This window comes from Mesoplodon mirus (assembly GCF_964341445.2).
Source record: "Mesoplodon mirus genome assembly, chromosome: 9".
Lineage (NCBI taxonomy): Eukaryota > Metazoa > Chordata > Mammalia > Artiodactyla > Ziphiidae > Mesoplodon > Mesoplodon mirus.
The window spans coordinates 66,148,418-66,436,775 of record NC_138985.1 but is presented as its reverse complement, the minus strand read 5'-3'; the positions used below and the strand labels follow the sequence as shown (position 1 = coordinate 66,436,775).

At 36.8% G+C, this 288,358-nt stretch overlaps 1 protein-coding gene across 1 annotated transcript; it reads left to right on the top strand.

Annotated features, from left to right (window-relative positions):
* Positions 1–131,726: 131,726 nt before the first annotated feature.
* SKAP2 (src kinase associated phosphoprotein 2) lies at positions 131,727–281,876 on the top strand. Its single transcript, XM_082631828.1, has 13 exons — positions 131,727–131,982; positions 141,543–141,648; positions 142,261–142,286; positions 149,691–149,798; positions 209,131–209,208; positions 211,097–211,180; positions 222,767–222,891; positions 223,761–223,824; positions 224,181–224,318; positions 258,883–258,960; positions 264,928–265,040; positions 278,983–279,084; positions 279,513–281,876. Exons 1-12 carry the CDS (start codon positions 131,916–131,918, stop codon positions 279,073–279,075), a joined length of 1,080 nt encoding a protein of 359 aa, XP_082487954.1. The 5' UTR covers positions 131,727–131,915; the 3' UTR covers positions 279,076–279,084; positions 279,513–281,876.
* The last annotated feature ends 6,482 nt before the right edge of the window (positions 281,877–288,358 follow it).

The window sequence follows — 288,358 nt, the reverse complement described above, 5'->3', positions numbered from 1 at the left end:
TACAATATTCAATTGGGATTATTGTCAGAGAGATTATAAATCAAAGTTTAGACATGTGGTTTAGCAGTATCTCTTTAAGTAAAATATCTGGGATAGTTTTTACAAAGTTGCCAGTGAACCTTGTTCTCTGAACCTATAATTCAGAAGGTCCCATGAGGCTTTGACTTCTGGCAGCATTTCCATTGCTATTGATCTAGGTGAAACAAGGCAGAGGTGGAAAGAGCAGCTGGAAATAGCTATTGATTTATTCATTTGACAGATATTTATGGGGTTTCTATTACATGCCAGGCACTATGCTAAGTACTGTGGGTAAATAACAGATGAAACGACAAGGACCCTGGTTACAAGTAGCTTATAGTCTACTGGAGATAAGACCTTTACACAAAGTAGAACATGAAGTGTCATAAAGGGAGTATGGGAAATTTGTAGGGGAAAAGATTTGTTACTTACAGATTCTGAAATCTGAGACAGCTGCACGGTAGAGGGATGGTAGTTGAAACGAGCTGGGGAGTATATTTTGGATTTGGACATGCAGACATGGGCAGGAAAGAAAATAAAGGCCCGGCAGACCATTACAAACCATTGTCTTTTACATAAGAGCCATAGGGAGGCTGCTGCCATAGTCCTTCGGGTATGCAGACAAACAAGTGGTATTGCTGTTTGTCAACTTATGTCATATATTACTTATGTATTATGTACAGGTTATGTATTACTTATTGTAAAAAGGACAAAAGAAATTACATGTCAAATATTCTGATGCTATATCTGATCAATATTCTGTGAATCTGTTATAGCTTTGCTTCTGTAACTCTTCCAAGATTTTGGGATGGATAGGCAGCAAGATGTTGCTTTCATCACTCTTTAATGTGAAATAACTTTAATTCATAAACTTTTAACACCCTCCCCATATTTATACTTTTTGTGTAAAATGCACGAAAAGTATAAATAAAAGGGGACAAGATATAATAAACAGCAATGATTAAGTTCTGTCTGTTTTATCTCCTTAAGTCTCTCTTGAATCTGTTTGTTTTTCCTCATGTTCAGTGTCACTATCCAATTCCAGGTCAGTAGTTCTTATCTAGAACTCCCTGCCCTTAGGTCCGATCTCTTCCATTCCATTCATCATCCAGTGGAGTGAAATTTCTAAAACACCAACCTGATAATATCCTCCTTGCTTAAGAACCAACCCTTCAATGGCACTGCATTGCTCTTAAGATAAAATTTGAATTTCATTAACATGATTTGCAAGGCCCTCCATGATCATTTGGTCAGGGTTGATGTGTGTGATCAAAATTTAAGCAACTGAAAAAAATAGTTGAGTATTATGTTACAGGGTAGTAAATAGTAATAGATACCACATGATGATACATTTACTGAGCATATTTTGTTTAATATTTTTCTTATCCTGTTTCTTACATGAGCTATTTAGCTGAAGTTTACTTTATGGAATAGATGAATTCTTTCCTCTGTAAAGTGAATTTCTGCATTTTAAGTCCTTTCCATATCAGATCTCATTATAGAATTAGAAACTGACCCTTCTGTAAGGACTGTTGACTTTAAGATTTAAAAATTTTAACTTTCAAACATTACCTGTTGAAAGGAAATACTATATTAAGTTTTAATATATACATTTATGTATATTTAATGTATAAATTTAAATAAGTTAGGATTATTTCTATTTTTTTAATTTAATTTTATTTTTTTGCGGTATGCGGGCCTCTCACTGTTGTGGCCTCTTCCGTTGCGGAGCACAGGCTCCGGACGCGCAGGCTCAGTGGCCATGGCTCACGGGCCCAGCTGCTCTGTGGCATGTGGGATCTTCCCGGACCGCGGCATGAACCTGTGTCCCCTGCATCGGCAGGCAGACTCTCAACCACTGCGCCACCAGGGAAGCCCCTGGATTATTTCTATTTTTAAGACAATGGAATAAAGATCATCCTAGAAAGATGCCAACGACTTGATTGAATATAATACAGCATAATCAATAATCTCCATAATTATCAACCTTCAAATCTCAATAATCTACAGCAGGATGGCATGTGGTTTTCATATTCTGTTTCTTGGTGACTTTAGGAAACACAAGCTAATTTGGACAAAAGAGGGAGTAACTTACAGAAAAATGCAATACAATGATTTACAATCAACAATGAATTTAATAAATGGAATAGTACATTTATTGACACTTTTTTAAAGGGAAACAGAGTGACAAGAAAGTAACATCAAAAAGATGTTGAGGGGCTTCCCTGGTGGCGCAGTGGTTAAGAATCCGCCTGCCAATGCAGGGAACATGGGTTCGATCCTTGGCCCGGGAAGATCCCACATGCCACGGAGCAACTAAGCCTGTGCGCCACAACTACTGAGCCTGTGCGCGTGCCAAGAGCCCATGCTCCACAACGAGAAGCCACCGCAATGAGAAGCCCGCGCACCGCAACGAAGAGTAGCCCCTGCTCGCCGCAACTAGAGAACGCCTGCACACAGCAACGAAGACCCAATGCAGCCAAAAATAAATAAATTTAATTAATTAATTAATTTAAAAAAAAGATGTTGAAAATAGATAACAAATAAGGACCTATTGCTTAGCACAGGGAACTCTGCTCAGTACTCTATGATGGCCTATATGGGAAAAGAAGCTAAAAAAGAATGGATATATGTATATGTATAACAGATTCACTTCGCTGTACACCTGAAACTAACACAACATTGTAAATCAACTATATACCCCAATAAAAATTAACAAAAAAAAGATGTTACTAAAACATAAGCCAAGAAGTCCTGAACTTTTGAACAGTCTGCTGGGTTGATGCTGTCATTCATTCATTCAAATGCTTATTCAATGTTCATTCAAAAATATTTATTATTTTATTATCCATTCCAAGCCCAGTAAGCAAGCCCTGGGGTTGTAATGGCAAAGAAGTCAAAGTTCTGAGTCTCTTGGAATTTTCAGTCTAGTGTGGGAGAGGATGGGATGCAGGGGGGTGGAAATAGACAGTAAATAAGTACATAATAAAAAAGTGAATTTTTTATAGAGGTGAGTAACAAGAAGAAAAAAAGACAGTGAAAGATGATAGAGACTGCAGGGGGAGTGGTTATTTTATATAGGCTGCTCAGGAAAGGACTTTCTAAGGACACAGCAAAGACCTTTATGATGAGAAAGAGCCAGATAAAGAAAGGACTGGGGGAAGAGTTTTTCTGGTTGAGGGGACAGCAACTGCAAAGCCCAGGAAATAGGAATAAATTTGGCATGTTTGCAAGAAACTCAGGGGCAAGGGGGGCATATGAGATGGACAGGCAGGGAAAAGATGACACCAGGCCATGTAAGCCATGGTAAAGAGTTTGGATTTTTATTTTAAATGAAATTATTGAAAATCTGCTATGCCAAATACTGTCTTCAAGAGGTTCACAGTGTAGCAGAGGAGAAATAATGACAAGTCAGTGAGATAACTGTGGAAATACTAGTTTTTTCTACCTCTTTTCAGTGTTTCTCAGTTCTCGCAAGGTAGAGAAAGTTAGAAACTACACATGCCTGGGTACCATCACCAAAATTTCTGATCTTAATCAAACTGGGCTGAAGTTGGGCCTACATGTGTTTAAGAAGCTGCATAGGTGATTCTAATGCCATCAAGTTTGCGAACTACTGCTGAGGACAAAGGCTTGGCTCCATTGGGCAGATGTTGGTAGTTTCCAGGCAGGTCTACTCAAGAAACCACAAGTACAGCACCCTGGAAAGTTTCCTTGAAGATCAAGGCTGGAATCAAATAGCTTATATAATGTCCAGAAGTTCATGTTCATAAAGAAATGTGTTCAGGGGATAATCACAAAGCCCAGAGCAGGTAGCTTGATGAGGGTTGTGTAAAGAAAAAAAAATTAAAAGAGCAGCTTTTCAATAGAAAAGTGATACAAGAAGAAAATAAAAGGTAACATACATATTTTAGAAGAGAAATAAAAATGAAGCTGTAAATTTGACAATCAAATTATTGAGTCCTGATGGTTAGCCACTATTTGATGTTATAAACAGTGTGCCCTAAATAGAGACATTTGCCCTACAGCAAGGGAAGAACAAAGGGAGCTATAGAAATGCTAGCTTTTTAAAATGGAACCTTGGCAGATGCTGTCTTCTGCAATGCAGTGATTCATCCCATTATTTGTAGAACTGTTCTTGGTACATTCACTCAAAATAAATAAGAGGGTTTATCAGTCTTGACTTTTTCTCTTACTCTGTACTCTGAGAAAGCCAAGGCAGTGACAAATTATATTTGGGTCAGTGTCATAATCAAAAATTAAAATTGGGGGTGCTTCCCTGGTGGCACAGTGGATGAGAGTCTGCCTGCCGATGCAGGGGACACAGGTTAGTGCCCCAGTCCGGGAAGAGCCCATACGCCGCAGAGCGGCTAGGCCCGTGAGCCATGGCCGCTGAGCCTGTGTGTCTGGAGCCTGTGCTCCGCAACGGGAGAGGCCACAACAGTGAGAGGCCTGCATACCGCAAAAAATAAATAAATAAATAAATAAATAAAATAAAGTTTATTAGTCTAAAAAAATTAAAATTGGGGTACTGCTTACTCCATTTACAAAAATATTAAATAAATAATATTACATCTCAGTGACTTGAAAAAATTAGAGGCAATACCTCGAGACTTACTGTTTTCCTTAGGCTTTGTGAACAGCAGAGTCGAACAGGTTATGCATAGTATATTGAGCTGATTTTGATATCTCAGTTTAGCACACACACTAACTTCATTGCTGCTGAGTTGTATGGGTGTGTGTGTATGAGCGTGTGCGTGTTTGGAAATGGTTTGAACAATTGAAACATATCTATTTGTATTTCATATTTTCTGTATTATTCTATGTAATAGTTTCTCCTTTTTATATATTTTTGATTTTTTTTACATTTCACTAAATTACCTTTGCTAGAATCTGGTAAGGAGCTGTCAACAAATAATGAGCCTCTAGTCTGTCACAATTATACTGCTCCAATCTTACCATTCTATTACTTAGAGACAATTCCACTTGCCTATGGAATTACATACTTTTTTCTAGATGACCTTTAGGACAATGATTTCTAAACTTTTGGATTCATACACTTGTAAAATTTTAAAATAAAGCACTGGAACTCATGTGGTTTCAAATGTGTTATTTTCCCAAGTAAGGCTTTAAGGAAAATAAATACCATCTAATCGAATCATCAGTTCATTAAAAAATGTTAACTCCAAAAAAGTAAGAAATGACTGCTTTGATATTTCTTCTAATTCTAAAGTTCTATTTTAAATGCTGATTGTATAGAGGTGATAGTTGCCTGTCCACATTCCTCTGTAATAATTGCCACCATGCTTAGCACGGTGCTAAATACAGGTGGTGCCCAGGAAATATTTCAAAACTGATATTTCTTTTTGTTTTAGACTCAACATGATGTCTGACACAGCAGTAACTGCTCCATAAAGGTTTACTGAATGAGTCAATGAATAAATGAATGAATGTTCTTTGTTAGCATATCCAGAGATTTCAGACACTGATTTTCAGTACTTGGAGCAGGTAGATAATGTGCTGCTGTAAATAGCCATAATTAATGGACATACAAATTTTGGTTACAAATGGTTATGTTCTGTTATTAATTAGCTCATCTTATATAGGTAATTTTAATAAGTACTTAACATTTTTCCATTTAAATTTTTATTGCGCTGACTGTGAACTGATCAATAACCCTGTAAGCAGTTATTTATTTACTTATTTAATTTTTAAAAATTGAATGAAAGATACTTTAAATTCTATAGTGCTTTATAGGGCTTCCCTGGTGGCGCAGTGGTTAAGAATCTGCCTGCCAATGCAGGGGACACGGGTTCAAGCCCTAGTCCAGGAAGATCCCACATACCACGGAGCAACTAAGCCTATGCGCCATAACTACTGAGCCTGTGCTCTAGAGTCCACGAGCCACAACTACTGAAGCCCACACACTTAGAGCCCGCACTCTGCAACAAGAGCCACTGCAATGAGAAGCCCATGCACTGCAACGAAGAGTAGCCCCCTCTCGCCACAACTAGAGAAAGCACACGCACAGCAATTAAGACCCAACTCAGCCAAAAATAAATAAATACATAAATTAATTAATATAGTGCTTTACAATTTTCAAAAGTTTCACACACGATTTCATATAATCACATAGTAACCTTATTTTATTTTATTTTATTTTATTTTTATTATTATTATTATTATTTTTTGCGGTATGTGGGCCTCTCACTGTTGTGGCCTCTCCCGTTGCGGAGCACAGGCTCCGGACACGCAGGCTCAACGGCCATGGCTCATGGGCCAAGCCGCTCCACGGCATGTGGGATCCTCCCAGACTGGGGCACGAACCCGTGTCCCCTGCATCGGCAGGCGGACTCTCAACCACTGCGCCACCAGGGAAGCCCAATAGTAACCTTTTTTTAAAAAAAAATTCCCTACCCCTCTATTGCCTCTTTCCCCTTCCCTCTCCCCACTGGTAACCACTAGTTCTCTATATCTGTGAGTCTGCTTCTTTTTTGTTTTATTCATTAGTTTGTTGTATTTTTAGATTCCACATGTATGTGATATCATGCAGTATTTGTCTGACTTATTTCACTTAGCATAATGCCTTCCAAGTCCACCCACGTTGCTGCAAATGGCAACATTGCATTCTTTTTCATGGCTAATATCCCATTAATATATATATATAATAAATATCATAATATTAAATATATATAATATATATTTTGATAATATGTATTATATATAATGGGGTATTATTATATATCCCATTATTAATATATATAATATGTATAATGGGATATTATATATAATATATAATATTATATAATAATATCCATATATATTTTATATATATATAAGTTTCAATGGCTCAAACCATTTCCAAATACGCACATCTTCTTTATCCATTCATCTGTTGGTGGACACAAGTTGCTTCCGTATCTTGGCAATTGTAAACAATGCTGCTATGAACATTGGGGTGCATGTATCTTTTTGAATTAGGGTTTTGGTTTTTTCAGATATATACCCAGGAGTGGAATTGCTGGGTCATATGGTAGTTCTATTTTTATTTTTTGAGAAACATCCATACTGTTTTCCACAGTGGCTGCACCAATTTGCATTCCCATCAACAGTGTAGGAGGGTTCCCTTTTCTCCATATCCTCATCAACATTTTTTATTTGTATTCTTTTTGATGATAGCCATTCTGATAGGTGTGAGGTGATATCTCATTGTGGTTTTGACTTGCATTTCCTTGATGATTAGCGATGTTGAGCATCTTTTCATGTGCCTGTTGCCCATCTGCATTTCCTCTTTGGAAAAATGTCTGTTCAGTTCTTCTGCCCATTTTTTAATCGTGTTGTTTGTTTTTTTGATGTTGAGTTGTATGAGCTGTTTATATATGTTGGATATTAACTCCAGTAGTTTTATATATTTCATTTATTCCATTCTATCCCTTAAGTACTATGATCTTTTCTTTAACTATACAACACTTTGACATTGAAGAGTTGATGTAAAAGTTCAGGTAACTACTGAGGGAAATGATACATGTGTTTAAATGTTTCCCAATCCTGCTTTGATCTGCAGGCTGCATGCTTCTATTGACTGCTAAATTGGATACAAGTGACTTAGCTCATTACTCTTTTATTGAAAGTTATAGCAATTAGGATCAAGAAACCACAAATGGATCTAGATTTCACTCCAATGGGGAAAAAAAAAAGATGTAAACGTAGTATTGGCTTACTGAAAATATTCAAATTATACAGAAGTATTTAAAGTAAAAGTTCCCTCCTGACCATCCCCTTTCCCTATTTCTAAGGGAAAACTCTTGCTAACAGTTTTGTATTTTATCCTGATACACACCCACACACGTACCAGTTTTCATATAATTATGCTTTTTAAAAAGTTGCAGTAAAAGCAGGTAACATAAGATTTACCATTAACTGTTTTTAAGTGTATGGTTTAGTAGTATTAGGTATATTCACATTGTGCAACAGATCTCCAGAACTTTTCACCTTGAAAAATTGGAACTCTATACCCGCACAACAACTCCCCAATTCTCCCTCCCCTCAGTAACTACCATTCTACTTTCTGTTTCTGTGAATTTGTTTTAAAAAACAAAAGTAGAATCAATGTACAAATACTATTAGATAATTTGCTTTTTTTTTTTTTTTTCTTTTTGCGGTATGCGGGCCTCTCACTGTTGTGGCCTCTCCCGTTGCGGAGCACAGGCTCCGGACGCGCAGGCCCAGCGGCCATGGCTCACGGGCCCAGCCGCTCCGCGGCATATGGGATCCTCCCAGACCGGGGCACGAACCCGTATCCCCTGCATCGGCAGGCGGACTCTCAACCACTGCGCCACCAGGGAGGCCCAATTTGCTTTTTTAATTGGACCATTTATGAAGAAATTGCTTCCATGTCCCCACTTTTTTTTTTTTTTTTTTTTTTTTTTGTGGTACGCGGGCCTCTCACTGTTGTGGCCTCTCCCGTTGCGGAGCACAGGCTCCGGATGTGCAGGCTCAGTGGCCATGGCTCACGGGCCTAGCCGCTCTGTGGCATGTGGAATCTTCCTGGACCGGGGCACGAACCCATGTCCCCTGCATCGGCAGGCGGACTCTCAACCACTGCGCCACCAGGGAAGCCCCATGTCCCCACTTTTTAAAAGGTAAAATTTGCTTGCAATTCCCAACCCATTGATTTCTTATGATTATAAAAATACTACATTATCATTATAAAATGTTTAGAAAGTACTGAAAATGATTAAGAACCAGAAAAAAATTACCTACAATCTCCTCAACCTAGAAATTACCACTACTGTTATTTTGGCGCAGTTCCTTTTGATCTATTTTAAATTCACTTTCCTCTCTTCATTCCCATTTAGATCATAATATACATAACAATTTCATTTTATCATTATCATTTTTATTGAAGTATAGTTGATTTACAATGTTGTGTTAGTTTCTGGTGTACAGCAAAGTGATTAAGTTATACATATATATTCCTTTTCACATTCTTTTCTATTATGGTTTATTACAGGATATTGAATATATCTCCTCATGCTATACAGTAGGACCTTGTTGTTTACCTATTTTATATATAGTAGTTTGTATCTGCTAATCCCAAACTCCTAATTTATCCCTCCTGCACCCCCTTTCCTCTTTGGTAACCATAAGTTTGTTTTCTATGTCTGTGAGTTTGTTTCTGTTTTATAAATAAGTTCATTAGTATCATATTTTAGATTCCACATGTAAGTGATATCATATAGTATTTGTCTTTGTCTGACGTACTTCACTTAGTATGATAATCTCTAGATCCATCCATGTTGCTGCAAGTGGCAGTATTTCATTCTTTTTTATGGCTGAGTAGTATTCCATTGTATATATATACCACATCTTCTTTATCCATTCATCTGTCAATGGACACTTAGTTTGCTTCCGTGTCTTGACTACTGTAAATAGTGCTGCAGTGAACATTGGGGGGGTGCATGTATCTTTTCAAATTAGCATTTTCTCCAGATATGTTCCCAGGAGTGGGATTGCTGGATCATTTGATAGCTCTATTTTTAGCTTTTTAAAGGAAACTTCCATATGTTTTCCATACTGGCTGCACCAACTTACATTCACACCAACAGTGTAGGAGGGTTCCCTTTTCTCCAAATCCTCTCCAACATTTATTATTTGTAAACATGTTAATGATGGCCATTCTGACTCGTGTGAGGTGATGCCTCATTGTAGTTTTTTTTTTTTTTTTTTTTTTTTTTTTTTGTAGTACGCGGGCCTCTCACTGTTGTGGCCTCTCCCGTTGCGGAGCACAGGCTCCGGACGCGCAGGCTCAGCGGCCATGGCTCACGGGCCCAGCCGCTCCGCGCGGCATGTGGGATCCTCCCCAACTGAGGCACGAACCCGTGTCCCCTGCATCGGCAGGCGGACTCTCAACCACTGCGCCACCAGGGAAGCCCCCTCATTGTAGTTTTGATTTGCATTTCTCTGATAATTAGCAGTGTTGATCATCTTTTCATGTGCCTATTGGCCATCTGTATGTCTTCTTTGGAGAAATGTCTACTTATGTCTTCTGCCCATTCTTTGATTGGGTTGTTGTTTTTTGTTTTTTTGTTTTGTTATTGAGTTGTATGAGCTGTTTGTATATTTTGGAAATTAAGCCTTTGTTGGTTACATCATTTGCAAATATTTTCTCCCAGTTTGTAGATTGTCTTTTTGTTTTATTTATGGTTTCCTTTGCTGTGCAAAAGCTTATAAGTTTGATGAGGTCTCAACACAACCAATTTTATATTTTGCCTTTTTCATTTAACATTATATCATAAGCATTTTGGCTTTTCACTTAACAATATTTTGTATACATAATTTTTAATAGTTGTAAAATATTCTATTCTTTCTATTACCATATTTGCTTTAAGCATTCCCTTTTTTGGGCTTTTAGATTGTTTCCAGCATTGGGTTATCATAAACAACTCCAGCACATCTTCAGGGGTAAATAGTCAGCATCTGCATTACTTTCTAAGGGTGGGTTCCCAGAAGTAGTAATACTGAGTCAAAGGACGAGATTATATGCAAGGCTCTTGATTCATATGACCAAATTGCTTTCCAGAAAGGACCAATATTTTTTCCCATATGAAGTGAGCATAAATGTCCATTTCATTGCACTCTGGCTAGTATTGAGAATGAAAATAAATTTCAATATTTTCCAATTTGATTTTTGGGGATGGCATGTCATCATTTTTTAATATTTTAAAATATAGAGATTGTTCTCTTCTTCTCCACTTGTTCTTTTTATATTCACACATATATTTTATGTTTTTTTAAAATCAAATCCCTGCATAGAATCTAGCACATAAGGGAAGAAAGCTAACAAATTTAGGATCTAAGATTCTTGAGTATAAATAATTTGTCTAAATTTGAAATAAGTAGCTAATAGTGCTATATTACAAGTAATGTTTATAGTTGGAACCAAGTCCTCATGTATCAGATTGTAAATATTGTTAAATTATACCTCTACCACTGTTTCTATAGAAAAGAAAATGGAATATAGAGATTAAAAGGTATAAAAGCCATCTGAAATGGCAGGACCAGGAAAATTTTGTATAAACTCCTACAATAAAGAAGCTAGTGAAAGCAAGTTTTATTGTGAAGTAAAGAACAAGGACTTTTATTTAAATGGGTGAAAACATTTCCATTTAATTTTAATGTCTTTAAATGATGCATTTCCTGCTGTTAATAGCAGTAATCCCCATGGAGAGCAACAGTCTTGTAAAAGTCATAATAGATCTCTGTTTGCTCATTTAACAGCTTGAAGGTACACTTTTAGACAGTGGGATGGTAATTAATCTTTGCTGCAATATTTCTTCAGTTACTTGTGAAAAAGCAGGATTTTTGTAAGGGTATCATTACAATGATATGTGGATCTGTGGAATTACTACTATACATTTGAAAGGAACCTAAAAATTTTTAATTAGAGATAACCATTTGCTAATTAACAGAGTCATCTTTACCAGTTAATTCTTTTCTTTACAATTGTAAATCCTATCTTTGGGCCATGCAAAGAATTATATGTCTTTACATGTCATACTATTTTCAATGTTTCTCATTGAAAATTTATGTCAAAATATTATTCTGATATTTATTGAAGTGTTTTAATATACTAATAGTCTAATTTACATTCCATGGCCAATAATCTTAGTTATAATCCAAGAACACATTTCTATCAAATTAAAATTTCATGTATTAGAAAAGTAGACTAGCTGAACTGGGTCTTTATAATATACTAGTTTACATTCATTTTCATTTTCACTAAAGGCTCTTAATAAACTTTATAGGCACTTTCCTAATTCAATAATTATTATTCATTTTGAAAGAGAAACTCAGGTGACAGATGTTACTGGCTTGCCAGGGTCATAGAGTTAAGAGGAAGATACTAAGATTGCTGATTCAGTCCTTATCCATTAGACCAAACTGTTAGTATATAATGGTATATAACAGTTGTTAACCTTTTAGAGTCTGTGGAAGACACACGTGTGCATATGAAAGGGAGCATGTTCTATATCAATACACAGCTAAACCAAGATTTGATTAAGGAAGAGCTCATTAAAAAGGAAGCATTGGGACTTCCCTGGTGGTGCAGTGGTTAAGTATCTGCCTGCCAATGCAGGGGATATGGGTTCAAGCCCTGGTCTGGGAAGATCGCACATGCTGCAGAGCAACTAAGCCCATGCGCCACAACTACTGAGCCTGTGTGCCACAACTACTGAAGCCCGCATGCCTAGAGCCTGTGCTCCGCAACAAGAGAAGCCACCGCAATGAGAAGCCCATGCACTGCAATGAAGAGTAGCCCCACTTGCTGCAACTAGAGGAAGCCCGCACACAGCAACAAAGACCCAATGCAGCCAAAAATAAATAAATAAAAATAAAGTACCCTTAAAAAAAAGAAAAAGAAAATATTGATAACTACAGTATTTTTCATTGAGTTATCTCAGCATACTTGCGAAGTATTATCTCATGGTAAATAAATATTACAATTTCCTTTTTCTTATCAAAATGTGAAATGGATTTTTTTTAAAAGAAAACAATTCCATAATTACATTATTTTGACTGATCTATTCTCTTGTGTATAAAGTACATTGCTGTTTGTAGACTGTCTTTCAGTCTTTGCTCACACCATAATTTTTTCTACATAATTACAATCATAATATACATATAATTTTTACTACAGATTTTTATAATTTTATTTTACATTGAGATTTAAGTAATTCCCTAAGGACCCATATGAATTGAAAATTCATAAACTCATAAAGTCCAGGCATTCTAATAATCTGTCACATACTGAGACTATATTGCAACACAGACTATTTTGTTAAATCTTCTTGACTTCATACTGAGAACCTGCTGGAATCATGTAATCAATTCTTTAGATATAATTGTAAAGGGATAATAGCAATGCAGAAATTCTCAAGGATGTTTTAGAATAGTCAGGCACAAACAGGCCACCTGGGGCAGAAATGGCAAGGTGGGAAGGAACAAGACTGTAATTGAACTGAGGTTTTGAAATGGTCATTATCGGGAGACTCTGGGCGGGTCTAGAGAAGAAGGCCAGGCAGATGGGCACTCCATGGTATATGAGGTGGAAGACATACCAGTAAAATTACATGTGTCTTGAAAGTCCTGTGTGGGGATCATGGTGTTCCTCAACAAGCATGTGAAACACAGAGAATCCAGCAGCTTGTGGTGTCTGAAAATCTGCATGGTCAGGTTGGTTATTGTAAAACACTTTCCTCAGGACTTAGGGTTCTCTTCCCTGACAGGGACCTGACAAGAGCCTGGCTGGATCACAATTCCCAGGCCCTGAAGTACCAACTCAAATTCAGGGAATGAGACCATCAAGGATTCACTCACCATAAATAGAGCTCTGGATGGACACCGACCTATGGAATAAGACCAAAGTGCACTTGACAAAACGTTGCTAGTTGGGCCAGTCAGAAGGGGTAAATTGAACTTTGTTCCATAGTACTGAGTTAAAACTCATTAAATCATTATTGTCTAAGGTCAGGATTGATTGTAGAGACAGGGTCAGAGTTGAGCCCAAGGGTGAGAAGGTAGGGGAAAGGGATGAGTATGAGAGTGGAATGCAGTTGAAGTCAGACAGCTTGCGCTGTCTGGAAGGGTGAGAGAGGAAGGGAAACCTGGCAGGAGTGGATTGAAAGGATGGGGCTGAAATACACTGGGTGTTTTATAATATTCTTTACAACTCAAAATGGAAGGTCAGAAAATTAGTTCTTAGTTTCAGGGATACTTGGGGGTAAAAATCACCTGAGATTTTTCAGTGAAGATGCACAAGGATTCAGGCAAAATAATATAATGTTATACCAGCTATGTGAAAGCTTCAGTTGCCACTTTTATTTGGCTTGTCTTAATGTTCAAACCAGCTTTTAATTTTTCCTGAAATAATCTTTCTTTCTAGATAAGTACTTGAAGTCCCTTTCATTTCGTGATTATTAAAATCACTAATATGCATGATTTGACTTTCCCCTTTTCGGCCTCCATTCTTTTTTTTTAAATTGAGATATAATTGACATATAACATTATATTAGTTTCAGGAGTGCAACATAATGGTTTGGTATATATTGTGAAATGATCACTGCAATAAGTCTAGTAACGTTCATTCCACACATAGTTACAATTTTTTTTTCTTATGATGAAAACTGTTAAGATTTACTCTCTTAGCAACTTTCAAATATAAAATATAGTATTATTAATTATCATCACCATACTGTACATTACATCCCAGGACTTATTTTGTAACTGGAATTTTGTACCTTTTGACCACCTTCATCCATTTCTCCTACCCCTCCCCCCGCCTCTGGTAACCACCGGTCTGTTCTACGAGGGATTTTTTTGTTTTTGTTTTTGTTTTAAAAGATTCTACATATAAGTGAGATCAGAGGGTATTTGTCTTTCTCTGTCTGACTTATTTTATTTAGCATAGTGCCTTCAGGGTCTATCCATGTTGTCAGGAATAGCAAGATTTCCTTCTTTCTTAAGGCTGAATAACATTTCATTGCATATATATACCACAACATCTTTATCCATTCATCTATTGATGGACACTTAGGTTGCTTCTGTCTTGGCTATTGTAAATAATGTTGCATTGAACATGGGGTGCATATATCTTAAGTCAGTGTTTTCGTTTCCTTCAGATAAATGCTCAGAAGTGGAATTGCTGGATAATATGGTAGTTTTTTTTTTTCATTTTTGAGGAATCTTCATACCATTTTCTATAGTGGCTGCACCAATTTACATTTCCACCAACAGTTCACCAGGGTTTCCTTTTCTCCACATCCTTGCCAACACTTATTTATCTTTTTGATGATAGCCATTCTAACAGTTGTGGGGTCATATCTCATTGTGGTTTTGATTTGCATTTCCTTGATGATTAGGGATGCTGGGCACATTTTCATGTACCTGCTGGCCATTTGCATGTCTCCTTTGGAAAAATGTCTGTTCAGATCCTCTGCCCATTTTTTAAAATTAATTAATTAATTAATTTATTTATTTATTTGCGGTACGCAGGCCTCTCACTGTTGTGGCCTCTCCCGTTGCGGAGCTCAGGCTCCGGACCGCAGGCTCAGCGGCCATGGCTCACGGGCTCAGCCGCTCCGCGGCATGTGGGATCTTCCCAGACCGGGGCACGAACCCGTGTCCCCTGCATCGGCAGGCAAACTCTCAACCACTGTACCACCAGGGAAGCCCCCTCTGCCCATTTTTAAATTGGATTGTTTGTCTTTTTGCTGTTGAGTTGTATGAGTTCTTTATATATTTTAGATATTAACCCCTTATCACATATATGATTTGCAAATATTTTCTCCCATTCAGTAGGTTGCCTTTTCATTTTGTTGATGGTTTCTGTTGCTGTGCAGAAGCTTTTTCATCTGATGTAGTCCCACTTGTATATTTTTGCTTTTGCTGCCTTTGCTTTTGGTGTCAAATCCAAAAACAGCATCGCCAAGACCAGTGTCAAGGGCTTACTGCCTATGTTTTCTTCCGGGAGTTTTATGGTTTCAGGTCTTATGTTCAAGATTTGGGTTAATTTTTTTTATATGGTGTTGGCCTCCATTCTTGTTTGGTTGACCTAAACCTTAACTGTGAGATCATCAGTGATCTGACCAGGCAGAGGAATTTCTTAAGAATTTTAAGTTGTGGTGATCATATTATTTCTTGTCTAAACTGTGAGAGTGAAAGAGGGTGGACAACAGGTATTCAGCTTGGACAGCAGGTATTAGCTAGGGCTGTCCCAAGCAAACCAAGATACATGGTCACCCTAGAGTTAGTATATAATTCTCCTTGGTTCTCTAACATTTCTGTGTGTCTTGTGAGTATAGCCACTGCCAGCCTTTTGTTTAGGACTGTTTTTTCAAGAATGGTGCTATGGCAAACAGCCTTGGAAGAGAGAGTATCTCCCTCTGAAGTAGAAGGAAAAGATTGGGGTTTTCTAAGCTCAAGGTTCCTTTCTTTTAACACAACCCACGGTGTGTACAAGTGTCTCCTAGCCCTTGTTGTGTCCCAATTGGGGCTTGGAGAACTGGCACAAGAAAATGATGCTCTGGCTACTGCTATTCTGTGGTAATAAACTGACTTTTGTCTCTGATCCAAGAGTTTTGTGTCTTCTGCTAGCAACCATGAGCTCTGGCAGGCTGAATTGTTAGTGTGCAAATTGGGTGAAGTGTCAGACTCTTCACATTTCTTGCTACTCAGTAAAATTGTAAATCACTATACAAATGTAAGGTTTTTACTACTGCTTCTACTACTATTGTTATGATTAATTCAGCTGAAATTTCATTCTGTGCATTTAAGAATTTCTCTTCAAAGACGAAAAGCAAAAAACAAAAGCAAAGATAGGCATTATTGGATCTGGCCTTATTTATGTCAAGATAGACTCAATCTTCTTTCAGTCAGTCAGATTACATATGTAACTATTATAATTAATAATTAAATTATTAAAAATAAATGATAACTATCTCACTGCATAATTAAACTGCTTAGTTCTATTATAAATTGATTTCTTAAAACTGTATAGCATATTTTGATCTCAAAGTGTATGTGGATAGAAGTTTTTCTTCTAGAATAATGATCCATACTTTCAAGGAGTATATAACTTTTTTTGGTGTGATGATGAAGTTGGATTTATTATTATTTTTATAACAGCTTTGTTGAGATATCATTACATACCATGCAGTTTACCCATTTAAAATGGTTCAGTGGTTTTTAGTCTAAGAAGCATGTAACTTGAAGCATGTAAGAAAACGTGCCAAATTCCAAATTTCTCTTTCTTGTACCCTAACTTAGCCCAAGTGCATTTTTATTCCTTCTTGAACTTTCCTTAACCTTTCTAAGTATTCCAGGGGTGAGGCACCCTTACAAGCCATAGAATTTTAAGGTGGCAGATAATTGCAAAGAGATATACAATGCACACTAATGATGAAATTTAGCACTTAGGCAGTGCTTTAAGAACATTAAACAATTAATTTACACAGCACCCCCTGTGAAGCAGTAAGTAGCATTGTCTCCACTTTCACAGTGAGAAAATGTACAGACAGAGCTAGTTGACTTTATTGCGATATTAAAGTAGTGAGATCTTAATACAAATTAAAACTCTTCTGTATTCAAACTTCTGAAACAGGCTCCATTTATGATAGAAGTTTATTTGGTGGTCCTTGGAAAAGGTATATGTCTTGTATATGTTCATATTACTTATTTATTTTGCAAAGCATATTGTTGAAATTCCTTCATCCAAAAAACAGGAGTTCTTTAATTTGCCAAATGTTTTGAATTAAATGCTCTTTCATAGCAATCACAAGATTATTGTTCTCAGAAGTGGAACTGTGTGACAAACTATTTCAGTTTTAATAAAATGAGACAGGGGTCAAATATTCGTTTGTATTAGTTTAAGGATCAGTAGTTGATGTTACTTTTTTACTCTTATAACAAAATCTCACATACTGAAATACTGGAACTTTCCATATCAAAATGACACACAGCTCATTTATTATCAGTTTAATTTCTAAATAAATACTTTACATAAACTATCTGTTTTAGAATGGTGATGAATTGTGTTAAACTATTTCTCTCTCTCTCTCTGCTTGTTTGATTCTTCTTGCATCCATGGGAGAGATGGCTTATTGTAACAAGTTATGAAACTGACGAGAACAAGGCCAAAAGACCTTTTTGGGGATTGAGCCCTTGACCTCAGCTCTTTACACGTATAGACTGAGCTAATTAGCCGCAGTGCCTATTGCAGTATGATACAACTTGGCAGTTGCTCTTCAGTAAGTTAATTACGTTACTGTGTCACTAGTTTAACAAATATTTATTGAGTGCCTACTATGTGCAGATGGTGTGCTAGATACTGGATATAAGAGGTAAAAGAGACATACTTGTTGTCCTTGAAATAAATAGATGACTATAGCTAGCAAATAATTTCTAAATCCCCTAGTTGTGAATCAAAATATACAATTTCATATGTTAACCATATTTTTGTTTAAAAAGGTTTCGGTGCATATCCGTAGAGAAAATAGCCGAACTATTCTCTAAGAATGAGCTACTTTGTCAGCTTTTCACCATTTCTCCTCTTGGTGAACCGTAACATGTGTGTGCCAAAGAAACGGTGCATTTTGACAGAACAGGAGCTGGTTCAGCTTCAGTGCGTTTTGTTTCCTCTTAAAATAGCATCACTAGCGGCTCTTATCCTTGACCTGATTTGGGCACTTGATAAGGCATTTGGGTCAGTTAGATGTGAGTGGACAAATTCAATGAAAAAGTAAGTTAATAAAATTAACTTGTGAAGGAGCAAAGGCATCGTCAAATAAAGTAGTTTTCTTATTCAAGTGCTCTAAAAGGAAGATTTAGGTTTGGAATAAATTTAAGGCTTAGATTTCTTTTTTCTTCGGTAAAAACTATTCTCTAAATAAATTAAATCAGTATAGATATTACTTGAAAGCGAATGGGAATTTCAACCTTCAGTAAGAGATATGCTTTAAAAAGTACATGAAAAGTACCCGAAAATGAGAAGCAAACGTTTCGAATTTTATATTTAAGGTAACATAAAATCACATACATTCAAAATGTAAATTTATGGAATGACATTTCTGACCGAAGAAACTGGACACTTTCTTTTTTTCCTCTTCTTCTTCTCCTTTAAAAGACTGTTTTCCCCAGTATGGAAACATTTAGTAGGCTGCATTACATTTGAAAAACTTGTTAACCTTGGCATTTGGTGGTGACCTAGAAAAGCACTTCAACTTGCCAAACACGTGGGCAAAGATGGTTCTTTCAAACACAACAACTTTATTTAAGAAAGATAAGGTTCAGAAGTGAAAGTAAAAGGTAGCTTTGTATTCTGAAATACGCTAAAGATAACATTAGCATTTATGACTCACCTTCAGAGCTAGAAGACAGGTCCCCACACCGCTTGACAACATATCTGAGTGACAAAAAGGAGAGGAGTGACTTCTTCTTCACTGGTTAAACTTATTCAGGTTATTTTTGAGTACAGGCCGGAGAAATCTGATTAAAATTTTGTATTGGTTGTTTAAGAAGCTGCTTAAAATACAACATAGCCTTATTTAATTAGTTTATTTTTATTTAAGAAAATGACCAATCCCAGAGCCTATATACAATAAGGAAGTAATGTGATCTAAGGACATAATATGAACAGCTTGCATTTATGTAGCTTTTAAACTACTGTTCAAAGTTTCTTTTTCTTTTTAAAGTGATATGTACTTATTGTACAATGTTTGGAAAATACAAAATAATATAAAGAAGGAAAAAATACTCATTATCGTCCTACTCCCAAATAACCATTATTAGTATTTTGGTGTATTTCCTTCTTTTTTTTTTTTTTTTTTTTTTTTTTTGCGGTACGCGGGCCTCTCAGCGTTATGGCCTCTCCCGTTGCGGAGCACGGGCTCCGGATGCGCAGGCTCAGCGGGCATGGCTCACGGGCCCAGCCGCTCCGCGGCATGTGGGATCTTCCCGGACTGGGGCACGAACCCGTGTTCCCTGCATCGGCAGGTGGACTCTCAACCACTGCGCCACCAGGGAAGCCTGGTGTATTTCCTTCTAATCAATTTTTTTGTGAAAACATATTTCTTTTTTACATACTTAAATCAGATGTACAGTTTGGTACTCATTTTTTTACTTTTAATACTACATATTATTTAATACTACATCTTAAACATTTCTCATGTTGTTATTACATCATCTTTTGAAATAATTTTTATGATTTAAAAATTGTGTATAATGTTTTATTGAGTCAAATGTAACTTACTTAGCCATTCTCCTTTGTTGGAAGTTTAAATTATTTCATATTTTTATTATTATTATAAATAATATTTGAACAGTGTTTTAAAAATTATTCCATGTAGGGAATTCCCTGGTGGTCCAGTGGTTAGGACTCCATGCTTTTACTGCCAAGGGTGAGGGTGCAATCCCTGGTCGGGGAACTAAGAGCCTGCACACCGCACAGGGTGGCCAAAAAAAATTAATAATTCCATGTTTACATTTTTTCCTTAGGGTTGATAACTAGCAGTATGATTAGTGGTTAAGAAAAAATGTAAGACGATGAATATCGTCAAATTGTTTTCCAAAAACGTGTAGTGCTCAGATTCCTTCCAGCCAGGGCCATGGGAAAACACCCTGGGATGGTAGTTATGGGTGGGGAGGTGGGAGAGGGGAGCGCCTGAGTAGGCTCTGCAAGGCTGGCACGGATTTTCACGAGGCATGGTGTGGAGACAGACGGGGAGGTGGAAGGGTGAGGTAGGGTATTCCAGATAGAGCAAGCAAATGGATGTGAGGAGACTGCAAGAGGTGATATGTGAAGAACAAATCTTAGCTAAGTAAACAACGGTTTTTGTGTTTTAAAAAAATACTTATCTTCTACAAACAAACGTATGGGCACCAGGCGGGGAAAGGGAGGTGGGATGAAGTGGGAGATTGGGATTGATATACACATATATCAATATATATCTGTATATATATCTATATGTATAAAATAGATAATTAAAGAGAACCTGTTGTATAGCACAGGGAATGCTACTCAGTGCTCTGTGGTGACCTAATTGGGAAGGAAATCCAAAAAAGAGGGGATATGTGCATACATATAGCTGATTCACTTCGCTGTACAGCAGAAACACAACATTGTAAAACAACTATACCCTAATTAAAAAACAAAACAAAACAAAATAAAAAAAACTTATCGTCTTCCCAGGCTCTATTAGAAAGATTTTGCTCAAAAATATTGTTTATTCTATCTTGTTGTTGGCTTTTAGTAAAGCACAAAGCATAGTTTGTAATGGTACTTTTCTTTAAAAATAAACATCCTAGGATTGTTTTCTTCATGTTTATTAATTAACCCCTAAGCATGGTTTTATTTTATTTTATTTTATTATTTATTTATTTATTTATTTATTTTTGCGGTACGCGGGCCTCTCACTGCTGTGGCCTCTCCCGTTGCGGAGCACAGGCTCCGGACACACAGGCTCCGCGGCCATGGCTCGCGGGCCCAGCCGCTGCGCGGCATGTGGGATCTTCCCGGACCGGGGCACGAACCCGTGTCCCCTGCATCGGCAGGCGGACTCTCAACCACTGCGCCACCAGGGAAGCCCTAAGCACGGTTTTAAAATACTGGGCTCGTCTGGGGCACCGGATGAGCAGACTCGCACGTTTTGAACCACCTGCAGACTTTTCCTGAGAGAGCTGAAAGGCAGTCAGTAGCGCTGTGTGTGCTCACAACACCTCGCAGCCTAACCAGCGCTGTCAAGCAGCAGTGCGCTTCAGCTGTTTGTTTTGCTGAAGGCAGATAATTTATGCTACATCCCACAGCACAGATCAAGTGCATAAAACTAGAGAGGAATGTTAATGGGAAATGTTACAAATTCTTACAGTGACAGAGTTTTTAATAGTTAACTGATTTAATCAGGTTGCAATATCAGATCATGGGAGAATTTGAGTGAAATGTAGATAACAATAAATGAAAGAACTTTGTAAGAGTCAACGAATACAATACACCTGATTTAAAACAGATGGCAGTGTCTGGCATGTAGTAGGCGTTCAGAAGTGTTTATCGACTGAATAAATGAATGGTGTATTTATGTTTTCTGATGTGCTTAATATACATTTAAAAACTTTGCTGCTACTGTATTTTACTGAACTGGCAAACTTTAAAAATGTGCAGAATGAATTTTTGTAAGGCTGATAAACCTTTAATCAAATGTGTTTTATTTTATTTTTGCTAGAATTTTTTCCCATTTATTTATTTATTTTTGGCCACACCGAGCAGCTTGCGGGATCTTAGTTCCCCCACCAGGGACTGAACCTGTACCCTTGGCAGTGACAGCACAGAGTTCTAACCACTGGACCTCCAGGGAATTCCCTATTTTTGCTAGAATTTTTGAGACACTTGCCTTATTGCTTTTAGGACTATGACTTAATTATAAAGTAACAATACATAAATATGAGCAGAATATTAATCATAGCTCTCAGAGAAAATTCAAAATTTCAATTATCACAGATAAATTTTCTGCTTAGTTTACTTAAAGCATACTAATGAGAGCCAGACCATATGGTGAACCAATCTGAAAGTATTCTGATACCCTGGGTAAATTACTTTTTCCTAGGAAGGATTGCTAGACAGATTGTCTTACAAGAGAAAGTTACTTCAATAAGAGTAAGAAATGATTCCCAATAGGCAGTATATTTTGCTTTCTCTACTCAGAGAGGTGGGCTTTAAATTTAATTAACAACCTTCTGATTCTTCTTTTGCAGTGAAGGAAGAAGTAATACCTGTTAATTACTAGGCACCTTTCATGTGCCAGGGACTGTACTGAGGAATGTAATAAGACATGCATTGTCCATTTTGTCATCACTCCAACATTATGAGGTAGACATTATTTTATTTTATTCATTATCATCCACAAATGTGAAGCAGAGGCGTAAAGCCTATGTGACTTGTCCAAGGTGGAGAGGTAGAGTTGAAATCCAAACCCAGCTCTGATTCTAGGTATTTAGTCACTGCCATTTGCTGCCTTTCTATTCAGATGTTCAACTTGTTATCTTAGATAGCTACAAAACAGGAACATTTGAAACTTTTCTCAGTCACCAGTGAGTATGCAAGGTCTGTTCTTATATTTGATGCTACAGGAAAGTTTTCACTTTCTTTCCGCTCTGACTTCCTATCCTCTAAGCCTTAGGAGCCAGGGTTAGCTAGTAAACTTGTCTTTTGAAACAATACTGTAATAACGAACATTTATTGGCTACTTACTATGTGTGGCACTTTCTAATTACTTTATAAACATCTTATTTAATCATTGCAGCATCCTGAGGAAGGTACTATTTTATTAGCTCCCATTTTATAGATCAGGAAACTGAAACTTAGCAAAATTAAGCAACTTTGCTGCAAAAGTTAAGCAGCTCAAAATCACATAGGTTAAGAGCATAAGCAGAGGAACTGGGATCTGAACCCAAGAGGTTTGACTGACAGTCGGCTTACTTAACTGCCTCGCTCTACTGCCTTCCTAAATCATAAGCGGTGGGCCTGTCTCCTAGCAGGTTCAGACACCACTTCTCCTACCCTGTGAAGCATGCCTCCTGCCTACATTCCCAGTCCAAGTTAGAAGCCTGCAAGAGTCAGACCCCCGTAGAACATCGCTCTGAGCTCTATCAGGCCTCCACATGTTGGGATGTTCTATATAGATCTTTTGTTTTCTCATGGCTAGAACATTGACAGCCTTCACAATTCCCCTGAGGGAGGACAAACTTTTTTCTGACATGTGAGCCTCTCTCTGATTACAGATGGAGGGTGTGGATTGCATCTGTCTTGGGGTAGCTTCTCTCTCTCACTTATCAGCTGAAATGCCCCAAGCACTTGCCTGCCTCTTTCCTTCTCCCACCATTTCCCACAGGTTTTTTTTTTAAAAGGTAAAACATAGATCTTTCTGTTTCATGTCACACCAGCTGCCTGGTTTGCCCCCCTTTACCTCCTACCACCAATTGGAGCAAATGGAAAGGAATACATTTGCTAGAATGGGACTGACCCATGCAGCCTACCCCTGTTGGCTCAGTGGGTACTCTCCACAGGGGAGGCAGTGTGAGTTTTTGTAATCTTGCTACTCTCCCTGGGAGGTCTTTTAAGGGCTGGGGACCTAGGGATGTTTTTCTATCAGACCTTCTTTTTTTTTTTTTTTTTTTTTTTTTATCTAGGTTTGATCTTGCATTCACTGCTAAATCAGATAACAGTAACTAATATCTGCTATAGAACTTTACAGTTTACAAACTTATATTTAGTTTCTCATTTAACCCCTACAGTTAAGCCTTACACTTAACCCTTACAGTCACCTGGTGGTATTATGCACACATTTGGGGATGAGAAAACTGGCTTAGAGAGGTTAAGTTTTTTGCCAGATATCACAAAGCCCAAGATCTTTTGCCAGGGAATCCCCCGTCCTTTCTACTGTATGATGCTATGGTAGCTTTTAAGTAGTATGATCATCTTGAGAGATGCTTTATGCCATGGAAACTCTTTGAAGTGGAAAGCATTTTGGAATGTGGAGGTCAGCACAGTGCCCAGGCTCTAGCAGGTGTTCAATAAATTGTTGAACTGAGCTAGTCAGACATCGTCACTAACTTGTAATGTGTGCTTTAGCCTCAGGCAAGCCTTTTAACCTCCTTTGCTCTTTATTCTTTATCTGCCCTGATGCTCTCAGAGGGTTGTTGTGAGGATCAAATGAGGTGACATATAGTTTTACAGAGTGATACAGAAATGTAAGGAATTAACTTTATGCCACTGTTTTAAATCTGAATTTTCCTGGCAAACACTGTACTTTCTGTTTCCTTTATGAATATCTTTCTTTGGGATGATCTTGTCTCAGAAACTCTATGGGAGTATTTTAGTGACCGATTGCATCCTTTTATTAAAAAGAAAAGAGGAAGGCAAGCAGAGAAAAAAAGAACAAGGGTTAATGTGAAGGGTGAGTATTAGGCCAGGGAGGCAGCACTTTTAAAGAAAGATAAACAGCAAAACAGTTGAAGAGGAGGTAAAAAAAAGCAAACATTTACACAGTTCTTACTGTGAGCCAGGCACTGTCCTATGTGCTTTTTGTGTATTAATTAATCCTCACAGTGACCTTATGAGGTGGGTACTATTGTCATCCCAACTGTACAGATGAGGAAACAAGGCACCATGCAGTTAAATAATGTGCTCAGGTCATACAGCACTAAGTGGTGGAATTGGCACTGGGGCTAGTCAGCTTTACTCCAGGGCTTAGGCCTTCACATTTCACTGGCTGCCTTTGGAATCAGAGGTGTGAAAGAGGCAGTGCATGGGTTGTCTTTTAGAAAACTGAGGAAAATGCTTAAGGAGAGAGCATTCGATCCTACTATAATGTAATTCCTCTTCAAAATGCTTTTTGCTCACTTTTAAACCACAGATGCAAATCACTAAGGCCATAGGATTAGTAGATAGTTTTGGAGGTCTTTTAGCTTGTCCTTCAAGCAGAACGAGCCCTAGCTTCTTTCACTGATGCTTCTCTAAATTTTATTTTTCTATTTCCTGATAATTTATTCTCTACACCAAACTATTGTTCTAATAGCCTGACTAAGAATGAGGCTTTCTTAGTATTTTCTTTCTTTCAGTCTCCTTACACTGAATAAAGCTACTATTTCTTTTCTTTTCTTTTCTTTTTTCTTTTTTTTTTTTTTTTTTTTGCGGTACGCGGGCCTCTCACTGTTGTGGCCTCTCCCGTTGCGGAGCACAGGCTCCCGACGCGCAGGCTCAGCAGCCATGGCTCACGGGCCCAGCCATTCCGCGGCATGTGGGATCTTCCTGGACCGGGGCACGAACCCGCGTCCCCTGCATCGGCAGGTGGACTCTCAACCACTGTGCCACCAGGGAAGCCCCAGCTACTATTTCTTTTTAATTTAAAGTTTTGAATAGGCAATATAGTCATATAGTTCAAAAATAGAGTATAGGAAAATATATCATGAAAATTGTTCTTCCCGCTCTCCTTTCATCATGCCTGGTTCCCACACACCCCCAGCCCCAGTAACCAATGTTTTGTTTTTAATGTATCTTTTCAGAGTTTCTTTATGAATATAAAAGCAATTATGAATTTTTTTTCTTTTTTAATGCAAAAGTGCCACTATTCTGTGTCTTCCTGTTTTAATTTAATATATCCTGGAAATAGCTCCATATTAGTACTTTGAGAACATCCTCATTTTCTTTCTTTTTTTTTTTAACAACTCATAGTACTTCATTTTACGGAGGGCCATAATTTATTTAACCAGTCACTATTGATAGATATTTGAGTTATTTCAGTCTTTTCAAAGCTGCCATTTTAAATGCCTTAGTGAGGGGGCATGGGGGACAAATATAAAAGTGAGGACAAGAGTAAAATCTAGAAAATCTCCAGATAAAAAAATTGTGACCTAGGAGGCAGGAATAAAAAAGTTCTGACTCTGCACTGTGATGGAGCACATCTGGAGTGCCAGAGGCTTGCATATTGACTACACCTGTCCTAGATAGAGAATGAAGGAAAACAATTTATTCTTGTAAATCTTCAGTACATCTGAGCTTGGTTTGCTGCAAAGTCTCCGGGTGAGGACAGATTGACAGCTGGTGTATGAGCTGCCCAAAGGTAAACTCCTGTAATAAAGAAATTGATAACATGATAAAGAGAGGTGAGATAAGGACTGTTACCCACAGGTAAAGTTCTTTCAACAGGCTGCTACCAATTCTCATATATAACTTGCAATAGAAAAAAAAATAACAGCTCTATTCTTAAACCTTTAAGTAAGCTCTGACATCTTATCAAAGAGCAAGAGGGAAGATTTATCTTTGTACCTTGGACACATGTCAAATAAAAAACCTCATTAAGGGGTAAAGTATTTAAAATAGAAATGACATATCTTAAACATATATGTAGGAGTTTATTAAATGCTTATTTTGATGACAAGATCAAGAAGCAATTTAACCTTAGGCTTTCTAATGTTAATAATCATATATGTGGGATTTTATGTCTTAGCTTTGATATGGATCCATGGTTAACTTTGTTAATAAATAAAGAATAGCTTGTAAGCTGATATCACCAATTATCACTGTGCTTAAAAAATGGAATATACCCAAAAATGCAAATGTATAATTTATCTCAGTGCTACACAAATACAGTTTTATGGATTGATAATGAAATGGAAGATAACAACAATTAACTCATTATTGTTGCAAAAAATTTCCAGATTTGCATGTTTAAGGAAGAAAACGTAATATTACTAATGTTGATGTTCAGATGTAAACTCAAAAGGTTATTTTTCTTTCTTTTCTTTTTAAATTTTACTTTATTTTTTGGGTTTATTCTCTTTTGTTTTTAAAGAGCCAGATGAAACGAGAGAAATGTCAAGGACATATTGGCTTCAGGTTTATAAATATTGGTCCTGAGTGAGGATGATAATAGGCAGATATAAAAAAGGAGGCTAAGGGGGAGTTCCCTGGTGGTCTAGTGGTTAGGATTCAGTGCTTTCACTGCTGTGGCCTGGGTTCAGTCCCTGGTCGGGGAACTGAGATCCCATGCAATCAGATTTCTCTAACCTTGATTTTCGATAGAAGCCTTTTCTAAAGGTTCATTCTATGGATATAATTATTAGAAATATCAAGGTTCTTTAACATTTGGAGTTAATGAAATTGTAAGGAGTTTATCAGGGCTCATTTTGTATTCTCTGTTACTTTGGGAAAGTTTTCTGAAGTTAACTGAGAAAAACATTTAAAAATTCTAAGTAACTGAAATCTAAGTAAGTCTAGAGCAAAGCAAATTGAATAAATTGTTTTCTCCTCTGTGAAGATTGATAATGTTCAAAAATATTATTTACCAAAGCAACTTCTTTTCTTTTAAAAATTTGACCAATAACTCTGGGAAATTTTTTAAAGTTCAAATAACTTTAATAATTTTATAGCTTTTGAAAAAAAATTTTTGACTATTTGAGGGTGACAATTTCAGAAACATAACTGAATATCTTGTTTATTCTTGAACCTAAAGATTTTGAATCCATGATGAAATAAATAAATCAAGTTATGTCTTCCTAAGCAGTCCACTTGGACACTAACTTATTACCCTTCCACAGGCTAGCAGTGCAGTTTTTCTGAAAGTGTGAACCAGTTACATTAGGCTCACATTGGATCTTTAGTTATGATTATTGTTATGTCACATTAAAAAATAAAGTCATTTTCTTTTAGAGACACAAATTAAAGTATTAATCGATAAAATGTTAAGATATATGGGATTATCTTCAAAATAAATTAGTGATGACGGGTAAGTGGGTGGGATATAGATAAAACAAGTGTGATCTGTGTTGATTATTTATTGAAGTTGGGTGATGAGTATATGAGTAATCTTTTACTATTCTCTAAATTTGTATGGTTTGAAATTTCCATTGCAAACAGTTAAAACAAGAATCTCTTGTGGTCTTGTTAAAAATTCAGATTCCTAGGTCCCACCCTAGATCTTCTGAGTCAGCATCTCAAGGGTGAGACATAGAAAATGGCATTTATGTAGTCCACTTGAGCTCACTGAAGTCTGAGGACTGCTGGTAAAAGGTTACTTTGTGCACCTGATTTAGTGTATTCATGTCATCCATGCATGCATTTCATGTTTTCCACACATTAGCCTATTTCAATTCACAGAAAGCAATAGCAAATTAAAGTAATTATTGTGTTTGGATAAGTCAAACTTTAAAATTCAGTTTCAAAGGGTTCATAAATGAAAAAAAATAAAACGAAAACCACGTCTGCTTCTAACTGAAATATTCAGGTAAATAGATTAGCTTGCTTTTCACTTTCAGCTGAGAATGGATTATTTTTGTGAATGTCTTTTTTTCAGCTGAAGTATAGTTGATGTATAATATTATATAAATTACTGGTGTACAACATAGTGATTCACAATTTTTAAAAGTTTTACTTCATTTATAGTTATTATAAAATACTTGCTATATTCCCTGTGTTGTACAATATACACTCGTAGCTTATTTTATACAGAATAGTTTGTACCTCTTAATCCTCTATCCCTATATTGCCCCTTTCCCTTCCCTCTCCCCACTGTTAACAACTAGTTTATTCTCTAAATCTGTGAGTCTGCTTCTTTTTTGTTATATTCACTAGTTTGTTGTATTTTTAAGATTCCACATATAAGTGATATCATACAGTGTTTGTCTTTCTCTGTCTGACTTATTTCACTTAACATAATGCCCTCCAAGTCCATCCATGTTGCTGCAAATGGCAAAATTTCATTCTTTCTTTTAATGGCTGAGTATTCCATTGTATGTATGTACCACATCTTCTTTATCCATTCATCTGTCGATGGACATTTAGGTTGTTTCCATGTCTTGGCTATTGTAAACTTCGCTAGTGCTGCTATGAACATTGGTGTGTATAGCTTTTCGAATTAGAGTTTTCATCGTTTCTAGATATATGCCCAGGAGTGGAATTGGTGGATCATATGGTAACTCTATTTTTAGTTTTTTAAGGAACTGAATAGTATTCCATTGTATATATGTACCACGTTTTCTTTATCCATCTATCTGTTGATGGACATTTAGGTTGCTTCCGTACCTTGGCAATTGTAAATAATGCTGCTATGAACATTGGGGTGCATGTATCTTTTCGAATTAGTGTTTTTGTTTTTCCAGATATATACCCAGGAGTGGAGTTGCTGGGTCATATGGTAATTTTATTTTTAGTTTTTTGAGAAATGTCCATACTGTTTTCCATTGTGGCTGCACCAATTTACATTCCCACCAACAGTGTAGGAGGGTTCCCTCTTCTCCACGTCCTAGCCAACATTTGTTATTTGTGTTGTTTTTGATGATAGCCATTCTGACAGGTGTGAGGTGATAACTCATTGTGGTTTTGATGTGCATTTCCCTGATGATTAGCGATGTTGAGCATCTTTTCATGTGCCTGTTGGCCATCTGCATGTCTGAATAGACATTTTTCCAAAGAGGATGTGCTTAGCTTTTTAAATACATGTTTATTAATTTATCATAATTAAATTATATCTCTTGACCCAAATTTTTTTCCAATAGTTTTTGTGAAAATTTCCAAACATACAAAAGACTCAAAAGAATTGTATGGTGTACTCATATATCTACGACTTAGATTCTACAATTAAAACAATGTGTTCTAAAAGTCTTAGTGCAGTTTTATGCTTTAATAATTTCAGAAGTATAAATACTATAAACATAAAAATATCACTTTAAACATTTATTTGATTTTACATTTATTTAATGTTGTGAATTTTAATTTTTTTGTTTTGCATCTTCAGAGGGATTAAAAGAAAAAAATAAGATTAAAAGTTTATTAGTCAAAATTTATAAAACTAAATACCTCTAAAAATTGGACTAATTAAACTTCCAAATAATAACAATTTGTAGCATTAGATTATTTTTTAAAAATAAATTTATTTTATGTATTTAGTTTTAGCTGCGTTGGGTCTTTGTTGCTGCACGTGGGCTTCTCATCGCGGTGGCTTCTCTTGTTGCAGAGCACGGGTTCTAGGCACGCGGGCTTCAGTAGATGTGGCTCGCGGGCTCTAGAGCGCAGGTTTAGTAGTTGTGGCGCACGAGCTTTGTTGCTCTGTGGCGTGTGGAATCCCCCCGGACCAGAGCTCGACCCTGCGTCCCCTGCATTGGCAGGCGGGTTCTTCACCACTGTGCCATCAGGGAAGCCCTGTAGCATTAGATTATTAAAACTACAATTAGGGCACCACCTACAGAGTGAAAAGGCAACACGCAGAATGGGAGAACATATTTGCAAATCATATAGCTGACCAGAATATGTGAAAAACGTCTACAACCCAGGAACAGCAACCACAAAACCAACCTGATTGAAAAGTGGACAAAGGACCTGAACAGATATTTCTCTGAAGAAGATATATAAATGGCCACTAAGCACATGAAGAGCCGCCCGACATCACTAATCATTGGTGAAATGCGAATCAAAACCACAGTGAGATACCACTTCACACCTATTAGAATGATTGTTATTTTTTTAAAAAGGAAAAAAGCCCCATGGCGAGTGTCGATGAGGTTGTGGAGAGGTTGAAACCCTCGTGCACTGCTGGGGGAAATGTAATATGGTGCAGCCACTATGGAAAACAGTATGGTGTTTCCAATAACAATTAAACATAGAATTACCATATGATCCAGCAATTCCACTTCTGGGTGTATACCCAAAAGTGAAAACAGGGACTTAAACAGCTATTTGTAGACCCATGTTCATAGCAGTTATTCATAGTAGCCAAAAGCAACCCAGGGATCCATTGACAGATGAATGGTAAACAAAGTGTGGTGTATGCATACAGTTGAATACTATTCAGCCTTAAAAATGGAGGGCATTCTTACATATGCTACACAACATGGATGATCTTTGAAGAGATTATGCAAACAGAAATAAGCCAGTTACATCGCAAGAAAGGCAAACACTATATGATTCCACTGATGTGAGGTACCTAGAGTCCTCAATTCGTAGAGACAGAAAGTGGAATGGTGGTTGCCGGGGGGCTGGAGGGGAGGGAGGACCGAAGAGTTACTGTTTAATGGATACAGAATTTCAATTTGGGAAGATGGAAAGAGTTCTAGAGATGAATGGAGGTGCTGGCTTCACAGCAGTGTGAATGTCACTGAACCTGTATACTTAAAAATGGTTAAAATGATAACTTTTATGTTAAGTATGTTTACCACAATAAAAGGTGCTTTTTTAGAAATGTTGAGCAAATACTCATAATTGAGTAAAGCAAATTTTTGTGTTAAAACACTAATATTAAAAGAAGGGGAAAAAGTCAATTTTAAGAGCAAATTAAAAGGGAAAAATATTCTGCTTCCTCTTAAGGAGGATGTTGCAACAGAAAAGGGATCGTCAAACAACTGAGTCAGACAACAGTCAGTTTAATATGTGACCACAGTCACAGTGAATACAGAAAGAAATGAATGGGGAAAAATTGCTGGCTCTGGTAAATTTTTTTTCTGTATATTTCCATTAACTTATCTTTCTAACTTATCTAACTTATCTTTCTCTTCTTTGTCAGTTTAAATGTCTTCAGATATAAATAACTTGTCTATGGATGCAAATAGTATAGCACTTTTCCCAAAGGCAGAATTTGTCCATACGGTAATTTAGAAAAGAGACAATTTAGCTCCCTAGTGTAAATTGCCATGACTACCATGGATATGCTTCCTGGAATTAGGGACAGATAAGATTGAAATTATTATGAAATCACTAGTTTTGGCCTTATTGAATTAGCTTTATCTGAAAGAGTCCAAAATTGAGTTTATTTTCTAGCCTAATTGGAGAGTACTTAGCAAGAACCCCATAAAATCTCACAAAAGCCTTTATCTAGTGTGTAATAAGTGCTACAATGATGACGAGCTGAAAGGAAAACTAATCTGGGTATTATAAATATTTGGATTTATAATGCATAAGCTTTCTAAAAATTGAAGATCTAGAAGACTAGAATGCAAATCATGTATGTAGATAGTCAACGCTGACTCCACCATAGAAAGCACTGCTTTAGAGATCACTGTCATGTTTCCTTCAGCTTCAAAACAAAGTGATAGAATGTGATATGCTGTCTTCCTGCCAGAGGCAGCAACAAGAATTACAGATATTCTATACTATTTGGACCTCCAAAAAGAAAGAAGAGAAAATACCAGAAGATTAATGGTTGACTTGGGCTTAAGATTTGAATACTGCCCTTTCCTGAGCCTTTTTTTTTTTTTTTTTTTACCAACACCCAACAACCCAGCTCAAAAAAAATCAGCCTTTCTGGACAAGGGAATGAAGAAAGGGAATTGGGTGAGAATTGTTTAAAAAAGGAGGTGGGAGGAGGGGAAATATGTTTTCTTGCTTATGAAAATCCATAGGTAACAAATTCACATTGTACAAAGTTTTATTTCAAAAAATGCTTTGCAATTAGCTTCTAATGTATATCTGTAAACTCAGATGTATTCCCTTTGTTTTTATGCGTCTCTGATCTGCCACCTGCCTTGGACCTAGGACACACCAAATTGCTTGGGTCATCTGTCCAAGGCTTCCATCTTAAATTAAGGGTTAAGCCACTTTCTTGCCGCCCAGAGGTACATTTGTGATTTTGTTCACATCTTTTTCCCTGTGAATCAAAACAAAAATTTGAACTCAAATTCCTTTTAAGTGGTAAGGCTCTGTAAAATAAGTATGGCTGTCACGACATTTTGTATGTACTAATACACACAAAATACATCACACACACATACACATATACACACATAGATGTAATTTTAAAAAGACTCTCACTGTTTAAAAACAAAATCCGAAATAATGTGTCCCTCTAAATTTTACTTGGGATTACTAACCGGAGACCTCTTTCCTTTATGGACTGCGGTCCCTGAGTGTGCTGAACCCTCTTTGGAGAGCACAGTGGAAAACTCCTCTGAGTGTCACTGACTCTGTTATTGATGTTGATGTCAGAGCCTTCTAATTCTAACCCCTGCTGAGTCTTTAGAAACCTAGTAGATTGTTAACATGGTTAGCAGGAGTTCATGAACTCTGCTCTGTATAAATGCAAAATCCTGAGAACTTTGATATGGAATTGGAATTAAAGGAGTTCTATTCACATTTCTTAAAATATTTTAATAGTTTATGTTTTAAAAGGACAAATTTATAGAGCCTGTTGGGTTTTAATCTTATAGTTTCTACCATATAAATATTGCATTTTCAAACATGAATGCTTAGAGAATTGTTATGAAGCTTATTTTTGGGCAATATGTTTATATCCCCCAAAGCCATTTAAAAACAAATAGCAAATTTTTTCTATATGCCAATGGAGCAATTTAGAAATAGTTAGTTATTTACATGAAGGAAATGTACAGTAGCAATGCAGTGCAAATCAGTCATTTGGAAATGATTAGAACCTGTAGTCATTAAAGGGTGTATTTATTACTCACGTAAAATTAAAGAAATATCTAAAGGAACAATCATCACATTAGATTTACTGTTAAGATACACAGTTGTATTGTGGTTGTAAATCAAGTGTATTTTTCCAGAAGGCATTTGAGTACAGAAGCTAGAAATATTTCCCAGTGGCCACTTTAACTTTTCTGTGCTTGTTGAAAATGAACTCAGCTAAATAAAGAAAAAGAGAGAAAGGGAGGCACAGGTACATGGAGAGAAAGAGAGAGAGAGAGAGAGAGAGGCTGGAGAAAGAAAAGCTAAAGTGAATGAGAAGTTCAGTTTTTTATTTCTTGTGCAAATTTCCTACCAACCAGATAGCATTTACCTGTAGATTAATTTGTTCAAGTGCTTTTAAAGTAGGTACTAAAAATACAGAACACTGTGGCAAGGTTCTGTTTAGTCCTCAACTTTGTAAACAAGGAATAAGGTCTTTTTCTATCTGGGAAAAGTAAATATACTGAATCATCAAAAGGGTGGTCATCTATCTCTCTTTCTCTCCCTTTCTTCCTGTCTCTGCTACCCTCTCTCAGTCCCTCTTTTAAGCTGAAGGAAAAATTCTGAACTTATTCCAGCTATGGGCTGATACACAGGGCAAGACTACATGGGCCCAAAGAGCTCTTTCTGGGAAAGGGTAGCACTTCCTGGAGAGTCCTAGGGTTCTTTCTTTGTGTGGAAAGCTGATGCTCTTGATATCCATTAGCATTTATTGAATGTTTAGTGAACAGCTGGGGACACCAAAAGGAATAAGAGCTGATGCCTATCTTACAGGAGCTTGCAATCTTGGTCTCATTTGTCCAGGGAGACAAATATATAAACTGGTACTTGCAGTATATCTTGAAAAGTGCCCTGATAAAGGACCAAGGATACCACAGGCAGATGTAAGTAATTTATTTGGAGTGAAGAAAAGCTTTACAGAAGAGTGACATTTGAGCTTAATATTAAAAAATGTGGAGGCAGGGAAAAGCATTTCAGACAGAGGGAACAGAACATGCAAAGGCAAAAAATCAAGGATCATGTGTTTGGGGATATCAAGCAGCTTGATATGGCTGAACTGTAGGGTTTGAAATAAGAGTTGTGGGAAGCAGTGGGGATGTTGAAGAAGACTGAGACAAGGTTATGAAGACCTTGTTTGGATTTGGATTTTTATTTTGGGAGGCAGAGAGGAGGTATCAGATGTTATTAAGGTTATTAAAAGAGAAAGTATCAGATTTATATTTTAGAAAAATCACTTTGGTACAAAGATTGTCCAGAAAAAATACCAGAAACAGAGAAGTTAGGATCCAGGTGGGAGATGAGGAGAGCTTTATCTAGGACAGTGACAGTAGGATTAGAAGAGTACAGATTAGAGAGAGCTTCAGGAATTAGAATCACTAGCACTTGGTGATAGATTGGATTTGGGAGTTGAAGTAGAAGAAACAATAAAAAATGATTTCAGAGCCGCTTTTACTTTGAGAACTGGTAGATAGGGTTGGATGGTAGGAAGAGGTTTAGGAAGAATAGAGATAACAATTTTGATTTTAGACATGATCACCAGCCAGCTGGCCATGCCAGTTTGGCTTGTTGGTTTTAGAAGAGAGAATTGGTTTAAAGATGTGTATTTGGGAGTCATCATTATTTAAAGTGTAGGAGAAACCATAGAAATAAATAAAATTGTTCAGATAGAGCTTCTGACGTGAGAGCTCCAAGGAGTGACTCTGGGGATGAATCAGGGAGGGCACAAGAAAAGGAGGAATAGAATAGAGATGTATCCAGAAAGCCAAGGGGTGGAGAAGTTCCAAGAAAAATGGAGCAGTCAGTAGCACTGCCCACTGTAGGCAAACCACCCCTGAAGTGCTTTTCTCCAGGCTATGCATGGAAGGAGTGCTCTTTTGGAGGCTGGGAAGAGAGAGAAACTACTTCCCATTGAGCACATATTTCCTTCTCTCTCCTTTTTCCTCTCACTCCCTCTCTCCTACCCCTTTACTCTTTGCTTTTAAATTGTGGTTGCTTCCTGAAATGAATTTGGGGTTCCTTCCATTCTCCCTTCCAAAACAAAACATACTACATTACTTGCATTGCTAGTTCAAAACTATAAAATGCTGGAACTTGAGCTACGATTCTTCTCACTTTGAATGCAGAATTTATTCTTCTCTATGGATGCAGTGTAGACTTTCTTCTCTGCTCTTGAAACTTGCTTTCAGTAAAGCAGTCCCCTAGAGCCCAGGTCTCACTGTTGCATAGGAGGGATACACAGCCTGCACCAGGGCTCAGGCTGGACTGAAGCCTGTTCAGTACTTTGGAGTTTCTGCCTAACTGCTTTGTCATCCTTTGAGAAGGAATCCAAGTTTATAACACCCTCTGATTAAGAGGAGCCAGGTATTCTTCTTTTCTAATTCCCAGATTCCCTAAAACTTCCTGTTATGAAAATTGCATTCATCAGATTATTCATCAGATCAACAGGAAACCCAGTCTTTTGGGACTCAGATAACTATGAAGGCCATCATCCCTTGTGACAGAATATCCCAGGGATATTTACTTCAGGGATTGGGAAATCTTTCTATCCAAGGTCACTGACCCATAGAAAATAAATAATGAAGTAAAGGGCCCACAGTTCTAGCAGATGTGAAGAAAGTTAAGAAATATATGCTAAAAGGAATGAAAGAAGGAGGAGAGGTAAGGTGCTAACACATTTTAAAGCACCCACTATGAGCCAGACACCTGCTGGGTATTTTTAGTTGATCTTATTCCAACCTCATAACAACTCCATTACGTAAGTATCATCCTATCCATTTTACAGATGAGGAAGCTAAAGTTTAGAAATATTAGGTAAGTTACCAAAACCACAAAACGAATTCATGACTGAGATTCATACCCTGACAGTGGGTCCAAAGCCCATGTTCTCACGAGCAAAAAAAGAAGGTGGCAAAAGGACTAAAAAGAGAGAAAGACATAAAAATCGATAAGAAGGAAAGAGCAGTGTTTCTTGCCTTTTCGGCTTGTGTTCCCTGCAGCTCCAATTGTAGGGCTTTCAATCTTTTCCTTCCTTCTTGTCAGCTGTCAGAAACTTCCCTTTCAGTTGCCCAAGAATTCCCACCAATTGACCTTGTGCCTTCTCTTACCGGCTCAGGCTGGAATTTACCTTTGCCAACATCTCCTCACCCCTCTTTGGGCCTGCGGACTCAGAGGATTGCGCACATGTCTGCCAGGAGAATTCTCCCAGGAAGAGCCTGCATCTTACCACAGGAACACGTTCCTGCTGTTTGCACAGCTGTATTTGTTGCTCTTAAAGGTAGAGAAGGAGGCTCAAAAGACACTTGGTTTTAGGAGACTTTTCATGGTTTAGCTAGAAGAAATTAAACTAAGGGCCAGAGGTTTCCCATTGCTTTTTCTAGAGGCCAAGATTCTTTTCTTTTTGAATTCTCTCTTGTCAGTGAGGAAGCATTATAGCAACTACTGTGAAAATGTTACCGTTTATTTTTGAGATTTGCCTAAAGGCAGTTTCTCCCTAAAGAAATAATTTTTCTCTCTTTCTAAAAAATATTTCAGTTCTCTTTCTAAATGGAGTATTTGTGGCTTTTCTTTGACCAGAACTAGGCCATTGGATTCAGTGACTGCGTGGCCACCAATGCTGAATCCTCTTCCTTCTGCCTCTCTCAACAACTCTGGGTCTGCTTTTCAGTTTAAAGCAACTGTTCATGGAAATCCTGCCATCAAGGAAAATATTGTGAGTCAATAAACTTTGGGCCAAGTCCAGCCCTCAGATAACAAAGTCAGTAGTGCTTGTGTAAGAAGTAATTTGCCCCATGGTAGTAATAAATCTGTATTTGTATGTTATAAACATAAATGGCTAGATGTATTTCAAGGTCTTGCTTGAAATTAGTTAAAGGGATTTCCCTATGCATCCATAACTAATTTAGTGACTATTCATAGAACTATTTTTACCTAGATCCTAATTACTTGTGCGTAAGCTTTATTTAAAGACTGAAATAGGGAAGAGATATTTATTTGTAGTAAACGTAGGGCCTCGTCAGTATTTCCTTGTGTTGCTTGAGCATTTATGCCTTTTGGGATAGAAGTGGTGATATCTTACCTTAGTAACTCAAGGAATGCGCTGAGTGATTAACAGGGAAAATATTAGATTATTTAGTAAAAGGATGTTAATATTTCGGCGACTAGAAAATTGTTGCTGTCCTCATGTTACTGCAAAGGTTCTTTTGAGGTAGGTGACCTGTTTATGTTCTGTCTCCAAACTAAATGGATTCCAAATCAGATTCTGTGAAGTATAAACCACATTAAAAAATTATATTTGGACCAAAAGTTCCTTCTCCTTTCCAAAGGAATTACAATTTTGATCAAATCAATGCTGAACAATATTACTTTTTCTTCCTAGCTGTGGTGTGTCTAGAAATGGTCTGTGACAGAAAGTCTTCTTATAGCTTTGCTTTCAACATGCATTTACGTTTTAATGATACATTCTCCACCAGTAAAAATGCAATTGTAGCACACAGAAAATCAACACATTTTAAGCTTTCTAAGTATATTTAAACTGTCAACAGTGTGCTGTCTGACATACAACATTACTCTGCTTCCGCCTTTAATGGCTAGGTTGTTTTCTAAAGACAGTCTAGTGACACAAGACTCCTAAATCCTTTTGGACCATGTGAACTAAGAATGACCTGAGTGGATGGGGATGTTTTGGCCATCCGTCATTGATAGCCATATTGATCTGGATGGTGGCTGAGGGCACTGTGTACTGAGGGTATGGCAATTTGCTGAAGTGATGATAACCATCACTGATACCTTTGTGATGGGCTTGATTTCTCATTATGTATTCCCGAGCTATGGAACCCTTGGGCAGTAAGTAACCTGGTTTTAAAAGTACACTTCTAGGTCAAGAGGGTACATCAGTCCTCATACATTATGCTCCTAGGTCACCCTTTTAGCATGTCTAAGTAAAGTGCAAAAAAGAGCTTCTCTTTAAGTTTTTATTTTCAAATATTTAAAAACATACAGGAATGTATACCTTCTACCTAGATTCATTAATTGTTAACATTTTGCCTTCTCACGTATATCTATTTACCAATTCAAATAAAGTTTCAGGTATCATGAAGTATTTAGTTCAACCCTAAATAAATTCTGCAAACATTTTCTAAAAGTACGGAAATTTTTCTACCTATCCACAATACCATTGTTACACCTAAGAAAATTAACAATAAAATTCAAATATTATTTAATAACCTATCCATATTCTAATTTCTCCATTTGTCCTCCAAATGCCAATAGTGTTTTTTCAAACTAGGATCCATTTATGGTTACTGTGTTACATCTAATTGTTATGTCTCTTAAATCAAAAGAACTTCTTAATGTTCAAAAAGCATGGCAAAAGTGAAGAAAGAAATACTGATCTCAGATTCCATTATAGACAATTAAAGTGTTTTGTTCACACGCACTCTACCCACTAAAGTCTAAAGCAATTTAGATTCTACCTGATGAAACTCTCACCAAATTTAAATTTGGAGTAAGGCCTCTTTATTACTCTTTTAGGAAAGAATGATTTTCCTTTTTGGGACAAACCTCCTTTTTAATCTGTGCATGGTGACAAGAAGTAAAACTCTTAAAAGACTGCCTTAGATAGATTTTTAAAATTTTATTTTTGATAAATAAAAATTGTACATATTTAAGGTATACAACATGATGTTTTGGTATATGTATACACTGTGAAATGATTACCATAATCAAACTAATTAACATATATTACTCCTATAGTTACCTTTTTTTTTTTTTGTGGTGAGAAGACTTGAGATCTACTCTCTTAGCAAATTTCAAGTATATAATTCATTACTATTAACTATAGTCATCATGCTGTACATCAGGTCTCCAAACTGATTCATCTTATAACTGATATAGGTATTTATGTATTACTAAGTAGTCAGGGAAAGTTGAATGACCACATTAGTGCAAGGAATACATTATGAATATGGTGAAAAATCAAAGTCGTGAGTGACAGATCGTTTCAAAAGTAGTATTTAGTTCTAAAAGTTGATACATAGTTCAGTGGTTTGGTTTTGCATATAGTGGCAGCTGGCTCACTTGGATTAATATAGGAAACAAATGATAACAAGTGTAGTAGAATTAGAATGTGTGATAATAAACACAAATGTAATGAAATATATTTTCTATGTATGCAAACAACCCTTGTTTTTCACCTGTGGTTTCATAAAGATGTTTCTTAAAGGTAGATAACAACTCTCTGCTGTTGTCTTACGTATTACAAAGAGTCCAGTAGAGCACTGTGTGTTTACACAGTGGACACTCTGTAAATGTTAATTGTTGATATACAAACCTCCTTTCACCCTTTGATGGGATTTCTAGATAAAAGAAGGCAATAACGTTGACGAATTATGTAAGAGGAAAAAACACTAAAGGGCCCCAGGAAGATAATATAATTTTTCAGTGGTTACTGTAACTTACATTGGGACTTGAAAGTGTTTCCACTTATTAATGCACTTAATTCAGCATATGTTTGTTAAGAATTTTTGATGTGCCAGGCGCTGTGTAGAGATGTTACATTAAAAACAACCCTTTTATCACGGAAAACTTCAAATGTTAACAAAGGTAGAGAGAATAGTATAGTGGATCCCTATGTACCCCTCATTCAGCGTCACTAAATTATAACATTTGGCCAGTCTTGTTTTGGCCTACTATTTGGAAGGAGTGGTGGTGAAATATGTTAAAGCAAGTCCTAGGTATCATGACATTCATATATAATATAAATACTTCTCTATGAATTAAACTGTGAAGACTTATGAAGACTATGAACTTTGGATTTCTAAAACATTTTGACTAGAGATAGATTAGTAACTTTAAAAGAGTCAAACCTTATAGTTAGTACTTTATCATTGACCAGTATTCATTTAATAAAGATGTTTGTTCCATAGCAAAGTTGAATAGTTTACAAAAGCATTATATCTTTATCTGAAGCATGAAATGATGAAATACGAATAATAAGTATTTTCATAGAGCTCAGATGATAAAATAGTCATCAACATATATTGATTTAAATAATGTAGGTTGTGGTTTTATGAATATATATGTGTGTGTGTGTATCTATCTGAAGAGAACAGCATTAAATTTAAGATACACATACACACACACATACACACACATGCAATGGGGAAATGGTTTATAAGTCTTTCAGGCACACACTGTTCTCTGTCAAGTCTAGGAAAAATAATAATGCAGAATTCCTATATAATTTGTCATTTTATGATGAACTTATGATCCAGAAAAAAATCAAGAATGGTTTGATTGGAGACAATTAGGAAAAGACAAAGAAGCAAAGGCTCAAGCAAGTTTCAACTCAAGTATGGTAACTTTTAAGGGTAAAGGTAGAAGAGGAGGGCCCTGTTTGCTCACCCTTTGCTGTGCTTCCATTGTGTCCTGGGATAGGCCCATGGATGGGTTCCCTGCATTGTCATACTTGCATACAAAGCCTACATCTGAGTTTGTACTTCTCCTTGAATTCTAGTCCCTCATTTTGTAATAGAATCTTATAGTGTCAAGCAGAAAAGGACCTGAGAAAATATCTGGTCTAACTAACTCCCTTATTTTAGAGAAAGAATGCTGAGGCCCAAGTTTCAGTGACTTGCAAGCCTGCAGAATGAGGACTATAATCCAGGTTTCCTGATTGCTAGGCTAGTGGTTTTCTACTTCACCATGTAGCCTCTCCACGTTGTTTCACATTCATAGGTAGTTCAGTCTTAAGGTAAATGAGATAACCCTCTGGGGACTCAAATATGTACAAGTTTTCCTAGAATACCACTCGAAAATGATTAGAACAAACATTTCCCCTGGCTTACTGTGAGGGGCAGAACACACCATCCTTTCAAGTAAAGATGTAGTTCGCTTGCAGTAGTGACATCTTTACTTTATAAATGTGCATATAATTTCACACTTTTTAGATAGCCTGACTTTACAAATGGTTACTTACTTTATTGTGAGAATAGTTTGCACAACCTGCACTCTTGTGTAACACTGACTATTGCATAGACCAAGCAATTCGTAAGTGAATTTAGCTAATCAAAATGGTGGCACACACACACAGACACACACAGAGACACACACAGACACACGCACACACACAGAGTAAGCTCTATAGTGGAGGTGCTAATTACCAGTAATTCTGTTTGCCTGGGAAAGTCAGGGAAGGCAGTGTCATGAACCAAATTTGACATTTGAACTGAGTCTTGACATATATATTTTGCCAGGGATATGTGGGGAAGAGTGTTGCAGGGAGAGGAAACAGCATATGCAAAGGCATGGAGGCATATTTTGTTTAGAAAAGAGGGAAATCCTTTGACCCTAAGAATGTCAGTTGGTTTGGGGCACTCTTGGAGTTTGGGTCTGTTCTAGATTAAGTAGTGTATGGTGATCACTAAGCCTTCTCTTCCTTGCCACATCAGCCTGCCCAGCATTCTTCCCTGCACTCTCACTTGGTTCTCTTCAAGAGCAGATGGGGGTCTTGGGCAACTATCCCCAGCTTAACCTCTTGACATCCTTAAACTCAGTGTCGCTTGGATCCTGTTCAGATCCATCTTCACTGTCTAATCCCTTTGCACTCGACCTACTGCAGTGGTTTTCATGTATTATGGGTAGGGCATAGAAGTAATCTAAATATGATTTTCTTAACAATTACTCAGAATTCTCAAAAAATATACCCAATAACATTATTACAGTTTCCAGTGTTATTACCATATGGTGTAATGGTTAAGAACATTGGAATCAGACTTTGGTTTGAAACCTGCTGTGTTACTTAATAGATTTATGACCTTGTTTGGGAAGCTTATTTAAGGTCCAAGAGTGTGTTTCTTCAAATAAAGCATTCAGTTTAGTGACTGGCATGTTGTATATCCCCCTCTTCCCCCAGAAAAGTAGATTTTCAGGACTATTCTGATGGGACCCAAGTGAGATACTGAAGAAAAAGAGAAAAGCTGCACAGTACGGTATTCATCTGTACTTGGGCGGTTCTGTGAATGTTTTACGAAGATTTTTTTCTTATGTTTTTTCTGATTTTCAGCTCCACTGTGGGCAGTTCAAGGTTAGGGACTATTTTTTCTTCTGTTTGTTTTTCTCTCTAGCAGTTAAGGCTGACTGTACAGATGAGTAAGCCATATAAATATGTCCTGGACTTAGCGGATGTCCTGGACTTCCCAGGGCATCCTGGATGTGGCTCTGACCTTTCCTCTCCCACTGGAGCTATCCTTGTACAGATTTAATTCCATGACAGCAGGTGCCTTAGAATTCAACCTTGTGCAAGTCCTGAGGCTTTGGAGTTTGACATTGGATATTTGTGTGTGTGTGTGTGTGTGTGTGTGTGTGTGTGGTGTATACACATACATGGTTGTATATACACACATACATACACATACTATCACACACTTAGAATTTCCTACATATGTAGAATTAGTTCAGCATTGGTGTTAGGTTAGGGAGAAAATGCTGAAATGTTTGTCTTTTGCCTAAGCTGTGGAGGCTGGGCTTTATACCAATTAAAATGACAGTCATTTTTCTCTTCTGTAAGATATCTCAAAAGTTGCACTCTTATCTTTCTTACTCTAATGTTAAGTACCCAAATAAAATATTTTCTCAGATTATCCCCTTTATTTCTATAGGGCTTTGAAATGTACAAATATCTTTAATATCCATTAGCTGGCATAAGTATTAAATACATGCTGATGAATCAGTGAATGAGTTCCAATGACTACTCAGAACAGACCTATAAGGTAGGCAGAACAAGTGTTAGTATTTGAATGTCATTATTCCCATTTCATACACAAGAAAACTGAGAGCTATTGAGTTAAACCACCTTGCTCAGAGTCATGCAACTAACAAATGGCACAGCCAGGACTCAGCTTAGGTCTTCTGATTCCCAAATCAGTGCACTTTCTACTACTATCATTAATTACAGGAAAAACATTTTAAAAAACTCCAGTACTTAGGGAGAGATTATATTACTGCAATTAATTCTCCTGCTTGCACACCAGATAATTGGTGCTTCTAATTATGGCTTATTTGTATATCTCCTCTGTATGATAACCTTTAGACTATATTTAGTCTTAACTGTGAAATACTTCATGCCCCAAGAAATATTATAAGAATGGAGCACAGCTATCGATCAAATCCAGTGCCTACAAAGCAATACATTCAGTATGTATTAAATCTGTTATCCAGATAGATTAGTATCCATGCTGTCTCCTTAACTAACACCTATCTCTCACATTTCACTGAAATTACCAGTGAAACTATGACTAATAAAATTGGTTTAGAACCAAAATTCAATAAAAGCAAAGTTAATTATGTTTGTAAGAGAATAAGCATACAGTTAGATCAATATGCAAATTGTGACCTTCAGTGGTCTTTTCTGTCTTCTTTTAAGCCCTTAGTCTTGCAAAGATTAATTTACTACCTAGAACTTCATTTTATGAAGCCACTAGGACTTAGATTACTAGATTTTTAATTGTTTACACATCAATGACATGTATGTATTATGTGTGTCTCAATCTCTATATCTTTGTGGGGGAGGCTTGTTCTAATAGCAGAAATAGTGCATGAGGCAAATAAATATGTTCAGCTTCATGTTAACAAAAGACCAGACCAACTTAAAAATTTAAGTTCACATCAGCATTTTCTAGGCACCATTGTTTGACACCATGGTCCGCACCATGGCAAGTACAAAGTTACATAAGACATTTTCTGGCCTCCAAGAATTTACAGTCTAGTGGAAGAGATAGTCATGTTCACAAATAACTAAATTATAACTTAGTGTTTGTTAGTTTTTAAATAGAGATGTAAATAAAAGCAATAGAATGGAAAACAGATGGAGAGATTTATTCTATACTTGGGAAGGCTTCATTGAGGAGTTGGCATTTGATCAGATCTTATGTAGAACTTTCATTGGAGGGAGTAGGAAGGCAAGGGTGGGTGGAAGAAATAACAAGAGCAAAGGCACAGAGGACATAATGCAAGCATAACCGGGGAACAGGTAATAGTATCCTCCATCATACTATTCAAAGATATGGGGAAACAGCATCTGGCCCAGCACCTTCATATCCTGATATTGGGTTAGTTTGCACCATGGTTGATAGATGGATTCTTGAAAGTCATTCTTAAGTTAGGAACAGCTGGTAATAACTTACTTTATACAAGGAAGTGACTACAATTACAGAAATATCTCACTAAGCCCACACTAAATGTACCACTAACTTAACTTCCCCTTGGATCTCAAAATGTTTGTGGCCACTCTAAGACACCTCCATTTGAGAGCAAGTGTGATGGGAGGAAAGTCAGAGTGGAAAGAGACAGTGGTTGTTACCTTACTGAAGATACGTATCTTATTTTTGCAAATTTTACAAAAACATATGACATCATAAACATATTGCAGGAAGCTTAAGCTTCATTAGTTTTATGGTAAATTAACTTGATCATGATCCTGCTGCTAACCTCCTTTCTGTAAATTAATGAAGTGCTTTTTCCAGAAATACTCCTTAGGCACCTGCTAATAGGTTAAAGCAGATTTCCCCAGTGTTCCTGAAGATCTTTGAGCATACGGTAAGTCCCCTACATACGAACCTTCAAGTTGCGAACTTTCAAAGTCCAATCACGTAAGTCAGTTCACATGTCCGGCGTACATTGTCACGTGTGTGCATCCTCTACAAGTGGTTGTGCTTTTGCGTACTTTACTGTACAGTACTGTATAGAGTACAGTAGTACAGTATCTTTATTTCAAGCCCAGGATGTCTGGAAGCAAGTGTAAAAGCAGCGGTGATGTAACTGGTACTTCTAAGAAGTGCCAAGCGCTAAGAAAGGACGAAGAGAGACAAGAGGAAGAAGAAGTAACTGAAGAACTGAAGAGATTCACAACGCAGGAAACGGCAAGGGATTTTCTTTATTTGAGGAGGCACTTTTAGTTTTTGAGGCACAGGACCCGAACGCAGAACGGCACACGACGTTTGCAGCAGCCGTTCAGGATGCGATCCAGTGCTACCGTGTCATCTATGATGAGAAAACAAGAGCTACTACCCAGACACCACTGGACCGTTTCTTCGAGAAGGTAGATAGAATTGAATCCTGCAAGGAAACAGAACCTGTGCCGTTAATGCCAGGCGTGAGTGAAATTGCATCTTGCCCTCCGTCTCCTGTTGCTGACAATCCTTCAGCTCTACCATCTCCCACCTCCTCTCCCTCCTCCAGTCAGTAACTCACACTTTTTGCCTGTTCACTCTATGCCAGCCCCTGTATGCCAGCTGTTGTACTGTACTACTGTACTTTTCAAGGTACTGTACTGTAAGATTAAAAGTGTTTCCTTGGGCTTCCCTGGTGGCGCAGTGGTTGGGAGTCCGCCTGCCAATGCAGGGGACACGGGTTTGTGCCCTGGTCCCGGAGGATCCCACGTGCCGCAGAGCGGCTGGGCCCGTGGGCCATGGCCGCTGGGCCTGCGCGTCCAGAGCCTGTGCTCCACGGTTGGAGGGGCCACAGCAGTGAGAGGCCCAAGTACTGCAAAAAAGAAAAAGTGCTTCCTTTATTTTTTGTGTTGGCTTGTTTTTTATATATTATTTGTGTGAGAAGTATTATAAACCTATTATAGTACAGTACTATATAGCCGATTGTGTTAGTTGGGTACCTAGGCTAACTTGGTTGGACTTATGAACAAATTGGACTTATGAACGTGCTCATGGAACAGAACTCGTTCGTATGTTGGGGAGTTACTGTACTTGTAAACAAAAGCATCTGAGCCTGTAGGTGATATGCGGGAATAAAGCAGGCAGTGAACTCTTAGCTCTCTGTACTCAAGCTACTGAAAGGTTCCATTTGAACCAGTGTAGAAGACAACTTATTTATATTCTTATTAAGAGTGGACTACATAAGAGAAAAAAGGGGGGAACTCTTTCTGCTAGTTCTATCGCATTTTGTTTGTTATCGGGCAGTCTGAAAAGTTGAAATTGTTTAATTCCCAGTTAACTTGAGATTCTTTTTCTTGGCTCCCTTCCTCAGTTTAGTTTTCTCCATTATTTTCTTTACGAACAAAGCAAAACTTACATTTTTTAGGTTAAGATTCTAAGGTCATTCTTCTTTCAATGCCAATTATGTAATGTGGAATAAAGAACTTTTGTCTTTAAGGCTATCAACTAACTGAGACCCTTTGTGTTGTGGAGAAATGTTGCATTTTGAAAGAAACAAATTATTTTTGTGAACTTCCTGCTCCCTGACCAAGACAGACTTCCCATTAGTGTCCATTTAGGCCCCGATGGCTTGCAGGGTCATTCTACACCCTTCTGTCTGTAGCCATCAAATGATATATGCTGAGGAATATGGGAGGGTTACACTGAAAAGAAATGAAAAGAAACTTAATAATTCCATAAACATTTAGTGAGCACCTATTTGAGGTAGGTGTTGTGATTAGTTTCTGGAAATACAAACATGAAGATGCAGTCCCTGCCATCAATCTAATAATCAGATAAACACAATATGGTAAGATAAATCCTACTGAGGAGAAAAGTGCAAAGCATGTAATAACATTCCTTGCCTGGTGGTGATAGGGAAGGCTTCTGTGTGGTGGTATCATCAAAGCTAGATCTGAAAGGATCCATGGGAATTTGCAAGAAACAATAGGTAAGGCACTCTGGGTAGAAGGAATAACACGTGCTAAGACCCATTTTTTTTTGGAAAAGTGCCCCAGAAAGTGAGAAACGTAGTACGCAGGAGCATGTGGTATGTTTGAGGGAATGGCTGGAGTTAGAGCAGCGAAGTTAGATAGAGGCTGATTAAGACTAAGAAATTTTGATTTTATTCCGTGTGAAGTAATACAATGTGAAAGCCAGAGAAAATATAAACTTGAGATTTGTTTGCAGATGATCCGTTAAGTTCTGATCCAACAGAACTAAAATTTGGTAATTTACACAAGGTAACCTTTCATGATGCTTTTGGATTAAAGTGAATCATTTCATTGCATGTTTTCAGATTATCTGCAGTTACTACAGTGTGAAACATATTGATTGTAGGCTTTATAGACTTAGATGCAAAGCACATCATTCTCTTATTTTCCTTTAGTTTAGAAGAATAATTACAAGTTTGGATTGTTACAGTAACAGGGAAAAAGCTGAGGTGTTTTGAAGAAGTAGAAAGTTTTTTTTAAGGCAAAAACCTCACCCCATGATTTAATTCAGATTCTGTCTTTGATCAGGTGCCATTTCCTAATGGATGCAGTGAAATTATACTTTAACTAGGACAAAGTAAAGAGTGTGTTTTCTTTTAAACCATAGACAAATACTTATAAGGAGGTACAAATTACCAGTCTGAGAACTTTTTAAACTGGCCCTCTTTTCTCCCAGGACACATAGTGAATATGCAACACAGAGAATAAAATGAGTAAAAGACACTAAAATAATTTTTACTAAGTACTGTAAATTGTTACTAATTATCAGTAAGTGGGAAATGGACCAGCAGCCTTTCTTATTCATGAAAACTCTGAAGGTTGTAAAACAAACAAATAAAAAAATTGATTTTCTCTTATTAAAAGAAGGTGGAAAAACAATAATTTAAAAAGGTGAATTAACAGTTAACACTGAATCTCACATTATTCTAAGCCTATTAAAATAAACTTACAAGAATTATAGCTGTCACCCTTTATCTCCAGTTTTATTAGGCATAAAGGTATATGTCTAAATAGAATTCACTGAGTGCTTCTTCTTGGGTGTACTTGATGCTGTGGAGGGTTTTTCCAAGTATACTGAAATGAAAAATTAACTAATAGTGTAAGACACTAGAAAACAAGTCACAAGTTGGTCCATGATTATGTGCCAAAGATGGGGGCAATCGTAGGTGCTGGGATCCACAAGAAGATTTCCCAACGATGAGTGTTATTATTGTTTTACATAAATGACTTATTTTACACAAATAATATCATAAAGTATACGTCATTCTGTAATTTGTTTTTTGACTCAGCAGTATCTCTTAGAGATCTTTCCATGTTAGTACAGAAAAAAATCTATGTTGGGAATTCCCTGGTGGTCTAGTGGTTAGGACTTGGTGCTTTCACTGCAGTGGCCTGGGTTCAATCCCTGGTGGCAGGAACTAAGATCCTGCAAGCCACGCGGCATGGCCAAAAAATCCCAAAAAAACAAACAAAAGAAAACTATGTCATTCTAAAGTTGCATAGTACTTCCTGGTATGTATATACCATAGTCTGTTTAGCCATCCTCCTATGTTGTTTGGCATTTAGGTCACTTCTAATATGTAAATAGAATTAAAAAGAGGTCTGGAGAATCCAGAGGGTTGAAGTAAGTTTTAGCTTTATCTGTTATGTTTAATATTTTAATAAGGAGGATATATGAATGTACTATTTGTACATTATATTTGTAATTCACATGTCTGTAATAGTTAAAAGTTAAACATTTTTATAACACTTATTTTGGAGCAGCCATTTGACATTTGTCCCCACTTCCATCGTCCCTACAATATGCTGGTCTACCTGCCTTACCTCTGATATTTATAGCCAATGACCCAGCTTAGACAGGTGTCTCAGCTTTCCACTGGGCACTGGTAAATATTGGGGTTGGAGCTGTCCTTAAATTCCAGTCCCTTTGGCTGAAGCTTTGTTTCCTTTGTTCCCTTGCTGTCAGCCTCTGAGGCCTCCAGCAAAACAGAAAGCAATGTGTATTTTAATTCTCAGTGTGGTTGGTTTTCTGAAAAGCACATCTTGATTTAATACTGTGATGTGGTTACTTTAGACTGGGCTTTCTATCCATCACCTTTTTCCAAAAAATCAAAAGGTAGTTCTTGTTTTATAAATTTTAGTTTTCAAATAAATTTCATCTTTGATGGTTTTCATTTAGAAAAATTTGGCCTTTAAAGTATTTTATGAACTCTATTTAGTATAAGTCTATATTTACTAGCGTACTAAGGAAAGACACTACCAACACTATAAACTCTAACTAATAGAGTTGCAATTAAATCTTTTGGGCCAGTCTCTTTTCACACTGTATTTTCAAAGTCATCTATTTTCTTTTGAGGTAAAGATATAAAGAAACTTAAAGCAGTCATTTCAAGCAAATTAACCACATATAAATGTTTCTGGGCTTGTTTGAGATTTTTCAGAGAAAAAGTTGTAGATCTATTATAATCCTTCTCAAAAAGAAATCCTTTAATCTTGACTTCACTTTAGTAAATTGAGATTAGTTAATAAAATTTGGAGTATATTTTTCCAAGTTCTAGATAAAATGACTGGTCTCTATAAATAGGATTTTAGAACAACGCCACTTAAAAATTGCCTTCAGAGTATTTCTAAAAACTCACTCCTATTTACCCAATAAATATTTATATATTTGAAGCAGAAGTTTAGCAGAAAATATTTAAAATTAAGTACTTAAGAAAATAATCTCATCTGCTCTTTGCTGTTTTAAGAGCTGTTTTGGAAATGCCCAAGTCACCATGCAGTGATGGGATATCATACACATTGCTAAAGGTCAAGCCATAGTAATCCTGACAGTTTACTCCAGAGCTTTGCTTCCAAATATGATCTTTAAAAACTGTGTTTGGTGTCTTTTTCCATAATAAGAGAAAATTGTGAAAGACTTTTGATACTTGAAAAATATTCCTTCCAGTTTATGGTTGTGAGAGATGAAGGGAATGTGTGTATAACTTTCACATTTCTTAGCAGGATAAATAAAAATCCTTTCCTTCTCATTGTCTATAGATGAAATAAAGAAGCAGATAGAACAGAGGTTATATGCAATAACTAACCTAAATGAGAAATACATGGTCATTGAAATCTAAAAGGCAGGGAGGGTTTGATCTTTGGGCTCACCTATAATTTGTGCACCATAAATGTAGAAGGAAGTCAGCAGGGACTTTTTAATGACAGTGCTGTCTATAACAGTATCATCAAGCAAGACATTGGCATAAATCATTGGCACTTTGCAAAGTGTCACTTCTGTCAACCTTCTAGTGATGTGATCTTTAGTCTTTCAAATCCATAGACTGGCATTTGGATCAGCTAAGCATCTTACATCCTGTCTTGAATATTAAAGCTGTTTTAGCCAATATTGAAATGCTGAAGTAATGCTTGTTCTAAAATATTTGTAAGCAACTGACCTAACTAAGCTTCACTCTTGGTGAAGCTTGCAGAGTTTCCTGTTTGCAAATGCAAATGAGGCTGTTATTCATTTTAGGAAGTACCCCAGGAAAAAAAGATAATGAAGCAGTGATTTTTATATCACTTCAAAAGACTTTTATTAGTAAAGCTTTTAAGTTCAAAGGCAACTTTACTTTTGGTTTAAGTTTAATTTACAAAATAAACTGCTTGTTAAAGTGATTGATATGCAGTTGGATGAACTTCATAAAAAACAATAATGGTAACATTGATAAATGTAATCAATTGTCTTTGCCTAGATGAAATAAAATTAATCCACATCTGTACATAATAAGATGGAAAATCTGTATGCTTTACTCCAATTTAATTTGAATGAATGCTTGTACTCAGCAAGATTGCTGTTTGCATCTATGGAGCTCAAGTCTTACAGAACTTGCATTGGTGTTTAGTGATTCTGAAATTAAACTGAAAACTATCTTGAGAGGCATAGAGCTTATTAATATCTCCTTATTAAGTTTTCATCATAATTTTCTTCCTAAACCTTATGCTCTGAGTACAGTGTTTTGAGAAGGCTAAATCTGAGGAGGTAGAGTGCGAGTTATACCAGATCAGTATTATGGTTTGGGTTGCAATACTGCTGTTAATTTCATTTTAAGTTCTTTCAGACATAGATATTTACCACCACAGGAAGAAACCCTTAGAAGTGTAAGACATGCTGTCTTCCCAGGGGTTATGTTTCTACCACCACCACCACTGTTACTCCTTATCCCCTGGTTTAGCACCCCAGGAATCTAATAGCCTTTCAAATCTGCACTGTGATTACAGTGTCCCTGTATGCTTGGAACAATCAAATTCCCCTTTGTCCAGCTCCCCATGATCCCAAGGAGAGTAGAGAAGGCTCCTGTGTGAAACTTTCAGTGTGGCTGCAGACAAGAGCAGTTGCAACCCCAAATTAAAGAGTTTCCAAACCTCCTGGATTCGCAGAGTATCACTGAGACAGCCAGAACCCAGCTGATCCAGTAACACAAGACGTAGAACGAAAGGCTGTGGCAATCCCTGGGGTCTGCTCAATTTCTAGGGTTCTCTTGGTAATAGAAGTACCCATTAAGTTGCTACAGGACTCCTAGAAAGACAAGACATATTCTCAAAAGTTGCTAAATGTTTTTCTTTCTTTCTTTCTTTCCTGTCTTTTTCTTTTCTTTTCTTTCTCTCTTTCTTTCTTTCTCTTCCTTCCTTCCTTCCTTCCTCCCTTCCTTTCTTTCCTTCCTTTCCACCTGCTTATTGGTGGCATCTTCCCATCTGAGTCTTGGCTGCCTGCCTCCAAAGTGACTGAACATTAGCAGAAACTACAAAGTATTGGCTCCTCTGTTTGTAATTTTTGTTTCTTTGTTTGTTTTAGAATGTGTGAACCTTCATTTAGAGCAAATCCTGGCTTTAAAGGAAACAATCAAACCACTCTTTTCCAAAGCTAAGTTTGGCAGAGGAATAATTTTATTGGACAAGGCACTAGGCTCCCAGTTTTAGTTTCAACTCTGCCAGTGATCCTGTGCATAATTAAAAGGGAGAGAAGGTGAAGCAACAGAAAATGGTGTTGCAACTGAAACAGATCCTGTCTTTCCCCCAGCCCTGTGACTGACCTTCTTTCAGATCTCATAAAACAGCTCTATTTCAACCTTCTAGTTATGAAATGGGAATGATCATCCATGTTTACCACAATAGGTGCTTATAACAAAGGTTTTTTAAATTCCAAGTAAAAAAACCTCAACAATCTGCTGGTTTTGCCCAGACCTAATTGTGCATCAAACTAGAAATAGTAGAAACTGTTTTAGAAAGTAGAAATAGCCTCTCTAAAGAGGTAGCTTATTGTGTAGAGCTGATGGCCTCAGATTGGTCTCCATCCTTGCTCTGCTTGTCAGACCTGTGCAGGCTGCGCTCCTCTGGCTTCTGAGTGATAGTGGGAGACTGAAGGGCAAGAGGAAGGAAGAAGCCACCCTATTTCTCTCTTCTCTCTGCCTCGGGCAGCAAGTCTTGTCAGCTATGGCGCTAGCTTCTGCGAGGTGGCCCCAGTCCCAAGGCGCCAGTAACTGCCTCCTCCCTTGGCCTTCTAGGGTTAGGGGTGGTCATGCAGGGCTTCCTGCTTTTGCTTATCTTGGGTGGTCTCACTGTCTCCAGTTCGCATTTCAGCTCTTCTGTCACTTATGTTACCCAATTCCTCTGCTTCAAATACTCCTGTTGGCTTATTTACCTGATTAAACTCTGACTAATTCACGTCTGCAATATTCAGAGTGATAATTTTACCTGATCTTGCCCCAAGAGAAGACAGGAAGGAGACAAGATGAAGGAAGGAAGGAAGGGAGGGAGGGAGGGAGGGAGGAAGGAAGGAAGGAAGGAAGGAAGGAAGGAGGGAAGGGAGAGCTTTCAGTATATTTCTGCTGCTTCTTAACACTTTCCCCTTGCTCTGTCTTTCCTTAAAACCACAGGGTAGCCTGTCTATGAGTAGTGTCCTCTTGGGAGTGAGACCAGGACCAAGATGTAAGTAGGCTGGGAGTGGAATGGGGATGAGTGCAAGAATCACTTATAGAAGGATCCCAGATGAACCCACGTTACTCTGCAAGTGGGACCCCTATGTTTTCCAACTAGATTCAGGCCCCTCCCTGATGCCCCATTTCCTCTGATTCTAACAGCTTGAGATAGGATGACATTCCATTTATTTTCCAGGTTACCTGAGGCAAGTGAGATGGGAATGTGCATGGGGACAGGGAGTATGCTAGTCTGATTGGAGTAGAGAATTTTTATAAGCAAGTGCTGAGAGATACGGTTGGAAAAAAAAGACTGGGACTGTGTATGGGGGCCTGACTTTGAATACTAGGCTACATTCATACAGCTATGGTAGCCATTTTATTTAAGAAACCACATTTATATGTGCATCGTTTTGTAATATACATAAAAGAAAAATTATTCAGTGTGAAGTTGTCTGTGCAGGGGCAGGGAAATATTAATGATTTGCCTCATAGGTTGTTGACTCCACTCGGGGTCATGGCTGGGGGTGCTAGTTCCCTTTCTGTTCTTTAGACTCTACATATTAAGCATTCTCTTTATTACCTAGTAGACATAGATATTCAAGTAAATTATAAGGGCATTTTAAATATACTGTATGAAATTAAGTCAGAAGTGGACTGTACAGACTCATTCCCCTTCATAACATTCTGCTCCTATTAGATTTCAAGCAGTGCTAGGAAGCCCTAGAGGAAATAGGAAAATGGTATATGTAGCCCAGTTGTCTCACTGGATGATTGTGTGTGTACATGTGATCTTTTAAAAAAAAATTATTTATTTATTTATTTATTTAGGCTGTGCCGGGTTTTAGTTGTGGCATGCAGGATCGTTAGTTGCGGCATTCGGACTTCTTAGTTGTGGCATGCATATAACCTTATTGTCTGAGGCTAGGAGATTATAGGAGAGTGAGAATAATTTTTTTTTTTTTTTTTTTGCGGTACGTGGTCCTCTCACTGTTGTGGCCTCTCCCACTGCACAGCACAGTCTCTGGACGCGCAGGCTCAGCCGCCATGGCTCACGGGCCCAGCTGCGCCGCAGCATGTGGGATCTTCCCGGACTGGGGCACGAACCTGCATTCCCTGCATCGGCAGGCGGACTCTCAACCACTGCGCCACCAGGGAAGCCCGAGTGAGAATAATTTTAAAGCCTTGGGCAGGAAATATTAATAGGTCTTTGTCTTTAAACTGACATAATAAATACTGTCCCCCTTACCTTTTCCTTTTGTGTTTGTGTTACTTATTAATTCTCCCACCCCCTTGTACCCTGAATTTAGACATTTTCATATATATATATATGTATTTTCATTTTTACACCTATTTATTTTTTCCCCTTTGTGATTCATCCTTCTGTATCTGAGTTTGGATTAGGTGGTTAACCTATTTAATATGGTAATCACTCTCTGAAAGGATAATAATTCATAGAGAGGCCGTTTAACTTGCCCCAAACCTCCAATGAATCGATAACCTCAAAGAGGTAGTTCTAATCCTCACTTTTTAAATTCTTTAATATTTTATGACTGCTCTCCCCCTCCTTTTCTTAGCTCTGTAGTTAACAATTTTCATCTAAGCCTTAGTCTGAATATTTTGTATTGACCATCTGCAAGTGATAGTTGTTCAGATAACAGGGAGTCATTATTTTCAGTAAGAAGACCAAATCTTAGTTTTTTTGACCTACTCTATAATTCTTGCTTATTCAGATGTGGAGATTTAGATGTTTCACTCAACACCATTTAGAGGATAAAACATTTAGTCTTATTTATAAAATATTTTAGGAGCATTTCACAATGGGGTTTAACAGAACAAAACACCTCATTCTGCCTGTATTCTATCTGACATAAAAACATGCCAGATTGGGCTTCCCTGGTGGTGCAGTGGTTAAGAATCCGTCTGCCAATGCAGGAGACATGGGTTCGAGCCCTGGTCCGGGAAGAACCCACATACCGCGGAACAACTAAGTCCGTGCTCCACAACTACTGAGCCTGCGCTCTACAGCCCGTGATCTGCAACAAGGGAAGCCACCGCATTGAGAAGCCTGTGCAACGCAACCAAGAGTAGCCACCGCTCGCTGCAACTAGAGAAAGCCCACGCACAACAACGAAGACCCAGTGCAGCCATAAATAAATAAACCCCCAACCCCCCAAAACACGTCAGATTAAAACCAAGGGTGAGAAGCAATGCCCTGGAGGCAAACCAGAGCACCAAAGGACTAGGCTATAGGATTATAGGGAAGCAGAGGTGTCTTCTGAGAGACGAAAAAAGGATTTTGGAAGAACGAGAGTGAGAGATTGTTGCTTCTTCCTGCCTTTGCTGGAAAGTGTCACAAGGTTTAAAAAAATGAAAGTGGATAGTTAAGGTCAAAGACTTCTTGGGGTTCAAAATGGTGAGGGGAGAAGGAGAAAGTCAAGTCGATCACGCCCAGTGATGAACTTAAACTGTGTCGGGTCAGGACAAAAGTAGGACTCCCAAAGGGAAAACACCCGTTATTTACTGTTTGTTAATAAAAATGTATATTTTATGCAGTTTTTATTTGATAATTATGACTACCCCCTTTTTACAGATGGGGAATACGTACCATTTAACCTTTTACAGGTCAGTTAGGGGGAGAATAGGGAACAGATAGACTGTTTCTTAAATTTGCCTGCCACAACTAGACTTCCCTTCAGATAGATAATGGTTTCCTTTTGTGATTTTCATTGCTGTTTCTACTAGCTGAACAAACTATTGGGAAGACGGCATTTTAAGTGGGTGTATGATATGACATGCATAGAAAGAACTATGCATTTGCATCACTTTCCACCTTTCTAAGCATCACAGTGTAAGTCTTTGCCAAATGCAAGTGGAAAGGAAGGAGCCGCCGACATTCTCCGGCTGGCCTTGGACAACGCTGACAAAACACATCAGCCACTCAGCACTTTTCCAAGTAGTAGCTAATGCCTGGATACTCAACTTTAACCCGGGAAAACAAGGTCAGTTTAGGAAAGAAAAGCACGTCAGAGATTGTGCTGGTAGTCTGCTGGGGATGCTTGTCTTCTGAGATTTCCTTCAGCTCACTGTCAGCACCCTCTTTGGGGGTAGTAATGCAAGTGGTTATCTGACAAGGAAAGAATTATATGCGGATTCATCATTGCAAGCTAAGGGAAAGAAAACAGTTTTAATCTCAGAGTATTGGAAGAAATCATAATAATTAACATTTTTGAGTGTTTACTAAGTTAGACACTATGCTTAGGGTGTTACATAAATTATCTTATTTAATCGTTAAAATAATCAGAGCTACACCTAATCTTTCTCCTTAGATTAGTTTCTTCCTTTAGGAGACATTGTGATTAAAACACCACTTATTTAAAACTTCATCCTGTCTCTGGCCTATACTTTCCAATAATTGGAATAATAATTCCAATATTATAAAATATTCTGTCTATGACCCAAGTTTCATTTAAGCTCAAATATGCCGTATTTTGCTGCATAGCTCCTCTTATCCCATTGTTTATTTACCATGAATTACGAGGATAGAAAACGCCTGTTCCAGTGTCTACCCCTTGCACACTCAGAACCATGCATGTATGGTTGATAAGGCTTTAGAGCTACACATATGGGAGAATCCAGCTCACCTGCATAGCCTCAACATCAGTTCAGACACTGCTAGCCTAGTGTGGTAGGTTGAATAATCGTCCCCACGTATGTCCAATGCCTTTGGTCCAGGAACCTGTGACTGTTTCTTTATATGACAAAAGGGACTTTGTAAATGTGATTAAATTAAGGATTTTGAGATGGGGACCTTATCCTGGATTATCAATGTGGGCCCAGTGTGATCATAAAGGTCTATAAATTGGATACAGGAGAGAGAGAGAGAGAGAGAAGCAGAAGTTGAAGTGATGTGCTTTAAAGATGAAGGACGGGGCCACAGGCTAAGGAATATAGTTGGCCACTAGAAGCTGATAAATCAAGGAAACAGATTCTCCCTCAGAGCCTACAGAAGGAACCAGTCCTGCTGACACCTTGACTTTAGCCCAGAGAAACTGACTTACAGTTTATGACCTCCAGACCTATAAGAGAATAAATTTGTGTTGTTTTAAGACACTAAATTTGTGGTAATTTGTTACAGCAGCAGTAGGAAACTAATATATTTAGTTTACAATTTAAGTCTCGTGAGACAACAATTATATGGAGTAACTGTAGAAATTAATGTGCACACAGTGCAAAGTGCAGGACATTACAATTACATTACAATTCTGAGTTCTCAAGATTGGATGTTGCTGAGTAGCACCCCTCCATGAGACCTCTTGTCCCATCCTCCCTGACCACTGCTGGCACTTCCCAGTCCTCACAGACACACGGGAACAAAACTGCTTCTCTCTGGGTGATTAGTCTTCATTCTCAGAACAAGAACCATTTTACATTTTTTTCAAGAGAGGTCTTAGGAAGAAAAGATATCTTTGATTTACTCTCAACAGCTCTTAGAGACAACTTTGTCTTCACTTGTGGGTGTGCTGAGAGAGTCATTCAAAATAGAGAGCTTGGGGCTTCCCTGGTGGCGCAGTGGTTGAGAGTCCGCCTGCCAATGCAGGGGACACGGGTTTGTGCCCCGGTCCGGGAAGATCCCACATGCTGCGGAGTGGCTGGGCCTGTGAGCCATGGCCGCTGAGCCGGCACGTCTGGAGCCTGTGCTCTGCAACGGGAAAGGCCACAACAGTGAGAGGCCAAAAAAAAAAAAAAAAAAAAATAGCTTGGATACCAAGGGTAAGCAGAAAGGAAGATCTGATTGTTTTGTCCTTTGTTATCTTAGGATAGTAAAAATAATTAATTTGCTTACCTTTTGGTGCATTTTTATCAGTGAAACTTCAGAGTGCTTGATGTTTAATACTATTTGGAATCTTAGCAATCAGGAGCTGCATAAAAGGCTTTGGTAAATTCTGTGGTTCATCAGAGAAGAATCCCAAGCATTGTGGTACAAGAAGAATGATAATCTCAGAAGCAGCACCTCAAGAAATGCATTAAAATGATAGAGAAAAAGAGGAATTTTACTGAAGTATCAACTACCAAACTTTCAGGGAGCATTTAATTACTAATATAAACTCTAATAGGCAATTAAGAAATAGAATGTTCTGGTTATTAAAGTATTTATGTGATTGAGACTAGCTCTATGTCAACAATTGATTTTCAAAGAATATAATAGATTAAAATTCTGTTAATGCTGAAGCTAAATTTCACATAATTATTCAAATTCCCATGATTCAGATCTTATATAGGCTTATGTTATGAACGTAAAATATCACTGAACTGTAGAGGTACAGATAAAAGGTCTTTTTTTACATTTCTGCCCCTCACCACCACCAGTAGCAAAATTAGTGCCTTATTGGCCCTGAAGAATCCAAATGGTGAAAAATATTTCCTTAGCATGACTGTTACAAATTTAAATCAATGTAGGTGTCTTTCCTCAGAGAAGAGTATATGTGGGTTATAGTAAATTCCAAAAGACAAGAGCAATTGAAGTAAAATTATTAGCCTTTTCAGGGTCTGTGTGACTTCTCCCTTCCTCTCCATCCCCCACCGAGGGTTAAAATAGTGAAGTTGACCTAAGGAAGTACACTTGTAAATTTTCAATAGCATCTTAATTTGAAATTGCAGTTTGAGAAAACTAATATTCACACTGCTTTTAAGAAATGTCCTGTGCCTATACATACTCAATTAAAATGCCTGTATTTAGGCCAAATCACTTCATTGTGGTTATATTCCTGGAAGTGTTCTCATTCCCCTGACCGGCATTTCCAGGAATAATGTTACAGCTCTGGCCAATCAGAGAAAAAACAACGGAAATGGTAAAAGTATTTCTCCTAATTTCAATAAACAGTTGAAGGAAATATAAGGAAAGCAAGTGACAAATGTACACACAGAAAGTGAGTTGCTAAATGAGTTCCTTTTGGATAGTTATTTCTCCTAAAAGCACAATTTAGCATTGTTCAGTCACCATTTAGTCTCTTTGAGTGTTGGGAACTGAAATCTGTAGGCATGAAATTGCACTGATTCAGTGTCTTCAGGAAATATAAAGTGGGAAATGTTAGAATAAACCGTACATGTTATATACAGGAAATATTAGAAAGTAAACTATCTAGGCAAAATTCTCTTTCTGTCACTTTTTATTACCTCCTAAATGAAAGTAAATATTTCTGGGTATACTATTCTAAATGAAACAAAACAAGACTTGCATTTTAAAAAATTGTCTGTATGTTTTTCTTCTTCGGTAGTATTAATTTCTTAATTAACTTGGTCTGGAGGTAAAAAATGGTAGAGCCATCATTATCATTGAATATTTTAAGGCAGAATATGGTCAGTTTCTTCGAAAATCCTGCCAATTCTGAAGCCTGTGTGTACAGAGAATGTCATCCTTATCTAGGATCACTATTGGAGGTATACATCGTACATGAACTCTACCATTAGACTCATAAAAAGACTGAAATATTCTTGAGAGGTGTTCATGTAACAGTCCTCTATAATAATTCTCATCTTTTATCATATGAATGAGGTTTTAAAAAAATAGTTACTTAGAAAATCAGTCAGTTAAAGCAAATTTTGATTCTTTTTGTAAATGACTAGTTCAATTTTATTTTTATAGAAAAACAATAATAATATATAAAATAACATATTAATACACACATACACTATATACTATACTTGAACATGTGATCTCAAATGCTGAAATAGCAGATCTCTTTATTGAGTTGGTTTAGCATTGTCTTTTCAGATGGTATCATTGGTAATTAAGTCATTCCCTGGTGAGACAGGCAGATTTTAAAATGTGATTTATATCTCTGTCTTTCAGCTCATTGCTAATTTTAGGGATAAATATGAAGTAGCATAATTTTACATATTACTTTTCAACGCTATTGGGATGATCAAAGTAACAGCTGTTTCTCTGGGGTCTTGATTGATTTAAAATAACGTACCTAAAATACCAACTTTCCCACTTAGTTTGCCTCAGTTATGATCCTGCAGGCAGGCTCTACATCCATCTTGCAGAGAGAGAAAACAAGTTGATGTTTTTATATACCCTTTTAGCTTTGACTAACAATTACACTTATATTTTAAATGAGCTGATGAGAAAAAAATGTTCATGTTCATGAGTTTTTAAGAAAACTTAAAATTAACGTCATGTTTTTTCCTCCTGTTAAAACAAACCTCTGAGATTTCACCCTCAGGCTTTGACAGTTAACAGTTAACAAGAGTTTGAAGAATGCTCTTACCACCATTTCCCCTGGAGAACTTTGTAAGCTTTACATGTAAATGCAAACAAAAATTTTTAGGCTTTTGATCTTGGGGATTTGATGAAATCTCCAAATCTCCAGAGTAAATTTAAGGATTACAGGCTATAACAAGTACACGTATGAAAGCATGACAAATTAACGGTAAATATCTAGTATTGATCCCAAACAGGAATATGATGGATTTATTTATTATGACGGCATTCTAGTCTGAGTGACTAAAAAAATAAATGTCACCAGGATGGGTGGGAGTGGGAGGAAGATGGCAAGTCTGTCTATTGACTGTATTCATATTCATTTATATGCAAAAGAAAGAACACAGCTCACTCAAAGGCTTCATTTACTTTAATCCCTTTCTTCCTTTCTTTTTCTTTCTTTCTCCCTTTCTCCCTTCTTTCCTTCCTTCCTTCTTTCCGTCCTTCCTTCCTTCCTTCCCTCCTTTCTTTCTTGCTTTCTTCCTTTCTTTTTCAAACTTTTTCTAAGCAGAGTGAAATTTAATTCTGATCAGACCTGGGTCACCAGGGAGTTGATATCCCAAAGGTCTTTTTGTTTCCCTTTTGTCAAGATCTGAGTGAGCTGGTATTTAGCTGTGGGAGCATAGGAAGCCTCTTGCTAAGCAGGACAATGACTAGGGCTTGTGGAATTACCATAGCTTCACATAGTAATTGTCATTCTGAGAGGTGATCTATGCATTCTCTCTCCCACTTAGTAGCAGTGGTAGCGAGTTGACCTGGTCATCCCAGGTTCAAGTGTCATTGATTGGCTGATGATGGACAAGGCAAGACATGAATCTACTTGACATTTCACTCAACAAGCATCTTAGATGTATTATCTAAATTGGTCTTTTTCTTTTACTTTGCTCACAGTTTACCAACAGTAGCATGCAGGGACATATCACCTTGTTTGCATCTGGTAGAGACTCTAGGAAGAAAAAAGGTCTCCTACAATCTTATGTAGACATTTCACATTCCACAACTATTAGAGAAGTTGATTGAACCATGGCAGGTACTAAAATGATCAGAAATGGATGCAGTTGTCTCTAAAGAAGAACAGAAAATGAAACTGATCCTGTTTCTTTTATACTAGGGGTTATTGTTGCTTTCTTTCCTTGAATGTTTTAAATACTGAGGAAAATGAAACAGTGAAGAGATAGTTCCTCTTTGGAGTTCCCCAAGGAATTTACACAAATCCAAATATATGAAACTTGAGATTTTTCTTTAATTTCAATATAAAAACCTTGTGAAAAGGAGCATGTTTTGTTTATATGCTGAATGCATACGTTTGTTCCTTTTATAAGCCTTGATGTCTAAACTGAAGGGAAGACTTTCCCAGGCTCAATGGTGGGTAATAAAAGTAACTAAAAATGTGGAAAATGAGATTTATAAGGAAATAAGGCAACTGATAATAATATCTGGGAAGAGGCTAGAAGCGTAAACAGAGGGAAATTCTCAGTGAGATGGTAATCACTCTCTTTGGCTTGGGCCTATAGGAGACCTCTGTGGAACTGGAGAGGTTTTGATCTTAAGTTCTGTACCCATTCTTCTGGATGACATAATTGATAACATTTACAATGCAAAATAGATAGAATTTACATATTTTGAAAAATCTTTCCCATCCATACATGTATCTTCAATTTTAAAAAATACACACATAAAATCTTGCAATGTTGATTTACATTGTAAATAATTTCTAAAAGAAAATTTCTTGCAAATTGTAAAAAAATACCATCTACAGTATTTTACAGGGTACAATTCCACATGATACCACTTTGGAAAAAGGACAAAACAAAACAAAAAAAACCCTTTCAACATAGAAGTTCTCAGTTGAGAATTATTTTTTGGTATAATTTTCTTTTTAACCTTGGTTAATACCACCGTTGAAAATTTTCATCTTAAACAGGTATTCCCAATAATTTTACTGTTACCAATGTAATGCTGAAAAGTTTTAGCAGAGTCTATTATAAATATTGAAATTAGAAAGTAGAGGTAGACAGATACCTAAGTTAGCAGTCCAAATTGAACACATACTAGTTTATGACTAAGTAAGGAGCCTCACATTACTGCATTGTGTATAGGATGAGGCTTACTACTTAAATGTACCCTTAAGGATTTGGCCTCTCTTCATCCATCCCAGTCATTTACTGTGACTGGGGAAGAACATTTTTCTGGGGAAGGAACGTCTCATGCCAGCTTCCTTTGATACTGGCAGACTGAAGTCACTCAGGAGTTTGAGACCTTTGACTTTCTATTATACAGATGTAAATACCTAGGAAATACTCAGGCCATGACGTAGGAATTGCAAAGGGATAATCTGGCAAGAGAAGAGAATAAAAGTACTACTCATCTACAAGTCTTATTTTTTAGCATATAGGTGATCTCTGATGAGACTGTTTGTAATTCAAGAAAACCAGTGAATAAAGAGTGAAAGGACAGCAATATAAACAAAGTTAGTTTACAGATTATTAGTAAATACATTTCTGAGTAATATAGTATTGTGGTAGATTGTATTATTTTTCATGGTAACTTCTATTATAAGAGAACATCTTCCTATAAACAGAAGTGCTATATGCTAGATCCTAGTTTAAGACACCCTGTATATAGATAAACAACAAGGACTTACTGTATAGCACAGGGAACTATATTCAATATCTTGTAATAACCTATAGTGGAAAATAATCTGAAAAAATATATATATAACAGAATCACATTGCTGTACACCTGAAACTAACACAATATGGTAAATCAACTGTACTTCAATAAAAGTAAATAAATAAAGTAAAAGAAAAAAGACACTGTATAATATATTTCCAGTAGCTCTTGCTCTTTTCCCTTTGCCTTGAAAATGAGATGACCCAGGGCATTATCAGATAGGAGCCACCGCCTCAACCGAGGCCTTGGCATGAGGTTGGGGCAAAGCCACAACCAATCTGCAGCTCACATAAAAACTGAGCAAGAAATACTCTTTCTTCTTTTAAGTCCTGAAATTTTTTGGAGATGTTATTGCTGAATAATATGGTAAAAGCTAACTGATAACACTGATCAAAAAATATTTTAAATTTTAAACTTTAAGTAAAGTTACTTTGTAATCTTCAGTAGTCATTCATTCATAAATTTTATTCAGTACCTTTCGTGTTCCAGGTACTTGCTAGGTTCTGGAGATACAATACTTCATGACGCTTCCGGTAGGGAAGGTTTCAGTGTGGGAGAGAGACAGAGATAAAAGCACACAATTAAAATAACTATGGCTGTAATAATTTCATAAAGGAGATAAACAGAGTGCTATGAAATAATAACTAGAGATGGAGGTTGAAGGAATCTACTTTATAAAGCATGGTAATGATAGATATCTTTAAGAAGGTGACATTTAAACAAAGACCTGAAGAATGAGAAGCTAACTATAGGAAGAGCATTCTAGGTCAGTGAACAACAAATGCAAAGGTTCTGTCTCATTCTTCAACTTCCAGCTTGACCAGTATCTAAAAGATAATAGTATTCTGAGAGATTGTGCTATAAGTCACTTCAGGAGATAGACCCGAGTTTAACCCATCAGTAAAGCATGGGATTGCACTGCCTTCCTTAAATAGAGCAGACTCTAAAAAGCATCTTCTCATTGGGTTATAGCATGCTAAGCATAGGAATGAAGAAGGGATAATGGTGGCAAGTTCACAAACCAGAGTAAAGGGTAGATATTCTCTGAGCAATATCCCAACCAGCTCCCCTACTAAGCATTTCCTAGGTAGTTAGAAATTTCTTGTCCTCTCAAGAATACTCTGGAGCAGGCCTCTCAGAGTTCAAAATTGTGTCAACGAAAAAATACTTCTGGATTGTCAATTCTACCCAAAGGTCCCAAGCCAATGTGGACCTACACTTTCAGGGGTTGCTGCCTAGATGATTTGAGAAGTATGGGCCACTGTTGCACTGGTGTTCTACTGGATATTAATAATTTAATCACGCCACACAAATGCTTCCAGTGGAATCATGTTCATCCTGCATCTGGACCAAAGCTGGAGAGTTGCGTGCATGTCTAACCTGATTTCCAAATTATAGGTTTCTCTTATGTTCACACTGACATGGATCATGGGGGACACTGAGGATTCTCAGAGCCACCTGTTCAGGCAGAGAGATCACGCTAAAAGCAATTAAGTTCATTTAAATTCAGATGACTTCTCCCAAAGCGCTATCCCCACCCTTTTCTGTCCCCTAAGGCAAAAGGTGCAGGGAAACAAATCTTGACTTGGTCCTTAAACTCTAAATTCTGCATTTCTGTGATTCCTAACTCGACAAGTACATTTAGAAATCAAAACTCAAAGCTGGGTTGGGAAGACAGCCAATTCCTTGCCTATTGCACCTGGTCCCTTAAAAGATAATTTATATGTGGGGCGAAGAAGTCATTGGGAGTGTTCTCTCTAAAAGGAGAAAAATGCTTTTATCTTTTACAGACATAATCTACAGACAGCAGCAGACAATTTATATGTACAATGCCCCAATTTGATGTCGTAGTTAAACTATTTTATCTGGCCTTTGCAGTGATAGAATATACACTCCTGTATAGCTCCCATATAACAACAACATAAAGCAGAAATAGAATATAGACAGATAAAATTGTGTAATGCTCTCTTGATGGTGATTTGAGAAGCAATTGCTACATTTCATTTAGCACAGGGAGAGTGTCTGCTGTCTCCTTAGAGAAAGCCATTCTAGTCTAATTAGGGATGCAGGTACACACCCCTAGCCATTCTGATCTTTCAAAGTTATTTTCTAAATGAATTCAAGGAACAATTTTAAAATACAGTTAGTATTAAACTAAATAGCATTTTTTTCTCTTTAGAAAGCGGATGTAAAAGGGGATAGTTTGTAAGCCATTTCCCTGGCTAAAATGCTAGGTGCTCCAAACTGATCATGGTTTAGATGAGGAGTGTTAAAACGGAAAAACAGAGAACACCAAGGTAAGTGTATTAGGGAATAAAATTATGAATTAAGCCAGCTTTAAATTGGTTGTCAAGTATCAGTATAAATCCTCAAATAAAAGCCCTGTGTACAATTCATACAAAACCTAGGACATTTAAAAAATATGTGCCAAATTTGAGTGACTTTGAATGATAATATTGAGAAACAAATTTGGGACATATTGAGTGTCTAATTACTAGCAATATTTTCGTTGCTTAATTTATTTATAATTGTAACATTAATGTGTTCATTTTACATTTGTTTAAATTTTTTAGCTAGTACCCAGAAGTACTTAGTACATGCCCTTCTTTGGAATACCTATTTAATAAGATAGCTTATTCTTACATACATAAAGTATCTGACCATATTATCTTTTACAATATAAACATCCTTCCATTAGATCTTTTAAGTAGTTTTATGTGATCAAGTGAAGTGGTTAATATTTAGATAAGTTCTCAGTAGTAATGATCTAAACAGAGTAGAACAGCATGAAGGAAGTTTGAGCACTTTAAAAATAATAATTTTTAAAAAATCTCTTCACTTTTACTTACCACCCTAGGTTGGTAAGTAAAATATGATCATTATTTCTTAAACAGTTTAAAATTTTCAAATCATGTGTGTCCATAACATTATTTGAAAAGCTTAACTGGTAAAACAAGCCAGACAATCAGAAATCTATGTGAGAAATTTTCTTTTGGGGGGTTATATATCAAACTTAGTTTTAATTTGAATCAAGGTTATATATGCACATAGTTTAAAAAATTAAATAGTTCTGCAAGCCTTACTTTGATGGCAGGTCTGTCCCTCCCTTTCTACTACCATAACTCCATTTCCCAATTACTAGAGGCAACCACTTTTAATGCTGTTGGCTGTTTCTCTTGGTATTTACCCCTATGTCACTTATTCTCATACTGATACTTCTTGACTTTTAATTTTTAGGCACTATGTATTGACATCCCCTTGTGGAAAATAAGAATTTATCTTTCACTCTTCTTGCCATCAGTCTTCTCATTCCTGCCTGGTACCTTTCTACTTTCTCCATTTTCCTCATATAATTATATTGTAATTTTGTTTAATGCAGTAGTCTCATTATTATGACTACATAAATGCTGAACCATGTAGTTCAGCTGAACTGTGTAGTAAACTATTATAATTTTTCTTCCTGTACCAGTATTAAAAAAATAATTTTTTTAATAATGCTCTTTTTTCATTTAATTTTCTGTGCACATATAATCAATTTATCCCCTAATCCTTCTCAAGTTGTACAAATCTTCTTTGAGTACATTGAAGCACTTCAGCAATTTTATTAATTTTATTTTTTTGAAGACCTCTCTCTTATGGCCTTCTGACTTGTTCTAGCTTGGGCCATTTGCTGTCTACACTCGCTGTTTAGCTATTATTCCAGTATCTTTCTTAACCATCCTCTAGTGCAAGTCAACTTTTTCTATAAAGAGCCAGATAATAAACATTTTGGGTTTTTTAGGCCAGATGGCCTTGCACACATTTACTCAACTTTGTCATTATAGCACAAAAGCAGTCATAGACAATACACAAATGAGCATGACTGTGTTCTAATGAAACTTTATGGACACTAAAATTTGAATTTCATATAATTCTTATGTGTCATAAAATATTCTTTTAATTTTTAAAAATGCTTGAAAATGTAAAAACCATTTTTAGCTCATGCGCCGTACAAAAACAGGTGTTGTGATGGATTCGGCCATGGGCTATGGTTTGCCGACCCCTGTTTCAGGAAATTCTCTTTGCTTGTCATCTGCACTGGATCCTCTGGTTTCCTGGATTTCATGTCTTTTTTCTGTTTCACGTTCTTATTTTGATAGATCATATCTTCTAACAGCTTCCTAAAAAATTTTGAGAACTTGAATTACTGAAATCCGTTATTCCACCTTCATATTTAAATGTCTGAAATTTAAAAATTTGGAGGCATTTCTTCATTGTTTGCTAGCTTGCATTATTGTTATTGAGAAGTCTGATACCATTCTGATTCTTAATCTTATGTATATGTTTTTTTTTTTAATCTGAAATCTTAAAAATTCTCTTTCTTTGTGCTAGGGTTCTGAAATTTCATAATGATATTTTTAAATAAAGGTGTGAGTCTATTTTTATCCATTGTGCTAGGTACTCCATGGATCTTTTCATTCTGGAAACTCATGTCCTCTAGTGCTGAGAAGTTTCTTGTATTATTTCTTTAACGATTTCCTCCAGTCTCTTTTTGGAACTTCTGTTAGCAGATTTTGAACTTCCTGAATTGGTGCTCTTCCACTTTTCATCTTTCCTCACTTAAAAAAAATCTATTTGTCTTTTTTCTCTCCTTTCTTGGATATGATCTCAACCCCTCCATGGATTTTTTTCAATTTTTAATTTCTAAGATCTCTTTTTTTTTCTGATTTAAAAAAAAGCATTCTATTTTTCTTTTATGTATGTAATAAATTCTCATATCTTTCTGAGGTCTGATAAGAGAAGATATCTTGTTTCTGTTTTGGAAGTTTTCTTCTCTAAGCATAGTCTCTGTTTCTTCCAACTTGCTTTTTTTTCTTTGTTTTGGTACTTGACTTTCATGTTAGAGATTTTTTTTCATGTCTTGGCCATCTCTTGGTGATTAAGAATGGTGAGATTATGGTTGGAAGCTCTGAGCATGTGAGTAGAGCTTGTTGACTTTGAGCTTTTCTGTAGGTTGATCTCTTGACTGTAGGCTGTTTGTAGGAGAATACCCAGTATCAAAATCTTTATGTCTGTCATCTTGGGCTGGTCATAGTTCCCCCAAAAGAAACATGCATTTCCTTCTTAGAAGATATAAATCTGGCTTCTGAATTCTGGGAGTAGAATAGGGCAAGAAGGCTAAGAGTTTTAAAGTTCAATATACAAACTTTTAATTAATCTCCCTGTTTTTAGTATGATACTTCTCTCTAACTGTGCCTGGATTCCTCCAGTCCAGTGTCCCTCTATTTTACCCTCTCCAGAGAATAAATCTCCTGTCTTCTACTGAGATTGGGAAGGGGAAATTGTCCAGTTGCATGGAATTGAGGAAGGAATAGCTCTACATTCACCTCTTCACTTCCATAGCAGCTTGGGATGTCAATTCCTGGGCCTTTTGGGGGTTCTTAGAAGCAGTTAGGTTGCTTCTTAGCTAGCCCCCCTTGACAGTTAAGGATTCAGCTTTTTGGAGTCTCAGCGTGTTTATCTGCTTTCTAGATTCCAAAATTTTGCAACTTCACCCTTCCCCTTATTGTTGTTCTCCTTGTGGGTTTGTCTTTAAAACTCTCTACCTTCATTAGTGGGTTTGGGGAGGGAGTGGAGATAAATGAAAGTGTTCAATTTGTCATTTTAAACTGGACCAATTTTATGTGAGAAGGTCTCCCCTTTTGAAAACATATTAACTTATTTATATATTTTAGTCAGATATCATTTGGATTTATAAAATATATCTCCATGTGGGGCATAGGGTGTGAAGAAATATGTTAATTCTCAAGGAGGTAGTGAGTGATTGCATGTGTTTCTGACAGCTGTCTAGAGTTATGTGTCCTAAGTTTTTTACATATTCAAAATGCATAATGTGGAAATCTATGAGTTGTTCTAAAGCATATTATGTGTTATTATATTGTTGTAAAGATAGTCTGTATTAATTAGTACTAGGTTTAGTTGATATATTGACAAAAACCCTCAAATAATAATGGCTTAAATAAATATGAAGGTATTTCCTTCTTATATAAATGAAGTCCAGAGTTTATAAGGAGGCCCAAGAGCAACAGGAATCCACCAGATCCTTCTATATTGTTGTTTCATCACCCTCAATATGTGTCTTCCTCCTAATGGTCCAAGACGGCAACTTGAACACCAGTCTTCATGTTCTCATTTAAGCCAGCAGGTAGAAGGGCACATACCCTCTCTTTAAGGACACTTGCCAGAAATTACATACATTACTTCTAATTATATCCCATTGGCCAGAAATTAGTCATATGGCTATATCTAGTTGCAGAGGAGTCTGGAAAATGTAACCCTTATTTTAGATAGCACAGTAAAAAAGCCCCGGACAATAGGTCTGGAGACAAGGTGCTACTTTTGGTCCTTTAATTATTTCTGTTCTCTTAGGCAAGTCCCTTACCTCTTCAGGCCTTGCTTCTTTATCAATATGTTGAAGATCGTCTAGTAGTAAATGCAAAGATAGGAATGTCCTGGGAGGTAGTTCCATACACATAGGCTTACTCTGTAGATTCAAGATCTGTGGCATTTAGTTAAATTTAAGAACATGGGCTAAATTCTCAGCATTTTAAACACAACTTCTTGTTTTGACTTAGTTTATAATTAGATTTATAACCTTGGAAAAGTTCTTTAACTATTCTTTATCTCACTTTGATAATTCATGAAATGGGTTATTAGTATAGTCTGACAGTTCCCAAACCATGCGCTAAGGTGCCTTGGGATGCTGCAGTAAACTCACAGGAGAGTTGTAGGATATCTTAAATTTTTAAGGGAAGTACAGTGCTTCTTGACATCTTTCAGACACCAGGCAAAATGCTAGCTTGAGATAATTCACACATTAGCTCATGCTACATTTATTTTGATTTCATATCTTTGTAAAGCTGGGTTTTTGTATATTATTGTCATAAAAAGCAAGTACTATGTGAAAATCAGTGTAGAACAGGAAAGGAGGGTGATGGTGTCCAGTTTGATTCCAAGGTTTGAGATGTACAGTGCCGAACAGGTACACACATCTCATTTGGAAGTAATTGTGGTTGTTTAAGAATTAAATAAAAATATGATTTTCTTTTAATTTGTATATTTAACAAAACAGCTACTACTTTTTAAGGAAATAAATAGTTATTAAGTGTTTGGGCCTAGCTACTTAATAAATGGGGCTATTATTTATTCTTTTTTGTATTATCTTAGGAGAGTACATGCCCTAAAGATTTTCCTTCTCATTTTCAAATTTAGAGTTAGGTTACTGGCTCTTAAGTGTATCTACCTTTTGCTGAGGGAGCTGCCTTACTGGGTCATGAGATAGATTCTCAGCCAAAGGCTGAGCAGAGGTTTGTTTCTGGCAAGCTAAACTGGAACTTGGAATTCAGTTTTATAAGGAACAATGTTATGAATATTTTATATAGTTTAACCAGTCCAATTTTTAGCATTTATCAAATGTGCAAGAATGTATTTGTGACATTCAGATTTTTGGCATCCTTAGATAAAACACCCAAATGACTGACCAAAATCTTTTCCTGGAAATACTTAGTAAACAAACTCATTGCATCATCAGAAGCTTTCTTACAGCACCTTTCCCAAACTCTATTAACTTTATAAAAGTGGCCAAATCCCCAGAGCAAACAACCAATCAAAACTCTGGGAAAATCAAACAAGCTTTAATGTTCAGATATGCTGACTGATTAGAAAAAGGAAATTTTGTTTATGTCAAGAAAGTTTTGAATGGCTTGAAAGAGAATATTAACAATAATGAGTTGCTAAGTTGCTGTAAGTTTAAGAAGCATTCCTCTGAATTGGTTTCTCAATCATGCGGGAACTCATCCTGAATGTAGAAGCTGTTCTCTTGTATACAGCAGTTTAATCAAAGAAGAAAAAATGAAATTAGGTGTCCTTTTCCAGATTATCCAAATAACGTCCAGCAGATTTGGATGGTGCAACACTATGAAGACACAAATGCAGGGCAAATACTTTCTTTGTTTTTTTTTTTTTTCCCCATTTTGTATGTTTTTATTTTGAAACAATTTCAAACATAAAAAAAGTTGCAAGAATAGTGTAGTGAACCCACATACCCAACACCTAAATTCACCAAATGTTAGCTAACATTTGCCACATTGTCTCATACACAAGTGTTCACGGTAGCTTTGTTTGTAATAGCACAAACCTGTAAACAACTCAGATATTCATCAACAAGTGAATGGATAAAAAAATTTTGGTATATGTACAATGGAATACTGCTTAGTAATACAAACAAATGAACTATTAAAAAAAGTATGAGAATTGCCTTTTTTTTTAACATCTTTATTGGAGTATAATTGCTTAACAATGGTGTGTTCGTTTCTGCTGTATAACAAAGTGAATCAGCTATACATATACATATATCCCCATATCCCCTCCCTCTTGCATCTCCCTCCCACCCTCCCTATCCCACCCCTCTAGGTGATCACAAAGCACGAGCTGATGTCCCTGTGCTATGTGGCTGCTTCCCACTAGCTATCTGTTTTACATTTGGTAGTGTATATTTGTCCATGCCACTCTCTCACTCCATCCCAGCTTACCCTTCCCCCTCCCTGTGTCCTCAAGTCCATTCTCTACCTCTGCATCTTTATTCCTGTCCTGCCCCTAGGTTCTTCAGAACCTTTTTTTTTTTTTTTTAGATTCCATATATATGTGTTAGCATATGGTATTTGTTTTTCTCTTTCTGACTTACTTCACTCTGTATGACAGACTCTAGGTCCATCCACCTCACTACAGATAACTCAATTTCGTTTCTTTTTATGGCTGAGTAATATTCCATTGTATATATGTGCCACATCTTCTTTATCCATTCATCTGTCGATGGACACTTAGGTTGCTTCCATGTCCTGGCCATTGTAAATAGAGCTGCAATGAACTTTGTGATACATAACTCTTTTTGAATTATGGTTTTCTCAGGGTATATAGGGCAAATGCTTTCAACATCAACATCAACTATCCCGCTCTTTTGATTCTGGGTTGGAATTCTTTTCTCAGTTGAATCAGTGTGGCTAAGATGAATTTTTATTATACATTAATTGGGTTCAGATGATGTTTCTCACTTATAACTTTAATTATAATTTTAGTTTTTCCTGAGATGTCTATGTTTTTTGATACTTATAGTAAAACTGATATTTTCTTGTACTAGAGAGAATGACATGAAAGTTTAATTGATATATCTGCAGATACCTTGTTACATGTGTGACATGTTTATATACCCTATACTGAATACACAATTTTTAAAGGACAGATATGTTACAGTGGAAATACAAAGCACTCAGTTTAGAAGATCACTTCTAGGGAATTCCCTGGCGGTCTAGTGGTTAGGACTCTGTGCTTTTACTGCTGAGGTCCTGGGTTCAATCCCTGGTTGGGGAACTGAGGTCCTGCAAGCTGCGTGGTAAGGCAAAAAAAAGAAGATCACTTCTTTATGGTCTACTTTGTTATATACTAGCTATGGTCTTTGTCAAGTCATTTACCTTCTCTGTGCCTTAGTTTCCTCATCCACAAAGCATTAAAAATTGGCTGCATATAGTACATATCCCATTTACCAAGTCTCAAAGTTTCACATTCTTAGTACTCAGGGATTCAATATGAAGCCAGATATTCATGTATTTTACTTCCTGGGTGCGTTCTTTCTCAACCCTTTTCTTCTTAGTTTATTCTAGAAATTTATAGCTTAAATTTAGAATGGGATCTAAAGTGCTTCAAGTTATATAAAGGCCCTATACACGCATGATGAGGTTGAAAAAGGTGAAATGTATGACTAGGGTTAGCAATCTGTCTGAATACATCCCCCATACTGTTTGCCACCCTCACTGGTATGCCTTTAATTAAAAGACTGAGTTTTTAGAACTGCAGAAAAAATTTCTTACTCAGCAATTTACATGGGTGAATGTTCTTGCTACTGCTCTACCCCTGTCTCCCAACCCCCTCCCCCTTATATTTCTAACTGCCTATCACTACTGACCTTAGTAATAACCTCATGTCCTTGACAATTTAGAAACATGTAAAAATTAATGACTTGGGAGAAAATTAGTGGATCTTGAAAGCCTGAAAAATTTCCAGACGTATTACAAGCTGGAACCAGTTGCACAGGGTTTCTGGGTACTTGAAAGAGAGTACTGCAGAATAAGGGGCAAGATCTGCCCTAATCCTGGGATACTGCAGAACCCAGAAAAATATAGGTCTCAGTTTCTAACAAAGCAATAAACATGCATAAGGAAAGAGTTATAAATATCACCCCAGCATGCCTTCCATTAAAGGAAAACACAGAGATGCCTGCTGAAACTAAAAGTAATGTTTGAAAAACAGCTCATTCTCTACAAATATTATGAATTGGATTCTTCCAACAGCAGTAGAAACTTGGATCATACATCCCAGGAGCCCCAAACATGAAAGCTTTAGCGATCTTAGGATTAATCAAGATCACACCATCAAATGTGCAGTCTTTTTGCTGTATATGTTTTTTCAGTGATTTGCCTTTTTGGCTTACCCACTGGGTTTTGCCTGTTTTTCCTCATTCTCCACTGTGTCTTTAGACAGTGCTGTCACTGACAGCAGGCTGAGTAAATCATCAATTGCATGCTGATGAGCTGGTTTCCCTCCTTTTGCCAGATTAAATCAGGACAGCCTTCAAGTTTGGAAAAGGAGAGGATGGTCTGCACCATTACTTCTGACCTTTCCTTTCTTCTCTTTTTATCTGGGACTTTTTCCACAACCAAACTCTCTTCTGTTATGTCCTCAGTTTAGGATACTTCCTTTCCTTCATCTTTTCTGCCAGGAGCATAACTGTTTCATTGTCCTGCCAATTTGTTTTCTTGCTGTTTTTACTGATTTTACTTTGTGTTCCTTTTAATAAATAAGTATGCAACCTTATGAAAGTTTTAAGGGAGTTCAAAAGTAAAAAGTCTATTCAGGGACTTCCCTGGTGGCGCAGTGGTTAAGAATCTGCCTGCCAGTGCAGCGGTCATGGGTTCAATCCCTGGTCCGGGAAGATCCCACATGCTGTGGAGCAACTAAGCTGTGTGCCACAACTACTGAGACTGTGCTCTATAGCCCATGAGCCACAGCTAAGCCGGCACGCCTGGAGCCCATGCTCCGCAACAAGAGAAGCCACCACAATGAGAAGGCTGCGCACCACAATGAAGAGTAGCCCCCGCTCGACGCAGCTAGAGAAAGCCTGTATGCAGCAACAAAGACCCAGTGCAGCCAAAAATAAATAAATTTTAAAAAATAAATAAATAAAATAAAATAGCTAAAAAAGTCTATTCATCGACATTCTGAAGAACCAATATTTACAAATTCAAGATGGTGATAATGGAAAAAAAACCCCTATATGTTATAATTACCCAAAGTTTTTTTTTTTTGCGGTACGCGGGCCTCTCACTGTTGTGGCCTCTCCCGTTGCGGAGCACAGGCTCCGGTCGCGCAGGCTCAGCGGCCATGGCTCACGGGCCCAGCCGCTCCGCGGCATGTGGGATCTTCCCGGACCGGGGCACGAACCCACGTCCCCTGCATCGGCAGGCAGACCCTCAACCACTGCGCCACCAGGGGAGCCCCCCCAAAGTTGTTCTGAGAAATATATTCCAGAAACTTTGATATGCTAACACGCATTTTAAATCTCCAAGAGAAGATTGTAAACTGCATTTCCTGAACTTATTAGATGATGAATCCTTGTTTGCAAAGGATTTTCAGTGGAGCGTTTCCAAGAACACACTCTCTTGGAAATGCTGTCATATTCCCTTTTCCTTCAACTTATTTTATAATTCAGCTTTATATGTAATTTAGTAACTAATCATAATTTCAAAGAACCACAGACTTTTTAATAGTGATCTTTGGGACCTTTTTATTAGTAGTGATTTTTCTGTGGGAAATTTGGCCTGACAGTAGATAAGGATTTATTATAACTTTAATATGTTAAAAAATTTAATATCCTAGGAATCTTTATATATCTATTTAGATAGGAAACCTCTTTCTTCAGTTTTATTTTCATGTTTACCTTAAGAAAAAGTGTGGAGAGCAATGTGGCTAGAGTTCAATTTTTTTCCCTAGTATTATATATTTACTATTTTATGTACAATAGGAAGAAGTAACTGAAGCCATGGGTACAAATACTGAATTTTACCTGCCAATATGAGCTTCTGATTTGTCAATATTTCAGAACATTGCTCTTGGGGCTCAGCATGTCACATTAGCATACAATGAAGCCTCCTTTCTCTCCCAAACTATGTTCTGTATCATGACTATGCCCCAGTCAAGGCCCCAGTCATCAACTTTAAACCCACAAGGTCACTTGGTCATTTTGTGATTACAACAGCAGCTTTACCGCTTGTAATTGTCCTACAGCTGTGGCAGGTCAATGGAAAAATGTTCTTTAAACACCATAAGCATCTGATTGTGCAATACCTAAATGAGTGTCATTGATTATTCACACTGCTGGCTGGTCAAAGCTGGGGAAGTAATTAGGGCTTTTTGTGTGGATTATCCACTGAGAAAAGGTCAAATAACTACAAACAGTGCCAGCAGAGTGGAGCCACCAAGGACGACAGCATCCATGATCAGTTAAGAAATGCTAAAGCAAGGCTTAATAATGATGTGCTTATGCCCGTTTCTACAGAATGTGATCATTCTGTCATAGAAATCCAATGAAGCATGAATGATGGCTACTTTTTCCCTGGAAGCTCTGCTCAGGTCCCTGATGCCCATCAAACAGGTTTGTCAGGGAAGTAGCCTGAGAAGAATTTAAAAAGCCGGGCTTTCCCCCCCTCTCTTTTCTTTAAATCGAGAATAAAACCTTCAGCTAGCAACCATTCTTTTTATGTCCCCTTTTGAAGCATCATAGCAATGTTATTTTTCACATTTTTGATAAAATATCCCATCAAATGGTCTGTGTTATGGGGACTTGAAACTGTTCATTTGTTGATTTGCATTAGGATCCTCTTCGAGCCACAGTTCTATTTATAGGAATATAATGCTGAAAACATGTTTCAGTTTGCTGAAGGGTCTTTCATATTTTCCAAGATTAAGATATTTCTTCTAAATCCACTTAGTCATTCTTGGGACTAGCCTCCATCCTCAATAATACTTGAAATTCTAAGATTAGATTTTCATTGTTTTAGTTTAAAATACTGGTTTCTATTAAACTGAAGATGTTCTGGGAAAGCCAGCAATTTAGCCACTTTTACCCTAGTAAAGACTGAGGTCATGTTTGATTGTGGCTTAAGGAGGCTCTACTTTCTAAAACCGGACAGAAGAGCTTTCAAAACCTAATGGTGGAATTTCAGGCAGTGTAACAAACCAAAAGACAGGTATTTGGGGGCAGGCACCCTTAACTCAATTCCTCAGTTAACCACCCTCTGTTTCTACTGTTGGCTCTTGTCCCAGTCTAGAAGTCTCCTAAGGTACAGAGAGAATTGTAATGAGAATGAAATGAGAAAATATATTGTGAGGTGCCTGCATAGTGCCTGGCTTGCAGTAAGGCTCAACAACAGATATATATATGCCAGAAGCCTAGGAGAGGCAGGAAAACTTGCTTTTAAAAAGTTAACATATTTCTGGGACTTCCCTGGTGGTCCAGTGGGTAAGACTCTGTGCTCCCAATGCAGGGGGCCTGGTTTGATCCCTGGTTGGAGAACTAGGCCCTAAGTGCATGCCGCAACTAAGAAGTCTGCGTGCTACAACTAAAGATCCTGCATGCTGCAACTAAATATGCCACAACGAAGATCCCATGCGCCACAACTAAGACCCGGCACAGCCTAAATAAATAAATAAATAAATAAATATTTTTAAAAATTAAGGGCTTCCCTGGTAGCGCAGGGCTTCCCTCGTGGCATAGTGGTTAAGAATCCGCCTGCCAATGCAGGGGACATGGGTTCGAGCCCTGGTCTGGGAAGATCCCACATGCCGCGGAGCAACTAAGCCCGTGTGCCACAACTACTGAAGCCCACGCGCCTAGAGCCCGTGCTCCACAACAAGAGAAGCCACCTCAGTGAGAAGCCCTCACGCCACAACGAAGAGTAGCCCCCGCTCGCCGCAACTAGAGGAAGCCCACGTGCAGAAATGAAGACCCAATGCTGCCACAAATAAGTATAAATAAAATAAATAAATTTAAAAAATATGTGTGTAAAATATCTTATAAAAAATTAAGATATTTCTGTTTCTGAAGTATTATTTTAAAAATTGTGCAAGTTCTGAATGATAGAGTTGTGAGAGTTTTCTGCTATTCTGTACTGATTCCTTCCCATTGATCATTTAAGTAAGGGATTATCTTGTTTTCCCCCTTTAGACTGGGGATTAGTGGTTGAAAAGCAAAGATGGGGTATATAGTGGCTCAGAAACGTAGGCTATCCAAGGAACATTGCAATGACACTTATTTATATTTTGTAAGAAAGGAATTTTCACTGTTCAGCAATAAGAAAGAAAATGGAAGCTATATGGTTTAAATGGTAAGAAAGTAAAAAATTCATAATTCAGATTGCCCTTGTCTTTAAGAATGTATTAAAAGGTCAAATGATGGGGCTTCCCTGGTGGCACAGTGGTTGGGAGTCCACCTGCCAATGCAGGGGACACGGGTTCGTGCCCCGGTCCGGGAAGATCCCACATGCCGCGGAGCGGCTGGGTCCGTGAGTCATGGCCTCTGAGCCTGCGCTCCACAACGGGAGGGGCCACAACAGTGAGAGGCCCGCGTACCACAAAAAAAAAAAAAAAAAAAAAAAAAGGTCAAATGAAAAAAAACTTTTGTTTTTTTGTTTTAGTTCATGGACAAGATGAAAAAATTTGTCTTTCCTATTTGCATTACTGTAATTTATGAGGAGAATGCTGTCCTAGTCAAGTCAGAGGCAGCAGTTCTGGGAGCAGGCAGACTTTGTCTCTAGTGGTTACTCGATTTTCTGCTGCCTTTGTATCTGTTACTCTTTCTACGGGTTGATGGAGCAGGTGAGTTCCTGGGAGCAGCAGTGACAGAGTAGTTGAATAGTAGGAAAATCACTGGGGGAGGAAGCAGAAGACCCAGGTTTTCATCTCAGCCTCATCTTATAAGAGTCTTCCAGTCCTAAAAATGTTGTAAAGGGAGAATTTTTTTGTTTGTTTTTTTGTATTAATGTAACAGATTTGTTGAGATATAGTTCACATGCCATAAAATTAACCCTTTTAAAGAGTGCAGTTAGTGGTGTTCAGTATATTTACAGAGTTATGCAGCAATCATCACTGTCTAGTTTAAGAACATTTCTGTCACCCTGAAAAGAAATCTTGTACCCATTAGTAGTCATTCTTCATTCCTCCTCCCTCCAGAGCCTGACAACCACTAGTTTATTTTTTGCCTCTATGGATTTGCCTGTGCTAGACATTTCATATGAACAGAATCATACAAGCTGTGGTTGATTGTGTTTGACTTTTTTCACTTAGCACAATGTTTTCAGGGTTCATCCATGTTGCAGTATTCTGTATCAGTACTTTATTTCTTTTTTTCCCCAGTTTTTTCTTTTTGTGGTAAAATACACATAACATAAAATTTACTATCTTAACCATTTTTAAGTATACATTTCAGTGGTATTAAGTACATTCTTATTGGGGTGCAACCATTGCCACCATACATCTCCAAACTCTTTATCTTCAAAACTGGAACTCTATACACATTAAACTGTAACTCCTTTGTCTCTTGTACACAGCATAGAGTTGAATCATGTTTTTTTTTTTTTTTTTTTTTTTTTTTTTTGCGGTACGTGGGCCTCTCACTGTTGTGGCCTCTCCGGTTGCGGAGTACAGGCTCCGGACACACAGGCTCAGTGGCCATGGTTCACGGGCCCAGCCGCTCCGCAGCATGTGGGATCTTCCTGGACCGGGGCACAAACCCATGTCCCCTGCATCGGCAGGCGGACTCTCAACCACTGTGCCACCAGGGAAGCCCTGTTGGAATATTTTTAATCACAGTTTCAATTTCAGTGCTTGTGATTGGTCTGTTTATATTTTCTATTTCTTCCTGACTCAGTCTCGGAAGGTTGTGCTTTTCTAAGAATTTGTCCATTTCTTCCAGGTTGTCCATTTTATTGGCATATAGTTGCTTGTAGTCATCTCTCATGATCTTTTGTATTTCTGCAGTGTCAATTGTTCCTTCTCCCTTTTCATTTCTAATTCTATTGATTTGAGTCTTCTCCCTTTTTTTCTTGATGAGTCTGGCTAATGTTTTATCAATTTTGTTTATCTTCTCAAAGAACCAGCTATTAGTTTTATTGATCTTTGCTATTGTTTCCTTCATTTCTTTTTGATCTGATCTTTATGATTTCTTTCCTTCTGCTAACTTTGGGGGTTTTTTGTTCTTCTTTCTCTAATTGCTTTAAGTGTAAGGTTAGGTTGTTTATTTGAAATGTTTCTTGTTTCTTGAGGTAGGATTGTATTGCTATAAACTTCCCTCTTAGAACTGCTTTTGCTGCATCCCATAGGTTTTGGGTCATCGTGTTTTCATTGTCATTTGTTTCTAGGTATGTTTTGATTTCCTCTTTGATTTCTTCAGTGATCTCATGGTTATTTAGTAGTGTATTATTTAACCTTCATGTGTTTGTATTTTTTACAGATTTTTTTCCTGTAATTGATATCTACTCTCATAGCATTTTGGTCAGAAAAGATACTTGATACGACTTCAAGTTTCTTAAATTTACCAAGGCTTGATTTGTGACCCAAGATATGATCTATCCTGGAGAATGTTCCATGAGCACTTGCTAGAAAAGTGTATTCTGTTGTTTTTGGATGGAATGTCCTATAAATATCAATTAAGTCCATCTTTTTTAATGTATCATTTAAAGCTTGTGTTTCCTTATTTATTTTCATTTTGGATGATCTTTTCATTGGTGAAAGTGGGGTGTTAAAGTCCCCCACTATTATTGTGTTACTGTCGATTTCCCCTTTTATGGCTGTTAGCATTTGCCTCATGTATTGAGGTGCTCCTATGCTGGGTACATAAATATTTACAATTGTTATGTCTTCTTCGTGGATTGATCCCTTGATCATTATGTACTGTCCTTCTTTGTCTCTTATAGTCTATTAAAGTCTTTGTCTCTTAAAGTCTATTTTGTCTGATATGAGAATTGCTACTCCAGCTTTCTTTTTTTTTTTTTTTTTTTCTATTCTTTTTGCGGTATGCGGGCCTCTCACTGTTGTGGCCTCTCCCGTTGCGGAGCACAGGCTCCGGATGCGCAGGCTCCGGATGCGCAGGCCCAGCGGCCGTGGCCCACGGGCCCAGCCGCTCCGCGGCATATGGGATCCTCCCGGACCGGGGCACGAACCCGTATCCCCTGCATCGGCAGGCGGACTCTCAACCACTGCGCCACCAGGGAGGCCCCAGCTTTCTTTTGATTTCCATTTGCATGGAATATCTTTTTCCATCCCCTCACTTTCAGTCTGTATGTGTCCCTAGGTCTGAAGTGGGTCTCTTGCAGACAGCATATGTACGGGTCTTGTTTTTGTATCCATTAAGCCAGTCTTTGTTTTATGGTTGAAAAATTTAATCCATTTACATTTAAGGTAGTTATTGGTATGTATGTTCCCATTACCATTTTCTTAATTGTTTTTGGTTTGTTATTGTAAGTCTTTTCCTTCTCTTGTGTTTCCTGCCTAGAGAAGTTCCTTTAGCATTTGTTGTAGAGCTGGTTTGGTAGTGCTGAATTCTCTTAGCTTTTGCTTGTCTGTAAAGGTTTTAATTTCTCCACTGAATCTGAATGAGATCCTTGCTGGGTAGAGTAACCTTGGTTGTAGGTTTTTTTCCCTTTCATCACTTTAAATATGTCCTGCCCCTCCCTTCCACTTGCAGAGTTTCTGCTGAAAGATCAGCTGTTAACCTTATGGGGATTCCCTTGTATGTTAATTGTTGCTTTTCCCTTGCTGCTTTTAATACTTTTTCTTTGTATTTAATTTTTGATAGTTTGATTAATATGTGTCTTGGCATGTTTCTTCTTGGATTTATCCTGTATGGGACTCTCTGTGCTTCCTGGACTTGATTGACTATTTCCTTACCCATATTAGGGAAGTTTTAAACTATAATCTCTTCAAATATTTTCTCAGTCCCTTTTTTTTTCTCTTCTTCTTCTGGGACCCCTACAATTCGAATATTGGTGCGTTTATGTTATCCCAGAAGTCTCTGAGATTGTCCTCAATTCTTTTCATTCTTTTTTCTTTATTCTGCTCTGCAGTGGTTATTTCCACTATTTTATCTTCCAGGTCACTTATCCGTTCTTCTGCCTCAGTTATTCTGATGTTGATTCCTTCTAGAGAATTTTTAATTTCATTTATTGTGTTGTTCATCATTGTTTGTTTGCCCTTTAGTTCTTCTAGGTCCTTGTTAAACATTTCTTGTATTTTCTCCATTCTATTCCCAAGAATTTGGATCATCTTTACTATCATTACTCTGAATTCTTTTTCAGGTAGACTGTCTATTTCCTCTTCATTTGTTTGGTCTGGTGGATTTTTACCTTGCTCCTTCAGCTGCTGTGTATTTCTCTGTCTTCTCATTTTGGTTAACTTACTGTGTTTGGGGTCTCTGTTTTGCAGGCTGCAGATTCATAGTTCCCGTTGTTTTTGGTGTCTGCTTCTAGTGGGTCAGGTTGGTTTAGTGGGTTGTGTAGGCTTCCTGGTGGAGGGGACTGGTGCCTGTGTTCTCGTGGATGAGGGTGGATCTTGTCTTTCTGGTGGGCAGGGCCATGTCCAGTGGTGTGTTTTGGGGTGTCTGTGAACTTATTATTTTAGGCTGCCTCTCTGCTAATGTGTGGGGTTGTGTTCCTGTCTTGCTAGTCGTTTGGCAGAGGGTGTCCAGCACTGTAGCTCTCTGGTCGTTGAGTGGAGCTGCGTCTTAGCATTGAGATAGAGATCTCTGGGAGAGCTTTCACCATTTGATATTACATGGGGCTAGGAGGTCTCTGGTGGACCAATGTCCTGAACTTGGCTCTCCCACCTCAGAGGCTTAGGCCTGACACCCGGCCAGAGCACCAAGACCCTGTCAGCCACACAGCTCAGAAGAAAATGGAGAAAAAAAAAGAAAATAAATAAATAAATTAATTAATTAAATAAAGTTATTAAAATAGAAAAAAATTATTAAAAATTTAAAAATTTAAAAATAGTAAAAAAAAAAGAAAGAGAGAAAGAAAGAAGAGAGAGCAACTAAACCAAAAAACAAATCCACCAGTGATAACAAGCACTAAAAACTACACTAAAACAAAACAAAACAAAAAAAAAACAAAAAATGGACAGTGAGAACCCTAGGACAAATGGCAAAAGCAGAGCTATACAGACAAAATCACACAAAGAAGCATACACATACACACTCACAAAAAGAGAAGAAAGAAAAAAATATATATAAATAAAAAAAGGAAGAGAGCAACCAAATCAATAAACAAATCTACCAATGATAATAATCTCTAAATACTAAACTAAGATAAACATACAACCAGAAACAAATTAGATGCAGAAAGCAAACCCCAAGTCTACAGTTGCTCCCAAAGTCGACCTCCTCAATTTGGGATGATTCGTTGTCTGTTCAGGTATTCCACAGATGCAGGGTACATCAAGTTGATTGTGGAGATTTAATCCACTGCTCCTGAGACTGCTGGGAGAGATTTCCCTGTCTCTTCTTTGTTTGCACAGCTCCTGGGGTTCAGCTTTGGATTTAGCCCCACCTCTGCGTGTCGGTCACCTGAGGGCATCTTTTCGGAAGTCTGAGGTCTTCTGCCCACATTCAGTAGGTATTCTGTAGGAGTTGTTCCACGTGTAGATGTAGTTTTGTTGTATTTGTGGGGAGGAAGGTGATCTCCACGTCTTACTCCTCCGCCATCTTGAAGGTGCCCCTTCTCAGGTCTCTTCTGAGCCTATGCCTTCCCCGGGCATGCATGGTGACTTCCTAATTTCACCTGTATATGCAGTTGCTTTTGAATGACCTACTCTTCAATGTTCGGCTCCCAAAAAGGGAAAAAGAGAAAAATGAAGGGGGGAAAATGGCACTGGCTTTAACCGCCCACCCCCCAGGAAGTCACTTCAGCCAGGGAGAAGGTGCTTACAACAGCGGAGGAAGGTGCAACAACATTGGTAACCACCTCTTTGCACCCCTGTGATCAGAAGCAGTGATTAGTGATCAGAGCACAGATCCCTGATATTTGGAGGACAAGGTTCTTTTGCCCATCTTGAACCCAACAAGCTGTGGGCAAGCTGCTCTAGTAACACTTAAACAGCTGCCTGCCAGTGAGCTAAGAGGTGTTAAATGGGTAGCTACTACTGTGCTAAGAGCTGAAATTAACTGCAATTTACCATCCAAGTAATCCCAGTCTTCTCCTGGGTGTTGCAAGCCTTCCATAGACTCCAGAGTTCCAAAATAGTTAATATCAGGTAGATTGTGCCAGTTTAATTGTTATCTAGGTGGGGAGACAACAGATTTCTGGTGCCTCCTACTCTGTTGTCTTCCCAGAAGCTGCCTTCATTCCTTTTTATTGTTGAATAACATTCCATTTATGGGTAGACCTCATTTTGTTTATCTATCCATCGGTTGATAGACATTTTTGTTGTTTCCACTTTTAGGTAATTATGAACAATGCTGCTACAAACATTTGTGCAAAGTTTATGTGGACACATGTTTTCATTTCTCTTGAGTATATACCTAGTAGTGGAATTGCTGGGTCATATGGTAAGTCTAGGTTCAACATTTTGAGGAACTGCCAAACTGTTATCCAAAGTGGCTACACCATTTTACATTCCCATCAACAATGTTTGAGGGTTCCAATTTCTCTGCTTCCTCATAAACACTTGTTATTTTCAGTCTTTATGATTGTAGCCATCCTAGTGGGTGTGAAGTGGTATCTCATTGCAGTCTTGATTTGTATTTCCTTGATAGCTAATGATGTTGATCACCTTTTCATGTTGGGCTACTTTTTGGATTTGGAGAAATGAAAGGACATGGTTTATTTTTAGTGTTCTTCTATTTTTTGAGGGCTTCTACCCTTTTATGGTATAATAATCTCTTTACAGTCTCATTTATCAAGGTGTATTTTAGGCAGGCTCAGCTGAGAGCTCAGTATCCTGAGACCTTACCTGTCTGGGCCAGTAGGGTAAAGGAGAGAAGGTGGAAATAGGAGGCCAGTGGTGAGAGGGTGTCCAACAGTCTATACTGTTTCATTTAAAGAGGTGAGGAAACTATAACTGGGGCTAGGTGGATGTTAGTACCCAAAGAGTCTGATCTTGTGATCAAGTCGCAATAGCAGAAATCTCTAGTTAGGGACAGTTCTCAGAGTTACTAATTCAACAAATATTTATTGAAGCAGTTGCTGTGAACCAACCAGAATCTGTTTTATATGCTACAGATAGCCTGATAAAATAGCAGTTAAGTTCCCTGTCTTCCTATCACTTATGTTCTAGTGGAGGATCAATTCAGTTTAGAATAGAAATTCAGTCTGTGGGCATAAGAGATTGGCAAAGGCTGGGCAATGGGAGAGGCTCAAGATTTGAATGGAACTCTCCTTCCAACATGGAATTTAGATGCCACTTCAGAAAACTGCAGCAGAGGCCTGATCACAGAGGAAAAACACCCCACGCTGGGATGAAGGATCGGAGGACCATATGTGGGCATATGAATTCCTACTTTGCTATAGGCAACAAGACTAATTCCGCAACCTGGCAGCTTAGGGGCTAGGCCTCTTGCTACTGGGTCATGATTGGTTCAGGAGTGGAGGAGTGGTGCTGAGTAGATAGTAGGAGGTCATTAGTGCCTGCAGCAGAGCTAGACTTAGGGGAGAAGGAAAATGGCACCTTTCCTCTAAAATGAAGATTCCCCCTCCCCCTCAGAGTCTCTGTAGTACTTTTTATGAGGTTGATATAGCTGGTAGGTGGCAGAGTTGTAAGCTTTCAGGGAGAGAATTTATGTGAAAGCACTCTGAAATATTGTCAAACAACACCAGTATATAAGGTATTAGAATAATAATGATAAATACTGCTTGTAGCTACTAATGTCTGAGAGGGCATCAGATTATGCTGGTGGCAGGTGATACAGAGGAGAGGAGACCATAGACACACAAGTGACTCATCCCATTCCTGATCAAGGAACCCAAACAGTTACAAAATTTCAGCATACTTTTTGTACCACAAATGTGGTTCTGTCAAAAATGATGGAGTGTTCCCTTTTCACCACACCCTCTCCAGTATTTATTGTTTCTAGATTTTTTGATGATGGCCATTCTGACCGGTGTGAGGTGATACCTCATTGTAGTTTTGATTTTCATTTCTCTAATAATTAGTGATGTTGAGTATCTTTTCATGTGCCTCTTGGCCATCTGTATGTCTTCCTTGGTGAAATGTCTATTTAGGTCTTCCTCCCATTTTTTAACTGGATTGTTTGTTTTTTTGATATTGAGCTCCACGAGCTGTTTATATTTTGGAGATTAATCCTTTTAATCCTTTGTCTGTTGTTTCATTTGCAAATATTTTCTCCCATTCTAAGGGTTGTCTTTTTGTGTTACTTATGGTTTCCTTTGCTGTGCAAAAGCTTTTAGGTTTAATTAAGTCCCATTTGTTTATTTTTGTTTTAATTTCTGTTACTCTAGGAGGTGGGTCAAAAAAGATCTTGCTGTGGTTTATGTCAGAGAGTGTTTTTCCTCTAAGAGTTTTAGAGTGTTCGGTCTTACATTTAAGTCTTTAATCCATCTGGAGTTTATTTTTGTGTATGGTGTTAGGTAGTGTTCTAATTTCATTCTTTTACATGTAGCTGTCCAGTTTTCCCAGCACCACTTATTGAAGAGGCTGTCTTTTCTCCATTGTATGTTCTTGCCTCCTTTGTGGTAAATTCGGTGCCCATATGTGCGTGGGTTTATCTCTGGACATTCTATCTTGTACCATGGAACCCTCCTGCACTGTTGGTGGGAATGTAAATTGATACAACCACTATGGAAAACAGTATGGAGGTTCCTTAAAAAACTAAAAATAGAACTACCACATGACCCAGCAATCCCACTACTGGGCATATACCCTGAGAAAACTATAATTCAAAAAGAGACATGTACCACAACATTCATTGCAGCACTATTTACAATAGCCAGGACATGGAATCAATGTAAATGTCCATCAACAGATGAATGTATAAAGAAGATGTGGCACATATATACAATGGGATATTACTCAGCCATAAAAAGAAACGAAATTGAGTTATCTGTAGTGAGGTGGATGGACCTAGAGTCTGTCATACGGAGTGAAGTAAGTCAGAAAGAGAAAAACAAATACCATTTACTAGTGCATATATATGGAATCTAAAAAAAAAAAAGGTACTGATGAACCTAGTTGCAGGGCAGGGATAAAGAGGTAGACATAGAAAATGGACTTGAGGACATGGGGTGGGAGGGCGAAGCCAGGGGAAAGTGAGAGTCCAGCAGTGACATATACACACTACTGAATGTAAAATAGTTGGCTGGTGGGAAGCAGCCGCATAGCACAGGGAGATTGGCTCGATACTTTGCGATGACCTAGAGGGGTGGGATAGGGAGGATGGGAGGGAGGCTCAAGAGGCAGGGGATATGGGGACATGTGTATGCGTATGGCTGATTCACTTTGTTGTGCAGCAGAAACTAACACAATATTGTGAAGCAATTATACTCCAATAAAGACCTACTTAAAAAAATGATGGAGTGGCATCCCTTTCTGTCTCTTCGATGCTAAATGTTGCAGAAGGAGACATGAGAAACAAGTAGATAAGGGACTATTTAGTTTTTATCTTTTTGCTTAATCTGTGTTTTCAACTTTTAAACCAGTTGGATGCAAAATTCTTATTACAGGACATGATTTTTCCTTTCTGGAGTAACAGAAACTAGTTTCTTCTGGTTGATTATTAAAATCTTTGTTCAAATAAAGCCAAGAAAACTGGAGTGGGTCTCATCTCTCAGATGGTTCAGGCAGAGTTAAGAAATAATAAGCAGAGGAAGCACTGTATCAGAATGCATCTGACTGTAAGAAATAGAAAACTCATCTGTGGAGACCTAAACAAATGGGATTTCATATTTCTTACCTAACAAGAAGTCTGGAGGTAGGCAGTTGACTGTTGATCTAATGATTTCTGGGCCAACTTCTTTGTCATTTTCCTGACCAGAATATAGCTGCTGTGGCTCTAGCCACCACATCAATGTTTAGGACAGAAAAAGGTAGACAGGCGGAGACTTTCTCCTTGTGAAGTATGGTCTTTTTATTTAGGAGAAGAGCCTTCCTTAGCGAACTTACACAATGTCTCATTGGCCAGGATTGCATCATGTGCTCACTTTTTGGCCAATCCCTGAAGAAGGGGAAGGAGATTGTTATGAGTGATTTAGACGAGTTCAGCTCATTGCTTGTGGCTGAGGTAGGGGCCTAACCTTCCTGAAATCAAAGGATCTCTGCCAACAACCTGAATACAAGTAATAGTTTTACTACCAGAGAAGATACAGCTGTAGCATAAACAGGCTCAGTACCTGGCCCATGTGCCAGTGGGTCCAAAAGTGACTGCACACCCAGATTGGTGACGGGGGTGGGGGTACTCCTGGAAACTTAATGCAAAAAGATCCACAGAACTTTGCCACATTAGACTAGAGGGGTGTCCCTGGACAACCTTGTGCTCTGGTGCCTTCACTGTAGAGTCCTATGTGGTTCTTTTCCTTCTCACTATAAATTAGGGATAAAGGATTCTTCAGCCAGTACACACCCCACTGCCTTGGGTGGCCTCCTACCCCTTTTTCATTCTCTCTCTCTGCTGTCAGAGCCTCACAGGGACCTAGGGAAAAAAAATAGCTGTCAGGCTCTTATTGTGTGCCAGGCATGTGCTGAGCACTTTATATTCTTTATCTAATTGAATCCTCCTAAAAGCCCTTTGAAGGAGGTACTGTGAGTATCATCCTTATTTTGTGGTTGAGAAACTGTAAATTGACCCTCCTAGCCTAGGGCCACAAATACCCAGAAACTGTGGACCACGGAAATTCCCTGGTTAGAGTCCACCAGCCCATCATTTTGTTCTTCCATTTCCAGTAAACTCGATTTCTGTGTCTGTCCTTTTTATGGTATTTCTCACAGTGTCCTGGAAAATGCTACTATGTAAGTGTAAACTGACCAAAGTCACACAACTAGTAAGTGGCCAGGCCAAGTTTTGACTCCAGAGTCTGTGCTCTGAAGCAATGTGATTAGCTCTCTAATCTCCCCAAGTAGAAGGTGAGTAAAATGGAGATTGAGAGGGCTCGACTAAATATCTAGCATGTGATGATAATCCGTATAGAACAGCATATGTATATTTAACAAGGGCTTTCTGAAGACATAATGCCCCAGTTTATTTGGGGTTTTTATTGAAGTATAGTTGGTTTACAATGTTGTGTTAATTTCTGCTGTACAGTAAAGTGATTCATCTATACATCTATATATGTTCTTTTTTTTTTTTCTTTCTTTTGGGGTGGGCCACATTGTGCGGCATTCGGGAACTTAGTTCCCTGACCAAGGATCAAACCCATGTCCCCTGCAGTGGAAGCATGGAGTCTTAACTGCTGGACTGCCAGAGAAGTCCCTATACACTCTTTTTTATATTCTTTTCCATTATGATTTATCACAGGAAATTGAATACAGTTCCCTGTGCTCTGCAGTAGGACCTTGTTGTTTATCCACTCTCTATATTCTAGTTTGCATCTGCTAACCTCAAACTCCCACTCTGTCCCTCCCCCGACCCCACCCTTTGGTAACCATAGGTATGTTTTCTATGTCTGTATGTTTCTGTTTGTAGATAAGTTCATTTGTGTCATATTTTAGGTTCCACATATAAGTGATACCATATGGTATTTGTCTTTGTCTGATTTCACTTAGTATGATAATCTCTAAGTCCATCCATGTTGCTTCAAATGGCATTATTTCATTCTTTTTTATGGCTGAGTAGTATTACATTGTATAAATGTACCACATCTTCTTTATCCATTCATCTGTCGATGGACATTTAGGTTGTTTCCATGTTTTGGCTATTGTGAATAGTGCTGCCATGAACATAGGGGTTCATGTATCTTTTTGAATTCTATTTTTAGTTTTTTGAGGAACCTCCATACTGTTTTCCATAATGGCTGCACCAACTTACATTCACACCAACAGTGTAGGGGGGTTCTCTTTTTTCCACACCCTCTCCAGCATTTGTTATTTGTAGACATTTTAATCATGACCATTCTGACCAGCGTGAAGTGGTACCTCACTGTAGTTTTGATTTACATATTGCCCCAATTTAATATAAATAGAAGACTTTCCATATTCTGAGGCATTCTTGTGGGGCAGCGATGTCTTCCAATAATGGTGTATTAGCTCTCAAAGAAATGTTGATGATATGGGTGATCATTCATTTTCTAAATACAGGTATCCGCCACTGTCGAAAGTTTGCTTTACACCACTTCACTTTTATGAAAGACCTACATGAGCACGCATTTTTGCTCATCAAAAGAAATCCAAGAGGATTTTTGCTTTTACAAGAAAGGCAAAAAGCAAAACTAGCGTTCAGCATTTGTTTTGCAGTGAACCGTTACAGAGGCAGCACCCACCCTGATCAGTGAGAGCAGCACCGCCAAGCTCCTTCCCCAGGAACTACACTCATCGTCAAACTGCCATAGCTTCGAACTGTGTCTCTGCGCATTTGTGCTTGATCTTGATTTATTTTGTGCCTCTGTTAGCAAGATGTGTCCTAAAGTAATTGCTTCTTCAGTTTACACCGTTTCAGCTTAGGAAGGGTTTCATAGGAACGCTCTACTTTTGGGTAGTGGGGGAGTCCTGTATCTTCTTTGTCTGAAGTCCTCGAACTTATCAGTATAGTGCCTCTAAAGAAGGATAAAGACCTAGGAATCACATTAGATTGAAAACCCTGCCTCTGACAAGTGGCATAAAGTGAAACACACCTATCTGAATGTTACTTTTGCCCTCATTTTGTTTCTTGGATATTTTTGTTGAAGCTGAAAAGCTTTTTCTGAATAGTAAGTGACCTTGACAAAAACTGGCTTTACTCTGCAGATGTTTTAAAGTTATAGCGGTCAGATCGACATACCTGATTACTACTTTTTCACACCCAATTTTCTGCTGTTTATTTAAAAATGTGTAACATGCTTGCATTAGCTTGTACTGGCTCTAGCTGCCAGTGGAGTGTTCTGTAATAATTTTTTTTTGTGGCAGCCTTCATACGAAAGTAATTCATGGCATGGTTTGAGCCAAGTTAGTGCATTGAAAACTAAAAAGACTGTTGTTTATTTAAGACTGAACTGGGGGAAGACTCGAGGGCACTGCCCTTCCAATGCCAAGCAATGAACCAATCTAAACACTGTGTCATCATCACATATAAACATCATTTAATGAGTGCTCTTGTTATACATAAAGAATATGGAAGAATTCTTTTTTCCTTTTCCTTTTTCATAGAATCTAAAAGCACAGGAGGTTTTGCTAGATCAAATATTATCTTGTTTTTGCTGGCTTATTGACTTAGGAATAAATGAATAACCTGTTCTTTTGGAGGGAATTTCTTAGTATTTCATCTTTTGCTGAAATACCATTCTTTTTTTTTTTTTGTGGTACGCGGGCCTCTCACTGTTGTGGTCTCTCCCGTTGCGGAGCACAGGCTCCGGACGCGCAGGCTCAGCGGTCATGACTCACGGGACCAGCCGCTCCACGGCCTGTGGGATCTTCCCGGACCGGGGCACGAACCCGTGTCCCCTGCATCGGCAGGCGGACTCTCAACCACTGCGCCACTAGGGAAGCCCTGAAATGCCATTCTTATTCCATCATGTTTAAGTACTGTGACAATGTTTTATTAACGAGGGGATTGGGATGGGGTGCAGTGGGGAACAGGACAGAGCAGCATATCAGAGGGATGTCATTACCTTTTCTATACAATCTCAAATTAGACCTTTGTTTACAGATTAACTTTCTTTAGGGAGGAAATACATTTGAATTCCCCACATATATTTAAACAACTTTTGTTCCGTATGCAAAGTATAGCACATAAGTTAGAATAAAAATGTCCATTTTGCATGGTTATGCCTCCAAGTATGCAAAGACTGGTTCAGCTGCTAACAGAACAAACAATAAATGCCTTTGTCTAAGGGTTACGTTTTGGAGCTTGGGTATTAAAGGAATTGTGTTATTACTGCCAAGGATCTGAACTGGCTTAGACATGCTACTATAGTTATGAGTCACTTTAGTGATAATGATGTACAGAAGAAATTATACATAAAGAGCTTTAATTTAAAGAACTTTTTCCTCCAAATACTCTCAAATATAATAAATTGGCCTACAACATAACCAATATTATTAGAAGGGTAATAAAAGAGGAGAGGCAATGTATACATTCTTTCACAGGAATCTACCCGAAGAGTAAACTATGCTCACATTTTAATCAGCCACTTGGTGACTGCTGGTTAGGATGTTTACTTCTGGCGAGAGGCTTTGGTAATCTCTAGTTTAATGGGAACAGAGTCCCATTAAACTGGTAGCATTTAAATCACAGGTTAAAACTCCTTCATTCTCTGAAACTTTTAAAATTGGATTATGGTGCTGGTTGTACAACTCTATGAATACACTAAAAACCATTGAATTGCACATTTCAAATGAGTGAGTTGTATGGTATGTTAATTGTACCTTAATAAATTTGTTTAAAAACCCCCCTTCCTTTTCCCAAAATGGAAGTCACTATTTTATGTTGGTGTCTCCTATTCTCTTTTTTCTCCTTGCATCTCTGTTTATTAATATTGCTGCTGTGCAACACTGTAATTTTGTACTGACTGGTTTCACCTTGGAAGTTGATAATGTGCTAACTGGCTATTTGGGGCATATTTTCTTCTCTTCCTCATTTCTTTGTATTTAAACAATGTGCTTATTTCTTTTATTTCCTCAGTTCACATTCATTAATGTGGAGTTACTTTAAAATAATGTTCTAGTGCAGTGGTTCTCAACTGCGGGGGGGGGTAGTGTCATTATCTGAAGACATTTTTGATTGTTGAAATTTGTGTGTGGGGTGCTGCTGGCATGGAGTGGGTAGAGGTCAGGGATACTGCTCAACGTCCTGTGTTGCACAGGACAGCTTCCCACAACAAAGGATTATCTAGTCCAAAATGTCAGTAGTGCTGAGGTTGAGGAACCCTACTGCAGGGAAGCTAGCTTGAGCTATTTGTGTTGTGGATAAACTGAGGCCTAATTCTGAACTCTGTCATGAAGTAGCTTAGTTATCCAGAAAATCAAGCTCCCCCTCCTCACTTGACAGCAGCTTTTATTCTGGGGTCACAGATGATATTTCCATGCCCACTCATGAGTAAAAATGTTACTAAGCAAATGGATTGACTTTCTCTTGTTAACCTATACTTCTTTTTTTCCCCCTTTTTTTTTTTTTTTTTTTTTTTTTTTTTGCGGTACACGGGCCTCTCACCGCTGTGGCCTCTCCCGTTGCGGAGCACAGGCTCCGGATGCGCAGGCCCAGCGGCCATGGCTCACAGGCCCAGCCGCTCCGCGGCACATGGGATCCTCCCAGACCGGGGCACGAACCCGTATCCCCTGCATCGGCAGGCGGACTCTCAACCACTGCGCCACCAGGGAGGCCCTTCCCCCTTTTTTAAATTGAAGTATAGGTGATTTACAATGCTGTGTTAATTACTGCTGTACAGCTAAGTGACTCAGTTTTATATATATATATATATACATTCCTTTACATATTCTTTTCTATTATGGTTTATCACAAGACATTGAATATAGTTCCCTGTGCTATATATATAGTAAGACCTTGTTGTTTATCCATTCTATATATACCAGTTTGCATCTGCTAATCCCAAACTCCCAATCCATTCCTCTCCCACCCTCCACCCCCTTGGCAACCACAAGCCTGTTCTCTATGTCCGTGAGTCTCTCTCTGTTTCATAGATAGGTTCATTTGTGTCATATTTTAGATTCCACATATAAATGATATCATATGGTACTTGTCTTTCTCTCTCTGACTTATTTCACTTAGCATGATAATCTCTAGTTGCATTGTGAATAGTTGTTTCCATGTCTTGGCAATTGTGAATAGTGCTGCTATGAATATAGGTGTGCATGTATCTTTTTGAATTATAGTTTTGTCTGGCTATATGCCCAGGAGTGGGAGTACTGGGTCATATGGTAATTCTATTTTTAGTTTTTTAAGGAACCTCCATACTGTTCTCCATAGTGGCTGTATCCATTTACATTCCCACCAATAGTGCAAGAGGGTTTCCTTTTCTCCACGCCCTCTCCAGCATTTGTTATTTGTAGACTTTTTTTTTTTTTTTTTTTTTTTTGCGGTACACGGGCCTCTCACTGTTGTTGTGGCCTCTCCCGTTGCGGAGCACAGGCTCCGGACGCGCAGGCTCAGCGGCCATGGCCCATGGGCCTAGCCGCTCCGCAACATGTGGGATCCTCCCGAACCGAGGCACGAACCCGTGTCCCCTGCATCGGCAGGCGGACTCTCAACCAATGTGCCACCAGGAGGAAGGCCTGTACGCCACTGTTTTATTCTCCAGTTTTAGATACCTCCTTACATTTGTAAAATACTTAAAAAGTAACTCTATTATCTCATCTTACTCACACAATTATCTTGTGCGAGGAACAGGACAGCAATGATGCCTCTTTCTAGTATTAGGAAATTGAGAACCAGAAAGATGGTGACTTTCTAAGACTGTGTTTCAAGTTATTAATAAAGTTGGCACTAGAGCCCAAGCATCCTTTCCACTGTCACCACTGGCAACGTTAGTAATTAGGGGCTTGGGCTTTGATTTCATGCAGACCTAGGATTTTTATTAATTTCTGTCTCTTTTATCTGTGTGATCTAGGGTGAGTTAAATAACATCTCTAAGGCTCATGTTTCCTTCTTGGCAAAACGGGGACTTTTCTTACAATAGGAATTTCTTACAGTAGAACTTTTCTTATAGGGTTGTTGTAAGGGAGGAAAGAAATAATCCTGTGAAACAACTAGTGCTTGACCCGTTGTGAATGTTCAGTAACAGTTTGCAAGTATCATTGTTCTCTTGTTTCTGAATTAAGACAGAAATGCCCTTACTATATCTGGCTGTTAAATACTGTCAAGTCAATAAGCGTTTAAAGGCCTTAGTTTTGTCAACTCTAAAATGAGGGGGTTGGATTAAATTATTTGAACTCCTCTTTCAACCCCAAATCTATGTTTCTTTATTGCTCAGTGACCAAAAGAAGACATATTTAAAAAATAACATAGTCAGGTGTTTTGGGGGTTTATCATAGTAGCCACTGCTGAGGAGGCAATGGAATTCTCTCTTAGTTATATTACTACTGCTCTTATATTAGTAATGTTCTTAGGTCATGTTCACTTTTAGGACCATATATGGACTCTGTTTTCAGCCACTTCCTATCCCATTATGTACAGAAAGAACATTTAAATCACTCATTCAAAAAAAATGAATGAAAAATAGTAAATATGAAAACTCTCTCAGTATCATAAGATATAATATGGAGCAATAGCTGCCTCAATTTCAGGTCCAACAATTTCACTGTGAGGGAGAAGAGCATATGTTTCTACCAAACATCTTCAGGTGTCATTATTGGACTATTTTGGATACTCTTACTTAGTTAAGTTCTATTCATAACATTTTAGGAATTATTTAGCAAAAATAACCCCTCCATTTAGCAAAATGTGGGTCAGATGTATTGGAAAGATTATCTCTCACCTAGTGCTAGAAAAAGTACAACATGTGTGGATGACGCATCCTTCCTCTCTTCTCAAAGCCATTGTTCACTCCAGCCCTGTCCGAGCCCCACTCCCTCACCCCCACCAGTTTCCATGATCTTCCTCACTCGGGCCCACTCCTTTTGGGCCAGTTTCCCCCTATTCTCCAAGATGCCAAAAAACCTTGTTGGCCTTCTCCTACATTGAATTCTTTGCAGCGGGCTATTTTCCCCATAGTGAAAATCAAGGGCATCTCACTCTTCAGGCTACAATATCTCTATTTTATGAGAAGTCAACTAAAGTTTGGTGTTATTTAAAGTTTTCAGGGAATTCCCTGGCGATGCAGTGGTTAAGACTCTTGAGTTTTCACTGCCGAGGGCCTGGCTTCAATCCCTGGTCGGGGAACGAAGATCCCACAACCTGCGCGGCATGGCCAAGAAAAAAAAAAAAGTTTTCAGACTTCCTCCCAGCTTTGTTCTTTACCATGGATAATGTTTTTTGAATATGTATGTCAAATTAATTCTCACAATAGCAACTCTAGGAAATGGTTGCAATTGGTATTACCATCTTAGTCCTGGGGAATCTGAGACTTAGCTTGATCATATTACTCTCCCAAGGCCACACAACTAAGAAGTATTAGAGCTAGGATCCAAGCCAAAAAGTTTGACAGAGTCCATGCTTCTAACTGTCCTCTCTGCTATCTATTCAGTAATAACATTTATGGAGTTCTTACTGTGGGCTGACATTGTACTAAGAATTTTAATACAGTTTTTTACTTAACTGTTAAAACTACCCTATACTATTAATATGAATACTACTGAACAGTTTCCTTTTCTGTAAAATGAGGCTTTGATACCAGTCATCTGAGCAACCCCATGTTGCCTCAGTACTTCCTCATGTCTGCATTACAAGATGTTAGAATGATCTAATGGCTTACATCTTACTCTTCAACTAGAAAGTTAGCTTGCTGAGAGTAAGTCTTATTTACCTTTGTGTCCTTAGTACAGAGTAAGCTGCCTGGCCCCTAGTAGGCATTCATGAAATATTTGAGGAATGAGTGAGTACATACTCCTCCTTCCTATGGCAAATGAGACAGTGTATGTGATGGTGCCATGCAACTTAATTGTCATACAAATATGGTATATAGTTAATAAAAATTACCTGTTTGACTCTGCTTAATAGGAAGCAAGATGTTTTCCTTTTCCTGGTGACATGTATTTTTACAGTGGTTTCTTGAATCATTGCCCTTGCTGGAGCTACCCAGTCAAAGGCAGACTGTTTTCTGAATATTTTCAGGAAAAGAGACCACTTTGTCTTGAAAACCTACACCCTATTTAAAAGGCGTAGCTAATCTAATTTTTAAAAATCTTAAGCCTCCCAGTTGTAAATGCCAGTAATTTTAGGTCTTTATCTATAGAATAAGCATGATGAATAAAGCGCAAATATATTTGTAGAGAGCTGGGAGAGCCTTGGATGACAGGCAAGTAGATCAGAACAAAGTGTTGTTAATGATTCCCCCGGATGCATTAAGATGAGTACAGAAGATCAATAGATCTGCAGAACACTAATCCCTCTTGAAGGTGTGAACATCCTGGATTTTATTTATTTAAGATTGATACAATTGAGTTATATATTTGAGAATCTAATGGAAGAAAATCACATCATCTTTCAGGAAAGCAGTCCTCTCAGTTGCACCAGCCAAGCTTCATCTGTTAATCCTTTTTGACCAATGAAGTCGTTGGTATATTCTTGTAAACTTTCTGGAGACAGTTTGTCCATTATTAGGCCTGAACTTGAAATAGTTGGAGAAGGAAAGGAAAATTCAACAGCTCATCTTGCATCAAAATAATACAAGTGGGTCTCATTTTAATAAAACCCTAGAACACAGTATCATCTAGTAAGTAACAGGTACTCAATAAATGCTCTTTGAATAAATGGATGGAAATCTACATTTGTGAAATAGATCAATAAAGATGTGATCATTTACACTCCCAGAAGATTTATCTGCTTATTTGCTTCAGAGTGCTGACTTTAAATATGGGTCTTGTACACTAGTACTAAAGAATAAGAAGGTGAGATTTTTCTTTTCAGGTTATGTCGTCCTTTTTCCCATCTGCAGGGACATAACTACCACCTTAGCAGCTTATCACTTTACCTATCATATACATGTGATGAAAGAGAGGGCTTCTAGTTCCTTCATTTTCATGAGTACAAATATCTAATTTTTGAAAGTAAAAACCTGCTGGACCATCGTGATTTATAGATTTAAAATGTGCTGTAATGTATTGTGACTTAGCATCCATAGCTTTCCCTCCAACATCTGTATCCTGATTTGTAGTCTAATAAACCTTCCTGCTGCAGAAAGCATGTGCATGGTTGTTCTGAGGTGTAATACATCAACACAGCATTTCTAAACACAGAGCAATAATGTATTCAATTAAGGGAGGAAATAAAACATTGAGCCATTTCTTATAATAAATCTTTTACTAAGCTTCCCACATTACATGTTTGCTGAGGAAATAATACATGTCATTCAGACTAAGGGTTATTGTAGACTGCTGAGGGAAACATGAAATTCTGGAGGTTTCAGCAGTCCTGTGAAACCCTGAAACATGGAAAGTGTACAAATTAGAAAAGGATGTAATATGTGACTAATGATACCTCTTGGGATACCTTTGGAACCCATATTTACTGCTATGATCAGTAGGTTCATTTAAGCTATAGGAGTTGAAAAGCAATACCCTAGTAAGTGAAAAACACCTCTGAGTTCATTAGTTGTGGTTGTAACTTAAGCTCTAAAGGCCTTTTTCCTTGCTGCCATTCTTCATATTTCTGGAAATGTGGTACTTGCGCTCCTAATAAAAGTGGTCTACATCATAACCATATAATCTACAGTTCCTGGAAAGCACATTTACACCTCCACATCTGTAGCTAAAGCCGGGACTGAACAGAAACTTAATTCACCCCAGATGTCACTCAAAAGAAAGTTCTGGAGAAAGACTGCCATGCTTAGAATTTTCTAGCCACCGAATATGTCCCAGCCAATGGTATAAATATACAATCCAGGTCTTACAAGCCCAAATGTTGGAAACTCTTTTCATATACTATGTATGCCAAGTGCAAAATTAACTGAATCCCAGAAGTAAATCCCCAGTCTCCCTCCTCCATTTGTGGAGGTAAACAATGGCTATTTTTGACATTATTTATACAAATGATTCCAGGTCTTTCTGTCCTGAGCAACTTAACAAGAAATTTAGTTCTTCTGGCTTGGTAAGAAATCATTCCATAATGCTTTAATGAAGCTTATATGACAGTTTCTTTGAAAAAAAAAAGGTATATGATTTGGGCTGCTAATCACCAGAATAGCATTTTGTGGATCAAAATAATTAGGCAATCCATTTCTATCTAGTGATCTAATAATACTCTTCTTTCCTTAGCTTTGGGTTTCCCTGATCAGTTCTTCTTTTCCTCTGTTACGGACTAGTTGGTATGGAATCAATTTCTTCCCATTCCCAGGTGATATGCCTGACCAGAACAACTTTATGGTTGAAAAAAGATCAACACATAAACCAAAGGATTCTCCACAGTTTGTGGAAATCAAATCAGGCAAGACTTCAGTCCCAACCTAATCTATTTATAGTTTTTAGTTCTGCCTCTTAAAGTCATGTATTTCTTGGTGCCTTGCTTAGAGTCCGCTTCTTTCCACATGAAGCCCACCAGGTGTGTGGGTGAGTGAGTCTGCACAATTTCCCAGGAGGCCCCGCTGATGTTGCAGCTTCTTAGTTGTAGTTCAGACAAGGCCACTGCAGGCACATTGTGCCTTATGAATAGTGGAGCTTTCTCTAGAGGAAAATCATTTGCTACTATGTCAGGTCAGATACAGAAGCCAGATACCTAGGTTCTCAGTTGGTGTAACGGCTCATAAAAATTACTATTTAATAAGGACATCCTCAGGATTTATTAAGGGACCAATGTAAAAATGGCCATGTGAAAAATAGTTTTGCACCTTTGCAAAACTGCTGTTAAAGATATTGCTCATTGAATATTTAATAATCAGAGATCCATTCACGTGACAAATTCCTCTTAAAATATGTCTCCTGAAAAGCTGGTGTGTGTTCGTCTATTAAACTTTGAGATCTATACAACCCATGGAATTCTCTCTTTTCCTTTGGCTACAAAAATTAGAGCTAAATTCCCTGCTTAACTGTATCGATAATTTTATTCTAGTTTCCTGATATACTTTTTCTTTCCCCTTCCTGTGTGGAGGTCTGTGAAATGGTATTGGTAGTTTCTGAACATGGATTTGTATGCAAAAGTGTGTATTGTGTGTGTATGTATACTCACTTTCATTTATCTGGGGAAAGAACCCAAAGTTTTCATCAGATTCTCAAAGGGATGCATTACTCAGAAAAAGTTAAGGACCGTAGTACTATGTGGTGTTTTATATCTTTGGTCTCACCTTTAACTCTTCTGTCTGTATAACAAATACATTTCAACTATAAACAATCTGAGTCCTCTTTTGTGGGGGGAAAGGGAAGGAAAACCTAGATGGCAGTAAAAATTATATAAACCTAAATAAAGCAGCACATTTTGTTGTCAAGTACTCAGCATGTTTGTTAGTAGGTATGATTTTGGGGGGAAAGTTTTTTGTTTGTTTGTGTTTTTCAGAAACAGTAGGCTAAAAGAATAACCCTAGATGACATACATCTATAGGAAAATGTAATGGTGTGACATTGATATATATTGACCTTGAGACTGGAAAAGTCCACTATATCGTACATACCAATGTGGAATTTTTAAGACAACCCCATAGGAGTTAACTTGCTAATTTGGAAACTAGATAAATCCAATAAAAGGAAAACTTGTTGAGAGAAAAAGCCTGGTTGGGAAAAAAATTCTCAGGAGATAAAATAGTAACACCAAACCATTGGAGGAGCAGATATATTTCCCCCTAGAACAAAATATCTTCCATCTTGCTTTTTTCAAAGTATTTTTTATGAACATATTGTGAATTACACAGGACACCAACCCTGCTGCTTTAGGAACAAAAGGACAGAGCTGACAGATGTAGTTATTTGCCAGGAACACCATGTGAAATTATAAATATTTTACAAGTGCAGCTTTCAGAAGAGTGACTTTTACTGCCATATTAATGCAACTTGCAAATTTATAGTCCGGGCATTTGTGGGTTATGAATGTCCAGTATTCGAGGCTAGTGCCAAGAACATGGTTTATGTTTTGAAATTCTTTTTTTCTCTGAACACAGACCTCTTGGCTGTTAAGGTCTATGTTATAATTCAGTTACACATGAGGTGCAAGGCTACATAGTATATCAGTTCCCACTGCCAATGGCTGGACTCATAAATATACTCATTACAACATACTCCATTTAACAGAATGACACACAAAGCATAAAAATATCTCTAAAGAATAGAGAATTAGTAATTGTAGAAGCAATAATGGCATGATTCCATGCCTCAGGCCAGACCGATAATATGTGACCTAAAGTTATAATTATGTGTCATAATATAAAAAAACTGGAATCATATGTTTTGGGAAATAATATTTTAGTATATATTAGATCAACATCCTCATCAGTGTGGTCATATGCTTCAAAGGGTACACTACTGAAAAGACTTTAGTTATTCTACTAATCTTTCAGCCAGGGAATCGCGGAGGAAGGGGCACCACTGCAACCCTTTCCTTGTAAATTCGTAAGTTGCTTTCCCTTGATCATGCCTAAGGTGAAATAGTCTTTCTAGTTTTCCAGATCTGGAGAAAGAGGAAGAGATTTCTCTGGGCTTGAGCAAATAAGACCTGGAATGAAAGCTTAAAGTGACCAGCCTTTGGTCACACGTCAGAGGGTCCTCCTCTTTCAAGATGTTATAACCTAGGCAGAATTGTTGGCCATTGATGAGAGCCAGCACGATTGCCTAACCTGTCTTCCACTGAGTGGCTCTATTACCTTGAACATATCACTTCTCAGGGTTGCATTTCTTCTTCTGTAAAATGTTCATGTTTTACTATATGATTGCAAAATCCCTTCACAGCTATGATGATTTTTTTCCTAATGCATGTATGCCAACATATGTAGATATTGATAAATATATTACAATTTGCAATATTAATTGCTTATCAGTGTGTACACTTTTCATTCCCTAAAAACCGCAGGTGGAAAAAAGGCTTTTCTGTTTCACACCTTATGTCCACCATTTCTTGCTCTGTATTAAAACTGTGTATTATCCTTAAAAGAGTTAATTGGAAGTCTAACCTTAAATAATGGAGCATCTTGTGCTCTTACCAAAATTTGTAATTAGTACAATGAGTAATGCTCTCCTGAATTACTAAAGCTAAACAAACAAACAAACAAACAATCCCAATTTATTCCAAGGCTTAATCCTACCGAGGCCTCCAACCTGATTAATCATGCAGCAGGCAGTAAACTGCCCCTATTAGCTGACCTTAGACACTCAATGAAATGGACTGCAGCCTGTGAAAAATGACACACATGCCCAAATCCCATGCAGTAATTATATTAGAAAGTACTCTGTTAACAGGTTTTAAAGATAACCTTAGCCTTAAGAATAAGATTCTGTCAAGAGCAAATCTTTCTTCTTTCATTGGCTTCTAACCTAAGGGATAGAAGTAGTCAAATGCTTGTTACCATTACCCAGGAAAAATTTGGCCTTAAAATTGATTGAATCAATTTCCTTTATCTTATTATCTTAGGTCATAGCAATTAAAAAAAAAAACCCAAGTAGAATGATAGCACTCCATGATCTGGACAGTCTCATATGTCCCTTGTTTGTTTATGTTTTCTTCCTTTTCCCTTTATCTCTATCTTGACCTTTCCTTTCTATCCTCCCATGAAGGTAAAAACCTAAAATGAAAATAAGTAGCTATTCATACTTTCTAACACAGCCACATGTTCACATGACAAATGGAGCATGACCATACAAAGAGACTAAAATGACATATCCTTATTGCAGGCTCAATTTACTTAATTTCGTGTCTTCCAACTATTATGACAAGGGTCACTCATTCTGCAGAATTAATGGCTGATATAAATTTAGTATAAAAAAAGTATAAAGAAAAGAGTTCTTTACCCACTGTATGGCCAACCTGTGGAATTTACTACCTTGTACCTTGCGAGGTCATAGATTTAGTCCAGGGATGAATTAGAAAGATTGGTAGATAATTTTATGGCCAGTCATAATACTGTAGTTATGCATACTAAGATAAAGGTAATGGAATCTCATGTTTCAGGGCACAAGCTGATCATCTTAGGAGCTTTGCAGGAGTTCTTGTATTTCCTTAAGATGCTCTGAGCAAGTGGCTTGACTCATATTGAAGTTTTACCTCTCTCTGGCAGTATTGAATACTGCTGTGAACAGGATACCACATTTAGGTCACATTTTTTGTTTATTTTTTGGCAATGAAAACCACGAGTGTCTGCTAATACAATACCAAAGAACAATGAAACAACAAAATAATTTATTCTTCCATTTAACGAAAGTTTATTGAGGGCCTACCAAGTGCCTTTCACTCTTTTGGGTGTTTGGATACAACAATGAGAAAAACAGAGAAAAATCCCTGCTTTTATGAAACTTACATTCTAGTAGGGCAAGGGAGATAATAAGCCAAACAATAAGTAAGTTATATAGTACATTCGAAAGTTTTAAGTATGGAGCAGAGAAAGGAAAAGGAAACGGTTTTATAATTTAAAAAGAGTGGTCAGGAAGGGCATTATCACAAGGCAACATTTAAAGCATGGAAATATGTGGGAGAAGAGTGTTCCAGACAGACAGAAAAGCAAGTAGAAAGGTCCTGAGGCCTGCTGAAAGTAATCTATTAATTAAAATATATTCTTGATTCATTGAAAGACTCAGGGAAATGACATAATCTGATTAATTTTTTACTGTTTAAAATGCTACAACCTTTTTTATTTTTTCCCTTCTTGCTGAAGAAAAATTTTCTAAATTTATGAGATAATCTTCCTGGCCTTAGTATTGTAGAACAAGGCACACAGATTCTAACAATGCACAGATCTACTCACCTTAGATTGGGGTTGAAGATTCCAAGTTGTCCATTACTGTAGCATTAAAACTATCGATGCATGAACTGAATCTGTATAGATTCCCAGATGGATTCTGGGAATTTAAAAATCAAATTTGGCACGTGTCAATTATATTGTCTTTTCTTCTCCTTCATTTCTTCTCTGCTTTACTCTTTCCATTTTCTTTTAGAAACTTTTCTGCGAAATCTTGTTCTGGTTTATAGGTTCCTTTATCTTTTCTGCTCTCGCTGCAGTCTTTCTAAAGAGGTTTCTTTAGGAAGAACCCCTTTTAACCATTTAATGTTGGGGGGTAAAAACCATACCTAAACTTAGTGGATTAAACAACATCTGTTATTTTTCATGGTTCTGCTGGGGACTGGGAGGTTCTTCTGGTCTGAACTGGCTTGGCCAAGCTTGATGTGGTCTAAGATAGCCTCCATCCCATGACTCGGGGTTGCTCTGTGTCAGCTGGGATGACAGCCACATGTCTGTCATCATCCAGCAGGCTAGCCCAGGCTCCTTCACATGGTGGCAGAGAGATTTCAAGCAACAACAGAGGGCAAGCCCCCATGTACAAGCACTTTTAAGCCTGCATTTATATCTTGCTTGTCAGTGTGCTATTTGCTAAAGCAAGTCACGTGGTCAAGCTCAGATCTGATGGGTAGAAAAATAGATTCCACCTTTTGATGGGCTGAGCTGTAAAGTCAAATAGCAAAAGGGCCTCCATTTAGGGATGGGAGGAATATGTGGCCATTTTTTAGTTTACCAATCTGCCTTCTGGCCACAAATCATTCACATTTTTCCTTCTTGTAAAATATGCTCACTCATATCACAGGACCTTCCCTCCCCCAAATTTTTACCCTAAGGTGTCAGGATTGAATTACAGGATCTTTGATATGTAACTGGTCCAGATGTCGATGAGGTTCCCTTCTCAGGTGCAGTTCCTCTGGAAGTTATCTGGCCTCACACCCTACATAAAATAGAGATACAGGGACAGGGTCATTGCAGTAAACATTCCCATTTGAAGTCCCACCTTCCTCACTACTTGTATCCTTAATTGTATTGTTAAGGACACTGGGCCTGAACTTGTGCTCTCATACCTGGCCAGATTAACATGATTTGCTGCTTCTTTCTCAATGGCCCTTTGAAGTGTACAACGGAAGTGACTTAAAAAAAATTAGGGAGGTACAATTCCAGGAAGAACTGAGATATTTCTGTTTATAGTTAGTAACACTAATTTTAAAGAGCCTATTGCCCAACCGCCTGCGCCCCAGGAACTGCTTGCACAAATCCCTTTCTATTCAATATAAAAGATGAAGTAGCTTTGGCATATCCACAAAATGAAATACTACTCAGCAGTTTTTAAAAATGAACCTATAACAACACAGATGAATTTAAAATTATCATGTGGAGTGAAAGAAGCCAGCCAAAAAAAGAGTATATATGACTGAACTAGAAAATTCAAAACTAATCTACAGTGATAGAAAGGAGAGATTGATGACTGCCTGGGATGGAGGGATTACAAAAGCGCAAGTGAAAGCTCTGCGAGATAATAGATATTTTCACTATTTTGATTGTAGTGATATCATGGGTGTGTACACGTGTAAAAATTGTACACTTTAAATGTGCAGTTTATTATAAACTTTATCCATAAGCTTTAGTAAAATTTATATACATATATAAAAAAAGATAAAGTGGTAAACCCAGATGAGGATTTGGGGCATAAACACTAGAATATATAGATTTGATCAGGGAAGAAAGAACTGAAATTCAAATTAGTGAAACTAGCAAGATTTTCATCTAAGCTTATAATTCTGATAATCTATAATTCAAAGGTTACTGATTTAAATGGGTAAGCTAACATAGTTTCTAATGTGGAAAATTGGCACCTTTCTAAGATCCAAGAAAGAATATAACTGCTATTTTGCGTGTACCGTTTTGTTGTGGTTCTAGCTTCAATCACTAGGGAACAAAGCCGTCACCCCTGGAACACTTTATATACCAAAGTTCTTAAGGAAGTAATAATCAGAGTAATAAGCTTTTTCTAACACCTGAAAAATAATTGTCCATAGCAGTTCTGAAGTGTAGCCTGGCACATGTTGCAAGATTCCCTTTACTCAAGAAGCAGGTAAACTTTCTTGCTGAGGGCCCAGTTCTTCTTCCTAGAATTGACTCCCTGGCTTATTGTCCTTTGAGATTCTTCTCAGAGGAAGGGAGTTTATGGCCCTCTGAGCTCTCTCCTCCGTCCTTTATAGCTCATGTTTGTAGTTGGGTTGCTTTCTTAGTCTGCTTCTTGCATGTAGAAAGTTGGGCGCCCACGTAAATCTTTTCATTTTGAATTCTTTGTTTTAGTCCAGCTCTCTTAAAAACTTGTGGGCTTCCTGTAAATCTAATTTGGGCCTACTCTATGCCCTAAAGGCCACATCACCAACTCTTTTTGAGAAGGCCACTTTCAACTTTGGGTGGCATGTTAGGCTGCTGTGATCAGACATCCTTAAGGTTCTAGGCACTACCTTACACTCTTCAATGGTTTAACAGAGGGTCTTTCAGCCACACCCTTGATTTGGATCTTTACCTTGAAGTCAGTTCTTACTTTGAGAATCTTTAACGGCAAGAGAGACCAGCGATATGAAATAGTTTTATTTTCTAAGTTCTCAAGTCCTGGCTCCTTTATGTTGCCTATGAATTCTGCAAGAAAACTGCACAGTTCTTTCTTTAACTCACCTCTCCTTTTTTGTCCCTTATCTTATGCAATAAATACTCCTTCAGCATTTTCCCTGGGACTCTGCTGTAGCAAATTAACAAATTCTTTAGGAAAATTTTCTGTCTTATAATTTATCATAGACAACAGTTTGGCCATTGTTTCACTGCTATATAACAGAGATTACCATTTTTCCAGGGTGCTGTAGCAGTTTCTTTACCCATTTTCTAGACTCTGCTAACAATTTATTTACCATTTTCCCAATTTTGGCTAACATTTTATTTATTTTTTTGCCACTTTTCCAGTCTCTGTCTACCACCTTGTCCTAAAGTGAATGCTACATATCTTAAGTTGCTGTTACAGCAGTACTCCTGTCTTAGTACTACTTTCCATATCAGTTAGCCTTTGCTATATAACAGACTGTCCATAGCTTTGGATTAAAACAATAATATCTATATTTCTCACAGTTTTGTGGGTTGGCTGTGTGTTTTTTTAATCATCAAAACTTGCTCAGCTTGGACTAGAAGGTCTAGGATGACTCTCTACATGCCTGGTGGCTCTGTGTCTGTCGGGAGCGAGGCTACACTTCTGTCTTCATCAGTAGGCTCGCCCAGGCTCATCCACAGGTCACAAAGTCAGAGTGCATAGGGGAGGAGTTTGCACACACACAGGAATAGTGCATATAGAATGAGTTTGAACACATACAGGAATAGTGCACATAGAGTGCACACATACAGGAATGGGAGGAGTTTGTGTGCCACCTTTTGCAGTCTACCACACTCCTCTTTGCACTTCAATTTCTCTCATCTTCTTTATTCTAGTACTGAGAGGACTTGGCTTTGTTGGCAAGCTTGATTGGTTGCCTTACCACTCACTGGCTTCCTTATGCTACCTGATAAAGTCTGTGTGAAAATTTACTACAACCGTGCATTTGGCATAATAGTTGTTCAACACCTAATTGAACTATGTTTCTTTAGATCTCCTTGTCAAGTTTAACTCTTCCCAGTTTCTATTTGAGAATTCCATATTTTAAAATGTTCAGTTATTCCTCACTATTTGAGATGTAGTTGACTAAAACTGTCAAACTTTGGGGGGCATGGTTTACCACTCATGAGCTTTTATACTCCTTACTTAATCGTTAGGGAACTGACATTTTCTATGAAACTTACCTTGCCCTTAAGAAAATGAACGTCAAATACAATTATGATTTGTTTGAAGAATTGAATACTATAGTGGTAGGTTATATGACATTTTTTAAAAAAAATTCTGTTTTCTCTGCATCATGATTAGTGGTTCCAAAGGAAGAGGGAGTTTGAGAGAGATCAGATTTGGGAATGGGAATAGAATTATGTTTTGAGGAAAGCATCTACTTAAGGCTTCTGCATTTTTATATCCATCAAAGAAGTCATTTATTTCTCTCATAAATCTGTAATGATGGTACAGTTGCACATAATGGTTTGTGATTTCCTTTGGTCAGCAAAGGGGAAAATGAAAGAAGTAAACAAGCACATGAACCTAGTAATATCCACCCAATATTTCTTAATAGCCCCTGAGATGGCAAACCTAAATGATCTTGCTTGCTGAAAATCATGGCAATATTTGAGAGGATGAGTTTCCAGTCATAAATGGAACACAAATAATGAGATGATTTCTTCTGTCCTGCATAACCTGAAATGTTAGCCACAATTCCCTGCAACTGGCGGGCCTTCTGCAGTCACACAAACCTGTAACAGAATACTCAGTGTTTTCCTATTCTTAGTCTATTTCCTATTCTAATTGCGTAAAAAACTTATTAACATGTTTATAAACCAAAAGCTGAAGCCAGAACCTTGACTTTGTTTACTAAACTCTCAAATTCATATCTTGTTTCAAGATAATTTTTCTATCCCCCTCCCTCAAGACTGAGGAGTTTGTGTTATAATAAATATATATACCTTACTTAAAAGTGTCTGTTTTAAACCAAGATGCACTTTTAGATACATGTTATTAAGAACAGTATGTAAAAATATCAACTTATCTACCTGAAAGAATCATTTTGTGAAGTGTATGATAAACACACTATGATCTGAAGGGTAAACTCTCTTTACGTGAGCAGTTTATCACCAGTAAGAGTTTTTTTGACTTCATATCAGATCTGTCAATACTATCACCATTACTTGAACGTCTGATGCCTCTGCTCTGGAATATTTAAATTGCCTCCTAACTGGCCTTTCTTGCTGTACTGCCACCGAATCATTTTATTCATTGCTATCAGAGTAATTTTCCTTAAGCTGTCATTCCCTAGTTTAGAAACATTAACTATTTCCTCATAGCCTATGGAATAAAGCCCAAATTCCCTACTTGATACTCAAGGCTCTCTATTAGCAGGTATCTCGTCTATTTCCACTTTCGTCTTGACACAGTAATCTCAGAAAAGAGGTTAACTTTTCTTAAGAAAAAACACTTTATAGGGCTTCCCTGGTGGCGCAGTGGTTGAGAGTCCACCTGCCGATGCAGGGGACACGGGTTCGTGCCCCGGTCCGGGAAGATCCCACGTGCCACGGAGCGGCTGGGCCCGTGAGCCATGGCCACTGAGCCTGCACGTCCAGAGCCTGTGCTCCGCAACGGGAGAGGCCACAGCAGTGAGAGGCCCGCGTACCGCAAAAAAAAAACCCAAAAAAACAAAACACTTTATATAACATAAAGAAAAATTATCTCTTAAGTAGACAGAGTCTGAGGATTCTGTATCATTTTAATCTGGAAAGCCTAGCACTGCTCCAGGTCTCATTTATTAGGAGGCTTTTATGTGCCAGACATTCACACATAACATTGTCTTGTGATCCTGAAAACAACTGTGTTGGGTATAACCACAGACAGTGTTCAGATAAGGAAGTCGAGCTCAGGAAAAAATATATACCCAAAGCTTCATGATGGGTCAGAGTGGAGCCAGAATTTGAATAGCATTCTCCTGAATCTGTAATCTGTGTTCTTTCCCCTTTACCACAGCTCTAGCAGAAGTTCATCATAATGCTGTTTTGATCCATCACAGAACCTTCCTATGGTTCTCTTGGGTGATCTCTACACTAGGATGACTTTGGGAGGTGACAGCACAATAAATGAACTTTTTAGAATTACAGTGTTTCAGGGACTTACTTTCATATACGCTAGGCTCTGAACTGTTCTTTCTCATTGGATCAGAACTGCATATTGCATGATGGCAAACAGGTATTTTCTTACTGACACTATTTTTTATTCCAGGTATTCTTCATCTGATGCGATGATGACGATTAACTTGCAGTAATACTGAACATAAAGCACTTTATAAGGTCAGAGTTCACATTCTTTAATGCATTCAGTGGTGTTGCCAATGATACCAAAAGCAGATCAGGCCATGTATTCAGAAGATACTTCCTGGTATTACAGCTTAGCGTAAGTTAAGGGTTTCTAAGACATTTCAGAGATTTCATTGTGTTTGGGGTATACGGAAATAATTGAAATAGCCCTTAGAGACTTTCGTTCATTGTAAGGGACCCTTTTTCCTGCCACCTCCCAAATGGTCATATCTTAGAGAATAAATATTTTGTGACGAGCTCTGCAAACATAGAGAATACTTGATCACAGAAATATTGAATACTAATAAGAAACACATAGGCACTTCAGGTGCATTGCAAAAATAATTAGCTTGTTGAAGCCAAACTTCAGGTATATTTAATTTCCAGACTCCTACACTATAGTTGGGTTTGAATTCTATATTCCCAAGCCAAAACTTTTTTTTAATAGGAAACTCTTTTAAATCCATATATTCCCCCAAATGTTTCTCCTGTATATTTTTGGATATCTCTCTCTCAAGAACTGAAAAGGGTCTGAATTTTATCCTACTTGGAAGCCAACAATTTAGTCTGCCAGTTTCACTGGTGCTGGCAGAAGACATGATATTCCTGGATCAGAAACCAAGGACAGTTTATATGACTCATAGCATTAGCAGTAGCCAGAGTATCAGCACTTGTGTCAATTCTTTGAGCCTCGACTCTTGCTGGGCAATGTGAAGAGGATCAGGTGATATTCACACATGCAATGAGGAGTATCATAGGTGAGGAACCCTGAGCTTAGGGAACCCAAATTGTTTATAATGGGTAGTAGGCACGTCTGCCTTTTCCTCCAGGAGACATTATTTCTAACTTCCAGGGCTGAACGCAAATCTGCCCTTTGCTCCAGAGCAATACATTATCTATATCTCCCATGGCTGTTTACTACACATACATCCTGGAAAAGATAGTTGGGAACAAAGGCAGTCAGTGCTTCTACTTAAAAGATGTGTAGAAATGTGAGCGACCCATGGAGTATTGTCTTCCAAAACTTAATTTCTGGAGTCCCAAGAAAGTTCAGGGCATGCTACCAGCTTGACACATTGGGTAGAATTAGAAGTTATGCCCTGTGATTTGAGGGATGCTGTCCCTCAAATTAACTATGTATCATTGATTGTTTTACCATTATAACTTCACTCCTTTGACTCAAGCTTTAGGTCTACAAATGAGCCCTTTATCTAATTACAAATACCTGGAAGTAGTTCCATTTTATCCCTCCATACTTTAGTAAATAGAAACTGGGTATTGTAGGGGATGAATATTCCTGGGCTTAGAATTAGAGAGATGTGATCTTGAGGCCTGATTTTACCACTGACTACACTGACCCTCAGTTTCTCTATCCAAAAACTAGAAAACAGTGGAGAAATGTTATAAAAATTCTGAGAGAAAATGCATACCAAACTAAAGTTTTATACCTATTTAAACATGAGGGTAAATGTGTTAACAGATATGTGAGGTCTCAACAGCATAAGTGTCCCTGCACCTTTTTTCAAAAAAAAACATGGAAGGATATACTCCATGAAAGCGAATAAGTAAAATAAGAAAGAGGAAGGCATGAAATAAAAAAGATGAGTCTAACACAGGAGGGAGGCAAAGGGAATTCTCAGGATGATGGCAGAGGGGAGCCCCACAGTGGTAGGTATCCAGCAGCCTCAAAAACAATTAGTCCAGATTATAGTGGAAGGACAGAGGAGTCCACAGGGAGGTCTCCAAGAAACAAATTAAACTGACAGATTGCCTGAGGTATTTGACTACACTGAGAGGAGTTTTCAGTTCTAATTTTTTTTTTTTTTTTTTTTTTTTTTTTTTGCGGTATGTGGGCCTGTCACTGTTGTGGCCTCTCCCATTGCAGAGCACAGGCTCTGGACGCGCAGGCTCAGCGGCCATGGCTCACGGGCCCAGCCGCTCCGCGGCATGTGGGATCTTCCCAGACCGGGGCACAAACCCGTGTCCCCTGCATCGGCAGGTGGACTCTCAACCACTGCGCCACCAGGGAAGCCCCTAGGAGTTTTCACTTCTAATGGAGAGTTTGAGAATGAATTGACGATAGGTATATAGAAAATCAAGCAACCCATAAAACAGAGGAAGTATAAACTTTTAGGAAATAAAATGCTGTTCAAGAACTCTAATTATATTACGTGACTGAGCTTGTAACAATGTTAATAGATTCATAATTATGCAATTATAGATTTAACCTAAAAGTATGCTGTAGTTATGTTGGGAAGATAGCGAAGGGGAAATATGTGTATGCTTTTTGGGGGAGTGTGGAGGATGTGTTGTCAGGTAATTTCTTTTCCAGAAGGAAGTAAATAATGTTTAAAATTTAAAAATCAAGAAATAACTATCAGCACATTATTTATAAAGTTGATGTAAACACCAAACGAAATGGCTAAAAGAACTGAAAGTGGTTACCACAAGGAAACAGAAGTAGGGATTGGGAAAGGGTGGGCTAGAGGACTTTTTGTCATGTTTTACTTTTAAAAGGATGTGCATGAATTACTTTGATCAAAATTAAATTGAACTTTAAAATGTAATGCATTTATTGGCCCATCGCCAGTTAAATGTTTAGCAGAGATTAGTTAAATTAGAAATGGGATGGACGTAGTGTAATAAAGGCACATACCAGAAAGCAGAAGGTGATGCCATTAGGAGAGGTGAGATTTATATTTCTAGCTCTTGTACATTTTTTTTTTCCAGGGCCAGTCTTGGCCACATCTTTGATCTCATATCATAAACTATGTTAGTTGAATATTTAGTACATTTAGAAGCTGTACTGGGCTTCCCTGGTGGTGCAGTGGTTGAGAGTCCGCCTGCCGATGCAGGGGACACGGGTTCGTGCCCCGGTCTGGGAAGATCCCACGTGCCGCAGAGCGGCTGGGCCCGTGAGCCATGGCCGCTGAGCCTGCGCGTCCAGAGCCTGTGCTCCGCAATGGGAGAGGCCACAACAGTGAGAGGCCTGCGTACCGCAAAAAAAAAAAAAAAAAAAAAGAAGCTGTACTAACTTGTATGGGACAGTATGGTCTGTATAACAAGTTACTACTCTAGCCCACTAAATGCTGTTATCTCAGCCTGGGTAAGCTATTGCATCTTAGGTGAGTGTCTCATTCAGTATCCAGGGGTACTTTGACCCACTGGAGGAATATTGCTGCATTGCTTATTGAATACATGTATGGGTGGGAGATATTTCTGTAGGTCTGTAGAATTTAAATTCACAGTCTCCTGAGTAAAGATGATGTCCAGTTCAACATTCTGAATTGCATCTAGCAATTGTTATTGCTCAATAAATATTATAGTAGTAATGCTTGGAGGGCTGGGATGCTTGCATCTTGGAGGGCTGGGATGCTTGCATCTTGGACACAACCGTTGCCAGTTGTGTGGAAATTAGCTCAAACTGCGGTCATATTTCTAGCTGACTCTCAAGTGTTGTGCCTGTGTTAGGCTGCTCATCATGTGGTGCTTCTACCGCTTTTCTTCTCAGGGCAGTTCAGCTAATGTGGATCTCGGAGCTCTGAGATGGCTGCAGCTTCTGCTTTACGGATTGTATGCAGTTTTTGTAATCTGTACTAATAAGCTGGGGAGGTGGATGGTAGGAGAGAAAGGAGTAGTGTAAGAAAAAAGAGTTGTCAGACTTCTGCATCCTCTTTTCTGTTAATTCATTAAAGAATTCGAGCAGCTGTTATGCATAAAACACAGTGCTAGACTGGGGATGCAGAGCTACAGAGACACAACCCCACACCTCAAGGAGTGTACAGCTTCGGTGGAGAGACAGAGTTATGAATACTAATTATAGTATCAGGCAGAATGCTCAAGAAGAGCATGTCTGTGGGGTTACAGGATCTGGATTTCAATTCCCCACTTACTAACTGCCTGGCTTTAAACAAGTTAATCTTGTAGAGGCCTCTATAAGATGGAATAATAATGGTGATGATTAAATGAGTTAATGCTTGTTTAGCAAAGTGTCTGGCACCTAGTAAGGCCTTTATAATAATAATAATAATTTTATTATAAACAAGCAAAATGTCATGGGAGCAAGGTGGAAGGAGTTTCTACTCCTACTGAAGGAGTTGCTATTGGGATAGTTTACTAAAGAAGTGGCCACTGAGCTGAGCACTAGAGGATGAACAGGAAGAAAGAACAGATGGAAGGGGATAGTATTTCAGCATTTCAGAATCAGGGAACAGTATGAACAATGACACAGAGATATGAACGTTTTTAACTTATTTAGGAATCAGGTTTGCTTGGGGGATTTGTAGTGAGGGGTAATGTTAGAAAGTGAAATGAATCCAAATTGGGCTGTACCTGGAATGCCATAAGAAAGGCATTCAAATTTTATGCGGCTGGTAGAGATAAAAGTTAAGAAGCTCTTAGTTGTTACCTAGTTGAGAGGAGATGAGGAGGGCACTTGTGTGCTTTTCTGTGGACATCGGGAATGTGGGAAAAACTGGATACCACCAAGTGCCTGGGAGGATTGTCTTGCCATTAGCTAAGATGGAACCCTAGAGGAACATCTGGTTTACAAGGAAAATAATGACTTCTGTTTTAGAAATTGATGATTGTTTTAGTTCTCAAGCTCATTAAAAAATTATTTTCTCAAGAAAAGATTTCTTAATGATTATATGATTATATGAAAGCTAAAGTTTTGTATAGCCTCAGAGGCAATAACATATGAATAATTTGACTTTCAAGTAGCCTACGTGCCATGCCAGGAAGTCATATAATATGTAATGAATTATGTTGTATACTTTCAACACAAGAATCCATTAGCAATATTAACATGTTAGACACTCTCTACAACCCTTCAGCATCCCCTCATACCTTAGCAGGAAGTGTAGCATCTAAGATATGATTGCTGATAATTTAGCAGGAAGAATATCTCTTCATACTTGTGTTTATTTAGCTTTCCATTTGCTAGAGTTACCTCCTATACATATATAAAGAACTTGTTATTGGCTTATGTATAAGGCATGCATCAAGAACTGTTATTAAACATTCACATAATGCTAAATTTGGTTGAAAGTCAGCAAATTGAATATAGAACAAGATCTCCCTTTTGGATGGCTGCACTTTTATTCTCACTCATAGATTCACCCTGGGATGTACCCTTGAATTCAGTGGGTATTGCACATGCCTCAGGCTGGAAGAAAGGGAAATACCAATTCACTTACAATTCTTTTTGATATTTATTATTACAGAGACACAGTTAGGTGATTTCTGTTAACACCATCAACTGTGACCTAGAATGCTAAAAGAAGATGAGCTGACCAGGAATTTGGATGAAGGGATTTAATGGAGCTGAGTGGTACAACATTCCTTTTGAGAAGCATTTGCCTGCACCTTGAGTCAATCCTCCAAGATTAAATGAGTTTAGGTAACAATCAGATATTTTCCCACCAGCTTGCAAAACAGCTTACTTCCCCTGCTCCACCCTGGTATTTCTAAGGTCAGTAAGAAAACGTCAGAGGCCTATATCTGGTAATTGTCAATTATGTTTTGTTTCCCTGCTGGGCCCTTTCAACGCTAGAGTTACTGCAGGATTGGTCACTCATTCATTCATTCAACATTTTTTGTCCTCTTCCTGTGTGTGAGGCACTGTGCTGGGTGCTATAAACCAGGTGCTGAGGATACAGAGCTTAAAAAGTTCTCTCATGGAACTTAAATTCTATTGGGGGGAGGCAAATCACAAAATCAAATAAATACTTTTGAATACTATGAAAAAAAAATAAAACAAAGTAAGAGATAGTGATTGGATAAGAGGCTGCTTTAGATAGGGAATTCAGGAATGGCATTATCTGAGGAGGCAACGTTTGAGCAGAGACCTGAAGAAGAAGGAGCCAGTCATATGAGCATCTGGGGAAATATAAAAACTTAATTTGGTGACAAGAGCAGTAGTATGTACTTGGTTAAGAGGCAGCACATCACTGATGTGAGGAACTAGTTACTAGATAAGGATGGGTGGAGAGCTTGCAGTTAATACGGATTTAAAGCATAAACTACATTCAAACAACTGTTTCCATTCCCTTAGGGAAAATAGGGAGTAGTGAAGCAAAAAACAGCACCCCTTCTCCTATTCTTGGTAACAGAATTTCTAGGTAGACACATAGTTTAGCTCTGCATGGCTTATATTTGGACTGTAATATGAGAGAGAAATAAACTGCAATCTTTTTAAATTTGCCAGTATGTTGGATCGTGTTATGCATGTGATCTATGTGCTGCCTAATATACAGTAGGTTAAAATAATGCATGGGGTAGCGATAAGATTGAAAGAAATTTTTGAGAAAAGGAAAAAAATCCCACTTGTCAACCAACTTTTTAAATACAACTATCTTAAAACTTGTATATTATCTTCCGAGACTCATCCACATGCACATTTTAACATAATTGTAATGAATTTACATACCATTTGACATTCTGCTTTTTCAGATTTAATCCTATATGTTACATATTCTTCTCTGTTTTTTGTTTCTTTTTTCTTTTGCGGTACGTGGGCCTCTCACCGTTGTGGCCTCTCCCGCCGCGGAGCACAGGCTCCGGACGCGCAGGCCCAGCGGCCATGGCTCACGGGCCCAGCCTCTCCGCGGCATGTGGGATCTTCCCGGACCGGGGCACGAACCCGTGTCCCCTGCATCGGCAGGTGGACTCTCAACCACTGCGCCACCAGGGAAGCCCTTAGTTATTTTTAGCAGCTTTATACCATTATAAAGTGTTGCTGTACTATAATTTATAAATCCATTCAAGGGATACATTTTTTAAAATTAGGTTTATTAGTAATCTAGCTGTTGATCTTTTGATGAATCTGGTTTGGTCTTTGAGAGTCTCTTAAATGCTTAGCTTGAGCCTGAAACGTATACCTGGTAGGAGATAAGTAGAATAAACAATAAATGTTAGCTGGCATTATTATTGTTATTAGGATTGGACTCCATTGTCTATCCCTAGAGATGGGAAAGTCAAGAACAAGATCTGGTTTGCGATGGCAGGGGGGGTGAGTTGGAGGAACATAATGCAAACAAACTTTAATGAGCTGTAACCAATCAATACTTGTTTGCCATTTGTAAGACATCTAGTTGTTAGTTGTAAAATTTATACGTTGTGCTCATTCTTCAGATGTCCTGGGCTGCAGTGCCAACCCAGTGCCAAGCCTCCCTCTGTTAACTTTAACCCTGTCTCCTCTCCCTTTACTCGAATTGCTTTACCCCGTCTTGGACATTCAGTGTTTCCTCTGTGTGGTTTCAGGAGATTTGTGAGCTTGCTTAGAGTTTTGGGTGTCCTAATAGAAATGGAACACTAAGAAGAGCATTTCACAAAAAAGCTTTTAAATTTCTCATTTAGTATTGTTTTAGCTAACAGTCTGATATGGCATTGAGTGGAGATTATAGGGTTTCTCATGTTGGTGAGTTCTTGATGGTAGAATAATCAATTAATTTGGGAGTATTTCTGGTAAAAATATATTTTAGAATTTTAAAACTAAATTTAGGGCTTCCCTGTTGGTGCAGTGGTTGAGAGTCCGCCTGCCCATGCAGGGGACACGGGTTCGTGCCCTGGTCTGGGAGGATCCCACGTGCCGTGGAGCGGCTGGGCCCGTGAGCCATGGCCGCTGAGCCTGCACGTCTGGAGCCTGTGCTCCACAACGGGAGAGGCCACAACAGTGAGAGGCCCGCGTACCACAAAAATAAATAAATAAATTTATTTTTGTTAGAGTGATATTTTAATTAATATTGTATGTAGGTAATATAATCACATTATTTCAAAGACCAAAGAGTATAAAAACGCATGTAGCGATGTCTCCCCCGAACATTCTCATCTGTCCAGTCCCTCTACTCCCCTTGTAATGAACCATTGTTCATACTTTTCTTCCCTACAGAGTTTCCTGATGTATATATAAGCAAATATAAATATATTTTCCCTCTTTTTTTCACACTCTTCTGTATCATAAGAAGCATCTCTTGAAGAAATAGATTTTCAGTGTATTTTCAACACATAAAGTTTAATAGATAAAAGTAGTTTCTGGTAATATTATAGGTGTGATAATATTTCAAGGGCATATTCAGAGCCTAGAATTTGGAATTATTTTCTTCCTTGAAAGTTCATGGAAATAACACTATAAGGAAATTTCACATGATGTACTTTATGCTGCTAAAACAAAAGAACACAGTCAAATGGTCAGGATACAGCTGGAAAATGTGTCAGATTTCAAAGTCCAGGTTTTCACAGCTGTGCATTACTTACAGCCCAAGGGTGTATGTCACTAAGGCACGAATATTGTTGCTGGCTATCCTATAAAAGATGTCACATTTCAGGTTGGCACTTTGTCATTTCTGAAGTCTGATATCAACAGTTAAGATCTAAAATCATTTATTTTAAGAGCATAAAGGGCTGATAATATAATATGATACTCTTGCCTGTAACAGAAACCTCAACTCAAAGTGGCTTAAATGATATGTAAAATTTCTTGGTTCATGTAACCCGAAGTCCAGTGATAGATTAGGCTTCTGGATTGATTGATATAATAATTCAGCTCAACAAGGATCCATGTTCTTTCTGTCTTTGCTCTCTGCTACCAGTGATGTCTACATTAACTTCAGGTTGATTTTTCTCATATCTGTACTTCCCATAGGAACTGGGATTATTCACTTTTCTGAGATGGAGTGGTGTGGAGTGGGGAGAGGCCAGCAAGGAATACTGAACATCAAGGAACTCTGGGGAACTGCCCCTCAGTTGAGACTCGGGAATGAACCACCATGTGTGCACCTGATGACCTTTACAATGACTGGACAGAGAGCAATGTGAGCAAGTGTGTTTTTTTAGAGACCGCAGTATAATCTTGTTTAAGATCAGGAGTGCAGGGTCAACTTTAGCTGCACATTGGAATCACTGGGGAGATTAAAATTGAAAATACTGATGCCCGAGTCCAATTCTCAGAGATTCTGATTCATTTGTCCAAGGCTGGAGTCCAGATATTAGAATTTCAAAAATATTCTTCAGGGGATTCTAATGAGTAGCCAGGACTGAGAACCATCTTCTAGGAATGAAAGAAGTCCAGTACTCTTAGGAAGAATAAACCAGAGAAGTCAAACATAAGAGTAAGTTTAATTTTAATTCCTAATGAGATAATCATCATCGTTGTCATCATAATAAACATCTCACATTTATTAAGCACTTAATTAACATAAAGCTAAAAATAGTCATTATTTTAATGATAGTAAAGGCAGAATCAGACAACGTACATTTTTACGGTGATAACAAAAATAAGGAACGAGGAATACCTGTACCATATTGCCCTCCTTTCTTTACTAATTAACAGCATGTTTGCTAATCTTTGTACATTCTAGTTGCCCCAACTCTTGAATCCACTCCTTTCCCTCTATTCCACTCTTCTTACCTTAAATCAGCACATTACAATCTTTCACCAGTGTCATTGTGGAGTCTCCTAGCTGGGTTTGGTATTTCTTCCCTGCACTCTCTTTCACAAAGCTTCCAAATGAACTGTCTCTTAATAAAACTATTATCATATCAGTAATATTATCCCTTTACTAAAAAATCTCAAATTCCTTTGCCTGGTCTTCTAATGCCTGTACAGTATATGGTCCAAATCTACTTTTTTTTGTCTTATCTCACACTTTCCTCTTTTATTCACTCCATGCTTTAGTCAAATTGAATTAGTCATGATATCATAAACACACTTTGCCTATTTACCCATTAACACTCTGCTTAAGCTTACCTTTTACATATACAGGTATCCCCTACATTTTGAAAGTTCACTTTATGGCACTTTGTTTTTATGAAAGACTTACATTAGTACCTGTTTTAGCTAACTGAAAGAAATCCAAAGGGGATTTTTGCTTTTTACTAAAAAAAGACAAAAAGCAAAAATAGTGTTAAAGCATGTGTTTCATAGTCAGCTGTTATAGAGGCAGTGCATACCCCAGGCAGTGAGAGTTCCCCAGGAACTACACTCAGCATCTCAGCATCAGGCCACCATAGCTTCAACTGTGTCTGTGAACATCTGTGCTTTATCTCAATTTATTTTGTGCCTCCATTAGCAAGATGTGTCCTAAGGTAATTGCTTCTTTGCTTTACACAACTGTGGCTTAGGAAAGGTTTCATAGGAACACTCTACTCTTGCATAGCAAGGGAATCCTGTAATATTTTCTCATAATTGAGCTGGAAGAAATATTATGTTTATCAAAGATCCATAGCATTTAACTCAGTTTATCATGTGGCATATATCTTGTTCTACTGTGCAATATGGTGATGTATGTATGCCACTTACCTTATAGACTGACATCTTTGCATCCTCCTCTTTGCTTTTATTTGTTGAATGGATGAATGAACTTCCCAGATTCTTCTTCTTATGAACTTTAGTTCTGCATGTTTCTGTGGTTCCAGACCACTTGTAAAAGTTTAATAGGAGGGACTGGTGATAAAAATGTCTCATGTCTCAGCTGGCAGCGTGATAATGTTTAATTATTTTCTGACTAGTTCCACAGTTACTATTTACAGGCATACCTTGGAGATATTGCGGGTTTGGTTCCAGACCACCATGATAAAGTGAGTGACATGAATTTTTTGGTTCCCCAGGGCATTAAAAGTTATGTTTACATTATACTGTAGTCTATTAAGTGTGCAATATCATTATGTCTTAAAAACCAATGTATATACATTAATTTAAAAATACTTTATTGCTAAAAAATGTTAACCATCATCTGAGCCTTCAGCAAGTTGAAATCTTTTTGCAATAGTAACATCAAAGATCTCTGATCACAGATCACCATAACAAATATAATAGTAATGAAAAGGTTTGAAATATTGTGAGAATTATCACAATGTGATACAAAACACAAAGTGAGCAAATGCTGTTGGGAAAATGGTGCTGACAGACTTGCTCATCATAGGATTGCTACAAACCTGCAATTTGTAAAAAACCCACTGTCTGTGAAGTGCAATATAGCAAAGTGCAATAAAGTGAGGTATACCTGTACTGAATACCTGTTGTCTGCCAGACATACAAATATAATCTATAATTGCTACAACAATCATCTCATTCTTTTTTTTTTTTTTTTTTTTTTGTGATACATGGGCCTCTCACTGCTGTGGCCTCTCCCGTTGCAGAGCACAGGCTCCGGACGCGCAGGCTCAGCGGCCATGGCTCACGGGCCCAGCCGCTCTGCGGCATGTGGGATCTTCCCGGACCACGGCACGAACCCGTGTCCCCTGCATCGGCAGGCGGACTCTCAACCACTGCGCCACCAGGGAAGCCCAACAATCATCTCATTCTTATCTTTCAGACGAGTATACTAGTACTCAGGGTAAATAGCTTGCCCAAGTTCCTCCATAAGTTGACAGAGCTGAAATTCCAGACTTGCTCTGTTTCTATCCAAAGCCATACAGGACAGGGTTAAAGCTGAAAGTAGCGACAGAGGCTAGATATCAGGGTACTGTTTTGGTTTTATTTGTTTTGTTTTTTTAGCTCATCTGGACAAGGTCAGATTCCCATCTGCTCATCCACACATCAGTCTATTATGACTTTATTCCAAGCTCTACCAGGAAAGCTACTTCTCATCCAAATGTACAATTAAACAAACAAACAAAAAAGCCAAATCTGCATTAGATACCTTGAATCCAGCCCAATCCAATTCTGCAGAAACCATCAGAAACCATTAGGATTTAATAACAGGGATTGAGAAGCATCAAAATGGGAGAATACAGAGCTGTTAATGAGAAAAATTTCATAGGGTAAACAAAATTGGTATGAGAGCTCAGCCTCTAAATTCAGTCTTTTTCTTGTTACTTACATATTCATAGTATATAGAGGTTTTGCCTACATGACCTCAAACTTTCAGTTTCAGGGCTTCCCTGGTGGCGCAGTGGTTGAGAGTCCGCCTGCCGATGCAGGGGACACGGGTTCGTGCCCCGGTCCGGGAAGATCCCACATGCTGCGGAGTGGCTGGGCCCGTGAGCCATGGCCGCTGGGCCTGCGCGTCCAGAGCCTGTGCTCCGCAACGGGAGAGGCCACAACAGTGAGAGGCCCGCGTACCACAAAAAAAAACCAAAAACAAACTTTCAGTTTCAAAGTGAATTTGACTTTGTTACCTGAATATTCCCAAAATAACCAGATTTATTTTTAGCCTTCGATATGTTTACCTAACATTTTCACTTCTCATCCAGAGACAGCCTTGCAGAAAACTATGAACATCAGTTGAATAAAGACAATTCCACTCCTGTAGGTTTAGACGTAGAAAATTAAATTTGATGGGAATCTGACAACCTAGCTCTAAAGCTGTTACTAGAACAGGGTTATTATTTAGTTCAACAAAGAGGACATACATTTTTCTTACTCAACTGTGTCCCTGTACTATAAATTCCTGTCCTAAGTCACTCTTGTGAAGGCCAACTGTGAACATAAGTGGTAACAGCAGCCAGGAAAAAGCCTCTTTTAAAACCCTTGAGTGAGAACTATGGGTCCAATTTGATTTGACAGCCTAAGGGACATTAGGAGAGACAGTTCTGGCCGTCAGATTTTTATGGTAGAGCAGAGATGTAACTTTAATTCTCATATAAGCTTCAACTAGTTTTTGGATACTCTATAGAGTGACTGTCACACTTAAGTTCAGGACTGAGATTTCCGGAGTCAGAGCCGCTCTGCACCACAGTTGCTTTTTTGTCTCTCAGGTAATAACGCACAACTAGACAAAGTGGCTACCCAGGTACCACAGAGGTTTTGTGATGAGATGTGAAACTAAAGACAAAGCATTTCCTAGAATATCTAAGATACAGGAACTGCATTTCTTCCAGTGTGATATGCCTCTTATTAGCGAATACCTTTATTAGCCTTCATAACTGTAGGCTAATAAGTCCCAATTGACACATATATAGAAAGGATACCAAATTGGTCATAAATATGACTTTTACTCTAAGTCAGAGAAAAAATTAGGTGACCAGAATAGTTGGCTGATATTTGATGCTTACCAGGTTCTCAATATTCAAACATTTAAAAATAATTTCCTATAGGCTTTACTTTTTTTCTTCCCCCATTAGCTTGAGAGTCAGTGGCTAGATAATGTTACCACAAGGTAGGAAGTTTAAGTTCAGTTCATAGCACAACATGGAGTTACTGTTGAGCAACTTAAAGTCTCTTTATTTTTGTTTTTTGATTTATAAAATTGGAAGATTAATATCTTGATCTCATAGGAAGGCTGTGAAAGTAAATTAGATTAATAACCAGTAAATATGGAAAGGCTCTGAGCAAATGAACAAAGAGTTGTTAAGTATATTTGGTTATAACTATGTTTAAGGAATACTGGAATGTAAATTAGTACAAACCTTTTAGAAGGCATTTTGGAAATCCCTATTAAAATTCAGAGTAATAATATTAGGGAAAGGGAAAGGCACTTTTACTTTTCACTTTATACCAGTTTGATACTGTTTTTTGCATGAGAATGGGTTACATTATTTTTTAACTAAATAATTTAAAATAAAGAATACTGTGCTATTTTTATTTTATTTTATTTTATTTTTATTTTTTGGCTGTGTTGGGTCTTCGTTTCTGTGCGAGGGCTTTCTCCAGTTGCGGCGAGCGGGGGCCACTCTTCATCGCGGTGCGCGGGCCTCTCACTGTCGCGGCCTCTCTTGTTGTGGAGCACAATCTCCAGACGCACAGGCTCAGTAGTTGTGGCTCACAGGTCTAGTTGCTCCGCGGCATGTGGGATCCTCCCAGACCAGGGCTTGAACCTGTGTGCCCTGCATTGGCAGGCAGATTCTCCACCACTGCGCCACCAGGGAAGCCCTACTGTGCTATTTTTAAAGAAGGAATGCTTAAAGGGAAGTGAATCATTAAAGTTTGTCTTTATTACTTAGAGCAGTTGGAGACCAACCAGTTACATATTTCAGTATTAATTTTTATTTTAGAATGGTAACATATTAATGGCTCAGTGTCCCATGATAACAGCTTCAACATAGACTATCATATTCTGTATTCTGAGCATAGGATATGAAAGTTCAAATAATGCTTCTGGTCAGCCTAAAAGCACTTTTAAGAAATTCACAAATGTCTGTGTCTTTCCTTCTCAGATTTCTTCAATTTGCACTCTAACTGCTAATGTCAGGGAGAGCAACAAGGAGAATCAGAGCAAAAACTACTTCCAAATCTTCATTAGTGCAGTGATAAATAACCTTCTGAAAGTATCTACTATTACAGGAATTTCTGGAAAATCTTGACGGGGAGAGGGAAAAAAAAGAAAAAATTAAAACCAACCCAAGAAAGGACCAGCTTTAGCAATATGGCAGTAATAAAATGTTTAAATCTCTGCTTCAATTTTGTTCTCTGAAAATACTTCATGCTGAAAAATTCTGCTTTAACTTTGAGTATGCTAAAGGCCTAAATCGTCCTTTATCAGTGAGCACTGAATTAAATTTTCATATAAAAAACTTTATAACTTTTTTTCTATTTAAAATATTTACAGGTAACATATTTACAGGTTCTGAGGATTAGGATGTGGACATCTTTGGGGGACAGCCATTATTTGGCCTACTGCATTGTGGTAGACTGAATTACTGTTCCAACTCTTCATTCTTCCCCTGAAATAGGACTATACATCCATATCCTTTGCAGTAATTTTGCATTGTCCTCTTTCGGTTAAGGAGTATTTCCCCACCCCTGGGCTCTGGGATTGACCATGTTACTTGCTTTGGCCAATGAGATCTTAGCAGTTGTAATGCAATGAAAGGCTTGAAAAGTGCTAATGTGCTGGGCATGCTCTCTTGCACCTCTGTCATTGCCATGACAAGAACATGCCCAAGTCAGAGTCAAGTGCAGTAGAGCTGAATCCAGCCCGTCCTGGATTAGTTAACCTTCATCTGATCATTGGCCACCCCACAGATCTCTGAGAATTATTGTTAAGTCAGTGAATTTTGAGAGAATTTATGCTTCATTTTTGTGGCAATAGCTAACTGATACAGTAGAGATCTTGGATTTTCCTCTTTCCTGTTCTTATTCTCCACCTATGGTTATTTTACTGCTAGATAAATAATTGCTTTTTTGGTGTGCCTAGATTATTAAGAAGCACATGCCTTGATGTTAACTAATCTTATTGTGGTAACTATTTTACATTATATACATATATACATGTATGTATACATACATACATTTTAAACCTATCCAATGTTATGTCAATTATATCTCATTAAAGTTGGAAAAATTAAAACAACAACAATAGCAAAACTCCACAAGCTTTACCTGATTGTAGGAGAATAAGGACAAATATACTTACTTTTTTGTCACTATAGTGAAGGTCATTTATACTTATGTGGATCTACCCAGCAGTTTTCCAGGTCAGTTTTTTTTTTTCAACCAAAGCTGAGATATATGAAAAAAGGACAAAAATTAAATGGGGGGGGAGGTGGGAAAGGAATGGAAGAATATCTGAGTATAGTAATATACAAGCAAATTCTTGGCAACTATATAAGGTAGTGCTTAAAATTCTGTAAAAATTTTTTTATTTGTTGCTAGTAGAGGGACACTATAGAAAAAAGGGAGAATTTGTTTGAGCCTTTTAAATTTAATTTAATTTTATTCTTATCGGTCTTAAAGTAATCATTTGCAAAACACTCCTGTTTAATATTGACAACTTTGAAAGTCACTGAAAAAAATTAAATGGCAGTTTAATGTTAACAGCTGCTTATGGTTACCAAATCCATCAAAGCCCTTCATGAATATATTAGGCACAAACCCACTGAATTCTGTTGCTGAAGACAGCTTGGTATTTTAAAATTGCCTAGTGAGAATAGATGTACTATAATAAGCAGAAGGACTCCGAGCACAATAAAGACTCGAGACACTCCGAGTCTTTACATATAGAAAGAAACCTAGACCTATTTCTAATTGTTTAATGTTCTAAAATCTCTGCCAACTTAGCTATAAAATGATGTCTAGAAATGTATTAGAAAATTATGCTTCATCTAAAGTCATGTTTTTAATAACTACAATAACATAACAAAAATAAAATAAATTCTGGTAACAAAAATAATTATTATAGGTAAGGGTAGGGAAAATTGAGTAAATAGTTCATGTGGAGTCAATGATTGAACTCTTAGTTCAATCAGAGCTCAAATGTGAGTCCATCAAAGTTTAAATAATAAGGCAGTTATGCTCTTCAGTTTCAGCCTTCTAGAAGACTATCTTCTCAGTAAATGTTGGTAAGGCTGTTGTGGGGGCCAGAGGTACCCTAAAGAAACTGGAGGGAACACAGCGTGAAATATGCCCGTGAACACCTTGCTTGCTTTACATGGCTAGTCCCAAAACCATTCCTTGGTAGGTCCATGCAGCCTGCCCTCTCTCAGGATATTTGAAATTCCAAAATACTGTCTCAGTTATCATTCATCCAAAACCACATTGTGCTTAATCCAGGTATTATACAAGACCTGACTTCTCAAACCAATCTAGACTGAGGTGCAAAGGGAGAGAGTCATCTGTCCACTCTCCCAAGTCTCTAATTAGTACAATTTCAGGAAGTGTAGGTCAGGATCATCCTGGGGAATAGGGTGAACTGGGGATGCTTAAATTACACCAGTGACTTTGCATATTATCTCTCAGGTTAAGCATGAGGATAACTCTCCCTAAGTCTATTATGAGCCAAGAATAAAATAGAATCTTCAGGGTCACTCACTCGGGCCTCTGAGTAGAAAGTAGAGATTCTGATGACGAGAATGAAGGGAGAGAATAAAAAGTTCTTGTCTTTTTTATGTACCTGCTCACAGAGTAACCATACCAAACCACAGATGAGTAAAACAGGAGAGAAGAGGGTCTGTTTTCAATTTTATATAGTAAAAAAGAATGAGCATTTTCTTGGCATGTTCCTAGAGCCCATACTCTGAGGATCAAGCCTGATAAGTAGAAGGCAAGACGGATTTGGGTCCATCTCTTCTCTGGAGATCCACCTAGAATATAATACCAGCCTATAAATCAACACTACAAGAGTAAGGCAGAAGCCATAGTCCAAGAAGGCTAGAAGGAATCAAAACAAATATGTCCCTTTACTAAAAGTAGGCAAGATAAAAGGCTTGGTCTCAGAACCCAGGCAGGAGAAACTCAGTTACTAGAACTAGGATATAAGATCAGAGTCAGATTATCAGGACTGACCTTAAAATGGTAAGGTCTCTGAGTATTGAGAGTCTGGATAGGGGAACCAATTTCAGTTAAATCGAGAAGAGAGCTGTTACCTGGGCAGAGAACCCGGTAGCTTCTGACAAGCCCAAAATGTGATGGACAGATCTCTTACCTTATTCCTAATTTGTAGAACCCTAAAGATATACAGCATTTTGTTAAGAACTCAAATTCAGTCTACATTGAATTCTTATTATTCTTATTTTAAAATGATTGACTGGAGCAGCAAAATGCCTGAGTATATGTTTGTGTGTATGCAAATGAGATGAAAAGCAAAAGAGAATGAGTTTCCTTATCTCACTAAATTCATAAATTATACTAATAGGATTAGTAACTATGACCTAAAAACTTAAAAGACAAGTTAGTGAGCCATATCTACAAGAACCTGTTGATACAGGTTGGGTTCTGTATCACATCTTTTTTTAAAAAAATATTTTATTTTATTTTTGGCCGAGCCGCGCGGCTTGCAGGATCTTAGTTCCCTGACCAGGGATAGAACCCGTGCCCCCTGCAGTGGAAGCGCAGAGCCTCAACCACTGGACTGCCAGGGAAGTCCCCACATCTTTTAAGGGTAAATGACTTCACATTCCAGAATTCCAGTGAGAATATGATTTTTTTCCTGCTGATGCCACACAATGATAAACGCATACCTACCAGTCCTAGAATATTCAAATGAAGAAAGGGATAAAAATTTAGAAAGTAAAAACACGTCTTCATTTCTAAAAACTTTGTAAAGAGCTCTTACTAGATGACTTAAAAGACATAATAGGTTTTAAAAGTTTTAAAAATGTATTAGGCTGCAAAATAAATACAAAATTTCAACTGCTTCCTTTATCTAATCCACTCTTATAATACAAGTGTATGCTTGGTGGCTTTGCAATCTGTCAACCTATATTTTCTGGAATTCCTTTTTCTGTCTATTTCCGGTTAGGGTAGGCCACAAAAGAGATTCTTGTGTGAGATTTGCAGAAGTGAAGCAGCAGTCATTTTGTAGCTCACATACATTGTTGCTTATCTTCTGGCTCACTTCATTGGCTTGAGGCAACAGCCAGACCTGCAACTACTCCACCTTTTGCTAGATCCTCCTTTCAGGTCTCTGAATCATGAGTCCAGTATGTGTTTAACTCTGCAATGAAGGACCCCAGCTTCTGCAGGGCGTAAGTACTACCAAGGTCAGAGGCAGCAAGAGCTAATTTGGGTTTTATGTTGTCCTCATGAACTATGCTTCTGCATTCCAGCTTGTCATGAATCTCCTTCATCTTCCCTTCCTGACTCTGCTCTGTTGGACTTCAAGCTCCAACATCAGATGCAAAGATAACAGCCTTACAGAGACAGTTTAACCACCTTCCACAATTGTGTAGGGTCAAATCGCTGTAACAAATTCCTTTATATTATCTATCTATCTCTATCTCCATTCTAGTGGTTTTGCTTCTCTGATTGAACCCTGATAGAAACTGGGATAGTGACAGGACAAAATGAAAAGAGGTCTTCTGATCCCCTAAGGCCATTGGCAGGAAGCAGGTCAAGAAAACTATTCAAATGAAAACATAGACTACCTTTCACAGAAAAGGAAGGATGACTCAGAGTGCAGAACTGAGATCTGTGGAGAAGTTATTCCAGGTGGGAGTATAATTTTGTCCTAATCAAAGAACCTGTGACATTTTCCCAGCTGGATTTCAGAATTGCTATGAATCAGTAACCTCTGTGTACTTCTCATTGTTCCTGTCCTCTCTGAACAGGAATGTCTATAGTGGTTATCCTATGCCTGTCCCACTGTTGTGTGTTATATGGGGAGCAGATAACTTGTCTTTTCACTTGATAGGTCTTTAGATTGAGAGAACTGTACTCAAGGAGCTTTATTTAAGAAGCATCATCCACACTTGGACTTGATTTAGATGATGAGATTCTGGACTTTGAGCTGATGCCATAATGGGATGAGACCTTGCACATAGCTTTGGGAGGGGATGGGTGTATTTTGCACTGGGATAGAATCATTGGGAACCAAAGGGCTGACTATGATAGCCAGCTTCCAATATGGCTCCAGTGAGTCTTACCTCCTGGTGTTCACAGCCTTATGCAGTCCCTTCCCTCTGTATACCAGGCTTGGTTTGTGTGACCAGTAGAATATGGCATTAGTAAATTATGCCTCTTCTGATATTAAGTCATAAAGACATTGCAGCTTCTGTCTTGGTTTTGGATACCTTTTAGATCACTTGCTCTTGCCACGTTAAGAAGACACTCAAGCAGCCCTGCGAAGTCCATGTAGTGAGGAACTGATGCCTTTTGCCAATAGCAAAGGGGATGGAGAGCTCCAGCCAACAGTACGGTGGGTGAACGTTCTTCAAAGCTGATCCTCTAGCTATGGTCGAGTCTTTAGATGACTGCAACCCAGCCTGTAGCTTGACTGTAGCCTGAGAGACTCTGAGCCAAAGCCATCCAGCTTAACTGATCATGGATTCCTGACCATGAGAAACTGTGTGAGATACTAAATGTTTGTTTTAAGCTAAGTTTTGTAATGTAGCAACAGATAACTAATACAGTGCCTAAGTATAAATATAATCTTTCTTCCACATGCCTATGAAAGCCAAAAAAAGATAAGAGAGGTAGAGAAAAGTAAATTGTTTTAGCTCACTGTCTTGTTTTTTCTTCAGTGTTCAGATTCTTTTAAAACTAAGCCTGTGGGCAAATACTTATTCAGCTAAGCTAAATTTGAAAGATGTAAGGAAGGAGGTTAGCTTTAGTAATAAGGAAATATATATGTTTACACACACACATCTTCTTTGAACTAAAGGATTTACTTTTGAGAAGTCAAATCATGAGATTTTTCCAGAATCTAGTCTGTGCATAATGGTAGGGAAGCTGCTATCTCTCTCAGGCTGAGATTTAAAGTGTCATTGATTATTCCTTTTTACCTAATATGACTAGTTTAAAATGCAAGGTATGATTTGATTTCCTTCCTACTTTTTGTTATGGAAACATTTGGAAATGAGAAATAAGAATATATTTCTTCTAGCCTCTATTTCTCTTTGTGTCTTATAATCAATTTCAGTAACTTTAACAATAAACAGTAAAAATGATAGAGTATACAAAGCATTGCCCAAGTAAATCCATCATGAACCTGTGTCTGAGAATGGTTTCCTAAATAGGGGAAATGTGTTTCATACAAAGAGTCCATTTTCTGTTATTGCCTTTTTAATTTTTATTTATTTATTTATTTATTTTTTGCGGTACGCGGGCCTCTCATTTCTGTGGCCTCTCCCGTTGCGGGGCACAGGCTCCGGACGCGCAGGCTCAGCAGCCATGGCTCACAGGCCCAGCTGCTCCACGGCATGTGGGATCTTCCCAGACTGGGGCACGAACCTGTGTCCCCTGCATCGGCAGGCAGACTCTCAACCACTGTGCCACCAGGGGAGACCTGTTATTGCCTTTTTTATTTGGACTACTAGATGCTATATATTGTAAGGCAATCCTAATAGTTTCCTGTCTCTCACTAACAAGAATGACTTGTCATAATGAACAGTGGAGACAGTGTCCATTTGATCCACTGCAGAAAGCTGTCTATTTGATACAAGAGTAAATCACCTTAGTTCCTTTGTGGAATGAGTGGAGTGTAAATAAATAAATGAGACGTAAGAATTTTTAAAAATCTGGTCAGTTCTATCAGAAAGAAACAAAGGATAGGAACATTTGGAGGCCTGGCTTAATAAAAGGTGTGACAAGATGAAGAATTGTATGTGATAGCTGTAAAGGGAGGAAGAATCCTCACTAATATGGTATGTCCATAAAATAGTTTCTTCCTTCTTTAGGAAGATAATTTTGTAGTTTAAGAATAATAATTCTCGGGCCTCCCTGGTGGCGCAGTGGTTGGGAGTCCGCCTGCCGATGCAGGGGATGCGGGTTCGTGCCCCGGTCTGGGAGGATCCCATGTGCCGCGGAGCGGCTGGGCCCGTGAGCCATGGCCGCTGGGCCTGCGCGTCCGGAGCCTGTGCTCCGCAACGGGAGAGGCCACAGCAGTGAGAGGCCCGCATACCGCAAAAAGAAAAAAAAAAAAAAGAATAATAATTCTCAATTCTTTGAAGTTGTAGGACTTACCTTGTAAAATGACTCTTTATTCACTTTTACCTCCACCAAAAAGAATTCTGATTTTCAGCAATTTTTCTATAATTCATCACAGTTCTAAATCTGAGTAGGAATTTCAGATTCCATTTTAGGGAATAGGTTTGTTTTGGGGTGTCTTTTTTGTTGTTATTTTGCACGTTTTACTTCAATTGTAAAGTTTTTGACTTTTTTGTTTTGTTTTGAGAGAACTCCAAAATGTTCTAATTTTTCCTTTTACAATTAGTGTTTGGTGTATTTCTTAGAGAATTATACAAAAATGACTTGTACTTGACTACTTAATTTTTTACTATTACTGTCTAAGATTTTTTGGTGTGAAATATTAATGGAGCCATTGCTGTGTGTCATGTTTTGGGTTCCAGGTGGGGATGAAAGTTATGATAAATTTTGTGCCCTACAGGAGCAAGAAGGAATCACCTGTGGGGCTTGTTTAAAACGCAATCTGTAACGTCCCATCCTAAACAGACAGAATCAGAATTTCTGGGAGTGGGACTTTAGAATCTGCATTGTTAATAGGTTCTCAATGTGATTCTAGCAAACTAAAGTTTAAGGAGCATTGATCTAGTAAGAGTTGGAGGGTAGAGGAATAAACAATTTCCATTGTTATTGGAGCTGCAATACAATCTTCAAAATACAATAGTGGCATCTAGGAAAGGCCTTTGCCATGGCAGTTCCTATCTGAAGAAAAAGTGTTTATTTATTTATTTTCTTACACACACACACACACACACACACACACAAAAACACCCCTTTAAAAGCACCAGAACGTATCTTTTAGAGAAAACCTGTAAGAAGATTTGGAGATAGGAGACAATAAGTATGTGCTGATTAAACGATCAGGTTGGAGTGAACAGATTTTATAATTCCATTCTACTAATCACCAGCAATTTTCTTTTTGATGCTTATAGGTAGACAGTGGTATCTGTGTCTATTTAGCTTTGTGTTTGTAACTAGACCTCCCTGCTCTTCGTAGTGGGGGAAATCAGTCACCCCAAAAATCTAAATTAGGTAGAAAAGTAGTGTAAGAGCCAATCAGAGCGCTCTCTGGAGCAGCTCCAGACTGGCTTCTGAAGGAGGACTGGCTGAAGATGGGACTTTGTTGCCATCATGCAATGGGATAAAGAAGGCCATAATAGTTTAGGGTGGTCGAAAATTCCATGTGGGGTACTGGGCGAGGTGTTACACCTTGGCGGGGCTGATTAAGGTCTAGAAAGTCTCTCGATCGGAAAACCTGGAGGCACTACGGATACCTTATTTTCCGGGACCGTGGAGAAATGGTCAGCAGTTGCGGGGGTACCAGTGATAAAAATGGCCACAAGGCACCTCAGGCGCTGGATCAGGTGATGCAGCCGCACTCCACTCCCTTCCCACCAGCCGCTCCCCCTCCCGCGCCCCTACGTAGCGGTGGGTGTGGCCTGCCCAGGGGCTCTTTTTCGGAGGCAAGGAAAACCAAGGGTTACACATGCGCAGTTAAGGCCTCTTTGGCCTTTCTGGCCTCCTCCCCGCCCACCGCCCCGCCCCGAATTGCCGGGCGGGGCTGGGCCGAGAGTCCAGCAGCCGTGGCTGGGGTTTCAGTGACTTCCTTGTTGTGAGCCTCGGCCCGGCAGTGTCCGGACTCGTAGCTGTCCTTACCGGGACCGCTAGCCCGAGTCTAGGTCGCAGCCGCAACCCCAGCCGGTCGGGTCCCCTTTCAGCGCAGGTCCTTTCCCCGCACGCCCCGCGCTCCCTAACATGCCCAACCCCGGCAGCACCTCCTCTCCCTACCCCCTCCCCGAGGAAATTAGGAACCTGTTGGCAGGTAAAAAGCGGGAAGGGGGCGGGTAACGCGGCGGGGGCGGGGGCGCGGGGACGGCGAGCCGGTGGGGACAGAAGCATTCGGAGTCTCTCCCCTCCTTCTCCGCTCTCCCCACGCCTCCTGCCCAGTGGGAGTGGGACTGGGAGTGGGGAAGTGGGGTCTGAGAATGGGAGTGGGCGTGTGTGTTGAAATTTGGTGCGAGGATGGTGGGGAAGCCCTTCTTGGTCGGCTACACTAACGCGATCAGGACAATTCTGTATACGTCGTGAAGACGCCGTGTGTGTGTGTGTGTGTGTGTGTGTGTGTGTGAGTGTGAGCGAGAGAGAGAGAGAGAGAGCGATAGAGAGAGCGTGAGCAAGAGAGAGAGAGAGAGGGAGGGAGAGGGAGAGAGAGAGAGGGAGGGAGAGGGAGGGAGAGGGAGAGAAGTCAAAGAAGTAGTTTTCGGTTGGCTGGCCGATGGAAGAGAAAGAGATTTCTGAGCTACAGGGGTTAGGAGTTTGGGGTTATGGGACGAAAAGGTTTGTCATTTCTTTTTTTTTTTTTTATGACTGGGCATTACAGGGGATTTTTAATCTTTTTTCTTTTTTTTAACTTTCTCTTCAGTGAGAGTATTTTTCTTGTCATTTCTAAAACTCCCATTTTTCTTCAACATTCAGTCCACCCATATTTGAGACCTTCGAAGAGAGCCTGACACTCAAATGGCCACTTGTCTTCAGCCTGAGTAACATGTTAAAACAAAAAAGGAAGGATGTGTTAAAAGTCCAACTTCCTGTGTCACACGATTAAAGTACAGTACTTCATCTTTGCACTCTCATCTTCCCCTTTTCAGTTTTAACTTACCATTTATAGGAACTTAGGAATTAAAGGTGCATTCTTCAAGGCTGTTATGAATCCACTGCTAGTTCATTAATATACTTGATATGGAGATGTGTATTTTCACTAAGGGCTGTTAAAAAATTTGTATTTCTGCACAAGGTAGAAAAGACAATACATCTGTTTTAGGGTAGCACAAATCTTACCTATCCTGATGCTCTGGAATTCTTCCCATTATTCACTTTGTCATGTGTACATCAGAATTCTGAATACTGAATTTTGATTAAAAATTTTTACTTTTCTTTAGTTGTTTCTTTAGTATCCTTCAATATTGGTCATGAATAACTGGATTAAAAGTTTCTCTTAGATGCCTGTGTTACAATTTGCTTATTTTAACTCTTAAAGCAGTGTTTAAAATGTGACATTTTAAGTAGTAAGTTACAGTTAGAGCACTGTGAGACCAAATCTTATATGCTGTTACACTATTTTGGTGGTTAGCATCTTGAATATGATAGAGAAAATGAAACCAATAGTGTATGAATGCAGACATGTTTATGTGAACATGATTGCAGTGTGATGAATGCATTTGTGGTGGGACGGTGTTTTACTCTAAGAAATGCTTGTTGTCATTAATGGGTACCACTAAGGGGAATATTGAGAGAACTGTAGGGGCTGAGTTAAGGCAGCTTTTATTCCATTCTATGAGAGTTTCAAGTGAATGCTGATTTTGTTTTTACTGCAGTTAACATTTTTGTTGTTAATATGCTGGAATTCCTTGCTTAGAATATTATTTTAGTCACCAGGTCAGAGAACTGTTTATCATAACTCTAAAAATAGATGTCACCATTTTCAGGATATTCTAGGTGTGAATTTTTGAGTTTAAGAAGTAAAGTGTAGACCTCTGGGTACATGCTTTTGAAGCTTGACAGCTCCACAGTAGACAGTTTGCTATCTGGATCCATAGTCATACATTTGCAGATAGTATGATATATGGGTTATGAGATTCTTTATTCTCTGATCCCCATAGATTACAAATATTTCATGTAGCCCTTATTTGCGTAATTTAATTGAAAGCTCAGAATTAAATAATATTTAAATTATCTGCCATTGTTAACTTCCTATATACTTTAGCCATCTCTCTCTCTTTAATCAGATAATAATACTTACATAATGTCTGAAATCAGCGTTTTAAAAATCATTTTATTGACATTTTCAGTATTTCACATTTTTAAAGCAAATCACATATTAAAACACATGAAGTATTAAAAACAAATAATAAAACATTAAAATTTTGTTGATTACAAATTTGACTTATACTTTATTTTCAGAGGATATTTTCAAGAGGTATGGCTATGAGGAAATATATATGATATAAATTGTAAAGAAATGAAACAAGTGAACCAGTGTTTTTCAGTTTTCTTTTTAAACTAATCATTCAAAGAAAATGGTTAACATTTTATGGTTGATTTTAATTAAAATCTTTTTTTGAGGTAGGAAAGGTTTCAGGAATAAGTGCTCTGAGGAATTTTTTTTCACATTTTTTATCCAAAAAATTCTGTTGGATTGTGCATGATCATTTGCATTATTCAAGTGTTTGGGTAATAGGACATGGTTAGATTTAAAATTATTAAAACTATAGAGGAAGAGTTGACATTGGTTTGAATTTTAAAGATATTGCTGGCTTACCTAGTTCTTTCTTTGAAAGTAAGAAGGAGATATTGGCAGTGGTGATTGTAGTTAACAGTTGAGCACTCTTAGAATGCATGGCGCTATGCTAGAATTCCAGGGTAGAGAAGATAAGGAACTAAACTTTTCAGGCATTAAAATTCCTTCAGAAAAAAAGAATATAAAGTCAAAAGATAATGCCTATTAAAAAAACTGTTTTGGACATTTCCCCTTGCGTTCCATGTTCCCTTTATCCAAATCATTATGCCATATGTGTTAAATGTTTGACGTTTCAACTGCTTGATAGATGTAGGTGCTCAAATGTATTCTTATCAATTTATTACTCTCTTCTCTTTATTTTTTCCTCTGATTATATCTGTTTGAGGCTTCCTTTTCAATATTTGTTCCCCCCTCCTTCTGATTCCTTCCCTTTAAAAAAATTCTTTAGAAATGCAAAAATCCATAGAGGTTATCATTCTTACCTCACATTTAATGATGCTCTTGAAAAAGTGGCTATATAGTTTGACCATTAGTTATTTTTATTTCTGTGGAATCAGTATATTAAATATTGATAGCCTATACTTTTTATGAAAGTGTTGAATTATTTTCTTGTCCCATGAATAGAAAAAGGTTTACAGATATTTGTTGTTCAAAGTAAATTGGGGACTGCCATATGCACTACAGGCAACCTTTAATTTTTTTTCACCACAGTGGAAGAACAGGTTTAGCTGGGATAATTAGAATCAAAGGATTATCCCAAATCTTGTCCATTTAATCTTCTCCCACATCCAAATATTTTGACTGGGATGAACAGCAAGAATAATCTTGATTTATGTGAGTTTTTCCTCCAGGCAGGCAAGAAAGTGAGAGGAATTAGAACCACTGCTCGCCACTCCCCACCCCCAATCCCCTTGATTTGTTTAATCGCCCTTTGAATACTGGACTCTTGGTGGTTTGCAGTTAGATATTCTCATTCATTTGTTTTAGGACAACATATTTAAAAAGGAAAGCTGTAAGAAAATGTTAGTTTCTTTTTATTGAGTTAGAAAATGAAACCAGTGTTGAAGAAAATGATGGTTGTTAGTATACTCTGAAAAATCAAACCCAAACCAAACAAACAATAAACAGAGTGGTGTCTGCAAAGTGACCCTGAGATTTTGTTCACTTGGCAGTCTTGATTAGAAATATTGCATTTTCCTCTATTGAGGATTTCCAGGACATTTTAAAAAACCTTCACACATAATTGATAATCCCTTTAGGGACACTAGGTAAAGACGGAATTCAGTTGAGATAGAGGTAGAATTTTTTTCAATGCTGAGAATAGTGTGGTTTGATTTCCACCCTTCCAAAGTTCCATTTATAATTTGGTCAACATTTCAGTTTTATTTTTCTTTTGAGAATCATTTATGGTGTATCTAGTGTCCCATAACTTCCTTCTGGGGCATTGGCTGAGTATGTAAAGGGAAGAGTGCCACCTACTGAGTCATCAATAGTCACCTACTTCTTTAGCACCTGGATTTTCCTATAGAGCAAGAACAAACCTGCCCCATTTTGGCAGCAATAACTAATGAGTTTAAAGTTGATATGAGAACCTTTGATCTTACAGTGAAATCAGTCCATGACACCTCTAAGATTTTTCTCTTCTAGAAATAGGAATATATGTTTGTAAATCAAGGGACCAGAAAGTTATAGTGTCTTGTATGGGTCAAATAACATAGATGACTTAAGATGTGGTGTTAGGAAAATTATTTGCCTGTGTTAAGCATACAATATTCTGTTTTTTCTTGGGAGAGGATCTTTGGCTGTCTTGTTTTTTTTCCATGACTTTCCTTTTAAAGTATTTTCATCTCAGATTACTAAATAAAGCTCTTGATAATATGCTAGTATGCACAATTTTATAGTTACCCAATCCAAATTATCACTGGTTTCCTTTTAAAAAAGAAATCTAAATATTCTAAAAAAAGAGAAGTATATAAAAAATTTCCTAATGAGCTTAGCTTTACTTTATCAGCATTAAAGTATTACTAGAAAGAAGACAGAAACATCAGAGTGGGAAAAGCCTCGGGTGATTTGAAACACAGTTCAGTTGTCTCTCATAAATTTACGATTAAGTGTCATAAATGGGTGATAAAAGTGGCATAGGCTAGTTTTTATATACTCATTATTCACTTAGTTTGTCTTTTTCAATTAAAGCCAAGTCTATCTTTTTCATTCCGCTGAGTTTACATTTCTTTTTCAATCACATAGTGAACACATTACAATACATGATACCTAACAGTGAATATAGTGTAAATCTCAGACTAATGTTTTATTCACTGTGGCTCCTTTGAAAATGTGTGGTAAAGAGATTTTGATGATTATAAGGTGCTATTCATCGAGTCATCTTTTAGAGGTGAAAAATACTCATCTCTATCCTTCAACAGTCCAGTTATCCACCAAAATAAGTCATTTCGCCTCCAAAGCCAATTTTGCCAATGTAATCAGATGATTGGATTGTAAGACTCAGATACGTTTTTCCTATCATACTTTGAGAACCCCTTGTGCTTGTTCCTGTCTCTTTTTCCATGTTTGAAAAGTCCACAGTTCAACCATAACCTGTAAAGGTGCTGGGTAATCAAGAGAAAGACATTTATTAGAGCTATCAATAACTTTTTAATTAGCCATTTTCCAAATTTGGGCATTTAGCTTAATTGGTCTACATGTGCCCAGTTTAACTGATTTTTATGTTTTCACCAGTAGGTATTTGGTCCGACCATACCCTCCTTTAACAGAGAAGAAAAGCTTCTCTTTTTGTTCTGATGCCAACTTAAATTCTAGGCTGAGATTCTTGTTAAGTTTAGTGATAGGACCTCAGTGAATACAAAGTGCAACTTGGCCCAATTCATAAAGTAGAGAAAGATGTGGAATTAAGTCGTAAAGCCATTTGGGGTATGGTTTGACTGGTTTTACACTTATTCATTGGTCTGAGGCTGAGCATGTGGTAGTGGATTCATTCTAATTCTTGCCCCCCTCTCCTGTACAATTCAGGCCATCACAGAGGCTCTCTGTGTGTGTGTGTGTGTGTGTGTGTGCGCGCGCGCACGCCTGTGCCTGCACACTTGCATGCCTGCGCAGGGAGGTGAGGTATTGGTTGGTTGGAGGACTAGGCAGAAGACACCAGGTGTTACCTCTGTGACTTGTTTACAACCTCCAGCCTGGAAGTCATATTCCATGGTGGAGGATGGTGAGGGCAAGTGGTCAAACCCCGGCTTTCTTCAAGAGTTGGAACCTGTGCTATGTACTCAGCTTGGAGAAGCGACAGTTTATAGTTTGCAAGAATTTAAAAACTGTCGTAACCTTGTGTGGTTTCACCTTGAAACTGCAATTAGTATGGAAATTGGTAGAAAGCTGTTAGCTTGTGTGTGTTAGATACCTGTCCTAGCCTCTCGGGCTCTAGGGGGAGATGAGTGGCAGTTTTTCTAGGGGGTCCATATGTACAGGAAAAGAAGAAAAAAGAAAATTTGAGTACCACTAGGTGATTTAGTGTGTGCTAAGTATTTGCCTCTTAGGGGTTGCGATGGCTATTGAGAAGTTTCTAACTTAAACTGCTTGAGGATTGCTGAGCCAAGACATGATGTCATCTTTTGATGTTGTTTTCAGACCTTAACGTTTATCTACAGAGCGTTGTAAATCAGATCTTTCCAGAGGCCTTCTCCCCCAGATCTTTACAGTTGTACGGGGAGATCAGGTTTGCTCTGACAATGCTAAGGTGTAACAGGAGCAAAAATCACCACCACATTTGTATTCGCTGAGTAACTTTTTCCTTGGTGATGATTTGGGGGCAGAGGCGGATGGAGATGGGGCCAATTCTGGGGTTAAATGCGGCCGGCGCTGACCTGCGGTCTACGTGACGAAGCGCGGAGCGGCGGTAGGGATTAGACCTGGTGCTTAGAGGGCGCCGGAACTGCGCTTTCTCCACGTGGCCGGGTGGGTCCTTAAGCTTCTCCTCTCCCGTGGAGGATGCGGGCGAGCCGAGATCCCTCCTGTGAGAAAGAGGAATTCTGTCTAACTCACCAGGCCAAGAGGCCAGCGAGGAGGCAGGCTGACCTTTTCTTGTAATCGAATTACGGCTGTTCCCCGAATTACAGGCAGTCTGGAGTCGGTGAAATCTACATATTAACAGAGGGACATGACCCCTAAAGGAAGGTAGAAGAGGGCTAAAGCGCTCGCTAGTTTACCGTTTGCAGGGCTATTCAGAGCACAATAAAAAGCTTCAGATCTCTTTTCCAACCAGCCAGGGGAGTGCTTGAGTCGCTCAGGACTTTTATTGCTCGCTTTTGAAATATTACCCTGGCTCTGAGCTACAAAGCCGCAGATCCAGTCCCATTTGTCTGGCGTGGGCGCTGCCCCAAACCAGTGCTCCCTGCTCACAGCTCCAATGACGGGAACCCTGGGGTTTAACACTCCCAGTGTCTCGGACGGCGGAGCCCGAGCATCTCCCGGTGAAGGCCGAGTAACTTTCCAGCACCCGCTACGTCTTTGCGCTGGGGAAACGGGGTCGGGGCTCTGCGCAGGGGCTCGGCGAAGGCCGCGGGCACGTCTCGAGGGTCTCCTGTGCCTAGGAGAGGCTGGTTTCGTTCGATTTCAAAATAAATGGGCACAGTATGGATTTTAAGAAAAAACCCGGATTTCAAAAACTTGAAAACCAATTGAGTCTGTGGGCAACAACAAACGAAGACTATTGCAGGAATCGCTTCCACTATGAAGTTCTTATTTGTTAAAAAAAAAAAAACACAACAGAAAGCAGGTTGTACGCTTTCCACATCTCGTTTGTGAAATAATTTTTAAAAATCAATGTTTATTAAATCTTTTCAGTTGCCTTAAACCCCTTTTGTGGCAGAAGTTTAGGAATAAATACATTAAGACTACTCTAAACATATAGAAATGTTCCCTTGCGCAATCTCTGAATCTCCTCCCACTCAGAAAACAAACAACAGATTCTTCCTGCAGTCTCTCACTCCTTCAACAAGTATTTCCTCACAAAATAGCATAGCTCAATAATTTAAAAATATTTTTGGCACTGTTAGGAAACACTATATAGAGCATTACAGCTTTTTGTTTCTGAGTTTTTATACAACTGAAAAGACCTTTTAAAGAAATAACTCGGGCTGTAATTCGTTCTGTTATTGCTTCCGGAGATAGAAAAGAGATCCCGTTTGTTTAAACTTGTATTGTATAATGAAAATGTAAAATAGGCAATTAAATACTCGTGTGGATGAGGGAATTAAAGACAAACACTGAGTGAAAGTAACATTAAGCAAGCTACCAATCGTTATGCCAGTGATTCTCCCAAGTATTGAGTCTGGTTGGAAGAAAGAATCAGCAGTAGAGGTGCTCCTCCTTCTCTTACTCCAGTTTCTTAGTGGATTTATTGGAGCCATCTCAGAGAAGCCAGTGATCTTTTCCATTTCAACTAATATCTGGATGTCCAGAGGTTGCCTTGCTCCTCTGGGTGCGTACAGAATTTAGAGTTGAGAGGAGAGTGCTTTTTTATAAGTCTCATTATTTTGAACTCACTTTAGAAGTGTGGGTCCAATTTGCACTGGTACTGGATTATGTCTCTGTGTCCCCCTCTTCAAAACAGGGACAGCTCAAGGAAAGAGAAGCTGTGACATTTTGCTTTTGTTTCATTTTGATAGTTACTTTTAACATTAGTCAGTAATGGACTTCAAACCAGAAAGCTACTTAAAATTATTCCAAGACGAAATTTTAATTATTTCACTTACATTGATTTAGTGAAGAATCACTTTTACACAATTTATTATGAATGAATAGAATAACAGTTTAATCAGCTTCACTCCTTGGATCAACATACTTTTGTAATCAAGAGTTTAAAATCAGTTATAACATTCTATTTCAAACACTAGGTTTTAAGTTGCTAATTATAAGTACAGTTGAAAGACTATTTGCTATACTGCTTTGAATTAAGTATAATATTATTGTATGTTTTGATACCATCTTTTTATCAGTGTGAATTAGGAGACAAATTAGTTAAATAAAAAGAAAGTAAAACATATACACATCTCTTCAATATGAAATATGGGTGGTTTATAGTCATACCTACTGAAAAAATTTTAATGGTATCTTCTATATTAGATATCTCAAAGTGACACTTGAAATTCTGAATATAAAGTTAATTTAAACTTGTACAGTATTACATGAACAATAAGAGTGGTGCTATTGTAAAATCAAACCAATAAGGATTTGGTGGAATTGTATACCAGAGAGAATTAGAAAGCAGAATAATTTAGAAGTTTACTGAATTAAAAAAAAAAGAAGCTTTGTGAAAATGTTATATGAGGCCATAGAAGTCTTATCTCTTGGTTACTATATTTTAAAATAGTGGCTAAATCTATTTTGCCACTCTTTCCTTTATTTAAAGAAATATTTCCAGGTAGTAATGCCAAGGCAGGAAGCAAGAGGACACAAAACCACACAACTGGTTATCTTTTTTATTTGAGAATAGCTGGCCAGAGTAGGTGGGGCAGGTAGGAAAGAGGAGGGTTTGACTTGGGAATCTTGGCTAGAAAAAGGGATTTGTTTTTCCTCTAAAGCATTAAGCGCTGCATATACCTGAAAATTGGTTACACTGGGAAAAGGATGCCTTTGCCAGAGACATTAGCTTATATTGATATCATATTGTGAATGACCTGTTCATACAGGAACTTACAAAATACTAAAAAATGATAGTAGCATGCATGAAAGCTCTGCACTTGCTTTTATACAGAGAATTTGTTTATGGGGCACCATAGTTTATTAAAACTTGCATGCTTCTTCCTGGTTTAATGATGCCAAACATTCAAATAGCATTCGCTGTGTTAAGCATAAGTAGAGCATACACATTTTATTAGCCAAGTGGTGAAGATTTGTCCAATTTAGTATTTGAAACATACTTCAACTGTTATGCTTTGGATTGATAAATAACTGTAACAAATTGTACAGATATTAACACTTACGGGTAGAAACAATCATTGTCCTATTTGTCTTCACAAAAAAATGATTCTTTCCTATAATTTGTATCCTTTTTCTTATATTTCATGGTTTAGATGTTGAAACATTTGTAGCAGACGTACTGAGAGGGGAAAATTTATCCAAGAAAGCAAAGGAAAAGAGAGACTCCCTTATTAAGAAGATAAAAGATGTGAATTCTATGTAAGTCACTTACTTGCCTTTTATTACTTATTTCTTACTTATAAGAAACGTTGTAATTAACATTTTAATGAAGGACTGATTATTGTGGGATTAAATTTTTATGTTCTAATTTAATTGGTTTGAAGTATTTTTAAAGGACAAACTATATTTCTACTATAATAGTTTTTAAAAACAGACAGGCTTATCATAATACTGTTTTCTGTGAAGCCTATTGATTATGTATTTTTCTAAGCATGCTAGCAAAATCCAACTGTTTATTTTGATTATTTGAGGATATATTTGGTTTAACTGATAAGACATAGGTAGGTTGAGAATTTTAACATAAATACTGAAGATACCTCCAGATACTCAAATGAATAAATGTAATTTAAGTTGTATGTATTAAAGATATATTCTGGTTTTACTACTGTAACTTAAGTCTTTAAAAATACCTTTATTATAAATCCATAAGCCTTTTGGAATTATCATTTCAGGATAGGAAGTAGTTTTTTCTATAAATCTATATTTACAATATAGATTTTAAAATAGACTTGAATTATTGCCGTTGATTAGATCTTGTTTTGATTTGTCAACCTTTATTTTAAAATATAATGTTCTTGCTTTATCTTGCAGCTATCTTCAGGAATTTCAAGACAAAGGTAAATTTTCAAGTTTTGTCAAACTTGACATTTTTTTTCCTTGCAGAGATTTTCAATAGGAAAATCTAACACATACTGAAATTTGATAGTTGGAGTCAAAATTTAAATTTCTGTGTTGTATACTTAGACATTAAAGATGAGAGTGCTAGCTCCCCCTGCTGAGAATAAAATTAAAAAACATATCTAGAATCTACTCTGCACAATCTTCTTTTGCACAATCTTTCATACAGAAATCTGTGTTTAACATTCTTCGGTTTTATGGTTCTTAGAGTTCATTGTGGCAGAAGTTTGTTAAGAAAGGTATATACGTGCAGTTACACACGGAAGAATTTTGTGAGGCAGAGGCGAGATACCAACCTAACACCATTTAACCCTGTAGAGATTACTTTATAGTGGTCATGGGAGCAGGAGGGCCTATGGCTGGGTGCTCATAGGTAATGTTTCTAAAAGGTAATTGGTTTAAAAACAGGATCAATTTTTGTTTGGGAGCATGAGTAAAATCTTTTTCAAATGCTGGTTTTTATTATTCTTGTGATTCTTTTGATATGAATAGATGTATGCCATAGGCATTTTCAAAGAAGGGGATTCAGTTTCATTTTTCGAAACACGTGAGAATGCTGGTAAGCTGATTGTCTTCCTTTAGATTTGAGAGACAGCTGCTTAGCCTACTGAAAACCAAATCCAGAAAGGCGTAGGAAGTTTCTACTATTTCATGTCTTCAGCTCTGCAAGGGAAACTTGGTATGGCCCTTACTTCCATGATGCTAATTCATAGGTCATGACCTGAAGCCTGTGGATGCTGGTATGAGGGTCACAACATGAGGTCAGTTAACTATGTGAAGCTAGGCTCTGAGTTTGGGGGAAGCAGTGTGGCATCTTCTAACTGGGGTTAGCAGATACCACAGAGTAACTCATATCTCTGCCAACTGATAAGTGAGAGAGTAATGACGGTTTCAGTAAACCAGCTACTTAACCAGACAAACCTAAAATCAGTTAAAAGGAAACCACAGTTTCTTTTCACATTAAGTCATCACAATTGTTGTGATTAGAGGAAATAAGAGATTTTTTTCCGTGTTAAACTTTTTAACACTGTTAAATAAAGGGAAGAGCAGGAAACTCCTCCTCTCCACAAGTACGTACTTCTTTGTTCTCTATAATGAATCTAAACTGTGGGTTTAATCATGTTGTATTTTGCTTAGTTGAGTATAGAAATAATGAGTTTATGCATTTGAATTATGATAACTTTTATACAGTGCACTGTTTATAGGGGAAATATTGCGTATCAGATTCTGCCTTTTTTCTTAAAAGGCACATTTTGTTCTAGTGGTTACTTATTGGACTCTCATTGTGACTTAATTATTTGTACGTTAAACATTTTTAAGCTAAGAAAACGTGATAGTATAAAGTCATATATGTAGAATTGCATATGATTCAATAATAGGGTAGGAACTTGCCCTTTGGTATTCTGGTTTAGGACTTGTTCAGGTGTGTGGATATTAAAATTACATTACTGAGATACATTCTTTGTCTCTAAGGAGAATGGAAGTTTATATAGTATTTGGTAGAAATTGAAAAATGAGCCTAGAATAAGAGTTCAAATAACACAGAATTCAGAGATTCCCCATAATCATTTTCCTCTGAATAAGTCATTTGTATTTCAATACTGCTGTACTGAGTTAACTAATCACCAAGAGTGCCTGCTCAAAAGTAAGCCTGTGGATAAATTAGATGTATACCTTGGAGAAATATGAGAAGCTGAGTAATTTTATGCCATTCTACCCTCAAAGTATAATTCGACTGTTCTAAAAAGACTATTTCTGTAGTTTGTTAGAAATAGTAAAGGGAAGTTAGTACAGGCTTAATAGTTGAATAAGCAATTGCTCAAAAGACATTTTTTAAAAACAGGAATTTATTAATAATCAGGTCTCTACATTGGATAAATTGAATTCATCTAAGTATATTTTGATAATGCTGCTTTTCTTTTTTTTCTTACATTTTCTTCTTGGGGTTTTTGGATTGTCTTCATCCAAGGAGACCTGGGCAGAAATCCTTTTGGGTGTTTCCCCTCTCTCTCTTTCTCTCTCTCAGGTCAATATAGGGTCACAATGAAGTGACCAGAGGCTATTTTCCTGCTTTTTACCTTTATACTCCTATTTGTTTCACATACTTTTTTTTTTTTTTACATGATGGTTAAGTACCATTTTAATATCATTATTGGGAGAAAAAAGGACCTGGAAGAGAGTTCTTAAATAAAATGAATTAATTCACATTTATTTATTTCAAATAAGTGAGTTATTAGTTACTTTAATGTTCACAGATGTCTGTTATCCTTCCTTACTTTCCTCTCACAACTCTTCTTATAGTCTTTAGATATTGTACATGACAGAATAACTATCTAACCCTAGTTTTTTATTCTTAGTTACAATGTAGCCTAGTAATATAAAGTATACTCCTAAATACAGGCTTCATGCACTAGAATTATGCTCATTTTAGAATTATTTTACAATTATGATTATTTCAGAATTTGTTCTCTGTCACATCATAAGGTCATAGCACTCTTAAATGTGACTTGAAATAATTATTTTGGGGATGAAAATATATTACTACTTGAGTAAAGGTGTTACTGACTGAGTATAAAATAGAATTTTCTAATATATATTAGGTATATGATAAAAAAGTTTTACTTGTAGTTGTATCTTGCCCTTATATTAGGCTTGTTTTACTCCAGTGATGATTTTGGTATTATTATTTTCTTTATAGAATAAGATAATGTGAAGATACCTATGCATGACACATAGTCAGTGTTCAATAAGTGTTATATTAATGTGTATTCTCAGATTCAAGTTCATTTATCAAGAGGATTTAGTAAATCTTGATTTATAATTCAGTTTTCAAATAAATTTTGAGGAAACCATAAATTACTAAAGGAAGGGTATGCATATTAACATGAGACAAATATTTCAAGAGAATATTTTTCAAATATGGGTGTCTACAGCTTTAAAAAATGTGAATATATTGTTTTCAATTCTCTTTAGATGTCATAACTAAAAAGCTCTCATTTTCTCCTTTAAAATATTTTTCCTCTAAATTAAAACATTTATTTAGCAGATTTTATCCTAAAACTCCATTGATATTGTTAAATATGAATAGGTTTACTTAGAAAGCAATTTCCTTTGACCTCATTGGCATTATTAAGTTTATTTATGGACTAAACTAGTTTTTTGAGTAACAAGGCTGTTAGATAAGAAGGGACCCATTTTAGTTTGTTCTGATGGAATCCTTGAGAACAGCAGAAAAGTCAGAAGTTTGGATGACGTTTAACTTCGTTTCCTTTACTCTTCCTAACATAGTATATGTTCTGTTGAAAGTTAGCTCCCCAGTGAAATCTGAGCAAATAACTTGCAGCTCCCTTACCCCTACCCCCCATCTCTGGCCTTGTACAAATGTGTTAAGCATGTTTGAGATTATGGGGCCTATAGTAGTAGAAGTCTGTTTCAAAAGTAGTACTTGAGGAATGGTGTCCTTCCTTTAAAATTCTGCCTCATGTTTGCATGCTGTAAATTAGCCCTTCTATGGTAGAAGAGTTATGAAGAGAATCTTATTTGTGGTGACTCAAATCTTTCAAATTTTTAAGAATTAAACTACAGGTTCCCTTAAGAAATGATAAGTTAAATGTTTATGTCCATCCATAGCTGTATATTATCACTTGAGAAATTATTTTAGACAAGTGAACTGAGTAGAAAATTAGAAATTAATATTTTTCACTCAAGTAATTTTCCCCACCAAGTTTACATTTCATTCTCTGTAAAAGGGAATGGTTATCATCTGAATTTTGGATATATTATTTAGTTTACTGTTTACCTGATTGCATTCAAAATAGAACTGTATTTGCTAAAACAGGCAGTAGATTGGTTAAATCACCTTCAATGGTGGGATCATGACTGTTCAATTGCTGTTGGGCTTTATCTCCAGGCATTTAGGAAATGTTAATTGACCATGAGCCATATAAAAAAGAAGGGATAATAGTAATTTGAACCCAACTATTAAAAATTTAAAAATATTTTTCAAAGAAATATGCTGCTGTGATACGCCTAAGACTTGATTTTGATGTGTTATTTAACTTGCCAATGAAATTACAGGACAAGAAGTCTTGGATCATTGTCTTTTAGACTGTTAACTTTGTATCATTAATTAAACTTTTGAAAGTTGTGGGATAAATCAAACGCTTTTCTAGGGAAACAAGAAACAGTATTAATGAGCAACAACCCCATAATTATCCTTCTGAGTACATAACAGGGACACATTCATGTCTTTTCTTTGCGCAATAACCTTTACAAAGAAGTATTTTTAAACTGATCATTAATTTTATGACCATAGAAATGAGATGCAAAATTTATGCTGTTGTCATTGGCACAGGCTCAAGGCACCACTGACATTATGTGTGATGGTAATAGCATGGCTGCCAACTAATGATTCTGTAGACATTTCATTTGAGCATGCTTTTCTTTTAGATGTCTGATTAGGCTGTAATGCTTTCAATTATGTCTGTAAATTGTATTGGATACGTTTACCTGATGCCCATTGTTGCTTTGGAGTTCAGTTTTCTATTACATAAACACAAGTTGAACATTTTCCTTTTAATTTATCGAAGTCTTTGCAGGTATAGTTGCAAGTACTCAGCCCCTGGGGAGAAAAAATGCTTTGCACTGCTCAACAGCGACCCCTGTGTTCAATTAAAGCTCCTTATAATATAGCAGCTCTTTGTTGAGTTGAAAAATATAATTAGGGAGGGGGGAAAAGGGGTGGATCATCACTGGAACAACAGTAAAATGAAAAAGACTATTTTGAAAAATGATGTGTTTTTTCAACTTAATGCAAGTTAAAAAGGGAATAACCCTATTACAGATGCCACAGGGATGCTTATTCTTTACTTTCTGAGTTAAATTCAAGGAAAGCTTTAAAAAAGGAGGGGCGGGGAGGGGAGAAATGAGGCCAGTAGCAGTACTTAATTTATTTTGTCTTAGCTAAATATAAATATCACAGTATTTTTTTTTTAAAAAAAACCCAACATTTGAAATGAACTGCAGTTCTTAGAATGGGTAAATTGAAGACAATTTCACTTTACTCTATAATCCAAAAAGTGTTCTTTTTTTTTGAACAAAACCAAAAACCACAGAGGTCTTTAACATGTCAGTAACTAATTTGCATAGAATGGTCTTAACTTATATTAAATATTATTGAATTTATAGCTTTAATAATAATGTTTTTGCTCTGTGTGTGTATGTGTACATACATGGATATATATACAAAAGTATATAATGGATATTATCAAAGGATAATAAACTAATTCTGATTTTCCAAACTTAAAATTTTTTTGTTTATTTCCACACAGAGTTTAATAGATTTAAGCATGAGCATCTGAATTTTTTTCAAAATCCTTTCCATAGAATCAATAGCTTTATTGTTGTATTTCTGTATTCTTAATAGTGTAATATGCTAAGTGCTAAGTTATGGTGATGTAGTCGAAGTGTGCTAATACTTTTTTTTTCATAGCAAGATTTATAGTTCATGATTTGAAATAGCCTTAGAAAATTCATAACATAAAAATTCTTACTTTATTAAGAATATAAGGATATTCTAGCAATTTTGAGCAGTTGAGAATTTTGTGATCTTTACTATTGTGTATTCCATGAGCTGTCATTTTATGCTCAAACATATTTTTACTAGCACTTTTTATGAGGTTCTCTCTTACCTCATATTTTAAATCAGACCACTCTTCTTTCCATAAGAGAAATATTATAAGGGATCACTGAATGTTCTGAGAAGTACTTTGAACATCTTGAAAGAAAGAGAAATTAAGATCCGAAGAATGAGTAGTATTTGTACATGTTTCTTGGAATTTTAATTGGGGAAGAAACATCACCATGTATGGTACACATAATGGTATAATCACTAAGGACAATAAGATAGTCATCTTTATATTCTGCTCTTATTGTCTTGATGGGAGATATCTTTACTTTCAGGGTAGGGATGATGAATGCTGATAAAATATCAGAATTTTAAAAAGTAGATATGAATATTGGTTTTTATTATTTTGAAAGTGTTGTCTTGAAAGAGGCTCTTTACCAAAAATATGGTGAAAGTAGGGTGCAACCCATCAGATACATGTCAGAGGATACAGATATCCTTTTGGAGAGCCAGGTAGCTTTAATCTGGATCTGCCCAGCAACTATGATCTAAAAGTAATACTATAGGCACTCTAGGATTCCTAAGGAGATTTTTCACTATGATTTTTAGGTAATACCTGAGGTGGTTGGTTTTCTCTTGAATTTTTAACAAATTTTAACAAAATTTTAACAAGTAACTTGAATTGTTAAGAGATCATTTATATGGTATTAAGCATACCTTTTTCCTTGTTGTTCAATATGGATGAAGAATGAGTGCTTAGATATAACTGGGATATAGCAAATGTTTGATTCACTCTTTTAAAAAATTATTCTAAATGAGTATATGGAAAAAACCCAAACCTCAAGGTTTTGTTGTGGGGATTAAATGACTTCAAGCCAACCAATCAGCCTAAGATTTGGAAATCATCTAGAAAACTAGCCAGAACACAAGAAAAAATAAAGTAACATATTACTGAATGCAAAATCGAAAGTGTCTAGTTTGTAAATCACCTTGTTTGAATTTAAAAGGTTTATATGAGTTTTAAAGCAGTTTTTCCGTAAAAGATTCCTGCTCTTGAAAACACAACTGAGTATTTTTAATCTATTCTAATGTAATCTGTGATTTTTAATGAAAACATAAAATGTTCATATGGCTTTGAATGATCAATTTCTCATCATCATTTTTCCAATTATTGAGTAGGTAAATGGAATTAACTTGAATTATTTTCTCTGTTGTGCTTCCCATGCTTTTTTTGGTTGCTGTTATTGTTATTTTGGTTTTGTTTGTTTTGGTTACATGCTATGTTTTAACCTGCTTCCACTTTTTTGAATTCATCTTTGTAGAGACCATCATAATTTTGGAACTTGTATCCTTTTGTAACAGAAAGAAGCAGTTGTGTACTGACTTTCAAAAACTTACTTTAGCTAAGTTACAGCAAATATACATTAAAATAGGATCTGTTTTTATCTAGTTCAAAAATTTTTCTTTGGTTTTTCCATGAAAGTGACCGAATTTAATAGTAAAATTTACCTCTTTGACAAAGTAACACTTTTAAAGATGGCTAAATTATAAAAGACTTTTCTCTGATTAGTTTTTGTTTTTTAATAATATTTTTAAGTTTAATTTTTACTTTATATTGGGGCATAGTTGATTTACAATGTTGTGTTAGTTTCAGGTGTACAGCAAAGTGGTTCAGGTATACATATATCCATTCTTTTCTTCTCTGATTCTTCTATAGGTGATATAGAAGATGGAGAAGAATATGATGACCCTTTTGCTGGGCCTCCAGACACTATTTCATTAGCCTCAGAAAGATATGATAAAGATGATGAGGCCCCCTCTGATGGTATGTGACATTTTCCTATAGAATATACCTCTTGACACTCTAACACAAAACAGTGCAATGTGTAAAGGTGGTGGTCTTGTCAGAAAGCAGATAAACACAGAGGCTTCAGTTAACTTACCTTTACCAGAACCTTTTAAGGAACAGAAGAGCTCTCTCTAGTGGTTTTCCTAAGTATGTAGTTCTTTCTTTTCCTAGGAAATTTTCTTTACTTGAAGTTTTAGGAGAGTGCTTGCATCATCATATGAATATTATCAGTAAGTATGTTGGTTAATTTGATATTATCAGATTCTTGCTTAATTTTATTGTGCTGCTTAATGGCTTGTTGTATTTCATTATTTTATAAATAATGAAAAAGGTTTTTGATCTCTTTTTTTCCTGAAAACTTCATACAAAATGAGTTCATAAAATATTAAATTAATTATTCCTACATTGCCTTCTCTCATTGAGACAGGTTTCTATCAAATGCTTCTTTTAATAATACATTTTCATTTTTCTGATGGTCATCTAAAAGTATCCTATATTACACAGTAATATTATAGTTTTTTGTATTAATTGAAATGGTAATAAAATTGATTATTTATTTCTTATTAATTTTTAAAAACTTGCCAAAGTTATGAAACTGGTTTTTAGTGTAGCATGTGCTTTCTCTGTTATGCCACCCAGTTGAGTGCATCTGAATTATAGAGACCTATAAGGGTGATATATAGGTACAAATTAAGAATGTGTATTGATAAATTAGCCATGCATATTAATTTGTGGCACTCAAAGCTTCACGTAGGCATAGAAATGAATAATGCCTTCTGCCGCTATATGATGATCAAACTGTGCAGTTCCATCTCTAAATACAATTGCTGAATGAAAATATGCTTCCTGCAACAGAGTACTCCACATTTTATGTTATCCAGATTATTCCCTTTGGAAACATAAATTGCTTTTATGAGGTATAAAATTATGTCTACTGCAGAACAGGGATAAGTCAAGTACATGCATAAGTGATAAACATTCTAACCACTGATTCAGAACAACACAATCTTTTTTTTATATTCAGAACTTTGTACAGTGTGTAGCAACAATAATCATATCTATTTTATGTTGAATTTTACATTTTGGCAAACATTTAATATCTATTTTTAAAAGGAAAGAGTTTCTTTCTCTTATATTCTCTGTTTTTTTAAAAGATGCACATTTTTCTTCAGTAACACTTATTATCTGAAGCAGAGCATTACCCTTTCTAACCTGATCTTCAAAAGCATTTCTACTAGAAAATGTTTTATAATCGATGAAGTAATATTTTTAGGCAAAACAATGAATTATTATTTGAGTTGAACTATTTTTCAGACATATTACAATGGTTTGTTTTGCTTCTCTGGAAAACATTGGTAAATAGAAATGAGTATGTTTGTATGTATACATATATAGAGAGTACTTGTACTCATGATAATATATAGATATGGATACATACACATATAGAATATATTCGTAGAATATATATGCTCAGGATTTCTCAAAATAGCATAGATATTTTGATGTACCAGGAAGCATTATGTGCCATCTTGAAAATATTACAACCTAAGAAATCCAACAATTAAATATATGTGAGAGCCAGTGATTTGTCAGGAAAAGTGAATTGCTATTGTATTTCATGTAAATAATCCTGTCAATAATCATTTACAGGACTATTGTTTTTTTCTTATGAGTAAATAATTTATTATATGTTTGTTTTCATAACCAAAGATAAATAAAATATATTAATAGCATGAAAAAGATTTATTGCTAAAACATTATCAATATCTGAATATTATTTAATAAACTATATTTATGTGTAACATTTAAATTTTTGTTAAATATTGCATTTTCATCAGTGTTTATGTAAGCAATTCTTAGATTGAAAATTTAACTTTTAGTATTATTCATTTTTGGTATATAAATAATGCTGTTTTTGATAATTTTACATTTTCTTCTAAGAATACTCTAAATTAATTTTAAAACTACCACTTGAACTTTTAATTTCCACTCTTAAAATATCATCTAGTCATATTAGTTTTTCTTCCTGCAGCTTGATTGTTATATGTGTTCTCTTTCCTTTGCTGAATAAATTTTCCTTCATTGTGTGACCTTAGTCTAATGATATATTAATTATAAAATGATAATGCATTTAACAACAAGTATAACTAAATTAGCACAGGTCACCAAAAGGCCTTTTGTCAAATCAGATTGTTGTTTTGTCCTTTTGACTTTTACCTTATGGTAGGCACTAACAAAGTATCTGAACTTTGATGGATTATAAACTACAAACATGATATGTATTTTTCATAATGCTAATGTAATTTTCAAGGTACTAAAAAGGTCAAACCTGCACATCTCTGTGTGCATTCTAAGTTTGTCTTTTCGTTTAATATTTCTTTTTCTCTGTTCCTCTGGTTCAAAAGTTCATTCAGTTCCCAAATGGCTACCTAATTTTCCAGTTATTCCCTCAAGCCATATGTGTTTTGGTTTCTTTATGGTTTATTAGGTACTGTAGGAAAGTAGCATAAGTTATATCTTCTAATGAAATTCAAGCACACTTCAGTGATGCTTCGACTTGATTGCTGGTAGCAATTAAATCACAGCCAAGGAGAATAATGCATAATCTCACAAGGTCCAGACACCCTATAGAAATTGAAAGGGAATGAAAACAGAAAACAAAAACAAAGTCTTCAAACCCTGCCAGACACGCTGTTTCCAGCCTGCCTTTTTTTTTTTTATTGGCCAACTGCCTGATTGATAGCAAAATCATAACTTGCTGCATGCTAACAGGCAGAGTTCACTTGTAGGTTATTGTGAACTGATAAAGGGTTAGATGGAGTTTTGATTTTCGCATTGGACCTGAGGTACACCAGATTAATGGAATTTCAATGAGTGACTAGAGTCGTCACAGCTTTGTCAGAGAAACAGATGGAGATTCTATAGTCACGTCTACTCACTAATACTAGTTGCCTGAAAGGTGTGCTGCTTTTCTATACAAAAGAGTTGATATAATTGATTTTTGAATAGTGCATTGAAAAAAAAGTACCTTATTGATGACTAGAATTGTAACATAGATGGTGACAGATTTTTGTAAAGCTTGTAGCTTAAAAATACTGTACTTTGTAATTTTTTCTCATCTCTCTTTGGAAACATCTTTTTGTTTTTATTTTTTGAGGGAAAATACATTTTATAAATGATTGTATGACTGCTGTTAGTTTCATTGTGATTTGGTAATATTTATAAAAATTATGTTTAATAGAAATTTCATTTTATTAGCTTTGTGCTTTTATTTTTTACTGAAAAACTTAAAGCAAATCTTAATGGTGTCTAGACTATTGTAGACTACTATTAGAAGTTTTATGCTATTGTATGGCTGGATATATTGAAGTGTTAGTAGAAATGGTGCATGTCAGTTATCAGATAAAATTAGAGATAATGAAACTCAAAACCTTAAAGAATATCCCTTGTCATACATGTTAGAATGTTTGTTTAGGCACTAAGATGGTAGATGCAGGGTAGCTTTTAGATACTATATAATGATTTGGGCTTCCATCTTTCTATTTTGAAATCATTTTTCATTCATTTTCGTTATTTGTAAAAGCAAGCATTGTGGAAAGTCCCTAAGGTAAGGTGAAAGGATTCAGTGAGCTAGAAGATGTATATTGGCTCTGCCCATCGATGATAGGTTGAAGGATCACAGTAGACATTTGTTACAAATCTGATTCAGTCCTAGACCATAATCACTTTGTGGATGAGAATCTGGAACCTCTAGGGTGTGAATATAGGAAGACTAAAATGAAGCTGAAGATATAAAACAGTCATTTATTGTCCTGGTATCTTCTTAACTAAAAATTCCCAAGTAATATAGGTTACTAAAAACTGTGAGCATTACAAGAACATAGGTTTGTATGAAAAAATACTGGTTTATGTATGGAACTATTTTTAAAGTTTGAGATTAAGAAAAAAGGCTATGCTCTTTTGATCATACTTTATAATAGTAGATGATTTTTTTTCTTTTTTAGGTATTTGTTTTCTTTAAGGAATCCAATATATGAAAACTTGAACTTATAAAACATGTAAATCACTTATTCCAAAGGATTACTTTAAGGATTATCTCCATGATGCCTATAAATAATGAACTCTTATAATGCATCTACAGCAAGCTTAGATATAAATCCATCCATGTACATAAACATAAATTTAATGGGTAAATTTTTACACATTACACATTTTTTTTTTTTTTTTTTTTTTTTTTGCTGTACGCGGGCCTCTCACTGTTGTGGCCTCTCCCGTTGCGGAGCACAGGCTCCGGACACACAGGCTCCGCGGCCATGGCTCGCGGGCCCAGCCGCTCCGCGGCATGTGGGATCTTCCGGGATCGGGGCACGAACCCGTGTCCCCTGCATCGGCAGGCGGACTCTCAACCACTGCGCCACCAGGGAAGCCCCCATTACACATTTTTAAAAACATCTTTATTGGGTATAATTGCTTTACAATGGTGTGTTAGTTTCTGCTTTATGATAGACACCGACTTTTGAGGAAGATTTTTTTGTGTGTAAAGTTAGGTGTAGCACTAATCAGTTCTAGTAAAAGCCAAGCAATAGATGTTTTACTTTTCTCTGGGCTCCAGTAGAATGTGAAATAATATTTAAAACCAGGAAAAACAAGGTTCTTTCAATTACTTACCATTTAGGGTAACCAACTATAGTATCATGTGGTTTTTGATAATAAAAATCATATTTTTGTATTTTATTCTGAGAATTTAGATTAGTTTGCAACTTATACATATCTTTGTATGCATAACATATTGTTGCACTTGTGTGGGTTTTTTTTTTTTAACTTTTTTTTGGGTTCTTTTAATATACCAATTGCTAGCTTGTGTTATAGCAGTATAAGAACAATGATTATTTTAGTCCTTCTGTAATGTGTATAGCCTAGCTTCAGGTACTTTGGTAGAAGTGAGGGGTTATAGTTTGGGGAAATGATAAAAAAGTGGAAAACATGTTTTTATACTCAAGATATATATTGTGTGATTGGAGATATAAAGTATACACAGATGTAAAATATTTTTATGATTACAAAGGCATATATGAATAAAATAAAAACACATAGCCATTGAGAATCATCTTTTTAATTTTTATGCCATTGAATGGGAAAATACATCACTATAAAACAAAGTGGGCAAATAAGACTATAACAAAGTGGGCTAGATAAGAAATATTGCAAAGGTAATAAAACTCAAATTATGAAAAATAATGCATCTTTAATACAGTAAATTAGCAGTTATTTACACAATTCATGAAGAAAGGAACAAGGTACCTTGGCAAGGTAATGGGGAATTCAAAGATGAAGAAAAAAATTCCTGTTTTCAAGAGACTTGTAATCCAGTTGGAAAGAGAAGATAGCCACCTATCAGCAATCTAAGTTCTAACAAGGCAGATTCCGAAAACAGTAACTAGTATGTGTTAAAATATTTAATTGATTTGGTGTGTACCAAGGCAAATAATTGGTATCATTGATTTTCTTCCCTTATTTGTTGACTGAGTCAGTCATATGTTTTGGCATCATGTTGAATAAACCAAAACATAAACTTCATGCCTACATTCTGAGAGGTTGTAGAGTAAATTGTAAACAGAGGGCCTTTTTTTAAAAGTGAGTTTTGCATGGTTCCTGAAGTTTGCTAGAGAGAAAGTGGGAAAATCTGCTGAAAAGAACATTTAGAGTAGAAGTCCAAAAACCAGGTTTTCATACTGATTGGTAATCATTTTGTTGTCAAGGTCAAGTCACTTAGCTTCTCTGGATTTTTATTTTCTGATTTGTGAAATGAAGAGTTTGGACCAGTTGATTGATTAGAAGTTCCCTAGATCTCCAAATGCTTGTGTCCACATTTCAGAATTAGTAAATTTAATGGTGGCACAGAGGTGATTTGCCTGGAGAAGGTAATAACCAGAGGTGATGTTGAACAGGAAGGAGCGCAGTGGGTCTTAGAGGTAAGCAAATGAGGGACAGTAAGAGCTGAATACCAAGTTAAGGAGTTTACCTTTGATTTGGTAGTCATTAAGAGATCCCTGAAGCAATAGATTGATGTGATGAGTACATATTTGAGGGAGATTGTCCTGGCAGTTAATTGTTGGATGAATCAAGGCAAAGAGACCATCCAGTGGAGGCAGCAAGCTAAGTGCCTTGCTACATTATTCTGAATCTTGACAGCCTCTCTGTGAGGTAGATATCATCACTATTTGACAACGGAGGAAATTCAGGGATAGAGAGGTCAAATGAAGGTCATATAAGTGGCAGAACTGAAATTTGAATTCATGTCTGTCTGACTCCCAAGGACCAGGCTCTGCTCTCAAAACCACTATATTTTGCCTCTTCCCCAGCTGAGATACTCTTGCTTTTGGTTCAGAGGGTGTTGTTAAGAGCCAGGGTTAGAGTAGTAAACATTGCATTGAAAAGGAAGGGATTCTTTTAGCCCCTTCCTACCCAAAGTATGGACTGCAGACCAACTGCAACAGTGTCACCTGGGAGCTTGTTCAAAATGCTAAATCTCTGTCCCCACCCATACCTACTGAATCTGAGTTAACATTTAAACAAGATCCCTATGTACACATTAAAGTTTGAGAAGCTCTGTTCTAATTGTATTTATTACCTTGGCCTTTGTGGCTGAAAAGAAAGGTGAGCCATTGCACTTGGGCTGAATGTGCAGATGTGTACTAGGCAGAGCGCTAAGCAATCCCTTGAAGTAGGTAAGAAATATTCTTTACTTACTGCACTCTTCTGTGGTCCCTCAGCACACTGCACAGGGCCCCTTCCCGACACTACTGTCTGTGGGTAGTTGTCCCATTTTTGAATCTGTTTCCCCCCTCAAATCAAATTCTCAATTAAGTACATTGGAAAGGCTTTGATAAATTACCCCTAGGAAAGTTTGCATGTTAATAGAGGAATACCTTAACCCAAGGGAGGTCAAGTCCCACTCACAGATCTTTAGGTATCAGCACTGGGCCAATAGTAAAGATATTTTTGACTGTTGCAGAGCACTGTATCTGTTTGTTTTTTTTTTTTTTGCGCCACTCTCACTGTTGTGGCCTCTCCCGTTGCGGAGCACAGGCTCCGGACGCGCAGGCTCAGTGGCCATGGCTCACGGGCCCAGCCGCTCGGCGGCATGTGGGATCTTCCCGGACCGGGGCACGAACCCGTGTCCCCCGCATCGGCAGGCGGACTCTCAACCACTGCACCACCAGGGAAGCCCCGGGCTGTCTTTTTATTGTTAAGTTCTAAGAGAACTCTAGCTACCAGTCTCTTATGAGATATATGATTTGTAAATATTTTCTCCAGTTCTGTAAGAACTTAAGTTCTTATACCTTAAGGTGTAAGTTCTTAAGGTGTTCTTAACTTGAGGCTAAGTTATTTCTCAAAATACTGAGTTCTTTAAAGAATTGGGAGATTAATATACTAATTAAAACAGGGACATATCCTAGCCTACCTTTAATGTTATTGTTGCTTAGTGGATACTTTAGAAACTGTGCAGATGGCAAAAAGTAATTTTCTTGCTGTGCTTTTTTCAGCTCAGTGAACTCTCGAATTCTGTAGCCTTTAACATAATTTAAAAAAGAATTCTTGCTTTGTGTTGTTGCAGAAGATATCAATCCCCTCATTTAGCAATATCATTTATGCCTTTTGAAATGTAAATGCAGTAAGGTTTGCTGCATTACACATATAAATGAATAATCATATGGCTCTTCTTTCACATCAGTTTTACTTTAACAAATTATTTCAGAGAACATACAGTCGAAGTAAATTATTTCGTTGATATTCTGACTTTTTTGGGCTAGATTTTGTCAGTGCATAGTTATGGTGGTGGGATCTAAGGGGTGCTGGGGTGATCATCTCAGAAAAATGGTCACTATTTTTAGCTTTCAAGAAAGAAGTTGGTTTGTTTCTTTGAATTTGTTTCTTCTCCTTTGTAAGGACGTGTGTGTGTGTGTGTTGTGTTGTTTTTCTTCCTATATGTCAGTCACTAAACATAGTAGTCTTGCCAGATAAGGGAACTGAGACCTAAGGGAGCAACGTGAATTATCTAAGCAGTGCTACTCAGTGTGTAGTCTGCAGACTGATCTGAGTCTGTGATCTGTTTGCTACTGGTCTGCAACAATATAAGTACAGAAATTGAGATTAAGCACTTAGAAATGTTTATAGCATTTTGACATTCCTGCATTATCCAAATACGTGATCATTATTTTTTCTAGTAATTCATATTATATATAAAATACATACATATATACCTATATGTATATACATATTTTTAACCAAAGTATTAATTTGTGATGTTGTGATGTCTTGGGGGGGAAACTGGTCCTTTATCACAGTTAGAAGAATTGATCTAGGGTCAGAGAGAGAATTAATTACAGTAGTCTCAGTATCTTCATCTCCCATCCTTCTGATTTTTGGTTATTTTTTTGGAAGTCTTATATCTTTCTTATATCTTATATCTTTCTCTATATCTTCATCCATAGTCACAGTCATGTTTTAATTTATATATTAGGTCTATTTTCACTATTGAGGAAATTTTAGGGATTCTAATTCCATTTTTCTTGATATACTTTCAAGTTCCAATGTCATAATGAGATATTTAATTATAGTTTATATGAAAATTCTGAGAGCAGTCTCCAAGTTTGGCTGTCATTGAAGCAAAGATGCTGCCTCGAAGCTTTTCATATGGAATATCTAGAGAAAGTGTTAATGTAATTTGGATACCGTCTAGTTATTTTCCATGTGTAAAAAGCAGAAAAAGATAGTGTAATATTTAAAAACTCTCAGAAAAGTAATTTCATCTCAGAGATGTGCTTTGGTGTCAATTTGTTTAAATGTCTTCAAAAGCTCCTCCTCACTTTCTAATACCACCTGTAAGCCACGCTATTTTGAACATGCTCATCACTTTTTAAAAAACATTTTAAATAAAAATAATATTTTAATATTTATATTACTATTTAATATTAATATTTAATATCAAAAATAGTAAAATGTCTTACCATGGGGAAAAATACACATATATTTCTTTCATTGAATAGGACTTGTTTTGGTATTGGTGTCCTGGGACCTATGTTCTGGGATAAATGTATGCCATAAACTTATAATATGCTTACAATAGGATTTCTTTATAAAAGAAAATGTGTCTTTTAGGAGGTGAAGAATTGATTTTTTTTAATATAAGTAGTGAGAGAGGGTAACAATGTTGTATGCTTTAGGCAGAGTGCTACATGGAATAAAAGTTTAATTCAACAAATTTTACAGTTTATTTTGTTAGACTGGGGTATCAATAAGACATGTCACTGCTTTTAAGATGAGCAGAGGAAAGAGAGTTGAGGACCAGCTTACTGCTACTTTGGGTCATCAATTGTCATATTTAACAGAGGTAATAATGGGTAAAGCAAGTAGATAATGGATTAAGCAAGTAGAGATAAGAGCTGTGAGGAATGTCTCAGAAGACAAATAAAAATTTGCTTTGCTGTGGGAGGGGAGCTGAAGTGGGAAAGAGAGACAGGGATGGGCACCCTTCTGGGGAGCGCACGCATAAGAAGGACCTGACTAGAGGCTTGTTGGTCACCTTGACGTTGGAGGCAAGGGACAAGGGAGAGTAAGTACCCAGAGGGGATATGGGGAAGGACCAACGGTAGATTTCACCATGAGACCTAAGGTGAACCCTGACATTTAGATTCTTTTCTCAAAGAGGTGAGGCCATCTATAAAGAGGACAAGAAGCATCAAGTCTGTTGAGCTTGAAGGAGTATTGAGAAATTTAGTCAAAGAAATTTAAGAGGGAGTCTGAGATATGGGATAGAGATATGGAGAATCATTGATTTATTTGCCTAAACATGTTGAATGTCATGAGAATGATAAGACTTGCCAGAGATTGTAAAGAGATAGATTAGGAGGTTCAGAATAGAGACATCTGCCCCAAGTTTCCTCACAGGTAAACCAGGAAAATTGTTGCTTTTGCTTCTAAACATATGATCTTAATTTATAGAATTTTAGAAGCCATTAATTACTTTCATTCCTTAATATGATTATATACATACGGGGATACATTTTATCTTGAGTTTTCTTCAGCATTCATTTGAATCCTGGTTATGTTCTTAGGCTTTTCTTTTCTCTTTGTTTTTACTGTCTAATCATATTTCTCCTTGTAATTAAGGAATCATATTTATTAACTGTGTTTTGCCCTGGCAGTCTAACCAATATTAAGCATTAGTCAAGGCAGACGGGATATACTTCTGGTATCCGAAAACTAAATTTTGAAGGGCTTTAAAGAGGGTAAAATTTGTACTTCATCATATCAAGGATCAAATTGTATTGTGGTTAAGTGCATGGACTATGGTATTACATGTACCTGGGTTCAATCCTTGTTTGACATTTTGACTTTGGAAAAATTATTTTCTCTCTAAGCCTTAGTTTCTGGGTTTATAAAAATAGGGATAATTGTAGTATCTCATAGGATTATTGTAAGGATAAGTGCCTGGCACATAGGACTTGCCCATTGTTAGCTCTTGGCTATTGTAATGTCACAAGATGACCAAGTGATTAGATGAATAACTTTGTTTTAGTATATATTTTCTCTGGAATTTTTTCTTGTTTTTCTTTTCCATTATAGTTTATTATAAGATACTGATATAATTCCCTGTGCTATACAGTAGGGCCTTGTTGTTTATCTATTTTATATATAGTAGTTTGTATCTTTAAATCCCAAATTTTAAGAATACTTGCTAGTGGATCCTATTTTTTAGATGGATGAATTCTTTTTTGTGACAGTCATTCCCTGTTTTTAAAATCAGGTTGTCAAATATTTCATTTTTTCCAAAGAAATAAACCTGTATCATATAACTACATGTTTCATAATTGAGTACAATTAAAGTCTTAATATTGCTGTCTTGAACTATGTCAACTAGAATTCTGATACTGGTATTTGCAAAGTTATCCTTTGGGTGATAAAAATGTATCACCCAATAACAGTTAGTGTTTTTATTATATGTAAAATATTTGGATTTTATTTACTAGTAGTTTCTTTAGTTTAAAAAATTTCCCCAATAAATTTTGTCCTGCTCTGTTTTACTATCCACTGAGCTTTTATAAGGTATCTCTCATCATTTTTTTTCTGTTGATATTTTTGTGACTAACATTGAAATACATTTTTTTTTTTTTTTTTTTTTTTCTTTTTGCTGTATGCGGGCCTCTCACTGTTGTGGCCTCTCCCGTTGCGGAGCACAGGCTCCGGACGCGCAGGCCCAGCGGCCATGGCTCACGGGCCCAGCCGCTCCGCGGCATATGGGATCCTCCCAGACCGGGGCACGAACCCGTATCCCCTGCATCGGCAGGCGGACTCTCAACCACTGCACCACCAGGGAGGCCCGAAATACATTTTAATGTATTTTTATGAATCTTTATGGATACTGGAACCTGTTGACCTGTGTGAATACAGACACTTCTGTGAACTAGCTGCCCTCCTCTGAGGCTTTTAAAACATTGCTGGTCTGTTATTTAGTTCAGAAATATGAAGGTTTAACAGCTGTTTATCCCAAAATTACAGGAGGGAATGTGTCCTAAGAGGTTGAAATGCTGATGTACATTTTAAGTTTTATAACAGTATTTCAAACAAGCTATTGGAAGTATACAAACACAAGTTTAGTTAGATGAGGAAAAGTGAGTTCAGTATAGTTTAGATATGGCATATCCTCTGTGATTAATTTTTCTATCACTGTGGCTGTCAGTGCCCACAACAGGGATTCAGATAGTGCACTGAGCAATTCATGTTAGCAGTTCATTTCCTAGCCTTCTGCAATCTGCTAGAAAATGTATTAGAAAAGGTTTCGGTGAACATTGATCAAATTAGTGTGTACCTGTGATTTGACTAATCCTTTTCTGGAATTCAGTAAATTCAGTCCTTGCTTTTATACTTACAAACTAATTAACCAAAAAAACATTTTTGCTTTATCAGATTTATTTTTAATGCAGTGTAATTGATCTGTTGCTGATTGGGTTATGAGACTAAATCCAAAGGCCATCTATCTATCAGTGTAATTGCTAATATATTAAATGAATCAACACATATTTATATTGTAAAATTGTATATTCTTAGGATTTAAAAATGTCAATACTCTTAATTTTTTATCTTTAATATTTTAATATTCTTATTTTCTTATCTAATTTTCTGACCTACTCAAGCTAGAGTAATACAAAGCAGCTGTATATATTCATAGGTGATGATAGGCCAAGGAAGGATGGTAATAAAAAACCAAAAAAGCTCCCTCAGCATAAGCTTTGCCAGACGTTACTAAGTGTATAACTGTCTTACATTTCAAAAGTATGACTTAACTGATGTTGAATTTCTCATAATTGCATAAATTGACAATGTGTATTATCTTTTCCCTATCATGATTTGACTTTGAACATGTCTTGAGGTGTTACTGTTTCTTTAGCATTCTTTAGATATCACAAGTGGGAAGTACTTTCTTTGTGTGTGTCCAAAAATATAAGTGAAATAATTTTTTATAAACATGTATGTCAATTGTTTAGTCATGAGACCATTATATGTAACCATTATCTCTCTGTAATTCTCTTTTTGGAAAACATGCAGAATTTTAACAAATGTCATGGTTGAATGTAACACAAAATAAAAAATAGAAGAAGATAGCTTTATTTTTCACAACAAAGCTATGACTAAAATACTTTAGTATTTGTTGTCTGTGGATAAAGTTATTGGTGTACTTTGCTAGGGCCTATGATGAAAAGCTGAGATTATCTTTTACTTTTTACTATATATAAGTTTATCATTCCCAACTAAGATTGGGACTATTTAAACCTTTGACAGTTCACTGGGATGGTATTTAGAATCCGTTATTAGGCTATGATAGGAAGGATGTGGTGAGTTGGTGGTAATTGATTTATCCCCATCGTACTGAACCTCCAGCTCTTCTTCCACTTTGTCCTCCCTTGGGCAATAATCACAGGGTCGAACTGCCAATCTGTAGACTTAATTTCTTCCAGCAGTACCATCTGGCTCCTTGGCACCAGAAGTTATATTGGTTCTTTGTGGTTGCTGCTGAATTTGTCATATTGTTAGACAGCTGATGGGATGCTTCTTGCTATTTGATCCTAATTTTCTTTTAACTAATTATTGATTTTTATTTAGAGACTCTCCTTTAGCCATTTCTTAAAGCATGGAAGAATTTTATTGTGAAAGGAATAGAATGCACCTAAACAAATACTGTGTGTAAGCCTTGAGCTTCTCCTCTCTGTATTGTATTCTGTCTAGTTCTTCAGTGGCCCTCCCTTTCAAGAGAGATTAATTTAAAATTAATTGTGAAGGTTTTCTGTTTCATTCAAAGCCTTGTATCTCTGGGTAAAAGTTACTTGAATGTGTATTTAAAATCCTATTATGACTGCCACCATTTTCCAATAATGAATATTTAGAAATCCCTATCAGTGGCACAAATAACCTTCTAACCTCCAGCAATACTTTATCCCCTTCTTAAAAAAAGTGGCCATTTGCGTATATCTTGTGGTTTTTTTGGTAGGTGAGGTGGTTTTACTGTCATCCGTAATAACATCCATAAACAGTTTTAAAAAATAGTTATTAAAAGCACATCTGAGTTTCAGTAATTTAAAAAACTTGCCTAAGCACACAGTTTTATACACTGAAACATTTCTTTTTTCATATTACATAGTAAACTAGACATTTTTGATGAAGGCAAAGAATTATCTGACCTATTTGTTTTCTGATATAAAGATCATAAACAAGAATAAATTATTACTGAAACTCTCAAAGAATCTGCATGTAAAGCAGTTCATTTTGACAAATATTTACTGTATCATATTAGATCACATTCATTTTTAATGACACAAGACACATCTTTTAGAATGTTTTTAGAGGTGTCCATTCATATAAAAGTGTTTCTACTGAGTTGAAACTTTTAATTAGATGTTACATAATCTATGTTGGTTATAATAATTACAGAATGCTGATATGTTAGAAATATTTACTTCAAATTCTTATTGTTGCTGGTATGTGGGCGTTTAAAGTTCTTAAATAGTGATTCAGCTGGGATTATTTTAATACCACTATAGGGGAAGTCTACTAACTGAAAACTGAACTTTGCAGAACATTTGCATTTTATGTTAGATAAAATATACAGCTAAATTGCTGTAATTTGGTCATGTTGTTTATAATTGTTTTAGTTTAAAGTATATAGAGAAAAGGAGAAAAGGAGCAATAAATGTCACTCTGTAAGAAGAACTAAATCAGTTGTCAGTGAAATGATTCATGTGCTAACTGGGATAGTTAACATGCATCTTATTCTACTGTCTAGCAGGAGGAGGTGGGCTATAGAAAAATGAATGCTTCACTAAATAATTTACAACAATTATATCAAATTTTAATAACTTCAGCTAAGAAGGCATATGTATGATTCATGTCCTCACTATCACCTACATTAGAGATTAATTGTGCTTTCTTCAAACAGAAATGTACTCTTATAAATGTTTTTAATTGGTAAATCATGATCAGTTTTATCTTTATAGAGTAGCATTATTTGATCAGTTTTTTAGCTATAAGTTAATGTGAAGCTAAAATATTACAGCTAATCTGTTGTCACAAATGCCAGCTCATTAGAATTTGCCCCTAATATCAAAAAATGCCCTGAATTGTTTGTTGGCTTTATCTTAACTTAAATATGTAAAGGGGGACAGTAAAGCATTTTTCTTTGGAATCACAGGGAGTTCAGTGACCTTTCTGTGGCAAATTATGTAGAAAGAAAATATTTATATTCATTTAAAATAACCTCTGTGAAGAAATAGTCTCATTACCCTGTTTGATCAATTTCTTGTAGCCTGAGCTGTAGCATGCTGCTATTGCCATTGGTTGATGGAATACACTGAGTAGTGGCTAATGGTGATGGTGCTCATCAGGAAGGGTTCAGCCAGCGGTCAGCAACAAATAATTCAAGACTGTTTCTAAGTTTGTGGCTGGTGGAATTTGCTTCTTGCTCCAAGCCAGCGGCATCGCTGAGCTGGGGCTATTTGATTAGAAGAGAGGCATATTTGCTACTTAGCAACTGCACATTTGCACAACCCATAGTCCTCTACTGCCTCCAAAGGTTTTCCTTTTGTGATGGTGGAATAATACTTTATTGTTGATTGGCGGACAAAAGAGATTCTAATACAAGGCAAGCTGATAACCATTTTTGTTGTTGTTGTTGGCTTTAAAATTTTGCACCTACACATAACATTTTTTGAAAAAGTATAGAATAAATGTATGCATAGTATAAATAGGCATAGAAAACCCCAATGTGTTAGAATTTTAATAGGCATATTAGCATGGAGGTTTGCACAGCATGAGTACAGTTGCATACTGTTACTTTTTTGCCCAGCAGGTTCAAAGATAGGAAATCAATTCTGACCCTAGTGTATGTATTACATATATCCATACTCTGAGTGTTTGTATCTCCCAAGTAGAATTAATGCTAGGGAAAAATTTAACAAATAGTGTTGAAAGATAAATTGTTAGTAGAGTTTTAAATGGCTTTGTCAAATTTAAAGACTATTCTTTATATAAAGTTAAATAAGTGAAATTTCAAATTCTAATACAATGTGGGTATATAGAACTTGGAACATATTTCTCACAGGAATGAATCTGCAGAAGAAAATGTGTCTTTAATAATAAACAAAGGTATTTATAACCCAGCAGTTAAGAAACAAGTGAGAAAAGATAAATTTGGGGAGGCCAGTCTGAGTTTTATGACCCTGGGAAACCAGGACCAGAAAATCCTTTTTTTAAAAAACATGGTTGTATGGATTATCTCAAACTATATGGTTAGGACTTGAGTTTCAAGATTTTAAGGAAGATGATGTAAAGGGTGATATGACCATAGATAATGTTAATTTTACTCTTGCATTATTTTCTGATAATTAAAAAATACCTACTATACTTTAAAGGAAAAATGCAAAAACCATTTGAACCTATATATTTTGATATATATAATTTAAATCCATTGTTTTGTATAAATTGTTGACATAATTCATGGTAATGCATATGTAAGATTAATATAAGGTTAAATTTTTAAGATTAATATAAGATTACACTCTGTGATATTATATTTAGACCATATTACCTTTTGTTCCAACTTAAGGAATGTTTTTTCTATTTTTGTCTCCTAAGGTTCATGACAGATATGAGAGTTTCCATAATTTAAAATGAAAACGAAAAAGTGTAGTGGTGTGAAATTTTCCAGTTAACAAATCTTGAAACGTGTTTTGGGATTTAGGGAAAGTTAAAGCAAGTGCAGACATTAACATAGACATTAAGTGTGTATGGGCAAATACTCTCATTTCCCAATAAAAGGACCTTAGGGCATATCAGTATGCACAATATGACCATCACTGTATTTACTTACTAATAAATAGCCACTTTAGTGGCAACCTAGAGCCCAAAAAAGGGAAAAGGAGTGAGGTTGAGTGATTTGATATTGCAAAGCAGTAATATGCCCCATCGTATCAAGCAGCTGTCCCTTTGCAGTTTCAGTTAACATCTTTGGAACAATTTCTTCAAAAACAAATTGGAGCTCTAGGAGGAAATGGAAAATACTTTTAAGAATGGTTTTAAATTGTTTAAAAATTAACATGCCTTCAAGTAAATTGCCAAAGTTAGGATTGAGTTATATGAATTAAGATTATAGCTTTTATGAACATTTTATTTATAAGGTAAATTATAGGACTTTGATGTAATAAGGAAAATGTTCTCTAAATTACTAAACTCTCTTGCAAATCCTAGTTGCAAAAATGGGATTTTAAAACTCTAATCTACTACATTAAAATCACTTGTATTTATTAGTCTATATAATTAGGTGGCATTTATTGCCAAGTGTCCTTTCCCCTATTAATGATTTCTCATTTGGGGGTACATAGTAAAAGTTAGTTTTCTTAGTGGGACTTTATAACAATTGTCACCTGCAGATGGGGGCATCTCTTGTATTATTAACTAGGTTCTTCCCTCCATCTCCTTGCAAATATAAGAAGTACAAAGTTATATCTTTTTGGACTTCAGTTTTTGCACATAGGTTCATTTGTTGGGGAAGAAGATAAACAGGGACAATGAGAGGTTTCTGGTGCTCTTCTTTAGGTAAGGAGGATATAGGAGTAAGGAAGGAGCAATTGGCGGGGTTGAGGAAAATGATGGGATTTTATTATCTGTTCATCAGAAATTTTAGTACTCATGTGGCTTCCTTAGATCTTTAAGGTAAAATCTCTAGAGAAATATATCAGAATAAATTTCAGTGGCATGCGTGGTGAATTATTGTTTTATTATTGAAGAAGCTATGGTCCAGAGAGATGAGATGATTTGTCCAATGCCACAAAGCAAGTAATGGTGAAGCTGAGGAGGAAATTTAGGTATTTTTTCCTCCAAAACCTATGATCTTTCTCTCGTGGGGCACTAATACCTGTCCTGCAGGCTAGTAGTGTTTAGGAACATTTGCTTTGGATGCCGACAGACAGGAGATGAAATCTCTGTTGCTTTGGATGCTGACAAACAGAGTTGAAATCTCTGATACTAGCTTTGTGACCTGACCAAACCACTTGGCTTCTTTAAAGTTCATTTTATAGTTAGATTGAAGAAATAGTCACTTTAAAGTTCATTTTATAGTTAGATTGACATAAGGACAATAATATCATGGGGTTATTTGAAGCCCATGGAGTTATTTGAGGCCCAAATGAGATAATCAATGTGAATTTTCTTTATAAATCTGAAAATACTTTAAAGAATTATTGTTTTCCTAATTTAATGGCGCATCTACAGTCTAGATGGTTTGAAGAAGTCGAATTCATGTTTGTTGATTTTTAACCATGGGAATCATGTAGTCTTTTTAGTTCTGTAAGGGACTTAGAAAGTCATTGAGTATGCTACTTCCTCATCTTGCAGGTGAACACTTAAGACTTAGAATGCTTAGTTGGCTTCTCAAGGTCATTATCTCATCACTACTACTAGCACTGTTTACTGGACTTCTATGGACCAGGCACTGTGCTGGGTGTTTCCCATGTTTTATTTTGAATCCTCATAACATCCTGGTGTAGGAAGTATTATACCCATTTTGCTGATAAAGAAACTGAAATTTAGGATGATCACATGGCTAAGAAGTGGGAATACGAGAATTCACACCAGAATCTCTCTGACTCCAGTGTCTGTGTTCCTAGTACAATGTCATCTGCCTCCCTAACACCCAATCCCAAACGTTAGCCTCCTGACTCCAGTTAGTGAAGTGTGATCTCCTCACACCACATCTATATTTTCTGTGAAGAGTCTGTTAGTATTAACAACTGTAAAATTTGAATCATTTAAGATTCTTTTCTTTATCTGCTTTAGAAAAAAAAGAATTTTTTTCAGTTATGTGAGAGAATTCTAAAGTGATAGGAATCATATGTTGGTTTTTTTTGATGGAATCCTTTTGGAAGGATAGGTACAAAAACATATTAGTTGACATAGATATTAGTAAAATAAATTTCATTTTAAAGCTATAGTCACCATTTATTGTTTTTCTTAAAGAAGGGAATAGTGGCAATCTATACAGTGGACTATTCTAAAACTAGTAGGATGAAGTAGATAATTTTTATTTTCTCCATGGAAAATTTCTCAACATAATTTTGCTTAGATTAATAGTGAAATCAGTTTGTATATCAAAAGTACAAAATGCCTGGGGAATGGGTGATGGCAACTTCATGATATTCAGTGCACTGGGAGAAACTGGCCAGTATAAAATATTTTAAAAATGGGTAAGACAATAAACACCTAATTGTGGGTTGATTTGTTTTTCTAAAATGGCATTATAATTTCTCCTTCAAAAATAGTAAACTGGTATCTTGTGATAATACATGTTTAGGGGCCTATACAATGGGGCTACCTTACAGTGAGATTCCTTTATAAGGATGTTCTTTTGTTACTTCAGTAACTAAATCTCTTTTTCTGATATCTAACATCATCTGCCTTTTAATGAATGAATTTTATTTTATAGTTAATAGTGTTTTAATCAGGGTAGAGTATTATATAATTGTATATAAAATTGTACATTTATAGTAGACATTTTATTTTATTATTTTATAGTATAGTTTTATAGTATAGTATAGTAACAAAATTTTGAGATAAATTAAGAAAAATAAAATAAAACCTAGAATATGTGACTATTTCAAGGAAAATGTTTCCAGAATACATAAGGTTGCTAATAAGTATTAATGTTTATCCTGTTAGGGAAACACAAAATAAGACAAGGTCCCTGCCTGTGGTCATATACATTAGAAACTATAGAACAAAAGCTAATGGTGATGTAATATAAACTATAACATATATGGTTAACCTTTGTTTAACCAAAAGTCAGTTAACCAGTTTCTCTTTTCAATACCACTTTTAGGTGAAAAGACAAATTCATATAAGTACGTTTTTTAAAACTCTCTGTTGGGTCTAGCCTGGGATTTGTGTATAGGCAGCTTAATAGCTAAGACCATTTATTGTGAAAGCATAGTTTAGTATAATATTTGCATTCATAATCAGGACTCAGAGACACTGTAAGATCTAGAAATATAAAAATACAGTGTGCTGGTAGACTTTATATGGAGATACAACAGCATGAGCAAAAGTTTGGAGTTATCCATGAGTATGATGGGGCTGCAAAAAAGGGATTCAGTAAAGCTTGAGATATAAGGTACTACCATGTGAATTAGCCAGTCATCAATAGATGACTTCAAATCCTAGACCTTGTTTAGATTCACGCAGAAGAGAGGATAAAAATCATGGTGTGGGAAGATAATCTGGTATTTTTATGAAACGTGGACTGTTCACAAGCAATAAAATATAAAAAAAACAATTTGGACTACATCAAATTGAAAAGCTTCTGCACAGCAAAGGAAACCATCAACAAAATTAAAAGGCAACCTACTGAATGGGAGAAAATACTTGCAAATCATATGTCTGATAAGGGATTGATATCTGAAATATATAAATAACTCAACCAACTCAGTAGCAAAAAACCCAAATAATCCAATTTAAAAATGGGCAAAGGACCTGAATAGATATTTTCCCAAAGATATTCTAATGGCCAACAAGAAGATGAAGAGGTGCTTAACATTGCTAATCATTAGGGAAATGCAAATCAAAGCCACAATAAGATATCAACTCACACCTATTAGAATGGCTATCATCAAAACAAGAAATAACATATACTGGCAAGGATGTGGAGCAAAGGGAACCCTTGTGTACTGTAGGTGGGAATGTGAATGAGTACAGCCACACTGTGGAAAACAGTATGGAGGTTCTTCAAAAATTTGAAAAATAGAACTACCATATGATCCAGCAATTCCACTTCTGGGTATATATCTGAAGGAAATGAAATCACTATGTCTAAGAGATATCTGTACCCCTGTGTTCATTTCAGCATTATTTACAATAGCCAAGACATGGAAACAACCTAAGTGTCCATTGACAGATGAATGCATAAAAAATGTATGAAATATATATAGTATATATTATATATAATACTATTCAACTGTAAAAAGAAGGAAATCCTGCCATTTGCAACCTTGGATGGACTTTGAGGATGTTATGCTAAGTGAAATAAGCCAGACAAAGAGAAAGATAAATACTGTATGATTTCACCTATATGCAGAATCTAAAAAACAAAAACAAAAGCTCATTGAAAAAGAGATCAGATTTGTGGTTATCAGAAGTTGGAGGAATTGGATGAAGATGGTCAAAAGCTACATACTTCCAGTTATAAGATAATTAAGTCCTGGGAATGTCATATACAACATGATGACTATAGTTAACACTGCTGTATGGTATATATGAAAGCTGCTAAGAGAGTAGATCCCAAAAGTTCTCATCACAAGGAAAAAACCTTTTTTTTTTTTTTTTGGCAACAGGTGGTGGATGTTAACTAAACTTATTGTGGTAATCATTTCACACTATATTTATGTCAAGTCATTATGATGTACATCTTAAATTTACCTAGTACTGTATATCAGTTATATCTCAATAAAACTGGGGTGGGGGGGAAGAAGGAAAAGTGGACTTTGAAGGAAGAACATAAAGGTGGTCCAGTCATCAGTTGGGAGGCTCTTGAAATAAGAACGAAGATGAGAAAGACCTGAGTTTTGCATTTTGATTTTGGAGGGCGGAATGTCAAATATTAGAAATGGGATAGAGGAAGATGAATGGACTAGGTAACTGACACAGAAGAAGGAGGGATCATAGAGAATTCAATTTTTAAGTACAATAACAGGGAAATTAATTTTGGCATTTAGTCATTCAACAAATATTAAGGGAGCACCTACTGTGCTCAATAATTCCTATTTTAACTGCTGGAGACACAACTTAGAAAGGATAAACAGTTATTGAAACTAGTAGGGATGTTAGGAAGGATTATTAGATCATGGGAAAGGTAGTATAATCTTGGTAGTGTATGCATGTAAAGATGTTCCTTAGAGTCTTGGAACTATGGTATGAGATTAGAGAGAATATGAGAAGACAGAAGTAGAGTTATAAAATATGAAGACATTTATATAAAATTTGAGGTTACATTGTGAACTCATTGAAGAAATGGAAATGGAAGAAGAAACTGTCTGTTAAGTGAGAGAAGGAAAGAAAAAGCTGCAAAAGAGTAAGGATGATTAGAGGGGGAATTAGTATGGCATAGTGTCATAGAGAAGAGGGAGACAGATTCAGTTAAGAGAATAACAATCAGAAGCAACAGAGAGGTCACTAAATATGAGAATTGAAAAAAATTTATTAGATTTAACATGGAAGACATTAAAACAGTTTATTTTTATATGTTATTAATCTTAAAGCAATTCAAATTATTTTTTGATGCATTATTATTAACCAGAGTCCAATAGGGATATATTATGTACAGTATTTCCCAGCTCTGTCCACTACAAGTCTAGAAGCAATGATACACCAGTAACATGAGCATGCTGAGCACCTAGATCTTGGTTTCTAAGTACCATTTTCCACTAAAAAGAACCAAAGCTTCTTAGAGAAAAGGCTGATTCAGGACTGGGGTACAAATGAGCTTAAAACATCTGTTATATGTAGTGCTCAAAAAATAATAGGAATATATTATATAAGGACACAGGAATCAACTTGATTCCTATTTGTCCAATAGCCCTGAAGTGATTAAGGTGGATCATTAGTGGCCTGGATGAAGTATATGAGCTAGATAAAGGAGGTGGTATTAGGAGATTGGATTGGTTGGATTGCATATAGAAGGCACACTGCTGGAGAGTTCTTTACTATCTCCAGGAATTGGCTAGCCCTGAGGGGCACACTCTCTAGAATCAGCAAGGCCCCAGATGTCAAAACATCAAAAAACACAGAAAATAAAAAGACGTGAATAACACAATTATGAGAGATAATGAAATGGTTGTTGTTTTAAGCTACTAAATTTTAAGCTTGCTGTGCACAGTAGGTATCTAAACATTCATTTACCTATCCATCCACCTATCCATCTACCTACCTGTTTACCTACCAATAGCTATTAATTCACTCTGGTAACCCCAATTCCAATCCAACACCACAGGCTACATTCTGGTCTTCTTCCTTTGCATATTTGTAACTCCCTTCTCTAGTAGTGAGAAACTAAGCTTCCATCATTCTCAATGTATTTACTCATTTGCTCAAGCCCATAATTCAAAGAAAGTAGTTTCGGAATTGGTAACCTATACCAATAAATGCTTATCCATTTATTGATAGACTCTTGAGTTGTTTCCACCTTTTTGATTATTTATGAAGGCAAAGTCTGCACTTTTAATCACAACCCTATAGAGATGTATAGTTATTTATTGCTACATAGCAAATTACCTAAAACCTATATATTATTTTATTATTATTTACTTATTAAACAATAAGCATTTTATTATTCTCACATTCTCTGTGGGTCAGGAATGTGGGAACAGTTTAGCACTGTGTTTTTGGCTTGGGGTCTCTCATAAGATTGTAGTCAAAATGTTAGCTGGTGGCACAGTCATCTGAAAGTTGGCTGGAGGTAGAGAATCCATTTTCAAGGTGACTCACTCACTTGGCTACAAGTTGGTGCTCACTGTTGTCAGGAGGCCTTAGTTCCTTCTCACGTGGGCCTTTCCGTTGGCTGTTTGGGTATCCTCATAACACAGTGGACTGCTTCCCCCAGAGCCAGTGATTCAAGAAAGAGCCAAGTGGAAGCTATTTTATGACCTATCCTCAGAAGTCACATAACATCACTCCAGCTACATTCTGTTCATTAGAAACAAATCATTGAATTTGACTCGCATTCAAGGGGAAAGGGATTAGTCTCTACCTTTTGAAGGGAGCAGTGTCACAGAATTTGTGAACATATTTTAAGATCACCACAACTGATAAGCATAAAGAAGAACATAATCATCAGTAATAGAAATAATCCCTGCTAAAATTCTGGTATATATCAGTCTAGAGACATTTTCTGTGCATATCTGACCTCATATTCTATATGCCATTTTATAATCTGATTTTTCCATATTATGTACTGGGAACATCTTTCCATGATATTGTGGGTTTTTTTATACACTGGTTGTTAGTTTTTCAAATATTTGCCAAAAATAGTGTTTCATTGTTGTTTTAATTTGCATTTCTTTTTTCCAGTTTTTTTTTGGATATAATTGACATATATAACATTGTATTTCTTTTATTACTAGTGATGGTGAATTTTTTTCATATATTTCTTAATTATTTGTATGTTTTGTAAATTGCCTTTTCATGTATTTGCTTGTTTTTAACATTAGCATGTTCTTTTCTTTATTAAACATCCATTATAGTTTAAGGATTCTAAAACATCATGTGTGTTGTAAATATTTCTTCCTTGTTAATCATTTGTATTATTGATTTAAGAAAAATAAATTGTAGAATTTTAGAGTTAGAAGGGAATAAGGGAAATCTAGTCTAACACTTCTGACATAGATGAAAATACCTTATTTTCTCTCCATCCCTCCAGACCTTTTTCTAACCTCCTCCCACTAAATCTTAACCTATTATCTCACTTGCCCACGTATTTTGTGTTCTGCTCATGGTAAATGAATAAAGGATAAGGTTGATTAGTTGCTATTTATATTTAACAAAGAAGCATTCCTTAATAACCCTGAACAATTAAGGACAGATGATGTATATAAGGTAAGAGCCATCAGGTAGTGGGAGAGATTTTGGTTTTATGACTTAAGTAACTTCCTAGGTTTTTCCAATGGTACTCTATAGGTGACTGCTTCCTCTGTCTTTTTATGGGACCATGTCTTGATTATCTGGTTGTTGCCCAGTAAATCTAAACAGAACATGGGAGCTTAAATGACACACCATTGTTTATACTTCATCTCTTTCCAAAATGGATTTGAGGTGACTAGAATTTTGTTATTTCACTTAGAGTGCTGAGAATTGTATTTTGCTAATAAATGTTGATTAATCACACTACTTCTAAAGTTATCAAAACGAAGTACTTATAATAGGAAGAAAAATTCAAAAATCTACTTATGAGTTTATCCATTTTGTGATCTAAGATAAGGTTGAACTTTTAATACTTAGATAATTTAATCTCATTAAAAAGCTTAGAGCTTTCTGGTGGGAAAAAGTGGTATGCCTTACTATTAGAATATTCATCAAAAGGAATAAGTTATTTACTGGAACCAACATCTGAATCTTTACATTTGTCCTCTTTGGCTGTATATAATTACTGAAGTGTATCTATCACAAGTGATAAGGAACTTGGCCCAGGTTTCAAAGATGGGGGAATTTGATTGCAAATGCTATGTAGGAAGAATAACATTGAATTTCTGTGGCTCTTATCTTATAAGCCTTTAGGACTTTTTCTGTTTATATGGTAAAATATCTTTAATTTGGACACAAACATTTATCTACTTACGATCAACTTGTTTTGTCTACTCCTTTACCTACTTCTCCGTACACCTAGGATTGTATGAGGCAAATTATTATAGATGATATGTGTTGGCTTTGTAGTTTCTATAAATGAAAATACAGATTTTACTAATGCCTGTATTAAAAAATAGAAAAGAATATGAATTATACCATTTCCCCCAAAAAAGAAAAAAATGGTCAATTTTTAAAAATTGGGCTTTGGGGCTTCCCTGGTGGCGCAGTGGTTGAGAGTCTGCCTGCCGATGCAGGGGACATGGGTTCGTGCCCCGGTCCGGGAAGATCCCACATGCCGCGGAGCGGCTGGCCCGTGAGCCATGGCCGCTGAGCCTGTGCGTCCGGAGCCTGTGCTCCGCAACGGGAGAGGCCACAACAGTGAGAGGCCCGCATACCGCAAAAAAAAAAAAAAAAAAAAAAAAAAAAAATTGAGCTTTTTCTGGGGATAGCAGCTCAATTGATTAGAGAACCACATGACTTTAGGGAATTTTCTTCTTTTAACTTATTATGATCATTTCTGAATAGAAAGATTGGATGAAGTAGCTTCAGCTAATATATCAAATTCTTCTTAGATACTTAACTGCTTACTTGTTCTTGTTCTTGTTCTTACTCTGTTCTTGGTTTCTTTTGAGCTCTAATTTCCTAGGGCAGGCACATTTCCTGACAGCCAGGCAAATTAATTGTTTTTAAAGCCTAGATTTTGCGGCTTTAAAAATCTGTCAAAATTAGCAAGTGTAAAACTTGACTCACTTAATAGTAGCTCTATATTTCACTCATCTGCTTTAAAAAATAAATCATTTTAGGGGCTTCCCTGGTGGCACAGTGGTTGAGGGTCTGCCTGCCGACGCAGGGGACGTGGGTTCGTGCCCCGGTCTGGGAAGATCCCACGTGCTGCAGAGCGGCTGAGCCTGCACGTCCGGAGCCTGTGCTCCGCAACGGGAGAGGCCACAACAGTGAAAGGCCCGTGTACTGCAAAAAAAAAAAAAAAAAAAGAATCATTTTTATTCTGATATGTGAGAGAATTATCAACTGTGAGAGTTGAATGTAGCCTCAGAGATTATTTTACAGATGAGGAAACCAATGAGTATTAATGACTCATCCAAGGTCACACAACTGCTAGTGGCAGAAATGCTTCTATAACTTAGATTATATGTCCCTCATTTAGGGCTAAGACTATCTATCTCTTGCCCTTATTTTAACTTACTTGTCAAGTCATACACGATAGTAATCACTTTATATTGTTAAGTGAAAAATAATTTAAAAACCCAGAATTAGGAAAAAGAAACCTTTCCTAGAGAATTTGGTTGATTTCATCTACTGTATGATTTAAGTCATCTGTTTTCTCCTCAGGCTATGGTGGCAAAGTGGTTTTTCTTGTCTGGATCCTGAGCTGTGAGGAATTTTTATGTAAGGGTGGTCCACTTAAGACTTTCAATTTCTGATTCTAGGGCACAGGGTTAAGGAAAGAGCCCTCTAGAGCCCTCTGGAGGATTCCTGAAACTTTTTCTCATCTCAGAGAACAGTTTAATTTCTGGTCAACCTAGTTTAGTTTAGTTAAGGATAGATAGTTGGCAGTTGTCCTTTTGCCTGTTTCACATGCAGAAGTTTAAAGTCAGGTAAAAGTAAGCCTGTAGGACCTGGGGAGGGTTATCCTAGAAATAGCAGGTAGTTAAAGAAGTTTAGCATTTCAGAAATAAGGTCCTAATTTCTAGAAACTCCATGTCACTGCTAGTCTGAAGTAGTCTAATTGCCATTAGAGAAGAATTGGTTTCTTTAAAGAGAAAAATAATGGGGAAAACTTCTTAAGAGCTTTATTACATTCTTTTTCATGAACTTACTTCTGCAGTGTATTGATTAATATGTAACTTTAAGAATTTTATGTAGACATTTCACTATTATGATTTTGAAATATGGAAAGTCCTTGCAAATATTCTTAGATTGCCTTCTGTCTGTCTGCCTTGTAAAAGATCCTTTTAGTTAAATGGACCATCCTCCTTAAATGATGTCATTAGCTCAGATTGAAAAGACATTGCCTGCAGGGAAATCACTTAATTGAACTAAAGTGCCTTATTTCTGTAGATCTTGGAGCAGCTCACTCACTCTTATCTTCAGATTATATAATTTATATCAGATAATTTTTTCAACTCTATGAATGATAAAATGTTAAAAGTAATCCAAGGTATTTTGGTGTTTCATAGTTTTCCATTTTTACCAGAGTTAAAATTGATGGTTCTCAAAATGTAGACTAAAGTCTTATTTTCAGATAAAAAGGGTTTCAGTTCACTAGACTAAATTATTAAGGAGTTTGGGTTATACAGGTCAGTGGTTCCAAAATAAATGTTTGTGACTTCTGTAGAAATGAGTCACCTAATTTGCTCTTGAGATCTTTCCCCACTTTCACTCTTTTTTGTTTTATTTTTAATTCAAATTTATTGAGATATAATTTAATTCAAATTTATTGAGGGATAATTTACATACATTACTGAGGTAAAATAATGAAATAATAAATTTCATTATTTTAAGTATAGTAGTTTGATGAGTTTTGACAGATGTATGCAGCTGGGTAACCACGACCACAGTCACAATCGAAATAAGATACAGAACATTTCCATCACTGCAAAGCATTCCCTCACCCCCCTTTGCAGTCAATCCCTTGCCTACATTTCCAGCTTCTGGCAACCACTGATCTAATTTCTGCTCTTATAGTTTTGCCTTTTCCAGAAGGTCAAATGAATGGAATAATACAGTATGAAGCCAGGGAAGTTTGGCTTCTTGCATTTAGCATAATGCTTTTATAATTTATCTATCTTGTTACATGTATCTGTAGTTCATTCTATTTTATTATTGAGTAGTAGTCCATTATATGGATGTACTACAACTTGTTTATCCATTCACTAATGATGGATATTTTGGTTCTTTTCGGTTTTGACTAATACGAATAAAACTGCTATAAATGTTTGCGACAAGTCTTTGTGGTATGTTTTCATTTCTCTTAGGAGTAGGATTGTTGGGTCCTGTGATACACGTATGTTTAACTACAAGAAACTCCCAGATTGTTTTCCATAGTTGTCATACCATTTTGCATTCCCACTAGCGATGAGAGTAGCAGTTGCTTTGCATCCTCACCAGCACTTGGTATTGTCTGTCTTTTCATTTTAGTCCTTCAAGTAGATATGTTAATGATTGTACTACCTTTTAATTTTACTACCTACTTATCTCTATTTTAATCCTTGAACCCTAAGAATTTAAAGTCAGAAAGAACTAAAACATAGCATCTACCTGCTTATTATTTTAATCTGTTTAAAAAATACTAGATTGGTTTGATTCATGATTCTAAAACCAGTTATAATCATCTCAGTTTAAAAAAAATCTTGTATTGAATTCAGTGCATTGTAATCATTTATGTTATTATAGGAATAAAGCCATTATTATCAAGTATATTGGTCATGTTCCTAAACATGTGACATGATAATGCTGGTTGAAGCAACACATGACTCTTCATCTCTTGAAGTTTGCCCTGTTAAGAAATATTTTATTGAATTTCCTTGGCAGCTATATATGCTGAAATTAAAAAAAATTAAGACAATAATTTTTAAAGTCTCAAGGTAATGTTCAAGGGTTATACCATTCTACTGCTTAAATGTATTTCTTTAAGGAAGACTTTTACCATATTTGATTATTAAAATATTGATAGTTCTCTACTTTGAAGCCCTCTGGTGTCTTAGCACAATGGAAAGTGTTGCTATACTCAAGGTTTTTTTTATATAGCATCACTATTTAGTAATAATTTTAAGGTCCTGCCGATAATGGTTCCTGCTTCTCTACCTGGATTGGCACTGTTTTGAAAAGGAGATAATTATTTACATAAAAATTAAGGGTGCATGAGTGGTGTTCTAAGATTTCTTTACAATCACCATAGCATTAATTGTTTTATCCTGGATACTTTAAAAAACAGAGAAATGCTAGGATATAAGTATCAAAGGCAAATATGAAACACAACGTGTTTTATTAACTAATATCTGAAGGCTCTTATTGAGGTAGAAGATAGTACCAAATAGAACAGTGTATTAAATCACATCAGTAATTATAACTGGTAAAACCTTTTCTTAGTATTTCTTCTGAAAACTGGTTTTCTCTTAAATAACTGTACCTCATAGTTAACTGTATCAAAATGTTTTGTAACTCATGTTGTAAAATTCACATGTGAGATTTCTAGAAGTTCACCTTATTAAATTTAGTTGATTTCACGTTATGTAGCTCTTCTATCAGTCATCTGATGTGAACCTCACCAAAATCAGTCTCAATAACATCCAATTTTCTCCTGGTCTCTAGTTCACTGCTAGGTCAGCAAACTTATGGAGAAGAGAATGAAAGGGCAAACTGGTCTGAAACAGGTAATAGGCAACTTTTTGTATCCAGGTGAGAAGGTTCTTCACTTCTAGACCTAAGTAATTAGGGGGGTAAGAATCCTCTGATAATTCAGCCAATAAAGGTGTTTAATGATAGAATGAACAGTTAGAGGTGATGATTCATTAGCCTGGGCACTTTGGGCTCGCCAGTGTGCATGCAGTAGTACATACTGGCCATCAGCTGGTAAGCATGCAGTCTTGTAAAGGGCTTTCTACTCTGACACTGGTCATATATCATTGCAGCTGTGCCCTTTGATTACTGGGAGGGCTTGCAGAGTGATTAATAGCCAGGATCAATGTTTCTGCCCAGCACATGACATTTGGTCACAGAGCAACCATATACTTATTCCCCTTTGGCACAGAGCTTAGGAGGAATGAAGGATGAGACCTGCCAATTTATAGCTGAGGAGCTTCCAGTTTATAAAATGAGTCAACTTTGACTGTACAAAATTATTCCCCATTGAAATAATTAGTGCAGCATTAAACACAATTAGAACTAAAACTACAGGAGCATGCTTGCTGAATTCAAGCCAGTTGACAGATGGTTAAGGCCTAATATTTGGCTGCCTATGATGACCAAGAGTTATTATTTTGCTGAGAAAAAGAAAAAGCTTGAAAGTGAACAGTGGCTACTTAAAAAAAAAAAAAAGATTAAGTAATATGATGTAAAATCACATTTAAAATACACCAATCTGTTAGACTATTCAGTGTGACAACTCTATAAATATCTGTAACACAAACAATTGAATATCTTTGTGTGAATGATCTTTATTATTAATGCAATATACATCTATTTAAAGCAGATCCTGTTTAAAGCAAAATTGGTTACATGAAGTTTACTTTGATATGTTTTTACTTTATGATATTTACTGGGCCTCACCTTACTTTTAATGCCACTTATAAATCCTGCTAGAATAAAAAGTTTGTCAGATATCAACTATTATTAAGAATTTAACTATATAGAAAAAATTGAGTTAAGAAAATTTTAATCTAAAACTTTTACTTTGGAATCTTTAGATATGTAAATTAGTCTCCCTTATGTTAATTATGTCAGCATAATGGGGAAAAATCATTTCCCAACTTTCTAGCTTTTTCATAAATTAAAGTCTATATACTCTAATAGAGATGAATGTATATATATTGCGGTCTTTGGTTTTCATAATACTACTTAACTAACAGTGGTTCATATTGCATTTGAAGTACTGGCATTTAGTTCGCAGTGTACATATTTTACTTTTTCTACACCAGTGTTAGCTGTGCTGAGTCACTGTACATTCCGTTCATAATTACTCCAAAGAGGCTACATTCGTAAAGTTGTCAAGGTCTTTGAGTGTATTATATAACTTTATAATTATTTCCAAAATATCTGCATATATATGTATGCATATATTTATGTGTACATGGCATTAAGCATATGTTTTGGGGGTGTGAGAAGATTTGGAAGAAACTCCAAGAAATTTATATGAATAGAATTTTATTTCTCCAACTTACACACTTGATTAGAGCTGGAGTTGCATTTTGTACTCATGGTAATAAAAAGTCAGTTTTCTTACCTGATTTTTCTTACTTCTAAATCATTAAGAAGGGATCTAGGGCTTCCCTGGTGGCTCAGTGGTTGAGAATCCGCCTGCCGATGCAGGGGACACGGGTTCATGCCCCGGTCTGGGAAGATCCCACATGCCGTGGAGCGGCTGGGCCCGTGAGCCATGGCCGCTGAGCCTGCGCATCCGGAGCCTGTGCTCCACAACGGGAGAGGCCACAACAGTGAGAGGCCCACGTACCGCAAAAAAAAAAAAAAAAAAAAGGGATCTAAGACTAATATGCAGCTTGGTATTTCTATTCTATGCCCCTTTATTGACAGTTAGAAACAGATAGGGCCAATTTAAATGCTGAAAGTTTTGGGTTAATCACTTAATTTTTGACATGTCTACACTTTTTCTTAATTTGTAATGTAAGAAAGATATGCTAATTATTACCTGGATTTATATAACAACTTTTTTTCTTAAGAATTCTAAGTGCTTCTGATTTCTCCTATAACATCTTTTCTTTTCCTTTTTTCTCTTAACCCCTGGGAAGGCTGAGGGATACAAAGGTTCTGTGGCTTATTCTGGAGCACAGCCAGTGAATACAGCTGTTGTAAGAAAAGCTGTTGTAAGAAAGCAGGACTTGCATCTAATTATCTACCTACTCTTCTGTTACTATGACTTGTAACAATATAAAATAGTCACAGTTCAGCTTTCATGAAATCTAATACAACATCTTTAATAGTATAAATAGACCGTTTTCTTTTTTTGTTCCTTGAAGCTATGATGATTCTGTTTTTATCTGTCTACACATAGTAATCTTTTTTGACTAATATAAATTTTTGAGTTACTAGGAGTTTGAAAAGTGGTGGTTAAAAGTTATTTATGGTTGTAAATTAGAGCAAAATTCTGAGCTCAAACCAAAGAAGTTGGCTTCATTCTAATCTGTGTGCTAATCTGGAATAGCTGGACATTGAGTACATGACAACGAAACATTAGCACAATTGGTTACTTGAAGGCCTTGGATTTCTACTTTTACTTCATTTCCTGTCCCATGAGGTATATAATAAGTGTTCACATGATTAAAAATTAATTAGTTATGGGGAAAAGAGATACAAAGTATTGAGTTAATTACATATTAGATAATGGCTCTCTAAAAAAGCATGATCTGTAGAAAGAAGAAAGATATTTTCTTAACCTTAAAAAAAAGAGAACTTCATAGCAAGAAAAAGTCAAAGAATTACATGTTCATGGAAACAAGATGTTCTAGAACTGTCACTTTGGGGAGAATGTTTCTCCTGTCATGATTACTAAATAGTTTGTATGGTATTGCCAGTACAGTCCTTAGACCCAGGCAAGAGGGGACTCGGCTTTGGATCCTATACTCTAGAGGACCCTAATTGGGCCCTTCTCTAGTTGTACCCATCCCCTGTCACAGGTCCAGTCATTGGGCTCAAGGGGAGCCGCCCAACTCTTGTATACATCTCATTTCACCCCACCTTACCTTCTAAACCATGCTCTGGGTACCCAGGGTCCCTGAAATCCCTGCCCAGATGGCCCCAAACTTGTTTCCAGGGCCTGTGTGGGCCTCTTCCCTGGGTTTGTCCTCTGGTAGATGGGTCATATTACCAGTGTGAGCACCCACAGGCATAGGAAGTAGCCATGGGTTTGTGCACGGAGTGTGGACAGAGCATGGAAAGGTGGGTATGTGCACAAGGCTCCTTGAGGGTGTAGGATGGAGCCAGGAGTGGGAAGAAAAAAGATATAGAGCTCTTAGGAATCAAGATTCTAAATTCAACCCTGATCTTCCACGTTATCATTATGGTGTATATGTGTCAAGTTAGAAGGATAGACCATGTCTTAGTTAATAGTTTTATTAGCTTGATAGATAACTTCTTAATATTTAGACATATGCTATGCGGGCCTCCATGTGTACTCTTGTTCTAGGCCCACAGATGTGTGGGGAGGGTTTGAGTGTTGTATCTAAAACTTAGCTTCCTCAGGATCCTAAAGGCCTGGTCCTTTTCCCAGAACTTGTGTATATTGAAAGGGTTTAACAGGTTTTTAACGAAGGTGAAAACTATTTGCACACCTTATGAGCAAAGAGGTACATGATGCTAACAGGAGAATCTGACTTAGTCAGGAAGGTCAGGGAGGCTTCCCTGAGAAAGAGACAGTTGGCCTGAGGTTTGGGGAGTGGCTGTATTGTGAATGAAGAACAGTGTGGAGGAGAGTGGTCAGAGCAGATACTGCTAAGAGCTGTTTCAGAGGTTTGGGAGAAAGATGACAGTAGCTTGATGTAGAGAAGTGATGTCGAGAAGTGACCACGGCAGAAGAGATGGAGATCCTTCGGAGGTCAGATCATGGGGCTTGGTGATGGATGTGAGCAGACAGGGAGGTGTCAAAAGTGGAGTCTTAGCTTTTGATTTAAAGTCCTGTGTTTTATTTAGGAGTTGCCACTGATTCGGTATTTAAATGAAACCAAAATGGCAGCTACACAAAGCCTAGGGATCCCTAACTTCCTTTTAAAAGGTCCACATTGATAAGTCTCCTTTTGAACTAAGGATTTGTTGCAAAATTGATTCATTGACTATTTTAGAAGCAGGTAAATATGCAAATATCTCTGCCAGGAGCATTAGCAGCCAGGTTAGCATTTGCAGTTCCATCTTCTTTTGACAGATACATGGAATTTTTACTGATGTGAATTTTAATTATATGCAAAATGAGCAAATATGCTTTTCTTTTTTTTCCAGAAAGACTTTATCTTTTTTATTAAGGAGAAACCCCCATAAAACATTATTTTTCCGTTGGGTTTTTGATGTATCTTACTCGGTTCAGAGCTAATGTTAATATGTAAGCTATACTGTTTTACACACTGTAAGAGGATCACGTTTGTATGGACTATGTTGCTGAAGGATAAGCTTCCATCTTCCTCTTTTATTAAAAGTATGTCTGTTGGCAGGGATTTAGTGAGACTGGATAAATACCTTGTTTTGTTGTGTTAAAACTGGCAACAGCTCTAGTTGTCTTGTAAAATAAGCATTGATAAAGTTAACATCATAATAGAAATTTTTATGTTACAATGATCTCTATAAACTTTCAATGTGTAACCATATCCTTAATACAGTTCAGCTTCAAACTCAAAAGAAACTTAGTATAACAGCGTTTTGCACTGTTTTAGCCATGATTTTTGATGTGTTATGTTGCCCTGGAGCAAATTAGAGAAAAATTGAGCCCATCAGCTAGATATTATTCCTCATGTGAAAATAAATATTGTTATTTCAACATTGAGAAGTTAGGAAATCTGATTATATTCGCTTTGGTTTTATATATGGAGAAATTATGACTGAAAGGGTCATATATTTATAAGTGTCTAGATTGGCAAAGTATGGCCTGCCACCTGTTTTTATATAGTTTGTAAGCTAAGAGTGGTTTTTATATTTTTTAATGAATGAAAAAAATCAAAAGAATAATATTTTGAAACATGAAAATAATATGAAATTCAAATTTAGGTGCCCAGTTTGTGGGACACAATCATGCTCATTAATTTATGTATTATCTATGACTACTTTTGAGTTGCAGCAGTAGATTGAGTAGCTGTGACAGAGCCTTGGTCCGAAAAGCCTAAAATATTTACTATCCATCCTGGTATAGATAGCCCCTAAGCAAGAATGGAAATTATTTAGGTCATTGAAAACAAATTGTGAGGGATGACAGAAGTATGAATTGAATCACGCAGAATAAAACATCTCTACCACAGTAATAATTGCAGCAGCTAATACTTATTGAGCATTTGCTTTGTGCCCAGTACTCTTGAGTTCTCTATATACATTGACTCCTCTACAGGCTGTTAGTGTGTCTCATTTTATAGGAAACAGCATACGGAGATTAAGCAACTTGTCCAAAGTCAGTCAGTGCTGAAAACAGGCTAGTTGAACGCTTTCAAATTTTTTTTTTTTTCCGGTACACGGGCCTCTCACTGTTGTGCCTCTCCCGTTGCGGAGCACAGGCTCCGGACACGCAGGCTCAGCAGCCATGGCTCACGGGCCCAGCCGCTTCGCGGCATGTGGGATCTCTCAACCACTGTGCCACCAGGGAAGCCCGAGCGCTTTCAAGTTTATCTCAGTGGTTTTCTTACCAGTACGTATCTTGTAAATATTTTCAATTGGTATTAAATTTCTTGAGTAAGAGGTATTTTCCTTCGGTTGATGCCAATTGCTTATTCTCATTCAGGAGACTCCTGGGTTGTAACATATTTGTACTAGTAAGAGCTTAATCAGTGCAATTCACCTAACTTCAAATTGAAATTATTTCAACCTGTTTGTAGTGACAATTTTAGTAGATTGGATTCTTGTACAACAGGTTCTCCAGTCTTGAAACGCAAATTACTTGTTTTTTAAAAAATGAACTTCAAGTGTTTTTTCCTTTGTTTATATCTAATTTAAGACCAGTTTTTTCTCTTTTTTTAAAAACATTTTATGTCACTTTCCTGATCAAAATCCTCCAGTGGTTTCCCATTGCACTTAAAGTCAAGTTGCAGTTTCTTAACAAGGCTACCATATAATGTGTTGCATGCTCAGTCTCTGCTTCCTCTCCATTCTCTTAATATGTCAGACTTCCCTTCCCTCAATGTGCTAGAGCTACATTGGCCTTATTTAAGTGCCTTGAACAAACCAAACTTCTTTCTGCTTTGACACATGCTGTTCTTTGTTCCTCCACATTGTTTAGGTTTCAGCTTAAAAATCATCTCCTCAGAGGCTTCCTTGAGCCTCCTTTCTAAAATGAGTCTCCCTTTTTACCCTCTGCATTATTCTCCATCCCTGTTTGTTTCCTAATAGCACTTACCACAATTTGTAATGTTTGTGAGTTTTTTGTTGCTTGTTTTTCTGTTCACCTCCCTCACTATACTGTAAGCTTCACAAAAGAAGGGACCATGAATCTTATTTACCATTGTAATCTCCATGCTTAGCACAGTACCCAACATATAACAGGCTCTCTCTGTGAAAGGAGTGAATGAAGGAGATCTACCGTCAATGCTACTGTTTAGTCTGAGACCTCATCATAAAGAATTACTGTGGCTGCCTCCTAAACTAAAAAATCTCTTAAGTTCCTTTTATGTTCCCAATTCCATCCTGCCAGATTGCTTTTATAAAAATGCTACATTGATAGTATCATTCCCTTCCTCAAGATTCTACAGCAGTTACAGATTGCCTACTGAATCAAGTCCAAATTCCTTTGCTTGTGTTCTAAGGCTCTTCATAATCATAATCCTCAACTTCTTTCCCATAACCCTTTGCTTTTATTAGGCTGGCTTCTTTTACAAGCCATCAGCATTTGTCCTTTATGCTGCTGTCTTCCAATAGTCATAGAAGAAGCCCTACAGCTTCCGTGCATTTTCCAATAAACCCAGTCCTTCATCCCTAAAGTCCCATTGTAACTATTGCCTGAACCACACTTAGAACATCTTGAATGTGTACTTGAATGGATTCTCCAGCGTAAATCCTGGTTGTACAGTGATATTGGATATCCATTGTGAAAGTCTTGCCTCAATATCCAATAAGCTAATTCGAACTTCAGCAGAATGTATCTTATAGAATGATATGAATCGAGGTGCTTTTTTGTATGGTTGTCAATTTGGGGATTAGCGAAATACTAAAATTATACCATTTCTATCTTGGATATTAATTAGGATATTTGATGTCAATGAACAAAGTTGCATTTATTTTTATTAAATTTATTTGAGTATAGTTAGTCTTCAGATTTTTCTGATCTATGGCATATAGAGAGCTGCTTATAAAATTAATGGCATTCCATTCCTTTAGTTCAGAATTTTTTTTTTTTTTTTTTTTTTTTTTTTGTGGTACGCGGGCCTCTCACTGCCGCGGCCTCTCCCGATGCGGAGCACAGGCTCCGGACGCGCAGGCTCAGCGGCCATGGCTCACGGGCCCAACCGCTGGGCGGCACGCGGGATCCTCCCAGACCGGGGCACGAACCCGTGTCCCCTGCATCGGCAGGCGGACTCTCAACCACTGCGCCACCAGGGAAGCCCTAGTTCAGAATTTGTTTGGTATAAGGGCAGGAGGTCGTATTCTCTCTGTAAGAAAAAGTGAGTTTATTCACTGTGCAAAAAACGTTGTAGGGACTTCCCTGGTGGTCCAGTGGTTAAGAGTCCGTGCTCCCAATGCAGGGGGCCTGGGTTTGATCCCCAATCAGGGAACTAGATCCCGCATGCTGCAACTAAAGAACCTTCATGCTGCAACTAAGACCTGGTGCAGCCAAATAAATAAATAAATAAATATTTAAAAGAAGTTGTAGAGAAAATTATTATTATAAAAATTATAATATGTATTTATAATTATTATATATTTATTTATAATATAGTGTAAAGTTCTTATTTCATTATTATTAGAATCATTCTTGTATTTTATAAACAGCATTCAGTGACAGCAATTACAAGTAACCCCGAATAAGTTTTAAAAGCAGGATGCCCCCATCAGAACTTTATTTGGAATTATTGATAGATTCACATTTCTAGTCACAATAAAATTAAGAACACTTAACATCACTGTGTTTTATAAATTTTTTAAAAAAATTCTATTTTGTTACCCATTCAAATTTGTCTCCTAATTAATTTCAATTGGTGTATTTAACTTTCTGAGTTTTTTGAAATTCTAGACTTAAGTTTAGAATGTCTCAGCTATTAAGGCAGATATTACAGTCTGAAAAAATTATCTTTTTAGCTGCTTTTGACATTGACAAGGCAAATCATTATTTGCTTTTCTTATCATATCAAATATTTGAAGGAGAGGAAATAAATTTATTTTTACTTTAAATTTATTTTATATACTGTAGCATATATACTATCCTTAAATTATGTTTATATTACTTAAGCACAAAATATATTCCATTTAGAGCCATTAAGAAATATATGTGTTTGATATAAAGTGTTACCTACTTTCCCAGAAAAGTAACTTGCCTGAGGTCATCCAGCTATTGAGTAGAAGAACCTGAACCGGGAAACAGCCCTGTCTGGCTCCTGAGCCCATGACTTTGACCAGTGTGCTATGCTCTTCACAGACATACAGATGATCACAGTGCAAAATAATGAATGCAGTGATAAAAATATGCCCATCGACTCAAAGTTATTTGCCATTCTTAATGTCCTTTTTATGAACTTAAAAGTCTGAGTATGTGTGTAGCACTAATTGTTAGCAGAATCATAGAATATGGAACCAGAAGGGCCTGGAAAACTGTCAAATATTGGTCTAAGCGCTTTACATAAATTGTATTATTTAATCTTCAAAACAATTCTATGAGATCTTTGCTGTTATTATTTACTTCTTCAGCTTAGGAAACTGAGGCTAAATAGAGGTTAAATAGCTTATTCCCCAGGGAGCCTACACTAAACCCAGCCCTGTAGTTTTCTTCTAAGCACTATGAATTCTGCTTCCCTGAAATGTTTTTTCCCCAAGCATTTAAATATAAGGGCTTTCTTATTCACCAGTAGTGATTTTTCTATAACAAACAACTTTATACTTGTCACTACAATTCTTTTAGCTTGGCAGTGTTCAGAGTTAGGTCTCAGTGTTTAGAGATCAATTCAGGGTCATCAAAAGGATTCTGTATTATCTTTTGTTATTGTAAAACTTATGTAAAATGTAATTAACGGGATTGCCATGTCAAAATTTACAGCTCATACATTTGTATATTTCTAGAATTTTATTAGTTTAGATACATACAAATCAGTTCATTTATAGACGTGGAGTTGTAAAGCAATGGGTATGTAATATTTTACCAGGAACTTAGTCTATTTTCCTTTTTTTACTTCAAAATACCATTCATGTGTCTCTCTGACATCTTTATTACTCCTCCCTGCAGCTACGTTTCTTATCGTTGTTTGCTAGTCTTGACACCACACTCTGGACTGTCGTGGCAGCCTGTTACCCTCATTATTTAGCATTCTTATGTTTGTGTGTGTACAAAAAAAGAACAACTGCTTTCTGCAGACATTTTGAGTACTCATTTATGTTCCCAGTGGTGACCTCATTTTGAAACACACTGCTACCCTGTGAATAAGAAGAAGAATACACTACCTGGGGGTGTGGATTGATCAGTCTGTTATCGGTGCTTAAATGTGTCACATGAATAATGAAAGAAGATTAAAACTAAATCATTGGGAGTCCTGCACATCTGAGGACATGTCTAATAGCCAAAGAACTGTTAATGTGTACAATTTAATGTTTAGCAAATTTCACCAGAAGCAAATTTTATTTCCTTTTTTTCTGTTAGCATTTAGTTTCTTTGGAGAGCAAAATATCTTATTATATCTCTGAAAAATCTATAATTTAGACTTTATTTTGTATTATATTCAGTGTCTAGAAAGATTTTATCAACCACCTTACTTCTTTTTCAGGCCTGTTTAGGAGGGCATTTGAATTTAACCCTCCGGAGTTGAAGGAACCAAATGGCTACCATCTCCAGAAAAGATATTTTATGTTAAATGTTTGAAATATTTGTTCTTTTCTTTAAATGTAGAACAGTTCTAAACATTTAAAATTTCTTTGCCTCTGAATATCAAATCAATTAGTGATTTCAACCCTTTGACCTCCTAGAAGTCCCAGCTACCATTTTGGTTCCTGCATAGAGCACTCCAGATTCATTGGAGACCTGAATCACTGGTTTGTGAGGCAGCACATTTGGGAATTGCAAGTGGTTTGGAATGGTGAGAGCCTAGGATGCAGATGTATGAAAGGTGAAGAAGATGGAGAGGTAGGCAAGGGATAGGTTTTGAAGGGCTTGTGTATCATGCTAAGAAGTTAGGCTTTATCATATGGACATCATGGAGCCATTGTAAGATCTTAGTACAGAAATGACATATCAGATTTGTACCCAGGTAAGAGCACTTAGCAGAAGTTTAGAGCATGGTCTGGAAAGACCAGAAGTAGGGAGAAGCTGTTGTGATGATGCAAGTGAGAAATGATAAAAGCTGAGACTAAAGGAATGGTGTGGGGAGTAGAGGAGGGAATAAATTCAAGAAATATTTCAGGGATCGAGTTGATAAGTGTAGGGATGTGAAAGTGAAAGGAAAGAAGTTGAAATGAGTCTGAGGCTTTGCGGTGACTAAATAAATGTGGTACCATTCATTGAGGTAGGGGTTACAGCAGGGCCCCAGGCCACAGACGGGTAACGGTCCACGGTCTGTTAGGAACCAGGCCACACAGCAGGAGGTGAGTGGCAGGCGAGGGAGCGAAGCTTCATCTTTATTTACAGTCACTCCCCATTGCTCCCATTACCGCCTGGACCATCCACTACCCCACCCACCGAGTCCGTTGAAAAATTGTCTTCCACGAAACCGGTCCCTGGTGCCAAAAAGGTTGGGGACCGCTGGGCTACAGGAAAGAGAGGAAGTGGTTGGAATTAGGTTAGTCATAGTGACCAGAAAGGGGGTAACGTGTTAGTTCAGTTTTGGACACGTGAAATCTAGAAGTTGAAAAATTGTCATCTGAAAATGTGGATTTGGAGTTTAGGAGAAAGGTCTTGGCTAGAGTCTTCATCATATAGGGAGCAGTGGAAGTTATATGTGTGGGTGAAATTACACTGGGAGGGTGTGTAGAATTTTGGAAGTGAAAACACTAAAAATGGAATTCTGGGAGGATATCACAGTGAGGACTGTGGTGAGGAGGATAAGGGTCCACGAAAGTAGATTGGAAATGACCAGTATAAGAGGACCAAGAGAGAATTGTTTGACTAGAAGCCAAGGGAGAAGAGATTTTTAGAGGAGGGATGAGTGGTCAGTAGTATCAGTTGCTTCAGAAAGACCAAGAAAGATAAAGGCCAAAAATTGCCTCTTGAATAGAAATTAGGAGGTCGTGGTGATTTTATGAGATAGCTATGGAGCAATATGGGCAGAAGTCAAATTGTAGTGGATTGAGGAATGAGAAGTGAGAATTAGAGAAGCAAACTGCTTTTTTAAAAAGCTAGGTAGGGACAAATTGTGGTACACACATACCTTGGAATAGGACTCAGCAACACAAAGGAATGAACTGTTGATACACATGGCAACTTAGATGAATCTCCAGGCAATTCCACTGAGTGAAAACAGCCAACCCCTAAAGGTTACATACTGTATGATTCCATTTATATAACAGTTTTGAAATGACAGAGTTATAGAAATGGTGGACAGAGTAGTGGCTACCAGAATTTAGGGAAGGGGGAGGTTCTAGTTATGAAAGGATGACATGAGGGACCCTTGTGGTATTGGACCTGTTCAGTGTCTTAACTGTAGTATGTATATTAACCTACACAGGTGATAAAATAGTATAAAACTAAATACACACACACTCAAATGAACACAGGTAAAACTAGGAATATCTGAACAAGATTGGTGAGTTGTATCAATGTCAATAAGGTTGTAACATTATACTAGTTTTGTGAAATGTTACCATTGGGGGAAACTGGGCAAAGTGTACAAGGGACTCTCTGTATTATTTCTTACAACTGCATGTGAATCTATATTTATCTCAACAGAAAATTTTAAAATGTTCAAGTAGTGAAGGGGAGGAAAGGGCACAATAGCCAGGGAGAGATGCAAAGTTAATTTTGGGACTTGATCATGTTTATATGTAGCAGAGGAGGCAGCAGTGGAGAGGGATAGATTCAAGATTCAAGGGAGAGAGAACTTTCTGTGAATCAGGAGGGAAGGTATAAGGATGGGTGTGAATATAAATGTGTGTATATGTGGAAATCTGAGAGAGTTCCCTCTCAATAGTGTCTGTCTGTCTCTCTCTTTCTTCCCTTCTCTCCATGTAATTTATAAAAAAAGACTCTAATCATTGCAAATTAATTTTTTGCTCAATGACTGTGACAGACTTGGGAACCCTAACTTTCAAAAGGTCCCTTCAGAGTAATATTTAGTAACTCCTTATTCCAAATCAACACATGTGCTGTGATGCCATTTATCTATTAGAGGCAGTAACAAATAAGGTGTTTGTTAGTTTATGTTAGCAATACCCTGCTCTTTTTTTTTTTTTTTTTCTATTGCAGCTGCAGTCTAATCTAACCCAACATATTTTCAACAGTGTTAAAAATTCTATACAGATTCTTGGTGCTATCCATATTCTTTTTGAGCTGTGATTTGAATCGGTGCCACAGTATGTTTTACTATTTATAGCATATCTTGAACTCGAAAGTTTTAGAATGGTATTGCTTGCTTACCAGGCTTTGGCAAAAGAAGCAGTGACATAATGCACATTCATTCGGAGAAAGAGTGAATTCGTTTGGTCACCCTGAACTAAGGGGGCTTTGAGAAGTTAAGGGACTGGTTGGCTACTCACTGGGAGAGAGCATCTTGACGGGTAGCATACGTAAGCATCTGTATACACACCTACCACTCCATCTTGTCCTTTTCTCCACCAAAATGCACTTCAGCAAGACAAAGAAGCTGCAGTTATTTCTCCCCTCCTTTCTGCCTTTCAAGATGCGTATTGCTCTTTTGGAAGACTTTCTCTCTTCAGAGTTGCTCCTGATGGGCTTTAAAAAATTTTTACCTATAAAAAAGATTGGGATGTGAGGAGAAAGAGGAGAGGTGTACCAGTGATAATTCTCCAACTCTGCCTTTTTCAGTGGCACTGCGTTTCGCATGTCCTACCTTACAGTAGCCTTACCCCAAGAACTACTGCTTCAGTTGCATTTTATTTGGTTTATGTATTAAGCTTATACAATAACTTATTGTTTCATCACATGTTGTTGTTTTTCAGGTGAAAGATACGAGCCCTTTAAAAGCAGAACCTGTGTTGTCTTTATATCTCCCCAGGTTATAGTATGGTTCTTGACATATGCCAGATTTATAATAAATGTTTATTTTTCACTGAATAATGACTATCATGCACTATCAATATGGAATATAAACTGTGTGAAAAATATTTTATTTTGAAATAAATTTCATAATTGAAGTTATGAGGTTTAGAGGGAGAAGGAAAGGGAGAAATTGTTGGGAGGTGCCAGCACTTTATCCTGGTGTCCAATTGCAGAATCACTGTATTAACCTGATGTTTGTTTACGCTCCTTTGGAAATGTATTAGCTTGAAGAGGCGGAGTAAATGGACCAGAGAAGAGTCTGTAGCATGCCAAGACACACCGAAGGAGGATGCTAGCTTAATACAAAGTATCTTGCCTGCATCCTCAGGAGTTCAATAAATCTCAGTTCATATAATCTGAAGTAGAAAAGAAGGAGGCTTTTTGCTTTTATATCCTCAGTGGGAGACAGGAAGAGAGAAATGTAAAATGGCACCTCATTCCATTTTTCTGGTGCCCTGGGCCAATCTGTAAGGAACAGCCATATTAGGGGGCAGGAGGTGATGTTTGCGGCTGCTAGTTTTTGTGGACCTACATGATTACATACTTGAATTAGCCCCTTTGTTTTGGGGCGTTTAAAATGAGTCTAATTTTCAGATCACACCAAGTGTATTTCTGGAGAATATCATTCTTATCCAACAGGGGTGTTTTTGATAGGTGACAGACAGTCACCAGGACCATCAGTGGATTTACATCAGAAACTACATCCAGGCTGGGTCCAACAGGCTAAGCATTATCATCGTACCCAGCATTAGCATAAGGAAGTGAAGTTTCCTGTTAGTGTTAAAAGTTTAGTAATCAACTATTCTAGATTCTATGCATAACTGAATGAACATGTAGTGTAACTATAAAGTGACATTTTATATCTGCCACCAATTAAAGTTACATGCCGTGAAAATAATCGGTTCCCACAAAACAAACACACACATGGATTTAGTTTCACTTGGAATTTCCTCTGGCTGGCTGAATGTTTGCCAACTTCTTTATAAAGTACTGCATACAAAAAATTCAGTAGGCCTTGGATTTTCTGATATTTATGTAGTGCTTACTGACTTAAATTAGAGTTTTACTTCTTTTGGAGGGCATAATTTGGCTTTATGGCCCACCATAGTTACTAAATTTCAACACAAAATGTAAAAGTTAATCTTTGGATATAAAGGATGATCCCATACTGTATATCTTTACTTAATAAGTTTATTTATTCAGCCTGCATTTATTAAATGATTATGTTTCAAGCACTGTGCAGTGGGAAAAAGAAGATGAATAAAACTTCTGTGGTCTAGCCCTCAAGTAGCTTATGCCCAAACCTGCATCTTCCCAAACCTGTTTATTTTCAAATACAACTTTCTCTTTGCTGATTTTCTGTGTCATCTTTTAGGCACATATTGAAAAAATGACCTGCATAAAAGTGATTCAGCTTTTACTATGATCATTTAAATTATTTTAATACAAATATTGACTTTTGCTTTATGCACAGTACTTATGCATTGTTTTCAGAATTTACTAAATCTATGGTAGTTTTGTCAGATTTGTACATTTACTGATAACTAGCCTGTTAATTCCCATTTTATAGCTGTAGAAAGTAATTTTTTTTTTTTTCTTTTTGCGGTACGCGGGCCTCTCACTGTTGTGGCCTCTCCTGTTGCGGAGCACAGGCTCCGGACGCGCAGGCTCAGCGGCCATGGCTCACGGGCCCAGCCGCTCCGCGGCATGTGGGATCTTCCCGGACCGGGGCACGAACCCGCGTCCCCTGCATCTGCAGGTGGACTCTCAACCACTGCACCACCAAGGAAGCCTGAAAGTAATATTAAGTCACAAATATAAAGAAAGCCAGCTATATATTTATTCCATTTTAGTAAATAAATATTTATTCTATAAATATCTATACATTTCTACTAATTATACACACAAGCATTCATATTCCTATATATTGTATATAAAATGTACATACGCACATCCAACTTCAGCCTAGATTTTGTACCTATTATTACAAGTTCACTGTAACTTTGTGAATATCAGTTACATCACCTACTTGTCATTAGATGTATAGGAGGTCTGTTTTATTCTTGAACTCTACTTATTGATTTCCCTTCCCTTTAAATCATCAAGGCAAGTTTGGACAACAGTTCAGATTTGTTTTCTCTGTCAAGTCTGAGAGAAGAGATTTAGAAACCAGGCTTTTTGATTAGAATACGTTGGCAGATCTTTTGGTTTGAATCCTCGGGTCCCGGATTGATTATTATTTAAAACCCTTATTATCACTAGCTATACCTAAGGGTAAGTTGGCATGTTAACAGGTTGTAACACTTATCTTGCAGAAACAGTTCCATCTTTCTCTTTGTTGGAGGAAATTTATACCATCTAATATAAATAATAGAATAATGACTGCTGTGTTATAAGTTGTAACCAGAATTTTCCTGAAAGGAGCTGTGATTTTATTTCCTTTGGAATATTATTAGGTAAGCCTTACCTAAACAGTTATTATACTTTCCTCCAGTTTTAGTGTTATTTATTTCTTTATTTTTGATTGGGTATACAAGGTATGTGGTAAAGATTTTAAAAAACACCTTTGCATAAATCAATATATCTGAGTATTATTAGAATGCAGAATACTAGAGTTGAAAGGAGGCTTACAAATGATCTAGTCTATGTTTTTCATTCCACAGGTGAGGTCTAGAAAGATTGAATCTTCTAGGTACCCACTGTGAAGTTTAGGGGCTGATAGAGTAGTCTTCTGACTCCTAATTTATTTTTTTCTTCTTCTTCTACTAAGGATGACTATGCTATTGCTATTTTTTTATTACACAGTTTATGTGCATTATGAGGTACTATACCTGGTTGCTGTACAGTTACAGCACACACACACACATACGCACACATGTCATGTTTGCAGAGTCTACCAGGCAAGAATCAGCGATTTCTCTTTACTAAATATTCAATCCCTAAATTGTATTCTTTTGTCTAGCTTTCAGCTTTCTCATATGAAATGAGTGTTCAACATTTTCTTTTCTTTTTTTTTTAACATCTTTATTGGAGTATAATTGCTTTACAATGTTGTGTTAGTTTCTGCTTTATAACAAAGTGAATCAGCTATACGTATACATATATCCCCATATCCCCTCCCTCTTTCATCTCCCTTCCATCCTCCCTATCCCACCAACATTTTCATTTATTAAAAAGAAAGTTGGAAAAAAAATTAGAAACATCACCATTTGCGGTCATGATAGAAATAGTTAATTCAGGCAAGAATCATAAATGAATGTTAAAACTCATGGGTGGAAAGTTTGAGGAAGAATGGGACATTTCCATCATCACAAAGAACCTCCATAAGATACTTATTAACTGTAAAGTGAAAAATTGTAATGTGGCAGTGGAGAAATGTGGCAGATACCACCTTACATAGGCAATGAAAAGTAACATCATCTATAATGGGACAAATCGACATCATGCACCTCTTGATATGGTGTGCTGAGCCAGAATAATGGGATGAGTTTTGAAAAAAATAATCTTTTTTGCCTTTGTATTTTTTGAATTCCTTAGAATAAAAAAAATTAGACTTTATATCTTTTATGTCTGAATCTACAAAGAAATGCATGGTGTTACTAGATCACTTTCAGTATGACCACTAATTTTCTTTTTTTGAGATTTTCTTATATGATTTTATTAATGTGACTAAAAAAATACAAGAAAAATGGCTCTATTGACACTCCAGAAAGTAAATACTTGCTATTATTAAAATATAAATGAAAATATTTAAAGAAATCTGAAGTCTCAGACTTAGATAACACTTTCTTCAGAACATGTGACTTCAGTTTGTCAATGACACACACTGCTGCCTCCTCATTATGTCCTAAAGAAGCAACTAATGCTGGACTAGCAAGTTAGTTCAGTTAAAATTCATTGTTAAGAGGCCAGTGTTACAGGTTTGATCTTATGTGGGTGTTATTTTGTTCTCTGGCTATGCATGTAACATTGGCAAATTGGCTTGCAAGTTTATGATTTTAGTTACTTGGATGTTTTAAGTAAGAGTGTGAAAGGTTTTTGAGAGAAGTTATAAATTGCCTTCCTTTGAAACATTCAGTTACCTTCACCTTAAAAAATACTGTTTCTTAGAGGATGATTTCAGTTGTATTTAAAAATATAAGCTGTTAATGAACATTACTGTGATTTGAAAAATAAGTCAAATATTAGCTTCTCTGGGATATATTGGGCAGCATCGTGTGTGTGTATTTTACATACATGCATACATATACACACATTTTACATGTGTATATGTGTTCGTATGAGAGAGAACATTAAAATAATGACACGTGCAGAGTCTTAAAGAATTTCATTAGGATGTTTAAAGACAACTAACAGTAGACCTAAAAGATTTCAACACGAGTAAATGTATAGTTTGCACAGTAGATGCTTTTTTTTTAAGTTATGTATAAACTGAGCTTTGCAATATCATAACTTAAAAGTACTAGAGAAATACCACTATTTCAAGATGGTATGAAATGGCATTGTGACTCTGGACTATAAGTAATTTTTATGGTTCAAAAGAGTTTTGAAATTTATTTTTCTTGGCTGTGGGCAAACTTCTCTAGTTATCTAATGTGCTATATTCTTGACATGGACAGATCACCTATAATATTGAACTAGTATTGCTGTCTTTTTATTCTTAGCTTCTTTCAGTAAGGCTAATTAGAACCAGTTATCTTGTAAGATTTGGTGATGTGTATAATTCTTTTTATAGCGAATGCAACTAACTAGCAAATTATTTTGCTTACTATCTGAAAAGCTGTTAGATTTTAAGATTGCATTCTTAAAATATGCAACATACCATATGAAACATTTTAGCTCTGCATTACAGATGTCACCCTAAATTTTCAAATGCTAGTTATCATTTTTAACCTATTATCATTCATTTTTAAACATTACATATGAATGTATTGACTAAATAGGTTAAAATGATCAGACTTTTAAAATTGCAGTGTTGGCTTTTAGTTACTTTGAAGACTAGATGTTGCATTACAGTGGAATTTGATATTGAAAAGGGAATATTTCTACAAATATTGAATTAGAAAGTAAACTGGAAATCCGTTTCTTCCTTGGCTGTTGTTCCCTCTCGTCTCCCCCTTCACCACTGAGGTTTTGAAAAGGCCAATTCTCTTTTCCTTGTTCCCCTTTCTCCCATTTTATTTCTTAATTACTACTGGTTTCTGCCCACAATACCTCCTCCCTGACAGCAAGGCCATTGCAGCCTCCTGATTTCCATATTCAGTGAACAAGTTTTAGCATTTCTTCTTCTCGGCTTTTCTGAAACAGTTGATACTGCTGATCGTTCATTCATTCCTCTCTTAAAATTCTGTTCGCTTTTGGCTTCTGGTCAGACCATTCTTTCCTGGTCTTCTCATATTGTTTCTTCTCAGCATTTCTGTGGCCTCCTATTCCTCTCAGGAGGAATGAAAAGTGTAAGATTTAATAGTTTGGGACTTCCCTGGTGGCGCAGTGGTTAAGAATCTGCCTGCCAAGGCAGGGGACACGGGTTCGAGCCCTGGTCCGGGAAGATCCCACATGCGGCGGAGCAACGAAGCCCGTGTGCCACAACTGTGGAGCCTGTGCTCTACAGCCCGTGAGCCACAACTACTGAGCCCACGTGCCACAACTACTGAAGCCCGCATGCCTAGATCCTGTGCTCCACAACAAGAGAAGACACCGCAGTGAGAAGCCTGTGCACCACAAGGATGAGTAGCCCCCACTGACCACAACTAGAGAAAGCCTGCAGGCAGCAACAAAGACCCAACACAGCCAAAAAAAAAAAAAAAAAAAAAGATTTAATAGTTTGGTTGATATTCCTTTTTAGATACAGCTAACCAGAAGTTGTACATGTACAGGAGTTCATGTTGTCTTTTAAAAAATTAATTTCATTCAATATATTGGGTTAGGAAAGAATTTTTTTCTATGCCTATTCTTTACTCTTAATTTGACATGAAAATTTGCATTTGCTTTTTCTTCAAGTAGTCTCAATTAAGGATGCATAGACTATCTGAATTGCAATAACTTTGTTAAGGAAATTTATATTAGGTCTTTAAATAAAATTTAATATATTCCTAAAGAAGAATCTGTCATATCATCTAATTGTTAAGGATGATTAAACTATTTTTTATTTTATAATTGTACAGTATCTGTTTCTGTTAGCACAGAGCACTTATAATATTGTCAATCACTTTTCAGTATGAAAATGAATCTTTTTTTTTCCCATTCAAAGCCTTAAGTATTAAAATGCTTTTCTGAGGTATTTCTTCAGATGTAGAACTTTAAAGTACCATTAGCCAAGAACAGGGACTTTTACTTCATATATAAGAATTCTCCAAATGGCTTTGTACATATGAGCCTCCTGGCCACAAAATTTCTATTTACCTTGACTTAAGTTAATAACAAGACATACTTTATGAACAGGCATTCTAGAATCTGCCAGAAGACTTTTCAAACCAAAAATAAGGATGTATTTCCTAAGGAGTGTGAGCTCAATAAATCAGGTGACTGGAGTTGGGAAGGGATAGTGCTGAACCTATTTGTAAACTTTGGGCTTCTGAATGTTAATTTTAAGCTTCCTTTTTAAAAGGCCAGTGTTTGTAGAGCTTATCCTGTCAGCAATATCCTGTGTCAATTGTCAGGTCATGTTTAACGTGTGGAGATATATTAATCGGCCATAGCTAGCACTGTAAGAGGCCGGGATAAATAGAGGGCTCAAGCAGATGAAGAGGGATTAACTGTGTGGATTGAGCAAACTCTTCAATCACTGAACCAGTGATTTTACAAAGGATTAGCTGCTGCTTTTACAAATATTGATTACTGATTTGCTACTCAGAATGGAGATGACATACTTGTGCAGTTGCTGTGTGGTGTGCCATGTGAAGTGAACATCATTCATATTAATGGATTTGTCATAGGCATTATAGAAACTGACAGATTTATTATAGCAGTTGCTAGAACTGTTATGGTTAAGGTTGTGTCAGCATATCTATTAAAACTTCAGGATTTTGGAAGTTTATAGTATAGCCATAAAATTTATTTCCCAGGTGGAAGTTGGAATACCATTTATAGCCTGGCACAATTATTTTTGTGCATATTTTTACATGAATCAGTTTGAAAGCATTTAAATTGACATAGAACAATAAATGCATTGTTAGTTTTGTAATGTCAAAAACTTTAGATTTATTTCATTTTGAAAAAAAATTAATTTATCATAAATGCTTGTTTTCCAACCAAGAACATGCCTAATCCATGTGGACTTCTAAAAATTCATCAGTATTTTTCCCAGAATATGGTTTATCTTGAAGACTTTTGTTGTTTCTATAATCAGATGGAGAATTTTAGAAACTATAGAAATATCTGGATAGTTAAAAATCAGACTATTTTGTTTCCCTTAAGTGACTTTTTAGAACACTAAAAAATCAGTAGTAAAAAATCAGAATTATCTATAGCAGAGAAAATAGCTTCCTTTAATCTTTTTAAGAAATTGGTTTTCTTTCTTACAAATGTTTTTATTATGTCACAGTAGGAAGGCATTTCAAAGAGCTGAGTTGTATCCTGAAGGATAAGCTAGATGCTTTCTAGGCAGTGAGGGTGGAGAGGGGTGGTAAAGTGAGGAAAGGTGAGGAGAAACACGTTCCAGACAGAGTGAACACTTGTGTGGATACATGAGACTTGGCCTATTTGAAAATAGCCAGGTATGTGAACATTCTTAAGGTTATATCTTCATATTAGTTGAGGGGATTGTTCTTCAAGTTGTACACTTGTATTGATTAAACTAAATCTTCTAGATCAGTGGTTGAAGTTTTTCTGGCTATGATTTAAATAATATAAATTGACTTAATTTAAATTACTTAAAAACCTGTAGACTGTCTTTTTTGTTTTTCATTTAAAAATTCTATTATGTAAAATTTTAAACATAATACATGCTTATAACAAAGAAAAAATTGTTTTTCCCACCTAAAAAAAACTCCCTAGCAGTAAGAATCGTTAACAGTACTGAATGTGTCCTTACAGACTTCCCCCCCTCAATTGTACAAATGTATTTGTGCTAGAATAAATATGGAATCAGACTTTTTAAATTAATGGGATATCACTATACATATTATTCTACAACTTATGTTTTTCACCTGAGTATGATGAACATCATTAGTACTACACTAGTACCTATCTTTCCACATTACTACACATAGATCTACATATGCATATTTAAATAATATACATTATTTAAAATGGTTTTATAATATCCCCATTGCTGGACATTTTCCATTTTTCTGCTGTCGCAAGTAGTGTTTCAGTGACTGTTGTGGCACACACCATTGTGAACCTGTGCTTTATTTTTTGTAGGATGGATTCTTAAGAGCTGAATTCTTAGAGTATTGTCAGATTCTACCATAGAGCCGTAGGAAGTTACATTCCCCAAAGCAGTTTATGAGAGAACCATCTCTTCCCACCTTCCCTGCTATTTGATGTCATTAATCTTTTTAGTTTTTGCCAGTCTTATAAGTTAAAAAGTAGTATCTTGTTTTAGTTTGTTATTTTTTGTTTTTAGTGAGGTTTGTTTATTTATTCAGCAAAATTTAATGAGTACTTACTGTGTCCCAGGCACTAATCTAGGCACTGGAGATACACAGTGGATAAGACAATGTAAGTCTCTGAGTTCATGGAACTTACATTCTAGTGAAGGTAAGGACAGCTGGGGAAAGACAATAAATCAGTAAACATTCATCTTTTCTTATGTTTATTGGCCTTTGTATTTATTTTGTGACTTGCCTGGTTCATATTTTTGACCTGCTTTTCTGTTAAACTGTTATCTTTTTCTTACTGATTTGCAGGAGTTCATTGTCTGTTGTGACATCCATGCAAATATTTTCCCCATTCACCCGTTGAAAAAGTCATCCTTTGATAAATTAATGATTGTACTAATTCTTATCCATGTATGGATTTGTAATATCATACCTGACTTCTTTGGCTGATAAGAGATCATTGGACCAACTGTCAAATTTCCATAATTTTCCATCCTCTGAGTGATTTTTAAGAGTTATTTCTTTTCTCTAATTTAATGTATTTCGGTAATTTTTAAGAGTAAATTAGAACTTTGAGTCTTGCATGAGACTTGAGGCTATCCAGATGAAGGGAACTTAATCGAATTAATTAATCTAGTTACTAACTATAATTTTATTCTTAGGGAGATAGATATAATATTATATATATAATTTTTTTTCAGTGAGAATATACATCATGATCTATTCAGATATGATTTAATTAGACTGAATTCGTAGAAAAACATGTAATGGAATACCTTATCATAAGAGCTTACCATATCTGGATTTATTTTGAATAAGTTGTTTGATCATTTATTCATATGGAGTTTGAGTAGGATGTATATCCTGTAGATTTTAAGTCTTTACCACGTTTTTAAGAGGTCATTGTGTATTTCAGACATTCATGAGCCAACTACAGATTCAGAGTTCAGACTGTTTTACTGCCTTAAACTCCCCTGAGGTAACTGCCAGCACCTTACATTTCAATGAGAGACCACAGCTGAACTTACCTTGGTGGGATGTTCATGTGTGGCTAAAAAGCACTGTTTGTCACATGAAGTTGCATCCGTTGTTGCATATTGCTGACAAACATTTTATTCCATTAAATATTCGATGGGCTTGTTTTTTGAAGTTTTAATTTTGAGTTTTAATTTGAATCAAAAACTTTAGTAGTGAAATTGTTCTGGTAGTGACAACTCTTAATAAGGAGAAAAGGAAGCCATGGACAATTGGGCTGTGTCAGGTCTGTGAATCCAGGGCTGAGACAGTCCACACAGTGAACAGATTCCTGGATTGCCTTATGATGTGTAACTCATAGTAAATATCAGTTTTAATATTTGGCAGTTGATTTTTTTTATATCATGGATACTAATTTTTGAACAACATGCTAGAATCACATGGTTAAAAATGGGCACTTTTTAAATACTATATGTTCAGTCCCAATTTATTTTTTTCCTTTGCACTGTAATTCTTACTTTATGTTGGTTGTTATAAAGTTTGGAACTGAATTAGAGTGTTATTAACTGTGAAAATGGGTATTAAGATGGAAAGAAATACCAGAAGGATGTTCTCTTTGCTCTGCAGTTGTGATAGCCCTTTCTTGCTACCTTGCTATTTAAACACTCCTGTGTTTCCTGTCACTTTCCTCTTCCTCTGGTCTTCATCAGTGGGAGACTGCACGGGCAGTGGTTAACATATATTAAATTTTTATAAACTTATTTTAATGACTCAAAAGTTAGATACTCTATAAATAAAAATCATCATCCTCATGATCATTTATATGTCTGGCATTTTCCTTCTGTTTTCAGTTGTGACTGCAGAAGTGTATTTTATCTACTTATTGATGTTCTTTTGATTTTCTATTAAATATTATCTTTAGAGCATATTTTACAAATCCTATAAACAAGTGTTAAAAGAGGTTTTAAAATACACCACCAAGAACAATATCGTATACTTCAATATCGTACTTCTACATTTTAAATAAGTATCCTTAGTTATTTTGATGCACACTCAAGTTTGAGAATCACTGTCATGATTCCTTACTCAAAGTCCAGTAGAAAAGACAAACTTGTGAACACATTATTTTATCCTAATACTGTAGGTACCATGTGAATGTCTCTCTCCTGAGCCAGTCCCACGTATGGCTGTTAATAGTACTCTGAAGCTGAGGACCAGAAAAAGAATTATGCATGTGAAATGCTTTTATTTTCAGGTACTAGAGAAAAAAATGCTACACATTAACTGTTCTAATATTGAAGTTTTAATTTGTATTCTGTAGTAGTTTACTAAGTTACATAAATAACAATGCTTTCTAATTCTTTTAGTCACCTAGGTGTACATAAAATTACCAGTTCATACTGAAGAGTAGACTCAGGGCTTTTATTATTCTCAGTAACATGTTCTGTGGATGTTTTATTTATGTGTAGTAGGCATGTGCTTAAACTTTTTGCAAGCTAGAATTATTCTGGCACTGAGTTAGAACTTTAAGGGCAACGGATGATTTGTTTTTGTGTTAAGGTGATCTTCATCTAGGCCCTGCAAAGCTATTAAACCTTGTAAATTTATAAATAAGAGTATGTATCAACATTACCCCCAGCTTGGCTGCTTGTTAAGGGATATGGCTCTTAAGCAATAACAAAAAAGAGCTGTGTTAGCTTCTTGCAGGGATCATATCTTCTGCCTGGGATTCAATGTTTACCAAAAGTTTGATCAAAACAAATAGTATTTTGGAAGGATTGTCTGAAACATGTGCAGGGTGTCTATTCCTATAGGCATTCTATGATTTTATCCTTAAGTTTAACAGAGCTGTTTGGGAGTTGTATACTTGGGCTACCTGGTTTTGTACTCTGTAGAACCGCTTTTACTGAATCTCATTTTGGCATTATGCTGTTGACTCAACGTGAGTCATGTGATGTTATACAAAGCAACCCTATGAAACTTTTATTTTACTTACTGTAAAAATGTTATTCAGGATATTGAGAACACATGGGAGAAATTTCTTTCTCTTTTCAGTGCTAGGAACCAAGAATAGTTGCTGAATTGTTTCTCCCTGAGCAATGACCTGTATTTATCTTAATGGGCAGTGAATCACATGCTTTATTATTTCTTGCTTCATGTTGGTTGTTATAAAGCTTGTAACTGAATTTTTTGCCCACTTCTGTTAAGTGGTGGCTTTGTAGTTCCAACTTGTTTTGTGTTCTACCCTCACTCCTAGTTTTGTCTTAATTTTTTACTTATATAATATATATATTTTTTAGGGCTTCCCTGGTGGCGTCGTGGTTGAGAGTCTGCCTGCCGATGCAGGGGACACGGGTTCATGCCCCGGTCCGGGAAGATCCCACGTGCCGCGGAGCGGCTAGGCCCGTGAGCCATGGCCGTTGAGCCTGTGCGTCCGGAGCCTGTGCTCCGCAACGGGAGAGGCCACAATAGTGAGAGGCCCACATACCGCAAAAAAAAAAAAAAAAAAAAAAAAAAAAAAAAAGTTAATTCCAGAACTCAGTAGTTAAAACTTGTACAGATTTTTAAAAAATCTTCACTTTTAAGTTGCACTTTGGAAGTGATGCCTCACTCTAAGTCTTAGAAAAATAAATGCGTTTAAAGAGGTGTCGGACTGGGTGGGATACAGTTAATATGGGTTTGTGTGTGTGGCAGGGGAGGAGTGGATTAGAAGACATGTCAATGTTGGAGAAGGCTCAGGAATGTGGCATTGAGATACCCAATGCTGGATAAAACTGTGAATTAAACAAAGTTTATTTCTTTAGATTATTTTAAGAAAAGAGGTACAAAAAAGAAAGGATGATAAGACCTCTTTCTCCCCTCAATTCTAATTCTTTCTTCCCCCAACTCTTAACTCTCTCTCTTCCCTACCCTAACTTCCTCTTTTACTCAAGGGGTTTCCATGCTGTTCTAGGCCTTTTCTTCCAACTAAAGCATTCTGTGATCTGGACCTATTTTTCTACCTTTCCCTGTCCTGCATACAGGAATGAAACTGCATACCTTGTTAATGCCAAGATTGGTTGTTTTATACCCAACCGACTTAACATCTGAAATAAGCCTAAGTGATAGATACTTCTTGCCTAAGACAGTTTATATTTTTCTCTGAAGTTGAAATAATTATTTTTCATTTTGAAATAATTATTTTTAATATTTAAAACATTTTTAAAGATAAAACTTATTTCTTAAATACGTTGGATATATTTAAGCATTCCAGTATTTTTTACCCCTGATTCAAGGGAAAAAGTTAAAACAATAGATTAATAAAATTGCTAAAATTGGGTAATACCTTACTTAGGTTTTAGGTAATTTGTTTTTTATTTTCATACTTTGGACTCTTCTCCATTTTTCAGATTCTAGACTCCATTCTTTTAGCTTGCTGGTGGACTATGTCCATTATATACACAGTTTGATTTTAAGGCAAAAGTTTCTGGACACAGTATAGAATTCTTGAGTTATCTTTTAAAAACAGTTGTCTTGTGAATAAAATACCTACCTAACTGTAAGAAATTTGGACTCCACTACTTCCTTTCTCCTACTGAGTTAATAGGAATATAGTAGGCACGTGACACTTGTTTATTTGAATTTTTTTGACCTTGTTACCATTTTGTATATTTCAGATTCCCAAATGTCCAATTGGAAGAAGACCCATTCCTTGTCTGCTCTTGTAGGATGTTAGTTTTAATGTCTAATATCGATCTTCTTTAGAAAAGTAGGACTATTATATAAGAAATACATGCTCATTTTATAAAAAGAAGACTAGTCTATTCAGTATGTGTTTATTTCCTCAGGGTAGTGAACATTTGTGGCCACTTAAGGAAGCCATGTATCAGTAACCGTCTGCAGTATAAATAAGCTGTCCTGGATTATAGGTTAATTATTTTTTCTCCTCTGAGTTAGGATATAATTTCTTCATCAACCACTTTCATGTAACCAAAAGGAAATCTTTGAGCTGCTTTTAAAATAACTACAATGCTTAACTCATGCAGTTACCAAATCATACGTTTTTCCATTTTTCTGATTAAAATTCCCTAAGCAACATTACATTGGCATTGACATCCATTCATTTGAATTAATATTTAGATATACTAAATATAATAATATTTAATTATAATTAATAAAAGCCAACATTTACTGAATGCCTACTATGTGCCAAAGGATTAAGGCTCAGTGCTAAACTTATTTTTGGGACAAGGGTGTGAATTTTGATAGTGAAACAGAGCTGATAATATAATTGTGAATTTGTTGGAATGTTGTAAATAGTGAGATAATATAATTGTGTTTGGCAAATGTTCAGCAGCTCTTTGTTGACGCCTGCCAGATAGGTTTATATTAGCCTTACCTTTCTTTTCTTCATGTATTATTATTCCTGCATTTGTAGTCTTAATTCTTTGAATCAATGTGAATATTGTTAAATGCTGACATACTGTTGATCATTGTAGGTATAGTGGTATGAGGTCTAAATGATGTGAGAGTTCATGTTTTTTAAAGATAATTTACTACTTTTTATATCTTGTTACAAATTTTCAATTTCTATCATCAAGAAGTATTGTTTATATGTTTATGGTGTTAAACAAGTCAAATGGTTCTTCTAAGAACTTAAAATCTGAAGTATCTAAAGGGATTACTATTAATACACTTTTTTAAAAAAATTCACATGTATATTAAACAAATCCTAGATGTTGGACAAATAGCAAAAGAGGTTTAGAAAAACAAAATTTCAGTCTGAAAATTTGCCTTTTTTCCCTCTAGGAATCAAATAAAAGATTTTATATTAGAAACATGAATTTAGAATTCAGAATAAGTGTTGCTTGTGACATCAGATTTTATTGATTTATCAGGTAGAAATTTAATCAACATTTTTCTTAAAGCAAAAGCTTCAGGTTATGTATATATTCACCTTTGTAAATTCTAATTCCTTTCCTGCTCCTCCTCTTCCACTTCTCCCCCTCCTTTTTTTTTCTTTTGACCAGTAACTTTTTAAAGTTGAAAGCTATGCTAAAGGTACCCATTTCTCTTCAGAATATAAAGTTTCTTCTTAAGATTTAGAGCATTTATTTTATATGTAAAGAACATTTATTATACCTCAATGGATATGAGAGGGTCATGGGACTTCTCAACGAGCCTTATCTAGCCAAGTAGAGGTAATTAATGCCTCCCCATGCCCAATTACATCAGACCTGAAGACTGAAAAGTTGCCTCTTCCTTGTGTAGTTTAATTTCATCCAGAATGGACAGTGCTTAAGAGTTTGTTTCCATCATCTGAAAGATACAAAATTATTTATAGGATGTTTGCAGTGAATCTTCTTATTTTTACCACTGTGGACAAACCACTTGGAAATTTTTTCATGACATACAACAATCATGTTAAAGTATTTAATTAATATGTTTGCTTTCTCATTCTGAAATGTCATCCAAATGATGCTTTTCACAAAGAAATTTTGTGTAGTTCACTTAAGAACTCTACGTGCCAGTTATATAAAAGACTGAGCACAAGCATACTTCCACAGAAACTAAACTATGGTCTTGCTTAGTTGAAGGAGTAAATACTTTGTTTTCAGGAATCTTATTTAGAAAGAAAACTTTCCCAAATGGTTTTATATTAGCTAAAATTTCATATTTCTATGTGATACACTATTTCTCTGTTTATTTTTTGTCAGTGTAACCTAGTTTAATTTAAAAAGTGCTATTCATCATTGTTTTTCTTTTCTTTTAAAAAAACAAATCAAACTACAGTCACCCTCTTTAATTTAGTGGTTAACTAGGACTTGTTCACATAGATGAGATTTCTTTATGTGATTTTTATTTTGTGTACAAAAAAATTATACTATATAACTTTTACTTTCAATGGATCAGATGGATACATTGATTGAACAACTATTCAAACATTTACACTGGCTTTCCCTAAAATTTTATACGTATTTCAAAATTAGTCCCCATTTTAAATATATTTTAATGATATTGTTTTGTGTTTACTGAGCAAAATTGATCCACCACGGAACTGAAATTAGTGCTTTAATTTGAAGCTTTATTTCTTAAGGAAAAATAACTATGATTTTATAACTACTGGATATTTTTTAAAAACCCAGTTGGTAATTCTGTGATGAATTTGTATACAATAAACTTCCTATCAAAACAGTTTTTTATCATAAACTATATTAAAACTATTTCTGTTGGTGTATTCCATAGAAACTTTCATTAGATTGGTTATTTTCACTTGTTGGAGTTCTAGTAAAATGCTGAGGCAACTGTAGTATATTTCTAATGAAGTCTGTAAAAATATTGAACTCTGTGAAATTATTGAGCAACCTACCATCATGATCATGAATATATGATTTCTAATTGACTTAACTTTTGGCTTAATCTATAAATTTTTTGTAAGTATCTAATATTTGTTTATGATAGTTCTATCAGATCTATCTACCTAGTTTTAGACTCTCAAATGCCCTAGAAAACCCTAAGGCATACTCATTCACAAGATTTCTCTGTGAGTATAACCAGGAAGAGAGAATATTTGCTATGTACTCAAATTATAGCATTTGATTTGGGGGAAAAGTCATTTTATGTTTTACTAGGTACAAATAGGGATAGGCATTCTTATGTAGGCAAGAATCAATAGGCATCAAAATTCTTGAAGAGTTAATCCAATGTAAAGAAGCTTATATGATTTATTTGATATTCCTAACTTCTCTTTCAGGGGTTTATTGCACTTATTTATAACAGTTTCCTAGTCCATTCATTATAGAATGTAGGTCGAAAAATATTGCCCTTTAGAGTTCATTCTGTTACATAATATTACTGTGTATTTGGGAACATAATATATTAAGATATAACGTTACAGAACAGTTTTTTGCTCTTGAGATTCACAGAAGGAGAAGAGGGACTAATCTATGGAATGAATCTGAAACAAAGCTGATAGACTTGGATTTAATTAATTTGGGTAATTAAAAGTATACTGAATCTATGAGATCTGATACTTGATTTTTCTAAAATGGATTACTCACTGCTTTTTCCCCTTTACTTTCCGTAGGGAACCAGTTCCCTCCAGTTGCAGCACAGGACCTTCCTTTTGTGTTAAAGGCTGGCTACCTTGAAAAACGCAGAAAAGGTAAATCATATGATTCTAATGAAAAACCTAAAAATCTAAGACTCTAAGAAAACCTGATGATATTATCCAAACCACAAAATACAGCTTTTAGCTCTAAATAATTTTTAATAACAAAATAAAACATTTGGTCAGGTTTTTTGTTGTCAACCTTGGTTATTTGTAGATGATTCAGGAGCTGTTTCCTGCCTCTTGGAGGAGAGCTGTGGGCCATGACTGTACTCTCAAGGATGGGATTTCTCCCACTTATCCCACCCAGCTGAGCAGTGGGTTATCTGTACCTGACCTGGCATATGCCATGTTTGCCACGGTTCAGATCAAGCTTAGCATATTGTCTGCCATTTTCTGTTATTCATACAGTGTTCCTTTCCATTGACTATGATAATTGGGAGTTGACCATATGGTTTCACTCTTTCAACCCCAATATATAATGAAAATGAAATATGGAGGTGGTGTTATGATACAGGAAATGAAAAGCAGAAAGTCTCTTCATTACCATTCTGCTTATCTTTCAGGTAGTCCCTTTGGGCCTTCCTATTTATATTCCATTTGCTTTTCTTAGCTTTCTTAGCTGAATTTTAAAGCTGAAAGAGATAATAGAAATCTAGGTCAACTCCTCCTCCCTGTTTTTTATGACAGATGAGAAAATGAGACCCTGCTGAATCAATTATCTTAAGGCTTTATAGGCAAATACCTTTCTGAGTGTTTCCTGTCAGGAAAGTTTGTTAGCCATGTAGCTGATCCCATAAATGTAGCAGCCCTATCTTTGCTGTAGTGTATTCCTTTTTTCTTTTTTTTTTTAACATCTTTATTGGAGTATAATTGCTTTACAATGGTGTGTTAGTTTCTGCTTTGTAACAAAGTGAATCAGTTATACATATACATATATCCCCATATCTCTTGCATCTCCTTCCCTCCCACCCTCCATATCCCACCCCTCTAGGTGGTCACAAAGCACTGAGCTGATCTCCCTGTGCTATGCGGCTGCTTCCCACTAGCTATCTATTTTACATTTGGTAGTGTATATATGTCCATGCCACTCTCTCACTTTGTCCCAGCTTACCCTTCCCCCTCCCTGTATCCTCAAGTCCATTCTCTAGTAGGTCTGTGTCTTTATTTCCGTCTTGCCCCTAGGTTCTTCATGACATTTTTTTTTTTTTAGATTCCATATATATGTGTTAACATACGGTATTTGTTTTTCTCTTTCAGACTTACTTCACTCTGTATGACAGACTCTAGGTCCATCCACCTCACTACAAATAACTCAATTTCGTTTCTTTTTATGGTTGAGTAATATTCCATTGTATATATGTGCCACATCTTCTTTATCCACTCATCTGTCGATGGACACTTAGGTTGCTTCCATGTCCTGGCTATTGTAAATAGAGCTGCAATGAACATTGTGGTACACGACTCTTTTTTTTTTTTTTTTTTTAATTATTATTTTTTTTTATTAGTTTCTGCTTTATAACCAAGTGAATCAGTCATACACATACATCTGTTCCCACATCCCTTCCCTCATGCATCTCCCTCCCTCCCACACACGACTCTTTTTGAATGATGGTTTTCTCAGGGTATATGCCCAGTATTGGGATGGCTGGGTCGTATGGTAGTTCTAATTTTAGTTTTTTTAGGAACCCCCGTACTGTTCTTCATAGTGGCTGTATCTATTTACATTCCTAGTGTATTCCTTTTAGCTTTGTTTTATGTTTTGTTTTTTGTTTGTCTCTTGGAAAAGAAGATACAAATTATTTAGTCATAGAATTTTACAGCTAAAAGGAGCCTTAGAAATCATATTAACTAACTTTTCCTTTTACAGTAAGGGAATTGCATTATATTTATAAAGGTAATATATATTATCTAAACTGTTCCTTTTCCCTCTTCATTGTAGATCACAGCTTTCTGGGATTTGAATGGCAGAAACGGTGGTGTGCTCTCAGTAAAACAGTGTTCTATTATTATGGAAGTGATAAAGGTAGTATTGGCATTCAGTTATATCAGCTTCTATTGCATGAGGGTTTTGGGGGGGCATTTTACTCCACCCCCCTACCTTTTGGGTGCAGAATAAGCTGAAGACAAATGGAGAAAGAATAACTAAAAATTTTAATATTATAGCCTAAGGGTAATTAATAATTCTGTTATTTGACAAATGCTCCAAATTCCAGAATGCCCTAAAAGTTAACACAATTGTCTTTTATTGAATTAGGAAAGAGAAAAATAACTTTCATCCGTGTGGCTTTTTACCTCAGGAATTATTGATACTTATCATCCAGGCTGTAGTTGTAGAATTTCTTTAGGGTTGTGGGAGTTTTGAAGGGAGGAAAAGATGTTTTCTCCTTCAAATATTTTAAAAGAATAATTTAGATAAAATGAAAGATGTGCAACACCTTTCTCAGCTTCCTTTATGGACTTAAGTAACAGCAAACATCTATCCAGGTTACTGTTCTAAGCACCTTAGCTGTCTAAGCACTTTAGCTATATTAACTTGGTTAACTACAGCTTTGTGAGGTAGGTACCATCATTAGTCCCATTTATTTTACTGTTTGGAAAACTGAGGACAAGGAGGTTAAGTAACTTGTTCAAGGTCACAGAGCTGGTAATGGCAGTTTGGGGATTTGAACCGAGACATAATGGTTAGAGTCCATGCTCTTAACTACTATTATCACTATGTTAATTTAGAAACAATGATACATTTTGTAACTTCACTTGCTAATTAATAACTTACTCATAGTTCACATAATTTTAAGTTCATTATTTGAACAAATAAAGCCGTAAAATACTGAAATTTAAAGAATATAAGCTTTCTTAGTTTTGCTTTTATCAAGGAAAAGCAGGTCAGAAGTTGAATCTTATAAAGTAAGGGTTGTATATAAATAGCTGACATTCATTTCCAGAAAGGACACATAAGGAGAAAAAAAGATGTAAAAGTCCAATATCACTGAATATAAACTTTCCCATCAAAATGTTTATCAGTGTTGTTTGGAAGTTTATATTTCATTTGACATTATTTGCAGTTTTTAGGGGTTTTTTCCTTATTATAAAATCAGGCAGATATGATTATTGTATTTCAGATAAATTTTAAATACATGCATGATGCTGGAAGTTGGTCTCACCTTTTGGTTAATGGGATTATCAAGTTGAGAATTAATTTAGTGGCTAGTTTGCATTCTGCCACTAGTTTACAATATGTTCATAAGTAGAAATGGAGTCAGTGAAGTGTAAGCTATAAACAGCTATCAACAGGTAGCCTTCTTTCTTCTGCTAAGGCTTAAGCAGGTGATTTTATCAGAAAATTTACAGTCCAAGTTCAATTATGATTATCATAGGTCATAAACACGTGTTACTATTATAGAAATAAAATTTTGTACAGTATTGTGAATTGAGATCAAGATTTTGCTTTTTCATAAAGACATGTCTTCTATTTCATAAGACCAGGGGAGGGAGGTTTAAAATCCTTGTGACTTTGGTTCAGTTAGTCTTCTCATTTCTAATTTCTTTAAAAATCAATGAATACTAATGTCTGTTTCCTTCACTCCTAGTCCTAACTGGTAAATACCAACAGTTAAGTCAAAGATTAACAAGAGTTTTCCCAAAATCTAGGGAATGTTTATATTTATTTCAAAGACTAATAAATAAATTCTAGTTATTTGGGGGAGATACTAATTAAATTCCCATTTCTATTCTTACTTGATGAGGCCTTGTGGTAATAACATTCTTTGTAATTTGTATTTTAAGTACTTTGTGATCCATTTAGCCACTCTACCAGTGCAGCTTTTAAAAAATTACTATTCTCGCATTCCCTTTTTACGTGGATCTTTGAGGATCTGGTTTATATTTCCTTAAACTCTTCCCTATCTGCCACTATGAAGCCTCCTGTTTCCACTGAGATTTCAGATCTGTTTTTAGTGGTTCTTTGGAATTCTTGGCCAGTTCTGCTTTTAGGGACTTGGAGGGGGCAAAAATCTATATTTAGACAGTTTTTAACTGCTTGTTTGGCATGATTTTAATTTCCTTCCTTTGTGTCCTTTTCTTTCCAAGAAAATGTACATGTCACATGAAATTTTTATTTTCTTTTGTGAAATCAGATAGCTGATTTGTACAACATTGTTTACTGTATATGTGAACCACTTTACCTAAACTTTGGAAAGAGCTCTTTAGATATATGAGAACTATAATCCTCCAACTAAGTAGGATTTAGATAAATGGATTGTAGAGGCACAGAGGAGTTGATACCACTTACTAGGTTAAACTGTACTTTGTTACTGTTTGACAGATACATAGTTCACATTTTCTAACTTACGGTATGTGCCAAAAAACATTTTGACCCATTAAGATAATAATGGCTTAGAAGGAGTAGTTCCAGCCTGTAGGGTAAATAATACTCTTACCTTTGTACCCCTAAAGATTATCTGTATTTATTATTCATGGCCATTTGGGGACTTTAAGTTTTATACACACACACATATATATCTTAACATAACATACTTTATCACTTTCTGAAATCACATCCTTCCTTTCATCTCTTTCCTCTTCATTTGAATCTCATTGTCATGAATCTCATTTATCAAACTTCTTGGGTCCTAGATGCTCAGACTGCCATCAAGGTTGTCCTTCACTCACTGATTTATTCATTTTTTAATCTGGTAAATGTTTATTGGGTACTTGATAGATCCTGGGCATGGGGGATCCAAAGATAATCCTGCCTTACAGGTACTCACAGTTGGAGTTTTGTGGGTATCAGTAAGAGAAGAGAGGAAGTCATGGGATCACTCGGGGCTGGGCAGGTAATTTCAGTGCGGTACAATAAGTGATTTAAATAAAATATCTTTGGATCACAAAGTGGGGGTGGGTAATTTCCTGGGGGAGTTAAGGAATACTTCCTAGTGGAGAGGACCCTTCATTGGGCCTTAAAGAATGAGGAGTTTGTTGGATGAAAAAGGGTAAAATGGGCATTCCAGGCAGCAGAATGGCAAAGATTCTGAGTTTCAAAAGGCCTTGGATGAGATCAGAATTGGAATCAAGGCAGAGCATACAGTGAATGAGGGGAGGGTGTATAAAAGGCTAAAAAAGTGGGTTAAGATCAGATTAACAAGAGACTTATGAGAATAAGGTCCTTGCTAACTATTTTATCTTGAATATGGCTTTTAAGCATAGGGCTCTATGACCAGAATTGGTTTTTAGGAAGTAATTGTGATAATATTGTGGGGCATGGATTGGAATGGATAGAAACTGGGTCAGCAGGATCATTTAGGGGGACACTGAACTAGTCTATGCAAGAGAGGAAGCTTCACAGGAAGCTGAGAGGCACATGGAGGATTTAGTGCAGGCCCCTCCGGCTCCAAAGCCATGTTCTTTCCACAACTTGGTAGTTGGCAGGCCTTCCAACACACCTGTAAATGATGGCCCATTTAGGAACCTGTTCCAAACTCATGTTTTCAGGGTTTTGTTTTTTGTTTTTCTGTTTAACCTCCATATGATCTTGAATCAGCATTATGAAACTTATCTCCTCCCACTTTTAGGGGGGAGTAGTTAGTTTGTAGTACCTCTTTCCTTCCCACTTAAGGAGTTTTGCTGCCCCTACCCCAAGTCCCCAATTAAAGAAAATTCTAGTGCCACCTAGTATGTGGCAGCTGCAAGTAGCCTTGGTCCTACCAAGAGTCATTCTAAATGTATATCAAAAGTTATTTATTATATCACATGGTTGTAACTTTTTCATTGTAGTATCTTTTCAATGTATAATAAAAGTCAGTAGAAAATTGGGCTTAATACAGATAATTTAAACTAACAAAACTTGTACGTTGGCGGGGAAGTAAAATTTTTCATTGAGATTGACCTCTCTGCTCTCTCACTTCCCTCATTATTTCACCACTGATAGGAAAAATAGGACATAGCTCTTCAGTGTGGATGACAATTATAAAGTGTTGTGATGTTGAAATAGCATCATAGTTCTCTTTTAATATTTAAAATTATTGTTAAAGTGACAGTGTTTGTATAATTGGAAGTTCTGTTGTTTTATAACAACAACTTTAGTAACAGCCATAAAAGCTTACCTTTTTTCCTGGTTCATTTGATAGAGGCAAATTCCTGGGTCAGGGCATCAGCATTTTATAATTATATCATGAATATATACAAAATATGTAAATTAAATCTGATATTAAATATCATACTATAATTTTGTTTGTGTAAAGAAGGATAATATCTTTGTTATTCCTTAAGAAATAGAAATAATTCTGACATGATAGAAATGAAATAATTCTGATATGCAAATACTAACTTTAAACTCTATCAAAATAAATGTTAAATAAAAGACCTTTATTACCGTGTAGGAGTACAGAGAAGTTAAAATGTACCTCTGATACTTAGAAGGACTTCATCAACATGAGGAAATATTCATGTACAATCTAAGTCCTATTTAAAGGTCTCATGACGATGAGTCCTGTTGGTTTGCAATAAACCAGGACACAGTTTGATTTAAAATATATCTATACATCTGTTTATAGATTGAAGAGATGTGTGTGTGTGTGTATACATAGATAGATTGAAAGTAATATATTTTCAATAGATCTGCACTGCTGTACATAGATATATAGATGTTACTGTATCTATCTGTGTGTAATAGATACAGCAACATCTGTAGCAGTAAATATACTTTGAAAATCTATGTGCCGGGTATTATTAATGCTAAGTGGTATCATACACTGGCTCAGAGGAGTGGGCACAGAGGACCCATGAAACAGTATAATATGCAGGAGCTGGCTCACTGGGGCAGTAGGTGAGTGAGGGCTGGTGAGACTGGAAGAGGTGGAGCCAAGCTGGTAGATTCCCTGGTCAGGAGTTTGGCCTTTTTTGTCTAAGGGACAGTTAATGTTTCTAAGCATTGCAGGTAAGTAGATGGCATGACAAACTTTGGATGTTGGAAAGATCATGTTGACAGCTGTCAGAAGAAGGTAAGACTAGAGGCAAGATGTGTTTTGAAGCTGGGAGTGGCTGGGAATCCAGAGAGTCGTTTAGCACCTTAAGTGCGTGAAGGAGCCGCAGGTTATGTTTTTAGCCATTCTCACGTTGCATGACATTGCATGGGTAGCAGCAGTGTCATTAATTCTGTAATTCTCGTAGGAGGCCCTAAGAGGATAACATGTATAGGATATTAAGATATTCTCTGTATAATGTTTATCATTTTTTTTAAATTAGTTTATTTATTTTTGGCTGTATTGGGTCTTTGTTGCTGCGCGTGGGTTTCTCTAGTTGCGACGAGCGGGGGCTGCTCTTAGTTGTGGTGCGCGGGCTTCTCATTGCGGTGGCTTCTCTTTTTGTGCAGCACGAGCTCTAGGCACGCAGGGCTCAGTAGTTGTGGCTCGCGGGCTCTAGAGTGCAGGCTCAGTAGTTGTGGCGCACGGGCTTAGTTGCTCCGTGGCATGTGGGATCTTCCGGACCAGGGATCGAAACCATGTCCCCTGCATTGGCAGGCAGATTCTTAACCACTGTGCCACCAGGGAAGCCCCTATATAATGTTTATCTTAACAATAGCTGTATGTATAGTCTAACAGACCATATCATAATTATTATCTGAATTTCAGTTGTGGAGGAAAACAGTAAGTATAGCCAAAAAAACTAGAAACATGGTTTTAAATTCCGGTCTGCGAGAAATTTAATTTCTTATAATTTATTTGTTCTCCATTCACAGCTACTTCATACTTCACTGTTTTTTTTTTGTTGTTTTTTTTTTGGTACGCGGGCCTCTCACTGTTGTGGCCCCTCCCGTTGCGGAGCACAGGCTCAGGACGTGCAGGCTCAGCGGCCATGGCTCATGGGCCCAGCCGCTCCGCGGCATGTGGAATCTTCCCGGACCGGGGCACGAACCCACGTCCCCTGCATCGGCAGGCGGACTCTCAACCACTGCGCCACCAGGGAAGCCCTTCACTGTTTTTTAAATCAAGTTTATTCCTATAGTTGAAAGTGTGTGGCGGTATACAAAAACCACTTGGTTCTTATGCTTGCAGTGTACTTTTTTTTTTTTTTTTTGGCTGCTGTGTGTTTTTTTTTTTTTTTTTTGCAGTACGCAAGCCTCTCACTGTTGTGGCCTCTCCCGTTGCGGAGCACAGGCTCTAGACGCGCAGGCTCAGCGGCCATGGCTCACGGGCTCAGCAGCTCCGCGGCATGTGGGATCTTCCCAGACCGGGGCACGAACCCGTGTCCCCTCCATTGGCAGGCGGACTCTCAACCACTGCGCCACCAGGGAAGCCCCTGGCTGCTGTGTTTTGCAGGATCTTAGTTCCCTGACCAGGGATTGAATCCAGGCTTTTGACAGTGAAAGTGTGGAGTCCTAACCACTGGACCACCAGGGAATTCCCACTTGCAGTGTACTTTTATTTTAAAGAAAAAAAAAAAGGTTTTATAAATACCTAAAATTTCCTGCCGCCAGACCGTATGAGCGAAACTTTTAATTCTAACTAAAGTGCTTCCCTTTGGACCCATACATATTGCCTGTGTTTGTTATTCAGAGCCCTTTGGGGCCCTTAAGTAATAAATATATATGGCATACAGTATTTTTCACTTAAAATAGTAATAATTTGATATTTCCTCATGGTATAACTTGGAACACTGGAAGTATATTTCAAGTGACTGAATTAGCATTGGCAGCTGTATTTCTGTGAGCTATATAAACAAGGAAAATGTTCATGTGTCTTTAACTGAGGGCCTAGAATAACTTACTAATCAGTTGGATAAAGTTTAGTGGGAGGTTTAGTATTAACGGGCATGTTTCCCTCTTTCTTACTAGTGAGCATTAATACTTATGGAAATAGCATGAGTTATTCACTAAGAGGGAAAGGCCTTTTTAAATATAAGAAGCAGATATTATCAAAAATTTCTGAACACATTTCATATCTTTCTGTTTGCTAGCCATTTGTGCCAAATTAGCATTATTGGTATAAACAACAGAAACCAACTTTGTTTATGCAGGAAAGGAAATTATTGGGAGAATATCAACTCTCAGACAGAGTTGATGGGAAGGCTAAACAGCCAGGCTCAGAAAAGCAGTCAAGGACTAAGGGAGGTGAGGTGGCTGGAACTTCAGCCCAATCCACACCTCCAGGGACAGTCCGACTGGGACACACTGCTGGCCCTGCCAAGCCAGGACTCGTGATGTTGCCTTTGTGCACTGCCACCAATCAGTGAATGCCACTGCTAACAGAAGTGGATTCTGAGCTCTCCCCTGATTCTTTTGTTATTCAGTTCAGATTTAGGTCCCAGGCTGGAGCATCTACTTGACTGATCTGGAACAGGGAAAATCTAAACCTCCCTCCAGCTTCTGTGGTGGGAAGTTGGTTCTGCCCCCTGATGATCTCAGGACTAAAATAGGAAAGATACTTAGATGCTGGGGATCCTCAAATGACAAATGCTCACAACTCATAGGGATGCTAAATGATTTAGAATTATTTAGTTGCTATATTTATACTGTATTTTAAATGATAAGAGAGTGGTTGGTGTTTTAAGCATATTTTCTGACAGCCAGCAAAAAAGAGAAAAAGCAAGCATATTTGCAATGAAACTAGGACTGACTGGGTTTTGGAAGATGGCAGTGGGGTGGAGGGAGAGAATGTGGTGTCAGTTGATGAAGAAAAGGGAGAAATTAAGAATGATGCTCAATTTTCTGGTTTGGGGATTTCAATTAATGGAGGTACTGCTTATTGAGAAGGAGGACATGACAAGAAAGATCACAAATAGAGTGGGAGTGGGGATAAGATGATCTCCAGTGTGGGCAAGTTATATTCATTGTGCCTATAGGACATTCAAGAGATGAAACATGTATAGTGAGCAGGTGAAGATTTGGATATTAAGTTCTGAAGCTGGACTGAAAATAGAGAATTATGAGTCACAAGCATATTGATAGGAATTTAATCCCTGGGATTGGATGAGGTTGCCCAGTGAAAACTGTAAAGCAGGAAAAGAGCAGGATTTAGAACACAACCCATCATGGCTGTTTAAGAGATGGGCAAAGGTACCGGAGCCCGTAAAGCAAGCTGAGAAAGTTGGGCCCAAGTTGCAGGAGGAAATGCAAGCTATAACGCTTATCATCTCTACTGAGACTTCATAAATTACATGTTCTAAAACAGTGGTTTTTCAAACATTAGTGTGTATCAAAATCACCTGGGGTGTTTGCTAAAAACTTAGTTTTGTGGACTCACCCCCAGGGAATCCTATACAGCAAGTTCAGAGTGGTAGCCATTTCTATGTTTTTAACAGGCATCCAAGATGATTCTAACATAGGTGGTTCATGAAATACACTTTGAGAAACACCTTTCTAGGAGACAATGTGAAATGGTTGAAAAAGCAAGGTTTTAGAATCAGACTTATGTTAGGGTCCTGGCTTTTACTACTTTGGTTGTGTGGCTGTAAGCAAGTTGTTTAAGTTTTTTTTTTCCCCGTCAGTGCTGGGGATATAATAAATAACTTCTTTGTCTTAGAATTATTACAAGGTATATATGAGATTGCTGTATTAAATTTCTGGCATATAGAAGGAGTTCAGCAAATAAGATCTGTCTTTTTGGGCTTCTCTGGTGGCGCAGTGGTTAAGAATCCACCTGCCAATGCAGGGCACACGGGTTCAAGCCCTGGTCCAGGAAGATCCCACATGCTGCGGAGCAACTAAGTCGGTGCGCCACAACTACTGAAGCCCATGCACCTAGAGCCGGCGCTCTGCATTTTTAAAAAAAGAAAAAAAAAAAAGATCTGTCTTTTTGGCACAGAACACAGCTGTAAACCTAAAGCCAATGAAAAAGTAGGAGGAAATAGCATCATTAACCTCATACATTTTGTTTTGTAAGAGATCAGAGCCAACTGCTTTTTACCTCGAACCTACTGAATTAGAATTGTGTAAAATTAAGTTACTGATTTAATAGATTTCATTATCTAGTTTCTCCTGGCAGCCTTCGGTGCTGTAGACATTAAATTCGAACAGCATTGATATAGGCAAGGTTAAAGTGTGAAATAGAAGCTGAGGAAAATTGAATAGAGGGACAAACACCTCAAAAATCCTGAGGGTATCAACGTGTTGTAATATACTATAAAAACTAATACTCAGATTAATACTACTCGATCATCAAGAAAAAGTTATGTTTAACAGAATTGTTTGAAAAGTCAGGGAAGTATATATTCCAGAATGATTTCAGTTATAAAAACCAACATTTTAGAGAGTTTTGGGCACTTAAAAGAAATAAACTTCTGCGATTTGAGAAGTTCACTTAGATAAATTATTTTATTAGTCTACTATAGCTCTGGATAAATGAACTTATATGACCTTACTTCCCATTTGATTGGCATGTAACTATTTTTAAGTCAACAAGTGTCTTTGAAACTACCCCAGAAAGCACTGTCGAACTAGCCTATATGTAAATTGCTATAGATTGCCATGTGATGCTAAGGTTTTCTCTTTCTTCTGTGCCTTGAAGAAAAGCTAATGTAAGTGGAGAAGGGCAGAGTCTTAGCATACCCATGTCTGCCCATTTTGTGTCGTGAACTTCCTACCTCACGTTGGCTAACTGGAAATATGGCTACTTTATGGTTATGGATTTGCAAAAGCTACTGAGAGTTATGAATTTTCCTTTCCTCCAACTGGTCCTTGAAAATCCTGTTTTTTTCCTGAGAAGTTTAAGGAAATCTCTCAGAAGTATCCTGTATGGCTTTGATATTTGCTTCCAACTACTTCCATTTTTTATCATGAAAATTAAATCCTTTTGCAGTGTAGTGAATCACTGACTAATATTCCTGGAGCACTTATATCTGTACTGGGTGTGTGGGAAGGTGTGTGGGGTGTCTGTTTCAGTGGCAAAGGGGGAAAGTTCTGGTACAGTGTTACTAGCTTTTGTCTCACCATACCTATAATGCTCCCTTGTTTGTTTTAAGTGCTCAGCGTAAATTTGTTGAATGAATGACTTAGTTTTCTTTGAGAATTTTAGAAGAACCAACAGTGCCTAACCATTGTTATTTTAACACCTTTTCCCCAGTATTATTTCTCTAGTTAGGTATTTTGCAAAATGTGTTCTGTGAGTACCAGTTCCATAAAATATTCTGTTAAAAAAGGGTTCCATTGACAAATGATTTGGGGAAATGCTGCACACTAAGTCTTTCTCATAGAAATTTGATCAAATATATTAAGGGCCTCAAGAAGGCTGGACTAACAAAACCTGTTTAACTTTGTTTAATTCAACATTTCCCAAACTTATTTGATCATGGAAACCTGTTAATATCCCATAAACACACTTTGGGAAATGCTGCTCTGCTTTTTACAGTTTTCATCTCATAGAGTTTATTGCAGATGTTTTCCACAAAGCAAACTTCAAATTTTGAATTGTTTTTTCAATCATCCAAAGAGATGTAAATTATGACTAAATATGATTAGAATGTCCAGATTTAAGTCAGGAATTACTAACTCAGAGTTTTTGCCTTTGATGTTTTGAACCAGACATGATCTTGATGACCTTTTAAAAATACCTGTTACTTCAGGCATTAAATTAGTACATTTAAGAAAAGGAGATACATATTTTACGGGCACACTAAGCTGAGAGAGCCCTGTACCCCATGATATGGAAGCATTTCTATATTTCCCCTGAGCTCAGTAAAAGAGACAGTCGTCCTTACTCATGATTTTAATATTGTATGTTAATCTAGGAAGTAAACCTATAGCAGTGCCTCTTTTCTCTCAAAATTGTATAACTGGATAAAGTAGGAAAGGCGACTAATTTTATTTTTAGTTTCAGTATTAAATCCTTTGTTTTATTCCTACTTTATTGTCTTTAAAGTAATATCTGACTAAAACTGAAGTCATCTTTTCTTTTGACTTTTCATCATATGGGATTCAAATGTGCTTTACTAGTTTAACTGTTCACTGACTGGTTAAGAAACCTACTTTTGTTTTGTTTTGGTAAGAAATGCTTCTGTACTTGCTTTACCACTCCTCTCCATTCAAATACTTTGTTTTCCCCTCACATCTTTTTATAATTAGCAGTTTTGTTTTGCTTTGCTTTTTAAATTTAGAGTTTGATTTGTACCAATTTAGGAGATTTTTAAAAAAGAAAAGTTGTGTTTTAGGGGCTTTTGTGGGGTGGGGAGGTTGGAGGGTGGTGATGAGAGGAGATAGTAGTAAATAAAAGCCCAGCAAGCTTTCAACTAGACGGGTTTTCCCACTGGCTTACCACATCTGAAAGAGCCACGGATTTGTAGTGGGTTTGTCTAGCAAGTTCAAAGTTCCAATTCTTGGATTTTCCCTACATGAAATTGTCATATTTCCATACTTCCTTCTGAATAAGACCATTATCTGCAGACCTCTTCTTTTGGTTCCCTTAGATGTCCTTTTTAAAACCAACCATTCCAAATAACTCTGTAATTTTAGAATTAAAAGTAATACCTAGAAATATTACTTAAATATTATACTGTGAAAGTAATATGACCAAAAATATTCTATCCAAAAATTTATCAAAAAAATCTAAATAAAAGTTAATCAACTGAATATTTATATTCACTATAGTAAATGAAATTCTAACTTTCATTTTATCTTCAACAGACAAACAACAGAAAGGTGAATTTGCAATAGAAGGCTACAATGTCAGAATGAATAACACTCTTAGGAAGGATGGAAAGAAAGATTGCTGTTTCGAAATCTCTGCTCCCGATAAACGTATCTATCAGGTTGGAGTTTTTATGTTGCCTTGAAATTAAGTTGATAAAACTTCCTGATTTCATTTTTAAAGACATTAACATTTTGTTCAAACAACTCTTTCTGACATGTTAATAATAATAAAAAATACTGGGTTTTATACATTAAACATTTGTATAAGGGGAAATCAAGTTTTTAAAAATTCCAGATTAGTTCAAGTGATATCTTCTTGAGAGAACAGGAGATATGTAATTTATCAATTACTTCACATGTTTCGTTTTATGTCTATTTTAATGGAACTATGTGATTTCTTAAAAGGATTACATGGCAGAAAGAATAAAATTATCAAAAGAAAAATATCAGAATGTTCATGCATATTGTATTGCTTAGGCTTGTGGGAGAAAAGGAAGGCAAAGGCACGCATCAGCTCTGCAATTCAAGAGCTATCAGCCAGCATCAATATGGAATGCATGTTTAATAAGTTTCAAATATCTGAGATTGCAGTTGAAAGCCAGTTAATTAAGTTGTCAGGTAGTGTGTTGGAATTGGACAAGAACATTTTTAAGAAAGCTGTACCCAGCAGTCTAAAGAAATTCATGGGTGTCTTCTAATTGTCAAGGGCAAATTTTGTTCATCAGTTCTGTCTTTGACATTGATGAAGAGAAGCAGCTTTTTTTCCTGCACAGCTGCCAGCTGCTGATCACAGTTTCAAATCCATCATCCTCTGCTTCAATTACGTAAATTTGTCAAAATTAACTGTACATTATAAGAAGCATCCTTGCAAGGAAAGTAGTACTAGACATGAAGAGAATTGCTAATGGTCTTAAAGAAATGGAAAGAATGCAACATATACCTTTCATTACGGTGGTGCTCTTTATTGCTATCGTTTGTTTTTTATTAGTTCACAGCAGCTTCTCCCAAAGATGCTGAAGAATGGGTACAGCAGCTGAAATTTGTATTACAAGGTAAGAGCAATCAATTGAACAAGTTATTACAGTCTTTAAGTACTGGATAACTGAATAAGTTGGAGTTTCATACAAAGAAACTTATTGACTTCTGTGAGAAATGACTAAAAGAACATGACTGGTATTAATACATACCATTTGCTTCAGATTAATAAAAGCATCTTTTCTGTAAGTACCATTTGGCAACTTTGAAATTCACATACTTACACCACAATCAATTTTTTTAAATGTTTAAGTTAAGGATATAGCATATAACAATATTGCGACTTTGTAGGGCTGCATTAATTTAGGTAATAGGGTTTTGAAAACCTCTTTTGCATTCTTTAAAATTCTGCTTCCTGAAACATGTTTTGTAGATATGGGGTCTGATGTTATTCCTGAGGATGATGATGAAAGAGGAGACTTATATGATGATGTTGATCATTCTCTACCAATCAGCAGTTCACCAGCAAGCAGCCAGCCAATTGATGATGAAATTTATGAAGAACTTCCAGGTATTTATTTATGGTGATTCATTTAAGGATTTTAGGGATTTTTTTTAATGTCATATATCATCAAGAGAAGAAAATGGTGAGCTATTAAAAACAAGGACAAAGAAAATCTTCAAAACTGTTTTACGAAAAGGGCTCTGCTTGAGGTATTTCAAGTGAGTGGATATACTTTTATGAAAAGTGAATGGAATGTTAAAATGAAGCAGATACAGTCCTGATCTCATGGGACTTTTGGCTCGTTAACATTGTTTATGCTACATAATTTTTTAATTAAAAAACTGACTTGCCTTACAGTTTTTTCCAGCAACTCACACATCATTTTTTATTTATACATCTTGGAACTTCCATTAACCAGAAGTTCTATGCACACCCCATATGTCAACAACTTCTGCCTCATATATTCCTCCTTGCTGTAGTGTATTGCATTGTCTTGGAGGAATATCGTTGAACTATAAACAAAGGCCTTTTGAGGCTTGAAGTTTTCGTACTTGATATTTTATCATTCTACATTTTCAGGCATGGTTTAGTGTTTATATGCCTCAGTATCCGTTATGTAACATAAATTTAATTGTCTATTAGCTCTTTGGCTTGTAGTTTTGAGGGTCAACCTAAAACAGAAAGAACATTTAGGGGATTATTACGTTACTACTACTCTAGGTTGAAATGAGCCTTTTTCTGGTTATTAAAAAAATCAGCCATTAGAGAAGGAAAAGGGATTATAAGTAATATGTATGATATTTAACTGACATCTCATGTAGAAAGGCTATTTTTCTTTGAATAGAATGATTTAACAACAGTATAAACCTTTACAAATGATTTAACAATACCTAAAATGTTCAAAATTAACATACAAATATGATGTTCAGTGTAGTAAGCAGAGCATAATAACTAGCACATGGACTTTAGAGTCAAAAAGTTTAAATTCTGACTATACCATTTACTAGCTCAGTGACCTTAAAAGTCAATTTTTTCCTCTATAAAATAATGATAATTTCATGAAGGGGGTGGTAGTAATTGACGTCATAGATCTACAGCCCTCAGCACAGTGCTTGAGTCATAGCACACCCACAATAACGTGTCACATCATCATTATTATTTTCATTATTATATCTGGTAAATTCTGCACATGCTTATATGGAGTTATAATAATGGTTTTCTGACCAAGTAAGAATTAATGATGGTAATGGGATTATAAACCCAAGATATTAAAAAAATTACTCAAAATATGCATCTACATATTCTTTTTTTTTTTTTTTTTCTTTTTGCGGTATGCGGGCCTCTCACTGCTGTGGCCTCCCCCGTTGCAGAGCACAGGCTCCGGATGCGCAGGCCCAGCGGCCATGGCTCACGGGCCCAGCCGCTCCGCGGCATATGGGATCCTCCCAGACCGGGGCACGAACCCGTATCCCCTGCATCGGCAGGCGGACTCTCAACCACTGCGCCACCAGGGAGGCCCTACATATTCTTTTTTTTTAACATCTTTATTGGAGTATAATAGTTTTACAATGTTGTGTCAGTTTCTGCTGTATAACAAAGTGAATCAGCTATATATAAACATATATCCCCATATCCCCTCCCTCTTGCGTCTCCCTTCCACCCTCCCTATCCCACCCCTCTAGGTGGTCACAAAGCACCGAGCTGATCTCCCTGTGCTATGCAGCTGCTTCCCACTACCTATCTATTTTACATTTGGTAGTGTATATGTATGTCCATGCCACTCTCTCACTTCGTCCCAGCTTACCCTTCCCCCTCCCCATGTCCTCAAGTCCATTCTGTACGTCTGTGTCTTTATTCCTGTCCTGTTCCTAGGTTCATCAGAACCTTTTTTTTTTTAGATTCCATATATATGTGTTAGCATATGGTATTTGTTTTTCTCTTTCTGACTTACTTCACTCTGTATGACAGACTCTACGTCCATCCACCTCACTACAAATAACTCAATTTCATTTCTTTTTATGGCTGAGTAGTATTCTATTGTATATATCTGCCACATCTTCTTTTTTTTTTTTTTTTTTCGGTACGCGGGCCTCTCACTGTTGTGGCCTCTCCCATTGCGGAGCACAAGCTCTGGACGTGCAGGCCCAGCGGCCATGGCTCACGGGCCCAGCTGCTCTGTGGCATGGGGAATCTTCCCGGACCGGGGCACGAACCCATGTCCCCTGCATTGGCAGGCAGACTCTCAACCACTGCACCCCCAGGGAAGCCCCTGTGCCACATCTTCTTTATCCATTCATCTGTCGTTGGACACTTAGGTTGCTTCCATGTCCTGGCTATTGTAAATAATGCTTCAATGAACATTGTGGTACATGACTCTTTTTGAATTATGGTTTTCTCAGGGTATCTGCCCAGTAGTGGGATTGCTGGGTTGTATGGTAGTTCTGTTTTTAGTTTTTTAAAGAACCTCCATACTGTTCTCCATAGTGGCTGTATCAATTTACATTCCTACCAACAGTGCAAGAGGGTTCCCTTTTCTCCATACCCTCTCCAGCATTTATTGTTTGTAGATTTTTTGATGATGGCCATTCTGACTAGTGTGAGGTGATACCTTATGTACTTTTGATTTGCATTTCTCTAATGATTAGTGATGTTGAGCATCCTTTCATGTGTTTGTTGGCAATCTGTATATCTTCTTTGGAGAAATGTCTATTTAGATCTTCTGTGCATTTTTGGATTGGGTTGTTTGTTTTTTTGATATTGAGCTTCATGAGCTGCTTGTATATTTTGGAGATTAATCCTTCGTCCATTGATTTGTTTGCAAATATTTTCTCCCATTCTGAGGGTTGTCTTTTCGTCTTGTTTATAGTCTGCTTTGCTGTGCAAAAGCTTTGAAGTTTCATTAGGTCCCATTTGTTTATTTTTGTTTTTATTTCCATTTCTCTAGGAGGTGGGTCAAAAAGGATCTTGCTGTGATTTATGTCAAAGAGTGTTCTTCCTGTGTTTTCCTCTAAGAGTTTTAAGAGTGTCTGGGCTTACATTTAGGTCTTTAATCCATTTTGAGTTTATTTTTGTGTATGGTGTTAGGGAGTGTTCTAATTTCATTCTTTTACATGTAGCTGTACAGTTTTCCCAGCACCACTTATTGATGAGGCTGTCTTTTCTCCACTGTATATTCTTGCCTCCTCTGTAAAAGATAAGTTGACTGTATGTGTGTGGTTTTATCTCTGGGCTTTCAATCCTGTTCCATTGATCTATATTTCTGTTTTTGTGCCAGTACCATACTGTCTTGATTACTGTAGCTTTGTAGTATAGTCTGAAGTCAGGGAGCTTGATTCCTCCAGCTCCATTTTTCTTTCTCAAGATTGCTTTGGCTATTCAGGGTCTTTTGTGTTTCCATACAAATTGTGAAATTTTTTTGTTCTAGTTCTGTGAAAAATGCCATTGGTAAGTTGATAGGGATTGCATTGAATCTGTAGATTGCTTTGGGTAGTATAGTCATTTTCACAGTGTTGATTCTTCCAATCCAGGAACATGGTATATCTCTCCATCTGTTTGTATCATCTTTAATTTCTTTCATCAGTGTCTTATAATTTTCTGCATGCAGGTCTTTTGTCTCCTTAGGTAGATTTATTCCTAGGTATTTTATTCTTTTTGTTGCAATGGTAAATGGGAGTGTTTCCTTAATTTCTCTTTCAGATTTTTCATCATTAGTATATAGGAATGCCAGAGATTTCTGCGCATTAATTTTGAATCCTGTTACTTTACCACATTCATTGATTAGCTCTAGTAGTTTTCTGGTAGCATCTTTAGGATTCTCTATGTATAGTATCATGTCATCTGCAAACAGTGACAGCTTTACTTCTTCTTTTCTGGTTTGGATTCCTTTTATTTCTTTTTCTGGTTTGATTGTTGTGGCTAAAACTTCCAAAACTATGTTGAATAATAGTGATGAGAGTGGGCATCCTTGTCTTGTTCCTGATTTTAGAGGAAATGGTTTCATTTTTTCACCATTGAGTCATAGCACACCCACAGTAAATTGTCACATCATCATTGTTATTTTCATTATTATATCTGTTAAATTCTGCAAGTGATTGTATGGAGTTATAATAATGGTTTTCTGACCAAGTAAGAATTAATGATTGTAATGGGATTATAAATCCAAGATATTATAAAAATTACTCAAAATATACATCTACATGTTGTCTTTTACTACCCTACCAGAAGATGATTACTATAAAAGCATGATTTTGTGGGGAATGGTAATCTGTGTATTTCTATTATTTTAATAGAACTATATGTTTATAGCTCCTTCCTTTCTGATTTATCTCAAGGAAATGCCATCTACCATAGCCTTGGTTATCCTCAAGTAGGGAAGAATATTCCCTGACTGCTTGTCTTTAGTCACACCATACCACTAATACAGTTATTTTAGTCTTTATGTTCAGAAGAGCTTGTGAGAAAGTATACTGATGTAAAATGGAAGAGTGTCGTACCTTTAAATATGATATTACTGCAATAGACACTTCATTCCTTTAAAACACTGCAGTGAATGGGTTACATTACAATTGCTGAATTGACTGTTAATTAAGTTCTGTGTTTCTTCAACTTGCTCATCCTCTCCCCGTCCCCCCAAATAAAAAATTGGTCAGGAATAAAGAGCACATATTTATAGCACTTTCATACTAAAGATCTAAGGAAGAGTGCCTGTAAGTAGCTTGAAATCTTAAAAATGTGAAACATCTTTTATTTTCTCTCACTGCAGATGTTCTTCTTCATCACTTTTTTTGACCTGGGGCCACATAATCATTGTAAATAACTGGTTACTCTTGAAGTAGTCTTACTTCTTTCTGTGGTACTGGAAGAAATCTAAGCTGCTCTGGTATTCCTTGCCCCTGCCTGGGATCCCAGTTGCTGTACAAAGTGATTGAGTTTGATAGAGCCTGCAACTGTGCCCCTGGGAAGGAAGCTGGTGTAGGCAGCTGTGGAATGTCTAGTTCTTCTTTCTTCCCCAGTGTAACCGAGAGCCACTTCAGTGCCTGCACAGTTCAGGGTGGTCGAGTTTGAGCCACCCACTAGAGAGGGGATTTTTTTTTGGTGAAAACCCTGAAGTTGGCTCTTAGAGTTAGAGGTTTTGTTTGATTAAATATCTAAAACTAGAACAGCAACTTTTTTCTTTCAGAAATGCTCTCTCAGGAGAAGAGTTAAGCTAATTGCTTTCACTTCTGTGAAATATGAATATAATTTTGAGAGGAGGTGAAAACAGTGGAAAAGCAGTGAACATACTTATAAACTGTTGGTATTTTTCCAGTTCTGTACAAATAACTGTGTATATCAGAAATCTTACTGGTTAAATTCCCAGAATTAATTAATACTATCATTTCAACACGATTTTCTGTCCATTACATGTAGTTGAAAATTAATTCTCTTAGTTGAAAGATGAAGCATAAAATGTGTTTGAAGAAAAATCTAAGCATTCAACATGTTACTTTAAAGCACAAAGTTATTCTTCTGAGAAAGCAGAGCTCTTACTCAAATAAATGTATTTTTAAAATGCGAAATAAACTTGCAGTGTTTTAAGTCTCAAGAATAATAAGAAGAAAACATTGTTTAAAAATTGTATTATAAAATATCCCTTGAAAAATGTTTATAATTTTATGGGAGTGTAAATAGTTTCATTGTTTTCATTGTTTTTCAGTTAGAATATTCTAACTATTACAGCAGCTTCTCTTTAATTTCTTGTTCATTAAATTTTAACTAACTTCACAAAAGAATAGGAATAAATTTGTAAGGTTCTTTGCATTTAGGGTATTTATACATATGTAGAGAAGAATTGAGACAATGACATTTCTGGGGAATATTAAAGACATTTGGCTTTTCTTCAAATATCCTAATGCTTTGACATCTTTCATATCTTAGTACCTATTAGCATAGGTCAGTCATGTTTGATTACGTGGTGATATTACTATTGCATATTTGTGTTTGCAAAGCTAATATTTTGATCAAAGTGTGTTAAACTGTTTCATAACACAGTAATGAGTTCATTTGGCTTAGCACAAATTTCAGACGTTATTACTCATTTTTTCATTAGAAATACAGAAGAAGGTTTTTGTTTGAATTTGAATCTCGAAAGGGGAAAGCAATACTTGGTAAATTGCTGCAGAAACCAACCTAGCTTGCTCTTCTCTTCTAGTTACCATGTCACCTGTAATTTTTTTCTATAATGTCAGGAAATGCTGCAGAAATAACACAACAAAAAGATTTTTTAAGATGTAGGCTCAATAAAATCGGCCTAGTATCAAGAGTGGTAACTGCCTGTTTAGCCTATTAAATTTGTAGATTTCAGGGGAATTGCCTTTGAAATTCTTCTGGCAAGTGGACAGGAGGAGAGAGGGTAGCATAAAATAGGTCAACAAATTTCTAATCCCATTAACCTATTTTTTTAAGTGTTAATTCATTCTTTTCTTTTTTTTTTAATATTGTAATGATAGATTGAACTATTCTAAGCCAGAAAAGGATGTTTTTATTCTTTGGTCATTCAATTACATTTTAAATTTATTCAGTCCAACTATCTGCATCTAAAATGGAATATAAAGTAAATTGCAGCTATAAAATTTTTCCATGAAACTATTTATATATATATATATATATATATATATATATATATATATATATATATATATATACCCATAAAAAAGAACAGAGTTTGAGTACTTAAATTTGAAGCAATCTCCAGCAAATGACATGAAAGCCAACTTAATAAATAGTTACAACCCCCCCCAAAATACATTTTAGCTTTATTTTCTTACTGAGTAATTATCACTCATATTACCAAGTTAATAACAAGATTATAGAAGACCCTGGAGTCTCTGGTATTAACATCATTCCTGATTTTACCAAACAATTTTTTTTTCACATTCCTTCTTTGGAATGCAGTGGAAAGATGCCAGTTGACTTTCACAGAATCACACATATTCAGCCTTTTAATATTGTTAGTCCAGGCAGCCTGCTGGCATTCCTTTTCCTTAAACTATGGTACTGAATTATAAAGTGTGGTGATATGGTGTCCTGTTATATGGTATGATAGATAACTAGATTATCATTTTTTGGATGGTTTCAGCTCTGAACTCTGCTGAGAAGGTTATCTGAAGTTATAGAATATAAGGAAAACATCCATAAATTAGAGTGACCGCACACATCTAATTATAGTTTTATCTTTGCTGAATATAAATGTGATTTTAGGGTTCTTCAATGTTGCCTCTTTCATAATACAGCATGAAGCTTTGAGATGTAATTTTGCTTGTCATGTTGCTTTTCTCTACTTTGCCGTTGGCATTGCAAACAAATTCTCTTCATTACAAGAGATGGTTTAATACATATTAAAACCCGAAATACCTGTGTGCATGCAAAACATATATTTCTAACTGTAGAGAAATAAACTAGCCTATTTTTGCAACTTGGCGCTACCTCTGTGGTTCTCAACCACGGGAGATTTTGGTTCCCAGGGTGCATTTAATGACTGAACTCCTGGAGGCATTTTTGGTTGCCACAGCTGGTTGTGTGTGTGTGTGTGTGTATGTTGCAGCACCTAATGGGTAGGTGCCAGGGATGCTGCTAAACATCCTGCAAAGCACAGGACAGCCACCACTACAAAGAATTATCTGACCCAAAATGTCAGTAGTGCCAAGGTTGAGAAACTCTGTTATATAGGTATAATAGATGGCTTTTGGTTTATCACCTGTTGTGTGTGTGTGTTCCCGTAAAACTTTATTTACAAAAACAGGCACTCCTTGAGCTATAGTTTGCCAACCCCTGAACTTGCAGTTCTCTTCCATTTGCCTTCTGACCCATTTATATCCCGCACCTTTACAGTGCTTAGCATACAGAAGGAGCTTAATAATGATTGATTAAGCTAGTGAATTAGATGCGAGCAATAAAACCACTAGATTACAGTGTTAAAGGAGCAGAAACAAGAAGTTAATTACTAGGGGTTAATGGTTAACGGACAAGAGAAAGAGACATTTGTTGGCAGCTTCATGGTTTGAGGTGAAGTCATTTGTGATTAGTCATCATCACAGACCTTGAACTGTGAAGGGACAAAGAATCACCAGTAGCAGTGAGATACAGAGCAAGAGACTTGGCATCTGAGCCTCAATTTCCTTATTTATGAAATGAGGAGGTCATTTCCATCTTCAAGATAATATAGCAGATACATGGGTTTAAGGGAGTGAAACAGATCCGATCCAGATGCTGGCGATATGACTTGGGTTGTGGGACATTACAGCTCTCAGTTTCCTGCTCTATAACGAGGCCGATAATTCCTCCTTTAGAGAGTGATTAGGATGGTTTAGCGCAGGGTTTCTCAACCTCAGCACTGTTGACATTCTGGGCCAGAAAATTCTTTGTGTAGTGGCTGACTTGTGCATTGTAAAATGTTTAGCAGCATCCCTGGTCTACGCCACTAGATGCTCGTAACACCCCTATAATGTGACAACCAAAAAAGCCTTTAGACATTGCCCAGGGTTTATCACCTTTTTATCTGTGTCTCTTGAGTTGTAAAAACCCATAACCCATGCTTCGTATGAGTTTATTTTTATGGACAAAACATAGGTTTTCTTATATAAGTAAAGCTAGGAATACATAGAATGGCTCTAGGTCATAAGGGACCAGCTGGATTTGTCTGTCACTATTTACTTCAAGGGACTGAGGAGTCTTAGAGAAATGAGAAACCCATGAAAGATTAAAAAGAAAAAAAGAGGGCTTCCCTGGTGGCGCAGTGGTTGAGAGTCTGCCTGCCGATGCAGGGGACACGGGTTCGTGCTCCAGTCCGGGAAGATCCCACATGCCGCTAAGTGGCTAGGCCCGTGAGCCATGGCCGCTGAGCCTGCGCGTCCAGAGCCTGTGCTCCGCAACGGGAGAGGCCACAACGGTGAGAGGCCCGCATACCGCAAAGAAAAAAAAAAAAAAAGAAAAAGAAAAAAAAAGGAGGGAAGCATTTTCTCCATTTTAATGAGCTGCGATCTGTGAAGGGAGAGTTTTTTTTAATATTGTAAATATGTGTCTTTCTTGTATAGACACTTGGCTTATCCTATTCTGATAGGGTTGTTCATTTAAGACTGAAGTGAAAGACCTATGGATGAAGGATTGGATCTTCTTAAAGGGAGTCAGGCCACCTGGGACAATGCAGGGCCAAGCAATTCCAAGGCCACCTGGAATTTGACAGGTGGCTCTAAGAGGAGAGGAAATCCAATAATGGGGTTTCTCTTCCTTTTGGGGCCTGGATTTTGAGGAGATTAATGGGCCTGAGATGGCAGGAAAAATGGTCTCTGCTCCTGAAGGTCAACAGGGAGTCCCCGAGGGGCCCTACTGGGGGGATCAGTGAAGATGCACTCACCTGAGGGTACGTCACACCATGCCACATCAGGTGGTTCTTTATTATTCTCTGCACATTTCCCTTTTGCTGTTTCTGAATCTTAATTTTTAAATCTTTACTTACAAACTATAGATGCTCACTGGAAGAATCTTAAATATCGCTGATGGACATAAAGTTAATAAGTGAAAGTCATTCACCTTCTACTCTAAGTAAGCATTGTTAACAGTTTGATATAAATCTTTTGTCTTTTTTTTAGCCCATTTACAAATATGCAATGTTTATACTTAAAAAAAAGGGATCCTTCTTTTCATTTACTTTCTTCTGCCTTTTCTTTTAATTCCTTTCCTTTCATTTTCTTCCTGCTTCCTTATTACCTTCTTCCTTTTCTCATTCTGTTATTTTCCTCCCTTCCCTTTTCTGTTTCCATTCTTTCTTTTCTTCCTTGCTTTTCTTTCATTCCACAAATATTTTTGAGCACCTGTTATGTGGCAGGCATTGTACCTAGGTGCTAGAAATCCCTCTGCATTCTTACACAGGCCCTAAATGGGTGCAGCTACACCTTTCCTTTCTGGCCCAAGCCCCTTGACTTATGACTACATCCTTAATTCCCCATGTTTATTTATGTCATATACATATATATGTATATATACATATATATATTATTCGTGTCTCATGACATGAATTAGTTGTTTTTGCTTTTCTGATACATGAATCCTGTCTTCTGGCAGACGGTGTCAAAACTATCGTGACACCTTCTCTCAAGGCATCCTCCACTTCCCCTCTTCCTCTCCATCTGTCTCTTATCTACTGGCTCCTCTCGCTGACCCATACAGAATACCTTTCTCTGTATCCGTGACCAGTAAATTGTGGCTGAGCAAGGACTTTGGAGGCAAACACGCATTGCTTTGAATCCCAGTTCTGCTCCTCACTATGTACTTTAGCCAAAAGAAAAGTGAACACAGAGGTAAGGTGGAGAGTCCAAGAAACAATAGTGAACATAGAAATAGGTAAAATATGTCAGTAATGTTAATTATTGATTATTTTTCAATGAGCTTTTTTTAAAAAAATTTTAAAAAGAGTTAACACTAAATTTAGCTTATAATTTTAAAAATTAGCTGGGGCAAGATGGAGATGTGAGGTAGTGCCAGTATGCCAAGTGTTGTCTTATTCAGGAGGAAGGAGGAGAGAAATGCTGAGTAATTGTAGTCTTTGTTAGGAAATGCATGTTAAAATTTTAGAGTAAGTACTAAATAAGTAGGAATGCAATCTTAGGGTTCCCAAAGCAGCAGAAGGGAAATAAAAGATGATCACAGAAAAAATTTTAAATCCAAAAGAAGGCAGGAAGTAAGAAAAAGGAGCAAAGGGAAAATATAGTTTAAAAAAAGCCCAAATATAAAAATAATTACAGTAAATGTAACTTGATTAAAATAATCTATTAAAAGACATAAATTATCACATTGGATTTTTTTAAAAAAATCTAGCAGCATTCTTGGAAGAGATAGTCCTGAAACTAAACCACATAGAAATTTTCAGAGTAAGGGAATGAAAATAGATACACCACACAACGCTATTCAAAGAAAGCTACTATAGCAGTGTTACCATCAGATAATGTAGAATGTAAGGCATAAAGCAATAATAGGACTACAGAATGTCAGTATATAATAATAGTAAAAGAAGATAAAGTTTAAATGCATCTAACTATATAACTTTGAAGCCTATAAAGAAAAAACTCATAAGACAAGTTTGAGAAATCCTCAGTCACCATGGGAGATTTTCACATACCACTTTTAGAAACTGATAAACCAAGGAGGCAAAAAATTAATAACTATATGGAAGATTTGAACCAAAATTTTTTTTTTTTTTTTTTTTTGTGGTACACGGGCCTCTCACTGTTGTGGCCTCTCCCTTTGCAGAGCACAGGCTCCGGACCCACAGGCTCAGCGGCCATGGCTCACGGGCCCAGCCGCTCTGCAGCATGTGGGATCTTCCCGGACTGGGGCACAAACCTGTGTCCCCTGCATCGGCAGGTGGACTCTCAATCACTGCGCCACCAGGGAAGCCCCCAAAAAATTTAAAAATTGATTTAATCTATCTAAAAAGATACATGTTCTTTTCAGTGCACACAGAATATTCATGGAAATTGACTATAGTATATAAGTTCATAATTGAAATATCAACAAATTTCATTGAATCTATATTATACAGACTATGTTCCTTAACTACAATGAAATTTAGTTAGAAGCCAGCACTAAAAAGATAGTTTAAAATACCCAAGCTCCTGTTTGGAGCTAAAAAATAAATTTCTGAATAGCTCATGAGTTAAAAGAAGAAATCACAAAGGAAATTACAAAATATGTAGTTCTGAAAGACAATGAAAATAGTACAGATAAAAACTTGTGGCATGGTACTTTGAACCATATCTAGAGAGATATGGTGAGGAATAAGACAAATGAGAAAATTAATCCCTAATGAACTTGAGATGAGAGAACAATTTGAAAAAAAGACTATAAAATAAATACGTTTAAATGATTAAAAAGATAAAGGAAAGAACAGAAGCTTTAACAAGAGAAAAAGATCCTATGGAAAAAGGACCAGATTTCTTTTCTAATGAACCAAATAGAATCACTAGAAATTATTGATGGTTTGGAGTATTTAACCACCAAATTCTAAATTTTCAGACTCACATATTTATGTTTACATTGCCTATGGAACCATTAGAATACATATTAAAAATTATGAACCAGAAGGTAAGCAAATGTCAACCACTCTAGTCATATTAAAATGCTAACATTTATAAAGCAAGGAGAAAAATCACACTAATGGAGCTGGGCTATTAAGATTTTTCTGTGAACCTTAGGTGAAGAATCCTAAAAGTGTGCCAGAAGGTCAGGTATTCACACTATAGGTTTTGTATCTATACATAAGTGAGTACTTTACCTTTTAACATCGAGAAATCTCAATAATTATTTTCAAGGCATAGCTTCTCATCACCTTTGTATCAGACTTTTTAACTGGAGTCTTCATTCTGCCCATATGATTTGCCTCCCATGTAGAGTATAAACAGATCAGAGCCCGCCTTTGTTTTTAATTCTTCTATGCTTTCGTCAGATAGAATATGATCAAGTTTGTTGTAGCTTCACAGAAAGTCATTTACTTCTTTAGGTCCCCCCCCAAAATCTCTCTCTCCCTCTCACACACACACACACACACACACGCACATGCGTATACCTACATGAACATACATCTATAGCGACAGTCTGCAGCAGGAGAGCATCCAGCTTCACTATTTTTGCAGATAGGTCAGCTGGGAATATTAGCTTCCTAAGAGTCTTCAAGCTGCTTAGTTTAAAGCAGTGATTAATAAGAATGGACAGGTTCAACAAAATGTCAGTGATGAATATAAGCACTCTTCATATCTGGCCTCAGCAAGTGCTGCAGCTGAGCAATGAAAAGCCTTCAACAAAGTGGGGGAAAAAATCCAGTCCAACTTCATTAAGCTCAAGTGAAATTTGACCTTGATTTTGTTTCAAATAAAACATTCTTCTATAGATTTGTCGCTCTTTATTAGAACTTCTTTAGAATTCTTACAAAGAAATGACAACTCCTTATACCTACTTATCCGTTAGTCCCTTTGTCCCCTATTACAGGAGTTGAGATGGGGTGGAAAATTTTTCTCATAGACGGATAAGAAAATTCATTTGCAGAGTGGTATTTTGGAACTCTCATTGGAACCAGATCCCAACTCTCCTGCCTCCTCGTCTGGGCCTCTTTCCACATTCCTGATCACAGTTCAAGGAGCCGCAGCTTAACTTTGCTTCTTTATCTTTTGCATAAAAATTCTTGGGAGAGCTCTCTTTGGTCTCTGTTTCCGTTGTCTCTTCACCAGCTCGCTCCGAAGCCCTGGCAAGTTGATTTTCTCTCCTGATCCCTTACCTAAAACAGCTCCCTCAGAGTCACCAGTCTCTCCCAGTCATCAGTCTCTATCCTCAAATTCATTACTGGAAATTTTGTTTTACTGGACACCCCTTTCTTTTGGAAACTGTCTCCTTCTTTGGCTTTTCCCATTTTTAGTTGTTACGTGTAATATTTATAAATAAGCATCTTGGCCCTGTTTTAGATTTCCTCATTTCCTGATGCTTGCTGATTGTTTCAGATTGTTTTCCTATTTACCCTTTATTTCTTTAATGGTAGAGCTTTTGGTTTCTACTTTATCTTTTCTTATTTTCTCATTATATGTTCTTATTATTATGCATCTAATTAATTGATAGAAAAAATATTTTTTGAAAACCTATTACATGCTAGATTCTGTTCTAGCTGTTGGGAGTTTAGGCGTAAAAAGGACAGATCATAGTAAGTGCTACAAAGATAAGTGGATGATGGGAAAAGAGCGACTATTTTATATTCTGTAGTCAAGGAAGAGGTGACATTTAAACTGAAACCTCTTGGCTAAAACTGGTACATAAATGCAAAAAGCCAAATGAAGCACCTTCTAGGCACAGGGGGCACCGAGTGCCAAGGCCCTGAGGCTGGAGAATGCTGAGGTGTTCAGGAACCAGAAAGGAGGGCCAAAGGTAGCCATGCAGAGAGAGGTTAGAATGAAATTGTAGAGCTAGGCAAAAGCCAGGTCAAGCAGGACCTCTGCAGGCCAGAAGTGATGTTTAATGCAGTCTTGTGTGCATAAATGACACCTGAAAAATGTGTGCTGAGTTACTAAAGTGAAGCTGACTTGTTTAAGTATGTGAGGTTGCCCATGTACATCAAAAGCTATTCAATGTTCCTATGTGATGAAAAATTTGGATTTGAAAGCTCTTTCTCTCTTTACACTCTCTCCGGGGCAACTTTGTACCTTCAAGTATGATTACATATACAGGCATATAGTTGGAGCAAAGTAAAACATCTTCACTCAGTAGCTAGTGATTCTGCCTCTAAATCCTCATCCATCGCCAGCTCTCTACTCACTCAGGCTTTGATGATTTCTTACCTGCAACATTACAAGAGCTCCTAAGTGCTCTCCCTACTTCCTGTGTGTGTGTCTCTCTCATCAAACAACCTAATAATCTGTTCTACACACTGCCAGCAGATTGATCTTCCTAAAACACAGCATAGTCAAATTAATTCCATGCTCAATAACCTTTATGGGTCACCATTGCCGAGTTTGGTCAGTCCCAAACCCCTTCCATGATCTGACTCACATTTACCTTTCCAGTCACATTTGTGCCGCTTAGACCCCTTACGCCAGACAGACTGAACTCTTAACCACTCTTTATTCCTGCTCTGTGCCTCGCCTCAGTGCCTTCATCACTTACATTGCACTAGGTGCCTTGTACTAAATCAATATGTTGAGCTAATGAAGTAATTAAAGGACAAAAATTCAGTCAAATAGCATATAGATAAAACTTTTGGTTGATTAAGTTTTTCATTTTTCTATCCATAAAGTTCACAATCAGCTCTAACATATTTTCTAATATATTGCATTATCTACAAGATACAGAGTGGATACTGAGATGGTGAATAGCCCTTGTCATCAAATATGCTATAATTTAATCAGAGAAATGAGTATATGAATATCTAACTATAGAAGAACCCCAAACTAAACATATATAGATAGAAAGATCTATCAACATTATCTATCTGTCTATCCCACACTCGTACCAATCCCAAAGTCCAGTAGTATTACTGTATACCTTGTCCATATTTTCCCTATCCACACTTATGTAGAACCTTTATAGTCACCCATCAGGAACAATGAAAATACCTTTGTTGATTCTGTATATTCCTTACACCATTGTATTGTATTGGTTTAAATAGTGTTTTCTCGGGGCTTCCCTGGTGGTTGAGAGTCCACCTGCCGATGCAGGGGACACGGGTTCGTGCCCCGGTCTGGGAGGATCCCACATGCCGCGGAGCGGCTGGGCCCGTGAGCCATGGCCGTTGAGCCTGCGCGTCCGGAGCCTGTGCTCCGCAACGGGAGAGGCCACAACAGTGAGAGGCCCACATACCGCAAAAAAAATAATAATAAATAAATAAATAAATAAATAAATAAATAGTGTTTTCTCTAAACCTGTTTAGGTGAATTATTTACGGTTATTCCATTATAAACAATTAAAATACCCTTGAAGGTTATGTGTATCTATTGGGCACAGTACAGTATTTTTATAGGTATAGAATGGTATATTACTAAGCACAGTATAGTATTAACATGTCCTCTACCATTCTGAGTGTTATCACTTTTATCAGGAATATCTCATCTGATGTTGAGACAATATATATATATGAAAGAATTCAAAAACCTCCTGTATAAGCTGATTAATACTTTTTCATTTAATGGGGAAAATATTTTCAAGAAAAACAGAATTCAGAAGTTGAATAGCTCTCTACTGCCTATAGGATAAAGACCAAACACCATACTTTGGCATCAAAGGTCTTCTACATGCTGACTGAAACATTCTAGTTCATCCCTATTACACTGCACCAACTCTCCAATTTCAACAAACTGACTTTTACTCTTCATTCTCCCCAGACATCCACTACTTTTCCAGCCTCACATTTTTGTTCATATACTCCATCTCTATGGAGTGCTCTCAGTTCAGTTTCTAACCAGTTCCTTCCCACTTTCCAGGCCCACATCAGATCCCATCTCCCCAGAAAGCCTCTTCTTCCCATCTCAGCATGAAGTGACCTCTGCTTCTCTGAACTTCTGTAGCACCATATATTTGAAAATTAATGACACACAGCTTGGTGTCATTTTTTATGTTGTTATCTACTGTTCTGTAAATCTTATATTCATATTTTACTTTTCATGGGATTATTCAGCAAACAAGCAAATGGATGGATCATTATAACTTATCTTCATTATATTTACAAGCTCCTCAAGGGCAGGGATCAAACCTCGTGTTTCTTGACACCTCCAGAATACTTAGACAAGTGCCTTCCTCATACGAAGTCAATAAATAATACCTGAATAATGTAGTCTTTAGTTAGAGGGGCCTGTTAGTTAAAGTCAGAGAAATCCTTTCTCTATGATGATTCTTTTCCTAATAATACCAATTACTAGAGAATCCTAAAAGAATGATTGTACTAAACAGAATACTATCAGTGGTATATTGAAGTATGACTGATCTTCCAAAACCTCATTAAAATCTAACATTACTTTTCCAGTGAGCATAATCTCAAGTAAATAAACTTGTGAAATGTAATACATTGAGTGATGAAAAGCTCTAATATCATCAGTCTTCTGTTCCATTAAAGATAGATCATCTACTGTGAGCAACAGGACCAACTTGAGTTACCAGTTCCCTATGGTAGGTTAGTCATCTTAAGCAAGACATTTCCCAGGAAATGACATTCTCCTTTGCTTCCACTCATTCATTAAAGACCACAGGTAGAGTAGGTCTAAAGAGCACAGGATCATAACTATGATTTTTTAAAAGCTGACATCTGCAAGGACAAAAACCAGAGGACTTAAAGTAACTGGTAAGAAAATGATGAGCTTCATGTTTAAAAATAAACTCAGATCTGGAAAGTTGCACAAGCAGCTTAAAGGACGGTGAAACAAAGGTTAAGAATTAATGATTACATAGATGCTTGGGGAAAGCGTTTAAAAATGCTCTTTCAAGCCACTCCTTGGATTCAGTGGGCATTGGAGGAGTCACTGGAGGTCTAGGACAGAGGAAGGCTGTGTGGTCAAGATTCAGCTTGCTCACTCCCAGTCCCAGCTGTGACTTACATTATCCCTTTGTTTCCTTCTCCACTCCACACCCTTTCCTTCAATTAAGCGAGCTCCTTTGCTCAGCCCACTGTTTACATGTCCTGCTCCCGATCTCACATTGCCTATTACGCTCTGTCATACACCAGATAACCTCATTTCACCTCCCTGGGCAGCCTATGTTTTCTTTCACAAATTACCTTACATCTCAGTTCTTCCTGGAAACCTAGCTTGATTAAGTGGGTCAAGGTGAAGGTCATCTATACTCATGATAAAATATAATCTCTCCCAATATTGCTTAAGACATAACTGTAAGAGACAGTAACCCCCAAACATGTAGATATACATGTGTAGGCACTTTAAAATATGTGCATTTGGAGCCTAGTTGTTTATTTAATATTTCCTGAGAGCCCAGCATTAATTTGAAGGTATTCTGAAGCAATCATTTACATTTTTAATAAATGAACTGAAAAGGATGAAGCAAATGCAACATGAAATGAGAAAAAAGAAAAAAACCCAACTTTTATGTAAGCAATTCATTATTCATGCAACAATTAGTATTAATTATTCATGTGGCAGATATTTATTAGGCAGCTATTATATGTCAGGCACTGTGCTAGGCACTGGGGAATGCAGGGTTGACCAATATAACTCAGAGTTTGTTAAATAGAAATATAAAATATAACAAATACTCAATAAGGAATAGTTTTGAAAAGTAATTGGAGACTAAAAAGAGACTGATGAGAAACAAAGATCAAAGCCAAGTCTATGCCAGTAGATGAGATATCTGAAAAGACCCCTTCATTCAGTGCTACCCATACTCAATGAGCAAAATGTGGTTCTGAACACCACCTAAAGAGCATTCTGAAGATGAAAGTAAAATGATTAAGGTCAGGGAGACCTTGAATGAAGACCCTTAAAAAAATGTTTAGATGAGGTAACTTGGTATATTTGGAAGAGGCCAGATTATAACATATTCATGTCATGGGGAAAGAGGGGAATTTATATTCATGAAAGGATTTAAGAAAGAGTTAACAAGAAAGACTTTTAACAACTGCCAAGTCCCCTCAGCATTTAAACCTATTTCTTCTTTTTTTTCCCCCCAACAACAACAAAAAAAGACTTTCCAAAGGAAATGGTAGAAGAAACCCCATTGCTTGAGACATTAAAAACCAGATGGTCCAAAGCCCCAGAAAATATTCACGTGGGATCAATCCTTCACTGGGTGAAAGCAAAGGAACCAGACCAGTGCAATTTGTGTTTTGAACCTCTAGCTTAGCAGTGCTAGGAAAATAAAGATTTACTTTTCCTTGAACTTTTCCTTAATTTCTTAGCTCTCCTCTGTGCTCTCACAGCACTCTGTTGACTTGTATTAGAGCTGGCAACACCGGGATTGCCTGTTTACTTGCGCGTCTCTTCTGCTGGCTCCAAGTATTGCGAGTTTATCAGGTTTTCTTCCTGCCCCTGCAGGAGTGCTGTGTGCCCTGGGTTCTGGAAATGCTCCTGCACAATGGTTTTGCATTTGCTTCTGCCAGAGCCCCAGGAGTTTTACAATTTTTATGTTAAATTTCTTGGCTTGAAAATACCACTTGAGGATAGTATATATTTGGATCTCACATTGTACAGGCATGGGGTTTTGATTTCTCACAGGAAACCCTTCCCCTCCCCCTCTGACCACCACCATCCAGAGCTCTGGGAAGACAAAAAGCTTCCTTGTGGCTTCCCTAGGCTGGTGGGGCTCTTGCTTCCAGCTCCTTGCTTCTGATGGGCCCAAGGCCATGTCTCCTGTATCTGTGAAGATGTTAAACCTCCAGCCTCAACCTCACCCTGTAAATGGTCAGTATTCCCCTTTGAGTAAGTGGGGAGAGACAGGTCTGTTACAGCCTGGTTGGCCATATTGTTAAAGGTTGAATTCCTAGTTATAAGTAATCAGTTACTACAAAACCACTGCAGTGGAGACTTAGCTTAATTTTAAGTGTTTGATTTATAAACGAATTCAAGTCAAATATACAAAAATTTGAGTATATACTATAGGCAAGATTTCATGCTGGGCGTCTAATATCCTGTCTTCTGAGTACTAATGGGCTTTATACTCAATATTAATTACTTCTTGACAAGAAATTTTGTTGAATTTATGACAGAAGAGATCTTAAATGGCTGCTGAATTTATGAAGTAAATGATCCTATTCCTATTTAGGGAAAAAATGACATTTGTATATGTAGAGAATTACTCAAAGTAGAGATCTATCCAGATCCAAATGTATACTTTGGTTTTACAAGCTAACAATGATACATATTTGCATTTGAGGTCATGTCAGATGAGGTTAACTTGGTTATATGAGAGTATGTCTTAAAAATGGAGTTGGCATTCTAATCAAATGAAGTCCTTCTAATTTAAATAATGTATTTTATTCCCTATGCCTATCAATCATTTTCTCTCCCAGAAAGTCAAACCAGTTTTTGCACTATTGATTTGCAAAACTTACATGACATAAACATTATGTGACAGAAGTTGTTTGTTACTAAGAGAGAGGATATCACCTCACAGAAACTTGTCATCTGGAAATAGGGGAAGTCACACAAAGTAATTTTGTTTGTATCATGGCTTTTTCACTGTTGGCTACATTTGTGACAGCTGATTTCATATTAAATATTAACAGAATTTTGTTTATGCTCGAATGTGCTACAGTAGGATGTAGATTTTACTCAGAACCTTTCTGGTTACAAAGTGTATCATTCCAGTAAATTATACACTTGTGACCCAGTTATAAAGACCATAGATATTATGTATCTAAGAAAATTGGGCTACCACTTTGGTGTCAAAATTTTGAAGTTTTATTTTACCCTTGAATCCTATAAAGTTACTGTTTTTGGAGATCAGAAGTGGTAAGTTATTGGGAATTTCATTTGGTACAAACTAATAGAAACAGTTGTTATCAACAGGCATGGCTTTAGGAAATCATGGATATTAATATAAATTGTGTGATTATAATGAATAAGCTTTGGAAACAGCTAATTGATTGCTGGAAAGAGTTGTTGGACTTTTGATAGAGGAAGCAAATTAGAGTTTATATTCCTCATTCTCAAGAACACTAATACAATGAAAAAAGTCGGTATGTTGATTTATGTTTCTTGCAGTGGCATAAAAAGTCTTATTAGTAAATTTTTATGTAATTGTAGTGACATATATTTTCAAAAAGCCTAACTGAATTGAGTTGAATCTTTCACGTTTGTGGTGTGCGTCTACGGTTTGTTTTGTTTTGATACTACTTTTCAATATATGACTATACCCGTGAGACAGGCTCTTGCTGAAGTTTTGGTCACTGTGTCATCAGCGCTATGAGTGCACATTGTCAGTTGTTTAAACATTGTTGAATCCACTGTGGCCTGGCAAGAAGCATCTGGGAGCCAGACTTTTCCTGTGGACACATGCCAAGTAGTGTATTGTATTTCTTCACTGAAGTGAACTATACTGAGATAATTTTTCTTCTTGAGTTTTTTAAATTTAGAAATTATTTTCCAAGCTAGGGGAAGATCATATGATAAAACTGTTTATAACTACCTGAATTCTATAATAGCTGGTCAAGAATTACTTTTATTTAGTTAGAGTAGGTATAAGTAAGTCATTCAGTTAAACTACATTCAGATAGTTACCATTATTCTCCTAATTAGACCATTCTAGAAGGTTCACCTGTCATTTCATGTATTCTCTTTAAATCAGTGATTTACTCTAAGGAAGGACAAATAGACATTGAATGTGCCCCTTTAGGTACTATAGATGGGCATGCCGTTAAATTTACATGTTTGATTGTGGTTTTTAATTAGATAGAAATAAACCCTAAATTGCATTCTTAATATATATAATTATACCATAACATCAGTCTTAACTAAAAATTATCAGGAAAAGTTTGTAAAAGGTCATATTTAACTTTAAAGAAATATCTGAGTAGTTGTGGATTGGGGATGAGAAAACAAGAATACGTTGTCACACTGGAAAATAGGCTAGGGGTTATTAGTCTTGGAGCACAGACACTGCCTGGACTCTAGGCTCCTAAGGTGACAGGGATTTCTCTTTCCAGAATGGATAAGGTTATTTCATCTGCTACCCTGGGACGCTGTTGCGTGAGATCTTAAAAAAGTAAGATCTGGTTTGTCCACCATGTACATTAAAAATACCCTGGCTCTTCTACACAAGAGCAGACATTTTGTTTATGTTGGCCTTACGTTTGCAATCTCAATAAGAGACACTTTGCAAATGAGAGTTCATCCGTACCTTTAGGGTCCCAAAACAGAGCAAGTGTGTTGTTTTTTTAAGCTCAAATTTTTATTCTTATGTACTTTGAAGAACATCAAGTACTGTTTTGCAGGAACGAACATCAAGAGCTCCAACAGATGAACTTTGTGTGCCTAACCTCCCCTTTTTTCCCCTACAGGTTCTACCTTGCTTCTTTTGGCAACTCCTCTCTATAGAAATATTTTAGTTTTACAAGATCTCTCATTTTCTAGGCCCTGTAACATATTTTATCATAAATTTGTGTGTCAAAAAAATACCTCTCACCTTAGAATTGAAAATGCTTTAAAAACATAATTCTGAAAGTCTCTGTATAGTCCCTCATAGGTACATGGAAATTTGTATTTTGAGAATGCCATTCTTTTGTACTATGTAAAGTGTTTTTAATTTGCTGCATTTTTCATGTCTTATCGCAGTCAGATCTAGTGAGGAACTGTAGCTGTTTTATTCAGGATTAATCAATCTTCTTGGGCTCCTGGCTAGGACAGAAGCTGCTCCCGGCTCTGCTTGCTTCAGGGCTTGGCCTTATTCTGTTTTCTCATCATATTCGGTCTCTGAGAGGGAGGTGATGGGAGATGATTTTTCCATTTGCAAGCTGCCTTCCAACTGAAAGGAAGATGGAGGGGGCGAAAGCCAAGCTTTTCACTTTCTGTGGCCATTACAAACGTGACTCTTCTCCTCTTTTTCAGCAGTGTACACTATTTTTCAAGGAAAGTTTTTTTTTTTTTAGACTGTCAGAATTAGCCAAGTTATTTTGTCATTGAAGAGTGTTAAAAGTAAGAATATATGTCTATCTGATATCGTGAATATTAACTTTCTCATAAGTTGAATGTTATGGCAATATGTTAAAGTGCTGTTTAATTAACAAATAAGTGATCTATGCAAGGTCTTACATTGAATGAGAAGAAAAAGTGTAGTGCTTCTGAACTTGGGCTCTGGAGGAAGACTGCCTGGATCCAAATCCTGACACTACTTCTTATAGCTGTGTTTTGCTGAGCAAGTTACTTAAATGTTTCTATGCCTGTGTTTCTTCATCTGAAAATGGGAATAACAGCAATACCTTCCTCATAGGGTTTTGAGGATTGAGTAAGATTTCACTGTATAGTGTCATGGCTAGCATGGTGCTTAGTACACAGTACATTCTTAGATTATCATGATAATCACTGTTGTTAAAAATCTTCTATGCACTGGGCATTCAACTTTTTCATTCTCACAATAATTATCTAAAGTAGATTTTGTATTTCTGTTTTCCAGATTGAAAATTGAGGCTCAGAGAGTTTAATTAGCTTGTCTAAGTTTATACAGCTGGTGAAAGAGGATAATGTGAACTTCAGGAATATGAATTTTATTTGCATTTCTGTAGTTCCATTGTATCTTTTGGGATTAATATGGGATTAATTTCTGATTTCATTATGATTGATTTTATTAATTATATTATTATTTAGTATTATTTAGTGAAGTATGCCTATATTTAGAAGTTTAAAAGGCAAGTGATATTTGAAGACAAAGGACGGGGGGATTGAGAGTGACTCTCTTCCCACCCTCTCAGCTTCTTATGTCTGGGACACAAAGAGCCAGGGATCAGGATAGTTAGGTTTTTTTTTAGTACTTAGCAACAAGGAATATTCAACTAAGAATAACTGACACTGAGAATATGGAGAGGGCAGAAAAGCAATAAACAGTCATTACCATTGCCTCTTTTTCTTTCTACTATTTGATATAGTTTAAGTGTGGAAGTAACATATTTAAAAATGAGTGAGACTGAAGGACATAGGAAATAAATAGTGAAACTGCTGCTATACCCAGATTTAATTGTGGAAAAAATTAGACAAAAGCAGTTGTCATCTTAGAATACATCATAGCCAGTGAGGAAAAAAACTGGACTCCGCCAGACATGTTTGCCTAGACTTTAGGAAGGCAGATTTCAGAAAACTCAGAGAAAGAATAGGCACAATGTATGGTATTAAAGACAAGTGTTTTAAAATACCATTTAATATCAAAGGATCTCAATGGGGAAAAAAAAGGGAGAGAAACTAAAATATATCATTGTGCTAGAATCTATCCAATGAATGTAACTTTTAAAGAGACATATATTAGCCATTGAAATGGCCAAATAACCAAAGAAAATATGAAAATAGCTGAAATTTATAAATTATGCTAAAGACAACAAAAGGTGTATAATTGCTATCTGGTTTTGTTTGCTTTTGAAATTATTAGGGGCAATAATTCAAAGAAAACAATTTAGTTTTTATTTTATTTGCTCCCTTCTGTCAAGAATTATCCTCCAACTGATAAGATTGGTAAGAGGTAACAGAAGCCCAGGATGGGCAAAGAGATTCTAATAGAACACCCAGCTAACCCAAATCCGTTTAGTTTTTATTCAACAAATTTTCATGGAAAACAGTTTTTTGTTCTAGCCCCCCCATGTTAGGCTGTTGTAATGTAAATATACCCTTGGGGAGTTCACACTTGGAGGCAAGTAGACTAGTGGACAAATATTTATAATACTCTGTACTAACTAAGGCTGTGAGAGCAGAAAGCGGGGAGTGGCCAGCTGCCTGGAGGGATTTGGGAAAAGCATCCTAAGTTGGGGGACATTTGAGCCCTGTCTTCAGGATGAGTAGAATTTAATTTGTCTTCTGACTCAGATAAGACTTTGAGGTGGACTCCAGAGAAACTACTAAAATAAGGTGTCCAAGAGAGACTTTTATGCCATAAAGAAGATGAAATAATGATTCTAGAGTAGAACCCAACATGGGTTCAAGGAAATGACAGACATATAACAAAGACAATACCTTCAGTGAGGCATTTGGCCAGAATTCTTATGAAATATTTATGGATATAAAGACCATTGGATAACTGACTATACAACAGTGCCCAAAGGGTGTTGACCAATTGATTTTGTGATCACCTTAGGGCTTAGTTCTCAGAATTGTCATACTGTCATGTTCATGAATGCCTTGGGTAGATATATACAGGCTATGCTCTCAATAGACCAAAATCGTGGATCAAATCTAACAGGATGAAGTATGATAGAATATCATACTTGCCCCAAAAATCTAGTTGCCCAAGTATGAGAAAGAAAAGACTTTGCCCCACAGAAAATGGGAAGAACACGGGATTTTGGTCAACAGCTCAATATGAGTCAACAGTAATTTGATCCAATCCTCAGATTGTGTGCTTTGGGAGTATAAAATAATTATCAAGCAGTGTTCTGGGTTAGCAAGATAACAGTATTTTCATGTTGTGGATCAACAATATTTAGATTTTTAATTAAAACTACCCTAGAAAGTACAGGGCAGCAATTCTCACACTTTTTAATCCCAGGAGGCCTTTTCTGTTTGTCTGGGGTTTTTTGTTTGTTTGTTTGTTTGTTGTGGTGGTGGGTTTTTCTTTTTCTTGGCTCTCCCGCACGGCCTGTGGCATCGAACCCAAGCCCTCTGCAATCAGGAGCCCTTTTCAATCTTCAGAATTATTGAGGACTCCCAATTATTGAGGACTCTTTTGTTTATGTGGGTTATGCCTCTTAATATTTAGTGTGTTAGAAATTAAAACTGAGAAATATTAAAAATATTAATTAATTTAAAAGTCACAATGATAAACCCACTACATGTGAACATAAATAACATTTTTTTAGAAAAATAGATATACTTTTCCAAAATATGAGTGAGGAGTGGCATGGTTTACATATTTTCAGATCTCTTGAATGTGTATCTTTTTTTTTTTCTTTTATTTATTTTTGGCTGAATTGTGTCTCCGTTACTGTGCGTGGTCTTTCTCTAGTTGCAGCGAGCGGGGGCTACTCTTCGTTGTGGCACGCGGGCTTCTCATTGCTGTGGCCTCTCTTGCTGCAGAGCACGGGGCACGGGCTCAGTTGCTCCGCGGCATGTGGGATCCCCCCAGGCCACGGCTCGAACCCGGTCCCCTGCATTGGCAGGTGGACTCCCAACCACTGCGCCACCAGGGAAGCCCTTGAATGTGTATCTTAACAGGAGACATTTAGACTCTCATATCTGCTTCTGCCTTTACTCTGTTGTTATATGTTGTTTAGTTTAAGTACAGTCAGCATGTGAAGAAAATCCAGCCTCATACACATATGTACTAATAGGAAAAGGAAGTATTTTAATAATCCTTGCAGGTAATGGTGGATATTCTTCTTTGATACTGTACCCAAACTTGACAAGTGTTAGTTAAAGGCTAGTTGCAATGTGGAATCCAAAACCATATCAATGAACTTTCCATACAGTATTACAGCAAAATTCAGGAGACCGTCTTGTACTTTGAATGGATGTTTTACCCATGCATGCTTTTGTAACATCATGCATTGGTCAGTTGGAAAATATTGATTCATTACATTATGTAGAACTTCTAAATATTGACACAGTTATGGTACAATTAAAACATCACATTCATTAATATCAGCACTGATCTCATTAGAAAAGTCCTTAAATGCTGAGGAGTTATCAAGCTTATATCCTAAGATGTAAGTTTCTAAAATTCTAATTTTTGCTTGAAAGCTTAAATTTTATCATGGGCAATAAATGTCAGTTGTTCTTGTTAAAATAACAAGTTCACTTAATTCATTTTTGAGAAAATGTCTGCCAGATTCTTAAGTCTGAGTAACCATAGTTTGTCAGTCATTCATTCAAGTAAAAATGGTGTTCCATGAAAAAAGCAGCTAGTTCAGTTTACCACTCAATCTCCCACACACCTGGAGCCGCAGCGGCTATGCTTTATGCATTCTTCTGATTTTGTCTCACAGAATATTAAAGAGACAGGTATTCAAGGTTGTTTAAATGAAAATAGTAATTTGTCATCAAGGACACTCTTAGGTGAAACTGGCTTGTTTGTTTTTAATGCTACTGCAGGGCAGTGAAGAATACAGTGACAGTTTGGTGCCACTGTGTTGGTTTACGCTGAAGTGTCAGCAGTTTACCCGTCATTGCTCTGCAGCATCAGTGCAAATGTTAACACAATGAAAAAGGCAAATATCTTAATTTTATTATGAAAATAGTTTTGACCTCATAGACCCTCTATGCCCCGAAAGGGTCTTGGAAACCACTGCTGGTATAAGGGATTATAGAACCAATAAGTCAAATGGGTGATGGTTCCTCTTAGGGGCCTGTGATTTTTCTTTCTTTGACTGTTGAGTGAGGTTAAGGTGCACCGCACGTGAAGAGGCTGAGTGTATTTGCATAAGCAGGCATCGGAAACAGAGTCAAAGCCTATAACAAATGAGCTCTGCATTTGTAGATCTGCCTTTTTCCTAAGGCTATGGTAGACAGTTCCTTATAAAACAGCCATGTTACAATTAAATGATCTTATCACCAACTTATGTATATTAGGTAGTATTTTTTACAGAATGAAACTTAAACCAAAATCTAAGATGAAATATTTTACTTTCTAAAAATGGGATGGATTCAAAATAGTTTACAATGAAATACATATACATTTGGGATATTCTTATTAAAAGTGAGAATAAAGAAAAACCAGAAACTGAATAAGGGTTGTCTAGAAGGAGATGTTAATAGTGTTTATGGATAGGTCTTCTGTGAGGGAAAATTTTTTTTCTTTTTTGCTTATCTCTATTTTCTGGCTTCCAGCAATGAACAGATACTGCTTTTGTAACAAGAAAAATAAGAAAAAAGTTTAATTTAAATTGAAAAAAGAACTTACATGTAGCAAAGTATAATTGTACCAGAAACCCAGAGCCAGGTAGAGGTTACTATAACTGAGAAATAATTTAATTTTAAAATTACAGAATTTATTATACACTTTAATTAAAAAGCTGAGAATTTGAGCTTTGTGAAATAGTTAGAAGAATGTCATATTATAGCATACACTGACTAGAATACACTGGGGCAAGGCGGAGTCACATTTCATAATTTCCCCATGTCTAGTATTCTTTAGGAGTGGGATCATTTGCAGACTCACAGTTGCTTCTGACTGATGGAATCTGGCCTAGTAAAACCTTATTTTTAAATCTATTTTTTAATTTTTTTGCGGTACACGGGACTCTCACTGTTGTGGCCTCTCCCGTTGCGGAGCACGGGCTCCGGACACGCAGGCTCAGCGGCCATGGCTCAAGGGCCCAGCCGCTCCACAGCACGTGGGACCTTCCCGGACCGGGGCACGAACCCGTGTCCCCTGCATCGGCAGGCAGACTCCCAACCACTGTGCCACCAGGGAAGCCCGTAAAACCTTATTTTTAACCTATGTGCTTTCTTTGCCTGCCATCGTTGCCTGTAGATGATCAAGTGTATGTAAGACTGCTCCTGCTACTTAATAGAGAAGTACATCTAGAGTAGCAGAAATGTCTGCAGTGCATGTTGCATAGAAGGCAGTGCAGGGAGAGAAGAGCAGGGTGGAAGTGCCATGACCTTGGTCCAGTCATTCAGCACCCCAGTTCAGTTCCCCTTTAATGAAAGAAGGAAGTTGAACTGGATGATAGCTAAGGTGTCTTTCCCTTCTAAGACTTCTCCCAATTCTGTCAAATGAGATCCTTGCTTGAATTTGAGTTTTTTCCCAACATCCCAGCCATGATGTTAACAAGTTTAATGTCTGTGAAAAATCATTATTTTTGCATTCTCATGTTTGTGTATAAATTATGAATTTTAATATTATAGTACAGAAATTCACTGTGTTCTAAAGGCATTTCTTTTTGCAGTGATAACCTTTTCATATTAAACCCTGTAAGAATAGAATGTCCAGGTTGAAAATTAGCTTGTATGATTGAACAACTATTGCTTATTTTATTGCCTTTTATATCACATTAACCTTCTCAGTTGCTAAATTAATAAGTTGTTGCAAAACACCCAGCTCCTCAGGTAGTGAACTTGATACTGCATGCTAATTGTGCTTTTTTTTTTTCCCCTGAGAAATCTGATTCTCTCATTGTCTTCTCCAAATCCTGTTCAAAGTGCTATGGGATAGACATTATTCTTTCTGCTTTACAGAGAAGACACTGAGAATTAGAAACAGTGTCGAGGTTGCATGAGTAACTAGACCTTTAACAATAGGACTCGGTTTGCCTAATTTCCAGGAGAGTAAACGTGACTGCCATTTCAGGTATCTTTCTTTCTTTTCATTTTGAAGTTAGCATAATACTAAAAGGCACATGCTTATATCTTTATAAAAATGTATCTTTTATTGCTATAAACTATATGTCAGGCTATTAAATAGATAGAAGAAACCTTTAGAAGTGCCATATTTTAAGTTCCCAGTAGTCCAGGATTTATAGGCCGTTAAGGAACTCACTTTTCTTCATTGTCATAATTTTGAATTCCCTCACCCATATCCCTTTGACTTTACTCTTCCACTTCTCTAACCCTTCCACCAGCTTCAGAGCTTGCCCCAGGTGTTGAGAGAGAAGAGGAGGTGAGGTACCATTTGTATAAATCCTTCCTGTGTTTCTCCCTCTTTTTCATCTTACTGCTAGGACTAGCTGGAGGTGTCCTCAGTTCCCTATCCCGTCTGTTCCATCTCCTCCTGCTCAGGGGCATCTTGCTTGCGACTCCCTGGAGCCTGAACCCTTGATGAAATGTGAAGGATAGTCTGTTGTTCTGAAATGTAGGTGAACCTCTTTCAGATCTTTGTGTGTAGAAAGGCTCCTCTTTACCATCTCCATTTAGCCGTGTTTTCCTTATTGAAATAAAGTGAGAAGGTAAAGCTGACTGGCCTCAGAAATAAATCCGTTTTCAATTATGAGTTGCATTAGAGACCTTTACAAACTATCAAATACTGTGTGCTGGCTTTAGGGGCAGTTGAGTGTGTAGAACATTAAAGGTGGGGAAGGAGGAAAGGAGAAGATGCACGTTTGGGACAACCAGACGGGAAATTCTGTTTCTAAATCGTCGCTGAAAGGATTGCTTAACCTAAGACGTACCTCAAATACAGTGCTATGGTAGGATAGAACCTACCCACTTATGTGAAAATGTTTTCCAAGTCCACAGACAGCCAATATTCACGAGAAATTTTAGCAAAAACTGTATCTATAAACTGAAAATCAAGGAAATGGCACCATGGCTTAGAGCTGGGGCTTCAGTGACAGATGTGAAAGTTTAAATCCCAGCTCTTGTTCTAACTGGCTGTGTGATTCTGGACTAATTATTCAAGCTCTGTAAATGTCACTTTTGCGTCCATAAAGAGGAAAAAAGTTCCTGTTATCACCTCATAGAATTGTTATGAGGATTTAGTTACATAATGGATATAAATGCATATAGTGTGAACATTGAAGCAACACTTATTAACGTTTCTTGAGATAAATATATAGTCTCATAATCAGATGAAGCCTGGGCAGGTAGAGATCTAAACCCAAGATTTATTTCAGAGCATAACTTTTGATTCTGTGTTTTATTCTTTTTAAAATTACATTGTAATTCAGGAGAGCTGTTTTCTGAAGGTGTTTAGTGAGAAAGGTAATCATCGTGTGAGTCAAGGATTTTCTCGTGTTGTCGTCCTCTTCTCCCTGGAAGACATGATAATATCAGTCCTCGGCCATGATGTGAACTTCACACATCCTGTTTTGGTGCTAACAAGTTGTCTTTAGCCTTTTCCAAGCAATGTCAGCTACACATGTCAGTTGCTTATCACTTTTGTGTTTTCGGTTATTTATCCTTAAAAAAGAATGTTAGTAAGTCAGAAATAGCCATTTTGTAAAAACTGCATAGCTAGACAGATCTTTGATCCTTATTAGGGTAATAATCCATCTGTTATGGAACTGGATCAATTTGTAAATTAAATTGATTAATCTAGCAGGGAAAAAGAAAGGTCTTGACTTTTCCCACAGGAAGCATTTCCTCAAATGGTAGTCATTCTAAAAAAATCTGGGAAGACTCAATTTTCTGCTATTCTTTTTCTCTTTGCTCAACTCAGAAAAAAGGCTTAATATGTATCCAAAAAAGAGTGAAAGTAGAGTTCAAGCTTTTAGATTCTCTAGGGTCTGGTTGTTCCTGGAGGTCTCATATTTTTGATGTTTAATGGTTAAAAGGGTTTAATGTTAAAAACCTTTCAATGACTATAAGAACATTTTTAATACTCATTGGTTAGTTTAGTAAATGTATAACTATGCTTGAGTTATCTTCTGCAATTAGTTCACTTTATTGTTATTTTCATCTTGTATGATCAAAAAAAAAATCTCCCGATGATTCTCCTAACAATGTGTGATTGGAATAATAACTTCACATTGTTGAAGAGTTTTGTGCTGCAGCTGAGAGGCATGTAAATACAAGCTGCTTGTTTGCAAGAAGCTTCCAGATTTGCAATATGATTGCTATGGAAACCACATAATGAAAACCTTATAACCATCTGTATGGTTTGATGGATTTTATTGCATAGCTGAGCTGTTTTTGTTTACTGTTATTAAAATGTTGAATGGAATATATTAACCCACACACATTGACTATTTGAGGTATTAATTAGTATCGTATAATGACATCATGCCTCAACCTCCAAATAAAATAAACCTAAATAAAACAACATGTGTATGTTTCTAATATATTGTGAAGGTGATTATTGCCTAGAATTTTGGTCACTTGTCCTTATATATATATATATATATTTTTTTGAATGATGTGGAGAGGTTTGCTCTGTTAGTAAATGAATATAGTAGTAGGATTTATTTTCATGATTTTGGAATCCATTTGTTCACCTAGTATTTATTGAACATCTCCCTTGTACCAGAGTCTATTCAAGATTCAGGTTGAGTTCTTTTCTTCCTAAGATTAAAAAAGCACACACCAAATTTGATTTTGTTGTCTTTTATATGGAAGCTGTTTGTACTGTTAGCCCGAGATAAAATGGGTTGTTTTACTATTGTTAAGAAAAATTGATATTTGAAACACAGAAGGCTTTGACCTAAAGATAGCAGTTCTAGGTTTGAAAAGGAGAAAGGAAGTGTTTTTAATGAGCATCTTATCCTCTAAAATACTTCTTATTAAGCATCTCACATGGATTTCAATTTGGATACTTCACAGTAAATATTTTTAATATCATTCTGATAGTTTAAGAATACATTGTGCATATAATAGGTACTTAAAATTTAATAAAATAATAAAATTCTTAGTAATAAATTCTAAATTCATTGACAACTTTGCCAAGAATGGAGTTTTTCCCACTTAATTCTTGTAATTATTATTATTATTATTAATTTTTTTTTTTTTTTTTTTTTTTTTTTTGCGGTACGCGGGCCTCTCACTGTTGTGGCTTCTCCCGTTGCGGAGCACAGGCTCCGGACGCGCAGGCGCAGCGGCCATGGCTCACGGGTGCAGCTGCTCCGCGGCATGTGGGATCTTCCCAGACCGGGGCACGAACCCGTGTCCCCTGCATCGGCAGGCTGACTCTCAACCACTGCACCACCAGGGGAGCCCCCTTGTAATTATTAATAGTTTTAATGATATTGACACTGACTTTGGGTGGTGAGACTAAATCCCATAGTCTCTTCTTAAGAGCCAGGAATAGTGCTTTCTATATTGTTGTGGTTAAAGCTTTTGACTTCAGGACAAGTGCCCTTAACTTTTTGAATTTACTTCTTACTATTGAATTTGTGACCAAATTGGAAGAGAGGGAGTGCTGGGGAAAGAGAAAGTATGAAAAGTAAAGAAAGCTTTCTCCTTCACCTCAAAAAAAATTAGTGATTTGTAAAACGAGTAGCTTGGACTAAATGACGGTAAATGTCCCTAATACCTTTAAAATTTGTATGAAAACACCCTATTGACCCATTTATGATAACTAGTCCTTGAGATTTAACATAAGTGAGATAATTGTTGAAGAGAAAAGAGACAGCATTTAGTATTAGACTTTTTATTAGGTCTTCTATGTATTCTTTACTATTTGACTGAACTATATTAAATTGCCAATATTATGTTTAACTTAATGTGTATAAAGTGCCAATGATTTCCAGCTGTTCCTTATATTGGAGCTTTCATTCTTTTGTTTGAATTGAGTTACAAAAATTTGAAACAGTTATAATTATCTTGTAAGTACAGTAACTCTCAAGCTTGACTGAAATGCTGGTTTTTATTAATCACCACTTTAAAATTTGCCTGAGACTTCTAAATTTACATCTGCATTCTTGACCTGTCTACCAAGCTTTCCAGTTGCCCCTGGCCATTTCCTCTGGGTTGCCCCACCAGTATATTAAATCTCCCGTATCAGAAACACAACCCCTTGAGTAGCTGATCTTGGCTATTCTCTTTTTAGTAATGATGTTCCCATTTCTCAGTTAACTAAGCTCAAAACCTGAGTCATCCTTGGTTGCTCATTCTTTTCCCATAGCCCTCCACATCCAGTCAGGCAGTTTGTCTATTCTAGTTCCTTTCCCTCTCATAACCATCTCCATTCCATTTCCTCCGCCCCTTCAGTTCAGGACTAACTTCCCCTTTAGCTAGACTAGGAGTGGTCTCTCTCCCCACACCCCTCATCTAGGCTGTCTGGGACAATGGGATGTGATAGTCATTCCTCAAGCAGTTTCAGTCCTGCCCTTTCTCGCCTCAGAAATTTTGGGGGACTCGTATTCCTCACCAAACATGTAAAAGTCTGAAGTCCATAGCAGGATGTCCACGGGTCTTCAACAGTTTGCCCAAATGACTAGCATTATCTCCCATCCTGCTCTTCTTCTACAAGAACAGCCCCCGCCTTTATTTATTTATTTTGTTTGACATGGACCATTTTAAAAATCTTTATTGAATTCATTACAATATGGCTTCTGGTTTTTTTCTACGTTTTGATTGTTTGGCTGTGAGGCATGTGGGATCTTAGCTCTCTGACCACGGATCGAACCAGCACCCCCTGCATTGGAAGGCGAAGCTTTAACCACCGGACTGCCAGGGAAGTCCCAAGAGAAACCACATTCTTTAGCCAAAATGAATATGCTCATGCCTCGTTCTTTTGTTCATGCCTTTCCTTGTCTGGAAACTTCCTCCTTCCCATCTCTCCTTATTCAGATTCTCTCCATCCCTCAGAGCCTTTATGGTATTTCCCCAGTTGGGTGGTTTCTCCTCTGCACTCCTTCAGTACCTTGTACCTCACAGGTCAGGTTTTATGCCCCTTATCCCACTTTCCTCTAGGTTCTGTCTTCTGTCCCCTCTAGGCTGTAACTTCCTGAAGGCAGAAGCTTCCTACTACCCTTGCCTTTCTGGTAGAACCTCTCTCTCTTACAGATAGTTAATGCTCAATGAAAATCCATGAGTTGAATTATTTAATAGTCATAATGACTGTGTTTGTATTTTTTGCATACTTTTCTTTAAAGTTGTTTATTTTCTTGGAATTACGATTCTTTTTGATCCCAGTTTTTCCTTGTCATGCCATTTTGTTCATATGTCCTGCCTTAAATATTTCTAAATTGTATATTAATCCTTAGGTGGGGCAAGTGGTCATGTAGTAAGTATTTCTTTGATGTAAAAGGATTAACTAGCCTATTGACTCTGTTTAAAAACCCTTCTTATTTAATCTCATCATTTTTCTTCCTATAACTTGGGAAAGGAGTGTGATGGGAGAGTGTAGAAATAATATGAAGATATATATGAATATATGCAGGATAAAGAACATGGATTTTGTCATCATAAACCTAAGTTTGAATAGCAAACATTGGAAGTTTCTTTACCTTTTTGAGTCTCAGTTTATTTCTCTGTAAAATGAGGATTTAAAATGGTTTACCTATGAAGTCTTAACATCTGCTGTAGTGTATGACACATAGTAGTTCCTCAGTATAATTTGGGGGGTATTACCTTGAAGGGTGAGGATGCTTCTAGTATCTTCCTGTGATGATCAATTGAGAAAACATGAAGTATCTGATGCTCAGTAAATGACTTCTAGGTTAACTGTATTTTATATCACACATTTTCTCTTTGCTCTGCTGTTGTTTTAGGGACCATGATTTTATCTGTGGTACTCATGCCACAGTATAATGTGGTCAATCCGTATAATGCCGGGTGTCATCTTACTGCATTTTTAGGGCTTTTCTGGATTTAAGATTATTCCAGATGAGTTTCTGTGAATATTTAAAACAAAATATGTGAAACGTTAGTACATACCTTAAATTTTATCAAGCCAACTGGTCAGGTTGCTATTTGGAAATAGCTAGAGGTTTCTTTGTTCAGCTTTAGATTATTGAAAGGGGGATGCGAATGTTGTGTGGTTTCATTCTTTGAAAAGGAATATTTATGTGTTATATACACTTTTAGTTTTGCTCTTAAGATTGGGTGAGTACTGTGTCTTTCTCCCTGAGGAAAGCCTTCAGTGTCCCATTTATGTTGTTTATTTACAGAAGAGGAAGAGGATGGAGCTCCGATGAAAGTGGAGGGGCAAAGGAAGATGAGTCAGGACAGCATTCACCACACCACAGGTAATGAGTTGTGCAGCTTTCTGGGAAAGCTTATTTTGGTTTTGTTCACTTTCCTTTTCGTCACTTTCTTACTGCTCTAAAGATGTGTCCTCAGCTCCCCGAGGTTGTCTCCTTGGGTCTGGACCTCTTATGGCTGATAAGCTTCTTAGACCCATTTAGGATGCATGAAAACCACTTGAGAAGGATTTATAAAGTAAGCCAATTTATACAAGGTATTCCTTTCTGAATTACTTTGTAACGACTCAATTAGCTTTCATTTCTGCGCAAAGGAGATTTAGTTGCATAAATTAGCTTATCATCATTGAGGAAGTGTCACTGCTAAAGGACAGTTTATAGATACAACATGCAGTTGCTGTCAAACCTATAAGAATGTAATATAGACATCTGTGTATACTTTGTGCTTGAGCAGAACAGACTTCTGCCATTCAGAGACTAACAGGGGACAACAAGTTGCCCAGGGGACTGGCAATGTAGACATCTCTGAAAAGGTCAACTTGACACAGGCTCTGACAATCGACCCACAGCTCTGTCTTCTTTGATAAAAATCAGATAAACTTAAGACCGCTAATTGATCTGCAGCCTGTTTAAATGTTGGCCATGCATATCTTCATTGCATATGATTAACACAGAAAGCAAATGAATTGGGTAAGAAATGCCAGAGTCCAGTGACAGCAGCTTAAAAATGGGAAGAGGACAGTGGTGGCCTGGAAGGCTAAGAAGGATATTCCCCTCATCCCTTTCCACTTGGCACGTGGCCCCAGCTACTAATTATGACTAAGACTGGAAAAATAATCGCACGTGCTGTGTACGGAATCACATGATAAAGGCAACTTTTCTTGCTGCTTGTTATTTCCAAATAGCAGGAGATAAACCGTATCTGTAGTGCAAGCATGAGGTTAGTTTTGATAAACCAGCAATTATTTTACACAGAGAGAAGAGAAGGACTGCCTTCTTATCAGGACTTTACACCTCTTCATAGCCACATGTCAGCTGGGGCAAGGTCTGCCATATCATCCCATGTCCTGCAAAGAGCTATAGTTGGGAGTCACCTCCCCTCTCTGATATGTCCATACATCACTCTTTCAAGCTGTCAGGGGCAGGGTGGTCAAGCAGTGTGTGTTCAGGAAGTAGCCTTCCCGAGTCCTTCCTACTGTGGCATGTAGAAAGGAAACAGAGGCCTGATTTCCGGACCTGGACAGGAAAGCAGGAGCAGGTTGCTGCAAAAGGTTTGGGTTTGCTTTTTTCAGAAGGGAAGTGAGGAACAAGTCATTAGATGCAGCTATAAACACCAAGGCTGAGCAAAGCCTTGAGGACAATGTTCACTGGCCATTTTAAATACATACGTTTTGTTATTATCATAAAGCTTCTGCCAAAAGCATGTCGTTTTCTTTTTTTTAAATTTCTGTGCAGGTATAGAAGGCGGACACATACAGATCTTCTTTCCACAAATATGAGTGTTTTGGCTTAAAACAATTGTGTTTTTCCAAAACCCTTTTAAAGTAACTATCTCCCAAATTTTTGCCTTTGAGGGAAGGAAGAACAAATCAGTTTTTCCTCAAAGGAATGCAATAAGGAGATCTACCTTTTCATGCAATTGCTATAAAGCGCTGCAATAATTCTTATCTTTAGTGACATGAAATTCTTTTCAAGCAACAGTTTTAATGCTTTTGCATACCAGTGACCTTTGCTCTCCCCAGGCTGTCAAAGATGTAACATTAGAAGTTTGTTTGCTGTGCAGGGCAGTGAGTTGACAAGGGTATTCCTATCTTGCTGAGCATCACATGATGTGAACTTCTAACCTTACTCAAGAATGTTATATTTTTCACATTGACTGATTTTACTAAAGGAAAAATTCTTTTTTCAGACTACTCTAATGTAAAATATGTAAGCAAAAACAAAATTAAGCATGTATTTCTTACAAGTTATTTCATGTTTAAGCTTATGTAGCTTGCATATATTTTTACATATAAAAAAATAAAGATTCCATTTGATTTTTTTGGACATTATACAAAATGCTTACCTTTCTAAAATAGTTTTTACACCTATAAGACTACCCAAGGAGAGATTCTCCATTATCTTATTATTGTGTTTTACCCATTGTCATCATGTTTTAAAAATCTTTTCATTTTTGCAAAAGTAAATATCTCCAATGTTTAGCTTGTACTTCCATAACAATTCTGTTATTCTTGCTCAGTGATCTGTTTTTGCATGTTTAACTTACAAAAGCAAATACATTGTTTAAATCTTTCACAAGCCAGCTAATTTAGAACGTTATTTTCTTTCTTTCTTTACCTTCTTTTTTAACCATATATGCTTCTTAGAACAGAGACATAATGAGATGTGGGTTTTTTTTGATAATTTTGAAAACAGATCACGATGTGGATAGAATAGGAAAATTAATTCATATAATAAAGACAACTAAACCGATTTAATTTGTATTCAGAATGTAAGCTTATCGGTGGTTTATGACATTATGCTCCATCCCATTTTTTTTGTTGTGTTTAAAAAACACATCTCACAGGGGTTATTTTTTCAGTGTATAAGTGAACAGTGTTAACTTCTGTGAACCCACAGTGCTTCCAAGGATATCGATGCATAATTTTTTGTGTATGTTTAAACACACTTAAAATTTAGAAAAGTAAACCAGAGGAGCTTGTGGCTCTCTGAGGAACAAGATAATTCTTAATTTTTATGTCTGGAATTCATTTTAAGAATTTTGACATTACTTTCCAAAGGAGACTAAGGCTAATAAACATAGACTGCCAGGTTTTCTCCCCCGTTGTGATTCTTCTACATCAGGGGTCTCTAACCCCTGGGCCTCGGACTGGTACCGGTCCGCAGCTTGTTAGGAACCGGGCCGCACAGCAGGAGGTGAGCGGTGGGCGAGCGAGCCAAGCTTCATGTGCCGCTCCCCATTGCTCGCGTTACCACCTGAACCATTCCCACGATCCCCCCAACCCCACGCTCCACCACCCACCGTCCGTGGAAAAATTGTCCTCCATGAAACCGGTCCCTGGTGCCAAAAAGGTTGGGGACCAATGTTCTACATCATAACTAATATTGCATGCTGAAATAGAATAGTCAGTTTGTGTGTACAGGTAGCCACGTGACATAAACAACTTACTATTCTTTAACAGGGCTCACATATGGGACACAGGAATGAGGTTGGTCTTTGGGTAACATCATCATCAAGATTGCAGAAAGCACAGTAGAAAATGCGTCTTGTTCCCAGGACTGCCAGATCGCTAGCTCTGTTGCCTTTTTACAGCAGTGAGATTTAATGAAATACCCATGATGCGCATCTAGGGAGAGATGCATCTTGCACACGGTTGGGGTCTCTCTTCCCCTCCTGTGATCCTGTAACTCCCATTAGTGTTAATGGGAGTTTCACTAAGCGCATCGAGGGGAGGAGAGACCCCCAAAGTGGTCAGGATTATGTGTTAGAAATCACCATATACTTTCCTCTTCCTTCTTCCCTCTCCCCTGTGTTTGAAAATCTACTGAATGAAAAACTATTGCGAGAGAATCTGAAAAAGGAAAGAGCAAGCAGCAGGCTGAACAGCTGCAGAACCCACTGGGATGCTCCAGCCAAGCCAAAACTTCTCTAGTTTTTAACCCAGGTTTTCTTTCTTCAGCCTTTTAGGATCAAGCCTAAGGCTGAGCAGCATGGGGAACACACAGGAGCCTCGACCGGGGAAACCAGCTCTTTAGATCCTTTTACCTCCTGGCCAGTGACTATGGGGGAGGGCCTTGTGTGTGAAATGACGTCATCCTCTCTTTGCTCTAATTCCTTGACTTTTAAACTGACGCTGACGGACTGCATGGGGCACAACATTTGACCCAGTTAGCAGTTGATTTAATCTGACTAGAATGTTTCAACTTCTAAATCCCTATTTGTCTAAATAAGTGGTTTTTAAAGGAAATCAGTCACTTTATTATTAAGTAATTTTTTTCTTAAAAAAATTTGACGATGTTTGGAGAAATCTGTCCAGCCAGAGTGCCCTCTAGTGTCCATTCATAGAGTTTCCATAATACATGCTTTGAGGGGAAAATGTAATGAAGGGTGGCCACAAGCATTGTTAGTTCTTGGTTGGATTCCCAGGCTTGTGTACATCCCTGCTAGCTTCTGTGATGAGTGTTCAAATGCTAGAGCGGGAAAGTCAATAAGGTGTCTGTCTCTCTGTCTCCCTCCCTCCTTCTATCTCTCCTTTCCCCCGTCCCCCCTCTTTTTTGGAGTTCTTAGAAAACAAGCGGAAAAACTTTAATAGGAGGATTGTCCTTGTTTATTTTCTTAAAAGTATAATGGAAAAGTCGCGTCTTACTTCTTAAATGTCAGACTCCAAATTATTCAGATTTTCTTTTTGGCTTTAAAAAAATGTTTCAGACACTAAAGAGAATTTTTAAAATTTCTAATAAACCTAACACTTTGAATAAATCACAAACTACGTGTAATAAGATGAACGCCCTCCTGACACGCTAATGTGACCGGTTGTGTTGGAATTGCCAAGGAGCCTGCTGTTTGAGAGCCACGTAACAAAACTAAGATGACAACCCTGATCCAGCATGTGTCTCCACAGTTATCCCCTCAGAATTCAAAGATGACATTCCAATGATGGAAGTTGTCAGCACGTGTATGTTCTGCCTGGTTAGTGAATACAGGGACATCTTATTGATATTGCTTGCATTCTTTTTGCATTAACTCATCAAAACTCAATTATCATGAAATTAAAAACAGGAAACAGTTCTCAGTGTAACAAAAGCAGCCAGTGTATTTAACTCTGTGCCGTGTTTCAGGCGACCCACATTGTATAAGTGACAAAGCATTTATTACCCGGTTTATTGTGGTATTATAGAGCGGAGAGTGCTAAATAATCAATCAGTTAATGGTCTGTATGGCAGTTTGAACACATCACATCCATTGTGCTTATGCTGTTAGAAGGATGAGCTGATAACTCCAGTGTATGTTGCATGTTTATTCAGAGCCTAATGTCCTAAACTAGGGCTGACAGAAATCTTGGAAAATGCAGCTTTAGCACTGGCAGTTTCAAAGTTGCTAAAATATTTTAGAAATAACTTTGAGAAGCTTTGGGTACAAAAGTCCCTAAAGATAAGAGCTGGAATTATCCTTTAGATTACCTTCATTTTATTCTCTTCCTTCAACCAGCTTTATGTTTTGAAAAAGTTTAAATTTAGGGACTTCCCTGGCGGTCCAGGGGTTAAGACTTCGCCTTCCAATGCAGGGGGTGCAGGTTCGATCCCTGGTCTGGGGAGTTAAGATCCCACATACCTCGTGACCAGAAAAACAAGACATAAAAAAAGCAGAAGCAATATTGTAACAAATTCAATAAAGACTTTAAAAATGGTCCATATCAAAGTATGTGTATATATATATATATATATATATATATATATATATATATATGTGCCATTGAGGCATTTTTTTTTGAAGTTTAAATTTCAAAAAGTTTTTTTGTTACCTTGTTTGGTTATATTTGTACCTTAGCTCCTTTATTATTATTATTTTTATGATGTGTCCTAAGTTCTGTACGGTGCTTATTTCACAACGTGTTTATCACATCTCATGGATATTGCTCATTATACAGGGAGGCTGACTCATCTTCAAAACATGTTGCAAGTGGGCTTAGGTTTGTTATAGAAAATAAGTGGGAAGTAACTTAGGTGCTGGTTTGAAGAAACATGTTCAATTACAAGTTTTAGGTAAAAACAAGAAAAGGAGAGAGGAAAGAAAAGACATTCAAAATTAGATCTTTTTGAAAATGGTCCTTAATTAGATGAGAGCAAGAAGTAGGATCCTTGTGTGGATGTTATAGTGTTCTTTGAATGAGGGCAGAATTTTTTTAGACTTTTGGTGGTTTGGAGTGGCCCTTTAATTGCTATTTGTTCATTTTTAAGTGAGGGGCCATTACATGAAAGATCTAACTCTTGTTTTCTCTATCTTCTTCCTAGGAGATAAAAGCACCGATTATGCTAATTTTTACCAGGGTTTGTGGGACTGCACAGGAGCTCTTTCTGATGAATTGTCATTTAAACGTGGTGATGTGATTTACATTCTTAGCAAGGTAAGCAGATACCCCAAAATGACAACTGTAAAGCATGAATACAAAGCTGCATTTTTATGCATTTGGATCTACAACACTAGGGAAAAAATGCCAACTGGAATTCTTCTAGGTCCTTGTTAACAATTGGGAGTTCACAATAATTATTTTGTCAAGTGAAATGTAATCAAATTTTAAACACAATCAGATAACAGGATTCAACTTAACAGTGTGTTTACCTATCACTTCAGCCTTTGGCTCACATCCACACACTGCCTTCTCCAGAAACAATATACTTATGTGAAAGTTAACATTGTAAGGTATTAGGTTATTTATTATGTTTTTCTTTCCTCTTCCTTTTTATTCTTCTGTGTGCTTATTCTGATTTTGTCTGCCATTCACTACTGGTAACACTGTGTTTATAGAACAAGTTTTTCATCTTTATGTAAATACATTGGGTGTTCCGACAATTTAAAAGCAATACTTTTCTATTCAGACAGGTTTAGGTAATTTTTTTAAAGTTTAACAGAATTGTATTTGTAAACATAATAGCAGAGTATATTGCTATGAACTCATCCTTATATGTACAAAATCATTGTTTCTGCCTCTTAAGATACTGGATTATTCAAAATGCTTCTGGCCTTACATCTAAAAGTCAAGATTCTTAATTGATTATACTTCTAATGACATGCCTGAGCTCCTTTAACTTTCATATTTTAACTTTGCCTACTGTAATATGGGGGTTAAAAAATATCTCCCTCAGTCTACTTCATGAGGCCACATTAGAAACAAATGATGTATGGAGACTATTTAACTATAAGTAAAGAAATGTTACATAAATCATAAGTCTAGGAGTTTAATGTGCTTTGTTGATTAGAGAAATATTTTGGAAAGATTATGACTTATTCAGAAAGATAATATGACTTATTAGATACAGAAGAGAATTTGGAAATAAGGTCACTTATTGAATTCAAACACTAGTTGACTGGTGCATAAAATCATACACAGAAAATCATAGAACATTTGAGTGAGAGATCTTAGGGCTCATCTATCTATCCTTGGTTTTACAGATGAGGGAATTTGGGTCAAGAAAGTGCCAGAGCCAGTACTTAACAAGGTGTTTTGACTCCCAGGTCAGAGCTTTCTGCTCTGTTTTTTTCTTATGCCTGTATCTGTCTTCCTTCCTTTTCCCTCTCTTCTTTCCCCCCTTCTTCCCCCCCCCTTCCCCCCCGCTTCTTTCCTTACTTGTATTTAACTTGTAACTGTCATAAAGTGCCTAAAATGTGCAAGGGCCCATTCTAGGCACCAGGAATCCAAAAAAAAAAAAAAAAAAAAGAGAGAGAGAGATAAGCCCTTGTAGATGGGAGGAAAATAGTAAGTAAATACAGCCTACTGTGATCATTGCTGGTTGAGGTGCCCAAATAAGACTTGTCCCTTATTTCTCAGTCCTCTGCTTGCTAGTGTATTTTTTTTTTTTTTTTAGAAAGATACAGTTCTTGGAAGCTATAGATTGCCATATCACAACTCTTGGATTAAGTCCATTGCAGAGCATTCAATAGTCCTGTGTTAAAATGACAGCTTTTTGAGTCAGTTACTTAATATAGAAAGCAAACTGATTAGTTTCAGTTCTTGAAAAGAAACTTTCTTGGAATCATTCCTCAAATTTACTTAGCTCACAGTTTCTTTCACCAATTTAGCTGCATAAAATTAAATTGTGTGTAAAATTGCATATAAAATTAAAAGGTTGATTAGCTTCCACTTGGAACTTCAGACTATAGGGATAAATGGCATGTAGCCAGTATGTTTGTATGGTAAAATATGAAACTTACAAAGCCCATGTGGGTTTGTTCTTGAAGCCTTCTTTATGAATCAAGTTGTCTTTGGTTTTTTTGGGGTTTTTTTTCAAGTTGTCTTTGTTGCTGAAAGCCTCAGAGTACCAGCCTCTGGGACAGGCTGTGGCGCAAGCAGCGTTCCCATAGGCTTGTCTTATTTCTGCCATTGCCTCAGAAAATCATTTTCTGTGAATATGAAATTGAAAGTACAATCATAGGTGTGTACCATATTTCTAGGATTCTGGGGGAAGTCATTCCTTTTCTCCCAAACCTGTTTTGTGATGATTGTAATTTTATATGTGAAGCCTGTCATAGAGCTAAGGGTGGTACTCCACCTCACAGGAAGAATATACTCCTATCTAAAATTTCTAAATGCTGTTATTTGGGTATGGGCTGCCTGAAAATACTTCCTTTATCAACCTTTCATAAGGTTTAAATTTCCACCGGCAGCATTTCATGAGAGGCCTTCTAGAGATGGGCATTTTATCTGGAGCTCATTTTGGTTTTTGAAAGAAGAGACAAGGCTTTGTTAGCACATTATCACCATTGGCTGGATGAGTAAATACCCATATTTACCCAGCTGCGGACCTAGTAGAATCAACCAGGTTGATCTTAGTGAGGGTGAAAGGAGGACAGTTAGTTTTCTCTTGATGGAATTTGGACAAATTCTGGGCTGTTGATGAGCCTCTTGGCTATTTGTTGTCAGGTTGCTTTGGGGTTCAGGATGTATTTATGAAGACTCTTACTTCCCCACTTGGCTTTGGGTGAGTTCAGATAGGAACCTCTGATGATTCTTTAATTTTATATTTGCTTGGTCTTCCAGTTTTTATAAAAATTTTGGCAAACATAGACCATAAGTTAATATCCTAAATTTATTTAATATGTGAATGATGACAGCAGTTTGAATGATGAGTATCATTATAAATTCAGAACTCAAGGCCCTTAGAAGAAGAGAGCAAAGAATTGCTCAAAAGGACTTGTTTCTAGATCAAGGTAGAGCTGATGCTATGTATTGATTTTTTTAAGTGCAATAAATATAGAAATCACTAGCATTGTTATATGCCTAGAAATTTGTTTAATCTTTCTCAGAGTTATATTTAGATTCCATGGTGATGGAATGAAAATTCACCGTTTAAATTTATTTTTTACACCATCTAGTGGCTCAGAATGAGTGGTGCAGGTAATTGCAGCTAATGTGCACAATCAAAATGATGTCATAAATCCAACTTTAAATTTAGCTATGGGTTATTACTTTCCTATCTCATGTCAATGAAGTATAAGCATTAATCATGAAAATTCTTTTCATCATTCTGAATTAAATGTAAAAATTGTATACTTAAGGAAAAATGCATTTTAAGGAGTCTAACAGTATTTATAGAGACATAAAAAATGTGTACTTAGTAAAAAAAAATTAGTGCCACAACTTTTCTAATAAAAAATGCCATTTAAAAGATTTCAAAGAAACACAACTTGCTTTTTATAATTAACTGATCTATAGTTTGCAGTATTTAATTATCGTTAATTTGACTTACCTTCTAGAAGCTTGTTAGTTCTGAAAATAATCTTTTTAAAAAAGGCAACACAAGATAGTTTAAGAAGAGATACATTCTTTTCAATATAAATAAACCTTTAGACAAATCAAGAAATAAAATGGCATGTACTATAATAAAGAATATTTTAATTTTGTAAATATAATGACAAAAAGATTTAGCTAGTTTGATGATTAGGCTCTCTGTATTAAAATTCACTATAGAAATCTAGTTTGATTTTAAAATTCAGTCTTTTTTTTTCTATTTTTGCAAGGAAGCCTTGATGGGGTGTCAGCTGTGCTCAGTCTGCCTGGGGGTGATTTATTTATTTTAAGCCTCTTTTGAGTTATACAGATCTTAGCTTTTCTTTCTTTCTTTACTTTTTTCTTTCTTTCTTTCTTTCTTTTTTTAGTGAAAATCAAATGTTACAATAAAGAAGGAAGAGAAGGCAGCTACCCTGCCCTTCCCCTTCCCTTTTTAACATTTTCCAATTAGCAGCTGCCATGTGACCCCTGGCTGAGCTAGCCCCTCCTTCAAAGTGTCTGGCATTTTCTTGGTTTTAACCTTTGAACCTTACTGATAATAAATCTAAATACTACTTGCCTAAAAATGCAAGCCTATAACTTTTTGCTTACAGGTCTTTTCATATAACATTGCTGCTGTTTTTTTATGTGTTAAAACATTTTATATACTTCAATAGTTCAGTGGAGATTTAGAAATTCCCCCCCACACACACAAAGATGGAAGGTATTTATAGGGAGGGATGAAAGTGAAATATGTGATTTTTTTTTTTTAAACAAGGTACAATTACCTTTTTTTTAAAAATTTATTTTTGGCTGCGTTGGGTCTTCATTGCCACACAGGGACTTTCTCTAGTTGTGGACAGCAGGAGCTACTCTTCATTGTGGTGCATGGGCTTCTCACTGCAGGGGCTTCTCTTGTGGCGGAGCATGGGCTCTAGGCGTGCGGGCTTCAGTAGTTGTGGCATGCAGGCTCAGTAGTTGTGGCACACGGGCTCTAGAGCACAGGCTCAGTAGTTGTGGTGCATGGGCTGTTGCTCCGTGGCACGTGGGATCTTCCCGGACCAGGACTCGAACCTGAGTCCCCTGCATTGGCAGGTGGATTCTTAACCACTGCTCCACCAGGGAGGTCTCCAGGAATATGTGATTTTTATGACAGCTGCCTTGTTAGTGAAGTTATTATGAAACACAAGGCCTACTTTCAGATTTATTTGATGGGGAAATTCATATTTGAGATTGCAAATCTTTTATTTTTATTTATTTATTTTTTAGGAATCAGGTTGTTTAAAATCATGCTAAATTCTTTTACTGGTTTGCATTTCAATTTTATTACCACCTTAAACATGGACACAATATCATAGTTAATAGTATTGTCCTAGAACCGTGTTTATGGAGTTTTATAATTTTCATGGCAGGATCCAGGTTATATAGCTACAGGCATATTATAGTCCCACATAGCTCTTTGGCTATTTTATTCTATTTGCTGTTCTGGATTTACATTGTCTATTAGTTTATCCTTCAATCTGTACTCACCAGTAAATTGCTAACCACATTCCTATTCTTACTTTTAAGGCAATAAATTATTTTTAGAGGCTTAATGACAGAAGAGCTATACTTCAGCAGGAAAGAGGCATGCTGCTTGTCTGCTATTAACAGAAAAATAAGAGAGTTAAGAATCCTGGAATATTTCATCTAGTCTAGGACACATGTGACTTGGGCTTTGCAGCTTTTTGAGACATTTTTTATTAAGTCAAAAACAGGAAATGTGGGTTGACAGTGTTCACTAATATACAGTAAAAGGGCATTTTTTTAGTGTGTGTTGTTTGGAGTTTCGAGCATTGCTTCCCTTTGTAGCTGTGACTTTTTCCAGTGATTGGTGAAATGTAACTGTCACTGATCATTTGCTTCTCATTGTGAAAATGTAAAAATTCTGTTACTAAGGCTTTTTTGGCTTCAGACTTACCAGAAAAACAAATAAAATGAAAGTCTTGCTGAGCTCTACTGGCAGAGGGAAATAAAGAGTTCCTTTTTAGCTCTCTTAGTTTTTCCTTTGTGACCATCTGACTTCATGTGCCACATACAGCAAAACCACCTGCTGAAGAGTAACCAGGACACCTCAATATAGGACATACCTTGATGATACTACGCTAGTTCCCTAAATGTTATCACATCTTGTAGTCTTTTGGGAAGGAGGAGGAGTGTTTGTACTTGTCATTGCGGTTGTTTGGGTCTGATGGCATTTAGTTTCTATGCTAAATGCCCACGGTGAAGCATAGTGGGCAGACCTATGCTATGCTTATAATCTCTCCCTGGTGGTGATAAGCAGTGTATGGAAACAGCACTACGTCAGAAGATGTTCTCATTCCACTCATGGGACTCTTGTTACCTATTTGCAAAAACCATGCTCTAGTACTTCCCGATTTTCTCTTACATAAAATGGAGGGAGCATTCCAGGAAAATGTTGACAGATGAAAGGGGAAGGTGCCTGCAGAAGACAGGCTGTCAGGCTGAGCCCCTGCAGTGGCTTGAGAAGTAAAGGAGAAACCAGAAGGCAGTGTCAGAGAGGCAAGTTATGCAGAGGTGGCAGTGAAGGGGCTGCTATGGCTGCAGAGCCTACACGGTGTAATTCTGCATGGAGTAAGCAAAGGTTTTCCAGGAGCAAACCAAAACAACCTTAAAGAAAAGCACCATGTTGGTAAGTAAAAAAAAAAAATCTTAAATGGAAAAATCCATGATTTTTTTATGCCCTTCTGCTCTCTCCCCCGACCCCCCCACAAAAATCAGGAGCTCCCTCAATGTATATATGGCACATTCTCACTCTTTTGAGATGTCTCCTTTCTTATCCCTTTAAAGATCAGATTCCCTTTGGAATAGCCCGTAATAATCAGGTTGCCTTATGGTGCACTCCAAAATGCTCTGTTTTTTTTTTTGTTGCCCTGGTATTTTGCTACACCAGTTAGTGGGAAGGCAGAGGGAGGGGATGAAAAAGTATTTATTGCATACCTTGTTCTAGGTACTCAATGTGCTTTCATTCCTCTGATTCTTAAGGTAACCCTACAAAGGATATGGTACTATCAATATAATTTTGCAGGTAAGAAAACTGATGCTTAGTAAGCTTATTATGTAAATCACCTGAGGATACCAGCTAGGAAGTACCTTCTCCTGGAATCAACGCAGATCTGAGCCTAAAGGCTTTTCTCTTTCCATTTTGCTATACCTACGTGGGCCATGACCAGGATTATCCGTTTCCCTGTCTCAATTCCTTGAGGTAGACACTGTGTCTTAAGTATTTTTGAATCCCCAATATCTAACATTATGGCAGATAGATGTTTAATATATGTTTATGAAAATATAGTTAAAAATAGGAAATAATTGGGACTTCCCTGGTGGTGCAGTGGTTAGAATCCTCCTGCCAATGCAGGGGACATGGGTTCGAGCCCCGGTCCGGGAAGATCCCACATGCCGTGGAGCAACTAATCCCTTGCGCCACAGCTACTGAGCCTGCGCTCTAGAGCCTGCAAGCCACAAGTACTGAGCCTGCGTGCTGCAACTACTAAAGCCCGCGAGCCTAGAGCCTGTGCTCCGCAACAACCAGAGAAAGCCTGCGCGCAGTAAGGAAGACCCAATGCAGCCAAAAATAAATAAATAAATTTACATTAAAAAAAAAAAAAAGGAAATAATCCTGAACTTCTTAAAGGAATTTAGAATGGTAGAATTGTAGAGGTAGGGGAACCTTAGTGCTAGCTCTTCACTTTATAGGTGAGAAGATCTTGAGGCTCCACATAATTGGGGAAAAATAAATAAAAGGCTAATGGAAGAAAGGACTGCCTCTGGAGACCTTAAAAGACAATGGAGGGCCTCCCTGGTGGCGCAGTGGTTGAGAGTCCGCCTGCCGATGCAGGGGATACGGGTTCGTGCCCCGGTCTGGGAGGATCCCACATGCCGCGGAGCGGCTGGGCCCGTGAGCCATGGCCGCTGGGCCTGCGCATCCGGAGCCTGTGCTCCGCAACGGGAGAGGCCACAACAGTGAGAGGCCCGCATACCGCAAAAAAAAAAGAAAAAAAAAAAAAAAAAAAAGACAATGGAGTGTCTACGCTTGAACTTCCTGAGCTTCTTGGCAGCCAAACTGAAAAAGGGAGAGACAAGGAGCTAATAATTCTTTTTAATCATAAAGGAGGAAGCTTGGCTTTTCCCAGCACTGGCTACTTAAAAAAAAAAAAAAAAAAATCTCACGTGAATTTCTAGAATCTTCGCTGATTATCTGACCTCAACAACTTTATATAATAAGAACAGTGGCAGATATTACCCTCAACAACAAAAAATTTATAGTACATATAACAAGAGATTTCATATAGGTAATTCTGTGAGGGTCCAAATGTATAATAATTAGACTTACTGATTTATGTTAAGTACGTAACTGGATTATTGTGGAGTCTCAAAGAGTGATATAAATGTAAAAAAAAAAATCACCCCTAAAGAACTTGGGGATTGCCCAAGGTCACATACCTAGTTAGTAGCAAGCTGGAGACTCTCAATCTTCTGAGAAAATAATCACAAGAATAAGAAGCAGCAGCTGAAAAACTAGCAGATTTTCCCCTAGACCTGCCACACTGTTTCTGCCTTTGCAGAGTTCTGTCTTAACCTCTTCCGTACTTACAGTAAATTCAACTGAAGCCATTTCTTCGAAGAACTAGAATTATTTGGTCCCAGTTCTTCAGGGGGCAGGTATCTTTCTTTCTGCAAGTGGAATTTCGGCTCTTTAGACAAGGTATGCTATACAGCACATTGGAAAACGTGATGGGCCGCAGCCAGCCATGTCGAGGAGCAGCACACTTCATATTGTGAAGCTAAACATACTTCAGAACAAATGTTTGTTTAGTCATTACTAAAATTCTTCAAGTATGTCCAATATACACATAGAAAATATATTCCTATTGGAAATTACCCTTCTTAAGAAAACATTTAGGAGGGTCATCTGGTGCATCATCCAAAATGAAGAAAAACTATGTTTGTTTCATCATGAAGTACATATTTATTGAACATCTTTTACACATCCTGGAGTGTGGGGCATACAGTTTGAGTGTAAGACATTGCCATGATCTCAGTGAGTTTCTACTTTATTTTAGTTGAACGGACAAAACTAAAGTACATAAACTCCACTGAGGAATAAATACTCAGCTTGAAATGGGAGATGTAAGTATGGATTAGATAATTGAGAGAAAAATTCATGAAAGCTGGGTAACCTGAGTCGAGTCTTAGTTACTAGATAGGCTTTGGATGAGGGAGGGGAGATACCCCTTGGGGAAGGAGTGCCACATACAGAGGCAGGAATGAGTGCAGCACAGAAGGTTGGGCTGTGGGACCAGAGCAGTGAGAGGAGTTTGTAGTTAAAGCACTGGGGGGCTAGTATACATTCCTGAGCAGCCGAGTAAACTGACAAAGGCCGTTTCCGGGAAGTACAGAGAGGCAGAGTGGATGATGCAAAAATCCAGGGTGAGGCGATGAAGGTCTGAACTGGAACAGTTATCAGTCATGTACTGGTTGGTGAAATACACTGAGTACCAAGGCCACCCACTACTGAGCATGATTTGATCTTTCTTTGCCTAACAATATCTAAGAATCATCAGTCTGCATATCAGTTTTTACTTTATGCCATTGTAAATGTTGACAGTGTAGAAATTTGAATTAAGTGTATCTTGACTCTGGAATATAAACTAAAATTTGTTACAGGAATTAAGTTCTTACTATCACCTTCCTTGCTCGTCTTTTGTCTCTCTCGCTTTAAAAATGGAGTGCGGGGCTTCCCTGCTGGCGCAGTGGTTGAGAGTCCACCTGCTGATGCAGGGGACACGGGTTCGTGCCCCGGTCCGGGAAGATCCAGTGCACGGAGGAAAAAAATAGTAATTCTTTGAATTAGAGTAACTCAAAGTCACGTTTGCATAGTAAATTATAAAGTAGTGAGGTTGATTTCCATGAGCTGCTAAGAGACTTAGGTTGGTAAAGCAGGTTCGTGATGGTGGTATTCAAACATCAGGGAGGATCTTAGAAATTGTTAGTGTCCATTTCCTCATTTAAGGAATGAGTTAGGAGACTAAGATTCAAGCAGTTAAAGTGTAGATAATAATAGTAAAAAAACGGAAGTTGTCAAGTACCTGTTGTGCATTTTAAGACAACTTTTGAAATGATGGTTGTATAAGGAGCGCTTCTTACAAAGGTTCTAATCGGAGATAGTAAAAAGGAAGAGATGGAAGAGGTAGCCTTGAAGAAAGCACTTCCATATTTTAAATAGTTGTCTAGTTTTCATGCTACTACAAGGTTTATGAACAATTTGAAAAACCGAACATATCACAGTGAATAGTTGGAAAACAATGGTAAAATCCACTGGTTCTGAAACTCAATGTAGTTTATATTTTGTGAATAAAATTACCTTTATTTCTGCACAAGGCTGGTATGTTTTGAAGCACAGATATACGTTTGGAGAAAAGAATATAGTCTTTTAACCTTTCTAACACCTGTTGCTTTCAAACAGATTGGTAACTACTTTCTGAAAGGGGTGGTACATCACAAACTCTTACTAATGTTTCAAGTTTCTGTTAAGGCAGCATTCTTTTACCATATGGTTTGTAGAAAGTGGATTAACATACTTGAGAAATGAGAATCGTGGTGCTGAAAAGGATTTAAGTAAATGTTGGCATCTTATTTAAGTGTAAAATAATACACTGGCAGAGAGAGAAGATTTAGTTAGTAAGTAAATGTGGACATATGTTTGCTATTGTGTTGGATAAAGTCTCTGTTTCACTTTATCAAAACTAGCCCCTTTTTTCCTGCCTTTTTACATAATCACTTTAATTTATTGCTTAATAATGATTAATTGAGGCCTAAAATTTTAACTATAAAATAAAACAAAAACTATTTTAATGATATAAAAATTGAAAACAGAGGAGTTAGATCACAACTGTTCAGTGCTGCTTTATGATTATTTTCTCAGATTACTGGGCAAGTTCAGCTTTCTTGCTTCTTTGACTGCCACATTACATTTTGCCTTGAAGCCATCCATTTTGCAGATATTAAATTTCTTTTGAGTACTATTTTTATACACTAAGCATCACTATACCTCTAGATCTTGATAGCATTACTACAGGAGGAGAAAGAAGCTTTGTGTTAGTAATTACCTAACATTGTCAGAAGCGGACTGCAGGCCTCTTTCTAGTGATAACAGAATAACTGCATAATGTAGCTTTATAGCACATGATTAATAGAAAATAATTACACGTCCTACAAAGGGATGCAATATTTCTTATAAATTGACTAGAATGGTTTCCTGTAGATTAAAGGACTCTTCATTATTTTATCAGTCCTCCTGAAGTACAGTCACTTGCCTATGTTAGCATTTCAGTTGATGTTAAGAGCCGAGTGGGGTGAAGAATACCAGATGGCAGACCTTCTTGTACCTGAGATCTCGTGTGCCATCAAGATGACATGATGCTTCCTAACCTTTCAGAGATTTAGATGGCAGCCTGGTAGGACTTTTGTCGCTTTATTTTTTGTTTATTAACAAGATAAGGTGTGAGGGTTGTTTTTTTTTTTTTAATGACCCACCCTTGACTTTTAGACCAATACTACAATTAGTATGTGGACAGCGAGACAACATTGCATGGATTGCGTTATTTTCCACTGTAAGTAATATATCATTCATAATCACATTTGTTTGGGGACAGCAAACAGGGAAGGCAAAGGAAGGCAGATTTTCTTCCTCCAAAGGAAAGCGTGTATGCTGTTGAATCTTCAGGCTGGAGTTTAGAATACCGTACTCCAAGATGCATCTTCATTCCAATTTATAGGCTGCAAATGGTTTAATTGGGATTCATGTTGCTCAGGAGGCTCATACAGAGGATAGTAATGATAAAAGTAAAAGCTTCTGTGTTTGCAGTCTTGCTGACATACTCTAATGGCTGCAGTGTAAATCCATAAATTTGCCTACTAGATTTTTACCTCACTATGTTTTATCTTACCTCTTAATTCCACACAGGAGTGCTATATGGAATTCTTTACAAATGTAAAGTAATAAACATTCTGGTTTTTTATTTTTACTCTTTTCTGATTTAAACCCGTTATATTTTAGAGTACTTTTATGAGGTGTGTATTTCGTATGCCTTTCAATTATTTTAAATTAATTTAGTGAAACATTTAAGATTATTTTAGCCTAAAACTTAATTTTTTCCAAGAATGTTACTTTTAAGGGATTTGTTTACAGCTGAATAAACTCCTCTGCTGTTTATTACTGTACTTTCTGTTTAATGAATCTTCTCAGTTGCCATCATGCAAAATTCTCTCATGTGTGAAGTATGTCATTGGTCCTTTGTTGAAGTGATTTGTTGGAAATCAATTTCTTAAATTTGGATGTGAGTGAGCTTTTTGAGAACAATAATGTGCCCTTAATTTAGGGTGTAGATTATAATTTCAAAACAGAATATTATAAAGTAATATGAACTTCCTGGTTTGTAACTTGAATCTAAACATTGAAACCCAGATTGCAGGCTCTTCTCTGAAAGCAGGTTTGGGTCATAATATGCCCTCTCACTAAATGTATTCTGTTTTCCTAGCCTTTGGGGGCCTAGTTCCTTTACCCTTTCCAAGTAATCAGCTGAAAAAAATCTTAGATGGGCAGTGGATAAGAGCTTTCACACTTAGGCTTACTTTGTTAAGTATCCATTTTGAAATCTTACACTGTGGGCCTTTGGCCTCTGCAAGGTGAAATACATTTGTTTTGTTAAGCATTAGGCACTAATTGTATTCATTGCCTTAAAAAATTGAAAAGGGCAGTTTTATTAGGTACCTATTACGATATAATGGTTACTAATCATAGCTTTCAGTAAGTTGGTATTTTCTTCTGACAAATATATTCTACACAGATTAGAGTCATCTTCACTGAGTTCTGGGCATCAGGCTATTTTCGTTGCTTAGAGAACTTTGTCCACTAAGTTCACACTATCAGGAAACTTTTAAAATCTGGAGTCGACTGCCTCATAAGCCAGAGCTGTGCCCTCATTAGAATCAGGCCTTTCTCCTCCACCCCCATTTTCCTTCCATCTTATTCTTACGAAAAACGTAATTCTGATACATCCCATTGTTTAAAAAAGTACTTATAGATTTTAATCTTGTAATCTCTCTACTGATAGACTACATATCAGTACACACCTGGGAATGTTGCTACATTTGTATGGAAAAATTGTATTATTTTCCTTTCTGATGGTCAGTAGCATGGTTAGTCATCAGTACAAATGTTAAATCTGTACTGGTATTAACATTCCCTCCCCACATGTAACTCGGTATGCATATGCACATTTATCTGTGACTCAGATGTTGGAAATCATAGCCTATTGAATTACTTTGGGGATTGATTTTAAAAATTTATCTTATATGAAAAATTAAATTTGGGTCCTACAGTGCTTTTTCAGAGTATTGCTTTTGGGAGATATTATTCTTGAAACTTGTAATTCATTTTACTTTGTTTGTATCTCACTAAACATAAATAAATTTGAGATAAAAATACATTAGGCACTCTGGCAGACAAATGAGACCGGGTACAGTGTTCACTATGCCTAGAGCAGTGGTGTGTCTGTCAGCGGAGCAAAGGGAAGAAAAGGAGGCACAGGATTAGCTCACGCTGCAAAATAAACGCAAAAGTGACTCATCAATCAGTCTTTTTTTACAGCTAGATTAATATTTTGCCTTATAATTTGAGATACTTTTATTTCCTATTGATCTTCCCCCATAAGAGTGAATCTAATACCACCTTTAAATTCCTTCCATTCATCCTTTACCTAATGTTGTTTGTGATCAATCAGAGGAACAATAAATGCCTTTGGGAAGCTTTTGAAAAGGAGCCCTTTTGTGAATTATTTTGGAAAGCCAGTTGGGGGAAGCATTATTAGTGTTTCCTTATTCTCTAATTTATCTGTTTAAAACGTCTATACTCATTTTTAGATTTTCCTAAGAAGGGGCATACCTCTACATCCTAAATCATTTTCAGTCATATGAGTTTAACTAGGAATTAAGTAGTTTATTGTGAAAAAAAAAAAAAGTCTATCCTTGCTAGATGATAAGCTCCTTGAAGGCAAAGATAGTATCCTAAGGATCCTGGCTATGACCTCCGGAGCCTCTAACACTGGTGTTTGCATAATAAAAGGTGTCCCCCAGGCTGTGTGTCTGTGTGTGTGTGTGTGTGTCTGTGTGTGTGTGTGTGTGTGTGTGTGTAAGAGAGAGAGATGGGGGAGAGAGAGGAAAAGGGGCCCAGAGAGCGGACTTCCTTATGTAGTTTCATTTGCTAGGTTTCTGTCCTAAGTGACTGTTTCTGTGTTCTACACTGTGAAATAAACAGGCTTTGTCTTATACATTAATTTAAATCTTTGCCTAACAGCATTTTTAAAATGTTCAGAAACAAAAAAAGATTAAAATGTTTCAATTTGCAGCTCAAGCTCCTATAACTTTATAAAAAGAAATAACATTTCTAAGAAGTTGCGTACAAACAACATTGTACTTACACCCAGTCTGAAGGTTAATATTGCATATTGTTTTCAATTAGGAATACAATAGATATGGCTGGTGGGTAGGAGAAATGAAGGGAGCCATTGGCTTGGTGCCGAAAGCCTACATAATGGAGATGTATGATATTTGAGAGTCCTGGGTAAGTACATTTTAATCCAATATTCTGTAATAGCTCATATGTTCTCTTGGTCTCTGCATTATGAGTCTTTGCCTTTTTAAAAGTCTTTGTAGTTTTCTGATAGCACAAAGAATATGCTCCCAAATCATCTTCTTCTTTAAAAAAAAAAATCTAGTTTAGTTTTAAAAATAACTTCATAGAATTTACTTTGGAAATAAATAGATTATTTAGAGAAAATCCCTTTGATAATAACCAGCTGTTTTCCCAAACCTCCTCCTCTTTAGTAAAATACCACTTTTATGGCCTTTCTGAGGAGCTGAATTGACAAAATATTGAGTAAACATTCATTTTTTTCCTTGGCTAAAAATGTAACATTTTTCTAAGCAGGGAAAATCAACATTTTGCCTGAAGAAAAAAATTAAAATGCAACTTTCCCTTTCTGCCTGCAGAAAAGGAAGATTCCTCTGCTAGTGTGCAAATGCTTTGGATTGAGAATCATCGAGAAAGCATGAGTGACAGCTCATAACCTTTCTTTGTTTTGTTGAGCATCGTTTGTCTTTGTTGTTTTATGCATTCATTATAATATTCCTCTGATGTGAAATTAAATGAAGGATATTAATGTAAATTAGATGCAAGCAGTAAAGTTATACCTGTTGCTGTTTTTCAAAGAAATAATCATAGGTTTATTTACTCATTTGATTTGTGTGAAAAATTCAGCACTATTTTATATGTATCACATAATCATTGCTACTTCTAGTAAGAGTTGTAATTTCTCTTAATACTGGATATCAATTATTTTTTAGAATGTAATATATAATTTCATAAAAATTTCAATTGAATGTATCATGCAAGTTTTTGGTAGATGCTGTCTAAAGAATGTAGCTTTGTTAAAACTTTGTAGATGAGTTATCTTAGTATTTATTTTTCAAACAGTAGTAACATGTTTTCATGAAAGAATTTTTACTGATTGGTGAATTTACTTTATGTTAAATATAGCCACAAGAAAGAAAAACAATAGAATTGCAAATGGGGAGTATGCTATCACCCTCTGCAACACACGTGAGGACCAGAACCATGGTTTGTGCAAAGCCCTTTACCAATAATAAATACCCCGGTTATATAATGGGCTTGCCAACATTTTCTACTGTAGTTTTCTTTAAATTTAATGAAACAAAAATTGGGTGAGAGGTCCCATTCTGCCACTAACGTAACGGCATAAAGAATCTCAATGTATTCTCAAAGTCAGAAGACATAACTGAGTACTCTTACCCTGCCTGATTGTTACTGTGCTATTAAAGTCACACCACAAAACAGTGAAAGTCCAGATTTGAGCCCACTCTGCACCTCTGAAAGCAATGAGAAGAGAAGGAAGGCTCAGAGAGGAGGGTGTAGAAATCCGGTGGGAACATGTACCCAGGTACAGGTGAATGGAAGGGTAGTGTTAGTCTGATATTGGAGGTGTACGTTGTACTCCAGAGCAAGGTTTGTGGAGTTATATTATTACTTTTTCATGTATGTTTGAAATCAAAGGTATTTTAAATGTCTACAAGGTACCACTATGGTATATATATCAAAATATACTGCTGATTGGATAATTATTTGAAGTAAATATAATCTGCTAATATTGAATCCTTGATTAGAAGGTACTACTTTTGTTGAACTTTTCAGATCTTTGCATTAAAGATAAAGATTCTAACCATGCAGACGAGCCGATAATGTTTAAAAACCTCCATTATTTATAAAAACTATCTACAAGCAATATTTCAGAGTTTATGTTTTACTATTATCCCCTCTGTACTGTGATTATCAGATTTCACATGTAAAAAATATATATTAATTTGGGGGATTGTGAGTGAATTCTAGTTGATATAGATTAGACCATGTCAAGTTAAAGCTTTCAGAAATTAATTTATGCACTTGTTAAACTTTTCCTAATATAGAGCCATTGGAATAGATTGAAATCATCTTGGCAAAAGTGAGACAACTCGAGATGGATTTAGTGGATTGGTTTTCAAAGCCTGAGAGATTGAAAAGTGAAAGCAGTTGTGGGTTCCACTGAAAATGTAGACTTCCTTGTGGACACAGATTTTGTGCTTCTGGCCTAAATGAAGATTTTAGTCTTGGGCCAGTAGATGGCAGCAGCTTTTCATTGCACAGGAACCCACTTGGAAACCCCTCCTCCACTCAGGCACAGACCCACTCCAAACGTAAAGTATTTAGAAGATTATTGCCTCTTTTTACAGTTAATCCAGGAGAGGGAGTCCTTTGCCAACTGATGCCAGATAGTCTCTGGAATGGTGACAGTACAGAAAAAAAGTATTAACTTTTGTCCAGAGCTCCTCTGGCCTTTGTTCTTTTTCACTTGAATATAGGTGGGAGATGAGAAAGGAAACAAAAAATTTTTCATTGGACTGACAGGAAAAACAATCATTAATTTCAACGCATGACTACTTTGTATTCATTTGGTGAAATCATCTGTATACTAGGAGGCAGAAAGTTTTCTTTACACCCTTGACAATATATCACACACTCTTCAAGATCATAATAGTAATCATTAATGTGAATTTAAACAACATGGCTTGTTAGAAAATATGCTAATTGCTATTTTCTCATTATGTTTGCGTAGGTTTTATTTATTTTTCTATGAACAGAGAGCTAATTTTTTTCAAAGGTGATTGTAAGTCATATTTTACATAGCGTTTTGCTTGATTATTTGCTCTGTACTGAATTTGTACTCTATTGCCATTAGATGTTACAATAATGTTCCACTCTGCAAATTTTTAAGGTTCAAATAAAGTTTAATTGTTTGCAAACTGTTATGATGCTAATAATTCAACAGCCTGCTGTGTTACTAATGAAATTACTTTGTTATGATTAATTTGGAAAATAGTGTGTTTATTGTAGTAATTAAGCACAACAAGGTGAAGTAAATGATTCTAATGCCATCTGGCCTCCAAACCGAATGAAGAAATGAAATAGGGCTGTCATCTGAATTTATTCAAAGAAGTAAGGATAATACAAATTACTTTCATTGCTGTAGGATTTACACTCAACCACAGCTCACTCCATTCTGTTTTTGCCACTTGGTTGTCTATGACAGTTTCTTTTATGAAAAAGAATGTTGTTTAGCGTAGCAATTGTTTTGAATACTTTATATTATTTTAAGTAGATTATTTTTATCTTGTGCTAATTTAATTACAGATGATTATATAAAGTATTATGGGATCCTAGAAAATCACTGTTCAACCATCTGTAGGTGAAATCTCTCTATGTGGAGGGTTTTTGCTATTACTGTTGAATATAGCCTTTCACAAAGAGTAGAGATTCTATTCAGTTGTTTCTAAAATGTTTCTACTCAAGACTCTCTCTTAGTTCTTATGATCCCACTTTTCCTATAATTTCTCCAGTCTAACCTATTGCTACTCACTTCATAGATTCTGGTACCCTCCAGGGTCATAATTAAAAACAGAACCCAGAGCTGAGCTATATATTAGAGATCCAGATTTGCAGTTCAGCCACTATAAGAAAACTTACCCTAACATACGTGTAGCTGAAAATCTGGAACGTCATCAGTGAGACTGAGTAAAGCATTGTGAGAATTTTTAAATCAAGCAAAGTACTTCTACATTTCAGATAAATCAATGTTTATATTTCAATTGTTGAATGGAATTATAAACTGTATAGAGGTCACTTTTACTTCTTTGGAGTTCAGTAAACTCAAGTATATTGAAAAGCAGTCCATATGGTAAAGAGAGAGATGGTAGAGATTAAGACATGATCATACCATAGAGAACACCGATTCACTCAGAGCTTGAAGGAATATAATTAATATGTAACATAAAAATATTTGTTAAAATGGCCTAGTTTGTTAGTAAAATCCTGAGTATTCTGAAATTCAGAGAAACAAATAAGTAGTATATTATTAAAGTGTCTTTCTACAAACCTAACCTACACTCAAATGCATAACTTAAACCATTGATCCTCTGGATTGGGAACAAGAAATTTCTGGACATCCTTAGCTTCCGCCAACATTACCATCCACTGCCTTGTAGTTGAATTCTTCTGGAATATTTGTTAGAACCTCTAATAGTGTAACATCTTGCTTGTGATGAGGTAAATACTTACAGAATTATTTTATTTGTAATTTTGTAACATGGAATGACATTTCATTAATGTTATTTTCCAGGGGCTTTTTCTTGTTTTCCTTAGTAGAATCTGCTCTATCACTGCTTGATCAGAAACATGATTTATTGCCAGCATGGTACTTCAGAGTATATGGTGTGTATCCAGTAAATATTTATTAATTAACTGATGTGGCATCCTACAGTATCTGAGATTTAAGAAGAAAAGAGTTTGACTTCTCTATACCTGGTAGAGAAAATCTCTTTATCATTTAGTTCCTCAGCTTTCTGACTGACAGTGTTCTCTTAGTCAAAAAAAAAAAAAAAATCAGTCCACTTTACCGAGTCTTTAAAAGCAGTTTCATCGTCCTCATAATACCATCAACAAGTGGAATGGGTTGTTGGTAACAGAATTGAGTGACATTGTGAATAACAGGAAAGTTGAATGTGGCAGCCAGTCTGTAGATGTTTCCTCCCTTCCTTTCCTGAGTGCAGTGTTGTCACTCTTTCAGAGAAGGCAAAGGTGACTCAAGCAGCTTGGGGCAAGTGATCTAGTTATACTTCCAGTACATCCCAAATCACTGTTGTCCTGCGTTCCACCTGGGCAATAACAGAGAAGCCTTCTGATCTTGGAAGCATTCTAGCTGTCGCCTTGGATGGATCAAAAAGAAATATCTGAAAGTGGAAAGTTTCACAGTTGTTGCTAAATCCAACCATAATTCAATTTTTGTCTTTTTTAAAACTTTCATTTCCTATTTCTTTGAAGTTGTATAGTTATGTTAACTTGGGTGCTTTGAGTCCCAAGATGAAAGGAACCATAAGTGCAGGAAGTAGCTGTAGTCGTACCAGTGCTCAGCTTAGGTCTGTAAGGTTGGGAAAGGGGCTGGAGGTTGAGCAGTCTTGTGAATATGTTCAAAGGTGTGAAAATAGAAATTGCCCCAAAAGCCCATCTCATAAGTGTCTTTCTTAATGTTGGAACCTTGGAAAGTGTTTCCTCAGGATTCTCTCTTTCTGTTTTCACCGTTTTCTTTTTTATTATCCATTACTCAGAGAGGTAATATAGAACAGCACTTGTCTGTTTTCAGTTTATTGGCCTCAACTTTGTAATATAAAAATATCACTCCTGCTAGAGTAAAAGCAGGTGCCATTTTGTGGCTTGAGCAGCAGTTCAGCTCTTTTTTGAGGAAAGTGTCACACGGGTACTCTCAAAGGAGAAAATTAATGGCACCAATGTAACGCCAATTAAAAGTGACTGCTTTAGAGGAGGAGAAAACTCCACAAATAAACAGATTCCCATACGCTGTCTCCCCCTCCCAGCTCCCATGGGAGACCATTTAGAAAACCTTGTGTTCTTTCACTGTCATGTCAAAATGATGATAACAATTTAAGATAGTGATAGCAATAACTAATATTAACCGAGTGTTTACTACTTGTTATGCTGTGTACTTTTCATTCCGTCCTTCTACAGCCCTATAATAAGGTAAGTTCTGTTGTTTATTCCCATTTTCCTGATTAGGAAACTGAGGTTAAATAATTTGTCCCAAGGTCTAGGAGTAATGTTACCCAGCCTCCCTTCCTTGAATTCAGCACCATTTTGCTTCCCAGTACTGTAACGAATTCAGACCAAGTACTTAATTCTAATCTTTGCATACAGTAGGCACTCAATAAAAGCTTTTTGACCACTGATGATGACACCATTCTTATAAAATAGTCTGGAGCCTGTGAAAAGAATAGCTCAAGTCAGTCAAGGCAGCAGAGAGTCGAGAGAGGACACAGTGCCAAAGGGACCCTTTCTGAACAACGTTTTCTATTCCTTCGATCTCCTCAAGTCAAGCCCAAGGACACTGACCAGGCAAGGAAGTCTTGGAGAGGACTTCAAAGCTGGCTGCTTCTGTCTCAAAGAGTTTTCTTTTTTTTTTTTTTCAAAGAGTTTTCAATTAGTTGTTTTTTGGGGGTGGTGTCTAAATGGATAGGTTTTTTTAAAAACCAGTTTAAAAGAGTATTATTAAATTGTCAGCCCTTTACAATCAGTGAGCAAACTTCAGTATAAAACTTACATAATTTTGTAACTGAGTGATGGCAATGTCTGACCTAAGACTGTTTTTGCTTGTTGAGGTAAGAATTTGTTTAAGGAGAACCTTTATTGTAATATCTGGCCCCTGAGTATGAGGTCTTATTCCTTGGGCATCTACAATGGTGCCTTGTACAAGGCTCCTTAACATGAAAGTCTTCTGTTGTGTTTCTTGAACAAAAAAAATTTTTCAAGTTTTGTACCTCAGTGGTTGGAGACTGGTAGGGGTCGGGGGTGGAGGGAACAGAAGATAAGTAAGAACTAACATTCATTAGGGAGCTCTGGAATTTAGCCAGAGGAGGGGTAAGATTGGGCCCTCTCGTGGTCTAAAGTACACCCTGAAGTATTGGCCATTTTATAGCCCAAAAGTAGAAGGTGCACTGAGGGTCAATTTCCAAGGAGCATTTCATTCTGTAGAGTAGGCTTCCATGCCTGGCACTCAGAATATCATGCTTCTAAAGGACAGGGAGTGAATGAGTTCACATTGTCCTGATCTTCAGCTGCCCACCAAGTAGATTTCATTGGTGTAAATAACCTGTCCCATCCAGATGGATACACAACTCACTTGTGGTCTGTGGAGTCTCAGTCACTCCCTCTTCCATCACCTTCCACCATTTCCCCCCTCCTCCAGCTTTCCCAAGGAGTTAAGTCATATGAGGCATGAGACAGATAATTCTTATCCCTCTACGAAGTTATGGATATTAGTCGTGGTCTGTGTTTTCTGTGAACCCAGCAAAAGCAAGGTATATAACAATGTGTTTATCCCCTTACGTGCACCCTGAATTGGAAAACTGAAAGAGCTATCTTGTGAGTGTGCATCGCTATCTATCTGCTGCTTTGCTTCAGTCGGTCAGCATATTTGCTTTATTCTTTATTATCTCAGGGCTTGCTATTTCTCTTCCTATCTAATTAAATGATTCCATTTTGAATAATTACATTTAAGTGCCAACAGTGTGCTAAGGGCATTTCAAACATAGAATTCAACACAGTCTTTGCCAAGCCGACTCATAGTCTAAGTGAAATAGACAAGACATAAACTCAGGAAAGGAACAGCCCCAGGTAGCCTCCCCTTTGTGTGATTCTTAGCAAGTTCAATCACTAGCAGTGTCCCGGGACATAAAAGGTTCTCTGATTTTGTTACATCTGAACCTAGGAAACAAACTGGGGATCCTTTCTCATATATGGGTCTTTTAATGTGCAGAGGGGAAGGCAGGTGCAAGCGTTTCAGGGTTGGTTCAGATGAAAAGATTGATTTTTAGAAAATTTCTGAAATGCTTGTAGCTACCGAATTGTGAGGGGAACCAAAGAGCTGTGTGTGTAATGTGAACATCTTTTTTACAGAGTTGCTGCCAATTTTGGTAAAACATAATTCTGGAAGCTGGAGGACCCCTATCCCTTTAGGAAACTGGGAACAGAGCTGTACCAGTGGTGTTCAGCTGAGAGTAGGCCGTAGGAAGGCCACTGGAATTGGAGTCAATCAAAATTCTAGTTTCGGTTCTTGAATGCATCGTGCCCTAGAATAAGTTTCCTCGCCTGCAAAATACCAGTAGCCTTGTTCTCTCTATCTCACAGGGTGTAGTTATGCTCGAGTGAGATTATATTTGAAGGAGCCTTAAAAACCCAATAACAGTGTAAATATGGCTTTTCTGCATTGGAGGATATGAGAACTGAAATGAAACGTGGGTCAAAGTAAAAATTTCTCCTTCACACCAGAAGCAAGCAAAGGAAAATTGTTTTAATGTTCAGCATTAGCTGTAATGCTGCTTGGAGTAATGTTAGTAAGCTGTTGGTTTTGTTATTTTCTAATGAGAATTAATGTCAGACATCGTAGAGGAGTTTGGGATTAAATTCCTCTATAATCCTGAATACATTTTTGAATCAAGCCGTTGGTTTCTAAGCTGTGGTCACTTTCTGTTAGTGGAGGTTTCAATAGCAGAGATGTTACTTCTGTTCGTAAATTTTCAAAATAAACCTTTGATATTTTAAAACCATCCATCTGAATAACAGGCTTTAAGTAAGTGTTGTTTGTAGTTGGTTGGATTTAGCAGAGAATTTTTTTTTAACACACACCTTAAGGAAAATGTTTGTACAGGCTGCCTTCGACCACTATCTGCTCCCTCTATGAACTGTTTCTTCCAGATGGGTATCTGTGATTGTTTGCATGTGAATACATACCTGGTAGTTACACATTTTCTTCAGATGCATATCTAAGAATGAGACAATTTTATTTGATCGAATTAGCTTTGTAATTTAGCACTAATCTCCGTTTGTAGTTTGTGAGAATACGGGACTTAGAAATAAGGGCAAACCAGAACCTCATTACGTGTAACCTTAATGCTTTAATGTTATAACTTGAGGCAAAGCTAATAAAAAATGCAAAGCACTCTTAAATAATTTAAATTATCTAAAAAAATTGAGCATATTCCTTCAAATAATAATGGCTTTCATGATCTGATTTTTTAAAAATTCATTTCTCATGTCTTGAATTACTTAGAAGTGTGGATATCAGAGTAAGTTTGAGTTTATTTAAGATTATTAAATATATTTGTTATCATACAGGGTCATGGAAGATTCCATTATTTAGCCTAGCAATTATCATATGTAATGTTATGCTGTATATAATTTCAGTAACGTATTTGATAATGTCATTATGGTATGATGGTATAGAGTCAATTTTTAGCACTTCTCTTTAAAAGAGTGCTCTGTGATGTGATTCCTTGATTATTTTGAGCCATTAATCAATTCCATCAACTTAAAAACATAGTTATGTTGTGTACCTGTTATTATTTGTTTTCTAAATTAAAAGTTTCTCTTACCATCTTAAACTTTACTGGAAAATTATTGCTTTCATAATGTATTTTCATTGCTATACTCTTTTGGTAAAGGAAAGCAGTAGTTGGGAATACAGTACACTGTGGTAACTGATTAAAGATCAAGACAGGGAAATCCCCTTTTCCCCCTCTTCCTAAAGGATAGGAGAGAATTTTGAGTTCCAAACATACCATCCTTTGCTTCCTCTGGTGCTGTGGTTTATAGCAATAAATACTCTATATTGATTACTACTTAATTCTAATGGAGGTATACGAAGGCTGGAAACACATTA

Coding starts and splice junctions, on each gene's coding strand:
- SKAP2 (XM_082631828.1), top strand. CDS start 131,916: ATGCCCAACCCCGGCAGCACCTCCTCTCCCTACCCCCTCCCCGAGGAA. Junction 142,287..149,690: donor TCAGGAATTTCAAGACAAAG/GTAAATTTTCAA, acceptor ATTCTTCTATAG/GTGATATAGAAGATGGAGAA. Junction 258,961..264,927: donor CAGCATTCACCACACCACAG/GTAATGAGTTGT, acceptor TCTTCTTCCTAG/GAGATAAAAGCACCGATTAT.